Source organism: Squalius cephalus (genome assembly GCF_949319135.1).
Source record: "Squalius cephalus genome assembly, chromosome: 4".
NCBI lineage: Eukaryota > Metazoa > Chordata > Actinopteri > Cypriniformes > Leuciscidae > Squalius > Squalius cephalus.
In genome coordinates this window covers 28,131,274-28,419,631 of record NC_137125.1, presented here as the reverse complement: position 1 = coordinate 28,419,631, position 288,358 = coordinate 28,131,274, and the positions used below count along the sequence as shown (strand labels likewise).

At 40.4% G+C, this 288,358-nt stretch overlaps 5 protein-coding genes, 2 long non-coding RNA genes and 1 pseudogene across 14 annotated transcripts; 3 read left to right on the top strand and 5 right to left on the bottom strand.

The window, feature by feature from the left end:
* Positions 1-67,688: 67,688 nt before the first annotated feature.
* On the top strand, positions 67,689-71,013 carry LOC307157754 (uncharacterized protein). The gene is made up of 5 exons (XM_079869678.1): positions 67,689-67,956; positions 68,427-68,528; positions 68,688-68,863; positions 69,372-69,473; positions 69,947-71,013. Exons 2-5 carry the CDS (start codon positions 68,502-68,504, stop codon positions 70,107-70,109), a joined length of 468 nt encoding a protein of 155 aa, XP_079725804.1. The 5' UTR covers positions 67,689-67,956; positions 68,427-68,501; the 3' UTR covers positions 70,110-71,013.
* LOC307157670 (uncharacterized protein) lies at positions 71,013-79,870 on the bottom strand. The gene is made up of 17 exons (XM_079869597.1): positions 79,860-79,870; positions 78,579-78,650; positions 78,286-78,374; positions 78,096-78,198; positions 77,697-77,796; positions 77,294-77,319; positions 77,191-77,218; positions 76,702-76,749; positions 76,472-76,501; positions 75,124-75,171; positions 74,894-74,923; positions 74,701-74,748; positions 73,920-73,967; positions 73,775-73,829; positions 72,781-72,971; positions 71,709-71,838; positions 71,013-71,575 (listed from the first exon to the last, which is right to left on the bottom strand). Exons 3-17 carry the CDS (start codon positions 78,297-78,299, stop codon positions 71,419-71,421), a joined length of 1,056 nt encoding a protein of 351 aa, XP_079725723.1. The 5' UTR covers positions 78,300-78,374; positions 78,579-78,650; positions 79,860-79,870; the 3' UTR covers positions 71,013-71,418.
* A 27,307-nt stretch (positions 79,871-107,177) lies between these two features.
* Positions 107,178-109,351, bottom strand: LOC307157480. The gene is made up of 4 exons (XR_013821003.1): positions 109,142-109,351; positions 108,289-108,913; positions 108,089-108,210; positions 107,178-107,617 (listed from the first exon to the last, which is right to left on the bottom strand). It is a non-coding gene; the product is annotated as an uncharacterized lncRNA (long non-coding RNA).
* Positions 109,352-109,366: 15 nt separating this feature from the next.
* LOC307157669 (uncharacterized protein) lies at positions 109,367-115,943 on the top strand (the record flags this gene model as incomplete). Its single annotated transcript, XM_079869596.1, has 11 exons — positions 109,367-109,698; positions 109,814-109,904; positions 110,112-110,233; positions 110,313-110,369; positions 110,455-110,523; positions 110,613-110,681; positions 110,890-110,958; positions 114,826-114,870; positions 114,981-115,049; positions 115,351-115,391; positions 115,929-115,943. The coding sequence occupies exons 1-11, from the start codon at positions 109,506-109,508 to the stop codon at positions 115,941-115,943; spliced, it is 840 nt and encodes a 279-aa protein (XP_079725722.1). The 5' UTR covers positions 109,367-109,505.
* A 181-nt stretch (positions 115,944-116,124) lies between these two features.
* LOC307157481 lies at positions 116,125-117,845 on the bottom strand. Its single transcript, XR_013821004.1, has 3 exons — positions 117,618-117,845; positions 116,368-116,477; positions 116,125-116,245 (listed from the first exon to the last, which is right to left on the bottom strand). It is a non-coding gene; the product is annotated as an uncharacterized lncRNA (long non-coding RNA).
* A 6,753-nt stretch (positions 117,846-124,598) lies between these two features.
* On the top strand, positions 124,599-126,520 carry LOC307157668 (annotated as a pseudogene). The gene is made up of 4 exons: positions 124,599-124,712; positions 124,999-125,227; positions 125,492-125,674; positions 126,130-126,520. The product of its transcript is annotated as an uncharacterized misc_RNA (transcript).
* A 7,610-nt stretch (positions 126,521-134,130) lies between these two features.
* Positions 134,131-278,003, bottom strand: LOC307157479 (uncharacterized protein). 7 transcript variants are annotated; one of them, XM_079869393.1, is made up of 4 exons: positions 277,931-277,981; positions 277,109-277,157; positions 276,755-276,889; positions 134,638-135,857 (listed from the first exon to the last, which is right to left on the bottom strand). In XM_079869393.1, exons 3-4 carry the CDS (start codon positions 276,837-276,839, stop codon positions 134,863-134,865), a joined length of 1,080 nt encoding a protein of 359 aa, XP_079725519.1. In that variant the 5' UTR covers positions 276,840-276,889; positions 277,109-277,157; positions 277,931-277,981; the 3' UTR covers positions 134,638-134,862. The 7 variants fall into 7 exon arrangements, with proteins under 7 accessions (XP_079725516.1, XP_079725519.1, XP_079725515.1 ...); XM_079869395.1 differs by lacking the exon at positions 134,638-135,857 and adding an exon at positions 267,863-270,050 and having other exon boundaries at positions 277,931-277,986; XM_079869390.1 differs by lacking the exons at positions 276,755-276,889; positions 277,109-277,157; positions 277,931-277,981 and adding exons at positions 150,793-150,930; positions 151,419-151,464 and having other exon boundaries at positions 134,131-135,857.
* On the bottom strand, positions 158,847-160,435 carry LOC307157006 (putative nuclease HARBI1; the record flags this gene model as incomplete). The annotated part of the gene is made up of 2 exons (XM_079868734.1): positions 158,847-159,307; positions 159,568-160,435. The coding sequence occupies 2 exons, from the start codon at positions 160,433-160,435 to the stop codon at positions 158,847-158,849; spliced, it is 1,329 nt and encodes a 442-aa protein (XP_079724860.1).
* Positions 278,004-288,358: the final 10,355 nt, after the last annotated feature.

The window sequence follows — 288,358 nt, the reverse complement described above, 5'->3', positions numbered from 1 at the left end:
GTTATTGTTCCCAAACTTTTGATCGGTAGTGTATATTGTTACAAAAGATTTCTATTCTAAATAAATACAGTTCTTTTTAACTTTTTATTCATCAAATAATCCTGAAAAAAGTATCTCAGGTTATAAAAAAAAATATTAAGCAGCACAACTGTTTCCAACATTGATCATAAATCAGCATATTAGAATGATTTCTGAAGGATCATAAGACACCAAAGACTGGAGTACTTGCTGATGAAAATTCAGCTTTGCATCACAAAAATAAATTACGTTTTAAAGTATATTAAAAAAGAGAACCATTATTTTAAATTGTAATAATATTTCATAATATTACTGTTTTTTGTTTTTGTTTTTTTAACTGCAGGCTTGATGAGCATAAGAGACTTCTTTCAAAAACATTAAAAATAGTAATGTTTCCAAACTTTTGACTGGTACTGTATGTCAGCAGGGAACAGGCATGCAAGTGGATTTTACCCCTCTGCCTGGATAGGGCCAATATAGCCTGCTGACAAGATTCTCTGGCCTGTCCCAGACCAAAGTCGGGATGCTGGGGCAGAACATTTTTGTTTGTTTGTTTGGTGTATTGTACGGTACAGTACATTAAGGTATAAAAAAAAAAAAGAATGTATAAAAAAAAAAAAGAATGTGCCACAAGCTACATAACTTACCAGTTTTGGAAATGTTGTTTTGAATTTATTGCACCAGTGTATAAGACTATGTTGTAGCGTGTGTGTTTGTGAGGGCTTGTGTGTGATGTCTGAGGGCAAAGTTTGTTTGTTTTCAGCAAGAGTGAATGGTTTTGAGTGTAGAGCTTCATTTTGACCTGAAAATAGAAGGTTTGGGAAATTTGTGTTTACTGTTTTGAGAATACGAGGCATAGTTTCAAGAAATGTGTTTAAGCAATCGAGAAAAAATTGAAAGGAACACGCCGACTTTTTGGGACTTTAGCTTATTCACCGTATCCCCCAGAGTTAGATAAGTCCATACATACCCTTTTCATCTCCGTGCGTGCTGTAACTCTGTCTGACGCACACACTGCTAACCTAGCTTAGCACAAAGACTGGAGGTAAACGGCTCCAGCTAGCATACTGCCTAGAGCCCTGCACGGGGCATAACATCCAGCCCTAACCGAGACCTGGCCCATGGTGTTCAAGCCCTAATCCGGCCCCAGCCCAAAAATGTCTGCAATTTTTCAGCCCGAACCCGACCCAAGACCATCATCAATATCACTTAAAGCTCTCTCTAACGCGCGCTCTCTGATCCGCGCTGTCTCTGCTAGACACACACACATACACACACGCTACTAGGTACAATTTTATTATAGGCCTCAAACATAACTACCACCACCGACAATTATGCCCACAAATATTAATACAGACTGTCCATTACAGGGAAGCATAAGCATGCAGTAGAGAATATTATATAGCCAAATGTGATCTAGCAGTAAATAAAGATTTGCGGCCTACCTTTTTTTGATGTCAAGTAACTTTACTGAAGAACAACATTTCAGAGAACTCTTCGCCAACTGGCTAACGTTAAATAATAATAAAAATATAATAAAGAAAAAAAAAATCTGTTGAACTGAGTAGGTTCATTCACTGTTTATTCGCGAGTGTTGTGAAGAAAAAGAATAGCATCCACTGTTGAAGGCTTCAGGCTCATTGTTTGTTGTGGTAATCAAATCAAAACTCTTTCAAAATGCAGCTTTTCCTGAAGTATTGGGAACTTTTAGAAACTCCCCACGCTCCAACTTCTCCCTGATGCTCTGCATGGTCAACTGTCACCTAATGCATTACACGCGCGTCGCGTTACTCACGTAATCACATATTGGGTTGCATATTTATAATATTATCAATATAACAATATTTCATACAGTAGCCTGAGCTCTGCACGTATATTATGGGCATGATGAAAGGAGAAAAGCTAAATGAGCCTGAGTCTGACCAAAGCCCGATCTGTTAAAGGGACACTGTGGAGAAATTGTGTTTTTGTCAAACAGCGACCCCTAGAGTCGCTGTGGAATACTTGCACTGTCGTAAATACCCCGAAGACATGATTATTGCAATTTATCATAATAGTTTGCAAATTGTGCTCGTTTATTTACAACCTCTACGTTAGGCTTATTTATGTCCTGATATTTATGTGAGATATTGAAAACTGTTCTCATGATAATCGCAAGAATCAACGTCAACAGCATCGTCTGATATCCCTCAGAACTACGTGATAAATACACCTCACAACACCTGAGTTCAGCTGGCAAACTAGTTCGTGAGGCAAGCTAGGCAATAAAACATAACGCAAAAAACACGCAAGAGAACGAGTGTTTGTAAGTCTGTTAACAGCTCTGATAATCAAAAGCTAGCTAGACCTATGTGGAAATTATTGGACTGGTCTAATTATCAGCAATGGATGAATGAGCAGCATGTAAAAAAATTACACACTACAAGCAAGCGCAACAACATACAATGTGTTTTTGCGAAACGGATTTAAATCCGATCTTCAATTCTCTGAGCTGCATTTTATTGATCATCAGCTAAAATTTCAAAATCAAAGACCGCAATAAGAGAGAGCAGCAACAGCCCTGGTAAGATCATTTTGTTTCTTTACTTTTAATGATGATGATGATTGTGTGTTAAGCGTCTGCGGCTTACTTTCACTTTGATTTGCGATAGTTTGCACGTTGGCTTGATGAATTGATGCTCATCTGCGGTGATGCGTGTTCCAGCGCGTCGTCATATCTGGAAATAACATATAGCCTATAACACGCTCTCACACGTTTTTTTAATTATTTATTTTTTAGCATTTTTGGGAGGAGTACAATTTACATATGTGGTTTCAACAACCAGATGCATTTACACTTGTTCAGTTTCCTCTGGAATGCTTCTCAGACCTCCTCCTGAAGTGGTTTGGGCAATCGGATTCAAATCCGTCTCGAATGCGTTTTGGAGGACATTTACACCTGGTTTTTTCACGATGGGATAGCTATCCGATCCGAGAAAACGCATGAAGTGGGCAGGTGTAAACACAACAGCCCCCATGACAAAAACATACGCACAAAAGCCGAAAACAAATGCTGGTTGGCCTCTCACGTCCATAGACAGTATACGCTCACGTCCGAATTTGAGGAAGTGGTGGGGGAAGTGACGTATGCCGTAAAGCAGTCGAATTTTGTAGTTCTTTTTGTGCTGGGGTTACTACCCGAACCCCGAAGTTACATAGTGCCAGTAAAAGCGATACAGACCCCTTCAGGCTATGGCAGACGTGTCATTCAACCTATTGTAAGTCGATGTACCATCACAAGGGTCTTGGAAATATATTATGAAGGTTGAAAAGTTACACGTTGTGGCTTTAAAAAAAAAATTAAAAGAAAAAAAAAGACCCGACTGCTCCCAATAAGTGACAAAATAACGCCAACATTTTCCTATTTACATGTTGTGATTTGTATAGTCACAGCGTGTACAAATAACATGGTCACATGAGACACAGACATCTTCTAACCATATACATACTGGGAACTATATTCTCAGAAGGTGAAGCACTGCTACTTGGGCGGAGTGATTTGCTCGCAGCAATTGAGAAGCCCCGTGGTGAGGAGCAGAGTTCGCTCAGAGTTGGAGTAAATCACTCTGCAGAAGTAGCAGTGCTTCGCCTTCTGAGAATATAGTTCCTAGTATGTATACGGTTAGAAGATGTTTGTGTCACATGTGACCTTGTTATTCGTACACGATGTGACTATACAAATCAAAACATGTAAATAGGAAAATGTTGGCGTTATTTTGTCACTTATTGGGAGCAGTATGCCAGCTGGAGCCGTTTACCTCCAGTCTTTGTGCTAAGCTAGGCTAGCGGTGGGTGTGTCAGACAGAGTTACAGCACGCATGGAGATGAAAAAGGTATGTATGGACTTATCTAACTCTGGGGGATACGGTGAATAAGCTAAAGTCCCAAAACACATAGTCAATCATAGCGTAATGACTGTCAAAATACTAACAGTTGGTGGCATTACAAAAACTGCATTACTTGTCATGTTTTAGTTCTATCTGTATAGAACATTCAGTATGAAATCCATTTTTTTAATTCATTCTGTGTGTGTGTGTGTGTGTGTGTGTGTGTGTGTGTGTGAATTCATGGTGCATTAGATAGTATGTGTACAACATAATATCTAAATGTGGAGTGTAATGGAAATTTTTATTCTAGCCAGCTTATACCATACATGGTGTTAAAGAAACTGCAAGTTGCATATCATCTTCTTCCTTACTGCTGAAGAACGAGGTCAAAATGATATTTGCAGAAAGGACAGTTTGTTCTTTCTAAATACAGATAAGCTTGCTTGCACTAAGAGCAAAGGTGTTGCATTGGAAAATATATATTCAACTGTTTTAATGACATATGTGTGTAAGTGTGTGTGTATAACCATGGGTTGTTAGAATAAGTGTGATGACTTTTGTGTACATAAGCTGGGCAAAAAGGAGAAGTCAGCGCGCTTCTCATATCAGACTCTGACTGATGTGTGAACAGCCTTTCTTGCAAGAAATAAAGATCTTTATAACTTTTGAAATTTCCAGCTGTCTTCCAATTATTATTTAAAGTTGAGAAAGAATTTCCACGACAAATGCCGACGAGGGCGATGGGATGCAGTAAACCGACGATCGGCGTGACTGAGGGGAACAATTGACTGATCATCCCGAGAGACCATACTCTGCGGCTCAATATCCTCAATCTTAAGGAGAGAGAATTTTTCTACTCATCACGACGACCGAGGTGAACGCACTCCTAGAATTGAACTCACATGGTCATCAAAAGACGGTGAGAGAAAATTATTTACGTAGTAAATAAGAAAATTATTTGCGTATTGAATATTTTTCCTAAAAGGGTCAGGGTTTTGGAATAAGCCTGAAAGTAATTACCAAACAGGGTTTGAGAATAAGCCTGAAAGTAATTTCTCGAATGCCATGTGTTAATTGTTTTCCTAAAAGGGCCAGAGTTTGAGAATAAGCCTGATAGTAATTTCTCAAACACCAGACGGGTGCGTGTTTAAAATAAGCCTGATAGTAATTTTCAAACATTACAGAGGCACTTGTTTGGGAAAGACCTACATCGGCGGATGCAGGCATTTTGAAAGTCCTATGCGTGGTGGCCACGTTGGGGGAAGAATTAACACAGTGAATATAGTGCGTGGTAACCACGCGGGGGAAAAAATTTAAATACGCAAATATAAATACTGTTGAGTAAAATTAGTGCAAAAATGGGTAATGTTAATGATAAAGAGTTGGAGACAGTGGATTTCTCAAAAGGGAATTATTGTTCCATGACCAAGAAAAATGGAACGTGGTGGCATCATAGGATACCACAGTTAATTAAATTGTACGGATTTAATGTGTGTTTAATGTCTGAGTGTAAGCCATCTGCAAAAGACAAAGGAAAATTGGACAGAAACAAGTCCAAAAAGAAAGGAAATAGATAATTATGACTTTGATGGTCGAATTATAGATGTATGGTTAAATGAGGCAATTACCAGACAAAGAAGACAGATAAACGCAGCATTAGCACCATTAGAGAGTGCAAATAGTAGAGAGACAAAGGCAGAGGAAGCCAGAAAAACTTTACTAAACTCTGTTTCTAATTCTTCCGAGGAAATGAGATGCATGAAAACCCGCCTGGCTTAGGACGACCGCTGTCCGGCTCCCTACTCCCCCTACCAACCACCACCAGCAGTGGCCCTCCACGAACCACAAAGACAACCAGGAGCAATGGGAGGTCAAGATCCCAAGGAAGACAAAGAAGAAGAGGGAACGAGTCTGCAAGCAAGACCACCAAAACACCCATATCGAAGCCTGCTAGGTTCGATCACCCTGCCCTCTGCTCCTCCAGACTACACTCCTCCATCTCCAAAATTCGTAAATGTTCACCAACCCAAAGAGAAGCACAGGCCAGACAATCAAAGATAAGTACGTATGAAGAATATCTGAAAACTGTTTTTCTGGACGGTCTGGACCCTGAAATAGGGAAAAAGGTCAAAACGTCTTGTGTGGGGTACCACCAAGCGCGGCTGGAAGAAATCCGACGACACGCAACGCATCAATAAAAGCTGCTGAGAGACTAAGCCAAGAACAAACAGAAAAAGACTGACAAAGACACTCAACTGGCTCTGCTGAAGATGGGAGGGTTGATGATGGAAAATTACTCAAGAGGAGGAGGAAGAGGTGGCAGAAGAGGACGAGGCAGAGGAGGAAGAGGATGTGGAATGGGTGACCAACCTGCAATGGACCCTGAAGCTTGTTATAACTGTGGGCGAAAAGGACACTGGAGAAATGACTGTCCGGATCCTCCAAAGAAGAGAGGATTCCAACAGCCACCAGAGCCACAAGGAGATTGAAAGAAGGAGGGGGAGGGGAGCGACGGTGAAGGGTCTGACTCCCAGGTGGTAAATATGTCTAATCTTATCTCTTTTTCTGCTCCTTGCAATGAAGAAAATGTGCTTGCTGTTTCTTGCAATAAAGAAAATTTGCTTGCTGACACTGAACGAATGTATAAAGCATTTGCAAAATTACCAATGATTGACATTAGTGTCGAGGGAAAGAAAATTAAGTTCTAAATTGACAGTGGAGTGACGAACTCAGTAAAAATGAACAATTGCCTGATTTAACTGTATTATCTGGAAAATGGGCAACCTCCAGAAGTGCCACAGTGCATCAGGTAAAGGAACCATATACAGCAGATTTGTCTTGTCAGATTGGTGATCGCTCATTTTCTCATGCTTTTCTTGTAACTACTACCTGTCCTTGTAATCTTCTGGGAAGAGATTTGATGTGTAAACTGAAGCTGAACTTGTATTGTGATGACAGTGGCCTCACTGCTGATATGAGTATGGTGCGAATGCCAACTGAAACATTACATGTTTTTGAATGGAGCACTCCTCAGTGTGGTCTGCAAAACAAAGCCACAAATAGGATGCCTCCTGACCATGATTTCATGGAAGAAAGTGATTTGCATTGCACATGTCATGTTAGCAGTGAGCCAGATGAAATTTTTGCTGAAAAATGGTCTGAACTAGAGAGTGAGGAACTGAAAACCTCAGAGTTAGTTTGGTCAGATAAATGGTGTGCTGTGAAGGTTGAATTGACTGATAGCCAAGCATCACTGTATGATGTGGAGGGGGCCGTCCCTCACATCTCTTTAGCTAAACCACAGATTGCAGAGTGGAGAGAATTGGGGCTTTTTGTGAAACAATGCGACTCACTAAAAGATTGGTGGCCAACCACTGACAAAAATGTGTGGCAATCTGAGAGCACAGGGTTTTACAAACAGTCACTAAGAAAAAAATATTAAGGGAATCAGAACTGTTGAAGTGATGTGTGATAGTACAATGGCAAAAAATGAAGAAATTGATAAAATTATAAATCATAATAATAGGAATATGCATTCTGTGATAATTAGGAAATTTTGAGTCATAAATAAACTTTTATGAGTTAGACTTTAATTATGTATTTATGTAGATGAGATATATAAAACCGAGCAACAGGTGCTCTTAAAGTGATGAATAAATAGTACTATATGAATTGCACGTGTTTAAATATTATACTTTCTATATGAAGGCGTCTAGAATTTGTATCCCGTTATCCCTGGGAGACAGTGTGGAAAAATGGTTTTGATCTATGAGATTCTAAGAGTCAATGGTTTACTGTATGTTTAACTAAGATAATTTTTTGTGCATTGTGCATATGAGAATGAGATTGGGTGACCAACTTTAAATATAAATTGTGATTTGAACAAGCACATAACAGACATCTTAGAGTCATTTTATTTTGGTTTCTTGTAAAAGAGAAAAGACATTATACACTGTATTAATTAGAGTTTTCCTGCTTTTTCCTGTGTCTTTGCAAAGAAGAAGTGCTTGCTTTTTCCGCAGTGAAGGACTAAGCTTTTTAATAAATTGAGGAATTGCTGTGTTATAAACCAGAAGAGACTATTGGAAATTAAGCTGTTTAATTAGATTTTTTGCGGTTCTCTGAGTGTTCAAGATTTCAGACAGCTGCCTTGAAAAGTGGGATGACTGCATCGGACAATTGAAAATGTATATCCTAACATTCAGACACTGTCGCAAGGGGAATGCCACAGTGTGTCTACGTTCAGTAGTTTCTGTCGTCGTCGAACTTTGTTACCATTCATATTTGGTGGTATTCCACTCCTAATAAATATATATGTTCCCCATTCAGTTCATAAACTGCTATGGCAGACAAGAATGTATGAATCTCTGGCCAGAGAGGGGTGTGTGGAGTGTGTGAAAGTGAGTGTGTGAATTATGGTGTTCAGAGACATAAATGATGTCAATCAAAACAGCTGTATCTAAACAGGTAAAATATGACCCAACAGGGAAGAAAATATACCCAATAAAATAACGGCCATGGATGATTTTGGCTAACTATCCTGAGCTGGGTTATTGTTGTGTCAGAAATAAACAATGCCACACCTGCACAGCGTATAACTTTGGGAAGGTTATAAAACCCCACACACCAACCCCAACACCAACGGCAACGCACAGTGGGGATCAAGTGGGGGATCAAGGACGTGCTAGTAACGTTCCTCCCTTGCCAGCGAGGGAAAGCCCATTGCAACGGTTCGCAAAGAGTCACCCTGGTGAAGATGGACCGTCCATGGGGCAACGAGATGATCAACACATCTGGAGGAAGATGTGGACCAACTGATGGTTTAAGCTTAGCAGAATAATTAATTTTGTGTGATTTTTATTGATGTTTTATTTGGTTCAATCAAACTATACTGTAGGACTGAGTATTTAGATCTCATGATTTGAACAATTACTGATGAATTTGAAAATATTTCAGGTATATGTAAATTGGAAAGAGGAAAATTTCTTAATTTTGTAGAGTATAAGGACTCTAAATAGGTACATTACTCTAAAGATAATAAATAATCTAGGGACTATTTTTGAAGAAACTTGAGGGTTTTAGAACCCTAATTCAGATATCATAGATGCTAAAAAAAAATGTATAGCTCTAATAGTTGTACCCTAATAATAGAGGATAAGTTACTTTGCCGGACTAGGTCCGAACAGTTAATTGGGTAGGTTTCTATAGCGATTAATTAATGACTACATTAAATATTTTTTAGGTGTTTCCATTTGTTAAAATAGCAAGGCAAGGCAAGTTTATTTATATAGCACATTTCATACACAATGGCAATTCAAAGTGCTTTACATAGAAGAAATTAAAATAATAAAAGAAATAAGAATAATTAAAACAGTTTAGAAAAATAAAATAAAATACAGTACAAACAGTCGGACGAACAGTGGCACAGTGCTCATTCAGTAAATGCATAGCTAAACAGAAGTGTTTTGAGTCTGGATTTGAATGTGACTACTGTAGGAGCACATCTGATCTCCTCTGGAAGCTGGTTCCAGCTGCGGCTGGCATAATAGCTAAAAGCAGACTCGCCATGCTTAGAGTGAACCCTTGGTATTTCTAGCTGATATGATCCTAGTGATCTGAGTGATCTGTTGGGTTTATATTCAGTGAGCATATCTGCAATGTATTGAGGTCCTAGGCCATTGAATGATTTATATACCAGTAATAATACTTTAAAATCAATCCTAAATTTAGACCAGACCTGAGGACTGGTGTGATGTGTTCATATTTTCTGGTTCTGCTCAGAATCCTGGCGGCAGCGTTCTGTATGAGCTGCAACTGTCTTATGGTCTTTTTGGGAAGGCCAGTGAGGAGTCCATTACAGTAATCCACCCTGCTGGTGATGAAAGCATGCACAAGTTTCTCTAAGTCTTGTCTGGAAACAAAGCATCTAATTCTTGCAATATTTTTCAGATGATAGTATGCTGATTTAGTTATTGCTTTGACATGACTACTGAAACTAAGGTCTGACTCTAGGGACACACCGAGATTCCTGACTTGATTTTTAGTTGTTTGACCCCTAGAGTGAAGGTATGCGTTCACCTTGAGAACTTCATCTTTGTTTCCGAACGCAATGACTTCAGTTTTGTCTTTGTTTAACTGAAGAAAGTTTTGACACATCCAACTGTTGATTTCGTCAATGCATTGGCACAGGGATTCAATTGGGCTGTAGTCGTTAGGCGATAGGGCTAAGTAGAGCTGTGTGTCGTCTGCATAGCAGTGGTAAGCAATTTGGTTCTTTCTCATTATTTGGCTCATTGGGAGCATATACAGGTTGAACAGGAGTGGTGCAAGAATTGAGCCTTGAGGGACTCCGCATGTCATGGATGTCCACTCAGACTTATGGTCACCTATACTCACATAATAACCTCTCCCATCTAAGTATGACCTGAACCATTTTAGGACTATCCCAGTAAGCCCCACCCAGTTTTCCAGCCTGTCAAGAAGTATGTTATGATCGACAGTGTCAAATGCAGCACTGAGGTCAAGTAGTACCAGCGCTGATAATTTGCCTGAATCAGTATTTAAGCGAATATCGTTTATTATCTTTATGAGCGCTGTCTCTGTGCTGTGGTGCGGTCGGAAACCAGACTGAAAATTGTCAAAGGATCCATTCAAGCTCAAGAATTTGTTCAGCTGATTGAAGACAACTTTTTCAATGATCTTGCCTATGAAAGGAAGATTTGAGATCGGTCTATAGTTGCTTAATATGGTCTTATCCAGATTGCTCTTTTTCAGGAGGGGCTTGACAACTGCAGTTTTCAGGGAGTATGGAAAACTCCCAGAGCAAAGTGAGACATTTACCACTTCTAGGAGATCTGCTTCTAAACTGTTTAACACACTTTTGAAAAATGATGTGGGGAGTGTGTCAAGAGCGCATGTTGATGTTTTAAGGTGCTGTACAGTTTCTTCCAAAATTTTGCCATCAATTTCTTTGAAATCAGACATAGTAACTACTTTCTCGGGTGGTTTGATCTGTCTGACCCCAGGACAACTCAAGGATGTGCTGATCACCTTTCTGATATTATTGATTTTCTCAGAGAAGAAAGAAGCAAACTCACTGCACTTGTTCTCTGAGAGCATTTCACTGGGAATCTGGCTTGGAGGGTTTGTCAGTCTCTCTACAGTAGAAAAAAGAGTGCGTGTGTTGTTTAAATTGCTGTTTATAATATTTGAGAAGAAAGTCTGTCTAGCTTTGCCTAGTTCCATATTGAAAGCATGAAGGCTGTCTTTGTAGATGTTATAATGGACTACAAGTTTTGTCTTCCGCCACATGCGCTCTGCTTTTCTGCATTGTCTTTTCATATTTTGCACTGTTGTTGAGTTTCTCCAAGGTGCTTTTTGTCTGCCACTCTTCTTCCTGACTTTCACAGGAGCAATATCATCAATTATACCTTTAACTTTTGAGTTAAAAGAATCAAGGAGAAAATCAACAGAGTCTGCAGATATGCTTGGTGTTAAGGATATAGCCTTCATAAATAGTACACTAGTGTTCTCATTTAAGCATCTCTTCTTGACAGACACAGATCTAGCTTCAGTGGCAGGAGAGATCAATATATCAAAGAAAATACAGAAATGATCAGACAGTGCTACATCCTTAATAACAATTAATGAAATGTTTAGACCCTTACTGATAAGTAAATCTAGAGTGTGTCCACGATTGTGTGTGGGTCCATGTACATGCTGAGTCAGATCAAAAGTTTTTAAAACAGTTTTGATTTCTTTTGCCATATTGTTTTCTGCATTATCTATGTGAATGTTAAAATCTCCTGCAATGGCAAAACAGTCAAACTCTGAGGTAATTGTTGATAACAGTTCTGTAAAGTCCTCAGCGAAGGCTGGAGAGTATTTTGGAGGCCTGTAAATAATGATAAGTAAAATGCGTGGAGCACCTTTAAACACAATACCCAGATATTCGAAAGAAGGGTAATTCCCAAATGATATTTGCTTACATTGATAGATATCTTTAAAAAGAGCAGCTAGACCCCCACCTCTCTTAACAGCTCTGCAGACAGTCATAAAAGTAAAGTTAGGAGGGGCTGCTTCATTGAGGATTGTTGCACTGTAGCTGTCTTCTAGCCAGGTTTCATTTAGAAGCATAAAATCCAGGTTGTTTGTGGTTATTAAATCGTTGACTAGAAGTGATTTATTTTTAAGTGAACGAATGTTTAAAAGTGCTAACTTAACAGTCTTACTTTTTGTCCCCACATCAATCTTACTTTGACGTGTAATAGGCACCAGATTAGTTAGGTTTGCTGCACGGCTATTGAAGGCCATAGATTTTCTATCTTGTAATAGAACAGCAATAGAGAAAGATACAGGCACACTGGGTTCCCGCTTGTTCTGTAAACATTTGAGAAAGTTACTGTTATCAGAGCGGGGACCCAAAACACATCACTGAGAGCTGGTATCAGTTGTTTTTGGTTCACCTCGAGCAGATGGAGGAGGGTGTGGGCCCTGGCGTTGTGGTAGAGGCCGAAGAGCTCTCACAGGAGGGGGAGGGCGAGCTGGGCCCGCAGGCTTTGGTGCGGGTGGTAATGGTGCCTGTCGTTTTTTGGTTGGTATCTGGGGGCTTGCAAAAGAGTGGCATAGTCTGGTTCCAGCATACACCAGTTCTTCCATTTTCTGAGAGAAACACAGTAGTGGCGATGCTGGAGAGAGGGATAGCGTGTCTGGTGAAAGGGGCTGTTGCTCTGGTGTTATAGGAGGTTGTGATATGCTGTCCTGGCTTCCCTGGCTGTTTTCCAGGAAGTCGTCCTTGGGTGTTGAATCTTCAAGCAGTTCTGATATGTTTCTCTGTGGGCAGGGCTCAGCTGAGATTGTGTCCGTGAGCAGAGGTTGTTGTGGCGGAGTGGTGCTATCATTGTCCTTGTGTGATATGTCAACCGCATGTCCATTTTGCTGCTGAAGTGAAGTCCCGTGGTCATTCATACTGTGTCCATGTGTGTGTGTGCCGTTCAGATTGAGTGGATTGGCACAAACTGCAGAAGGATGATTGAGGGAGAAGTAGAAGTTGTCCTTTAACACTCTTGAACCAAGTTTGTTTGGGTGATGGCCATCCCGATGAAAAAGTTGTCTCTGACTCCAGAAAAGATTGAAATTGTCAATGAAGTTTACTCCTTTTATATTGCAGTTTTTTTGCAGCCATGTATTTAGCCCAAGCAACCGTGAAAACCTGTTTGTTCCTCTTGCTGGGAGAGGTCCACTGATGAATGTTTGAACTTTCAGTCTTTTAAGTGTTTCAAAAAGTTCATTGAAATCCTTCTTAAGGAGTTCTGACTGCTCTTTATGAATATCATTCTTCCCCACATGTATGATGAGTCGATTTGCAGTCTTATGTTTCATCAGAATGTTCTGAAGTTCCCTGTTTATATCAGAAGTTGTTGCTTGTGGAAGGCAGCATGTAGTTGTATCCCTGCCGCTAATGTTTCTAATTATGGAGTCCCCCACTATCAGAGTCCTGGGCTCGGCTGCGCTCTGAGCTGAGTGCCGCTGTCTGCTCGACCTTGAGCGCCGGTTAGCATCAGTGTTAGCTACTGGCCCATTCAGTCTGTGTTCGATCACATTCATCACATTTGGGGATTCCTCATTTACATTCATTAGTACTTCAAATCTGTTCTCAAGATGTATAGGCGGTGGTAGAAGACCAATGTTTGCAATCCTTGTCAGAGCTGTATCTGGGGTAGAGGATGCTACTGCGGCAATATGTGATGCTCGTGACAATCTGGTGTCTCGAGTGCCTTTGGGTCTAGCTCCCTGTTTGTGCCATCGATTAGTAAGTCGATCGGCTTGTTTCTCTATCTGTCGAGGAGCACTAGTTTCATGGGACTCACCGGTATGCTGAGGGTGTCCATGACGAAGCTCTGTTGTGTGCTCCGTCTGGTTTGGTGGTCCCGTAAGTAACTTTGCTTCGAGAACTGCAATCCTTTGTAAAAGTCTGTGGCAGTTAGTGCAGCAAGTAGATTCTTGAACCTGAAGAGGCATTTTCTCTTATCCATATGAATGTAGGCAGTTGTGTTTTCCTTTCCCGGAATGTAAGCTGGTCGGGTAAAAGAATTCTGCGTTTTTGTAGTAATCCAAACTTTGTTGTCTGAGCACTGTGCTGTTTGCTGAAGTTAAAATTAGGTTATAAAAGGAAATAAAATATAAAATATAGGAGATAAAATGTAAAAGCGATAGAGCAAAGCGCGGAGCAGTAAGCAAGAGCGTCCGAACAGTAGCTGTATGCAGGAAGTAAAACAGTAGCTGTATGCAGGAAGTAGCAAAAGAAAAACTTTCAAAAGGAGATTGATTTTGGGAAACATTTAATTTCTGGATTATTATTAGTTAAAGAAGTTACCAGTGTGATTACTGAAATGTTCCTTTCATGTATTGTCTAATGTCTGTATTTGATATCTGAGAGGTGACTGCGGGTCTAGTCTATCTAGGAATACAGTAACAGTGCTTGCTTATTTAGCCCGGCTTCCAGAAATGAAATATGGACTTGCTTTGTTGAAAAAGGTCTTCAACGTGTTAAAAAAAAATAAAAAATAAAAAATATTATGTAGGGGGCACAAAGTTAAAACCAAGACCAAGAACAATGTAACCCAAACATTTCAAATTTAAACTAAAATGAATCTAATCAGTTAAGACATTTCAGTGAAATAGAATATTTGCTCATAAAGCAAAATTCTAAAAAAGCTCTCTTAATTCAGAATGAAGTTACGGATTTAATGATCTGGATCAATGGATCCATTATGAACTATTCCGCATTGCCAACAAATAGAGGCAGGACATGTTATGTCCATCAGTTAATTCTGGAAAAATAGGATTTTAGGATAGGTAATTAATGATTAAATGGCACATCAGCAGCTAAAGCTATTCTCATGGCAACAGCTGGGTGAGAGATAATTTTAAAAATAATGACATTGTTTGAAACAAAATAATACAATTATTGATATTTGTGTTAAAGATAAAAATGAAAAGATTATATTATTTTTTTGGTTAGATTTTATTACACAGATCCTTAAATAGATCTGACTAAGTAAAACAATCGCCTACTTGAATTAAAAGCTAGCAAAATAAGGTTAAGAAAAATGGTTAATCAGCAGTATCAGCCTGTTAAAGGCCTAATAGATCAATGTGATTCGAAATTTAGCAAAGGATAATGAAACTTGATTCAAAGTTAAAAGGCAATGTACTATGGTATGTTTAGTTTTTTACTGAAAATAGAATTAGATTGCTTGAAGATAGAATGTTGGAAAGAAGATGAAGAAGATGGAGAAGATGGTATGTGTATGTGGTAACATTGGAAACAGGTGGTATTTTAATTACAACTTAGGATGCTAATTAAAGGAATACTTGACAGGTATTATAAAGTAAAAGATGGAACATGGTATGATTAGAGATATTAGGTGGTATTAAAGTCACTGACTTATAATTGTTATAGGAAAGGCCAAACCAGGCAACTATGATGATGGATGATTTTCAAATGAAAGAGTGTTTCATTTATTTCTGTTTAATTTCTTAAAAATGTATTTCTGTTTATTTTGTTTTCAAGATATGAAAAAGGGGTGGAATGTAATGGAAATTTTTATTCTAGCCAGCTTATACCATACATGGTGTTAAAGAAACTGCAAGTTGCATATCATCTTCTTCCTTACTGCTGAAGAACGAGGTCAAAATGACATTTGCAGAAAGGACAGTTTGTTCTTTCTAAATACAGATAAGCTCGCTTGCACTAAGAGCAAAGGTGTTGCATTGGAAAATATATATTCAATTGTTTTAATGACATATGTGTGTAAGTGTGTGTGTATAACCATGGGGTGTTAGAATAAGTGTGATGAGTTTTGTGTATATAAGCTGGGCAAAAAGGAGAAGTCAGCGCGCTTCTCATATCAGACTCTGACTGATGTGTGAACAGCCTTTCTTGCAAGAAATAAAGATCTTTATAACTTTTGAAATTTCCAGCTGTCTTCCAATTATTATTTAAAGTTGAGAAAGAATTTCCACGACAGGAGTCATCAATACTTTATAGAATGTACAACTGAAAAAAAAAAAACAGTAAGTGACAGAATTGCTGCAGTAAAGGTTTTATTAGCAGTATGAAATTGCTGTCAGTGATCAGTAAATCGAAACAAAGACAAACATACATTGCCTTTGGTTTAAAGTGTGCAAAAATAAAACAAAATGACAGGAAAAAAAGGCCCAGAAAAAAAAGTCCTGTTCAAATCTATACGATCTTCAGCATTTGGCCACATGTTCTCATCTACATCACATCGTCAAGTCAAGTCATCTTCATTTATATAGCGCTTTTAACAATGGAGATTGTTTCAAAGCAGCTTTACAGAGATAAACGTATAATTTAAGGTAAGATTGTTTTGGCTTTACAGCGGTTCTTTAATAAAGCCATTTTCCAGCTAAAGTTAGTGTGGAATAACAAATTTATTAAATGTTTAAATGAGGTTACTGATTTTAGCATGTGAGGCATAGATGATGATATTTCAAAGAAGATTAAGCCAAGCAGCCCAGGTGGCGGACATTAACCTTTGTATCCGGAACAGTGTCATGGTCCCAAGTTAAGCTATGATCATGTGAAGGTATGGGTGATACTGTCAGGCTGATTGTATCATTTGAATGATAGTGTTATGCTGATTCTTGATTGAATCAAGAATCATCCCTCTGCTTTGTTTGACTTGTCTCCACCTCCAAAAGTCCCACCTCCTTGTAAATGTATAAAAACTATACTGTAAAGTTAAGTTAGTCAGACTTGGTGACTGCAGCTACCGACAGCTCGTGTTTTCAATAAACAATCCTGCTGAAGAAACAACCAAGTCTCCTGGTCTTCGATTCTGAGTTTACAACAATTTGCTGCCGTGACCCGGATGGAGAAGAAGGAAACTCAAAGAATTTTAAGCTCAAAGAACTGAATCTTGAAACTTCAAGCTCAACAAAAGATCTGACAAAGATTGCCAGACTGAATCTTTCCAGCTTCCTCCAGATTGAAAACTTCAAGCTCCAAAAAGATCTCAATGCCTGACTGAGTCCTGCTGAAGAAACAACCAAGTCTCCTGGTCTTCGATTCTGAGTTTACAACATTAGTTTTGATTGATTCGCTTCCGTCGCAACAATCATTTGTTATTAAATTAGGGGCCGCTAAGACGACACCATTCTCTCTACACAAACTTTAAACGCGAACCTGTGAGAAACGCTGATGGCGTTCACATGCGCATTAAGAATTGGTTCTATAGTTAAGTGCGTTTGAATATATGTGTGCAGGTTTGTAATTCCCTACAAACCAAGCCTAAGCAAAGTACTGGTGTTTCCTTAAAATAAAATAAAATTCTGTATCAAAATGATATCAATTCGGGTAGATACGCGAATTGAGTTTTCGTATGTTGTCTCTCGCTATACACCTTGGAAAGAAACGCTTGGCATGCCTTATCCACCCCTGACAGTCTTCAACTGAGATGTCTCTGCATCCATGGCATCCAGGAGGGACATTTGGTCATGTGGCCGATCATATACTTTCCAACTCCAAGCAGAAAAAAATTCCTTAATGGGGTTGAGGAAAGGAGAGTGTGGAGGAAGAAAAAGGGAAATCACTCTTGGATGTGCTGCAAACCAGCACTTGAGATTGCAGCACACATTGTGATATTTGCTCCTCTCTGACTCGGCACATCAACGGTGGCCCTTTTCCCAATTACATTTCTTCCTCGTCTACGTGTTTTTGCCAGGTTAAACCCTGCCTCGTCTACATAAATGAATTTGTGCAGTGTCTGATTAGCCTCCAACTCCATAATTCTCTGAAAGAAAAATCAACCACAATTATTACATAAATGCTTTAGAGTAGCTATAGAGATTAGTGAAAAAAGAGGTGTGGAATAGTCACTGTAGAATCAGACATGGGGCCCTATTTTAACGATCTGAAATGCAAGTATCAAGCGCGAAACGCAAGTAACTTTGTGGGCGGGTCTTGGGCACTGTTGCTATTATACCGGCGGGATAAATGACTCTTGAAAGTTCTCTTAAAAATGAGAACTGCTGCGTCTGTGTGTAGATGAGATAAACAAAGTGCATGCGCGTTGTGCACACGCTACATTGATTATGGCCAAGCATGCGCCCTTAAAATAGCATATGAATAACATGCGCAACTCTTTAGACTAGGTTTTTCCTGGTCAGTGGCGGAATTGTTTTCTAAACCTGCAAAATAGCACCAGGGAACATTTGCCCCGGAACACACCTCCTCTTTGCGCTGAACCACCCCCGGGAGCGCAAGTTAATTTACTAATTTACCGACGTGCGTCTGTGGAGGGAAAAGTGCAAAATAGGAATGATACATGCGTCTGTGTACAAAGTTAATTGCGCTGGGTGCAATTGAGGGCCCATGGTGTATAGACACCATACCTTGACGTATTGGTGCCGGAGTTCCTTGACCCAATCACTGTTTCTCTCAAAGGGAACCATGTACAACAGTTTCATTCGAATTCTGTGTTTGGTCAGAGTCCGAGCAATGGTAGCCAGGCTGATGCTTTCCACATTTTGGAATACCAGGTTGTCCTCTATAATTCTGGTCTGAATCTCTCTCGGTTTTATTGCATTGTCAGCAATGACCCATCCTACAATGGCATGTTCTTGGTCTTCACTGAGAAGCTTTCTTCTTCCCCCAGAGCGAGGAAGTCGTTGGTGCCTTTAGAGGAACAAAAATACAACATATTTGTATTTGTAACTGCTGGTGGCCAGCAGTTACTGTAATACAGTAAATAGCAACTGCGCTGATAGCCCTCATGAAATGCATGACTTACCTGTTGGTTTGTTGAAAAATCCGGATTATGGAAGCAACGGTTTACCGTCTGAGATTAGGCTGGACTCTTTCACCAGCCTCTCTCAATGATAGACCATGGTTTATCACATGGTCTTTGATTGTGGCTCTTATTTCATCCGTGACAACGGCTCTTACTCTCCTTTGAACAGCACCACGCATTCTTACTTTTACTCTTCAACTAGTCCTCTCCCTGGTCCATCTTGTCCTCTCCCCGGTCCATCTAGTCCTCTCCCTGGTCCATCTAATCCTCTCCCTCGACCATCTAGTCCTCTCCCTCGTCTAACTAGTCCTCTCCTTCGTGCAGACATTTTCTTTCTTTTTTTGCTCCACTGAGTTGTTGTGTTGCTTTGAACAAAACCAATCCAAAGACTGCCTTTTTATTGTGTATGTCCATGTAATGGAAAGTCTTCAACACCTGGATATGTCTCTGATTGAGATTGGAATCAGCTATTTCTTACTCTAATTATCAGTAATTTAAAAATACTTATTAGCTGTTTGAATATATTTTTTAAATATTTGTTTCAATACTTTTGAGCTGATATTGTTGCAGAAGTAGAGGCTTTATACTGTATCTATGGTTTGGAAGAATAGGTCTTCATTTCTGGTATGCTGCGTTTAAGCATTTGTAAAAAAAGACTATAAAGATCCATGATTTTGGTATTGGGTATGCTTATATGTAAAGAAAATGTAGGCATTCTAGAAACGTGTTAATTGACTGTTTTTTGTGTGAAAACAACATGAATTGTGTTAATGGTATGGTCACAACAGACAGATGTTGTGCTAATTCGCCTTTGGCTAAGCCACACCCTAGAATGTAGATTGACCAATCACAGCGCAGCCAAGAACAAGCTCCCACAGAGGTCCGACACTTTTTCACTGCGCTCCATTGACTTTAACACAGGCGTCTCATATTTTTTGTCTCGGCAAGCTATTACCGTCGTAGTTTTATCAAAAATATGGTTAAACGTTGTGCCTGGGGCATTTGTAACACAGATACGCGTTTCCCAGAGAGGTTGGAGGGGGGTGTCCGTTTTTTTCCCTTCCCAAAACCGAAGTCAAATCCTGACAAGTGTCATCTTTGGATTAAACTGTGTGGACGTCCTCACAGTCAGCTAAACCCCTCAAGGATCAACAAGCACACTTTTGTGTGCTCTAAGGTAAATTTTGCTTTTAACCTTACTGTGAAGTTATACTAGTTAGACAGTTTTATGCTGTTTTAGGTTATGATTTCGGTTCTCTACCCTAATTAATGAAGAATCAAGGTGCTAGCAAGCAAGCTATCAATCACGTAAGTCAGGATTGTATGTTTTGACTAGCGGCTGGATGTTAGCTAACTTTGTTATTCAAGATACAAACACCTAACGTTAATGTTACAGACACGCTGTTGTGGTAGTTTTGAAGGTGACTAACGTTACCGCCACCGTGTTGCCACAGTTCAACAATATTTTACATTACTATTTCAGCATTTTGTCAATGGGGAACCAAGTCCCGAATTCCCAAATCCAGTCCCTGCTATTCATGGTGAAGGAAGTGCAGTCAAAGGTCGAAGACTGCCGACTAAAAGGTAAGAGTTATAATAAAATAATTAAATTGCAGAAAGAATATTACAGCCACAACACAGTATCATAATAATATCAAACACTTTAATCGATTTCACATATGTATTTACAGAGGCATTTCCACAGTATCAGGCTCATCAGTGCAGGATACCACATCAGAGGAGTTGTCCATGGTCATTGAAACAGGTAGGCTACAGTTCATGTGACTGTTGTGGACTCTCACTGCACATTGTAGGGAGAAAGTACTCAAAAAAGTACCAGTCAAGTTTATCTTTTATTTTCCTCCACATCTCAGGATCAAACCAAATTCGCTCCAGGTGATAGTCACTTTCACATAACACAAAAAGGTCACACCATGGCATCCCAGTTATCCCCAATTGTCCCATGATTTGGAAGTAATATTCGTGTGTACGATTGAGCCTGTAGGTGTCATCACTAACCTGTTTAAGGTACTGGCAATCGGTGTAACTGATTTTCATTGGACATTTAATTTCTAGAAGTCCATAGGTCTCATTCTCACCACTCTTAACCCTTCTGTAAGGGGATGTACCCAAATAGGGGGCGTTAGGGTTGATGACAAACCCACACACTTGAACTTCATTACCAGTGATGACAGCATACTGGGCTGCAGCGGCTGGCTCAAGCTCCAGGCCTCTCTTCGTGGCTTTTGTCATAATGTTCTTCTTCTTCCTCTGCATGATGGTGGCAAGTTGTTCAAAGTCAGCTCTTCTAGAGAATATTCTCTTGAAGGAGGATGAGGTTAGGCGAATAAAGCGGACATGATGCCAGATATTGTTGCTACTCTGCTGTCTGGTGTTTTTCTCAAGTGCCTTTGCCTCAGGTTTTGAGACTACCATGGTACTGAACCTTTCCATCTGCACTTCATTAAGGTCAGTACAGAAAGAGCCTGGCTGTGGTGGCAAAGGGAATGCTGGGAAGTCAGTGGAGTTTGATTGGGAGGATGCTTGTGAAGAGTTGTCCAATAGTGGGAGCTGTATGCAATGAAGGGGGGGGGGGGGGGGGGGGGATACATTTACATTATGTTTCCTGTTTTTTTTTTTTTTTAACTAGGCCTCATTTTAATAATTTCATTTTTATGTTTTTACACAGAAAACCAAATTCACACAGCAGACCAGATTCACACAGAGGATCCACACCAGGATCGCACAGAGGATCAAGAGGAAGTAAATCGATTAAAGAGGCAACTTGCCGATAAAGAAAAAGAAAATGCCTTGCTGAGGGAAGAGATTAAAACTTATCAAGCATCTCACCCACTCACCCACACCACACCCACTCAAGCTCATTACCAACTCACATCAGAGACTATATCTAATTGCAGTGTGCCTGAGTACTTTAAGTACTGCACAGGTTTTAGTTATGATGAGTTCAACAAGCTGTGTGCATTTTTCAGGATACCCAGCACTGCAACAGATACACAAACACTTAGCCCTGTGACATACCACAGAGTAGATCAGCAGATCAACCTCATGCCTTGTTTTATGGTGTATAATTTAAAACACCTTCTACCTTATTTTGTTTAGTCTCAGGTTAGGTAAAGTAAGTCGAATTCGTTCTAAGTAATAAGTATATACATTTCCATACTTACAACTCGATCGAAAGACTGCTCCGTGGTAGGCATGTGCCGGTATCAAATTTTCATGCTGCGATTAATTGATTGAGCTTTTATCACGGTATACGGTATTATCACGATATTGTAATTTTACAAGAGAAACAGGTTAACAAAATAAACAAACTTCAGTTTTGTCCACTTAGTAACTTTAATAACTTTTTAATTAACTAAAAGTACCTTAAACATTTAATGGGGTGGGGGGGAGTTGGGGGTTGTGCTGCTTTGGGGGTTGTGCTGCTTTGCTCTGTCTGGGCAGCTCCCTCACTCAGTGTTGTCATCTCTGCCAGTTTTGAGGCCTCCTCAATACGGCAGTTGACCATGGCATCAAGGTCATCAGAAAAGCTTCCCTTAAACCGGGGATCAACGAAGCTTGTCAAGTCCATCACCTTCTTTGCATCAACACTGTACCTGGATTCAAGATCTGACTTCATTACCCTCTTCAGGTCTATGGTGAGGGCACTGTCTTCATTTTTTACCTCAAGAATGTCTGAGATGATGTGACTTAGCACCGGCCTCAGGGCTGACAGACTTACTCTGCTCTCTGAAGCCAAAGCATCAGTAAAAGCACTGAGTGGTTGAAGGATTTGCAAGACTTGCTCAATGACTGCAATATCTGCATCCTTTGGCATCAAATGCCATGCGCCTCTCTCAGTTGCCAGTACAGCACAGACTGCCTGCTGTTGTTCAATAAACCTCTGCAGCATTTTCTGTGTCGATCCCCATCTAGTGACTACATCATGGATGAGTGACCTCTGAGGGACATTTAAAGCCTTTTGTTTATTTCTGAGCTCTCTTCTTCTCTTCCAGCTTCTTGAAAATCCCTGCACCAAATGTCGACAGCTTCGGACAGCTGTGTCCACCCTCTGGTTTTTCAGAGCTTTAGAAATGGCCAGATTCAAGTTGTGGCCAAAACAGCCAAACCACTGGCCGGAAAAGGTGGTGGTGTCACTCTCGAATGCCTTTTTCATGTTTGTAGCATTATCAGTTGTAATACTGACAAGAAACTCTTTGTTGATGCCCCACTCCTGCAACATGTTATCAAAAAATTCACTGATATTGTCAGCAGTGTGGTCTTCTGGAAAAAACTGTGTTTCCAGGCAGTTTGATTGAAGTTTCCAATCTGTGAGGTAGTGGATGGTGAAGCTGATGTATGGATGACCACTTCCTCCACTGCTGGTCCATAGGTCAGTAGTTGCTGCATACCATTTCCCCTGGGCTATACGCTTGCCAACATCCTCTTTTAAACTGTTATACATTTTGGGTAATTCTGTTTTAGAGAAAAACTTTTGTGAGGGAACTTTATAAAGTGGAACTGTTGTCTTCATCAGTTTCAGAAATCCTGGTTTTGCTACTGTGTAAATGGGGATCATGTCTTTAGCAATACAATATGCTATGGCATGATTGATTTCCTTGGCCCGATGAGATGAAGGTCCATATGAAGCCTGACGCTGGAATGCCTCTTGGACTGTTGGCTGAATGATGGCTTCAGCTGAAGATGAATCAGCACTGCTAGATGCATGGCCACTCTGTAAAATAGGAAAGAAAAATATTACTTTATACCTCTGATAATTTAAATAAAAGACGCTGTTCAGACAGAGAATACAAGCAAAGTAAACTTTCGTTTTTTTGTTTGTTAGATTAAAAATAACCCAAGTTCCAACTTTCAACTAAATGCATCTGTCATTCCATACTAGATCTTAGTAATGGAAAACACATGATGATGAGCTTAAGTTTTGCACTTTACTTGTACTCTCTTGTAAACATGTATAAACATCAAGTTTACTCGCACTGTGTGGAAATGTATGATTGTGCTGTGTTCCTTTTTTAACTTAAACTTATTCTGCCTAACTTCCATTATTAATTACAGAACTTTTAGCTGAGTATTGTATTTTTGTTGTTAAAATACGAGATGCAAACTTAAGTGTAGCAAGTGGAGTTCATGCTAACTCTTAAACTAACGTTACGTGGAAGCAAGCTACATGCAGCAAATGGAAATAAGTTAACGTAATTTTGCCATCCTGTCTTTCAAATAGTTGTTTTATGTGGTATTCAACATGAGAAATAAAGTATCTTACCTTTATCTCCCTGAATTGCAGTGGATGGTTGTCGCGAATATGAGCGAACATGTTAGACGTGTTCCCGTGTTTCGCAGCCACTTTCCGTCCACATGTCTTACACAAAGGGAAACCGTCCTCGATCAGCAATCCCTCTGCATTTTTTTGGAACCCAAAATATTTCCAAACCTCTGACTTTACCCTTTTTGAAGGGGGATAAATTGTTGGCCTCCTTCCACCATGCTTCTTTTTCGTGTGAGGATTAGAACGCGGCGGCGGCAGCAGCGCGCACTGCGTGCACACAGTGCTTATACATGTGGGGATTGTTTACATCAGAGTGCGCACGCGTGCTCTGCGCAGCATATACACAGTGTTTGTTTAAGCGATTGATGGAAAGTAAGCTAATGCGCGTTCTAAAAATATAAATTCGGATCTATTATTTTTCACGGTATTTTGAAGTGCCCGCGATAACAATATCGTGCATATCCATTACCGCGATTTATCGCATTACCGAATATCGGCACATGTCTACTCCGTGGTTTAGTTCAGCTCAATTCTTTATACAGTAGAGACTCACGACAGGCTGGTTCTTTTTGTATCGATTATAAGTAGTTTATCCAAAAATCCAGGTTGTTTGTGGTTATTAAATCGTTGACTAGAAGTGATTTATTTTTAAGTGAGCGGATGTTTAAAAGTGCTAACTTAACAGTCTTTCTTTTTGTCCCCACATCAATCTTAGTTTGACATGTAATAGGCACCAGATTAGTTGGGTTTGCTGTACGGCTATTGAAGGCCTTAGACTTTCTATCTTGTAATAGAACAGCAATAGAGAAAGATACAGGCACACTGGGTTCCCGCTTGTTCTGTAAACATTTGAGAAAGTTACTATTATCATAGTGGGGACCCCAACACATATCACTGAGAGCTGGTATCAGTTGTTTTTGGTTCACCTCGAGCAGATGGAGGAGGGTGTGGTCCCTGGCGTTGTGGCAGAGGGCGAAGAGCTCTGCCAGGTTTCATTTAGAAGCATAAAATCCAGGTTGTTTGTGGTTATTAAGTCGTTGACTAGAAGTGATTTATTTTTAAGTGAGCGGATGTTTAAAAGTGCTAACTGACATGTCAAACTAAGATTGATGTGGGGACAAAAAGAAAGACTGTTAAGTTAGCACTTTTAAACATCCGCTCACTTAAAAATAAATCACTTCTAGTCAACGACTTAACCACAAACAACCTGGATTTTATGCTTCTAAATGAAACCTGGCTAGAAGACAGCTGCAGTTCAACAGTCCTCAAAGAAACATCCCCTCCTAACTTTACTTTTATGAGTGTCTGCAGAGCTGTTAAGAGAGGTGGGGGTCTAGCTGCCCTTTTTAAAGATATCTATCAATGTAAGCAAATATCATTTGGGTCTTACCCGTCTTTCGAATATCTGGGTACTGTGTTAAAAGGTGCTCCACGCATTTAACCTGAGCACAGGAGGAGGGGGAGGGCGAGCTGGGCCCGCAGGCTTTGGTGCGGGTGGTTGAGGTGCCTGCCGTTTTTTGGTTGGTATCTAGGGGCTTCCAGCAAAAGAGTGGGATAGTTTGATTCCAGCATACACCAGTTCTTCCATTTTCTGTGAGAAGTACAGAAGTGGTGATGCTGGAGAGAGGGAAAAAGTGTCTGGTGAAAGGGGCTGTTCCTCTGGTGTTATCGGAGGCTGTGATATGCTGCCCTGGCTTCCCTGGCTGTTTTCCAGGAAGTCGTCCTTGGGTGCTGAATCTTGGAGCAGTTCTGATATGTCTGTCTGTGGTGAGCTCTGTGGGCAGGGCTCAGCTGAGATTGAGTCCGTGAGCAGAGGTTGTTGTGGCGGAGTGGTGTTAGCATTGTCCTTGTGTGATATGTCAACCGCATGTCCATTTTGCTGAAGTGAAGTCCCGTGGTCATTCATACTGTGTCCAGGTGTGTGTGTGCCGTTCAGATTGAGTGGATTGGCACACACTGCAGAAGGATGATTGAGGGAGAAGTAGATATTGTCCTTTAACACTCTTGAACCAAGTTTGTTTGGGTGATGGCCATCCCGATGAAACAGTTGTCTCTGACTCCAGAAAAGATTGAAATTGTCAATACATTTTGAAAACATGCCTGACAACTACAGAGCAGAGTTCCCAACAACCTTTGCAATTCTTGATGGTACAGAGATTAAGACAGAAAAACCAACATCACTGTTACTTCAAAGTCAGACTTACTCAAACTACAAATCTGCCAACACACTTAAATGCCTTATTGCCTGTGATCCTCGTGGCGCCATTATCTTTGTATCCACACTTTACACGGGATCAATCTCAGACCAAGAGATATTTAGACAATGTGGAATCAAAGATTTACTGAAAGGTCTGCTTCAGTGTGGCTACCTTAAGGCAGGTGATGGGCTCATGGTGGATAAGGGTTTTCTTATTGAGAAGGATGTAAAGGAGCTTGGGCTTAATTTGAACATTCCCCCCTTTGCCAAATCAAATAGTCAGATGCCAGCTACAGACGTTGAGATGACAAAGAAAATAGCCAAACACCGAGTACATGTAGAAAGAGCCATAGCCAAAGTGAAGAAATTTCAAATGGTTTCTGGAAGGATCCCTAATGTCAGGCTTGGAAACATAAATCAGGTATGGTTTGTGGTCTGTATGCTGCCCAATTTCCAGCCGAACATTATAAAAGCATTGGATCCAGCTCAATGATCTGTCTGTACACACAGCTAAGATAAGCTCCTGAATTTGAATGTTTTTATGTTTTAACTGACATGGTTGATAAATCAATTACTGTGTTGTTATTGTGAATGAAATCAAATGTATGTTGGCTATGTGACTGTAATAAAATGTCTCCCTGCAAATGATAAGAAATGAGTCATTATCTTTAACAGTTTTACATCTGCTTTACCTGGTAGCTCAAGCCACTTCCAAGAGGGTACTTCTCCTGACCTATTGCTACATCTATCGGGGGTTTGCTTGCTATGTAGCTCATAGATGTCCCTGTCAGCTCTCTCAATAACAACAAATCCTGATCTGTTACCTCGGAGGTGGCCCTGTGACATGGAAAAGTCATACAGATGGTGGACAACCAGAATGCCTATTACCACCGCGCCAGCTGCCGCGGCGAAATCACCGCGGCGAAAATAAACCAGCCGCATTTCAAAGACGTTCCCGAAATGACCACCAGGTGGCGCAAAGGGACATTGTGCAAAACAGCAGCAATTGCCGTATTTTAAAATGTAAGTGGGTTAAATATAAAACCCTAAGCCTAATAGGCATATTTTTCATATATATAAATAGGCCTATTAGGCTACAACAGAATAGAACCAAAGATAGAATCAATTTTAGAACTGAAAAAATAGAATCAAAAGTTAAAAATAGAGACTATATTAGGAGCAATGACGCTGAATATTTTTACTATTCTATTGAGGAATTAGATAAACGAAGAGCTCTCGTGAGCGATACAATTGCATAGTAATTTATAGTGATTTCAAAAGCAGTCCTTAAAAAAAAAAATACATGGAGTAGTGTGGCATCATTTTTGAGAGATTACGCGGAACGCGTTTTAGTTAAGATCCTGGTTTCAATGCCCTTAATGTATATAGGCTACTGCTTTAAAAAATGTCACAACGCGTTTTGAGATTGTTTTGAATTAAACATTGAAGTTTAAAATGTAGTGTTTTGGCACACCAGGCCGAGTGGCGTTACGCATTGTTCAAAAATCAGGTTTTATTCTGGCATGTTGAATTGGCGTTAGATTTTTTTTTTAGATTTATTAGATTTAGATTTTAGATTTCGTTAGATTTTTTTTTCTCATAACAGCTAAAATAACTTAATATATGCCTCAATATAGGCAATAGGCATATAATAGCCTATATAATAAATTAGCAAAACTTGGCCACTAAATATTTAATTTTCAATTATTTTAATTATCACAATTAAAGTTTTAATTTTATTAAATTGAACAAGCGCAACAATCAGCATTTAATCAAATATTCTAAAAGATGTATTATTAATAATAATGTTATTTCAACATAATATTTCGTTTTTTCAACATAATATGTGTGCGTGCAACAAGCAAGATGTGCATTTGTAAATCCGGTGATGCGTGCTTGATTTTTATCAATAAACTAGTGTTTTCTGACAGTGTCGACTGCAAAGATGAAGTTGACGATCGCCATATTTGTAGTGAACGCACCTAGAGAGAAATGCACATAAAGACATAATCAGAGAGTAGCCTTTTTCTTTTCGTTTTGAATTATTTCGTTTGAAGACATTTCAAGCTTTGTGTATTTGATATATTTATCATGTCTGTGTGAGGCATACGCTGAGTTTCGTTAAGTTAGGAGGATGAGATGCGCTCCAGCTGACGTGCAATGCAAGTGACCGCGCGGGCGCCTCCATGATTAGTGTCTGTTATATTTGCTTCTCTTACTTATTAAATCCAGGAAATTGGTTGATGAAAAATTGATTAAAATTAAGATACAATTTATAGAAAACGAAATTCACTTTAAAGAAAGGTTTTCTACTAAACAAAACTTAATGAAGTGGTCAAAATCATGTCTGACCCACTCCATATCATCTCTCGATATAATGCATCCTATCTTACTCCTGCTGTTCACTTTTCATATTCAACATAGATGGAAAAAAATAACATTATAATATTTTAACAAATATGATACTAAATGAGATTATTTAATGGCTACAACAGTATAGTAGGCCTATAGACTCTATTTGTACAAATTGCTGCACATTAATTTAATTTAATGAAACCTTGTAACGAATTCACACTGTAGGGTACACTGTGTACAGTTGAGACACCTTAAATAACTTGCGTTCCAGCAAGCACAAGTTGTGATTTTTGCTGTGCACTTGCATATTAGTGTCAGCTGGGAAGGAAATATAGAGACCAGACCTCTTGGAACTTTAATTGAATACATAGCGTTGGTAAAGCATACTGAAATTACATCCCTACAAATTTATTAGGCCCTACTGAAAATAAATGTATCGAATTTAAGCAAAGTAGCCTAAATGTTAAGACTGTAAGCCCTTTGCTTTTTTACGTAGCCTATAAAGGACTCTTATAGCCGACTTTGTGTTAATTTAATTTGTAGAGGATTTTTTTAACTCAAACATTAACACTGAAATAAATTAAACTAAATTATTGTAAATTTTTTGGCACACCACGACGAGTGGCGCTATGCATTGTTCTAAAGCCAGGTTTTATTCTGGCATGTTGAATTAGTGTTCGACAAACGCGGCGGCGCGTTCATTTGAATGAAGAGCGCTTCTCGCTCGTGTGAGCGAACACACACTGGAACGTTAGGCCATGTCGCAACGAGTGAATCGTGGCCGAGTGGTTGAACTTACGTTACGATCATTTAGATGACACGGGTTCGAATCCCGAACTAACTTGGACTATTGATATTTTTATATTAGCCTATTAATGCATTTTATAGTCTATTGTTGATGCAGAGAGATTTGTCTAGTTCTAAAACATAGTTTTTTGCTTATAGCCTATTTACAAAATAAAATCACCATGCATTTCCATTTTACACTAGGGAACAAATATTATACAATGACTTTACTTCTGTAGCCTATAATAATTCCAATCGTAATTTCAAAAGCAGTTCTTTAAAAAAAAAAAAAAAAAAAAAATATATATATATATATATATATATATATATATATATGTGTGTGTGTGTGTGTGTGTGTGTGTGACGTTTAAACGACAAACAATAAAATCAGAACCAGTATTCTGTTGCGTTCATGGTTCCAGTGGCAGTAATGCATCCACGGCTTTTCAAAATGTCACAAAGCGTTTTGAGATTGTTTTGAATGAAATATTGAAGTTTATAATTAAGTGTTTTGGCACACCACGACGAGTGGCAAACTCTTTGTTTTGTTTTGCAAACTCAGCTAGCCTGTGGGGGGTTTGGAGATGGCAATAGTTGCTTTATCGTGGGGGTGCAGGACAGAGGTGTTAATGTTCCGTCTTTCTTATGGAGAGTGTCGGAGCCAGCCTGATGAGCAGGCAAATGCAAAATTCTTTTAAGGATTAATCTCAAAATCTCCAAAAGTCCATAGCCTATGTACAGTAGGCCCTATATCTTATTAAATTATATATTGTAGTTTTATTGATTGTATTTAAAGGTTTTCCACACACAATTTCAATTTAGCAGATACAGAGCTCTTTAATTCGCGACCCACCTCGTTTTATTGTAAGGTGAATTCAGCAAGGCATGTTGTATCTTTGAAGGAACAAAAGCTATTTGTTACAGTTTTTTCTTTCGTGATTTGTGTGGATGACACACAGCGACATATACAGTATTATCAGCTGTATGGTGTTTTTTTACGCTGAAATGCTTAATTTCTAGAAAGACCCGCCGCGCGCAGTGAGGGAGACCAAACTTACTAAAAAAATATCCAGCGCGAGAGAGGCAAAGAAAAACGCCTGTTCTTAATTTATGTTGCTTTGAACTTTTTTCGTTTTGTACGTTTTAATTTTTTTATTTAGCTGCAATTTCTTTGACAATGTTGCAAGAATAAGATTCTGTGTTTCTTATTTTGCATCACAAAGGGAATAAACTCTATCGATGGAACCCTGTTTAAATAAACAAACTGTCCCGACACTTTATTCATACCTTGAAATGTGCGATGGGTTTTTAAACTTAATTAATTTTCTTTTTCTTTTACATTTTCATTGTTTATTTTTTAATTGAAAGCAATACTGTATTGAAAGTATTTTTCTGATTTGTTCGATCTGTTTTGAAAAATGTCTTCCGTTGCTATGGCCGGGTATCACAATCTCATGAATGATTCTCACACACACACAAAAAATAATTTAGCAGATTAAAGACGAGCTTCATCATCTTCATTTTCTGGTGCAATCGGCTGACAGTCTTCCTTCATCAGATGTGTCGTCTTTGCAGCGGCTCAACTGGAATGTAGCAAATTTATGTTGTAATGTACAATTGATAATTAAACAAGATTATTGACTTTAATAAACAGATGCATATAAGCATCAAGAACAGAAAAACATAAACACTATCGGCTACACTGAGATTCGATCTCAGATCGTTTGAAGCTCCGCGAGGCTATTGTTAATGCATTGACCACAGAGCTATAGTCTGTATAGCCTAGGTCTACTATTTTCTCTGCTTTGTTTGTTTATATTTTTACATATTCAATCAGTCTCATTTTTGTTCAAATAATGAAAAATAGTTTTTGTTTTTTTTAAATAAACAGATAGGAAACTTACCTTTTAAAATGCCGCAGTTGCTGCTGTTTTGCCCTGTCACTTGCGCCACCCGGTATAGCCTAGTCATTTCGCGAACGACTTTGAAATTCGACTGGTTTATTTTTGCTGTGGCAGTAATAGGCATTGTGGTTTATTATTTATTAAAGAATTCAATTGATAATCATAACAACATGTAAGCCTATTTAATTCTGGATATAACAAAGAATGCTTAAACCGACTAACATCGGTTAGTAGCCTAACTGCAAGTCCTGAAAATGTTTTAATTTTACGGTAAATTATTTTAATTTATTTCACTGTTATGTTTCAGTTAATAAATCTACAAACACATTAAAATAACACGAAGTAAATGACAAGTAACCTACTGACATAGCCTTTCTAAATTATAGAAAAACTGGGCACACAATGTTAAAGTGTGTCTACTTTGTTTAAATGTAATGAATTTGAATTCGTTTAACCACAATATTTATCTTGAATTTATTTGTGACCTCAGCTCAGATTACTGCCGCGGCAGATTACGTCATAAAGAGAATAAACTGACACTTTTAAAAGTCTGTGATTACAGCGACACTCAGCGGTAAAAGGCAGCAAATACACATCCCAATTTTGCCGCCGCGGGAACGGCGGCGGTAAAAGTCTCATTCTGGTTGTCCACCATCTGTACATTTCTACTTATGTCAAGTGATCTGAAATGCAAAATACATTTCTGCTTATGCCATGTGCTCTCAAACACATAGGCTACATCAAATTAAGTTGGTTATTATGGTGGAAGGACACAATGGGATAGCCAGCCTACATGGTGTTAAAAATCAACATCGTTGTGACTCACCTGTCATTGCTGTATTGACAGAAGATGGGTCTCCGTTTTCGTTCCGTCTTGGCCCTGGCCACAATGACTGATGTCACAGGCTGTGGTGCTACTTTGGCACCTCTTGGCTTATGCCATTGTTGGGGTAAGCTTGTGGAGGACTGGACATGCACCGTGTTTATATTTTGTGCCTTGCAGAGATCCAGGGTATGGATAAGATGTGCACGCAAAACCCTGTGGAGCTAACCAAAACATCACCTTGTCAGCTAACGTTAACGTTACCTAGCATACCGGATGTTGATACGCTAGCACACGCTGCTAATAAATACAATGTTATACTCGCGTAGTCCGTTTGCTTTGTAATAACGATTATAGGAGTGAATAGAGATCTACCCAGCTTTGCATGAACAGTGTTGCTCCTTGATATTGTTAGTCCTAGCCTCCGTCTCGTTTAGTAGGATATGCGGTGGTTCATTTTTTGACTATGCTTTTGCCTCTATTTGGATGCCTTGTTGTTCCTTGCGTTTCACCTGTATGTCTTGAATATAGCCTTCAAACGCATATTGCAGCCCCTTTTGCCTACTTCTATCGGACACTTTATTTGCTGCTTTATAAAAGTTTGATAAAATTTCAGCAGGAAGAGCTGTCACAGCATAAGCCATGTTGATACCAAACCAGAGCCCAGATGAAGTTGTCGGACGTAGCAATAGTAACTAATGGGGGCGGGGCTTAGCCAAAGGTGAATTGTGTTTAGAGTTTTGAAAATGTGACTACAGATGGGACAAAAGGATGTTAGCAATTGAAAAAAACTGTAATAAGCACACAATGCGCCAACTACACACTGATGGTATGAATAAAAAACACATTTGGCTTTTGCTTTCTCTGTGCACAAGGTAGGCTATGTCAGTTTGAGGTCATACTTTTGTCATAGTTCTGTAAACTTACAGGGATCCAAACTTCAAGTATTGGTGTTTATTTACACACATCAAAACAAACACAAGTGTTTTTTCCAAGTCAAAACACAAAATAGAAATTTCACTGAGAAAAAAAAAAATCAGTCTACATCGTGTCATCTCTCTGGGTCCGGCCACAAAATTTCGCCTACATCACATGTAATGTCCTCTAGTCCAAGGCACCAGGGAAAATATCTTCTGGAATGCCATATCCAGGCCTCACATGATGCCTGGTCAATATCCCCAAATGCCTCCTCCATTGCCTGTAAAAGGTCTATGTGTTGATGGGGATGACGGTCATAGACCTTCCAGCGCCAGGCAGAGAAGAACTCTTCTATTGGATTCAAGAATGGAGAGTATGGGGGAGGTTGAGTACAGTGAAGAGTGGGTGATCTGTAAACCAGTTGCGGACCAAAGCAGCCCTATGGAAACAAACATGGTCCCATATTATGACGTATCTGGTCTGCTCTGGTCTCTGAACATTAGTGAGCATGTCATGTAAGGTGTCCAGGAATGTAATAATGTGTGCAGTGTTATATGGGCCTAAGGTTGCATGATGGTGAACAACACCATTTTGACTCATAGCTGCACACATAGTTATGTTACCACCACGTTGTCCTGGGACATTGATTATGGCACAGTGTCCAATAATGTTCCTGCCACGTCTTCTCGTTTTAGTGAGGTTAAAACCTGCCTCATCCACAAAAAGCAGCTCATGACCCATGGCATCTGCCTCTAGCTCCATCACTCTCTGGACAAGACAAAACAAATGCAGCACAGCAGGCCCATGCACAGTACTACAGAATGCACTTCTAGATTCAGTACCAATGATACTATAGCTTACCTGCACATAGTCATATCGCAGTTGTTTTACACGTTCAAAAGGGATTCTTTCAAAAGGGACTTGTTTCATTCGGATTCTGTTGCGGGCAAGTACACGACATAATACAGAAATGCTCACATTGTGTATGTTTTGGAAGGTGGTGTCATCCTCAATTATGCGCTGCTGTATTTCTCGTAGCCTTATGGAATTATTTGCAATCACCATATTGACTATATGGGTCTCTTGTTCTGCAGTGAACATTCTTCCTCTGCCCCAGCATCTGGACATCTAGCAATTCTGTAAAGTAACAATTTCAGTATTTTTACATGTATGGTATTGTTGTGTTTCTCATTAGAGTATGGCAGTGCTACAAAACTTAGTGCAAAGTCACTGTACTAACCGATTCTCATTTCAAAATGTCCTTATGATGCTTGCTACAGTGTAGCGGCTCAAGTTAGGCTGAACCCGTTGGCGAGCTTCCCTCATAGGGTTGCCAACCGTTCCGTATAATACGGAATCGTCCCGTATTTGACACATAAAAGTATTGTTCTGTATTGAACTGATACGGAACGCACTTTGAGAATCAAAGTGTTTTTGAGAATCAATTCAGTGCAAATCCATGACAGACACATAGCTTCTAATATGTCAGACTATGAACGAAGACATTTGTAGGCTATGATAAGAAAAAAAAAACGGTGCGGTAGATACTAATTTCTCCCCGTTTGTCTATGATAAGCGTAGCGTTTTTAACATCTTGGAACATCATCAGAGAATGCCCTTTTAATTGGTCGTTTCAGTCATTGTGAGTCACGTATCATAGCAACGATGACGACAAGTGACAACAGCGGGAAATGTAAAAATGACTACCTCCGAGCAGCCGGCGAAAAAGAAAAGAGCACAAAAATACAGAATTAAATGGGAAAATGACTACCCGTGGCTGGAATGCGTGAGGGACAATGAATACAAGGCCAATTGTACCATATGCCATCGCGTTTTTTCTGTTTGTCACGGCAGAGTGTGTGATATTAAGCAGCACACATCAGGAGATAATCACAAGAGGAGCGAGAGGCTGCGGGCACAGGAGGGAGCGATGTCAAGGTTCCTTGTCCGTCAGACGTCTCCAGAGGCTGATATGGTAGGCTACGTAATCATGTGGATTTTTAAAACTCAAATATAGTTGATAAGAAAGTGATTATATTAAAAGAGATAGTACAGGTTTAGCCTGACATTCCATCCATATACATCTACCCAGTGTTCCCCCTTGTGTTCCTGTCTCCCACTCCCTCATAATGTGTCAATCATTTCTGATGGGTTTCTTAATAAGGTATCTGGAGGAGGGAAATAATTATGGATTTAGATAGCTCAAGGTTTAAAAAAGGGTGGGGTCTTTGAAGGGGGTTCAAAGATTAGCAAAGTTTATTCAAATGACACTTGAAATTTGTTTTTGACACTTTAAAATCTTTTTTTTTTTTTATTATCTATTTTTTTTCTGTATGGCTTAGGCTAATACTTAGGTAGGCCTAACCTAAAATATGCCTATGTATAAACCACACACACACACACACACACACAGAGAGAGAGAGATAGACTTTTACAGACATTCAGTCCAACCACCAAATAGTCACAAAGCATAGGCTTACAAATAGTGAAATTGTATATCTCTTTCTTTAGGTCACTGCTGCTGAGCTAGCACATGTATATCATACAGTGAACCACAATTTGAGTTACAACAGTTCTGACTGTGGGCTTAAGCTCTGTCACCGAACAGCTCTATTATTGTCAAGAAGATGTCCTGTGGGAGAACAAAAGCAGAGGCACTTGTCACAGAAGTCCTTGCCCCAAAGTCAGTACAGGAGGTGATCAACAAATTAAAAAGTGCTGAGAATCCACGTCCATTCTCTATTCAAACTGATGCATCGAACAAGGGCAATCGCAAGATGTTTCCCTTGGCTGTACAGTTTTTTACTGCAGAGAGCGGGGTCATGAACAAGTTGATAGATTTTGTTGAAAATCCAGATGAATCTGCTGAGGGAATAGTCACTACAATTCGGAGCTCTCTTGGAAACCTGGGCCTGAATTTGGATCATGTGTCTGCATTCAGTGCAGATAATACAAATGTCAATTATGGAATCCACAATTCAGTATTCTCAAAATTAAAAAGTTCCAACAGTGATCTCCTCAGAGGCAACTGCCATGCGCATATTGTCCATAACACCATAAAGTATGCCCTGGATCAGCTCTCAGTCGACATAGAAAATGTAGTTCTGAAGGTCTACAGTTTCTTTTCCATCTCTGCAAAAAGGAGAGAGTCCCTGAAGGAGTTTTGTGCCTTTTGTGATGTCGAGTTCCATGAAGTTATGCGCCATGTGGTGACCAGATGGCTGTCACTCAACCCTGCAATCAGTCGCCTGCTCCAGAACTGGACTGCTCTCAAGTCCTGTTTCATTAGCATGGGTGTTGACTGTCCAAGGCACCTGCAAACATTGCTGAAATTAACAAGTGATGCTGCGACGCCTGATCTTGTGGAGGTGTATCTCCTCTTTTGTAACAACATCCTGACCCTCTTTGAAGAAGTGGTCAAAAAGCTGGAGAGGAATGACACCACATCAAGGCAAGGCAAGGCAAGGCAAGTTTATTTATATAGCACATTTCATACACAATGGCAATTCAAAGTGCTTTACATAGAAGAAATTAAAATAATAAAAAGAAATAAGAATAATTAAAACAGTTTAGAAAAATAAAAAATAAAATACAGTACAGTACAAACAGTCGGACGAACATTGGCACAGTGCTCATTCATTAAATGAATAGCTAAACAGATGTGTTTTGAGTCTAGATTTGAAAGTGACTACTGTAGGAGCACATCTGATCTCCTCTGGAAGCTGGTTCCGGCTGCGGCTGGCATAATAGCTAAAAGCGGACTCGCCATGCTTAGAGTGAACCCTTGGTATTTCTAGCTGATATGATCCTAGTGATCTGAGTGATCTGTTGGGTTTATATTCAGTGAGCATATCTGCAATGTATTGAGGTCCTAGGCCATTTAACGATTTATATACCAGTAATAATACTTTAAAATCAATCCTAAATCTAACTGGCAGCCAGTGTAAAGACCTGAGGACTGGTGTGATATGTTCATATTTTCTGGTTCTGCTCAGAATCCGGGCGGCAGCGTTCTGTATGAGCTGCAACTGTCTTATGGTCTTTTTGGGAAGGCCAGTGAGGAGTCCATTACAATAATCCACCCTGCTAGTGATGAAAGCATGCACAAGTTTCTCTAAGTCTTGTCTGGAAACAAAGCATCTAATTCTTGCAATATTTTTCAGATGATAGTATGCTGATTTAGTTATTGCTTTGACATGACTACTGAAACTAAGGTCTGACTCTAGTGTCACACCAAGATTCCTGACTTGATTTTTAGTTGTTTGACCCCTAGAGTGAAGGTATGCGTTCTCCTAGAGAACTTCATCTTTGTTTCCAAACGCAATGACTTCAGTTTTGTCTTTGTTTAACCCTCTGGGGTCTAAGGTGTTTTTGGGGTCCTTGAGATGTTCTGACATGCCCTGACATTTTTGCTTTTTTCAGTTGCTTATAAACATATTAATGGCAAAGGTGTAAATTCACTCTATATAGCACAAACAGGGCTACCATCATATGTGAGCACCATGCATGTACATGTTTTCATTTTTGAGAGAATAATGTATGCATGGTTATTGAAAAAACTAAAAACGAAAGTTTCTGAAATAAGGCCATAAAACACATTCTAAATATATGTCAATAAGACTTGTGACTAATGGATGTCATCGCCTAGTGTTTTTTCTTCAAAATGATGTGAAAATTATCCTGCCTAATCATTCACATAACACAATGCATTGATTTAAATTTTGCAAAACACTTTCTGTCTGGAAAGGCAATAAGTGGAGTGGGCGTCAACGATCATGCATATTTAGTGGTTCGCACCTGGAGACAATGGGGCCCGCATACTTAATGAGCCATTCATTCAAGGTGTGTCACAAGAAAGAATGCAAGAGCAACAGTTGGAAGCATCTCAATTTTTTTTTATTTTTCCACAAATTGTGCTTGCAAATTGGCCTATAATATCAAAAGGAAAACATGTCTAGTAATTGTGCAGTTAATTCTCATACTGTATTTTCAGTTTTGGAATATTTATCCTCTCCCCAAATTTGTCACTAATAAAACACAATAAAAAAATATTTTAAAGAAAAGGCTTATATTTGCCTTTTATTAGTTTGTTTACATCTACCTTGTTTTTTTTTTTTTATATTAAAAAGGTTACAATTACAACAACAATTCAAGTGTAATCTTTCTTTGTAAAAACTAAAGTATACATTTTGTCATACATATTTCAAAGTTAAGGATTCATTACTTGAATATAGCCTAGGCTACATTGGAATAAACACTATAACTTATTATTTGATTATTTTTGACAAAACATACTATATTTAACATATGAGCAAAAACTGGCAAACAAAAGCTTATTTGAGGTGGCAGATATTTTACAGTAAAAATGTATAATCTATCCAAAACTAATCAATGAAATGTTGTCTTTCATATGTCTGTAACATAGTAACTTTCGTTTTTATTATAAGAAATATAAATGTTAATTTACATTTTATTTCAACATATTTCACTCGATTTTTACTCAGTAGCCTATAGCAATACAGTTTGCTAAAAGCGAAACATTCACAGACAGAAACGATTCAAATTTAAACCGTCTTTTGCCAGTTGTGGTAAACAGCGGCATCTCTGCCGTTCATTCATTCATTCATGCACAGAAACGCGCCGCACTTGAGAATGAAAAAAAAACTTACTACATTATTCCATAGCCTCGGATCTGTTGCTCCTCGTACTTCTGAGGTAAATTTTCCATTATAGTATTATTCCTCACAGCGCTGCGAGACTGTGTAAACAAGTACAATGATCTGATGTGTTTTCTCGAGCTGATATGGGGGCGTTCACAGTTTGCGTGGATTGCCTCAGACATTTGCGTTTGAATAGCGCGCGCTCTCCGTGGGCGGGGTCACATTACATCTGAATGAGCTCTAATTAGCTCGACTGGAATCGCTCTCTTTTAATACAGATTTCACAAGCTGAGAATATTTGTTTTTTATATAAATTACTTCATTTAAAAGAGGAGAATTCAAGCTTCATGCCTGTGTGTCTGTATGCCTGTTTGACTGAGTATTCGCTGAGTTATGGTTCATTTTCGGACGCGTTTCAGAATTGACTACACTGACAGAGAGAAAGCAGAACTCGCATCATGTTTATTTTTCTTTATTTGGCGAAAAGCACAACACTTTGTTTTTATTGTGAGTATACACAAAAATAATACACACTTAACAGGATCGATTGATGTACAACACAAGCATATAAGATAAAAAGTAATATTTTATTTCTTTTTTTTTTTTTTCACTGATAAGGAAAAAAAGGAGCCTATCGCACCGGCGCGATAGCCGACCTCAGGGGGTTAACTGAAGAAAGTTTTGACACATCCAACTGTTGACTTCATCGATGCATTGGCACAGGGAGTCAATGGGGCTGAAAAATCATTAATATCATCAATTACACTTTTAACTTTTGAGTTAAAAGAATCAAGGAGAAAATCAACAGAGTCTGCAGATATGCTTGGTGTTAAGGATATAGCATTAATAAATAGTACACTAGTGTTCTCATTTAGGCATCTCTTCTTGACAGACACAGATCTAGCTTCAGTGGCAGGAGAGATCAATATATCAAAGAAAATACAGAAATGATCAGACAGTGCTACATCCTTAATAACAATCGATGAAATGTTTAGACCCTTACTGATAAGTAAATCTAGAGTGTGTCCACGATTGTGTGTGGGTCCATGTATATGCTGAGTCAGATCAAAAGTTTTTAAAACACTTTTGATTTCTTTTGCCATATTGTTCTCTGCACTATCTATGTGGATGTTAAAATCTCCAGCAATGGCAAAACAGTCAAACTCTGAGGTAATTGTTGATAACAGTTCTGTAAAATCCTCAGCAAAGGCTGGAGAGTATTTTGGAGGCCTGTAAATAATGATAAGTAAAATGCGTGGAGTACCTTTTAACACAATACACAGATATTCGAAAGACAAGTAATTCCTAAATGATATTTGCTTACATTGATAGATATCTTTAAAAAGAGCAGCTAGACCCCCACCTCTCTTAGCAGCTCTGCAGACACTCATAAAAGTAAAGTTAGGGGGGGCTGCTTCATTGAGGACTGTTGCACTGCAGCTGTCTTCTAGCCAGGTTTCATTTAGAAGCATAAAATCCAGATTGTTTGTGGTTATTAAGTCGTTGACTAGAAGTGATTTATTTTTAAGTGAGCGGATGTTAAAGAGTGCTAACTTAACAGACTTACTTTTCCCCCACAGCAATATTAGTTTGACGTGTAATAGGCACCAGATTAGAAAGGTTTGCTGTACGGCTATTGAAGGCCTTAGACTTTCTATCTTGTAATAGAACAGCAATCAGTGGTGGAATGTAACAAAGTATTTGTACTTCGTTACTGTACTTAAGTAAATTTTTACGTATCTATACTTTACTTAAGTAAAAAAAAGAATGCATACTTATACTTTTACTCAAGTAGATTTTTCAGCAATTATCTGTACTTTGTACTCCACTACATTATTAAAATGCGTGTCGTTACATCCTTCCGAATCTTGCATAAAAAAATTTTGGTCGACTGACGTTTTGGCGTTGCTGGCCAATGCACGTTGAAACAGATCGGAGATCTGATTGGTCAAAGAACTCACGCGCTCAGCGCGCGTTTTGAAACAACACAAGCGGAACTGATGTAAATCGAAGAAAAGGACACGGTGGACACCAAATATCAAACATGGACGAAGAGCCAACAACGTCGACTGAGCTTGAGCCTGTGCCCTGCAGCTCTGATTCTGAGAGACATCCCTGGCCTTATTTAAGCAAGTTATTTGAATTTAAAGGTTCAAAGAATGACTCCTGGCGTTTTCAATGTGTCAAGTGCCTACCTCAACGCAAAGAACTGTTGGCGTTTAAAAACTCCCCTTCAAATTTGAAGAAACATATAGAGGTAAGACATGCAATGCTAGTTATTAATATTTAAGTTACAAACTTGTTATGACATGGTGCTATGACTGTTATAGAAAAACGGATGTCAACATAACAAAAATATCACACCAGTATAATATTTGTTTGACGTAAGTTAGTGGTACCCTAACAGGGCAACTTCATTAGCTGGTTATTAGCACAGCAGGGACGATAGCTTGCTAGTACTGTCACGGTTGTTGAATGCATTGTTTCCTTCTTGTCTCGTGTCTATGTTTGTTTATGTGTGAGTGGGCGTTGTCCCGCTCACGTGTCTGTTAGCGCTCCAGCTGATAATCATCATCATCACAATCACTGTTCACAGCTGCGATTCATTTCCGTTCCCTATATATACTCACACCATTCTCTGTTCCAGTGTCGGATTGTTTGTTGAGGTCCTGTGATTTGCCGTGTCTGTGTTCCCGTGGAGTTGCCGTGTCTGTGTTCGCCTTGCCTTGTCTTCCTGCCGTTCGTGTTCATCGTCATTGGGTTCACCGCACTCCAGCACCGGGATTGGGATTCTTCACCATCACTGCACCAGCGCACCACAGACCATCAAGTCCCTGCACGAGCCTGAGTCGCCGCCCTCCCTGAACAGAACTGTTTTGTGTGACCATTTGAGCCTAATAAACGCTTTGAGTACCTGCTATTGCTTCCTGTTTTGTTCGACCATGACAGAACAATCCGACCGTTCCATGGAAGCAGCAGGTGGCGCCGCAGCAACGATGGATGACTTTGTTCGTGCAAGTATTCAAAGGATGGACGCTCAGGACCGCGCGATTCAGGCTCTCGTCACGCAGGTATCCGAGCTGACCCAGCGATTTCAACAGCTGCAACCTCCCGCTGTGCCAGCCGCACCGCCCGTCCCTCCCACACCACCGATACCCGCCTCCCAGTCGGAACCTCGCCTTCCGACTCCTGAGCCATACTCTGGTGAGCCTAACTTTTGCCGGCCGTTTTTGACTCGATGCGGCATGCATTTTGCACTCCAGCCCCGGACCTTCGAGAGAGAGGAGACTAAAGTGGCGTTTGTACTCACTTTACTGACTGGGAGAGCGGCACTATGGGGGACGGCGGTGTGGGAGAACCAAGAACCATGCTGTTCCTCGTTCCAGGACGTTTTGGCGTTGCTGGCCAATGCACGTTGAAACAGATCGGAGATCTGATTGGTCAAAGAACTCACGCGCTCAGCGCGCGTTTTGAAACAACACAAGCGGAACTGATGTAAATCGAAGAAAAGGACACGGTGGACACCAAATATCAAACATGGACGAAGAGCCAACAACGTCGACTGAGCTTGAGCCTGTGCCCTGCAGCTCTGATTCTGAGAGACATCCCTGGCCTTATTTAAGCAAGTTATTTGAATTTAAAGGTTCAAAGAATGACTCCTGGCGTTTTCAATGTGTCAAGTGCCTACCTCAACGCAAAGAACTGTTGGCGTTTAAAAACTCCCCTTCAAATTTGAAGAAACATATAGAGGTAAGACATGCAATGCTAGTTATTAATATTTAAGTTACAAACTTGTTATGACATGGTGCTATGACTGTTATAGAAAAACGGATGTCAACATAACAAAAATATCACACCAGTATAATATTTGTTTGACGTAAGTTAGTGGACTGGGAGAGCGGCACTATGGGGGACGGCGGTGTGGGAGAACCAAGAACCATGCTGTTCCTCGTTCCAGGAGCTCTCCTCGGAAATGAGACGAGTTTTCGACCGCGCGGTCGCGGGGAGAGAGGCTGCCAGGGTCTTGTCTGAACTACGCCAGCGGGAACGATCTGTTTCGGATTATGCCATCGAGTTCAAGACCCTGGCGGCCGAGTGTCGCTGGAACGAGGAAGCGCAGTGGGATAGGTTCCTGCATGGGCTGGCCGACCGCGTCCAGAGGGAGATCTACGCCCTGGACCTACCCCCCTCACTGAACGGACTGATCGACCTGGCTCTGAGGGTGGACGCCCGAGTAGCCCGGGTCGGACCACGCGCTCCACCCAGCCTGCCTCGTGGGGGGGTGGAACATCAGTGGTCCAGCGGCATGGACGCGGCCGGTCCCTCCGATCCCGAGCCCATGCAGGTGGGTCGAGCTCGGCTTTCCCGGGAGGAGAGGGAGAGGCGGAGATCCCTTGGCCTTTGCCTGTACTGCGGGGGAGCGGGACATTTTGCTAACAACTGCCCGGTAAAAGGCCAAGCCCGATAGTAAGCATGAGGCTACTATCGGGTGGGATCTCCGCCGAAAAGTCCTCATCTACATCCACCATCCTCCCGGTAAGACTTAGATGGTCTGTCCACGATCACCACTGCACCGCACTGGTGGACTCCGGGGCTGAAGGTAATTTCATGGATCGCACCTTTGCACTACAGTTTCAAGTCCCACTCAGAACACTTCCCCAGAGAATCACCGTACATGCACTCAATGGACAGTCACTACCAACCATCTCCCAGACCACCGAGAACATCACGCTCATCACCTCAGGGAATCACGCAGAGACAATATCATTTTTCATCATGGACTCACATCACACACCCATTGTCTTGGGTCACCCCTGGCTTAATCAACACAACCCCCGCATTGACTGGAAACAAAGAACCATATCAGCCTGGAGCACTGAATGTCATAGTTCTTGTCTTGTGTCTGCCTGTTCTGTTGTCTCTGTTCCTGTGTTGCAGGAGGAAGCAGTGGATTTATCAAACGTGCCCGCGGAGTACCGTGACCTGAGGGAAGTGTTCAGTAAGTCAAGGGCTGCTTCTCTCCCTCCGCACTGTCCCTACGACTGTGCTATAGATTTACTGTCAGGTAAGTCTCCGCCTAAGGTCAAGATTTATTCACTCTCGGTTCCGGAGAGGGAGGCTATGGAGAAATATATTTCTGATTCTCTAGCATCCGGGTTCATCCAACCTTCCTCATCTCCAGCGGGGGCGGGGTTCTTTTTTGTGGGGAAGAAGGATGGATCGCTGCGACCTTGTATTGATTACCGGGGGCTGAACAACATCACGGTAAAGAATACTTATCCTTTGCCGCTGATGTCTTCAGCCTTCGAGAGGTTGCAGGGAGCATCCATCTTCACAAAACTGGACTTACGTAATGCTTATCATTTGGTCCGTATCAGGAAGGGGGAAGAATGGAAGACTGCCTTCAACACCCCTAGGGGGCACTTTGAATACTTGGTCATGCCTTTCGGTTTGTCCAACAGTCCCGCAGTCTTCCAAGCGCTCGTCAATGACGTGCTGCGAGACATGATCGATCAGTTTATTTATGTTTACCTGGATGACATTCTGATTTTTTCCTCGTCTCTCCAGGAACACGTGCAGCACGTCCGACGGGTACTCCAAAGGTTGCTAGAGAATGGGCTTTTTGTCAAGGCGGAGAAATGCGCTTTTCATGCACAGTCGGTCCCTTTCTTAGGACACATCGTGTCGGCTGAGGGTATGCGTATGGATCCTGACAAAGTTAAGGCTGTGGTAGAGTGGCCAAACCCAGATTCCCGTAAGGCCCTACAGAGGTTTCTGGGGTTCGCCAATTTCTACCGGCGTTTTATTCGCAACTTTAGCCAACTAGCCGCACCTCTGACTGCCTTGACCTCTCCCAGAACTGCGTTCAGGTGGTCGGAAGCAGCCGAAACTGCTTTTTCCAACCTCAAGAGCCGCTTTGTTTCGGCTCCCATCTTAATCGCCCCTGATTCCTCACGTCAGTTTGTGGTGGAGGTCGACGCGTCAGAGGTGGGGGTAGGCGCAGTTCTTTCACAACGCTCACCTTCAGACAACAAGATGCATCCATGCGCGTTTTTATCTCATCGCTTATCACCAGCTGAACGAAATTACGACATTGGCAATAGGGAGTTGTTGGCGGTCAAGTTAGCCTTGGAAGAATGGCGTCATTGGTTAGAGGGGTCCGGGGTACCCTTTATCGTCTGGACGGATCATAATAATAATAATAATAATAAATTTATTTTATAATGTGCCTTTCTCAAACTCAAAGCGCTACAGGATACAAAGCAAAATAATCAAACAATCAACATTGCATCAGAATAAGTGTATAAAAAATAAAAAATAAAAAAAATAATAATAATAATAATAATAATAATTTATAAATTAAAAGCAGTAGTAAAAAGATGAGTCTTAAGAAATTTCTTAAAACAATCCACAGAAGGAGCATTTCTGATGGGTGCAGGTAAAGTATTCCATAACTTTGGCGCAATACAGGAATGGATGGTGTAACCAAATCACAGATGTAATCCGGAGCCAACCCATGTACAGCTTTATAAGTTAAAATCAGAATTTTAAAATCAATACGTGACTGAACTGGAAGCCAATGTAATTGCTGGAGCACTGGTGTAATGTGATGGCGTGAGGATGTGTGAGTCAAGACGCGTGCGGCCGAGTTTTGGATATATTGCAACCTCTTAATAGAGTTTGCTGGTAGACCCACAAAAAGAGAATTACAATAATCAAGTCTCGATGTGATAAAGGCATGGATAAGCCTCTCTGCATCAGGCCTAGAGAGAAACGGTCTGATACGTGCTATGTTCCTCAGGTGAAAAAAAGCCACCTTCGTTATATTTTTAAAATGTGAATTAAAAGTAAGCTGGGCATCAAAGATCACACCCAGATTACGAACCTGGTCAGAAGGGGACAGCTGGATATTGTCAACTGAGATTCTAAAATCCTTACATTTACCAACATTCACTGAAGTTCCAATTAATAAGACTTCCGTTTTGGAGCAGTTTAGTTTTAAAAAATTGAGTTTCATCCACCCTTTGATTTCCAGCAAACAATCAGACAGTTTCGAAGAGGAAGAATTAAAATCAGGTTGAGAGCTGATATAAATCTGGGTGTCGTCTGCGTAACAATGATAGCTTAGGCCATACTTCTGAATGATCTGCCCGAGAGGCAGCATATAGATACTGAATAAAACAGGACCCAAAACTGACCCCTGAGGGACACCCTGACACAAAGCAATAGTTTGAGACCTGTTAGAACCCAGGTAGACAAATTGGGAGCGATCTGAGTGGTAAGATCTGAACCAGTTAAAAACAGTTCCAGACAGACCAGTCCACTTTTGCAGTCTGTCCAATAACATACCGTGACATATGGTATCGAATGCAGCAGTAAGGTCTAGCATGACCAAAATGCCACAAGCCCCAGAGTCAGCTATAACGAGGAGATCATTCAGAACCCTGACAAGAGCAGTCTCTGTACTGTGTCCCAATCTAAACCCGGATTGAAATCTTTCTAAAAGACTATTTGTACGGAGATGAATATGGAGTTGGCCAGCAACCACACGCTCGAGCACTTTTGCCAGAAAAGGTAAATTAGAGATCGGTCGATAATTTGACATATCGGTGATGTCACTCCCAGCTTTTTTAAGAACTGGTGTAATCGCAGCCATTTTTAAAGCAGAAGAGACAATCCCTGTATTGAGTGAAGCATTAACAATAGCAATGATGTGTGGTAAAATGACAGGAAGACAATGTTTTAAAACAGTTGTAGGTAGTGGAGTATGCAAGTAGTAGAGTTCATTGACAAGACAAGTTTAGAGATTGAATCAAAGTCAACAGCATTAAAACTTGAAAAAGATGGACTAGAGAGATTAGGAGGATGCACCTCAGCAAGCTCAGGAGCATCCTCACAGGAAATAACATTATGAATATTCTCAATTTTAGTTGAAAAAAAATTGAGAAATTCATTACACTGCTCAATGGTGGAACAGTTAAAGTCACTGGGTGGTTTAGTTAGATTATTGACTGTTCTAAACAGAACACGGGGATTTGAAATGTTGCTACTAATAATAGCAGAATAATATGCCCCTTTTGCAGCTTTGAGAGCATTGTGATACTCAATCTGATGTTGATCAAACATCAATCTATGAACTGTCAGACCAGATTTTTTATATTTCCGCTCCAGTTGCCTGCCTAACGCCTTCAATTTGCGCAACTCAGATGTGTACCAAGGAGATGATCTTTTAAAAGACACAGCACGTTTTTTTAAAGGAGCAAACTCATCCAGAATAGATGTAAAAGCAGCATTATACTGGTCGGTAGAGGCCGCAACTGGTAAGTCAGCCACAGTATGACTAAGAAGATCAAGATCAATATCACGGATTTTCCTGAAGCAGATAACACGATCTTTCACAGTCTGCAAAGAAGGAGGAGTCAAATTGAACGTGAGGAGCTTGTGATCACTTATACATACATCAGTACACTCAAGTTGATCAATGGATACTCCTGAAGTGCAGACCAAATCTAATATATGACCGTGTTTATGTGTCGGGAAGTTAACATGCTGAGTGAAGTTAAAGCATTCTAGTGCATCCATGAGGCACACAGCATTATTGCAACCCAAATTGTCAACATGAACATTTAGATCACCAGTTAAAAGAATTGCCGGACAGAGTGCACTGGCAAGTGTCAAACACTCAGTGAATTCAGAGAAAAATTCAGAGTTAAGTTTGGGAGGACGATAGATAATCAACACAAGAACTGATGAAAGACCAGTCAGCTTGAAAGCCAAGCATTCAAATGATGAAAAGCAAGGCAGTGAAATCTCAGTTACTGTGACATCAGACCTATAAATGACCGCAAGACCGCCACCGCGGCCAGTGAAGCGCGGCCGGTCAAGAAAAGTGTAGCCAGGCAGAGCACACATATTTAGATTGAGATAGTCATTAGGCTGATGCCAAGTTTCACAAAGGCAGAAAAAGTCAAGTTTTTTGTCCAACACAATGTCACAAAGTGAAGCCGCTTTGTTGTTTATGGAGCGAGTGTTCAGATGAGCAAACCTGATTGTCTCAAGGCGGACATCACAGCTGGGTGAAGTCGTCTTCTGAAGGTAGGAGAAGTTAGCAGAGCAGGCATGACGCGCAGATAAATGGCGACGATCCAAACGCCTCTGAGACCAAACTGTGTTTATATCTGCTCCGCTTGAATTCAGATTTCGGCGGGAGCCACGATGAATGTACTTAGGTCGCCGGAGAAGTTGTAGCGATCGCAAATGTACTTGCGAAACACCAGTGACCGGGGTCACAGAGTGACGGAGTTGTAAAAGTTCAGTGGCAGAGTATTTGAGCATGCTGCTCTCCGGAAGGTTGAAGTGAATAGTGCTGTAGACTCCAAGTAATGCCAATAAAAAATAAATAAAATACTGCAAGGCATAATAGCAGATATCAGCCGATTTAACATCAGCCAACAACAAACACTTTCACGCGCTGAAGGAGAAGCGGCAGCCACAGTGCGCCAGCGTCCTCTCCCGAATGCAAAGAGGAAGAATCTGGAGTACATTAGATCCGCCAAAAGGTTGAACTCCAGGCAGGCTCGGTGGGCACTTTTTTTCGGCCGTTTTGATTTTACCCTCTCGTATCGTCCGGGTTCCAAAAACATCAAACCCGATTCTTTGTCGCGTATTTTTGATCGATCCGAACACGAACCTACTCCCGAGCGTATTTTTCCTGAGACCCTAATTATCTCTACGCTCACATGAGAGGTCCAATCGAGAGTCAAGAAGGCTCTAGAAGGGGTAACACCTCCGATCCGGTGCCCACCGAACCGCTTATTTGTGCCGGAGGAACTACGTCCAGACGTTATTCGGTGGGGCCATTGTTCTAGTCTAGCCTGTCATCCAGGAGTTAGTCGCACCCTCTATTTGGGCAAACAACGATTCTGGTGGCCGCTTATGGCTCGCGATGTTCACGATTTTGTTTTGGCTTGCTCAGTTTGTGCTATTGGTAAGTCGTCCAATCGACCCCCAGATGGGTTACTCCAACCGCTGTCGGTGCCTTCGAGACCCTGGTCCCATATCGCACTAGATTTTGTTACCGCCCTCCCACCCTCCCAGGGTAACACGGTAGTTTTAACCGTGGTGGACCGATTCTCGAAGGCAGCCCACTTTGTTCCCTTGCCCAAATTACCCTCAGCCAAGGAGACAGCGGTTGCAGTCGTTAATCACGTCTTTCGGTTACATGGCCTCCTGACAGACGTGGTTTCCGACAGGGGTCCCCAATTTGTGTCCAAATTTTGGCGAGAGTTTTGTAGGTTGCTGGGGGCGACGGTCAGTCTGTCTTCCGGGTTTCACCCCCAGAGCAATGGTCAAACTGAGAGAGCCAACCAAGACCTGGAGAGAACCTTGCGATGTACGGCTGCCAGGAATCCTTCCTCCTGGAGTCAACAACTGCCTATGGTGGAGTACGCCCACAATTCGTTGCCAGTGTCAGCTACGGGCCTATCTCCTTTTGAGTGTAGTATAGGATACCAGCCACCGGTTTTTCCCAGTCTGGAATCCGAAGTCGCGGTCCCCTCCGCTCACGCCTTCGTCCAGAGGTGTCACCACACATGGACAAGAGCCCGTGAGACTCTCCTCCGTGTGCGGGCGCGCACCAAGGCCAAGGCCGATCGCCACCGGTCTAGGCCTCCCGTATACGTCGTCGGTTCCAAAGTGTGGCTTTCTACTAAGAACATTCCGCTCCGCTCCGTATCCAATAAATTGGCTCCTAAATTCATTGGCCTGTTTTCTGTCACCAAAATTGTTAGTCCGGTGGCAGTCCGCCTCAACCTTCCTCCAGTGTACAGGAGAATTCATCCGGTATTCCACGTGTCCAAAATTAAACCCGTTTTTTTTTTCCCGCATTAATCCACCTGCCCCGGTTCCCCCACCGCCGCGTCTCGTAGATGGGGAACCATCCTATTCGGTCCGTCGCATTCTGGACTCTAGGCGGAGGGGACGCGGATTCCAGTACCTGGTGGACTGGGAAGGTTACGGTCCGGAGGAGAGAAGTTGGGTTCCGGCTCGTGACATCCTGGATCACTCTCTTATCGATGATTACAATCGACAGGTAAGGGAGTCTGGGAACGCCGTGAGGCGTTCCTAGAGGAGGGGGTACTGTCACGGTTGTTGAATGCATTGTTTCCTTCTTGTCTCGTGTCTATGTTTGTTTATGTGTGAGTGGGCGTTGTCCCGCTCACGTGTCTGTCAGCACTCCAGCTGATAATCATCATCATCACAATCACTGTTCACAGCTGCGATTCATTTCCGTTCCCTATATATACTCACACCATTCTCTGTTCCAGTGTCGGATTGTTTGTTGAGGTCCTGTGATTTGCCGTGTCTGTGTTCCCGTGGAGTTGCCGTGTCTGTGTTCGCCTTGCCTTGTCTTCCTGCCGTTCGTGTTCATCGTCATTGGGTTCACCGCACTCCAGCACCGGGATTGGGATTCTTCACCATCACTGCACCAGCGCACCACAGACCATCAAGTCCCTGCACGAGCCTGAGTCGCCGCCCTCCCTGAACAGAACTGTTTTGTGTGACCATTTGAGCCTAATAAACGCTTTGAGTACCTGCTATTGCTTCCTGTTTTGTTCGACCATGACAAGTACGTTACATTTTTGGAGATGAGCAAACTACTGCTATATCTGTACATTCGTAGTTGGCTAAAATAGCTGTTTGTTTTGACTCGATGAAAAAATGTTCAAACTTTTTATACGGCCCCTAGCTTCTTTACCATTCAACATTGGGTATTTAGTTGACATTCACAAGTAAGCATGCAGGCAAAACTATATCTTGGTTTGATTCGATTGTGAACAATTTTGCACTATGACAGTTGTTTTTCGTCAATATCATGACATTTTTTAGAATTTGCAAACATATATATATATATATATATATATATATATATATATATATATATATATATATTTAGCAATTTAGCGCGAAAGTATATGCGAATATCAAACCAATTTTACCCGTGTGATATGCTTGGTTGTAAGTGTCAGTAGCTTGTCTTTTTAGTCTAAAGATGTAATCATGTTGGTTTCGCGTTTCAGTGCCCCATACACTGTGGTTTTGTATTAACGTAAATGTAAAATCCTGTAACTTTAGGGTCCAAACTCTTAGTTTAACATGGCAAATACAGTAGCTTTTTGCTTGTGTGGTACTTACATGTTGCCAGTCATAACAAAGTAATATGCTCGTAAGATGTAAGGTTAGTGTTTGCACTTGCACTTAACTAGTAGTGGTTTAGATTAATTCTTGAACCCTTAAAAAATATTTTACATTATGTTGTGAGATTTATTTTGGTTGTAGATTGACTATATTACTAAATACTAATACTACTAATGCTAAACGTGTATTAATTCTGTTGTCACTATCTTTTATAGAGAAAGCACAGACCACTTCTGAAGGAGTACTTGGCAGCAACTTCTTCTAAAAAGAAGGGGACATTGTTTGCTGATGGAGGTTCTTCAATAAAGCAGCGAAAACTTGAGGACATCAAAGCATCTCAGAAGACCATAGACCTTGCAGTGGTTAACTTTATTGTCCAGGGTTTGCACCCTTTTGGAGTAGTAGAACAGACTGGGTTTGTTGATTTAATACATTGTACTCAACCTGATTACACAGTCATGTCACGTACAACATTGAGAGAGAGAATTGATAAGTGCACAAAGCAAATGAAAGAAAAATTGAAGAATGCAATGCAGACTGTTAAGTATATCGCCACGACTACAGACTGTTGGATAGCTCATAGGCAAAGTTTCATTGGGGTTACTGCCCACTGGATAGAGCCAGATACCCTAGAAAGAAAGTCTGTGGCTCTGGCTTGTAAAAGGCTGAAAGGGACACATTCTTATGATGTGTTAGCCAGTGCACTTAATGATATTCACAGTGAGGATAACATCCGTGAAAAAATTGTTAGGACCACAACAGATAATGCCTCAAACTTTATTAAGGCCTTCCGAGTTTATGCATGTGAAGATGAAGGAAGTTCAACTGAAGATGAGAGTAAAGGTGTGAATGTTTCCCTGCTGTGGATTTCGTCGTGTGGATTCGTTGTGTTCGTCACCTCGTCTGGATGTTCCACTGGTTCCTGGTTTCCTGAGCACGCTTCACTTCACCACCACCGGAGGCCATCGAAGTCCCTGTGCCACAATCGTCATCTGAGTGTGTTTCCCCGACCTGTGTTTGTGCGTTTCTGACTCTCAATAAACGCCTTTTACTTGCAACTGTATCCGTTCTGATTTCCTCACAGAACGATCTGACCAAATATGGATGCAGCAAGCGAGGCTCGTCTGAGTGAATTCATCTCCCATAGCATCACGCGTATGGATCAACAAGAGGAGAGCATATCTAACACAGGTCGTGCGGTCCAAGCACTCGTGGCACAGGTGTCCGAGCTCACCCAACAGTTACAACATCTACGAGCTCCCACTGCGCCGCCCACACCGCCCGTTCTCCCACCACCAGCACCAGCGGCAGAGGATCTACCTGAGCCCCGTCTACCCACACCGGAAGGGTATTCTGGTGAGCCTGAATTCTGCAGAGCTTTTCTTACGAGATGTTCCATGCACTTTGCCTTACAGCCGCGCACCTTTCAGAGTGAATCATCCAAGGTGGCATTTGTGCTGACACTGCTGTCAGGAAAGGCATCTCTCTGGGGAACGGCGGTGTGGGAGAATAAGGACGACTGCTGCACCTCGTTCCAGGCACTCTCCGAGGAGATGAGGAGGGTTTTCGATCGCGCAGTGGCGGGTAAGGAAGCGGCCAGATTACTCGCCGATCTGCGTCAAGGTGAAGGCTCGGTGTCGGATTACTCCATCCGTTTCCGCACCCTGGCCGCAGAGTGCCGTTGGAACGAGGAGGCGCAGTGGGACAGATTCCTGCATGGGCTGGCTGACCGCGTTCTTAGAGAAATCTACGTTTTGGACCTCCCTGAGACACTTAATGGACTGGTGGAGCTGGCGTTAAGAGTGGACGCTCGCCTGAATCGTGTGACCGGACTGACACGTCCAAATCGTCCCCAGCACAGCGTGGAGGACCACCAGCCCAGTGGAGCGAGCGCGGTCAGCCCTGTTTCCGACCACGAGCCCATGCAGGTAGGGAGAGCTCGGCTTTCCCGGGAGGAGAGGGAAAGGCGGAGATCCCAAGGACTCTGTCTGTACTGCGGGCGGGCTGGTCACTTTATCCATTCGTGTCCGGTAAAAGAGCAAGCCCGATAGTAAGTATGAGGCTACAATCGGGTGGGATCTCCGCCGAGAAGACCTCATCACCATCATCGACCCTCCTCCCGGTAAGACTGAGATGGTCCACACACAGCACTCAAGCACTACTGGATTCGGGAGCGGAAGGTAATTTCATGGACTTCAAGCTTGCACTCAAACTTCAGATTCCCATCACTCCCCTTCCGCACAAGATAACCGTCAACGCACTCAATGGACAGGAACTTCCCCGGATTACTCATGCTACCGAAATCATCACTCTCATCACTTCTGGCAATCACACCGAACGCATATCATTTCTCCTCATGGACTCACCACTTGCACCAGTGGTTCTGGGACACCCGTGGCTCACTCGGCACAATCCTCGGGTCGACTGGCGCACTAACACTATTTCCACATGGAGTAACCACTGTCATGAGTCCTGTTTGGTGTCGGCTTGTTCTTCTGTGTCTGGTTCTGTGTTTCAGAGTGAGGCAGCGGATTTATCTAACGTGCCCGCAGAGTACCTCGACCTGAAGGAGGTGTTCAGTAAGTCTCGTGCTGCTTCTCTTCCTCCGCATCGTTCCTATGACTGTGCGATAGATCTACTGCCAGGTAAATCTCCGCCTAAAGGCAAACTTTACTCTCTTTCTGTTCCCGAGAGGGAGGCCATGGAGAAATATATTTCTGATTCTCTGGCCTCTGGGTTCATCCAGCCTTCCTCTTCTCCTGCGGGGGCGGGGTTCTTTTTCGTTGGGAAGAAGGATGGTTCTCTGCGACCTTGTATTGATTACCGAGAGCTGAACAACATCACGGTAAAGAATTCTTATCCTTTGCCGTTGATGTCTTCAGCTTTCGAGAGGTTGCAGGGAGCATCCATTTTCACGAAACTGGACTTACGCAATGCATATCATTTGGTTCGCATCAGGAAGGGGGATGAATGGAAAACCGCTTTTAATACCCCTAGGGGGCACTTTGAATATTTGGTTATGCCTTTCGGGCTTTCCAACAGCCCAGCGGTTTTCCAGGCACTCGTGAATGACATGTTGAGAGACATGGTAGATCAATTCATATACGTTTACCTGGATGACATATTGATTTTTTCCTCGTCTCTCCAGGAACACGTTCAACACGTCAGGCGAGTGCTCCAGAGACTATTAGAGAATGGGCTTTTTGTCAAGGCGGAGAAGTGCGTGTTTCATGCACAGTCTGTTCCCTTCCTAGGGTACATCATCTCGTCTGAGGGAGTGCGCATGGATCCTGACAAGGTTAAGGCTGTGGTAGATTGGCCAAGTCCAGATTCCCGTAAGGCCCTACAGCGGTTTCTGGGGTTCGCCAATTTTTACCGGCGTTTCATTCGTAATTTCAGCCAACTAGTCGCACCTCTGACTGCCTTGACCTCCCCCCGAACGACGTTCAGGTGGTCGAACACTGCCGAGGCAGTGTTCAACAACCTCAAAGGTCGCTTCGTTTCGGCTCCCATTCTGGTCACCCCTGATCCCACACGTCAGTTCGTGGTGGAGGTCGACGCGTCAGAGGTGGGAGTAGGAGCAGTGCTTTCACAACGCGCTTCCTCAGATGACAAGATGCATCCCTGCACGTTTTTTTCTCATCGACTATCGCCTGCCGAACGTAATTATGACATTGGTAACAGAGAGATGTTGGCAGTCAAGTTAGCGTTGGAGGAGTGGCATCATTGGTTAGAGGGTTCGGGGGTACCCTTTATCGTTTGGACCGATCATAAGAATCTTGAATACATCAGATCTGCTAAAAGACTCAACTCCAGGCAGGCTCGGTGGGCTCTTTTTTTCGGACGTTTTGATTTTGTTCTCTCGTACCGCCCGGGTTCCAAGAACATCAAACCCGACTCTTTATCTCGTATTTTTGATCCATCCGAACGCCCGGTTACTCCCGAGTGTATTTTACTTGAGAAAGTTGTCATCTCCACTCTGGTATGGGAGGTCGAATCGAGGGTCAAGACAGCCCTAGAAGGGGTAACGCCTCCGCCTGGTTGCCCACCGGGTCGTTTGTTTGTTTCGGAGGGGTTACGGCCCGACGTTATTCGATGGGGTCATTGCTCCAACGTGGCTTGTCATCCAGGAGTGACTCGAACCAGTTTTTTAGTTAAGCAACGATTCTGGTGGCCATTAATGGCTCGCGACATTCACGATTTTGTGTTGGCTTGTTCAGTCTGTGCCACTGGTAAGACATCTAATCAACCCCCAGATGGGTTACTTCGACCGCTGTCTGTCCCTTCGAGACCCTGGTCCCATATCGCTCTAGATTTTGTCACCGCCCTCCCGCCTTCCAATGGCATGACGGTTATTTTAACCGTAGTGGACCGGTTCTCGAAGGCAGCACATTTCATCCCCTTGCCCAAATTACCTTCAGCCAAGGAGACAGCGGTCGCAGTCATAGATCACGTCTTTCGGTTACATGGCCTCCCGATGGACGTGGTCTCTGACAGGGGTTCCCAATTCGTATCCAAATTTTGGCGAGAATTTTGTAAATTACTGGGGGCCACGGTCAGTCTGTCCTCGGGCTATCATCCCCAGACCAATGGCCAATCTGAACGAGCCAATCAGGACCTCGAGAGAATGTTGCAATGTTTGGTCGCCAAGAATCCGTCGTCCTGGAGCCAACAGCTTTCTATGGTGGAGTACGCCCACAATTCGTTACCAGTGTCATCCACGGGCCTCTCGCCATTTAAGTGTAGTATAGGTTACCAGCCACCAATTTTTCCGAGTCTGGAATCCGAAGTCGCGGTCCCCTCCGCTCACGCATTCGTCCAGAGGTGCCGCCGTACTTGGACTAGAGCCCATGAGACTCTACTCCAAGCAGGAGGGCGCATGAAGGCCAAGGCCGATCGCCACCGGTCAAAGCCTCCCGTGTACGTCGTGGGTCAAAAAGTGTGGCTTTCTACCAAGAATATTCTGCGCCGCTCCGTGTCTAACAAGTTAGCTCCCAAATTCATTGGCCCGTTTCCTGTCACCAAAATTATTAGTCCGGTGACAGTCCGACTCAAACTTCCTCCTGCGTACCGGGAGAATTCACCCCGCCTTCCATGTGTCCAAAGTCAAGCCCGTGTTTTATTCTCACATTAATCCGCCTGCCCCGGTTCCCCCCCCGCCGCGACTCGTAGATGGGGAACTTACTTATTCGGTTCGTCGTATTCTGGATTCGAGACGGAGGGGACGCGAATTTCAGTACTTGGTGGACTGGGAGGGTTACGGTCCAGAGGAGAGAAGTTGGGTACCTGCTAGAGACATTCTGGATCACTCCCTTATCGATGATTACAATCGACAGGTAAGGTTATCTGGGAACGCCAGGAGGCGTTCCTAGGGGAGGGGGTACTGTCACGGTTCATGAATCGGCTGTCTCATTTCTGATGTGTGTGTGTGTGTGTCTGTATGTGGGCGTGGTTACTCATTGTAGTGATTAGTGTTTCCAGCTGTGATCAATCCCCCGTTCCCTTTATATGTGCAGTAATTCCCATCTCATGTTGTCAGATCGTTGTGGTTTCCCCGGTGTCGTGTCCTGTTCCCGTGTGGCTCTCAGTTTCCCTGCTGTGGATTTTGTCGTGTGGTTTCGTTGTGTTCGTCACCTCGTCTGGACGTTCCACTGGTTCCTGGTTTCCTGAGCACGCTTCACTTCACCACCACCGGAGGCCATCGAAGTCCCTGTGCCACAATCGTCATCTGAGTGTGTTTCCCCGACCTGTGTTTGTGCGTTTCTGACTCTCAATAAACGCCTTTTACTTGCAACTGTATCCGTTCTGATTTCCTCACACAGAGGGTGTTGAAGTGGAAGCTTTGATGGAGGAAGAAGATGAGTGTTCTGAATATCAGCTTCCAAAGCATCACCGTTGTGCCTGTCATGTTCTGAATTTGATCTCAACCGTAGATGCTAGAAAAGCTGAATCAAATGTTATGTACAAGAAGATATCTCGTGCAGCATTTGCCAAGTGCTCAGCTCTTTGGAATAAGAGTGCCCGGTCATCTACAGCTGCAGAGGTTATTGAGAGGGAGTGCAAGCTGCAATTGATCCGTCCAGTTCAGACCAGGTGGAACTCTCTCTTCCTTGCAGTTGAGCGAATACTGAGGATAATTAGGGAAAGTGGAGAAGGAGCAGTCAGAGCAGTGACCATTGCACTTAAAGTCCCAATGTAAGTTTGTCATGGAGCAGATACGTAGTTGTGATGTGGTAGGCTATTGATTGTGTGAAATAATGTTGTTTACTAATGATTTACTCCATTTAATTGAACTGCAATAGTGTAGCCTATGCTTATCATGCTGACATTATGCATGTTCTCACATGGTGTTTTACAGGTTCAGCCCTGCAGAACTTGCTTTCTTGTCTGACTATGCATCAACCATGAACCCAGTCTCTAAGGCACTCAACATATTGCAGGGAGAGGTGGATGTCCACATGGGATGGCTGGTACCCACTATAACGCTCCTAACTGTGAAGCTGGACCGCCTCCAAACTTCATCCAAGTTCTGCCAGCCACTGATCTCTGCTCTTCAGGAAGGAATACAGCAGCGGTTTGGAAAAATGATGAATGACCCAGAACTCATATCTGCTGCAATTTTACTTCCTAAGTTTCGCACATCATGGACAAGCAATGAAAACTTGCTAAAGTTGGGTAAGTCATTTAAATAATTTCTTTGTCAAGCATTCATTTGTTAATAGAATAATGGGTAGTGGTTCATTTTAACCAATATATGTTATTTTCAAAGCTAACTGGTATTTTAAAAGGCTAGACAGAAATACTCTTCATTCATGTTTGGATTTTTTTTTTTGTGCAGGCATGGACTACATCAAGACACACATGGAGGAAGAGCCAGCCTTATCATCACCTGGTAGCCATTCTGGATCTGAGGAGGAAGACTTTTTTGGCCTTATGAAGGGAAATGTCCACGAAACCACAAAACAGTTGGATGCCTATCTGGCCAACACTTCTACCTCAATGGACATACTCAAGTCAGTGCCCACAGTTTTTAATTTGTCCCTGAAGCTCAACACACCATTGCCCGCATCAGCAGCATGCGAACGAATGTTTAGCACAGCAGGGCACATTTTTTCTGCAAAAAGAGGCAGGCTAGGATCAAAAAGCTTTGAGAACCAAATTTTGTTGAAATTAAACAAAAACTATTGGTAATGCTATGCGGAACCAAATACAGTATTAGGGCTCTAATACTCTCATGTTCTATAGGGGCATTTTGCCCTTTTGACCTTTGATTGCCTGGCCAAAATTTTTATTTGAAGGTCCTTTGTTTTTAAGTTTCTTATCGTAACATCTGCCTTTATATTGACTTCATTGTTTTTCACATAGATTCTGGTTTTTTTTGTCCTGTTAATGTTAGGTTGATCAGAGTTCTAAATAGCAATATTGCTTGCATGTTTTAAGAGAAGCACTCACCCTTGTCAAATTTTGTTTGGTGCTTATTTTTTTCTCATTCTAATGTGTTATACATTATTAGCCTAATGCTTTTGGATTTTCTGTAATCAATGGAGTATAAGCCTCAAATGCAGTTTTAGTCATGCAGGCCAAGGTAAAGGACTAAAGCAACTGTTGTTGAGCAGAATAAACTGGTCATACAAATTTGATTAAAGTGTTCAGAATAACACTCACCTGTGTACTTTTGAGTTTTTTTTACTGCTCTTAATAGTATAGTAAAAATAAAATAAATTGTATGTCATAATTGGCTTAGCTTAATTATTATTTAATGAGTAATAAGTAAATAACCAGATTTTTACAGTGTGTCAGTATTGCAGAGAGCTTGCACAACAACCCTTTCCAGTACACAATAGAAATTGTTTGTGATTATTACAATTGAACAGCCCAGACATTGAGACAACTGATTGTGTACTTTTACTTAAAAAAATATTTTAAAGTAAATTTAAAAGTATGTACTTAGGACTTTTACTTAAGGAAGATGTTGATGTAGCAATTATACTTTTACTTAAGTATATATTTTGCAGGGTAGTTGTACTTTTACTTAAGTACTAAACTTAAGTACTTCCTCCACCACTGACAGCAATAGAGGGGGTTTCCGGTTATGGCGCACGAGGAGTAGACGTGTACGCGGCTCGCTCCCTAAACTTTTAAGTTTATCTCTAAAACCTCAGCATTTTCGTTGACATCTGACAGCATTTGTTTTATAACCGCTTCGGGATTTTATTCGATCTTGAAATGTCCAAAGGAAGGGGAAAACAAGTCGATAAAGACAGAGAAGGCGCCTCTTCGACGGGTGTTAGCGTTACGCTAGCCGAGATCAGTGCTTTACATGATGACCTCAGAGCATCTATCGCCACGGACTTCAAAGCACCTTTCGAAAGTTTGGCAACGAAGTTGGACAACATTCAGTCCACAGTGGCAGATCATGATCTTCGCATCGTAAGTCTTGAGGCCGGCACTACGGAGATCAGTCAACAGCTTGAACGACTCGAAGCTACGTGTTCGGGCCTCCAGAAGGATAACGAGTGGCTTAAGGCTAAAGTCTCAGATCTCGAGAGCCGTAGTCTGCGCCAAAACATTCGAATCCTGGGCTTACCTGAGTCAATCGAGGGGCCGCGTCCAAGTACATTTTTTTCCCAGCTTCTGGTCGATGTCCTTGGATCTCAGGTGTTAACCTCGCCGCCCGAGCTAGATAGAGCTCATCGCAGCCTCGCACCTAAACCAGCGCCTGGGCAGAGACCGAGACCCGTCATCTTGCGATTTCATCGCTTTCAAGTGAAGGACTTGGTCATCCGTGAATCTCGCAAAAAGGGTGAGTTGATGTATGAAGGACACAAAATCTGTATCTTTGAGGATTACTGCCCTGAGGTTTTGAAACTTCGCTCCGAGTATAAGGATGTGATGTCGTCATTGTACAAACGCGGACTCAAGCCTGCGCTTCTGTTCCCTGCTAGACTGCGAATTACTCTTCCAAACAGTGAGAAGAAATGGCTGGCTTCGGTTGCGGAAGCCAACAACTTCATCCAGAGCTTGGACTCATAGTAAATTGGACGGACTGTATTCTACTATGAGCAGTCTTGATTTTTTGGCGTTTTTTTCCCCCATTATTTTAAGTAATGGATTGGCTGTCGGCCCCGCGGATTTGAGTCTAGACACTTGGCTAAACTGGACAAAGTTGTTTCTTTTTCTTTCTTCAAACTTGCTAACTACAAGGTCCCTTCAAATCTCATTTTATTTACAGTTTGGTATATATATATATATATATATATATATATATATATATATTAAAAAAACAATAATAGTGTTTTGCAATTAGATTTTAATTTTGGCATACAGACAAAACTTTTAATTTTCAAATAAGACTCCATCATACTGCGAGCAGGCTGCTTAATTATTACTTGTTAAGGATAATGTGGGCTGTTTAGTTATTTTAACAGTAGATTGTTTGTTAAGCTTGACAAAGTTGAGTTGTTTTATATTGAACTTGTTCACCACAAAGTTCCTGCTATTTGATTAAGCTTAATTTATACAGGGTGTGCTAATTTTGGACAGCTAGTTTTACTGTCCTTTTGCCCAATATGTGTATATATATATGTATATATATATATGTATATATGTATGTATGTGTGTATATATATATATATATATATATATATATATATATATATATGTATGAATATGTGTGTGTATGTATATATGTGTGTATGTGTGTGTATATATATGTATATATTTATATATATTATTATTTTTATTTTTATTATTATTATTTTATTATTATTATTTTCTTTAAAAGTTTGCACTTATATTTTACATTAGATTTGTTTCTGAAGAATGTCTGTCAGTAATTTCTGATAATCACTATTGAGGTTGTGCACCTTTTATGGGAGGACAAGGAGTTAGGAAACTTGTTATGGTAAAGTGGCTCCAGCTGCTGTTCTTGTCAGCTGATGGGAGGGGTGGGGGTAGGGGTTGTTGTTGTTTGTTTTTTGTTTTGTTTTTTTTGTCTCTTGGTCGTTCTCTTCTACCTTTGTCAATCTGTGTGCAGTCACTATGGCACTTTATATCCTTATATGCTACAAGCAAGGTATACTATTGGCTGGGTCTGTGTGGGGGTGTGGGGGTCTCAGAAATCTTGTCATGTTCAGGGAATTAATTATCCACGCCCGTGATGAATAACAAGATGGCAACTCATGGTGCACTGAAATTCACCAGCTGGAACGTCAAAGGACTGAATTCTCCGGTGAAACGAAATAAAGTTCTTAATTATTTGAAACAATTGAATACTAGCATAGCCTTTATTCAGGAAACACACCTCAGGCCTGCAGACCATCTAAGTATTAGAAAGGGCTGGGTAGGCCAGCTCTACCACTCCAGCTTCCAGGATAGGTCCCGCGGGGTAGCTATTCTCATACATAAATCGGTTCCTTTCTCCGTTTCTGAAGTCATCTCGGACCCCAATGGGCGTTTCATTATTCTTAGAGGACAGATCAATGGTGTTTGTTTGATTTTGGCCAATGTATATGGCCCTAACTGGGATGATGAGGCTTTTTTCAAAAAAGTATTGTTTTCCCTCCCTGATTTGAACTCCAACCAACTAATTCTGGGTGGGGATTTTAACTGCTGCTTAGACCCTCTTTTAGACCGTTCCTCATCTAGGCCATGTGCACAGTCTAAGTCCAGCAGGATGATTCAGTTATTCATGGAGCAGTATGCTATTTCTGATGTTTGGCGTTCTTTTTTAATTCTAGCACAAAACAGTTTTCTTTCTTTTCCCTTGTACATCATACTTTCTCCCGCATTGATTACTTTCTTGTTGATAACAAATCGCTTCCATTGATTAGCTCATGTATCTATAATACTATTGTTATTTCAGACCATGCTGCTGTTACATTTGACCTCGCTTTACCAAGCCTTTCAATGTCCCGGTCTCCTTGGCGTTTTAACTCTCTGCTTCTCAATGATTCTAATTTTATTTCTGTCATTAATGATCGTATTGACCTTTTTATCTCCACAAATATTTCCCCTGGTGTTTCAGCTAAGACAATTTGGGAGGCATGTAAGGCTTATTTAAGGGGAGAAATAATTTCATACTCAGCCTATAAGAGAAAAATAAACAATGAAAGGAGAGCTAACCTTTTGAATAATTTGGCAGACCTTCAGTCTAATTGTGTTAATTCTACAAACTCAGATGACTTTGTTAAATTCCTGACAACAAAGACAGAGTTTGACTTACTTACTACATGTAGGGACCCTTATATATGCCTTAATATGCCTTGCAAAATGCAGGTGGGAATTTTCTTGACTCAAAGTTGTCCTGAGGGCAGAAACGTTTGTGATTGGTTCAATCTGACAACCAATCGCAAGAGGGGAGAGAATTGCAGAGGCGGGGCCACCATTTTTAAAATTCCCGCAAATATTCCCACCGGTGCGCAGGCAGGCAATTAGGAACTGATTATCATTTTGCGGTGGGCAGGCAAGAGGAACTGCAAGAGGAACTGCAACTGGAACGGCAACTGGAACTGGTTATCATTTCAAAGTAAGTTTGTAAAAACAAAAACGTAATTTCCTTGAAAATAGAGCATTGTATGTAACAGTTTAGCACTATGTGTGATTTTCTTTCTGCCCTCGAAATCATAGTATAATGGTGCAGCTTGTAGCTTAAGGGTAGGCTAGCCTACTGTTTCAGAAGCAAGCTAGTGTTGTAGCTTGCATTAAAATGTTGCAGTAACTGTTGCCAGCGGTTCTTATCACAAAAATGTAGAAGAACAAGATCATTCAGAAAAACGTCAACTTTTTAGTGTGTGCACATAACTTACATGTAAACCATAAGCGCTAGCTAAGCTAGCTAGTCAAGCTAATCAGGTGAGCTAGAAAGTACATTGCAATAAGCTTTACTGTACTCATATTCAAAAAATCAATGACTATTTAGGGCGTTGTAGTCTAATTTATAAATTTGGCTTTTCTTCATGACTGTTTAGTCTCATCTGGTCCCAGGGCAGAGACTATTGTTTCCCACAATTTTGTCTCAGGGCAGGTGAATCCCTCCTGGTCTCAGGGCAGAAGTCAGTCTAATTTATAAATTTGGCTTTTCTTCATGACTGTTAGTATCATCTGGTCCCAAGGCAGAGACTGTTTCCTATGGAATGCCAAAGCTGACTTTATTTTAAATAAATAAATAAACGCATAAATATACGAAGAAATGTAAAAGAGCAAAAATACATAAATATACAAAGAAATGTAAAAAAGTACAAATAAATTAGTATTTATACTTTTATTTCCTTAAAATATAATATTCCTATATAAAATTGTATTTTTTCACACATTTATTTAAACTTATTTATTTCCACAAGATTTATTTATACAAGGTGTCACTGTGGCCTCAAAGCTTCAGCACTGCCACTCTGAGCTCGATTGCTGATGTGATGTCTGAGGTAAAACACGCCCCCCTCATTAGCATACGGACAGAGAAATGTGGAAATAAATAAATGTGAAAATAAATAAATGTAGACATAAAAACATACATAAATGTATGTGGAAATGAATAAAAGTGGAAATAAATAAATGTAGAAATAAATAAATGTAGAAATAAATAAAAGTGTGAAAAATACAATTATACATAAATAAGGTAATAAAAGTATAAATACTCATTTATTTGTACTTTTTTACATTTCTTTGTATATTTATTTATGTATGTATTTTTGCTCTTTTACATTTCTTCGTATATTTATTTATGTATTTATTTATAATAAAGTCAGCTTTGGCATTCCAGGTTTCCCACAATTTTGTCCCAGGGCAGGTGAATCCATCCTGGTCTCAGGGCAGAAGTTGTTTTGTAGGATTTTCCTCATGACTGTTTAGTCTCATCTGGGGCCCGTTCTTCGTACGTTGCTTATTACATCCGAGATCAAATGACACATCCAAGATGATATCATCGTGCGAATCATGATCTGGCTAACTCGGTTCTTCGAACACACTTGCCGGATATGATTAGTATCGCTGGATTGAGTTATCTGAGATAATTGCGCGTTCATGCTAAGTTTAAAAGGGGATATGTATCGATAGTAGAAACATTGATCAGCAACGCTGCTATTGGCTGCTCAGCGTGGCCAAAGAGCGCGCTCAGTTTTTCTCCTCAGCAGAGCAAGAACTAATAGTCGAAGTTTATTCGGAATTTTAATGTTTAATCAAAACGCCAGGGAACACCTCAAAGTCTGCAAAAGCCAGGAGAGAGGGCTGGCAAAAAGTAGCAGACAATTTAAATCCGTTAGAAGTGGCCATGTTAGATGTTTTTATCACTTATTAGCCTATATTTTTGTATTTTAATAATTGCATAATTACTTTGTTCATTGTAATGTCAGTCACTACACTAGAACATGGGAACAAATAAAAGTGAAGTACAAAAATATTCTACATAATGGTAATTTTTAGTTATATTATAGTCTCTTTTATAAAAGGCACTGTTAAATAAATGGTTGTCTGATTATAAAAGCAACCAAGAAAAAGGCTGAGAAAAAAAGAAGAGAAAATATCTTAGTAGCCTACACTGTAAAATCATTTTTGCTGCATTAAATTAAGGCCGTATAGTCATTTCAACTGTTAAATCTTGAGTAATGATGAATTGCTTTGACTTGTGAAAGTGAAAACTGATAAACTTATGTTAATGTAAAAATATTTTGCCATGAGTTATTGATCACATTTTTCCCCAGTATAGTTCATTGTAATGACATTGTGTTTTCCTCTTTTGTGCACTTTTACATAATACACCAACACTTGTGTCTGTTCCCAAGAAAGTGGTGGCTGAAATATGTGCAGTAAGTGGACATTTTCTAACTTTCCAAAGGAAAGAAAGTATAAGACTTTGTAATGTCCATTTGTTTCCATTGCACTGGACAGTGAATAAACCCTCTCAGATAACTGTCATATGGAGGAACTAGCCTACCTGCAAGTGCATAAATAACTTTACTTCATTTATACTTGCATGCTTTATGGCTGCAATATAAGTTGCAGGATTCCACATCTACAGAAAGGCCTACAGAAGAGTCTGCACAGACAGAGGAGACATAGGCCTACAGGTGGGCAGTGTATAGCCAACTTTTCCTTTTTATTTGTTGCATGAGGCATGTGTCTAATATCTCTTGTTGCAGGCACTTGACCACTGGCTTTTCTTTACAAAGAACAATTGAAATAAAACTCAAGGAACTAAGCATATTTGTCTTTTATTAAACATTTAATGAAAAGTGTTTTTTTTTGGCAATGTTGTGTAATATGGCACATGCAACAATGTCACAGGCCCTGTCAGGTGTGCAACCCTCAGACTTTTCAGACACTGACATCTTCCCTTTAGTTATCCAAAGTTCATTTAATTGTGTGCCTTTGTCCTGGTGCTGCATTGTAACTGGTTTGGGTCAGGGAATGGGGCCATAAAACACCTGTCTGCAGGCAGGAACATGTCATAATCACCTATGAAAAAATGCAGTTCTGTTAGGATCAGCATAAGTGTATGTAATACTTTTTTTTATTTGATATAATATTACTAATCTGGAATATTAAGAATCACAATAGTAACTGGGCTGCACATTTACATTGTGAATCCCCTTTCTGTTCACATAATCCCCTTCATTGAGGCCTTGATGGCAGTCTATGGAGCCTATAGTCTATGGTACCAATCACGTTAGTGAAGCCTGAGTGACATATCTGTAATCGGCATGGTCATGATTGTATGATCTTCATAAATTATGATAGCCTAAAAAAATAATAAAAAAAAAATACTGCTTTACAACATTGGGTCTTAAGTGGCTTGGAAATGCCACAAAAACAAAAAAACAAAAACAAAACTAAAACTGTCTTTTAAACATAAAAGCGACAAAAAACGACAATCTCACGAATCACGAGAAAAAATATATATCTCAGAAAGTGCACTATCGCGCTGGGCTGGACTTCCCGTATCAGCTCCGCTTATGAAGCCGGGATCTAATCCTGTTAACATGAAATAAGCCTGCTCCCGAGCAGGTTTAAGTTTGCGCACATGTTGCTATGACAGCAAGTCCAGGATGAGCGTCGAAGAACCAAACAATCCAAGATCATGCCAAATCGCCAACAATCAAATCCAGCTAAGTGAGTTAGCGACGTACGAAGAACGGACCCCTGGTCCCAGGGCAAAAACCATTATTTTCCACAATTTTGTCCCAGGGCAGGTGAATCCCTCCTGGTCTCAGGGCAGAAGTCATATTTTTCTCTTCTCAGGGCAATATAGTTGGACAAAAGGGAGTCAACTGTCTTTTCTGGTCTCAGGGCAGAAGTGGTCTGAGGGCAGGTGAATCTCTCCTGGTCTCAGGGCAGAAGTCATATTTTTCTCTTCTCAGGGCAATATAGTTGGACAAAAGGGAGTCAACTGTCTTCTCTGGTCTCAGGGCAGAAGTGGTCTGAGGGCAAGTGAATCCCTCCTGGTCTCAGGGCAGAAGTCATATTTTTCTGTTCTCAGGGCAACATAGTTGGACAAAAGGGAGTCAGCTGTCTTCTCTGGTCTCAGGGCAGAAGTCATATTTTTTATGTATTATTTAGTATATTAGTAGTTTGTATAATATGCAGCGCTGCCTGGAAGACTTTATTGAGGGCTCAAATTTCCATAAAGCGAAAAAGTCAGGGGAGAGATAAATGCAGCCAAGACTTGTAAAATAGAAAAGCGAAGATGAAAAGACATGTTCATTTTTTTCTTCTTCTTCTTCTTCTTTATATTATTATTAGACTATGTTAGATAAATATTCAAAATATTTAACAGGACCGATCAGTTTGATGCTTAGCCTGTGTTTCTCCAAAAATCTATATGTTCAAGTATAGTGTCTTTTATAATTTCAGAATATGGCGACACATTGGGTGAATGGTGTTAAAAAACGGTTGAAGAAGCCACATGACTCCAGGGTCCACCAAGATGTTGTTATTATTAGGGGGGATGCCAAGGAGTTCATGGAGGGTTACATCAAAGAAGTACAGGAGAAGGAGCATTGCTACTTCAGACCCCCAGTCTGCCGCCGGCAGGACTATTATTACTATGGCTGTGACCGTGGGAATCACGCTGCAGGCAAAAGTAATGGAGAAGCCACACAAACTCGGGCCAATTCTTGCAAGGCATACATCTCTTTCAAAGTCATCACGGATGCCGGAATATCAGGTGCCATAATCCAAAAGATGCTACAGCACACTGGCCATGACGAGGCTAATTCTAAAGAGAAAAACCGCATCCACCCAGACCTGCATTCCCTCATTGAAATATGGCTTCAACAGGGTTGTTCTACTTCTGAGATCTTAATAAAAAGCTATGATTGGGCTCAACAAAATGGGCATGTGGACAAAAAAGACAGCTGGTTTTACTTGACCCCTAATGACATTCGGCTTTTAAAGAAAAACCTCAGAGGTGTGGGTGACAGTGATTCTGTCAGTGTGGACCATTTGGTTTCCATGGAACTCAGAGACAACATCTGTTTTTATCAGCCACTTCACAATGAACAACCATTCATTTTAGTTGTACAAACACCATTTCAAAAACAACTTTTGGAAGAGAACCCCCCATCCAATGGTTTTCATGGATGCTTCATACAAAGGCATAACAGCCTACGGGTATGCATTTTATGCACTGTTATTGATAAACAAAACTGGAAGAGGCGTGCCATTTGCCTATTTTATCCTGAGCAAGGAAACTACTGCAACAGTAAGCCTCTGCCTACAGAAGCTTCAATTGAGTAACCCAAGCTTCTATCCAAGGTCAGTCAAATGTTAGCATAATTTATGTTATACTGTATTTATTGTTTTCTTTGTAATTGGAACAACAGGAAATATGCATGTTTGACTTTGAATCTGGAAATACTACTGCACTGAGCTACAGCTTTTGAATTTTGGATCTCACTAGGTTCTTAACTCTCTATTCTAAATTTTCTTGATACAATGTTTACACTGTATACAATACACTCTGTCTAATGTATGCTTTTGGGTGTGGTGCAACTTTTTCCTCTCTTCTCTTTTCTTTCTTTTTCAATGTTACAGGTCAGTGATGATGGACCGTGACTTGAGAGTGCTTAATGCTATTAAAAGCGTTTTCCCAAATGCAAAGCTTCTCCTTTGTTGGTTCCATGTGCTTCAGGTAAGTCGATGAATATACAATATCACTATTTGTGACATTTAAATCTACAATGTTGTGCAGTTGACATTGACAAACTAACAGGAAAGGTCAACTGAGCAGGTACAAAGTACTATTCTAGAGATCTTTGGCAAAGTGTGCTGTTTTCAACAGTGTTCTTTAAAAATGTGGTGGGTGTGTAAACAAGTGTAATCTTTAACTGTACTGTACTGTATATTTAAGGGCAATCAACTAGTGGTCTGCAACGTAATTGCAGGTGGTTGTGACATAAATACTTACAGTTTGCAGTATATGCTTATTTCAAATCCTGAATTCTACTTACATGAAACATGAAAATTTGGGATATATACAGAGTTACATTGCAGTACAATAACATAAACTCCCTTTTGGCCAAGCAATGGAAACTAACTGCCACGTGACAGGGTGAAATAACATACCCTAATGTGCATCTGAAGCAATTTATGCTGTTATAGGCTGTTAACCGGTGGCTTGTGAAGACAGATGGAGGTCACCTGACACCTGAATAAAGAAATGTGGTCATTCATGCCATGGCATCAATGAAAGCATGTCTGACGGTACTATATTTTCTTACATTCATAACCCCAGTGCAACTAAGTGGTCCTGAACAAATTATGCATTCTGTAGTGTACATAATAGTGAGTTTACAATTATTTATGCTTTTTCTTTTTAATGTTTGTATATAAGCATCTCAGATAAAATGTTTTTCCCCTAAGGAGGAAGAGTTTCTCAATGTATCTGCCAAGAAATGCAGTGAGATCGACACCTTTTTGGATAGTCCCCATGTAACAACTTATCTGAAGACAAATTGGTTCACTTATGCGGAGCTGTGGGTAAACTTTGGCAGAACGTTCTATCACTGTAGCAGTGAGACAAACAACAAGGCTGAAAGGTATTTTACTTGCGTTTGCCAATAATATTTCAAATAATTTATTTTCATATTGGGATCAGAGTATTTGCTTAAAACATCAAGGTGTTGCTAACATCATGTTCCTAAAATTATGCATGCAAATATAGTGCCAGTCTCTACTAGCTTTTCTCAAAATGGCATGGGCCTATCTAATACCACATATTGAACACTGACTTACTATGCGCTGAACGTTACGTCTTACCACAAGGCTGGCTCACCTCGTGGTCTGACTATTGGGAGGCAAAGTTTACCATGAGCTGAAAAACCCATATTCCCCAAATCAGCAGTTAATGCAGCTCTTTAGGTTGAATGAGCGAGGTTTCACTGAAGTCAGAAAAAATATGTAGGAATCAGTGTTTTACACTGATAGTTTATTTTGTATTGCTATTCAATTATTTTCTCCCAATTTGATAGGAAGCCAATGGTATGGTGGGTGTCAGATTTGTAATTGTCAAGCTTTTCACGTTTTTCATGCCTTTCTGTCTTAAAGATTCTTCCTTACGTTGAAATACCAGTTTCTGCGAGGCCAGGCAAACCGAAGAGTCGACCAACTTCTGCTTTTGCTATGTGGAGATGTAGAAAAGTATTACAGGTTAGTAATCTCTCTAACAGGGAATGTGGATTTTGCCAAATGGCTATTTCAGCCTGTTATAGAATAAAATAAAATGAGACGCAGCTACTTTCATGAAGCTTGCCACCCTCTCACAGTCTTAACAGTGAATTATTTTTTTATGGAGCTGTTGCACTAAAAAACAATCACCATGGCTACATGACTACACAATGACTACACAATGAAACTTGCATTTAGCTAAAATCTATCCAACAATAAGGGCCAATATACAGTATGGTTATGAGTTTATGGTATTGCATAAGTTATTGGCCATCCAATCAGAATATGCAAAATGTGTGCCATTAAAAAGTTTGTGATGGTGCCCTTACCTGTGTTGAAGCTAGCTAGGGCACACTCTCACACACTGGTCCCGTCGCTCCCCACTGTCCTATCTGAGGCAAAGGCTACTATTTTACTGTAATTCCAAATTTGTGTCTTGTTTTTCATTACTGCAGCTACATGGATGGCCTCAGCGAAGCAGGACGACTGACATTATCCAGCTCTGCTGCTCACCAGGCTGCTGCGCTGCTATTTAAAAATGGTGTGGTCAAAGATTTGGACAGAAGCGGAGCAGTGCTTTGTGCCGTCACAGTCAACCAACACAGCCTACAAAGTTAACTTGTTACACTTCACGTGTGAATGCACCAATTTCCGGATGGGAAACACATGCAAACATATTCTCTTGGTGAAGATGGAGGTAGGCAGGAGAGGTATTGACATTGAAAAAATGCGGAATAATAAAACGCTAGAAATCATCAGCCTCCGTCTCTATCAGCAGACTGAAGATGAAATAACCATCTTCAATAGTGATGGGACTATGAGTATTGTGAATAGGAAAACTCCGACTTTGTGCACATGCATTGCTAATAGTTTTGGAGAAAGATGTGTTTGCATACATGTCACACATGTCCTCAAGCCTCAAGACATTCTCACAGACCCCAAAGAAAATGCACAAGTGTCTGAAGCCTCCCATGGGAATCCTCCCATACAGTCCATGTTATCAGACCTACTAGAGTGGAGCAAGTCCAAAGCATTTGAACATACCCCTGAACTGTACAATACCATCCAAAGAGCACACAAGCTGGCTTTTGGAAAATTCACTGCTGTGTCCAGAAAAAGGAAAATGACCCCTTTACATGGTTACCGTAAAAATTAAAAAAAGCTAGACTGCAGAGAGCAGTAGTTGAGAACTTTATAAGCAAAAGAAGAGCAAGAAGAACTTAATTCTGTTATTCTGGAGGTGCCATTGTTTGCATGTGAAAGCGCCCGTCTTGATTGGTTGATGAATTTTCTTGGTAGTTGATAAGGTAAATAAAATACTGATAATTAAATCAAAGTTTTATGAAGTTTTGGGAAATATATAGACTTCTTACATTAATGGCAGAAGCAATAGTAGTGTTTTACCAATATGAAATGTAAATTATACCAGCAGTGGTGAAGTACACAGGTCCCGTAATTCAGTAAAAGTATTGATCCCCAAGAAAAATGTACTCACAATTACAAATAAAGAAAATTGCTTTATAACTTTGATGCTTTGATACATTCTCAGTCCAAAACCAAGACTTTCCATACATTCTTATGGTTTAACTTAACATGTATTTGGCAAATTATGTTTTCACCCTTGTGTTGTCACAAAAAAAAAAAACACTTTCTTTAACGTTTGAAGCCATTTTTTTTCACAGTTTGTTTTTGCTTTTTCCAACGTTTTAAATGATTTCTTTTACACATTTTAAGTGCTTATTTCTACGTCCCATATTTTCTGATATAAAACAAAAATTGAAAACGGGTCAATTTCACCCGAAGTCAACACAAGGGTTAAATCACATCTATATTGTGCAAAGTGGTTTACTCAGTAAACCATAAAGACTATTCCTTTGTCAAGGCTACCCATAAATGCAGATACCATTTTAAAATTGACATGCTTTATTTACTTCTGGAGGCAGTGGAGGTTCTCTGCCTCGACCAGGCACGCATCAATTAAAGAAAACGCACCCTTCAACATTTCTGGCCCAAGGCCATGCGTAGCGAGGTTGTAATAGGACCAGTTGGCCTCCATCGCGGTCTTTATCCTTGTTAATGTCTGCCTGCAAAAGTGTTAAAAACAGATGTTATTGACATAAAGAACAGTGGTAGAGGTGATGCAATACAATAATGCATATGTAGATCTAAGCCTTTTTAATCTTGCATACTGGCATTGGTAACAACAGATCAATGAACCTGCAGTGTTGGGCCTTGACGATGGCCTCAAGATGTTGGTCCTCCTCCAGGCAAGCCTGGCCAATTTTTTGAATTGGTAGGTATTTAAAACCCATGTAATTTACATCCTCTGCAAGGGCCAGACATTCTTCTACAAATACACAGTGCAAGAGAGTACAAAAAAATTATATTTTTGTCAAACTAAGAATGGAGTATAGACTGTTAAGGACAGAAACGAGATTCAGTCATTCCAAAAAAAAGTTCTGATCAACATGTGAAAGTCCCTTGATGATGCCATTTGATGAGTCCGCCTAGTTGATAAGATCTATGAAAATTTCATAATTACAGCCTAATGTTACTTGGGGAAGAGGTAAGTCCTGTTAATTCAAGACCTCTCACTAATACAAAGGTAGATTCTTTCTGAGCCTACTTATCCCAGAATCTTCATTTAAGTGGGCTAACATCTTACAGAGACATAAGACACGATAACGAGATAGCTTCTATAAACAAAAGATGTTTACCCAACCTCCTATCTCACTGTTTTCTGCAACCAAAAACATATAGATCAGAGTTAATAATCTATGTGCATCCGTGTTGGTGGCAACTTCTAAGTGAATAGGTCAATGATGCAATAATCACAATAAATAATAAAACTTGTAAAACAAGATTTGAAAATTAAAAAATATTTTTGCTATTTGTCTTATTCATTCTTATGATTTGACATCACAGTGAGGTTGCAATTTCACCCCGATTGCATGCCATACTGCTGTAAAGTGTAAGATGGTGGTATTGGAAAAGCCTAATATTTTCTGAGGTGGTACTCAAGGTAAAAAAAAATTAAAATCACTGCCCAATGTCATGCAGAATAGTTATTTCTGGCAATCTGTTTGTATTGTGCGTAACGAGAACCAATTTCAATGCCTTCACATCCTGCCAAAATAGTGCAAAATTACCAAAATCTTAATGGTAACAAAGATTTCCGCCTAGCCAGACTATTAGGAAAAGATTCTTATACCAGCTGTGTGAAGTGATGGGTGGTTCACTGCCCTTCAACTCTCGCACATCATGTTCTTAACCTCTAGACCTCAGTTACCTTCACACAACTTGCTGACACTTGTTGACAGCCTGATTCGTGGTCCTGGCTCCACCTGTGAGTCGTGCAACTTGGCCATGAGCGCCTCTTTTTGGCTCTTGCCTTTCCTTAAGTAGGCCACCAGAGCATTGGGCGAATAGCCCTCTGGTGGCCCACACCTTCTAACCAGTTCCTCCCTAGTCACTTTATATCTGCAATATCAGTGGAGATTTTAAGCAGGCATATAGTTAAAACAATCTTCTACCTTGTAGAAATGTTGGTAGGTAACACTTTAGGTACAGGAGAACACATACATGACACCTTAAAAAGGGTTTTAAATAACTTATTCCTAACAGCTTCTTAAGACATGACTCAGTATTACTGACTTTGGCCCAGTATATCTAGGTGGAAGCTGGGGGACTTTTAAAGATTTATTCCACAGCAAAGGTGCTGCAAGTAGGAATTTTGTGCCATGTTAGCATGATGAGCCATGTAAGAGGCTGTTATGAGCTTTTGTAAAGGCTTAGGAATATGATATGCACCTGTCCTTACAGCAAGAGTTTACCTAAATTTGGGAAATTAGTAAATGTCTGTAGAGAAACAGATTTCTGCTTAAAAATTCCTTCTGTGTACTTCTGATAGCCTAGTTACCAGCCCCACCTACTTCATTTCATACAGTTAGTGTGACCCCGCGCAATCACAGTTCCGGACTTTGAAAACAAACGCGTTCCTCCCTTGTACACAGAAACATTTTTCGATTGTCTACGTTCGTTGGTACCTCCCAAGAAGGTAATTTCTCAGGGCCAGACATAACTGCAGAGCAAATTTAAATTTAAATATAATAGTGTGCAACACCGAGGGTTATACCCAGTCTAATATACCGTATTTTCCGCACTATAAGGCGGTAATCGTGCAATGTGTAGACCTGTGCACAGTTATTGTTTGGAACTATTAATTGCTTAGGAAGAATTATGTAAATGTATGAAATATTGATGGTAATGACATACAAAGTTACCTTTTGGCCTTGGTCCCGTCAGGTAACCGGAGAACACTCTCCACTTCAAATAATACTGTAGAAGTGAAAAAATATTGTTTTTATTTTATTGTCAACTCATTTCATGGCCAAAACTATGCTGACCATAAATACAGTATCTTCCTACCTTGTTCACCCTCTGTGGACTCAGATTCCTGTGCAAGGCCACCATCTACTATATTTAAAGGAGAAATCCAGTGAATTTTAACATTGAGCTAATTTTTTTGTAATAAAAATATTTTTGGATAAAAATTATGTTATTTAAGCCAGCGCAAATACTTATATTTACATCCTGTTTTCGGTCGAAGGCCATAGTAATCGATTGTTGAGTTCACGCGTGTGATCATAGGTAACTAAACCTATGCTCGTGAACTCGACAATCGACTAGTATGGCCTTTGACCGAAAACGGGATGTAAATACAGGTATGAGCGCTGGCTGAATTAACTTCACTTTTATTCATATCTTTCACATCTACTGCAGTCAGATTCAACCCGTGTTCACTCTGAAGGAATCACTCACATTGGCTGTGCACTTGTAATGACACATCAAGGATGTTAAGAGGCTAAAAGCAGGTTTAAAACTTGCCCCATTGAAGTCAACAGGGTGCAAATTTTAAAAAGAGGATAACACGGTGTAGGCAACACCGGTTTTTGTTGTTGTTCTCTGTACTGACAGCACTCCAAATTTACAAAAAAATGAGCTCAATGTTAAAATTGACCGGAGTTCTCCTTTAAGACCAATCAGAGAACAGCATTCAGGGAACAAACTGTTTCAAAAGAAAGATCTCTGTACTTTCCTAACAGCAAAATTAATACATCAAAGACACAATTGCTTACTGAAAAGATCCCTACATGTATGTTGTGAGTGAGTGACTTGAATGCTGACCATAAATACAGTATCTTCCTACCTTGTTCACCCTCTGTGGACTCAGATTCCTGTGCAAGGCCACCATCTACTATATAAAAGACCAATCAGAGAACAGCATTCAGGGAACAAACTGTTTCAAAAGAAAGATTTCTGTACTTTCCTAACAGCAATGTGCTGTTGGTGGCAGAGGAAAGGTGCGTATGTGTGTGTGTGTTCTCTATATATTTTTTTACCTGCACATGGGTGCTCTCCAACAGGTTGATCTGTCCAAACATAAAAGAAAACAAATGCCTACATGAAAGATCTTCAGGTGGGCTGTGTGTTTGTATATTTCTTACCTAAAAAGCAGTGCTATGTGGATCAGTTAATACATCAAAGACACAATTGCTTACTGAAAAGATCCCTACATGTATGTTGTGAGTGAGTGACTTGAATGCTGACCATAAATACAGTATCTTCCTACCTTGTTCACCCTCCGTGGACTCAGATTCCTGTGCAAGGCCACCATCTACTATATTTAAGACCAATCAGAGAACAGTATTCAGGGAACAAACTGTTTCAAAAGAAAGATCTCTGTACTTTCCTAACAGCAAAGTTAATACATCAAAGACACAATTGCTTACTGAAAAGATCCCTACATGTACAGTACCAGTCAAAAGTTTGGAAACATTACTATTTGTAATGTTTTTGAAAGAAGTCTCGTATGCTCATCAAGCCTGCAGTTAAAAAAACAAACAAACAAAAAAAACAGTACTATTATGAAATATTATTACAATTTAAAATAATGGTTCTCTTTTTAAATATACTTTAAAATGTAATTTATTTTTGTGATGCAAAGCTGAATTTTCATCAGCAAGTACTCCAGTCTTTGGTGTCTTATGATCCTTCAGAAATCATTCTAATATGCTGATTTATGATCAATGTTGGAAACAGTTGTGCTGCTTAATATTTTTTTTTATAACCTGAGATACTTTTTTCAGGATTATTTGATGAATAAAAAGTTAAAAAAGAACTGTATTTATTTAGAATAGAAATCTTTTGTAACAATATACACTACCGTTCAAAAGTTTGGGAACAATAACTATTTATTTTTAAAGAAATTAGTACTTTAATTCAGCAAGGATGCGTCAAATTGATAAAAGGTGATGGTAATGATTTATATTGTTAGAAATGTTTTTATTTTGAATAAATGCTGTTTTTATGAATAAATGCTGTTAACGTTTTACTTTAAAAAAGTATTCCAAAAAAATATATTAAACAGCACAACTGTTTCCATCATTGATAATAACTGAGTATCAAATCATCATATTAGAATGATTTCTGAAGGATCATAAGACACCAAAGACTGGAGTACTTGCTGATAAAAATTCCGCTTTGCATCACAAAAATAAATTACATTTTAAAATATATGAAAAAAGAGAACCATTATTTTAAATTGTAATAATATTTCATAATATTACTGTTTTTTTTTTTTTTTTTTTTTTTTTTTTTAATGCAGGCTTGATGAGCATAAGAGACTTTTTTCAAAAACATTAAAAATAGTAATGTTTCCAAACTTTTGACTGGTACTGTATGTTGTGAGTGAGTGACTCGAATGCTGACCATAAATACAGTATCTTCCTACCTTGTTCACCCTCCGTGGACTCCTGTGCAAGGCCACCATCTACTATATTTAAGACCAATCAGAGAACAGCATTCAGGGAACAAACTGTTTCAAAAGAAAGATCTCTGTACTTTCCTAACAGCAATGTGCTGTTGGTGGCAGAGGAAAGGTGCGTATGTGTGTGTGTGTTCTCTATATTTTTTTTTACCTGCACATGGGTGCTCTCCAACAGGTTGATCTGTCCAAACATAAAAGAAAACAAATGCCTACATGAAAGATCTTCAGGTGGGCTGTGTGTTTGTATATTTCTTACCTAAAAAGCAGTGCTATGTGGATCAGTTAATACATCAAAGACACAATTGCTTACTGAAAAGATCCCTACATGTATGTTGTGAGTGAGTGACTTGAATGCTGACCATAAATACAGTATCTTCCTACCTTGTTCACCCTCCGTGGACTCAGATTCCTGTGCAAGGCCACCATCTACTATATTTAAGACCAATCAGAGAACAGCATTCAGGGAACAAACTGTTTCAAAAGAAAGATCTCTGTACTTTCCTAACAGCAAAGTTAATACATCAAAGACACAATTGCTTACTGAAAAGATCCCTACATGTATGTTGTTAGTGAGTGACTCGAATGCTGATCACCATCTACTGTATTTAAGACTGTGTCTGTGTGTGTGTGTGTGTGTGTGTGTGTGTATGTGTGTGTGTGTGTGTGTGTGTGTGTGTGTGTGTGTGTGTGTGTGTGTGTGTGTGTGTACCTAAGCTAATCAAGAACAACATTGGTACAAATTTACTTAACATTAACAATTATACTAGGTTTGGTTGTAGCTTGTCTACATACATCAGCCCTACTTACCAAACAGACTTGCCTAGAATCTCAATACACCTAAAATTAATCCCAGTCTGTGGCTGTTCTTACCTGTATTTTTAGACTTGGCGATTTTTCCCTAGAAAAGAGAAAAAAACATTAAGTATACAATGTGTTGAGAAACAGTATGTATATTTTGATCATTAACCCTTGCCTTTTTTCTTCTTAGAGTCTTCGTATCTAAAACAAATGAACATGTTTCTTAATGTCATTTTAATGTTATTATAATGTTTCAAAAACCAAATAATAATCATGAAAATAATGATTCATTCTGCATGCTTATTTCAATGTGCATAGAACCAAGACAGTGTATTCACCTCATCCTTCTAAGAAAGATCGTAAATAAATAGCATCTGATTTTGAACATAAACTTAATGTCGTATTTTATGCTTGAAATGATGTAGTAACAATGTACTCCGAAGTATGACATCCTCCGAATTTACAAGTTAAAGCTACCACTCCAAATCATCAGTAAGTTAAACTTAATGCAGGCAGCTACAGGTAGCCAGCAGAGCTCAATAAGGAGCACCCATACCGTACATATGTCTACTACTTACCAAGGGAGTTGAACAACAAAGTCCCAAGTCTCTCCCGCTCTTGAGCGATAGGGAGGCATTGGAGGTGCCCTTGTTGTCCCTGGAGGATCATTTCTGCAAACTAAAAGAGCAACAGAAAGTCTATTTTAATGAAATAATGTAACTTATAATAAATGTGAACAACAAATTGTGGTAAAAAAAAATTGGACTATATTACAAGAGAAGATTATGGTGCTCATTTAATAATTATATGATCATGATTCCTGTATCGTGTGCTGAAGGTAGTACTGTGTCCATGTCAAAAATCCATTAATATTTGATCTGAAACTTTCATTCAAAATTGCTCTAAAGTGAAAACTAAAAATATTTATATTTTCAAAAGAAAACAGAAACATTATGCAGAAAACGACCAAACTGTACCATTAGTGAGAACACCCCACATGACAAAGAGTCGTTTTGTAAGTCATGGTCCCTCTTCATCATCTTCCAGGGCCCTTGGCAGCCTCTGTTAGCAGCAAATAAGCTGAAAGATTAGAGAAAATAATTGTGAAGGAGATCTCTGCTGAATTTTCATTATCTCATTTTATAGAGCAATACAAAAACCTTGTACCTCCAATTTTCCATTATTTGGAAGCAATGCTGTGGTTGCTCCCCCAAGGAGTCGATGTAGGTAATAGTTCCCTCTTTCAAGTTGCAATGCTATACAAAAGATGGGAAAACATATGAGAAAGGTTTGAAGGAGAATTTCAACCAATCTGTGTTGAAAATGATTGAAATTATTTTAAAATGTGAAGCACTAACAGCTCATACAACACAAATGAGAATGACACAACAGCAACAATAATGACTAGTGTGATGCTATTTAGCGAATAATAGTCTCTGCATAACCTAACAGCAACCTACAAAGAGGGTCCAGTGGCACTCTCCCAGCAAGTAGGGCCCGAAGATGGCACTGGCTCCTTTAAGAATGTTTTTCTGACAGGAAAAGAAGAAAACATTCATGAACAAACATAAATAAACTTGACACCTAATGTGTTCAGCAGTAGAGGTCTTCACAGTGAACCCGAGACCCGTCGACCCGGGACCCGACCCGGGACCCGTACGGGTTCGGGTCTATATTTTAAATGATCAGCCGGGTCCGGGTCGGGTCCGAATTTATTACTTCGGGTCCCGGGTCTGTTTAACATTGTGTGTAATACCCGTGCGATCGGAGTCATTAGATCAGACTCGGAGAAAACCCGGCCGTGATTAGACACTGCTTGGGTTTTTTTTGTAACTTGCAACTTGTAAAATTAGGACACTCAAAATAAATTGCTTTAAAAAGCATATTTTAGGTTGATCCAGCTAGCGTGCATGTGCAGTCTCAAGCGCGTGTCATGTTTCTATGGCAACCAGTTACCAGAGCTTCAGTGAGGGACCGCCAAACCGCGCTTTAGATTTTACAATATAAATTAACCGTCTTGTTTAATCTTAAAGTTTTAGTGGTCAGATTCAGACTCGATGCAGAGCAGAGAGCACGGACATGATAGCAATGGCCATGGCACTGAACGAGCAATCGTTATTATAGTTCAAAAGAGCAAACAGTCAAAGTTATTATGCAAGTAAACTCGAGTCAGAATGTAAGTTACATGTGCAAAGTTGCATTGGTCATCCGTCACCGTGACATCAAGTGGACTTTTGAAGCTGAAATAATGAGTGGATTAAGCTTGGACTTGGAATAACGAGAGGAATAACATGAATAACTTTCTTGTCGGAGGATTGTAATGCATGATCACAGCCAGTCAGGTAACGTTAACGTTACAAGGAAGGGAGAGGAGACTACTACGCTACCACGGCTCCTTAAATTAGGTAAGACAAAAAGTTGTATTTTTCGCAACAGGTTTATTTACTTGTAATAGCAGTTTAAAGTGGAATATGTGACAATCGGGTCCAGTCGGGTCTGTGTCTTCCCGGCGGTTTCGGGTCCAGCTTTCAAATAATAGACGGGTCCAGGTCGGGTCCGGTTTGGCATTTCTCGGATCTGCACGGGTCCGGGTCCAGCTTTTGAAATAATAGACGGGGCCGGGTCGGTTCGGTTTAGCACATTACGGGTCTCTTTCGGGTTCGGGCACGAATTTTTGGACCCGTGAAGACCTCTATTCAGCAGCACTGAACAATAACTTTAAACATTTACATAACTCTTACTTTTAAGAAATAAGTACTCCTAGCCCTAGAGCTGCCCTCCAAAATCAGGTGCATAGCCTGACTATTAATTGCCTCTGTCCCAGGCTGGCTCTAAGCGAGGGAGAGAAATGGTTTAAGTCATTAAATCATGTTAAATCTATATTTGAATTGTATGTATGTATGTGAGTGAGTGAGTGAGTGAGTGAGTGAGTGAGTGAGTGAGTGAGTGAGTGAGTTTTGTAAAAAGGTATGAGTTACCCTGCTCATGATGCAAAATAAGGCATCCATTACCTGGGGAAGTAATACATAAAAAAATATTATATATATATATATATATATATATATATATATATATATATATATATATATATATATATATAAACTGCAATAAATCACAATAGAGTCAAGGTGAAGGGGAAGAGGATAATTTTTTTAAAGAAATAGAAAATTACCTCATCTGGAAGTTCAAATGGGCCTAAAAGGGCCTCCAAACTACCCAGAAAGATTTGGAAAGGCCCAATTGTCCCAAGGACATCTTCACTATGAAGTCCTTGGGACTTCAGTGTTTCTAAGGGTGTATTCACACCAGGAAAGTCCGATAGTTCACTTGCTTTGGTCCGGACCAAATAGGATGTTGATTTTTTTTGTTTGGTACGGTTCGCTTTCACACTGCTCTTTTTGCAAGTGAACCAAAATGTGTAAACAAAACCACACGTGTGCTAAGGTCGTCCATTCATTGGACAGGAATTCTCAAGCAGGGAAAAGCAGGAAGTGCACAAACAGGCTCAGCATGGAGATATTTCGTAATGTAATATTTGTTATTTTACTGATTTGGTGTTATTCTCTACAAACGCAATATGAAGAAACTATATGGTATAGATAAAAGCCCCCCCGCACCGACAACTGATTGCTTGGGTCCTTACATGCGCTTCGTGAGGCACACTAGCTGGCACACACACGCAAGGTCTCTCGCTCCCTCTCTCTCTGCCGTGCGCGCACTCTGGCTCGCTCGCTCGCTCGCTTTAGACACCATTATGCCAAAATGTCCGTTTTGTTAAGTATCCTCATAAGAGCAGTCAAATAAAAAGACGCAGTTTTCTGCAGTTGGGTCGGTTCATGTTCACACCGTAAACGAACCGTACCAGAGTTCGTTTGGAACCGTACCGAGACCACCTCTTCAGCTGGGTCTCGGTTCGATTGTTTGATCCGCACCCGAGTTCGATTGCTGTATTCACACCTGCCCAAAAGGTCCGCACCAAGGGGGGAAACGAACTAGAGTTCGATTCAATCGAACCAAACGAGGCAGGTGTGAATACACCCTAAGTCTGCATGGGTGAAGAAAATAAAAGTCCCAAAATAAGTCACCTCACTTAGGCTAACAGGCACAAATGTAATCCAATCAACTAGTACATGTAGCATACAAAACTACTTTAAAGTAGTGTTGGCAATTTGGCAAATTAGTTTTTTCCCCCCGATTTTTATAATCTTTGGCGACTAAAATTCACATTTATCGACTAGCGACTTTTTTGCCGACTTCTGAATGTGTTGGTTTCACACGTTGTTTTGGTGATAACCATCAAAATACACAGTCTAACAGCGCTCTGTTTCAAGTGCTTATCTGTGAGTTAGTGATGTCACACTAGGCTGAAACGGGCAACTAGAGCATATGGGCAAAAGTTTTAGACACATGTACTATGTTGAGGCAAGTCGGGGCCACATATTATACAATTTATAAATAGCCTAGTTGTGTTGAATGCCATGCCAATGATGTTTTATGTTACAGCAGCGCCAGCACTTCTCATTATTTCACAAATTTTTGGTAGGCTACAGCCTCATCATGGGCCTATTACATAAAAACAATCTTGCAAGTGCTTGTGTTGCCCATGTGTCTAATCGTTCTAAAAACACCAGCTAAAAAAAGTACCGGAATGTGCTCTACCTGGTCAGATGTATGCAAATTATATCATTATGTATGCAGATGATGCCAATGAGTAACATAGATTAGGAAAAAAAATAGTTTTGAATAACTTACTGTTCATTTGACTTGGTTAAGTTTCCCTTTACAGGCAAAGACAAAAGACAAAAGACAAAAATTAAAAACATGTATTTCTGCTGAAGCATTAAATTGGATACTTATGACAACCTATAACTATGATACTTACATCCCTGAGGCAAAATTTAAATGGAGGAAAAGACACTGGCCTCAAACTAATTCTAAGCCAGGGCAGGGTAGCCTGGGATCAGTGCAGACCTGAGACCAGGAGAGATTCACTGTCCTGCCCTCAGACCACTTCTGCCCTGAGACCAGGAGGGATTCACTGTCCTGCCCTCAGACCACTTCTGCCCTGAGACCAGGAGAGATTCACCGTCCTGCCCTCAGACCACTTCTGCCCTGAGACCAGGAGGGATTCACTGTCCTGCCCTCAGACCACTTCTGCCCTGAGACCAGGAGAGATTCACCGTCCTGCCCTCAGACCACTTCTGCCCTGAGACCAGGAGGGATTCACTGTCCTGCCCTCAGACCACTTCTGCCCTGAGACCAGAGAAGACAGCTGACTCCCTGTCTAACTATGACTTTTGTCTAACTATGTTGCCCTGAGAACAGAAAAATATGACTTCTGCCCTGAGACCAGGAGAGATTCACCTGCCCTCAGACCACTTCTGCCCTGAGACCAGAAAAGACAGTTGACTCCCTTTTGTCCAACTATATTGCCCTGAGAAGAGAAAAATATGACTTCTGCCCTGAGACCAGGAGGGATTCACCGTCCTGCCCTCAGACCACTTCTGCCCTGAGACCAGAGAAGACAGCTGACTCCCTTTTGTCCAACTATGTTGCCCTGAGAACAGAAAAATATGACTTCTGCCCTGAGACCAGGAGGGATTCACCTGCCCTCAGACCACTTCTGCCCTGAGACCAGGAGATATTCACCGTCCTGCCCTCAGACCACTTCTGCCCTGAGACCAGAGAAGACAGCTGACTCCCTTTTGTCCAACTATGTTGCCCTGAGAACAGAAAAATATGACTTCTGCCCTGAGACCAGGAGAGATTCACCGTCCTGCCCTCAGACCACTTCTGCCCTGAGACCAGAGAAGACAGCTGACTCCCTTTTGTCCAACTATGTTGCCCTGAGAACAGAAAAATATGACTTCTGCCCTGAGACCAGGAGAGATTCACCGTCCTGCCCTCAGACCACTTCTGCCCTGAGACCAGAGAAGACAGCTGACTCCCTTTTGTCCAACTATGTTGCCCTGAGAAGAGGAAAATATGACTTCTGCCCTGAGACCAGGAGGGATTCCCCTGCTCTGGGACAAAATTGTGGGAAACAATAGTCTCTGCCCTGGGACCAGATGAGACTAAACAGTCATGAAGAAAAGCCAAATTTATAAATTAGACTGACTTCTGCCCTGAGACCAGGAGGAGGGATTCACCTGCCCTGAGACAAAATTGTGGAAAATAATGGTCTCTGCCCTGGGACCAGATGAGATTAAACATGAAGTGTAAGTCATGAAGAAAAGCCAAATTTATAAATGTAACTAAATTTATAAATTTAACATTGAGCATATAAAACAAAAAAAGCTCATTGGAAAAAATGAAATGTAATATTGTAGTAGTTAAAGGTTTATTTTTAGTTCAGATTAACATTTGAGGGCAGCAATTGACCTTTCGCCGAGCCCCGCCCCCCTTAGTTACTGTTGCTACGTCCGACAAACAAATGGTCAAACACGACCAGCGCGACAGATTGCTATGACGGAAAGAGGTATATCCGTGCGTGTCAGTGACCATTTTTGGAGCAATACCTCCGCGATATCCTCCAGATCGAGGCAAAAGGGGTTACAGAGTGCAGTGGAGGGATATATTCAAAATATAAAAATACGCAATGAAGGAGACACGACTACTATCTACGTCTCTATCGAGGCTAATGCTTACCGGTGTTCACACATCATTTGTGATATGACAAAGAACGAGGAATCAAGTGTTTAAAAGCATTGAAAGACACTTACTGTTGTGTTTTTGTGTGAAAGAAAAAACTCTCTGAAAATAAAAGTGCTGTCAGCAATAATTTCTTATGTGTGTTTTTTCGCATAACACAATGACTAAAATTTTAAATGCTGCAAAACACATGGGAGTTATATTCCCGATGCTGTAGTTTATTTGATCAGTCACTATATCATTAATCAAGCTTAATTTGACTTTTCAACTACAATTAGGCAGGGTGAACTGAAAGCTTTTACAATCTTTTAGCTATAACTTATATCATTGACAAAAGTATGTGGTGCATTTTCTTCCAAAAATGATTTTCTTTCTTAAATTCATGCTTCAAGTTGACAAAGCACAATAAACGAAATCACACAATAACTGTTTAACCAGACATAGCCTTAATTTGCATCTAAATAACTTTCCTTGATTGTCTTTCATAATGCACTTACCATAATATTTATTAGGGGGGCAACGGATCACAAAAATCGCGGTTGAGACCATAATATTTATTAGTGGGGCAACGGATCATAAAAATCGCGGTTCAGACAATATTATGTTTTTTGAGTTACAGATAGGATAGTTTTTCAGATCACAAAAACAAAACAAAAAAAACTTTAAGTAGCCATCGATACCACAGCCAGCAGACGTATTTATGCTTTGTAATGTTCGACACATTTAACTGGGAGTGGGGCCGTCCACACTGTTTGTGTTTTCGGCTTTGGGAATGGAAAGAACACAACTCCTCCAGACAATCTCTCGGGGTATCTAGTGTCCGATTTACAAATGCCGTGGGCGCACGCTTCACCATCTTGCTAATGTTTGTCGGACCTGCTCACATAGTAACGGTTGCTATGATGTGTGATTGGACAATGGCAAAAGGTCAATTGTATTCACAATGTCAAAATAAAACCGGCGTAATGTTACTTGAAAGCATTATTGATCCGTTAATAACGGAGAAATGAGAATGTTTCTCACTAGATCTTGCAGCGATGTTATTACTTCTGTGGCGAATTCAAATGCTTTCTTTACTGGATCTCTTAGCGCTGTGTAGTGACAGTGTCGCATGATCACGATCGGCTCGCGCTGCACTGGTCCAAACTGATAAACGGTCCTTCAACCACACAATAACGAGCAGTTTCGTTCCACTTGCATTACATTTGCCATTTGATGTTGGGCAATGTTGTGGTCGCGCCGGCATCTCTTACATTATGAGCGTGCTCATCTGAAAATAACGAAATTTTGGTCGGCAGGAAAAATGGTCCAATGAACCGTTCGGTTTGAAAACCGAACCGAAAGCCTCGTACCGAACGGTTCAATACGCGTATCGTTACACCCGTTATTCTGAATTATCTTGTTTTTCTACATTTTTGTGATAAGAACCGCTGGCAACAGCCACCATATCTATGACAGCCACTGCAACATTTTAATGCAAGCTACAACACTAGCTTGCTTCTGAAACAGTAGGCTAGCCTATCCTTAAGCTACAAGCTGCACAGTTATACTATGATATACTATGATGGGGGGGGGGTCACACATAGGTGCACATACAATGCTCCATTTTCGAGAATATTACGTTTTTGTTTTTAAAAAACTTACTTTGAAATGATAACCACCAGTTCCTCTTGCCTGCGCACCACGGAGGGATTTTTTGACGGTTGAGATTGGAAATGGTGGCCCCGCCTCTGCAATTCTCTCCCCTCTTGCGATTGGTTGTCAGATTGAACCAATCACAAACGTTTCTGCCCTCAGGACAACTTTGAGTCAAGAAAATTCCCACCTGCTTATAAAATACGCCTTATTTTGAAAATTGTAGAGTATTAAAATATATACTTTTGATATTTTGTTTTTTTGTTTATTTGATAATGTGATGTAACAAAATGTACCAACTTTGTTTCTTTATCATTTGTACTGTTTTCCTTTACTCAAATGAGGTGTTCTGTTGAACTGAAGTGTATTAATGTTGACCAATCAGCATTGAGATTGTTTAAAGTTTACGGACGCACGTTGCGTAAAGTTACGTTATAGAGACAACATGGCGAAGAGACTGCAGCACATGTCCTCGTGTTACTGAAAGTGAGCGTCATTCTTGGAGACTTCATTACTTATAGTACAGGCCCAAAGTGACAGATAGGACTTTCATCTACTCGTTTTTGTTTGTTTCAAGTGTTATTTTTATTTTACTGTAGTATAATTTCAACCCATTCTGCCGTTGGGTTGCGTCATTCTGCCGTTGGGTTGGCATTATCCATTAGCATCCCTACCTTTTAGATCTTCCTTAAGTTTTAGATATTTGGGCATAAATGTGACAAGAAACTTTTCAGACTTATTTGACCACAATTTTGTCCCACTGCTTAATCATCTATCTCAGGATTTTAATCGTTGGTCTCTCCTTCCTATATCCCTGATCGGTAGGGTTAATTGTATTAAGATGAGCGTGCTCCCTAAATTTTTATATTTTATTCAGTGTATTCCTATCTTTATTCCAAAGTCTTTTTTTGTTACACTCGACAGCTCTATTTCTAGTTTTCTTTGGAATAAAAAGACCCCAAAGATTCGAAAAGGCATTCTGCCGAAGACAAAACAATTAGGTGGTCTAGCTCTTCCTAATTTTCTAATATATTACTGGGCAGCAAATATACGCACCACTCTTTACTGGTTCCAGCCAAGCATCTCCATCAACTCCCCATCCTGGCTGCATATCGAGAATGCCTCATGTAAATCATCTTCCCTGGTGGCTCTTTTATGCCTCCCATACACATTGTCCCCAATTAAATATTCAAATAATATAATTGTTAAAAACAGTCTTAAAATCTGGACCCAATTTTTGTGACATTTCGGTCTTCATAATACCCCCCTGTTATCCCCAATACATTCTAACCCGTTGTTTTACCCCTCCATTTTAGACCGTGCTTACACCTCTTGGAGAGATCTTGGGTTGGTTTCTGTTGCTGACCTTTACATCGATGGTGTTTTTGCCTCTTTTGAACAGGTGACTTCTCAGTTTAATATTCCCAAAAAACATTTTTTCAGATATTTACAAATTCGAGACTTTGTTCGAAAAAAAATGGTCAACTTTCCAAATGCACCTCTCCCTTCAGATTTAGACACCATTCTGGGTGTGGATCCTTGTACTAAAGGGTCAATTTGTAAACTAGTGAATATAATTGTTCATTTGCAATTTTCCTCTGATGATTTACGCCTTGTCTGATCCCAAGACATCGGTACTGAGATTACGAGGAGACATGGAGGGCAGTCCTGAACAGGGTTTACTCCTCTTCCCTCTGTGCACGTCACAGGCTCATACAGTGCAAGGTGGTTCATAGAGCCCACTGGTCGAAGACCAGGTTAGCACGCATTAACCCGTCTATTGACTCGGAGTGTGACAGGTGTCATTCTGGTTCAGGCACTTTAATTCACATGTTCTGGTCCTGCCCTGCCCTGTCTTTCTTTTAGAGACAAGTTTTTGTCTCATTGTCAGCCATTACCTCGGCGGATATCCCACTCTGCCCAGTTACAGCTTTATTTGGGGTTCTCCCGCCTGGCCATTCTTTGCCTTCTCACTTTTCAGATTTTGTAGCCTTTCTGACTCTTTTAGCTAGGCGTTTAATTCTATTGAATTGGAAAAGCCCTCACCCTCCATCTTACACTCGTTGGATAAGAGATCTTCTTTATTTTATGAAACTGGAGAAAATTAGGTACTCTCTTCACCGACCTAGCACCATTTTCATCAAGCTTTGGCAACCCCTGTGTGAACATATCAAAACTCTCCAGCTTGACCCTGCTCTTTGTGTGTGATCCCCTTATCTCCCCCCACATCTATCACCAATCTAGATGTTGATACTAATTTTGTATTGCCTGGCCAATACACTGCTTTGTTTACTGTTACTGTATGTGATTGTACTGTACTCTTTGTTTATTTATTTTTTGAGGGGAAAATAATCCTCAGTGCGTCTTCTCTCTGTAATGGTTTGTGTATTTTCATCTTCCCCTGTTTCTGTAAATTGTTTTTTTTTGTTTGTTTTGTTTTGTTTTCGTTTGTATTTTTGTGTAATGGTTTAAAGTGTATAAATAAATCACAAAAAAAAAAGAAAAAAAAAAAAGAACAGCAATAGAGAAAGATACAGGCACACTGGGTTCCCGCTTGTTCTGTAAACATTTGAGAAAGTTACTGTTATCAAAACGGGGACCCGACACATATCACTGAGAGCTGGTATCAGTTGTTTTTGGTTCACCTCGAGCAGATGGAGGAGGGTGTGGGCCCTGGCGTTGTGGCAGAGGCCGAAGAGCTCTCACAGGAGGGGGAGGGCGAGCTGAGCCCGCAGGCTTTGGGGCGGGTGGTAGCGGTGCCTGTCTTTTTTTGGTTGGTATCTGGGGGCTTGCAGCAAAAGAGTGGGATAGTCTGGTTCCAGCATACACCAGTTCTTCCATTTTCTGTGAGAAGCACAGAAGTGGCGATGCTGGAGAGAGGGAAAAAGTGTCTGGTGAAAGGGGCTGTTGCTCTGGTGTTATCGGAGGCTGTAATATGCTGTCCTGGCTTCCCTGGCTGTTTTCCAGGAAGTCGTCCTTGGGTGCTGAATCTTCAAGCAGTTCTGATATGTCTGTCTGTGGTGAGCTCTGTGGGCAGGGTTTAGCTGAGATTGTGTCCATGAGCAGAGGTTGTTGTGGCAGAGTGGTGTTATCATGTCCATTTTGCTGCTGAAGTGAAGTCCTGTGGTCATTCATACTGAGTCCAGGTGTGTGTGTGCCGGTCAGATTGAGTGGATTGGCACAAACTGCAGAAGGATGATTGAGGGAGAAGTAGATATTGTCCTTTAACACTCTTGAACCAAGTTTGTTTGGGTGATGGCCATCCCGATGAAACAGTTGTCTCTGACTCCAGAAAAGATTGAAATTGTCAATGAAGTTCACTCCTTTTATACTGCAGTTTTTTTTGCAGCCACGTATTAAGCCCAAGTAACCGTGAAAACCTGTTTGTTCCTCTTGCTGGGAGTGGTCCACTGATGAATGTTTGAACTTTCAGTCTTTTAAGGTTTTCAAAAAGTTCATTGAAATCCTTCTTAAGGAGTTCTGACTGCTCTTTATGAATATCATTCTTCCCCACATGAATGATGAGTCGATTTGCAGTCTTATGTTTCATCAGAATGTTCTGAAGTTCCCTGTTTATATCAGAAGTTGTTGCTTGTGGAAGGCAGCACGTAGTTGTATCCCTGCTGCTAATGTTTCTGATTATGGAGTCCCCCACTATCAGAGCCCTGGGCTCTAAAATATAAAAATAGGAGATAAAATGTAAAAGCGATAGAGCAAAGCGCGGAGCAGTAAGCAAGAGCGTCCGAACAGTAGCTGAGCAGGAAGTGACCAAACCAGCTGACCTCTATGCCATCATGCACTCTTTTCTGACAAAACTATCTCAGAGAAGAGATGATGGGTTCTATGGCTACCTAACTAAACAAAAGCTTCAGCGCCTTTCTCCACCTGATGCTGATGTTGCCAGACAGGAGTTTACAGCCTTCTTAAACACTGCCATTATGTACATACAAAAATGGTTCAATTTTTCAGAAGACAACTGTCTTTTCCATCTACAGCCCCTCTCTCTGACATCTGGGAGTATCTCTTATGATGGCATGGAGAAGATCATTGAGCAGCTTCACCTGGTTAGCAGGCAAAACATCTCCATGGATATGCTTTATGATGAATGTGTTACTGCCAACAACATTCTAAAGCATCTCACAGAGCATGATGACTGGGTGTCCAAGGGAACAGCAGAGAAGTGGATGGCAGTTCTACAGGCAGCTGATCTCCCAAACATCCTTGCTGTGGTGTCCTTTGTCCTCAGCATCCCATCTTCCACTGGGTATGTGGAGAGGGTGTTCTCGGCAATGAAAAATAAATGGTCAGATGTACGAAACAAATGTTCAGTTGGACTAATAAAAAGTGAGCTGATCATCACTCTGAATTATGAGATGTCTTGTACAGAGTTCTACAGTGCAGCTCTACAGGACAAACAACTACTCGCTGCTGCAAGAAATCAAAAAAAGTACACATGGAAAAAATAGCTGCACAATGTGCTTAGTCTGGAGGTTTATTTGTTTCTGTGATATTTTCCATGTGCATACATACGGGTGTTGTATTGCTTGAATGCAGTATTTGAGTGCAATATTGTTTATTTTCTTTATTAGCTGTTTTTTTTATGTATTATTGTTTTGCACTGGAAAAAAAGTTCTGGAAGTATAATTATATAAAGATATTTGCACTACACTTCCTAAAAATGTTTAAAAATGCTTAACCCCCTGAGGTCGGCTATCGCGCCGGCGCGATAGGCTCGTTTTTTTTTCGTATGAGTAAAAAAAAAAAAAAAAAAAAAAAAATTAATTTTTATCTTATATGCTTGTGTTATACATCAATGGATCCTGTTTAGTGTGTATTTTTTTTGTGTATGCTCATAATAAAAACAAAGTGTTGTGCTTTTCGCCAAATAAAGAAAAATAAACATGATGCGAGTTCTGCCTACTCTCCGTCAGTGAAGTCAATTCTGAAACGCGTCCGAAAATGAACTGTAACTCAGCGAATACTCAGTCAAACAGGCATACAGTCACACAGGCATGAAGCTTGAATTATCTTCTTTCAAATGAAGTAATTTTTATAAAAAACAAATATTCACAGTTTATATAATATGTATGTAAAGAGAGAGATGTCAGTCGTTCTCGTCTCAGCTAATTAAGTTTTAATGTGACTCCGCCTACGGAGACCGCGCTATTCAAACGCAAATGTGAGGCGATCCATACAAACCTGTGAAACGCCCACATCCGCTGGATAAGGCCGGTGAAACACTGGATGCGTGGCGTAAGCGTCTCAGCTGCGTGGCGTGTCCGTTTTTATTTCGGCTCCCATCCATGTTAACAGTTTAGAGTTTGCATACTGCCTGTGTGAGACGCGCGTCTCAGGCGCGGCACGAGCCGCGTGGAAAACGCGTGCATTCTAGAAATAGAACCGACGCCTATTTTTCACGCGACACGCAAGCGTCTTGGAAGCGTTTCCATGCAAAATTGAATAGGAAAATCTGTTTATTTGTCATTTTGACACGAATACATATTAATAAATGTCCTTTTGATGTTTAAAAGTGTCTAGGTTTTGACATAAATGCAAATATAAATGTAATTTTACAAAATATGATCGATTTTCAAATACTGCTGTATTGAATGAACAGCTTTTAGCAAACTCTATTGCTATACTGAGATGAGGAATATATACTGTATGTGTTTTGTCAAAAATAAAGTCATCAACTAACTAATGAATCCTTTACTTTGAAATACGTATGATAAAATGTATACTTTAGTTTTGAAAGACGTTGACTAGTTTTGAAAAGATTATAAAGTATGTATGTGCATGCATATATATATGTGTGTGTGCATATATGAAGAGTTCAGATGCAAAAGCCTCTAAATGCCATCTGAAATTTTCTCCTAGAATGATCATTTTTATGAAGCTTGTATATTTAAGTTAGCTATAGGTGACACGTCACCTGAATGAATGGCTCATTAAGTATGCAGGGACGTAGTCTCACCAGGTGTGAACTACTACATATGCATGATGCTGTTGGAGCGTTTACGCCCCATCCGCATATTGGCTTTCCAAACTAAAAGTGTTTCACAAAACTAAAATCAATGTATCGTTTTTTTGTGGATGATTAGGCAGGATGATTTTCATATCATTTTGAAGAAAAAACACTAGGCGATGAAATCCATTAGTCAAAAGTCTTATTGCCACATATTTAGTATGTGTTTTGTGGCCTTATTTCAGAAACTTTAGTTTTTAGTTTTTTCAATAACCACGCATAAACATTATTCTCTCAAAAATGCAGACATGTACATTCTTGTTGCTCACATATTATGGTAGCCCTGTTTGTGCTAAATAGTGTGTAATTTTTTTTTGCCATTAATATGTTTATAAGCAACTGAAAAAAGCACAAATGTCAGGGCATGTCAGAACATCTCAAGGACCCCAAAAACACCCCAGACCCCAGAGGGTTAAAATTATTTTTTGCACTGGAAAGAACATTCTAGAAGTCTAATTCTATTGAAAAAGTTCACAAAAGGTTCACAACAACCCCAATACACCATACACCAAAATAGTGTAAATAATAGCCATACATGTGTATAGTTTTGCTAAGAGTGTGTTGATCATTTGGAAATTGAGTGTAAAGCAATGAGTTGTGTTTACAGTTCCGCAAAAAGAGTGCTGTGCAGTGGATTGTACCTACAGTTTTGCAAAGTGTGTGTCACAAAATTGCAAACTGAGTGCAAAGCAGTGTTTGTGCTTTTAGTTTTGCAACCTCAGTGAGTGGTTTTGCTATAAGTATTATAAATTGTGCTATAAGAAACACGGTTAGGGTTTAAGCATTTAGAAAAAAACTGTAATATTAGGCTTACTGTTTCAAATTACATCATTGCTGTTTGAGCTGCGCGCGCTGAAGCTGAAATGAACGAACATTAAACTGAATCGCTTTGCTAGAAGGTTAATCAACTCAACGGTTGCTGAAGAATGCAACTAAACCCTAAGAATTTACAACTTTTTATTACAATAGTGTATACAATTATAATGATATGACAGTCCCAATCATAGCTTTTAATGTTTTGCGTTGCTGTTTGATCGTGCACAGTGAAGCTGAAGAGAACGAGCACCAGGAAACTGAAGAACTTTTCTAGCAGGTTGTTTAAATCAACGAAAACGCATCCCATGTGTGTATGTGAGATTAATCAGATATTTATATTACATAAAACTTAATATTACGACTTATATCTGCACAAAATGACGTGAATGCACAAGCGAACTTGACTGTGCTGGTCAGAACGTGTAATCCCTGTTCTGGACGTGCTATTCCCACAACAACACGCTAAAACAGCAACTAAACCCAGAGAATTCACAACGTTTTATTACAATAGTGTTTTCATTATAATGGCATGTATATGACAGTCCCAATTATAGTTATAAATATGCTGTTTGAGCTGTGCACGGTAAAGATAAAGATGATCACTGGTACAATGAAGCACTTTACTGCATCATTCATTAACTAAACCAAACACATCCTATATTAAATTAATCAGATTTTTCACATAAGGGTTTTTTTAATATATATATATATATATATATATATATATATATATACACATATACATATTCAAAAACCCCTTATGAGAAAAATTAAACCGAGGACCGTGACGTCGCCCGGTATGGCGCAGCCGGGGCCCCACCCTGGAGCCAGGCTCGGGGTTGGGGCTCGTATGCGAGTGCCTGGTGGCCGGGCCTCCCCCCACGGGGTCTGGCCGGGCTCAGCCCGAAGGAGCGACGTGGGGCCACCTTCCCGTGGGCTCACCACCTGCAGGAGGGACCGTAAGGGGCTGGTGCTGAGAGGATCGGGCGGCAGTCGAAGGCGGGGGCCTCGACAACCCGATCCCTGGACACGGAAGCTAGCTCTAGGGACGTGGAACGTCACCTCGCTGGCGGGGAAGGAGCCTGAGATTGTGCGTGAGGTTGAGAGGTTCCGACTAGAGATAGTCGGGATCACCTCTATGCACGGCTTGGGCTCTGGAACCACACTCCTCGAGAGAGGATGGACTCTTCACCACTCTGGAGTTGCCCATGGTGAGAGGCGGCGGGCTGGTGTGGGTTTGCTTATAGCCCCCCAGCTCAGCCGCCATGTGTTAGAATTCACCCCGGTGAACGAGAGGGTCGTTTCCCTGTGCCTACGGGTCGGGGATAAGTCTCTCACTGTCGTGTGTGCCTACGGGCCAAACGGCAGTGCAGAGTACCCGGCCTTCTTGGGGTCTCTGGGAGGGGTGCTGGAAAGTGCTCCAACTGGGGACTCCGTCGTTCTACTGGGGGACTTCAATGCCCACGTGGGCAGCGACAGTGACACCTGGAGGGGCGTGATTGGGAGGAACGGCCCCCCTGATGTGAACCTGAGTAGTGTTCAGTTATTGGACTTCTGTGCTAGTTACAGTTTGTCCATAACGAACACCATGTTCAAGCATAAGGGTGTCCATCAGTGCACGTGGCACCAGGACACCCTAGGCCGTAGGTCGATGATCGACTTTGTGGTCGTTTCATCTGACCTGCGGCCGTATGTCTTGGACACTCGGGTAAAGAGAGGGGCGGAGCTGTCAACTGATCACCACCTGGTGGTGAGTTGGATTAGATGGCGGGGGATGAAGCTGGACAGACTCTGCAGACCCAAGCGTACTCCTGTCAGAGAGATCTTCAACTCCCACCTCCGGCAGAGCTTCGACCGGATCCCGAGGGAGGCTGGAGATATTGAGTCCGAGTGGACCATGTTCTCCACCTCCATTGTCGAAGCGGCCGCTCGGAGCTGTGGCCGTAAGGTCTCCGGTGCCTGTCGAGGCGGCAATCCCCGAACCCGGTGGTGGACACCAGAAGTAAGGGATGCCGTCAAGCTAAAGAAGGAGTCCTATCGGGCCTGGTTGGCTTGCGGGATTCCTTTGGCAGCTGATGGGTACCGGCAGGCCAAGCAAACTGCAGCCCGGGTGGTTGTGGAGGCAAAAACTCGGGCCTGGGAGGAGTTCGTTGAGGCCATGGAGAAGGACTATCGGCTGGCCTCGAAGAGATTCTGGCAAACCGTCCGGCGCCTCAGGAGAGGGAAGCAGTGCCCTACCAACGCTGTCTCCAGTAGAGGTGGGGAGCTGTTGACCTCAACTGGGGATGTTGTTGGACGGTGGAAGGAATACTTCGAGGATCTCCTCAATCCCGCCGTCACGTCTTCCATTAAGGAAGCAGAGGCTAAGGGCTCAGAGGTGGACTCGTCCATCACCCAAGCTGAAGTCACCGAGGTAGTCAAGAAACTCCTCGGTGGCAAGGCACCGGGGGTGGATGAGATCCGCCCTGAGTACCTCAAGTCTCTGGATGTTGTGGGGCTGTCTTGGCTGACACACCTCTGCAGCATCGCGTGGCGGTCAGAGACAGTGCCTCTGGGATAGCAGACCGGGGTGGTGGTCCCTCTTTTTAAGAAGGGGGACCGGAGGGTGTGTTCCAACTACAGGGGGATCACACTTCTCAGCCTCCCTGGGAAAGTCTATGCCAGGGTACTGGAGAGGAGAATACGGCCGATAGTAGAACCTAGGATTCAGGAGGAACAGTGTGGTTTTCGTCCAGGCCATGGAACACTGGACCAGCTCTATACCCTCTACAGGGTGCTGGAGGGTTCATGGGAGTTTGCCCAACCAGTCCACATGTGCTTTGTCGATTTGGAGAAGGCATTCATCTGTGTCCCTTGCGGCGGCCTGTGGAGGGTGCTCCGGGAGTATGGGGTCCGGGGTCCTTTACTAAGGGCTGTCCGGTCCCTGTACGACCGAAGCAGGAGCTTGGTTCGCATTGCCGGCAGTAAGTCAGGATTGTTCCCGGTGCATGTTGGACTCCGGCAGGGCTGCCCTTTGTCGCCGGTTCTGTTCATAATTTTTATGGACGTCACGAAACTTAAATCTCGGCGAATGGTCAAACAGGCATAAGCAATATAAACATTTTAGCATCTGTTATTAAAATATCTAATTCAAAACGAAAACAAATAGCCTATTCTCTGTTTGTCATCTGAAAAGATGGAGATGTCAGTTGTTCTCATGGCAACCTGTCAGCGAATGTAAACAAGTGGGTCTCAAGTAGGCTTGCCACGATAGACGGTGTTGACGGTGTTACCGGTTTTAAGACGCAATACCGGTGACATCGCTTTTCCACCGTGACACCGTCCCCACATTTTTTTTTTTAAGTATTTGTTTTTTTTATTAAATATTTATTTGAATTAAATGGAAAATATAATTCTAAATAATTTACTTAAGACGAGAGCATGCACTATAATTAAAAACTGAACATAGCTACAATGCGTCATCTTTCATTTATCACGTGAGGAGAACGAGAGGACTGGAGTCGAATTTACAGAAAAAGAATGGCGGACGATTTAGTGTCGAAACTCAACGCAAAAGCGCCTGTTTGGCAATATTTTGGGTTCAAACCAAATGCAAAAAGGGAACCTGAAAATGTTAATGAGGCTATCTGCAAACTTTGCCTGACAAAGGTCTGAGGAAACAACTAATTTATACACGCACCTTCAAGCGCACCACAAGAATGAGGCTGCCAAAATGGGCAATGCAGTAAAAAATCGACCGCAGAAGCCAGACGAACAGGTGCAGCCATCAATTAGTGATGCATTTAAGCGATGCACAAAATATAAGAGGGACAGTGTGAGGTGGAACAAATGCACTGATGCAGTGACCAAGTATCTCTGCAAAGAAATGGTGTCTTTCAACACAGTTGAAAAACAGTCTTTCAAAGACCTCGTAACCACACTCGACAGCCAGTATGAATTGCCTGGACGTACATATTTCTCAAAAACAGCTGTTCCACGTGCCTACAACCGTATCCGTGGTGAGCTGCAACAGGCCATTTCCACCACAGTCGAGTATTTTTCACTTACAACAGATATGTGGTCGAGTACAAAAATGACACCTTACATGTCACTAACTTTCCATTTCATTGACACAAAATGGACACTGGTGTCAAAATGCCTCCAAACAAGTTTTTTGCCACAGGACCACACTGCTGCTAACTTGGCCGATGCTTTGGATGAGGCTCTGCATGACTGGGGATTAAAAGAGGAAAATGTGTCTTGTGTCACGACTGACAGTGGAAGCAACATTAAAGCGGCTGTTCGTAATTTAGGCTGGCCCTGGTTAAGCTGCTTTGGGCACAACCTGAACCTAGCTGTGTCCAACACTATTGAGAAGACGGAGAAAGCCCGCACGGACCGTGCCCTTTCTGTTTGTCGCACAATAAACGCCATGTTCTCTCACAGCTGGAAAAGGAGAAGGGAGCTGCAGAAAGACCAAGTCCACCTTGGCCTCCCAGAGCACTCGCTCGTCACGGTAAGTTTACTCTTAGTTCTTATAAAAAGTCTTTAGTATAGTAAATAAAATATTATAAAACATATTGTAAATAAAATAAAATAAAGATTATAATTAAACTGCTTTAAAGTAGTTTACTTTAAAGGATATTCGGCAGAAAACCGTTATCCTTTGCAGAACAGCTTAAGAGAAAGTTTGAGATTTTTTCGTGCACTTTTTCGGAAATTCCGGGTTTCATACCACATCTTATGTTTTTTTTTTTTTTATTATCATTGGTGGTAATAATAATAACAATAATAATAATGGATTTATTTTCTCCTTGAGGACTGTGCAACTCGCTGGGGCTCTAAGCAAAAAATGATTGATAGGATGCTAGAGCAGAGGACGGCCATCAATCGAGTTCTTGCTGAAGATCGTAAAGTCAATGTGAGCATCACATGGCAAGATGAGGATGTGTTGCAATCGCTGAACAAAGCGTTAAAGCCAGTAAGTGAGTTTACCGACATTCTGTCTGGAGAGAATTACGTAACCGCGTCATCTCTTCTCCCTGTGCTGCGTCTCATTAAAGAGGACACGTTGGCCCCATCGGATGATGACAGCCAACTGACAGCCAACCTTAAAGCCGGCATCATGTCTATTTTAGACAAGAAATATAAAGCTCTGCCAGAAGCAAGCCAGCAGCTTATGCGCAAGACAACATTCCTGGACCCGCGCTACAAAGGTGACTATGACTCGAATGTCGAAGAGATCAATAAGATGATAGAGGAAGAAGCGGTCATCCTCGGTAGGAAAGCGCAGTCAGTGCACTCCATGAGAGAAGACGGAGAACAAAATGAGGAAGCCGACATCGTGGTCGACCCACAGCCCAAAAGAAAAAAAACGTTGGCCAGTTTATTAAAAAGAAAAGCAGACACTGTGACAGTAAATTTGACTATTCCAGAAATGGTGGTGTCGGAAATCTCCACCTATGCTCAGGAATCCCCCATTCACGCAGAGCAGGATCCTCTGGCCTGGTGGAAAGAGAACCAAAGCAAAGGTAGCCAAAAAGTATCTTTGCGTGTGCGCAACAAGCTGCGCATCCGAGAGAGTGTTCAGCACGATGGGGAACATAGTGAGCCCCACAAGATCCCATCTTAAGCCAGAGATGGTCAACATGTTGGGTTTCCTGGCAAAGAACATGTAGACTGCACTGTTAATAAATAACAATTTATAGTGTTTTTGTTTATTTATTTTTAATTTTTTAAGACTGCTGACTTGTCATTTTTGTAGCCTAATGTCATTTTGGAAGTTTTTCTTTTATATTCGTTTCTTGTTCATTCGTTTAATCTTATTTAAATGTTTTGCAATTTATTTATTTATCTTTCTATTTTATTTTCTTATTCATTTTAAAAACATTCTAACATAGGCTACGAAATAAACGTTCTATGGTGTTATTTGTTTGGTTCCAACTTCCACAGTTTTTTCAGCCTGTAGCATTGTTTTTTTTTTTTTTAGTTATGTTAATAAAAGTTATGTTTAATATCAGTGTTGTTGTTTTTTTGTTTTTTTTGTAGTTTCGTCCATTCAAACAATTGACGCCGAATTGCCAATTCCCGCAAAACTGAAAGTGAAAGTATAATACGCACGCATTTATAAGCTATTTAAAAGCAGAAAAAAAGAGGAAAAGAGGAAACCCCCACCCCCACGGTGATACCGGTATTACCGGTGTTGTCACATTTCGATTAACCGGTGGAGAAATTTCCTCATCGTCACAACTCTAGTCTCAAGTGCACGATAGGAGATAGGGCCCCAATTGCAATGAACCGGGGGGGCCAGCTTGCCGAAGGTTGAGAACCCCTGTGCTAAATGATTAAATGATAAATATAATGTGTATGTACGTTTGGAAACAGTATGATTCTTATAGGGCCAGATTTAATTAACAAAGGCAAATTAGGATGGGAGTAGCCTACTATAATCCCATAAAAGGGCCGATGGGAGTGTAAAGTTCTGTGGGTGATTTACTGACAATGCCCACATTAAAGAACACAGACAGATCATTTCCATAATGACCAACACAATCTACTAAGAGCAGCACAAATTAGCATCTGGTTTAAAGGAGACTGTCTTTTATTTTATTTTTTTCCCTCCTTCTAGAGATATTTAGAAGAACACAGCATTGACTGGGAGGGACCAACACCAGTGGATTGTGATGACATAATTGAAGTTCCCCCACCACCTGAGAATCTACACAATGCTGTTTTCCAGTTTCTTCAGGGAAGAGTGGATCCACTTGGCACTACCACTTGCTTTGGAGTTGACATTTTCCTGGAGGCATTAAGAGTTTCAAGGGAGCAATTTGATTAAAATTTCTAATATGCATAACTTTAAATGAGGGTTACCATCTAAACTAAATCATTGTTCTGTAGCAATTTCGCTGTTTATTCTAATAATCTGCAAATTAGTTTACTATTAGATTACTAGTTAGTACTTTATGGTCAAATTCATCTAGCCAAAAAGATAAAAAATGTACCACTTTTAATTTCCGTAATAATTTGCTCTGGTATTTTTTTTGGGCATATAAAACCCATATGACACAAAGTCTTTATTAACAGATTTAAACTCGACTTTTTTTTATATATATAAAAAAATGATGTATTGCTCTCATTGACTATTATTTAAAAAAAAATAAGTTGCAAAAAAATATTATAGATGTAAACTTTGATTTGACTATAGTAAAGATATTAAATAATTTAGCACCCAATACATATTAACACTTGAAGATAGTACTACATAGTTTACAGTTGTAACTGAAGAGATTCTATATAGTAATGTTCTATTTATTGAGCTAGAAGATTGTTGTGATAAGGAGCTTGTTTTGCCTTTGAAAACATCCTCCTCCAGCTTATGGCTACAGCTTGCTAGTCTACTGTATGACCACAACAGTGAAAGACCCAATGTTTTCAGGAGTGTATTTAGGAAATGGCTCATGGTTGTTGTTGTTGTTGTTCTTTACCTCTGTATAATAGACTACCTAATAAAGTGGTTTATAGCATAACCTGGAAATTTACATTTCTGCTGTTTTGTAAGCACAACCTGCTAGCGGATATTGAGGACAATCCGTTAGATCCATTACTGCTGCAGCTGATGGCTTTGCTGCTTTCTCTATTCTTTGAAGTTTGTTCTTCTGTTGACTACATCTAACCTCATTATTCTTTTTCTCTTCTCCGGGGATGGAACATGATTGAAGATTGAAGGAACGTAGTCAGGTGACAGGGTTGTCACTCTTTTTCCTTAAAACATAAGTACATAGAAACAACATCAGAATCAGCTTTATTGGCCAGGTTTGAGTAAACAAACAAGGAATTTGACTCTGATTAATCTTTGCTATAAAGTAGGCTAGGCACTCACTTAACAGTATTTTTTTTTAATATTTCTTACTGTCCTCTGTTTTTATTCTTTGTTAAGTGTACATTATAAAAATAAAATAGAACTTACCATTTTACAAAAAATATACAAAAGAGAGGGAAAGAATAGTGCAATATCAGTCAGTATAGTCTGAGATTTTAGGATTTAAATATGAAAACAGTGCTTCTTTTAGGTTAGCCAACGTTAGCCTTTGTAATCCATGCCATACTGCATAGGTAGAACTTGCCTTTTCGTAATAACTAATGGTTGTGGCTAGAAAGGAAAGGAACGTAGCTAGATAGCTGTATCCCTACTAGCCTCAACCGTTAGAAACCGTTTTAGCCTGTTTGCTAGCTAACGTAAATTAAGATATTTCTGTTACGTTACCTGATATGAAGTGGTCACAGCATAACCGAAATCCATTGTTTGTGGGCTCCCATCGCTCGGTTTGGTTCCATCTGCTTCTAGCACGTTTTATGGAAGCAATCCATTTACTTCTCTCGGGATCTTTAGCTAGCTAGGAATCCAATAAGATGCTATCCATTATCTTTTTTCCGATGGTTCTGGCATCCCGGCGCACAGCAGCTATCCACCATGCTGAATCAAGGCGTTTATTGAAATAGGCAGCAAATTATTTCCCCTTGGGATCAATAAATTATCTATTTAATTCTGGCTCAGCTCCGATGGCAGTGTTTTGATATTGACTGGTGCATGCTGGGATTGCGTGACATCAACTGCCGGAACTCTTGCTAGCTAATGTTAGCTCTTGCTAACGACAGAATGAAACAACACAGTGACACGGCACATAGCAACAACACAAAGCAACAATATGAAGCAAGAGAGAGAAGACGACACATAGTAACAACAGAGGGTAACGACGCATAGTAACGACGTATAGCAACGACAGAGTGAAACAACACAGTCATGACACATGCAGCATTGACACAGCAAGACGACAGTCAAACGACAAGGACAGATGACAGGAGTAAGTTGAGTTGACAAAGACAAAAGTTGAGTCATGGGCAATCACATAGACAGACAGTTAATAGACACATAGACATGGAAGACGACAGAGGGAAACGACGCATAGTAACAACGCATAGTAAGGACGCATAGCATAGACATGGAAGACGACACATAGTAACGACAGAGGGAAACGACGCATAGCAACGACACATAGCAACGACAGAACGAAAAAACACATAGTCATAATAACCTACTGAATGTACACTGCCGTTCAAAAATGTGTTGGTTAGTCAGATTTTTTTTTTTTTCAGTAGGGATGCATTAAAGTTATCAAAGGTGACATTAAAACATGTGTAATGTTACAAAATATTTCGTTTTTAAATTAGTTAATGTATTAACCAACATGAACTAACAATAAACAATACATTTTTAACTGTATTTATTAATCTTTGTTACTGTTAGTTTCATTGTTCATGTTAGTTCACAGTAATGTTAACAAATATAACATTTGATTTTAATAATGTATTAGTAAATGTTGAAATTAATATTAACTAAGATGCTGTAGAAGTATTGTTCATTATGTTAACTAAGGTAGTTAACTAGGGCTGTGTATTACCAACAATGTCACGATACGATACGCATCACGATACTAAAGCCACGATACGATACGCATCACGATATGGATCAATTAGGAATTTCAGAGTTTAGTAACAGTAATATATGTTTATTGTATAACCAGTGTTATAACAGTTGTGGTCACTGAAAAACTATTTAGTTTTTGTCAAATGTTAAGATTTAAATAAAATAAAAAAATTGTCACAAAAAAACTTAAAATGGCTCTTCCTTCTACTTTTAAAGTCTCTGCTTCTTATAATTTAAGCACAGCCCTATAGTTAACTAATGTTAGCTAATGAACCATATTGTAAAGTGTTACCTATTTGTATTTTAAGTAATTAATAAGGCTGTTGTTCACTTTTTATAAAAAATTTTATTTATCCGATTACTCGATGGAATAATCAGTAGAATACTGGATTACTAAAATAATCGATAGCTACCGCCCTATACTGTTGCGCGTCTTGTGTGCATCAGGACATTCACAGACAGAGCGTTCTCTTTTGTCTTATCGCACTTAAATGGTTTAAAAGCATTTGCATGAGTAGGAGCGTGATCATATAATGTAACGACATTGTATCATATGATGTATAGACGACATTGTATCATATGATGCTCAGTTTCTTCATATTGCGTTTGTAGAGAACACCACCAAATCAGTAAAAGAAAAATATTGCATTACGATATCTCCATGCTGAGCCTGTTTTTGCACTTCCTGGTTTTCCCTGCTTGAGAATTCCTGTCCAATGAATAGCAGGGCTCGAAATTAACTTTTTTACTTGGTAGCACTGGTGCTCCCAACTTAAAGTTAGGAGCACCAGCAACAATTTAGGAGCACCCACCAAAAATTAAGGAGCACCACAACTATAAATGATATATTAACAGATTTCATTTCACTGGGGCTTTACACATCCTGTGGCCAAGATTTGAAATTTGGTCTTCTAGCTCTATATCATCTAACCCCGATGATATTGACACATGATTTGTCATTTTCATGCGTCATGTTAATCGCAACTCTGTTCTTTTTCCATGAGCTGCAACATAGCTTTAAATTTAGTGAAGGCAAGCTCTTCTTTGGCGATGGTGTATGCGGTGTTATTTTTGACATATAATTAGCTCTGCCAATAGAGCGGAACGACCAGGAGCATCCTGCCGATTAAAAGCCTTAATAATCGAACCTGATGAACCTGATTAGTTTGCCACACACCTGTCCCTGCATTTTTTGCTTGGCACATGGCACTCTATTGCTATTAATATGCTGTATTAATCTTTGTTAATCTTAGTTAATAAAAATACAGCTGTTCATGTTACTTCATAGTGCATTAACTATGTTAACAAAAAAAAAAACCCAAACAAAAATTTCAATAATGTAGGCTATTAGTAGCCTAAATGTTGAAATTAACATTACCAATGGTTAATAAATTAACAAAGTGCAGTTTATTAACAGTACATGTTAACTAATGTAGTAAACTAGAATTTAATAAATGAACATTATTGTAAAGTGTTACCGATTTGTTATACACCGATTCAGACGTATTGTGAGTTCAGTGTTGGACAGATCAGTTGTTTTAACCATTCAATAAAGTGAATCGGTTCAAATGAGTCATTAGTTCGCGAATCGGACGTGTCATTAGTGGACGTGTAGTCTACGGCACGTTGTGTGATTATCCCGGCAGTTTATTTTTTAGCACAATTCACACTCCGCGGTAATTCAGGAGAAAAAAAATCTCCGAATGCTCCATGTGAAACTTCGGTCTTCCGCCCTTTTTCTATCGTGTCAAATGATTTTTATTAATATGCGCGAGGGAGAGAGAGCAAGACAGCGCTCGTGTTGTTTGAAGACGTGAGAGTGCGCGCGCGCGGCCGGGGCTCTCTATTCTATTCTGCATCACTCACCGATCAAATAAGGCCCTGGATTGGTTATATAACGTTGGATAGAATGATGGTCCGGCCATCGCGTATCAGCGCACATAAGGTAGGCTACACACTATGAAGTAATTTGCAAACGTTTTTTAGAGAAATGAAAACAGGTCGCACCACAACCATTATTTGCACTCGCACAAATGCTCCCAAATATATTTTTAGGTCGCACAGATTAAATTTCAGGAGCATATGCGACCAAAATGGTCGCAATTTCGAGCCTTGAAAAGGGGTGTCGAAATGAATCGTTTCTACGATGCATCGTGATGCAGACGAGGACGATTCGGTATCGGTTCAGTAATAGACCATAACCGATTATAATGTACTGACACTTTTCTGATGTCATTTGTCGCGTACGTGTTTTGTCGCGGTAGCATTCAATGGCAGAGGGAGGCGAGACGCGAGTGCGAGTAATTAAAAATGCTCCAACTTAACTTAATGCTCCGACATCTGGGCACATTTCGGCTTTTATGAACAACCTGGTAAGCACGACCTGCAGAAGACGCGCTGTGTGCGCTCATGTCACACACAAATAGAATATGCAGGAGGTAATACCACTAACTTGATAAACCACGTTAGCCATTTTCACCCCGAGCTGTTAGCGCCTGGCAGAGTCTGACTGCTTTAGAGTAAGCGGATGAGCTCCAACGTCACCCGAATCCACAGCCAAAAACAAATCATCCACCCGCTCCAATAACTTTCTCTGATTTAAGTATCCGCACCCGATGGTCAAATTACAATTATTCTGTGTTGTTACGCGTGATTATAAATGGATGTCACCTTCAACAGCGGACTCGGCGACGGTTGATGCGCACATCTTTAAATATCCATTTTTAATTCTTTATAAAGTAAAACTATCTTCGGACAGACTGCCTTACGTATTAAATTTGAAAGCGTAACTGGCGAAGTGTATGACGTAGCAGAAGCATTTTGAACTGCAAGAGGCATTGTTAATTGTGAAAATCTGTAGATTAAATACATCAATGTTACTGCAGCAAAAAAATTAAATTAAAATAAAGTACCTGATAGTACCAGATAGTGGAGTTTGTGGGAGAAGAGACAAGATCTATAGCAAAATGATGGCCTCTCACAGTGGCTCCATACAAAGACCAGTTGCCAATGGAGGTGCCACAGCCAATCAGGACAGAGTTACCACAGCCAATCAGGACAGGAGTTCTGCAGTTCTGAGTCAGGTAAGCAGAATAAAATACACTGTAAATAAACAGTATTAAAACAAAAGGTAAAGTCACTAGTACATGACCTTCCATGGCTTAATTCTTCCATAAATTAAATTAAATTATCATATTATATATCATTAAATTATGTTTTTCAGGATTGGTTGTTGAATAAAATGTTATGCTAGTAACAATTAATAACTACTAGATATAATATAATAACTACATATCCCGATTCGATACGATCACAATACTTGGGTGCAGATACGATATGCGTTGTGATTTGACACATTTCATCCTCTGTTGGAACAAAAGTGGCTAACTTCTATCAACCTCATCTATAAGCAAGGACAAAAATAAAACAATTTAATTCTCTACTAAGCAATACATTAAAATGTAGCAAAATTAATAAACACTCTAATCATGAGCACATTGGATTTTTTGTGTGTAGCTCAGAATAAATAAATAAATAAAAATAAAATGAATGAATTTGTCACGTGACCTTAGGCTATACGATGACCATTGTAATTTGCATCAGATGACCGTTATTATTTACTCAGCCTACTGTACCCTCAACATTTTTATCAATTTTCCCACATTAATAATCTGTTATTAGCAATTAACTGTATATATTTTGTATCTGTTCATTTGTTATACGTGTTTTTACTTCTGTTGTTTTATTCATTCATTCATATTAGCCGGCTTCAAGTTTGTTTGTAGTTTGTCATCAGTTCGTCGTCAGTTCGTCAAATTGTTGGTAAGTATGAATTAAGCAGCCTTTTGATATATTGAAGTTTATTATAAAGAATTATTATACATTAATATAACACACACACAGACACAATAAATCAAAAATACAAACACTAAAAACAAATACCGGAAAAGATTAGGGTGCGTTTTTTTCCTTTCCTCACAAAACAGCTGTGAGTGACGACAACACGGAGCGGGAAAAAAAGCTGTTCTGATTGGTTTAGACCGGGGCGTCCAAACTCGGTCCTAGAAGGCCGCTGTCCCGTAGAGTTTAGCTCCAACTTGCCTCAACACACTTAATAAAAGCTTGATTAGGTGGTGCAGGTGTTTAATTGTGGTCGGAGCTGAATTCTTCAGGACAATGGCTCAACAGGAGCAAAATTGAACGCCCCTGGTTAACGTTAGACGATGAGAACGTACAAATGTGAAGCGCTGTTCTACTTAACACTGGTTTCCGAAACCTTAGTGGACGTTATCGAGTGTAACGTTACAATCACTCCCATTTTGCACACTCAACGGCTGTCCAAAATCGCTTACTCGTTTTCCTTCACTCCTCCGAATTAACTGTGTTAAGTGAGCCATAACGTACCATTTAGTGGAAAAGCGCCATTAGCGGCCCAATGTAGGGATGTGTGCACGAGGGAGAGAGAGGCCCGATAACACAAGCGTGCACGAATTAAGTTACACAAGCACTAAACATATATGATGGTCATTATGCAAGACACAATATTTTTTAACATGCATGTTAATATGTCGTGTTAAACACGATTACCTTCATGACGATGACACTCGATCATCAACGCTCTCCGTCGACTCGTCTCGAACTCCTCTCCTGATCCGGAGGCGCGCACGCGCACACACACACACACACACACACACACACACACACACACACACACACACACACACACACATGAAAGAGTGACATCAGCAGCGAACAGCCAATCGCATGCCCTGAAACAGAAAATCGTAATTCACTTCTCGCGAGAGACTAAGGCAGCGCTATTCAAAATTCTGAAGATTCGATTAAAGAATATTAAATACATGTATTTAGACAGCAAGAAGAAAATATCTTGCTATAACAAAACAAATATGTTTGTCTTATAAAGACTCAATTTATTTAATAAAAAATGCAGTAAAATGGCAAAATTGTATAACAAATTAAAATAAATACTTTAAAATGCTATTTATTCCTGGGACGCAAAGCTGAATGTTCAGCATCATTACTCCAGTCTTCAGTGTCACATGATTCTTTGGAAATCATTCTAATATGATTTGATGCCCAAGTAACATTTCTTATTATCAAATGATTATCACCATCATCCCTGGAATAAAAACATTTTTAGATATTTGCATACAATTATTTTAAATAAAAAAAATACAATTTTGTTTTTACTGTATTTTGATCAAATAAATGTATATATTGACATTTGACATTTTGGCTGAACATTGTTCAGAGTTCAGTTTTCTTAAACCTCAACCAACATTCATCAACTGTTCTTTGAGGGCTCGATTCCTGTAGACTAGAGTTTATCTCTACTTCTAAAGAGAGATGTTGACACTTAAATTTTAGTCACAAAGTAACTAATTAAACAGATTAATAAACAAAAAAGTGACCACAGACGTTTAATAAGCTTTTGTATATTATTTCTAGGCACACGTTTAGGTTCAATACTTAATACATACAATTTTATTCTTACTAAAAAAGGGTATTTTAGGACTGGAGTTGAGAACCACTGCATTTGGCTTAGACAGGTTATTACAATGCACTTTTTTGTGTTAATGTCTCAGCACCATGGCTTGCAAAAAACAATCGTACTGGACATTGCGAAGAAAAGCCAAAGCTAAAGTTGACAAACAACTGCAGTCAATGCAAGCAGTATCATCACCATCATGGAGGGAGGAGTATGGTAGCATGCACAGTGACAAAAGCAGCACCGTGGATGATGGCGATGATGAATTTATGGATTGTCTTTCCCATATTGATGAGCCTGAATACGTCACCATGGCAAGTGCTCTATATAGCAGTGAATCTGACACAGACACAGAGTCTGAACTGCCTCCAAGTTCCCTGAATGATGACTTGGCCACCTGGGCAACAGAACATAAAATAACACATGTGGCACTAAATTCATTACTCAATATCCTCCGCGAGCATGATTTGAATCTGCCAAAAGATGCCAGGACACTGTTAGGAACAGTGCGTTCCAACAGAACTGAAATACAGAGCAAAGCTGGTGGCCAGTACTATCATTTTGGCCTTCTTCAATCCATTTCAGGGGTACTCTATAAGAACATGGACATTTTGAGGAACATGAGCAATTTGGAGCTCCAGGTGAACATTGATGGTTTGCCTCTCTACAAGAGTTCAACAACTCAATTCTGGCCTATTCTTGGAACTGTGCAAAACCTGGTGCAGGAGGAACCTGTGACAATAGGTTTATTTTGTGGTGCTAGTAAACCTAGATCACTGGAGGAGTATCTCAAAGACTTCATCTGTGAAATAAAAGAATTAGGCGATGGTTTTGAATTTGAGGGAGTCAGTTTAACACTACAGCTTACCTCAATGGTTTGTGACGCACCTGCACGGGCTTTTCTGAAAAAGGTGAAAGGACACACAGGCTACCATGGGTGCGAAAAGTGCATTCAAGATGGCGTGTACATGGAGAACAGGATGACCTTCCCTAGAAATGACATGCCTCTTAGAGATAATGAGAGTTTCCGAAATAGATCTGATTCAGATCACCATCATGGAACCTCACCTCTGGAAGAAACCTCCCTGGACATGGTCTCTGGATTCCCCCTAGATTATATGCACCTTGTGTGCCTTGGAGTTATGAGACGGCTTCTCCTCTTGTGGCTTCGACTGGGTCCTCTCACTTGCAGGCTGTCAGGATTCCAAGTCACTGTGCTGACAGAAAGGTTGGTTGGTGCCCAGAAAAATGTTCCCATGGAATTTGCACGCAAACCAAGGGCACTGAGGGAAATAGATCGATGGAAGGCGACCGAGTTCAGACAGTTTTTATTGTACACAGACCCTGTTATGCTAAAAGATCTCCTTGGCACAGAGGTGTACAAAAACTTCCTGTTGTTTTTTGTGGGAATTTTCATCCTGAGCAATAACAGCCTAATTGGAGATCACATTGAATATGCCAATGATATCCTGCGACTTTTTGTCACACACTTTGGACAGTTATATGGCCCCAAATTCCTCTCCTACAACGTCCACTCTCTGATACATCTTGCAGAAGATGCAAAACACCATGGCGTACTCGACAACTTCAGCGCTTTCAAGTTCGAGGATTACCTGCACAAGCTGAAGAGACTCCTGCGAAAACCTACATGTCCGTTAAGCCAAATTGTAAGAAGGTTCTCCGAGATGCAAAGCTGCAGCAAAGAAAAAAAGAAAAACAACCCAAAGATGCTCAGAAAACTGCATACAGCTGGCCCTCTACCCGAATCTTTTCAGGGAGCTTCACAGTACAGAGAATTAAAAACATGCTCTTACACTCTAAAACTGGACCAGGCAAACAGTTTTGTTTACATTGGGGGTAAAGTTGCAAAGCTGCAAAATATAATTTCAGTGAGGGATGAAATTTATGTAGCCTACAGTACCTTCAACAATCATGAACTTTTTTTTGACTATCCCCTTCCATCTTCGGCACTTGGTATTCATCTAGTTGATGACCTCTCAAGAACAACCAATTTCTGCAAGTTTGAGAACATTGAGGGGAAAGCTTTCTTAGTTCCTTATGACCATTGTTTTGTTTCAGTGCCTCTTTTACACACACAATAATTATTTTTTTTATTTTATTTTTACACATATGTGCTTTTGTTTTGTCACAGATATCTTGTACATTTGAATCATGAAAAATTTTGAATTGAAAATGTTCATGCATATGAACAACTGAAATTTAAGTGTCTTTCAACATCATGGGGCTCTAGGTTGTTGCAGTACAAAAAACAAAAACAAAAAAACATGTACCTGATAGTGGAGTTTGTGGGAGAAGGGACAACTGGAACTATAGCAAAGTCCTGGTACTCAGATGGCCACTCCTGGTGGCCTCCATTCAGAGACTTGGACCGGTTGCTGAAGAGTGTCAGGATGATGGAGGCACCACAGCCAGACAAAGGGTGGACCAAACATCAGGTCAGAATTCTGCACGAATCAGGTAAGCAGGTTAAACTACACTGTAAATGAACATTATCAAAAAAGATAGTAAAATACATGACATCCCATGGCTTAATGCTTGCATGAATTAAATTCACGTACTTCATTTCTTTCAGCATCTTTTGACAACATTGCAAAAAAATGGAAAAAGGCATGCTACACTTCTGACATCTCAGAAACGGAGATGCCTGGAAAAAGAATTCACAAGTAAGTTGTCAAAGCATATTTTACTTTAAGAATAGATACACTTAAATGTAATAATGTAATGGCTTGGAGCAACGTTTGGGGAAGGACATTACATTGTAATTATTTTTGGGGGGGTCAATTTTTTCTTTTAGTTGACAAACAGGGCAGTGTTATTACTTATCTAATCCTGCTTTGTAAAATAATCTAATACCATGATTTTGCTCTTAGAAAGAAAATATACACATCAGATGATGAGCCTCATGATACCCCCCACAAAAAAAAGAAAATTATTAATAGAGAAAAAGTTCTGCCTGCACCAAAAGCCCCTCTTGCAAACATCAAGACAAAAGGTAAGAATACAATGAAACCAGTTAAATGGTTGCTAGACGTAGGTGTATGTAACTGCTGAGTGCTATTTTTCCCCCCCAGGTCCTGTTGTAAGACCCCTGCTCACACAAAGTAGAACAGGAAAATCCTTCAGCAATTGTGAGTTTACATTTTTAAAACTGTTTTTTTTGTCATGTAATATTTTAATAACATACAAAATTTACCAACCTTTCACCTTTCTCAGCTCGAGATGTACCAGTGAGCTTCTCCCAGGCAGACGAGCCTTGGCATGAACACCCAACTGCCATTCAAGGTAAAAGAGCATTAATTGGTATATGGAGGAAATCAAAAACACATTCATTGCAAAGTAATACGACATTTTTTTTCTGTATAATTAATTAGAGAACACATTCTCTGTCCTGAGACCCAATCAACACCCAAGACCATCTACACATCAGGGAAGAATGCAGAGTAAATATATATATATATATATATATATATATATATATATATATATATATATATATATATATATATATATATATATATATATATATATTTTTTTTTTTTTTTTTAAGTCAATTTCAGTCATTATTGAGGTATTACTTAAGAGCCTTGTGTACCAGTTTCATGCACTGTCATGTTAGCAAATGCAACTTACCAACTTCACCTTTCTTAGCTCCAGTGAGCTTGTCCCAGGCAGACGAGCCCCAAGATGCTTGGAGTGATCACACACCTAACATTCAAGGTAAAAAAAGCATTAATAAAACAAAGAATATTATTTACAATTGACTCTTCGCAGGGAGTTTGATTGACAGGCGATCTGACCAACCATAATCCGCCATTTTTGTCCGACCAAGCAGTCAGAAGAGTTAGTAGATTAACGTTGGCGGATTTGAACTTGAAAAACGAACTTGAAGTGTACTGACGTCTTTCTGGGGTTAAAACAACACTCCATGATCATTCATGTTTTTTTTAATGCTATAAATAAACTAGACTGAAGAGATGATCGGTTGTTTTCACGCTGAACATGAGCTGTGAATGGGTCTCAAACAGAAATACATCAAAGGCTTTATCGTGATTATCGCGGGAAGACTAATTCCTATCTTGAGGAGAATTTTTACCGGTATATCATAAAACGAAATCATAAGTCAGTCAGTCAGTCATATTTATTTATAGAGCACATTTAAAAACAACAGCTGTTGGCCAAAGTGCTGTACAAAGTGTACACAAATATCCTAATAAGTAAACATAAAACCACAAATAAACAATGCACAAGACAATACAAAACCACTACGCCCACTTATGACCATAAGCAGCAGTAAATAAGTGGGTTTTAAGCAAAGATTTAAAATCAATATATGTTGAGGCATTCTTTATGTAAAATGGCAGATTGTTCCAAAGCTGTGGAGCGGCCACTGAGAAGGCACGATCTCCTTTTAATTTTAAACGTGTCCTTGGAACAGTCAGCTGTAGACTACTGGTTGACCTAAGATTTCTAAAAACATTATGGTGGGATGAAAGAAGATCAGAGATGTATGGAGGAGCCAGTCCATGCAATCCCTTATAAACAAACAACAGTGTTTTGAACTCAATACGATGTTTAACTGGGAGCCAATGAAGAGAGAACAATACTGGCGAAATATGCTCTCTTTTCTTTGTTCCTGTTAACAATCTAGCAGCAGCGTTTTGGACTAGTTGAAGACGTGACAATAGGGACTGTGAGACACCCAAGTATAGTACATTACAGTAATCTAATCTTGATGAAATAAAAGCATGTATCACAGACTCCATATCTCTGGGTGATAAAAATGCCTTAATTTTTGCAATATTCTTTAACTGATAAAAGCAACTTCTGACCACACCATTGATCTGTTTGTCAAAAGTCAGAGCAGAGTCAAAAGTAACACCCAGATTTCGAACATGTGTATGGCAATTGCCAGATAAAGGTCCCAATTTACTGGCAACAACCTCTGTGAATGTAGATGAGCCAAAGATTAAGACTTCCGTCTTGGAATCATTTAACTGAAGGAAGTTGGCAGACATCCACTGTTTAACGTCTCTCAAACAATCAAATAAACACTGCAAACTAGAGTCATCCTTTGGATGTAAAGGAACATAACACTGAGTATCATCTGCATAGCAGTGGTATGATACATTATACTTGCTAAAAAGATTATACAGCGGAAGCATGTATAAGGAAAATAAAACAGGACCCAAGATCGAGCCCTGCGGAACCCCATATAAAACTGGTGCACGAGGTGACATGTAATTACCCGTCTCTACTGAGAAGGTTCTATCCTTTAGATATGAAGCAAACCAATCCAAAGCACAACCTTGGATACCAATTTGCTGTAAACGATTTAAAAGAATGCTATGATCGAGAGTGTCGAATGCCGCGCTAAGATCCAGCAGAATTAAAACAGCACATTTACCAGAGTCGACAATCAGAAATAAATCATTTAGTACTTTAAGCAGTGCAGACTCTGTACTGTGCTGTGATCTGAAACCAGACTGATATTTATCCAAAATACCATTTTCCTGTAAGAAGGAAGAAAGCTGATTAAACACAACCTTCTCCAAAACTTTTGATAAAAATGGCAATTTAGAGATGGGGCGATAGTTGTTCAAAACTGTTGGATCAAAGTTTGTTTTTTTGAGCTGCGGCTGCACAATGGCATGTTTAAAATAAGATGGAACTATCCCACTAACTAAGCTACTATTGATTATTGACAATAAGCTAGGAGTAATAGAATCAAGTATTTCTGTTAAAAGGCGAGGATAAACAACATCCAGTGAGCAAAAGGTGGACTTCATTTGTCGCAAAATTTGTTGCAGATGACTATGAGACACTAGAAAAAACTCAGATAAATGTGTTAAATTCTGTGATGATGATGCCTGAAGTAGGTCCAAAGAAGAGTCCAAAAAACATGATCTTATAACATCAATTTTGTCGCAAAAAAACTTTACGAAGTTTTCACAGGCCATAGGAGAGGGATCAGGATATAAATTAGAAATCGGATTCAGCACATTATTTATAGTATTAAATAGTATTTTTGGGCTGTGTGCATTTTTAGCGATGAGCTCTGAAAAATATTTTGCTTTTGCGAACTTAACAACTTTTTGATATTGGATCATACAATCCCTAACACATTCATAAGATATTTGTAATTTGTCCCTCTTCCACTTCCTTTCTGCTTTTCTCCATTTTTGTCTAATAGCCCTAGTATCATCATTAAACCAAGGGTGTACACAGCTTCTAGTTCTCTTCAATTTAAACGGGGCAACGACATCCAGTATGTTTGAACATAACGTATTGAACGTATTCACTAGCTCATCTGGGTTTGCTCCAAGACTGTTCGACTCAATTTCGTGAGTTTTTGGGGAACTAATATAAGCATCCAGGAATTTTTCGGATGTAGATGAGTTAAAAGAACGAGCATACCGGGCTACCGGCACATAGAGTGGTTCAGGGCTAGGAACATCTATATTAAAAGAAATAATCTTATGATCAGACAGAAAAAATTCTTTGATAACTACGTTGCTGACTGAAAAGCCATATGATAAGATCAAATCAAGTGTGTGCCCTTGTTTATGAGTAGGACCAAAAACAGACTGTGTAAGATTATAAGTATCAATAGTTTGTAGAAATTCTTTAACCATAGGTTTAGAAGGGCAACAAACATGTATATTAAAATCGCCCAATAGCAAAATCCTATCTGCATTTGGCACAACAGAGGATAAAAAATCAGAAAATTCACTAATAAAATCCTTATTATACTTTGGGGGTCTATAAACTAATATACATAAAATTGAATTACAGCCATCCTTCTTAAATAGCTGTGCTTCAAAGCTAGAAAACAATTCTGTGGCAGATAGACGGCATTTGAATTTCTCTCTATAAATAGTAGCTAAGCCCCCACCACGACCAACTGACCGTGTCGTGTTAAAAAATGTATAGCCTTTAGGACAAACTTCAGTGAGTGGACCAAGTTCACTGGCATTTAGCCACGTCTCAGTCATAAACAAAAAGTCAAGCCCAAGAGATAGAATAGGTTCATTAATTGTGAATGTCTTGTTTGAGATCGATCTTACATTTAGTAACGCCATCTTCACTTCAGTGCAGTCTGTTTCCAGATATGTGGGCTGATGCTGCAACGGCAAGGAATAATCCAATGAACGAAGGTTGCGGAGATTTACTCCTCTTCTGCAAATGCGTAGTCTAGACAGCCTCCTTGACGATGGCACTGATCGTGGTTGTTCCGGGTAAACGAAGTCGGGACAGTGTTTAAAAGAGTGTAATAAGAATGCAGAGTACATTTTTTTAAAGTCAATTTCAGTCATTATTGAGGTATTACTTAAGAGCCTTGTGTACCAGTTTCATGCACTGTCATCCCTACAATCACTGCACACAAAAGACAACCTCTCACATGCTAATTCAATATTTTCTGTACAATCCATTAGAGAATGCATTTTCTGTCCTGAGACCTTCAGATTCCACACAAGGAAGAACACCACGTAAGTTATGAGTCTTGTCTCACACATATTAGCAGTAGAACGAGTACCTTTTGTAATGTCAAGTGAGTTAATCTAAGAAAGAGCTTCTCTCACGCAGACCACCAACGGGATGCTTGGCATGAACACCCACCTGCCATTCAAGGTAAAAGAGCATTAATTGGTATATGGAGGAAATCAAAAACACATTCATTGCAAACGAGTCGCAGCCTAACACAAAGTAATACGACATTTATTTTCTGTATAATTAATTAGAGAACACATTCTCTGTCCTGAGACCCAATCAACACCCAAGACCATCTACACATCAGAGAAGAATGCAGAGTAAATTTTTTTTTTTTTTTTAGTCAATTTCAGTCATTATTGAGGTATTACTTAAGAGCCTTGTGTACCAGTTTCATGCACTGTCATGTTAGCAAATGCAACTTACCATCTTCACCTTTCTTAGCTCCAGTAGCCCCAGTGAGCTTGTCCCAGGCAGACGAGCCCCAAGATGCTTGGAGTGATCACTCACCTAACATTCAAGGTAACAGAACATTCGCTAGCACATGCAGGAAACACATACACGGTCAATGAATAACAGCCTAACACTAGGAAATGTAAAATTTTCTGTATAATCCATTAGAGGACACAATCTCTGAACCAAGACCCTCAAGTACCTACCAGGCAAGAACACAGAGTAAGTTATTTGTTTTTATAGAAAAAAAGACTGATCTCAATTATGGCCAGAAGTGTAACTTTTTGAGATTACATTTTAGTTCATATCTCTGTGGCTGGCTACATTAACTGCTTAGATTAGGCTTAAAAGTTTGTCATCTAGTTATTTTCTTCAAGACAGGTCCTAATTTATTAAAGTCAGTTACATAAAGAGGTAGATTGGAATTGGAAAAGTAAGACTAATTACCCCTTGTACGTTTTGTAAACCTCATTTTACATCAACCCTCAGAAGCATTTTAGACTTGTTTAGGCTGTTCAGAGTCGATTATTTCTTTTGAGAAACAATAACTTTATTTATTGCATGCTCTTTCATCTTCATTACTTTGCAGAAAGCTGCATTACACATTGCATCAAAGGGAATATTCGAAAAAGCATAATAGGGGCACTTTAAATATGATCTGAAAATCTACAGAGGTTTGAAAATTTGAGTCTGGAAAAGTATGGAAAATGTGTAGGAACCCTGTTAAGAGATTTTTGTGCTTGCAGGTGCTTCTGGTGTGAGGCGATGGAGTTGCATCTCTGATCAATGTACACGTACGTTAAATTGAAGTTCTAAATTTGTAAAATTATACATTTTTAAGTTTAATAAAGATACTCTCCCAGATAAACCTACTATATTGCAGCTGTTGAGAGGGTGATTCTGGAGACATTACAAGAACTAGACATGAAGATCAATCACCTGACTTCAGTGGTCCAGTCCCTTGCAGGCCGTTCCAATGTTCCAGTGCTAGTGGTGGACAGTGAGGATGATGTCTTTCCTCTCACATCCATGGAAGATCTAGACAATCTGGAAAGACAACTATCTGAAAGAGGGATGATGCAAAAGATGGTAAGAATCATTGACATTTTTAGGTTTAACAATTGTAATGAAGAAAATTGTGTCCAGTATATTATTTGTGTTTTGTTTGTAATGTTTTGATATTACCTTTTATTTTTTAAGGTGAACAGATTATCCATCAGTGGAGGACACACAATGAAAAAATCAGTATGGAGAATCTGTTCCAAGGTCTTTGGTCCTGTAGCCAAACAACTTAACTGGTGCGGAAGGGGACAAAAGCGAGGGATAATGAAAACCAATATAGGATCACTCTTAATAGGTACGTCTAAAATGTCTTACAAATACAAATATATGTATATATATATATATATATATATATATATATATATATATATATATATATATATATATATATATATATATACATACTGTATATATATATACATAAAACGCTCATCAGTCTGTAAAACAACATTTTACACAGTTTAAACAGCATATGGCTGCTATATATATGTGACCCTGGATCACAAAACCAGTCTTAAGTCGCACGGGTATATTTGTGGCAATAGCCAACAAAACATTGTATGGGTCAAAATTATAGATTTTTCTTTTATGCCAAAAATCATTAGGATATTAAGTAAAGATCATGTTCCATGAAGATATTTTGTAAATTTCCCACCTTAAATATATAAAACATTTATTTTTGTGATGCAGCACTATCACCAATAGAAATGGACAACTTTAAAGGCAATTTTCTCAATATTTCGATTTTTCTGTACCCTCAGATTCCAGATTTTCAATAGTTGTATCTCGGCCAAATATTGTCCTATCCTAACAAACCACACATCAATGGAAAGATTATGTATTCAGCTTTCAGATGATGTATAAATCTCAATTTAAAAAAAATATATATATACACACACACACACACACACACACACATATATATATATATATATATATATATATATATGTAGCAGCCATATGCTGTTTAAACGGTGTAAAATGTTGTTTTACAGACTGATGAGCGTTTTAGATATGGAAACATTTGTTTCGACATTCGAGCATTCATGAGGTAAAACAACAACTGGTGATAAGTGACAAAGAATAGTACCGTAATTTATTAGTAATATTTTACAGCAAGTCTGTCGTCAGTTATTACTCTTTTAAATTTAAAGAACAGTTTGTTAGAACTTAAAAGAGTAACGTTAGACCAATCCACTACAACAAACGCAACCGTTACCGCAAACGCTACGTTATGATTAAACCACAGAAACACATATTCGTCGCAACCTTAATTAAGTTAGAACTTTATCTATTAAATTTATTTGATATAAAATCAAATATATATTTGACTGACCATATATTAATGACGATTAATCAGATTAGCTACGTACCTAGTTTTCCCGCTGGGACAGGCGTCTTCCACTTGTGATGTGCTGAGGATCTTTGGGAGCACATGCGCAGTAGTCCAAAAGAGTCGATTTCCTGAATCTGACTATCCCCATATTTTGGAGTAGACGCAAGTACGATATTTATGTTCTTCACAAAACAATTGGTATATTTTTCTAATGTATTATTATTACAGGAGATTGAACGTCTCAACCCAATTGATGGTTATGATCTTTCGCACCTCTCTCTCATTTATATTTGACAATAAAATAATATTCGACCCTCCTCCTGACTAATTTGGGCAGTCACACTAAAAGAGTCTGAAACTTATTATGTGAAAGACAATAGCATAGAGAAGTTTAAAGTTAAAAATTTCTACTTAATTAAATAATGCAGAATTTCAGAACCACTGGAAATGAACAGCGACCAATCAATAGAAAGCATTATATGAAGTCGGCGACATTAAATCCCGACTGACATAAGAAGAAAAAGCGTCATTTTTGAAAGCTCACATTATCCTTCAGAAATTATTCTAATATGCTCATTTGCTGATTATTGTCAGTTGAAAACAGTTATGTAAAAATGTTCAGGATTGTTTGATGAATAGAAAGTTTGAAAGAACAGCATTTGCCTGAAATAGAAAGCTTTTGTATTATTAAGAATGTCTTTACTGTCACTTTTGATCAATGTAATGCATACTTGCTGAATACATTTTTTTTTGTTTTTTTTAGTTTCTTTTCACACACACACACACACACACACACACACACACACAAACCTACTGTCGCCAAACGTTTGAACGGTGGTGTATGTTACAAAAGCTTTCCTTTTCAGATAATTGCTGTTCTTTTGAACTTTATATTCATCAAAAAATCCTGAAAATTTTTTTACACAACTGCTTTCAATAATAATAATAATAATAATAATAATAATAATAATTCTTGAGCATAGAGGGATTTCTGAAGGATTATGTGGCACTGAAGACTAGAGTAAATTATGCTGAAAATTCTACTTTGTCATCACAGGAATAAATTACATTTTAAATATAGCCTATTCAAACAGAAAACAGTTATTTTATATTGTCATAATATTGCACAATATTACCTTTTTTTTTTTTTACCAAATAAATGCAGCCTTGAGCAGAAGAGACTTATTTTAAAAACATAAAAAATATTTTCTTTTGAACGGCAGTGTGTTGCAAACATATTTTATGCATTGCTTTTTATATAGCCCAAACTCATAAGAATCCAGTGAAATAAAATCTATTTTGCGGATTAAATGAACTGTAAGTTTAAAAAAATAAGTTTTATTTGTTAAATTAATTTTGTTTCCCCTTTTTTAACACACAGGAGCAGCGATGAAGAATCCTGTTATTCCGTCGCCGACAGAAGCAGAGGCTGAAAAGCACGTTAAAGATTATCTCCGCTTGGCTCCAGAGAGAATGCCCTCTTAAAGCCATTGTTCTTCTGTTGCAACCCGTGTTTGTTCGAGAATTTTAAATTATAATATATAAGAAATTAAAGGTTGTTTTCATACACTAATAAATCTTTTTTTTTTATCCATGATTGTTTGTTTGAGAATTTTAAATTATAATATATAAGAAATTAAAGGTTGTTTTCATACACTAATAAATCTTTTTTTTTTTATCCATGATTGTTTGTTTGAGAATTTTAAATTATAATATATAAGAAATTAAAGGTTGTTTTCATACACTAATAAATCTTTTTTTTTTTTTATCCATGATTGTTTGTTCGAGAATTTTAAATTATAATATATAAGAAATTAAAGGTTGTTTTCATACACTAATAAATCTTTTTTTTTATCCATGATTGTTTGTTTGAGAATTTTAAATTATAATATATAATAAATTAAAGGTTGTTTTCATACACTAATAAAAACATTCAAATCATAACTGTTGTGTGCTTTCGTTCTGAGTGTAAAATACTTGGATTTAGTTATATCATGTGTAGACACAATTCATGTAGCTGTAGTTTTATCAATAAATGTGAGGGAACGTCGAAAATGTCTAATTAAAAACGACATCTATGCTACATAAATCAGATGTCTAACAGACATAAGATTCTAATCATAAATGTCTCTGATATGTCCAATGGATGTCATTTGAACATCTGACAAGGACGTCTATGCGACGTATTCCAGATGAGCAAACGCCCTTAGAATTACGTCTTCCAGATGATAATGATGACGTCACACAGATGTCTGCGCGACGTGCGTGTGTGCTATCTGGGCTACTACTGTACACCACACCAACCTCTCTGCTTTTGCAGATGGCTTATTACTATCATGTTAAGGTATTATAATAGCAAAACTGAGCACCTGTGACAGTTTTTTTTTTTTTTGGAATTGCAAACTTTTTTCTCTTTTTGTCTCCAACAACACAAGTTACACCTTTTTGGACAAATTTTGCATATATAGATTGCTTTGAATACAAACAATATTGCATGTCCGATTGAAATGCGAAAAGATTTAGCAAGTGTGAACTGCAAAAAACAAAAACAAAATCACATTAAATACGATTTTTACAAATCCGTTTGCTGTTTAATCCTACTCGAATCGCATTTCTCAAAATCTTCTGAGTCTGACTGCTCTGGCCTTAGCTCTCTACGTGCAAGATTACGGAAATCCCAAAAATGCACTAAACATTAACGCGCAAGAACGCGTTCTACGTGCTACTTAAAGGGACATATCATGCTAAATGCACTTTTTTAACCCTTAAATGCATTTTGTTGTATATATGGAGTGTTTAGAAGTACAGAAAAGATGAAATTATTCTCTTCAGGTGCTTCGTTGATATCTTTATATTCTGTTTTGGTCATATTTTTCTACCTGTTCCGATTTTTCTGTTATCTATGACGTTTTTGAACTATCACGTCACAGTATTTGCAGCGGAACTGCCAAATAAGGACATTGACTTCCGGCCCAACACTTCGAGCGATCCGCCATTATTATTTCTCGCTGCAATTTTGTAGTCCAAGCTAAAGGATGCAGAAGTTACGAGAGGGTAAGTTAAAATGATCGGTTGTTGGATGTAGTAACTCACACGCTTCATTACACCGTCTAATGTAGATGAACTGCCGCGCTTGTGGCGCATGTTTAACTAAAAGAACGAGCGGAGAGAGAGAGACCCGGTCTCGCGCGCGCTCGCACTCTCTCTCGGAGCCCGGCGAAAGTGTAAACAAGACATCACCGTCTCCAAACTAGACGCTGTCTTGCTCTCTCTCCCTCGCACATATTAATCAAAATAAATCGACACGGTGGTAAAAGGTCGGAAGACCAAAGTTTCATGTATAAATACAGTAACACACCATTGCGATACATCCATATGAAGACGTTGTTCTGCAGGTTCGTCGTCTTCATTTTCATTTCGCTCCGGCTCCAACTCTGGCTCGAACATCTAAGGCTGGCTGGACAAGTCTTCCGTTGTTGACAAAGTTTCTGTGCCGATAGATAATCCTATCTCTGCTATCAGACTACAAAAATGGCCGAACGGGGTGGAGTTGAACCTCTGCATCCTGGAGAGGGGGCGGGGTATAAAGTGTCTCAATTGTATTTAAAGAGACCGCACCAAAACGAGTTGCTCTCAGAAGCACCTCAGAAAAGGGGTAAAAAAGGGGCCCGTGGAGCTATAATAATGAGGAATTCAGACCCAAGCATTGCAGTTCCGCTTTATATAGACCACAAATGTATGATTTATATGTAAAAAGGGACAATTTAAAAGCATGATATGTCTCCTTTAAGAGTCGCTGTCCATTTGTGAAGTGCTGAAATATAATCGTATCCGTGAACGTTTAACCTAATAATCGTCATCAGATGTGGATTAGCAATCAAGACAAGTGTATATAAAGCACTACATGATCAGATTTACTATTACTCCAGAGCACTCGTAGATCTACGATGATTTACGATGATTTAGCGAAACAGACATATTAGTAATATTAATAAACATATTAAAGGATTAGTTCACTTTCAAATAAAAAAATCCTGACAATTTACTCACCCCCATGTCATCCAAGATGTCCATGTCTTTCTTTCAAGGTTTTTGAGGAAAACATTCCAGGATTTCTCACCATATAATGGAGCAAATGTTATACCACATACTGGACATTGAAGTACGCCACCCACGTACTAAGTATTTATTCACGTGAAATTTCTCGGCACTAACAACACATATGAGATCATTAAACGACTAATTAAACCCAATGTACTATTTAAATCGATTGCTGTACACAGTATTTAATTATTATTTGTTATTTAACACATATATCTACAAATTCCACTGTCAACGGTTTTGCTATAATAATACATCATAGGCTATAATACTGTAATTATAAATGTCAAGGACATTTTGTACATTGAATTGCATTGAGGCTTAGAAAGAATGCCTGTGTATTTTGAGTGTAAATGCTTTTTTCTATATTACTCTTACATAGGGTTTGTATACAGAAGGTTTAAAAATGTATTTGTAAATGTATTTTTGTATAAATAATAAAGCAATGTTAACTGAATGTGACGTGTGTTTAATAAATGATTACCTATACAGACTAATTTATCAAATAAGTGATAGATTTTTAAAACAAGTAGAAAATGTGTTTATAATAATGCAATTTACACAATTGAAATCAACATCCTTTTAACGTTAGGTAAGCAAACCAATTAGATAGATTTTATGTTGATTCTATAACGTCATTTCAACAACTTGAAATCAACATAGTTTCAACGTTAGGAAAGCAAACCAATTACGTTGATTTTCCGTTAGTTTTGAATGGTGTGTCTGACGTTGATTCAAGGTTAATTCGATGAGCAAAGTGATGCCGGATCAACGTCGGAGATCAACGTTGTTTCGATGTCACGAGAAACGTCGTTTCCACGTTGATTCAATGTCAGTTTGCTATCTGGGTTATATATAAGGTTATGAAAATCTTCAAGCTTTTAAAACTATTTCAAACTTTTAGGATAGGCTTTCTCAAGCCAAATTAAAGTTTGTGTTGACAACTTTTTAACTAGTTTGTTGTTCATAAACAAAGTAAGTCTCTTAGGTACTTTACAGACAAAGCCAATAACACTCAAGCATATCTTGTCTAACATTTTCCTATAATATGTTTAAAATATATAAAAAAGCAATTCCTTGTATGACTCTGTACTATGTTAATGCCTTTCTTCAAAATTATTCAATATTGTTTGTTCTGTATTTTATCTAAATTAGGTGTTGTGAACTGGAGTGCAGTTCCGGGTGCCCTACTCGCTGACTATGTGCTTGCACTGCACTGAAGTATACAAGGACTGCCCACTGAGTATGTGGGTGATGGCCGAAGGGGAGTCCTGCGGGGATTTTATTCTGAGAAGGAGGTTGAGGGCTATTGCTCGGTTGACTGTTTTTGTTTTTCAGGCTGAGTAGATTGTGTGTGAGTGTATGTACGTATGTGTGTGAGTGTACATACATGTGTGAGTGTACGTACGTATGTGTACGTACGTACGTGTGTGAGTGAGTGAGTGAGTGTACGTACGTGTGTGAGTGTACGTACGTATGTGTGTGAGTGTACGTACGTACGTACGTACGTGTGTGAGTGAGTAAGTGTACGTACGTGTGTGAGTGAGTGTACGTACGTGTGTGAGTGTATATATGTGTGTGAGTGTAAGTACGTGTGTGTGTATGAGTGTACGTACGTGTGTGAGTGTACGTACGTGTGTGAGTGTACGTACGTGTGTGTGTGTGTACGTACGTATGTGTGTGTACGTACGTATGTGTGTGTACGTACGTGTGTGTGTGTGTGTGTGTACGTACCTGTGTATGTGTGTGTGAGTGTACGTACGTGTGTGTGTGTGTGTGTGTGTGTGTGTGTGTGTGTGTACGTACGTGTGAGTGTACGTTCGTGTGTGTGTGAGTGAGTGTACGTACATGTGTGTGTGTGTGAGTGTACGTACGTATGTGAATATACGCGTGTGTGTGTCTGTGTACGTATGCGCGTGTGTATGGTTGATGTATGTGATTATCTGTATGTGTGCATACCTCTTTTACACAATTATTTTTGTTTTCAAATAAAAGTTACCACTGGTATGAGTTTGTTTTTTTTGAGTTGGCATGCATAATATGGGATACAGAGATTGAAAATGTACTGTATGTAGTTAGTTTAATTTTAAACTACTTTATTGGCATAAATGTTTTATAATAACCTAATGCACAAAAAGAAACAATAACTAATACAGAGGAATAATTAACATAAAAAATATATAAGGTGCCATTAATGTTTACAGTAATTTTGTAATTTACACAGTGAAGTGCAACAGCATGTGAAAAACTTTTAAAATACTACAGATATTACACAATATATAGCCTACTCTGTAACTCCTTATAAGTTTACCTTAGATCAGGCATAGTTTAAACTATGGATATGCGCTCTACTACTTTTTGCTGCTTTCATTATTACTTTAGAGCTGTTTTAATACTTTTAAAAAAAAAAATCTTTTTTTATTTATTTTTTTTATTCAACAATTGCACAGTTTACAGGAACGTTCATCTCCATTATAAAAATAACATATTGTGCAGTTTCCAACATTGCAGGTGTTTTAACATAAACAAAACATAAACAAAAGACTCACATCATCACATTTTGCCAGGGGAAGTACGGGTTTACAAAAAGATATCAAAGTGTTTACAAACATTCACAGTTTTTGTTGCCTTTTGATTAAGAGAATATTTAATCGTGTTGACATATTGCTTTACCTCATTGTTAAAAGCAATAAAAGATGTTTTGGAATGCGCAAACTTACATTTATGAATGTAAAATTTTGCCAAGAGAATTATTTCAAATTTGCGCATGCGTTTTTAAGACGCGTGACGTCACCACTTAACACAAATACGACGCATGCGCTGTCAGCGCGATATGGCGCATGCGTTTTAAAGATCGCATTTTCAACCGCATTTCCTGTTTACCGTGGCGCCGACGTCATTACTGTGCCACTAACCAATGAGAAGCCCCAGGTGCGGCCCCGCCTCGATCGACGTCATCACTTTGCCCCTAACCAATGAGAAGCGTTATGGGCCCCCGCCCCGATCTGCAGGCTGCAGCCAGGTGTACTTGGTAGGGTTGGGTGATATTCTAAAAACTCACCAAAACAAGAATTATGAAGCTGACCTGATTACTGACCTAATTAAAAAAAAAAGTCAGCATGTTAGGGAACATCATTCATTTTGTGCAAGCCCTTTTTCATGTGTGACCCTTTAACCAAAACTACAACAGGCAATCACACTCTTGTTCCAATGTGCATATATGGGGAAATAAATACATGATCTGGCACTGATGGCCACCCTAAGGCCATATTATACAAGGGAAACCCACTGTATTATGGTACTGTCACGGTCACCAGCTCCACTACACTACATCTCCCATCATCACTCATGCACTCAGTCAGCCATCACCACACCTGCACCAGATCATCACCACCAACCTTCATAAACCTGCACATCCCGCCACTCTGGGTCTGGTCTTGTCAGAGATGCACTCTTTCAGCCTGACTAATTACTTGCTACTTACCATCTATCAGATCTACCATCATCTGTCTGATCCTCCTCTGCCTTCTCCGTCCCATCTCACCAGCAAGTTTTAAAAGACGATTATCATCCAGCCATACATCTAGCTCTTACATTTCCACCTGCCATTCTCATTCACTGCTTCAGACTAGTGATATATAAACTAGTGATATATAAACATGCAGGTGGCATTGTAAATAAACCTGTTTATATATCACTCCGTTGTCTTCCTCTTCTGTTCCGTGACCGGTACATCAATCCTGAACTGCTGATTATTTCTCTAAGCATGTTTGACTTTTTATCTAACTAAATGTGTTATTGTGTTCTTAGACAGAGGGGTAAAAAAGAAAGACTCAAGCACTGAATGCAGCACCAGTGGCACTGATGAGGAGTCCCTGAGTTCTTGCTCCTCTTCAGAGTCATCTGAAAGCAACATTCCTCGGAAGAGGAAAAGAGGTCATAAAAAGAAGACCATGAGTGCTACCAGGTCGAATACCAAGCACAGCTCACGAGGTAAGCGCATGTTCTGGTTTTGGATTTCATCTTTCTGTTGATGTGTATTTACTCCATATAACACATGGCAAATATTGGTTATCAGTCTCCTTGACTACAATTGGTACTGATATCATCCCTGAAAAAATCAGTTGACCCCTAGTTTTGATATATTCAATGAGTTGAAGTGTAAATAGAAGGCAATTGGCTTTGAGAGCAAAACATCTTATTTTATATTCATTATCTTTTTTCCAATATTGTCAGAACATTAACATATTTAGAAAATGTTGAGAAATGCAAACATGATTTTTATGATAGGAAACTAATTGTAAAAAATGCTAGCAGTCAAACGAGCACCAAGATTTTTTTTTTTTATGTTTGTGTGGTGTGTGCCTTTAACTGGAAATTGATCAATTTGATGCAAGTCTTGTTTTTTGGTTTTGGTTTGTCTTAAGGAAGCTTTAATCTTTCTACAGCAACAACCCCAGACAATGTACTGAAGTGGTATAATAAAGTTTTTCCACGCCTTCAAGAAAGAAGGGAGTATCAATCAAGACCTGCACCAAAGTTGGGGTTGACCGAAATACACTGGCAATTAACAGCTGTTGTGGCTGAAATACAGCTTATTGATCCAGAGTTTTACCGAAGCATCCCGAAGTTCAGAGTCAAGGAGGAGAATCTCAGCGACTTTGCAAAGCGGTGTCTGCAGTCACTGACAGCAGACCCCAGGTCTGCCATAGAAAATGCCAAAAAAAAGAGCGTAAACTGCAGCCAATAACATATAGGTTGAGACAGAAAGACATAAAACCTCCAAGCTGCTTATTTACAGGGTTCCCACAGGTCACTGAAATCCTTGAAAGTTTGTGAATCTGAAAAAAAGATTTCAAGGCCCTGGAAAGTTTTTGAAAATAAACATGCATAGATACTGGTCCTTGAAAGTGCTTGAATTTGTTTTGTGCGAGAAATTTTCTTTAAATTACATATTATTCCCTCCGGTCAGCTAATGTTATTTCATCAACACTTCGCCTATGCACACTAGCTTGCTTGATTTACGTTAGTTACGCGCATTTATGCGTTACGTTGCCATGTGCACGAGCGCAAAACTGTAACGATGTATCTTACAAAGTAACATGATGTAACCTTGCTCTCACTTGAAATGTGTCCCCAAATTAAGTCCTTGAATTTGAGGGTATTGGACCTGGAAAGTCCTTGAAAGGTCCTTGAATTTGAAGTTAACCAAACTGTGGGAACCCTGTTATTTAATTATGTTTAGTTAGGGTTAAGGTAAATTTTGAAATTCATGCCAATTCTTGCTACACTGTGATGTTCCTTTAACTGTTCTGAAATGGTAACTGAGGTTGATTTGACAATTTTGGTCATGGTATACAGTGCTGTTCTAGTGTTAACCCAGCTGCAGGTACACTGAAGTTTTACTTCAGAATCTGTTAAACTGTTGAGTGTAATGTGTGTTAATAAACATTGTTAAGCTTTACTACATTTCCTACTACAACTACTGATTTTACATTTTTAGGCATTAACTAATTCCAATCCCTAATGCCAAAATGGGGCGGTCAGGGACCTGGATATTGGATAGGGGGCGCTGGCCCAAAAAAGGTTGAGAACCACTGATCTAGATGTTCATCATCTGGTATGTTCTCCAAAGGTTGCTGGCTCTCCATTATTCCTGTCCTCTCTCTCTTCAGGCTTCAGCAGCAGTTTTTGCTTCCACAACCCCTGTATTATTAAATAACTACTGCAATGACAGTGATTTAAAAACAACAACAACAACAACAACAGTAAGGTAATTAAGCTAATGATTCTTACCTGAAGTTGTTGTATTGTTCTTGTAGATGTGTGCTCATCTGCATTGAATTCATTACAAATAATTTTCCAGGCACTTTTTTTGGGGGATTCCACAGCTGATATGTGCAGTTTATCTTCAATAATGGGATGTCTTGAAACTATTTGCTTCAAAAGACTTCTCATGTTCTGTAAAGTTTTTTTTGATCGCACTCTCTTTTCTGCTGCCGTTGTTTTTTTTTTTTTGTATTTGCTTCTCAGTCCCATACAATTTTAAGCTTTTGATGATTCATTCCATGTTTTATAGGCAACCTCGATCTGGCTAATACAAATCTGCACAGGTGGTTTTAAATTAACCTTGTTTATTTTAGTTCAGGCCTCCATAGTACAGCTGTTAGTAATCTGTATTTAATCTGGGTTTCAGAAAGCCCTTTTTTAAGTCTTGATTAACTATTCTGAATTAAGGCCTACTCCTGGCTTAATTTAAACTCTGTCCAAGAAACCGCCCCATAGAGTTCAGCCTATATGCAGCCATTGAGTACTATAGCCATCTAGTGGCTATTGATATTATTGTGTTTTTTTATTTATTGTTTTTTTATAACAATATATGACACCAATGTCACCACATTTTTAGGTTTTGGCTGTCTGAACTTACTGGAATTTTATTTTTATTTTTTTACTGAAGATAAAGAAATATTAAGTATAACATAAAAATAAGCATAATTTACATAGAAAATATGGTACTTTTAGAGGTAAATAAATTCAAAAATACCCCAAAAATGCCATAAATGTATAGTTTTTATTTTATCAAAAAATAGTGATATAACATTTATTCAAAAAGATTTTTTGGATCACACCTGAGACCTTCGTGCCCAAATTAGTCCACAATGGCATAATTAATGCTATGTGAAAGAGGCTTGAGGGTTAAGGTGTGAACATGACCCAAAATCCAATTGCAGAAAACACTGCGCTTTTTTAAATTAACAGGCTCCCGTAGTCGGAGTTGCATTTGCATTATGGGAAAGTGTTGTGTTTGCAACATTTGCTAAATGAGTTGTGGTTTAACCTGGAGCTCCGAAGAGACTCGCTGCCTGATTGATATTTGGGCAGATGCCTATATATCACAGCTACTATAGAGGACGCATAAAAATGCTGATGTATTCAGCAAGTTCAGGGAACGGATGAAGGAGATGGGATTTGAGCGGTCTCCTGCACAGTGCCATGTTAAAGTAATAAAAACTTCGGCAACATTACATGAAGGTGCGCGATGCTCTAAGCAAGTGTAGCAATTCCAGAGAAGAAAAAGACAAATGTCCATGGTACGACGAACTGCACTTCATGCTTTTCCCTGCTTGAGAATTTCTGTCCAATGAATGGATGACCTTAGCACACGTGTGGTTTTGTTTGCCCTTTTTGCAAGTGAACCAAAATTTGTAGTGTGAAAGCAAACCACACCACACCAAACAAAAAGCAAGTCTGGACTAAAGCAAGTGAACTAGTGGACTTTCCTGGTGTAAATACACCCTCAGTTTGAGCGCGAAAATATGGATGGGCACAGAGAGAATCAGCTTTCCGCGTCTGAAAGGCGTCAAAACCAAAAATATAAGGCTTCTCTATCGAGCAACAACGATGACAGCATGAGAGATAGAAAACGACGGAGACGCGTCAATGAATGAACATCCAAGGTACTGCAAAAGTGCAGGAAGGCAGTGTCTATTACGTGCACACAACGTGGATAAACTACAACAGCCATCCATAATCACGGTAAGATTTGTACTTATGTCACTTTTAATGTTTGTTAATTTTTGTAAACAACTAACAAACTTTCAGCTTTCAAATTGTGTCAATTTTATCACGAAATACAAGCAATAAATGCCATTTTGTCTCTCTTTAATGTGGCCTGACAGGTCGCTCAATAAGCATTTTGACCTTGGAAAGAACAAAGCTTAAGAACAATTATGTCACGTAACGTCAAATTTACCTCAGAAAAGCCATTCAATGCTCAAACTCGTTAGTCAACAAGAAAAATAACTATAGAAGTAGTGTTGCTTTTGTCAACGAAAATTGACTAAATATCGTCGTTGACGAAAATGAGACTAGACGCAACGTAAATGCTGGTCATGTGACGATGACTACAATTAAATGTATAATGCTATATTGTTGACGAATAAAAATGAGATTAAATGTGGTTTACAAAATAAAAACTATGCTAAAATGTCTCTTCATTTTTCGTTGACCAAACCGAGACGAGATGAAATGTTATAACGTTATTTCGTCTCGTTTAGTCGCGTTATTATAATTATTTTGTAGTATTTCTGTTTCCTGTGTCTCACTTCAGGGGCTGCATCAGGTCGCACTGCACAGAAGCAGGCAACGTCACTTCCTCAAGCCCCACTCGCAGCATTATTTAGAAGATAAACGACAACAAACAAAGTTTGACAGAGAAAGGGACCGATGGTCGGCCAGCCGGGGTTTGTCTTTGGGAGAAAAAGAAGAAACGACATTTGGAAAAACTGTAAACTAAATATGTTGTAAATTCAAATAAGAGCATCTTCCGTGTCTGGAATGAATGTATTCTTGAGTCTATAAAGGTAAAAATAATATAATTAGGGCTGTGCCGTTAAACTTGACAACCGCACCACCACGGTGGCCAAGTAGCACCAGCGATGGTCCGGCAAAAAAAAATGTTGTATGTGAATGCTGTTTTACACTAATATTATGACACAAGTGAAGCACACAGCGTTGTTTACAAAAGAAATAATAAGTTAGCAATTAAATGTTACATTGCAGCCATGGAAACATTGGGATTCACAACAAATGAGAGAGTTGTGCGTGAGCCCATACATTTAAGCTTTGTCGGCTTTGAATTCAATTTGCGATCTGGTCACCCGATTATCAGCGAATTTAACAATATTCCATTACTTATTCCATATAGAAAGCTTGAATTGTCTCCTTTTAAACAAAACAATTCAAAGAAAAGAAATCGACTAGCCTACTCTCTGCTTATGTAGGCTAATCCGTATGAAATTGCATTTCTCTCTATAGGCGCATTCACTGCGAAGATGACGAGTCAGCATCGTCAACTTAATCTGTGCAGCCGACAGTGACACAGAAAACACTAGTTTATTAATAAACAATTAAAATGTCTCCTTGCTATATTTGACACATTCATAATCATTACTTTTGCCAGTTCTTTGTGACAGCTGTTATGTGCGTTATTGGCAGTGTCACCCTCTGGTTACATGAACGCGTCACCACCGCATCAGCACCGAATACATGGAGATTTTATTTTAGAGAATAATCGCAACCTATTTGATATTCTATTATTAAATAAACTAATCGAATATTCAAAAATCGTGACTCATCCCTGCATGGAATCCCTTTTCTTTTCCCAAATCTTCACTCACGTCTCACCCTTTTCTAAGGGGATTATAAACGTTTCTTCCTTGGTTCGCTTTTAATTAGGCCTATTATATTTGTATTCTTTACTGTAGTAAAGTAGAAAAACGCTGTAGGACATATAGCCTACATTTTTACTTGCATGTCAAATTCTTTTTAACAGTTTGTGCTTGTTATTAGACATGGTAAGGCATGTCAAGCTTATTTATAAAGCATGTTTCACACGCGCGGGTGATTTTAGTTCCGCTTTCTCTGGCAGCGCAAAATCAAACATAGCCCAAATTTCTTGCCCTTATGAAGGATAAAATTCTCTCTTCAGACCATTTACAAGTAGAAAACATGAAGATATCAGAAAAGAGATCCATTGTCACTTTCCTGCTTGTATCCCACATCCCTCTCAAAGCGCAGAGCGGTAGGCTATATGATGCGGTAGGTCTTTTTAATGCTTTAGTGTGTTGTTTCTTTGACGGAATTGCTCAAATAAACACTTCATTTTTATTATTTTTTTTTCAAAACAACCCCCCAACCACCGCCGGTAGATGGTCCATTATCACACGGTGGTAAAAAAAAAATCTGCCACCGTCACAGCCCTAAATATAATAAGATAACCTTGTTTGAAATGGGTCAGTTTTCGTCGAATAAAATTAGACGAAAATAGTCATGGATAATAAGACTAAAATGCTCAGACTTTTAGTCGACTGAAACTTGACTAAACTAAAAAGAGTATGAACGTGACTAAAACTAATAAAAATTAAAATGACAGCTTGACACAAAGTCTAGACTAAAACTAAAATTAAAACAGGCCGCCAAAAAGAACACTATATAGAAGGGGCATTTTGTAAAATATATGCAATATCACATAATCCTTACTAAATCTGTTGTCTACATGAGAAAGAATGAAATTCAGCACCACCCATTTAATTCCATGTGAAGCTGCCTTTCAACAAATTTATCTCTTAGATATTACTAATGAAGAAAAATTGGGTGTGAGCAAGACATACGACAATGGGCCTTATTTACCAATATCTTCCTAAGAATTTTCTTAACTTTGTACTTAATAAACTTCCTAAGAAAAGTCTTAAAAAGTCTCGGATTCATGACATGTTCTTAAACAACAGAACTGTTCGCACCTGTGTTCTTAGAATTGATGAATCCCACGTCTTCGTAATTGAAAGCGCGTGCCAGTTGTTCCTAATTAGCATAAGAAAACGCCCCACAAATTCACATAAGGACATCACACTGCAGGGCCGGGTGCAAGAAAAGTTGGAGAATGCCCAAAAGACGCACAGACAGTGGTGGTCCACTGATCACCATACGAAAAAAGAACTTCAGTAATTCTGAAATAGAAATTCTACTGCAATAGGTAAATGCCAAACGAGGCATAATATTTGATTTAATCAGCTTAATTGCTGATGTAAATTGCAGTGTTAGTGTTTCTGTGCATACTATGATTTTTTTTCCAAAACAAATGATCAGAAATACATTACAGTAAAATACTGTCATTGTAAACCACTGTTAGAATTAAATAAAATGCAGTAACCAATTATTTGGAGCAAACTGTCATCACTCAAATGTGCCTAAAACTTCTCTTGAGTGTGCATAGATTTTGTTCTTAGCTAAGAACAAATCCAAAATAAGAAAACATTAGTGAATGTCAGAATCTTCATAAAAAGTGCGCAAGTGGGGTTTAAGAACATATTTCTTCATAAGAACGGTTGGTGAATGAGGCCCAATGTTTATTAGATGCATTAGGAGGAGGCCAAACTATACTCATTGGCCAAGTGATGCTGACATTATTATGGTCTGTGACACTGGCTCAGATTCTGTGTAAAGAACAATTATTTGCGACTGTATGTAGTTCTCAAGTTGGAAAAGCAATTCAGTTCCTACTTTAAGTGAATCTTAGTTCCCAGGACATCCACAAGATGGATGAAAATGTTGATGCCTTAAAAGTAGGGCAGCCGTGACAACACATGATAATTAAAACACATTTATTCTTTTGTGGCATTATTTGGCACTTGTTTCCCCTTATAGGACCCAATGGCTCCTTGTCTGGAGCCCTGCAGTTATGTAAGACCAACCCACTTTGATGACCGACTTCTCATGCATTTCAGAATGTCCAAAACAGCATTTCAGATGCTGTGCAACGAGATCGGTCCGCTAGTAAAAAGGTCACGACTTTTATGATGCGCATCAATGAATTTATTCAGTAAATGTGTTCCCATCATAGTTTATGCATGTTTTCTTATCTGATAAGCAATTGCCTTATACTTGAGGCATTGAGGCAAAATTCATTTTTTGAATTTATGCACATCTTGGCGTTCCCATCCAGTGTTTTTTTTTAATGCAATATCAGCATTATGCACATAAAAATAGATGCTAAAGAACACTGCATATTTTTCCCAGAATGAGTCTTTCCTTAGTGATGGCACATGAAAGGCTTCTCTCCGGTGTTAAGTGATTCCTAAGGTGTCTGGAACCACACAGATGACAACAGTTCTCTCTTAAGTGAGTCCTCATGTGGTACTTAGGGTTATGTTATATCTGAAACTCAGGGACGTCACTAGGATTGGAAGACAGGGGGGGCTTAGCCCCCAGGGTATTTGTAACTTGCATTTATAGAAAATCTTAGTGAATTTGAGTAAAAACAACTATGTATATGTTTAGCTGTATTTGTCTCTTCAACCCCGTTATCATCTTCAACCCTGTTACCCTTGTCACACCTACATTTTTATTAATTATTTTTTTAAGTTTATGTTCATGTTTGTTGAACTTAGTCAGAAATGTTCAGAGCAATCATAAGAATACTGATTTTAGTTCAAATTCTGAAGTTAAGCCACATCTTTGATCAAAAATGATAGGGTTGCTGTCACAAGAAGTGCCCATTTCAGCCGCTTTAGTATAGCATAAGTGTAAAATTATATGTAAATTTTATGGTGCATGGTACAATTTCTGGTAAGCTACGTTTTTTTATTATTTCAATTCAATTCAATTATTGTGATTTGATTTAATATTGACTCATTTGGATAAATATTTGGTACTCAAGATAGGCGTAAATTTTTCTCAAGGAAAAAACAACTCACCTAATGCTGAAAACATACAGACAGCCCTATCAGCTGGTAGTATTATTTAAGGTTAAAAATAACTCAAATTAAATATAATGCGTTTTTTTTATTATAATAACAATAACTTTATTTAATGATATAAGTTAAAATATAATAAATATGTAATATAGAACACATATTTATCAAAATACTCTATATAGCTCTTTTTTTCTTGCCAACTACGTGCTATAGCCTATATTATGTTCATATGGCTTTCCTGAGGTCTATGTTATTGACCTCTTCACGCTGATAAAAAACACTGATTGATCGATATTATGTATGAGGAATATACATTTAGGTAAGTTGTAGCCTACTGTATCTTTCAACAGTGTTCGTGTTTTTTTACTATTAGCTAGTAGAGATGATCGGTTCACGTGCGCTAGGGATCTGTCACGTAACATTTACAAACGCCAAAACGGTATTTATTGTTTGAATTTCGTAATAAAATTGACAGAATCTGAGAGTTGAGATTCTTTGATATCATAAAGTAACCTCTGTCTAGTCTGTCGGCCTCCGTGTCCTCTTTGCTTCGCCATTTTTCTGTGCGTGAGAAAATGGATGTGTGGCGTGCCGCGTGAGAGCGTGTGAAAAGCATGGTGAAAAGTGTCAATTGCCTGTGTCTCACGGTGAATGCGTGAGAGTTGGCACTTCTGTCCAACTTCTGACTTTTCGGCTATTTTTTGTAGCTGGATATATATCATTTGTTGCGTCTAAATATGAATGAGGATACGGTTATTGATAAATCGAATTGTTATTGTTGTTCTTATTATCATTTAGGGGGGCTTAGGAACATTTTGGGGTAGCTTCAGCCCCCCTTAAATAGGCCTAACGACGTCCCTGCTGAAACTCTTTCCACAATGATCACATATAAAAGGCTTCTCTCCAGTATGAATTCCCATGTGGACATTAAGGTTTCCATGCTGATTGAAACTCATTTTCTCCAGTGTGAAGTCTCATGTGCCTGTTAAGGATTCCTTTTCGTTTGAAACTTTTTCCGCAGTGCTGGCAGGTAAAAGGCTTCTCTCCAGTGTGAATTCTCATGTGGACTTCAAGGTGTCCTTTTTGAGTGAATCTCTTTCCACACTGAGAGCATGTGTAAGGCTTCTCTCCAGTGTGAACTCTCATGTGGACTTTAAGGTTCCCATGTTGATCAAAACTCTTTCCACACTGAGGGCATGTGTAAGGCTTCTCGCCAGTGTGAACTCTCATATGGACTTTAAGGTTTCCATGTTGATCAAAGCTCTTTTCACACTGGGAGCACACGTAAGGCTTCTCTCCAGTGTGAATTCTCATATGGACTTTAAGGTTTCCATGTTGCTCAAAGCTCTCTTCACAATGAGAGCATGTGTAAGGCTTCTCTCTTGTGTGAATTCTCATGTGCCTAACAAGGCTTCCCTTTACAGTGAAACTTATTCCACATTGTTGGCAAGTGAAAGGGCTCTCTCCAGTGTGAACTCTCATGTGGTAATCAAGGTTTCCTTTTCGGTTGAAACTTTTTCCGCAATGTTGACAGGTGAATAGCCTCTCTCCAGTGTGAAGCTTCATGTGGACTTCAAGGTTTCCATGTTGATTAAAACTCTTTCCACACAGTGGGCACATGTAAGGCTTATCTCCATTGTGAATTCTCATGTGCCTGTTAAGGCTTCCTTTTTGAGTGAAACTTTTCCCACACTGATTGCAGATGAAAGGACCCTCTACAGTGTGAATTGTCATGTGGGCTTTAAAGTTTTCATCTTGATCAAAAGTCTTTCCACACTGAGGGTATGTGACAGGCTTCTCTTCATTGTCATTCTGTAAGCAACTAAAAGAATTTTCTTCAGTTATGAAATCATAATGAATCTCATATTGATTCTTCTCCATTTCATTCAGTACTTCACTCTCCTCTTTCAGCATCATCAGATCTAAGGTGAAAAAAGACAAATGAAAATTAACCCCAGTTTAATGGCACAAAGCAACAGATATCAAAACAATTATACATAAAAGCATCAAAACCAACAACATAAAACTGCCAATGCTTCTTAAGCCCCTTAAGTTGATCCCATAAAATTGTGCCTTATATGTGAACGCAAACACATTTTGATTCAGATTGTTGGATCAATTCCGGGATGAGTACCTAGTAACATTGCCGGGATCAGTCCCCGAACGCTCCCTGTGTGAACAAAAGGCAGGATCAATGCCTTAAGGAGTGTTTAGCTGAGATCGTTCGCCAGCTTAGTGGAACAGTACGTAAAGCTACATAGTTCATGATCGAATCAGGAAAAAAATGCCAGGGTGTGGTTTCCCGAGAGAGAAATCGCAGATCATAAGCTAACTTTGACACTGCGGAGACATTACATGGTCCCATCCTGATATCATGTGTCTTTACAGAATCTTTACGAGATGTGTGTGAACGCACGCACAGATTCCCAAAAAAATCACTGGCAGTGTGAATGAACCAAAAATAAAACTATCCCGGCACACGTTATCAGTGTATTTTCGGAATCTGTGTGAAAGGGTCTTTAAGCTAATGTAAGAGGTGTTATATGTAATTTGCGAACCTCTTCTCAATAGTCCTAACTCAACACTTCCTTTCGGACACGTCCCACAAAGGTTCAAATGGGCAGTTAAACTCTTTAAAGGAAAAAAGAAAATGGGACTCCCGTCAAACTAAAAACTCGTCACAGAAATTCAATGCAATGATTTATTAAAAAGAAAACAGACAATTTTTGGGGGGGAGAGAAAGCAGCAGATGTTTGTTAAAACTTTGGAATGACCCCCGTCACGATGGTCCAAATTTCACTGACAGGTGGAGTTACAATACAGGCAGCATTTATCCCAGCGAGCGGCAATAGTGGAGGAGGAAACTCACAATAATTTTGGAAAACTACTGTTGTGTCACAGAATGTAATTTTAAGAGTGGTGCCCAATCCTGCTCCTGGAGAGCCACAGTCATTGACTTCAAAACATAGGACTATTTGCTCAATCCATTTTTTAAAAAAAATCGTCTCTAGCCAAAAAAAAAAAGAGAGGGGAAGTGCTACCATTTAGGAACTGGTGTGTACTGGGAAAGATAAATATCAACAGAGGCGTGAGCATGATCCCAAATGGCAATGCTGTTTTTTTTTTTTTTTATCAAAGTCTTTTTATTGTATTTTAACATACAACAAACAACAGACACATAACAACCCAGAACCCACCCACATCGCACCACTAGTGTAAAGGCAAAAAAAAAAAAAAAAATAAATCACATCATACAATGTCATTAGAGTCCATTTGTTCAATTAATGTAAGAACAGGTTGCCAGATATCACTGAATTTAGTGTTATTACCCTGCAAATTATAACGAATTTGCTCAAGTGTTAAATAGCGCATAACATCGTTAATCCAGTGTTTAAATACAGGTGGAGACTTATCCTTCCATTTCAGTAAAATAATGCGTCTGGCCAAGAGAGTTACAAATGCTATCACTGTTTTATCCCGCTTGCCTATACCAAGTTCTTGTGGTACTACTCCAAAAATGGCAATGATCGGTGATGGGTCAATATGAGTATGCAATACTCTAGAAAGAAAAGCAAAAATCAACTCCCAAAACTCAGACAGTTTAGGACAGCTCCAGAACATATGTGACAAAGTGCCTGGCTCTATGTTACACCGATCACACTCTGGGTCAATATCTGGTGCAATTCTAGCCAACTTTGCCTTTGACCAATGTAAACGATGAGTAACTTTAAACTGGATAATGGTATGTCGTAGGCAGATAGAAGATGAGTGTATGTTATTGAGAATGGCCTGCCATAGCTCATCTGATATCTCTGTATCCAGTTCTTCCTCCCACTGATGTTTTAATGTTGTTAATGGTTTCAAATTGTCCATGCTGAGTATAGAGTATAACCTACCAACAACCTCCCCAGGCCAAAGGGGCATCTTAATTATTTTATCTAAAAGGGAATCTGGTGATATCAAAGGAAAAGATGGAACATTTGCAGAAACAAAACTGCGAAGTTGTAAATATCTAAAAAAATGTGAGTTAGGGATGTCAAAATGTGTTCTCAAATGTTCAAAACTTGCAAAGGTGCTACCTATATATACATCTTTGACTGTTTTCAGTCCCTTTTCAGTCCATGTTTTAAAAGCATCATCAGTCATGGAGGGAGCAAACATGTTATTTCCCACCAAAGGGGTATCTATGGACATTTCAGTTAAAGAAAAAGCCCGTCTGAACTGTATCCATATCTTGAGAGAGTGCCTCACCACTGGATTTATGCAGTATGTTGATATGGGTTCTGGAAAGGGTATTTTAGAGCAGGCTAGTGCATGTAACGATGTTTGTGTGCAGGATGCACGCTCAAGCTCTAGCCACTTGGGACCTGGGTCTTCAGCTCTAGAAAAATGAATCCAGTGCATTATGTTTTTAATGTTGGCAGACCAATAGTAGTATTGAAAATTGGGTAGGGAAAGCCCGCCATGTAATCGGTGACGTTGCAGAATTTCCCTACGTATACGCGGGTTTTTACCATTCCAAATAAAACCGGACAAAAGTTTATCTATATTTATGAAAAAAGATTTTGTTAAGAAGATGGGGATACACTGGAAAAGAAACAAAAATCGGGGCATAATATTCATTTTGATAACATTTATTCTCCCCCCTAGCGACAAGGGAAGGAGATTCCAGTGATCTAAATCTTTTTTTAAACCATTTAAAAGTGGAGGGAAATTGGCTTCATAAAGATCTTTAAACTTACGGGTTATCCAAATACCTAAATATTTAAATTTGTTAGTGCATAATTTAACTTGCAGGGACTGGATTGTAGTGGGCTGGTAATTAGGGTCAATACACATAAGCTCACTTTTCTGCACATTGATTTTATATCCTGATATCTTGCCAAAAGAATTTAACAAGTCAAACATCTTTGGCAAACAGGTCACGGGATCAGTCATATATACTAACATGTCATCAGCATATAGCGACACTTTATGCTCAGCCCCTCCTCTCATTATGCCCTTAATATCTGCGCTGTTACGCAGTGCTATAGCTAGTGGTTCTATTGTTAGGGCGAATAGAAGGGGTGACAAGGGACAGCCTTGTCTAGTGCCACGCTGTAGATCAAAAAAAAACAGACAAGTTGTTATTAGTCCGAACAGCTGCCATAGGTAGAGAATAAAGTGTCTCAATCCAAAATTTTTGTCCAAAACCAAAGCATTTCAATGTATAAAATAGGTAATCCCACTCCACCCTATCAAAGGCTTTTTCTGCATCTAGGGATATTAATACCTCTTTGCCTTTGGGTGGAGTGGGATCATAAAGAACATTAAGTAATCTACGTATATTAGAAGATATTTGTCTATGTTTAATAAATCCTGTCTGATCATCTGAGATCAATGAAGGAAGTACTTTTTCCAATCGAAGGGCTAGCATTTTAGCAAGTATTTTACTGTCAACATTTAGCAGAGAAATGGGACGATATGAGCCGCATTCTACTGGGTTTTTCTCTTTTTTAAGAATAAGGGATATAACAGCCTGACGCATAGTAGGAGGGAGTGAGCCAGATGTAGATGATTCTTTATATGTAGAGAGCAACAGAGGGGCTAATTCTCTAGCGAATTTTTGAAAGAATTCACTAGGAAATCCATCTGGTCCTGGACATTTACCATTTTGCATAGATTTAATAGCAGAATGAAATTCTTCCTCTGTGAATGATTTTTCCAGTTCAGAAGCCATTCGGTCACCCACTAAGGGGACTTCTAAATTATCAAAAAAAGACTTGAACAGGAATTCATCTTTATGTGACTCTGAAGTATATAGTTTTGAATAAAACTGATGAAATATCTGGTTAATTTTAGAGTGATTTATATGTTTGGTGCCAAACTCATCTGTTATTTCAGATATAGACTGAGCTGCGGCTTTTTGGCGCAGTTGGTGTGCAAGGATTCTGCCTATCTTCTCTCCATGTTCATAAGTTCTGTGTTGTGTCCTATTGAGGAGGTTCGAAATATGTTTGGTTGAAAGGAGATTAAATTCTGTCTGAAGTATCAATCTTTGCTTATATAAATCTGATGATGGGGCTTGTGCAAGTATTGTGTCTATATGTAATATATCATCAGTTAGTGTCTTGAGCCGTGCCATTTCACTCTTTTTCTTTTGGGCGCAATATGAGATAATTTGTCCCCTTAAATATGCTTTCATGGATTCCCATATTGTTGAGAACGACATGCCTGGTGTTTGATTGTATTCCAAAAATGTAGCTATTTCAGATGAGATAAATTGAACAAAACATTCATCAGCAAGCCATAAACTATTTAGGTGCCATGGGCGGTATGTGACTTGTGAGACGGGTATCTGTAGTGTCATCAACATTGGAGCGTGGTCAGAAATAACTATAGCATCATATTCACATTTACTGACAATAGGAAGGAAACGATTATCGATGAAAAAATAGTCTATTCGTGAATATGTCTTGTGAACGTGTGAAAAGAAAGAATAACACCTAGAGGTGGGATTGTTGAAACGCCAAACATCTGAAACTCTGTATGAGTGGAGAAATAGTTCAATAGTCTGGGCAGACTTGGTTGGAGATATGACTCTAAGAGAGCTGCGATCCAAGCTAGAAAGAGCACAATTCATATCTCCTGCTAAGATAAGGTAATGTGTGTCCATATCTGGTAGACAGGAAAAAAATGTTGAGAAAAAAGCATGGTCATCCCAAATGGGTGCATATACATTAGCTAGAATAACTGGAGTTTCATATAATCTACCTGTGACTATAACATATATCTGCCAGATCTATCCGCCTCTACTTTCGACATTGTGAATGGAATGTTCTTATGGATTAAGATGGCTGTACCCCTAGATTTACTATGAAAATCAGAGTGATATAGTTGGCCTATCCACCCTCCCTTTAGTCTTGAATGATCAGATGTTCGCAAATGCGTTTCTTGGAGAAATGCTATTCCCACATTAAATTGGCTGAGATGTGATAATACTTTTTTACGTTTCACAGGATGATTTAAAGATTTAACATTCCAGCTCACAAAATTTACAGGGCATCCTATATCTCCTGTCAACATCTGTGCATTAACCATTTTCTATTTTGTGCAAAATTATTAATGGACTCTAATTTTAATAAACATAGCAAGGATATATCCTCCAAAAAACAAAACAAAACCCTTAAAGAAGACCCTAGTGCGATTACCTCCCGCCCCAAGTCACCTATTAACAGAACAAGGTGAACCCTAAACCCCTTACAGTGGTATCCACACATTAGTGCTTGTATTGGGGAACTCCAGTTCCAACAGGTTGCTCTGCTAAGAGTTTAAACAAAATTAAGATAGCGCTTCTTTATAACATTATAGGTAACACAGTATTGTCCATTCAGAAGCTGATAGCCTGCATTCTTGAAAAGATAAAATAAAATAAAATAGAAAAGAGAGAAAAAAAAAAAAATGAAGCTGCTTATAATTGTTATTCAGTGGCTACTTTCACTCACCAGAACCTCAATATACCGGTATAAGTTACAATGAAGTGTGCCACGCTAGGCCTTTATTCTGCAAGTTCTCAGTCGTCATTAGAGGTGGGTCTCCCTCCATCGACGATGTTCGACTGGACGTATAACAGTGCTTGTTTCGGATCAAGAAAGTCCTTCCTAATCCCGTTGTAAGTTATACGAAACTTCGCCGGGTGAATGACACCATAGCGAACATCTGACCGGTCTTTCAGTAGTTGTTTGACTTCGTTGAATGCAGATCTTGCGCGTGCCACGGCGGGGGGATAATCTGGAAAAATTGAGATGGACAGTTCTCCGTATTTCAAAGCGCCACCCGCTTGCCTCGCACGGCGTAGTATCTCCACGCAGTCCTGGTGATAGTGTAGCTTCGCGATAATGGCTCGAGGCTTCCCCTTAGCTTTCTCCAGTTGAGGAGTTCGGTGCGATCTGTCTACCATCACATCTTTATCCATGGCAAACACCTCTTTAAGCAGCTGGGTGACAAAAGGTGGCGAACCTGACCCAGCATCCTCCGGCACATTCAATATTCGGATATTCGACCTCCTCATTCTCCCTTCCATGTCGATACACTTATTCTGTAGATCTGAGACTTCTGCTTGAAGTTTGTTAACTGTAGTCTGAAGACACGCTACATCATCCGAACATGTGGTCAGACTGTGTTCCATGTCAGCGACTGTAGTTTTCACCGAGTCCAGGTCGGAGCGAAGCAGTGAGATACTATTGACGACTTCAGTTTTGACAGACTGTATTTCGCTTTTAACGGCCTCAAATTCACTCGCAAGGACATCTTTCAGTTCTGACCTGAGTAGTGCAGATATGTCTTCCTTCATCGAGGTAAGAAGTTCAGTCTTAGCATCAGTCATGCTGGCTTGTTTGCTGTTAGCCGTGTTTCTTCCCGTATAGGTAAATTGTCGAAGATTTTTCGCCATTGACAGAGTTTGCTCAAAATAAAATAAAACAAAGTTGCAGACTATCTAATGTTTAACTTTGGATATCTATTTTAGACCTTTTTGGAGAGTGTAATGCGCTAGAAATAAAGTTTTTATATGAAATTCAGCAGAGCTTCCCAAAACGTGGCTTACTCCATGGCCTGCTCGCTAGCGCCCCCCCGGCAATGCTGTTTAACTCCCAGCTCGATAGATTTGAAAGTATCCTTGATCTGGAACTTGTGAAAGTGAACAACCACAGATCTCTAGGCCTCTCACCTGGCTTCGGTTTTGCTGTGAGAGCACAATGAGTATGACTCCAAACACACACAAAAAACTTCCACCAACAGCACCAAAAAGTATATAGATTGATGAGGACTCTCAATTGTCTCAGGTAAGCAGAAAATGTGTACCGGTATGCTATTTCTGTGGCTCCTTCCTTCTATATCCATAACCTCAGCTTTGAGTTTAGCAAGGTCATCAATAGGGGTGTCGAAATTAATCATTTCTGTGATGCATCGCGAGGCAGACGAGGACGATTTGGTATCGGTTCAGTAATAGACCATAACCGATTATAATGTACTGACGCTTTTCTGACGTCATTTGTTGCGTACATGCTTTGTCACGGTAGCATACAATGGCAGAGGGAGGTGAGATGCGAGTGCGAGAAAATTAAAAATGCTCCAACTACTTTAAAAGCCGACATCTGGGCACATTTCGGCTTTTATGAACAACCTGGTAAGCACGACCTGCAGAAGACACGCACTGTGTGCGCTCATGTCACACACAAATAGAATATGCCGGAGGTAACACCACAAAATTGATAAACCACGTTAGCCGTTTTCACCCCGAGCTGTTAACGCCTGGCAGAGTCTGACTGCTTTAGAGTAAGCGGATGAGCTCCAACGTCACCCGAATCCACAGCCAAAAACAAATCATCCACCCGCCCCAATAATTTTCTCTGATTTAAGTATCCGCACCCGATGGTCAAATTACAATTATTCTGTGTTGTTACGCGTGATTATAAATGGATGATCGTCACCTTCAACAGCAGATTCAGTGACGGTTGATGCGGGCATATTTAATAGTAACATACTACACTGATTAATGAGCGCTGCTTTTAAATGAACATTTACTTTAACTCTTCAGAGTCTTGGGCTATTTTGGCCGTTTTTGAGTACTTTTTATTTTTTTTATTTTGCGACATAAACAAATGTTTACCATACCAATGTTTGATATTGTTTTTTTCAGCACAACATCACCTATATGAACAGACAATTATTTTTTCACTTTTATGTACTGTATCAACATACTGGACCCAAAATCACACAAAAAACACAAAATCCGAATAGAAAAATGATAGTTTTTTTACTACAAAAAACACAAACATGCTCAATGAAGCATTTTAAAAGGTTTAAAATGTAAACACAAGTTGTAAATGTCAACAGGTAAAATTCAGATATAATCAAGCTATATACAAAAAAAATATATTTTTTTTCTCTTTTTAGCTTTGCCACTTTTTAAAAGTTTATGCACACAATTATACAGAGAGCTATATTTAAGGCCTTGCATTCCCAGAGTATGAGGGTTCCCAATTAGTGCAAATACAACATAAAAAAGGTAAAATTGAGATAAAATCTAACTATATACAGCAAAAAGCAGGTGTGGCAATAGGCGTTTTTTTCTTTTCTTTTTTGCTTAGAAACTCTACAAAACACTTCATGTACAATTACACAGACAGCTACATTACAGGGCTTTCCTTCCTTGAGTAAGAGGGGTTCCTAAAAAGTGCAAATATACTATACAAAAGGTAAAATTAACACAAAATCAAACTATATATACACAACTATTTACAACGAATATCAGGTGAGTTTTTTTTATTTTTTTATCTGTGCCACTCCTCAAAACAGTTTCTGTCAACAATGAGACCAAAGACATTCGCTTCATTTTCCTTCCACAAAAAACTACCTAAACTATCTACACTACTCCTAAACTACTCTCAAAATCTATTCAAACTTTTCCAAAAACTAGCAATAATATCTCTCTCTCTCTTTCTATATATATGTCTCTCTGTCTACTACGTCAATATCCCGACTCCCGCGGGCGCCTTTCAATTTCACTTCTTTGCTCAGTTGGCTCCTCCTCCACTCCCTAAAATGTGCAGCCTGAAGAGCAGAGTCAGCAGATTCACACATTTTTCTCCGTTTTGTTTTATGACAAAAACCGACGAAGTTATGAGAATAAATGCAACGCCTGTCGCATCCCATCTTGCGTTCCTTTACGAACGCGTCAATATTTTCAATATTTTTTTATATAAAGTTTAAATGATCATATTTCCGTTTTTACTTGGTCTATCAACACAAAACAAAAAGTAAAATAGAGTTTCAAGCCAGCACTTTCGACAAAAGTGGACAGCAGCGCTCAACGTGACTTTGTTTTTATGCTTCGACGTCTTAAACTGGTCATGTGATTTGATCACGCCGGCGTGATCGGCGACTCGGAAGAGTTAAAACAAAATTTATTTGACAGATTTTCCTTTTCTTAATGGCATAAACAAGCTTTACTCCCTTGAAACTTAAACTGGAATGTCACTGTTTCTGTCATTGCAACTTCCCGAACAGGCGAGCACACGCACAGACACGGGCGCACACATCACTTTAGAAAGAAAAATTTAAAATTGAGGATGCGGTGCATCGTGATATCGAATTGAACTGAATCGATGACATGATAATCGTAATCAAACCGAACCGCGAGACCAGTGTCGGTTCACACCCGTAGTCATCAGCTAAAAGTTGCGTACTTCGACTCTAGGGCTCCAAAACTCAGACCGCCCTCATCTGTGTTTGCTTCAAGTGAGAGAAATCGCTGTTTGTGGTTGTTCAACGTTTTATGTAATGTGCCCAGCCTCACCTAAAAGGCAGAAAATGGCGATTTAAATTCTGAAGACAAGGCCCCTATGTGTTCTTCCAGCAGCATAATTAGAGTGGCGATATCTGTTTCATGACCATCGGTCCTGGTCATGACCTTAAACTGACCCAGCAGGGGCTAACATGGGTTGCCTACCAGAAGATCATAGATCAATATGGTTATGGGGGACTATGTGAACGTAACTGCTGACCGATCCATGGCGGTATAATCATGGAAACAACTTCTGTGCAAGAGGACTTGTAACCCAGCACAGTCGTACCTACTTGCGCTTGCGGGAAAAACTACAACGTATGCAAAACATGACAGCAAAACCAAAAGATCCGGGAACCGACCCGACACGCACTGACAACCTGGAGTCTGGGATTGATCCCGTCATGAAGGAGTGTGGCCAAAGCGGACTTATCCGACGCCACACGCCCGATCCGACTTCAGGTAGACGAGCACCCTTCGTCCAGGCATTTACCATTGCCTCATTCAACGTGCAGACCCTGGCCGACTCAAAACCACTCCGTGGCCGTGCAAACATCAGCCACAAGCTGGAGCAGATCATCGCTGGCTGCAACTCTAACAAAATTGACATCATCACCATCCAAGAACATCGACTCAGCTCAACAGAGCCGATCACAACAAAATGCCGAACAGACGGCTGGACTCTGGCTCATACGAACTCAACACACGATTGCCATGGAGTAGCCGTCCTTTACAACAAACGAATAGCTCCACTGGTCCGATACATCGAGTACAAATCAGATCGCATAATCGCCACACATCTAGAAGGCAACCCACGAATGTGCATTATATCTGCCTACGCGCCAACAGACTGCGATGATAAACAGCCAAAAGATGCCTTTTACAATGATCTCAAAGATATCGCCCTCAAACAACCGCCACACACACTGACCATCATTGCAGGCGACTTAAACGCCCGCATCGGCAAGGACAGTCAAGACACCAACCCTAGGCAAGTTGGACCTCATTGCATGCACGACACAACAACTGACAATGGCGAACACATGCTCGAACTATGCGAACTAGCAGACCTTCGACCAGCGCATACACACTTTCCAAACAGGAAAAGTCGGCTACTCACCTACTGTTCACCAAAGGGCGAGTGGTCACAACTTGACCACATGTTGATCTCGACAAAGTGGTGGAAATCACTCAAAAACTACCGCGCTTACAATACAATCGACGTCGGCTCCGACCATAAAGTAATGAACGCAAACTTCAAACTGAGCCTAAGAGCACCAAAACAACCAACCAACAATCGATGCAAGTTCAACTGGGAAAGACTAGCAGAACCGGAAATCAAAGAGTCTTTCAATTGCGAGCTTAAAAATCGGTTCAGCTTGCTAATGGACGAAATGGAAGCCCTACCAAGTAAAACTGCCAAGATCCGGCAACACACTGACGCACTGGATGCTGCTCTACGCGATACAAGCGAAAAGTACAAGATACAAGTACTTGGAAAGAGGCGCAAAGCAAAGTTTGTGAGCTGGGTCACTGCTGAAACTCTCACACTACTCGACATCTGCAACAAGGTCAGGGCAAAGTACAAGCGAACACGACTGCCCTCACACAAAATGACGTGGCAAAGCCTGCAGAACCAAGTGTCTGACGCATTCACACATGACGAAGAAGCGCATCTCAGCCACCTGCTTGAAGCGCTTGAGAACGCAGACAAGAAAAGAGAACACGGCAAAACCTGGAAGATCGTCAATCAGATCTCAGGTGACGACAACAAGGCCGACCCAAGCAAAGTAAAGAAACTCGATGGATCAATGCCCAAAGATAAAAACGATCTACTCAAAGGTTGGCGCGAGTACTTCGATTCACTGCTAAACAACAAAAACAAAAACGCAGATCAAACAGTCCACCCAGTTCCATCACCCGACTGTACTGACATCAAAACTGCTCAATTCAATCGATCCGAGATAGAGCAAGCAATCGAAGACCTAAAGTGCAACAAAGCGCCTGGACCAGACTACGCAATGACAGCTGAAGTGCTCAAAGACGGCGGCGATTTCATAGTCGACGAGCTGCTCTATATCTGTCAAATGGTCTACGAAAACTGTCACGCACCCACTCAATGGACATCGAATCTCATCATACCTCTGCCGAAGAAAGGAAACCGGCAGCTAATGACAAACTGGCGCGGAATCACCCTGACATCAATTGCAGCAAAAGTGTACAATCGCATGATCTTAAATCGAATTCGTCTGCCCATCGACATTATGCTCAGAAAGAACCAAGCAGGCTTCAGAACAGGCCGCAGTTGCATCCAGCAAATTCATATTCTGCGACGAATAATGGATGGAGCATATGCACAAGATATCCCACTTTACATCACATTCATCGACTTCAAGAAGGCCTTCGATTCAATTGACAGAGAAATGATGTTCGCCATTCTCCGACACTATGGCATTCCAGCAAAGATCGTTGATGCAATTCGGGTGTTGTATGATGACTCGAAAAGCCAAGTATACCTGCAAGGCCAGTGCTCCGAGCCATTCAAAATCACAACAGGTGTACTTCAAGGTGATGTCTTAGCACCATTTCTATTCATCATAGTCATCGACTACGTCTCAAAACTATCAGCTAATGAATTTGGATATCTTACACACAAAGGCAAGGAAACAGACGGAAGTTACAGAACTTTACGCACAACTCGCGTGCTAAGTCACAAAGTGAATGACCTAGCTTTTGCCGACGACATCGCCCTACTTGAAGGAAACGCAGAGCAACAACAAAAACAAGTCACCGCACTTAAAATACAAGCATGCCAAGTAGGCCTAGAGATAAATATCAACAAAACCGAGCAAATGCGCCTGAACATACAGAAAGACGCAACTCCTGCTCCCGCACTCAAGATAGATGACCAAGAGGTAGCCATCGTAAATGACTTCAAATACCTAGGCGCCTACGTAGGATCAACAAAGAAAGACGTTAATGTTCGAATCGGTTTAGCTTGGGTAGCGTTTCACAAACTCAAATCCATTCTAAAAGCACCCAAGACCAAGATCAACTTCAAGATTCGACACTTTAAAGCCGCTTGCATCTCCATCTTGCTTTATGGCTGCGAAACATGGATCCTCACTAAACATCTAGCAAATCGACTCGACGCATATGGAACAAACTGTTACCGCATTATGCTTGGTATAGACCAGAAGAACGATCATATCACAAATGAACATTTATACGAGACGGTTCAACAGGTGCCAATAAGCACAACTATATGCGATCGCCAGCTTAAGTTCACAGGCCACTGCATTCGCATGGCAGAAGACGAACCGGTCAAACGTTTCATCTTATATGAGTCACAGATCAAACCAACAAATAGGCGCGGGGCACAACGAACATCGTACCGCGAACAAATATCACGCCAAAAGCATGATCACTCTCAGCGAAAAGGAAATCAGCGAGTTGGCAAAGAACCGGAAACAATGGAACTGTCTTTTTGCCGCGCCTAGGCAAAAGAAACCAAAAGGAGGGAAACCTCTCGTCGACCTCTAGCCCAGCTCGACTGATGATGATGATGATCTGTTAAAGCTAATTCTGAGGTCACACTGCACGATTTTAGCCCCAATTTTCACTTGAAGGTCTAAGAAAATTTCAAACGATATGGTTTGGCTAAGGTAATGGCTACAAAAAACCCTCTAAATTAGATATATCATTGAACACAGTGAAGACAATCATCAACAAGTGTTGAAAGTATGGCACAACAGTGACATTATCAAAAATATCTCTGGTTACGACGGTAAACATGGTTACGACCTACAGTGTAATTTTATTTAATATTTTAGTATGTTATGTGTGTCAGGCCACTAGGTGGCAGTAGTGGTCGTTTCTCTGCCTTCTGTGCAGGTAAAGCCAGGTGAGGGTGATCACCTCTTCTGATGACTGCTCGGTTGGGATTGGTCTTCAAGGAAAAGAAGAGTATAAAGCATCACTGATCTCCACTGAAGGAAGGCTTGTTTTTCTGCTGGTTGGACTTGTTTGTTGTTTCTGTACATTGCTGCTGCTGTTCAGTTGTGATTTATTTAAAAACTTGCCCATTTTACTGATAAACTGTTATCTGATGTTTCTCTTGAAAATATAGTATATATTTACATTTAAGATTACACTAAAAATGTTATTGTAATTTAATGCATATTTAATTCATTAAAATTATATGTATTTTTTTTAAAACCATCATTCATTAAAAAGTATTATATTACCATCATTGGGCACACAGCAGAAATAAATCATTATCAATACAAGACTAACCTTTCTAGTGATAGAAAGAACGCATAATTTTCTATCTTCATTAAACAACATACAGGATAGCACAATATTATAATTAAATTATTCATTTTCTCTTTATTCATTAAAATGCATAATATTGGCGTCATATTATATGCATACATACAGTTATAATTGTCATTACAATTCAAGTCTTATCATAATTGGTAAAACCTGAAAGCATAAGAAAGAAAACATATATTTTTTACTTTCTTTAGATAATATTCAATATTACTATTAAATACTATGGTAATGCTAGAAATGAGTCATAACTGTAGCGACATTCCCTTTTCTACCTCATAACATTTTTATCAAGGGAAAATCTACATGCAAACTTTGGAATATAATATTTAAGGCACTCAGGTATGTTCTATGAAAAATATGATACATTTCTAGTTTCAACATTATTTGTTCTTCAGATATTCCTCTTTAAAAGAAAAAAGTATCAGCTAGCCTATATGCGCAGTGGCCCACATATGTTTTTTGACCACTGAAACGATGTACAATTTACCAATTTACTCATGCAGCCGCATTAAGATCTCCATAGCTCTGGGATTGAACCATATATGGCCTTTAAAATGAAGATACCCAAATAATTGTTTGTTAAGAACCAGAATCTAAAAGGATATTATTAAGATATCTTTAATACTTCTTGAGTTACAGGCATGCAAACTCGAGGCAAAAAACACAAGTGCTTTTTCAACATTTTTTAACTGTCCCCGTTGCCATATAATGAGACAAAGATTGCTAAAGTAAACAGATTTTACTAATAGGCTACATTTACCAATCTCTGTGTAAAAAATAACATAATGATGCTGCCATCTTTCTACAGTAATTTTATACCCCTCTAATTTGGCTCCAAATCTCAGGTAAAAATTGTCATTTTGACCCCCCTCTACAAAATAGTGGGTTACTCAGTATACATCTGTGACATTAAATATTTTGGCTTTCTTCAAGTTTGTTTGTCTTTCTACAGAAAATCTATTAACAAAATAAAAAAATTGAGCCTGGGAAGTTTCTGAAATTTGGTTGATTTGACATGGAATGACCCAATAGTAGACTATTTGTCTGGTCATGTGATCGCAACATGTCTCTCCTCATCCATGTCAAATAAAACCACTTTAGTTTGACACTCATGAGTCATGACATTCTTCAAAAATATAATTAATTTCTTTAGAGATTTTAAACAGTATCAGTTCAGCTTTGAGAATGAAACCAACCTGTTTGTTCCTCTGTATCTTCTTGTTTCACTCTGAATGTTTCTTCAATCTTCATGTCTTCACTCTCCTCTTTAATAAATGCCATATTTATAATAGTGTCACGTGGATCTCAGGTAAGCAGCTTCACCAGGAGTTTGTCTGTGTGTTTGGACAAGATGAGAATAAATAACAGAAAGGAAAAAAAAAAATCAAAACTAAATCTCTGAACTCATTCAGCTCCCTAGTTCAGTAGTCAGCTGTTCAGTAGTCTGTTGTTCTCGTAACATTTACACTGTTTTGACCAGCAGGTCTCGTGAGCGTGCGGTGAATCGAATAATTTGAATCAGTGATTCATTTTACGAATCAATTACCTCGGGAGTGTCGAAAAACTCCGTTTCTCCCATTACTGCTTGCCAGTCACCGAATTCGTGTGTACAACTAACTAATTTACGATGTTGGGAGCAAAATGAGACGCACCTTTTCTGTTACTGGATGCGCTTTACTCACAAAAATAACGTTCATTAATGTTAAATAAAGCATTACAATGTAACAAATAATTAATTCATCTTACAGAGCTTGTAAATATTATGAAATTGATTGAACAGCATGATTTCATATAAACACCTTAAATGCATTTAAACACCAACCTTTCTTCAGCCGAATTACAACAGTGCGGTGCACATTTATGACGTCATATCGCCAGACCAAAATAAAAGTCCCAATTACACGCTGTCTAAAATCACAAAAGTGCATAGAATATTACATAGAACATATATTTGATACTGTGAAAATATATACAATTTTAATAATTACTAATGAAACAGTGTGAGATTCTGTCTAAAAGGCAAAACTTCAATGTTTGGGTGCAGAAAACATTTACAAGATATCACAGTATTAAAAAGTGACAAGTCTGGTTTACCGGTTAAAATAACATGTATTATAAGTTAATAAAGCTGAGATCATATATATGTTCAGTTGTGCTAAAAAAAAGTTTACATACCCTTTGAAGAATCTGCAAAAATGTTAACAATTTTAACAAAATAAGGGATGATACAAAATATTATATTTTACAAATATTAATATAATATTATACATTATTTTTTATTTAGTGCTCTCCTGAATAAGCTATTTTACATCAAAGATGTTTACATATAGTCCACAAGACAAAACAAATAGCTGAATTTATAAAAAATGACACCGTTCAGAAGTTTACATACCCTTGATTCTTAATACTGTGCCGTTACCTGGATGATCCATGACTTTTTTTTTTGTTTGTCCTTTGTTTGTCCTGAGCAGTTTACTGCCCAGTGTTCTACAGAAAAGTCATTCAGGTCCTGCAAATTCTTCAGTTTTACAGCAAATGTAACCTTTTTTTAAATGTTTATTTATATTTTAACCCTTTCCAGCAGTGACTGTATGATTTTGAGATCCATCTTTTCACAACTAATGAAGAAAAGCACAACTAATGAAAAAGGTTCAAACATTCACTGATGCTCCAGAAGGAAACAAGATGCATTAAGAGGATGAAGATGGCCAAATGTTTCTTATTTTGTTTAAATATATATATTTTTTTTCATTTAGTACTGCCCTTTCGGAAGCACCCGAAGATACTACATGTTTCCCGGAAGACAAATAAAGTAAGGTATTTGCCAAGAACAAGCAACAGTCTCGGTTGTAAATAAGTCTTTAACTGAGCCACCCTTACGAAAAAGAAGTATACTTCAAGTTAATTTTATGAAGTATACTTAAGTAATGTTCAAGTATATTTTTAAGTATACATTATGCAGTAAGTATACTAATGTCAATATGTACTTGTAGTAAACTTGTAAGTGTACTATTTTAATACCGCTTGGGACTAAATTGGCCCACTTTCAGTATATAAAAGTATGTTTAAGTGTACTATAAGTGTAACAATAGTAAACTTTAAGTGCACAACTAGTTCATAATTACGTTTCTCATTTGTACTGCAAGTGAACTTATGGGTAATACTAGTAGTTTACTATTTTTATACTTGTAGCAAATTTTTAGTTTATGTAAGTACACTTTGAAGTATACTTTCAGTAAACTACTAGTTTAGTAGTTTTATACTACAAGTTTTCTTTAAGTGAACTTAACATTATACTTGTAGTTTACTAATTATATATTATTTTTGCTCTTTTAGTGTACTCTCAGTAAACTACTAGTTTAGTAGTTTTATACTGCAAGTATACTTGCAAGTTTTCTTTTAGTGTACTCTCAGGAAACTACTAGTTTAGTAGTTTTATACTACAAGTTTTCTTTAAGTGAACTTAACATTATACTTATAGTTTACTATTTATATGTTATTTTTGCACTTGCAGTTAGCCTGGCTAACATCAGACCTCGTCTCATTGAGTCGTGGTCTGGGAACCACATGTTCATTTTCTCGTATTTGAGGCGTGGTTTACGAATGCCCAGAGCCGTTTATTGGGCGCTACGAATGTCTATCAAATGCGCCTGCACGTAGCTCATAGCCAATCGTTTCAATTATACCAGATGACGTATGTAGAGCGACAGAAATTCGACGAGGAAGAAGACAAAAGGCTGCATCGAAAGGTAACTTCGCGTCTGATGCCATGTTGGATCCATATATATAAACAAACTGCTTCGGTGTGTCGCATAGACGTCGTCATCGTCTTGCTGCTCCCTCCCCGTTCTGTGATTGGTTCCCTTTTTGAGGGGAAAATCTGGTCCATGGAATCCAGGCTGCCTAGCAGCGTGAATAAAATCGCGCTGCGCTCAAGGCAGCATGGGGAAACCCAGGCTAACTTGCAGTAGGCCTAGTCTATACCACTATGTTCAAATTGTATTTTTTATACTTGAAAAATACCTTTAACTGTACTTTAATTTTAAAAACATTTTATTAGGTTCATGCATACTTTTTTATCAACACTTGAATGTTGGTAAGTTTCATAAAGAAAGGCAACATTTTAAACAAAAAAGTTGAGAAAATAAAATTTTTGTCAAAGACAAATTCATCCTTGATCAGATTGAGAACGATGATCAAAACACATATGGAGTAGATCGAGTCCAACACCCCCAAAGCTTCACAGTCGTTTTCTCTTCATGGGTTACGCTTCATTTCATTTGGTAATATTAAGCAGTTTTGATTTACACGCTGTTTAATGTTTGAAGATCACGTTATTTTACATTTGAGTGAGCAATCTTCTATCACTTGTTTCAGCTTCTTCTTCTCCTGTGTTTTGATCCGGAGATTCTGTACTAGAAGATGTCATATAGCGTCCCCTACCGTATAACAGTGAAAACGGATAGCTGGAAAATTCAGTCAATGGTGGGGAAAGAGTAAAGTAGAATTAAAGTAAATTCCTAAGTACACTACCAGTGGACTAGCCTAAACAAAAATTCAAATACACAGAATTAGAAACATATCTGTTTTATATCAATATTTTAATCAATATTTTCAAACAATGTAAGTTTCATAAGACTATATATGAAAAACTATGTAAAAAAAGTATATTTATTAGGCTACTCAAAAGAGTTAACACAACTACAAACCAAGTATACTTTGAATACTTAATTATACTTTCAAGTATATCTCGATCAAAAGATTGAGTACAAGTACAGGCCAAATATACTTGGACTTTTCTCTCAGTAGAAGTCAAGTACACTTAAGTGTAATATAAGTATATTTCTGAGAAGTACATAAAGTATATTTTTGAGAAGTATATAAAATGTAGACTGAAAGTATGCTTTCTTATTTTTAGTTGAAAAGAAGTATATTAATAGAACACTTGAATAAACTTTAAAAATTATTATTATATCTGTGTACAAGATCAGGTTCAGTTCCATGCTTATTTTATTTACTCTATAAGCTATTCCACCCGAAAGCTTGTTACTATATAAACATGAACATGTTAGTTTATAAGACAGTGTGTAATATTATGTTTTAAAAAAAGTATTTAATAAGCTACTCAATCAAAGTAGTAAACACAAGTACAAGCCAAGAATACTTAGAATACTTAATTATACTTTTAAGTATATCTCGATCAATATACTTATACAGTATAGGCCAAATATACTTAGACTTTTCTGTCAGTATAAGTCAAGTATACTTAAGTGCAATTTGAAATATATTTCTGAGAAGTACATAAAAAGTAGACTGAAAGTATACTTTCTTATTTTTTCTGTTGTATTCTTCCACTGCAGCAGCTACAGATGGTACCCAACCAGAATGCCTATTACCAAAATCACCGCGGCGAAAATAAACCAGCCGCATTTTAAAGTCGTTCCCGAAATGACCGCCAGGTGGCGCAAAGGGACATTGTGCAAAACAGCAGCAATAGCCGTATTTTAAAATGTAAGTGGGTTAAATATAAAACCCTAAGCCTGATAGGCATATTTTTCATATATATAAATAGGCCTATTATGCTACAACAGAATAGAACCAAAGATAGAATCAATTTTAGAACTGAAAAAAATAGAATCAAAAGTTAAAAATAGAGACGATATTAGGAGCAATGACGCTGAATATTTTTACTATTCTATTGAGGAATTAGATAAATGAAGAGCTCTCGTGAGCGATACAATTGCATAGTAATTTATAGTGATTTCAAAAGCAGTCCTTAAAAAAAAATACATGGAGTAGTGTGGTATAATTTTTCAGAGATTACGCGGAACGGGTTTTAGTTAAGATCCTGGTTCCAATGCCCTTAATGTATAGGCTAGGCTACTGCTTTAAAAAAATGTCACAACGCGTTTTGAGATTGTTTTGAATTAAACATTGAAGTTTAAAATGTAGAGTTTTGGCACACCAGGCCGAGTGGCGTTACGCATCGTTCAAAAATCACGTTTTATTCTGACATGTTGAATTGGCGTTAGAATTATTTTTTTAGATTTATTAGATTTAGATTTTAGATTTCGTTAGATTTATTTTTCTCATAACAGCTAAAATAACTTAATATATGCCTTGTCTTAATATGACCTACTTAATATAGGCAATAGGCATATACTAGCCTATATAATAGCCTAAATTAGCAAAACTTGGCCACTAAATATTTAATTTTCAATTATTTTAATTATCACAATTAAAGTTTTAATTTTATTAAATTGAACAAGCGCAACAATCAGCATTTAATCAAATATTCTAAAAGATGTATTATTAATAATAATGTTATTTCAACATAATATTTCGTTTTTTTGACATAATATGTGTGCGTGCAACAAGCAGGATGTGTATTTGTAAAACAAATATGATACTAAATGAGATTATTTAATGGCTACAACAGTATAGTAGGCCTATAGACTCTATTTGTACAAATTGCTGCACATTAATTTAATTAAATAAAACCTTGTAACGAATTCACACTGTATGGTAGACTGTGTACAGTTGAGACACCTTAAATAACTTGCGTTCGCAGCAAGCACAAGTTGTGATTTTTTGTGTCAGCTGGGAAGGAAATATATACCAGACCTCTTGGAACTTTAATTGAATACATAGCGTTGGTGAAGCATACTGAAATTACATCTCTACAAATTTATTAGGCCCTACTGAAAATAAATGTATCGAATTTAAGCAAAGTAGCCTAAATATTAAGACTGTAAAGGCCAATTTATACTTCTGCGTCGGGTGCGCGTAGAAGGTACGGCGTAGCATATGCATTGACGTGTACCATACGTCGTACCCTTCGCCGTACCCTGACGCGCACCTCCTCAAAAATGTAACTACGCGTCGCGGCGACGCGGACCGCAAGATCTGTGATTGGTCGGCTTGGTAGCATCGCATTTCCGGCTACGCATTTCCGGCGTGTTCTTCTGCACCGCCCGCCATTTTTAAATTCAGAAGTTCAGGTGAAAGTTCAGTGAAGAAAATGGAAATGGACCAAGTGACCGAGCGATTAGTTGAAGAAGTGCGGAAATACAGCCATCTGTATGACTCGTCTTCTGCAGAATACAAAGACTGCCAGATGGCAGCGAATTCGTGGAGAGAGATTTCCTCCAACGTCGGTTTGGATGTAGCGGATTGTATGAAGAGATGGAAGAACTGTCGAGACAAGTACGTTCGCCTCCGTAAAAAGCTCGCCACAAGGAGCGGGGATCCAGGAGGGAAAAAAGTCCCAGCGTTTTATTTATTCCTGTCTTGGCTGGCACCTCATGTGAAACACCGGCTTACGGAGTCAAACTTTGACGATAAGGTAAATAATGCACGTCCTTTATGAACCTCTGTTGTTTTTAGGTTAGCTAACTTAACTAGCAATGCTACCACGCCGTAACGTTATTGATTAGTGCAAAAATAATATACCTGGGAAACAAAAAGCATGTGTAATGGGTTTTAATTATATTGTATTTATATTATATGTAATAGATTGTAATTATATTGGGCTTGCAGATAATACAAACGCAACAACGTAGCATTTGCAATGTAGGAATATGCAGTATTCATAGCTCTGTTTATCTGTGAATTAACACTGGATGCATCAGCTTTTATATATAAAAGACTAACTTACACTATTTGCTATTTCTTTCATAATCGCAGGATGGGAGCGATTCAAGCTCAAACTCCAATGGTTCGGCTGTTGTGAGACCTTCAGCCAATAACGACCAACTAGCATGTCCACCGTCCCACCCGCCATCTCTTCAGTCCCCCCAGACATCTCTTCAGCCCCCCCAGACATCGCTTCAGTCCCCCCAGACATCGCTTCAGTCCCCCCAGACATCGCTTCAGCCCCCCCAGACATCGCTTCAGTCCCCCCAGACATCGCTTCAGTCCCCCCAGACATCGCTTCAGCCCCCCCAGACATCGCTTCAGTCCCCCCAGACATCGCTTCAGTCCCCCCAGACATCGCTTCAGCCCCCCCAGACATCGCTTCAGTCCCCCCAGACATCGCTTCAGTCCCCCCAGACATCGCTTCAGTCCCCCCAGACATCGCTTCAGTCCCCCCAGACATCTCAGTCCCCCCAGACATCTCTTCAGTCCCCCAGTCCAAGGATGGCACAGAAAAGGAAGAGGAAGGAACAAGAGGACTGGGTCCAAATGCAAGTTGCTTGGTTGGAGGCTCAGTTGGAGGAACGGCGGGTCGAGCTGCAACAGAGACTGAGTCATGGAAATGACGAGAGCGACCGGTTTGGGCACACTGTTGCCGACATGCTGCGAAGGGTGCCGGAGGAGCACAGGGCGCAGGCAATGTTTGATGTGTCCAAGGTCCTGTTTGAGTGGCAGCAGAAAAAATAAACAATTGTGCCTACTTCTACAACATTGCACCTTTTAATTCTGTGCACTATCTTTATATAGTTTGCACTTTTGCATCTTTTAGTAAGTTGTCTGTTAGCACATTTGTGTATATAGTTTGCACTTTTGCATTTATTCATATTTTGCTTGTTTGCACTTATTTGTGCAGGTTTTATTGTTTGCACATTTTTGTAAATAGTATGCACTTTAGCATTTTGTTTTTTAATAATTTTGTCTGTTTGCACCTATTTGTGCAGGTTATACTATATAGTTTGTAGCTTTTGTGTACAGTTTTCTCGTGCATTTTTATTGTTAATAGTGTATCATTGCACCTTAATACTTTGTACTAACTTGTACATAGTATGGCCGTTTGTGTATATAGTTTGCATACAAAAAATTGCCTGTTCCTGCTGTTTGCACATTGTTTTGTGCAGGTTACTGCAAATAAAGATTAATGTATAGTTTACCCATTTGTGTGTGTTTGCTCTTTAGCATCTATTTTTAATCTACAATTCTAGACCATTGCACCTTTATACATTGCACTTTTACATATTTTAACCTATTTGTATATATAGTTTGAAACCAATTATGTCATTTCCTGCTGTATGCATATTGTATGGTTCAGGTTACAGCAAATTAAGATCAATAACAGTATTTATTTGTGTATAGTTTGCTCTTTTGCATCTATATTTAATATAAACAATTCTAGACCATTGCACCTTTACATGTTACATTATTTTATACATAGTTTGCACATTGTATGGTGCAGGTTACTGTAATTAAAGAAGAAACAACGTGAACAGTTAAAACTGGTCTTTATTTACATGGTTGCATGTCATTTATTGGTGTATATATTTTACACCAGTACAATTTACTGACCAAGTTGACCACGACACACTATGTTGTTCTGCCATGGCACAATTCCGTGGGGTGACTGAAAGAAGGCCGTCAGGTCATTCCGTACACCAACTGCAGCTCTGGTGGAGCGGGCCCTTGAAAGGTGACGTGGATCTAGTGGTTCCAAAAGATTTGTGTCCCCTGACACCACTCTGCGCCACTCCCCGAGCTGAGGTGACCCTGTAGTGTCAGTGTCTGTGAAATTAGCAGGGATGTATCTGCTAACAGGTGTGCTGACCTCATCTGTGTAGGCCAGGAAGTTGTGTAAAACAGAACAAGCTTTCACAATATCAACTGCTTTGTCTGGCAGACATTCTAGAGGTCGTCCAAGGATTCGCCACCTTGCAACCAAAATGCCAAATGCATTCTCAATCACGCGTCTGGCTCTGGAGTGACGGTAATTGTAGGTCTGCTTATCCATTGGTAGGTTCATCCCTATGTAGAAAAATAAAACAGTATTAATTGATAGGCAATCATTGAGTGTCAATGTAGCTGTGATCAGGAATGAATATATATATATATATATATATATATATATATATATATATATATATATATATAAAATTCAGGTTGATTGGGACACTTTTTCCAAGTTATCTCAATGGCAAAAAGTGTCCCACTCAACCTGAATTCACCACCATATATACACATACATGAAGTACTATTACATTAAATAAATCTCGTCTGTGACATACCTGGAAAGGGACGCATGAGGTTGTTGTGTAGGGGAAATGCAGCATCACCAATGATCACATGTGGGATTTTGACTCCTGTTCCAGGCAGATTGGCTGGTGGGGGCAGGTTCAGTTTGTGTTCAAGAAGCCTAGAACCAAATCGGCTCTCCTTGAAGACACCACCGTCACTTTCCCGTCCGTATCCCCCCACATCCACCATGGTGAAGCGATATCTGGCGTCACAGGTAGCCATCAGAACAATGGAGTGTGCACCCTTGTAGTTGTAGTAGTCGCTACCTGCGTGCGGTGGTGCTTTTATGTTGACATGCTTTCCGTCTACGCTGCCAACACAGTTCGGAAAGTTCCACAGTCGCCAAAAATCGGCAGCAATAGTTTCCCATTGGGCGACTGAAGGGCAGGGAAGAAACTCTGGCTGCAGTGCTTTCCACAAAGCTTTACATACCTCGGCGACTATGGAAGACACTGTGCTGGACGACAGTTTGTAGCTAGCTGCTACAGCCTGTTGGCTTCCACCTGAAGCTAAAACTCGAAGGGTGATTGCCAGTCTCTGCGTAATGTCTACAGGCATACTGTGCGTACACTGATGTACGATAAATGGCTGCACTCGACGAACTAAATCGTCGAATCTACCTGCAGACATTCGGAAATATCTGAAGTGCATTTCCTCGTCCATGTCTCTCAGTGGCCGGACAAGCACAGAAAATTCACCCTCCTTCTGCCTCATCAGGTTCACGGGTCGCACGTACCATCTCCTCCGACGCCTTCTCTCGTTTCTGCCTTTTAATTTGAGTAATTTCACTAAAATTAACTGTTTTTCAACCTCAATAAGCTCCAACTCCAACATGATCCGCTCTCTTTCAGTCGCCATTGCTTGTTGTAGTAGCCTAAACTCAAAACACCCGCGAGGAATCTAAACACAGTGGAACATTGAAACCCGCCCCCGCCAACTAGCGTTTCGGCGGTGCAACTGCAGAGCAACGCAGACATAACGCAGAAGTATAAATGCTCACGACGGCGTCACCTACGTGCGTAGCCTACGACGTACACTACGGCGTACCCTCGACGCAGAAGTATAAATTGGCCTTAAGCCCTTTGCTTTTTACTTAGCCTATAAAGGACTCTTGTAGCCGACTTTGTGTTAATTTAATTTGTAGAGGATTTTTTTAACTGAAACATTAACACTGAAATAAATTAAACTAAATTATTGTAAATTTTTTGGCACACGACGACGAGTGGCGCTATGCATTGTTCCAAAGCCAGGTTTTTTTCTGGCATGTTGAATTAGTGTTCGACAAACGCGGCGGCGCGTTCATTTGAATGAAGACACACTGGAACGTTAGGCCATGTCGCAACGAGTGAATCGTGGCCGAGTGGGTGAACTTACGTTACGATCATTTAGATGACACGGGTTCGAATCCCGAACTAACTTGGATTACTGATATTTTTATATTAGCCTATTAATGCATTTTATAGTCTATTGTTGATGCAGAGAGATTTGTCTAGTTCTAAAACATAGTTTTTTGCTTATAGCCTATTTACAAAATAAAATCACCATGCATTTCCATTTTACACTAAGGAACAAATAGCCTATTATACAATGACTTTACTTCTGTAACCTATAATGATTCCAATCGTAATTTCAAAAGCAGTTCTGTAAAAAAAAAAAAATAATAATAATAAATAAATAAATATATATATGACGTTTAAACGACAAACAATAAAATCAGAACCAGTATTTGCGTTCATGGTTCCAGTGGCAGTAATGCATCCACGGCTTTTCAAAATGTCACAAAGCGTTTTGAGATTGTTTTGAATGAAATATTGAAGTTTATAATGAAGTGTTTTGGCAAACCACGACGAGTGGCAAACTCTTTGTTTTGTTTTGCAAACTCAGCTAGCCTGTGGGGGGTTTGGAGAAGGCAATAGTTGCTTTATCGTGGGGGTGCAGGACAGAGGTGTTAATGTTCCGTCTTTCATATGGAGAGTGTCGGAGCCAGCCTGATGAGCAGGCAAAGGCAAAATTCTTTTAAGGATTAATCTCAAAATCTCCAAAAGTCCATAGCCTATGTACAGTAGGCCTTATATCTTATTAAATTATATATTGTAGTTTTATTGATTGTATTTAAAGGTTTTCCACACACAATTTCAATTTAGCAGATACAGAGCTCTTTAATTCGCGACCCACCTGGTTTTATTGTGAGGTGAATTCAGCAAGGCATGTTGTATCTTTGAAGGAACAAAAGCTATTTGTTACAGTTTTTTCTTTCGTGATTTGTGTGGATGACACACAGCGACATATACAGTATTATCAGCTGTATGGTGTTTTTTTACGCTGAAATGCTTAATTTCGAGAGAGACCCGCCGCGCGCAGTGAGAGAGACCAAACTTACAAAAAAAATATCCAGCGCGAGAGAGACAAAGAAAAACGCCTGTTCTTAATTTATGTTGCTTTGAACTTTTTTCGTTTTGTACCGTTTTAATTTTTTAATTTAGCTGCAATTTCTTTGACAATAGAAATTTAAAATGTTGCAAGAATAAGATTGTGTTTCTTATTTTGCATCACAAAGGGAATAAACTCTATCGATGCAACCCTGTTTAAATAAATAAACTGTTCCGACACTTTATTCATATCTTGAAATGTGCGATGGGTTTTCAAACTTAATTAATTTTCTTTTTCTTTTACATTTTCATTGTTTATTTTTTAATTGAAAGCAATACTGTATTGAAAGTATTTTTCTGATTTGTTCGATCTGTTTTGAAAAATGTCTTCCGTTGCTATGGCCGGGTATCACTGTCAGTCATCTCAATCTCGTGAATGATTCACACACAAATTTCTTTTTAGCAGATTAAAGACGAGCTTCATCATCTTAATTTTCTGGTGCAATCGGCTGACAGTCTTCCTCATCAGATGTGTCGTCTTTGCAGCGGCTCAACTGGAATGTAGCAAATTTATGTTGTAAATTGATAATTAAACAAGATGATTGACTTTAATAAACAGATGCATATTTAAGCATCAAGAATGGAAAAACACAAACACTGTCGGCTACACTGAGATTCGATCTCAGATCGTTTGAAGCTCCGAGAGGCTATTGTTAATGCATTGACCACAGAGCTATCGTCTGAATAGCCTAGGTCTACTATTTTCTCCGTTTTAAAAGTTTGTTATATTCTTTTTTTATTTGCTTATGTTTTTTAACATTGGCAATTTACTGTCTCGAAAAAAATTATAAAAAAAGTGTTTTTACAAGACCTTGTGCTGTTTATTTATTATTATTATTATTATTATTATTATTATTATTATTATTATGCAGATGTTAATTCAGCCATTCTGTTGGATAAAAATTGTCCCTAATGTAAAATGGAAATTAATGGTAATTTTATTTTATAAATATAAAATATTTAATATAGGCTATAGGAGAAAAAAACAATATGGTGTAGCAATATTTTAGAACTATCAAATCTCTCTGCATTAATAATAAAAAAGTAGCCCATGTTTGTTCGGGATTAGAACCCGTGTCATCTGAATTATTGAAACGTAAGTTACAGCCTACCACTCGGCCACGAAATTGTTTTGTTTTAGTTTGTTTGAAATGTATTTTTACATATTTTGCTTTCGTTAATGTTAACCAATTCTGCTGTAGCATAATAGGCCTATATTTTTTCCCTAAAAGTTTGTTTTATTCTCTGCTTTGTTTGTTTATATTTTTACATATTCAATCAGTCTCATTTTTGTTCAAATAATGAAAAACGTTTTTTTTTTTTACAAGATCTTGCGCCATGTTTTTTTTTTTTTTTTTTTTTTTTTTTTTTTTAAATAAACAGAGAGGAAACTTACCTTTTAAAATGCCGCAGTTGCTGCTGTTTTGCCCTGTCACTTGCGGCACCCGGTATAGCCTAGTCATTTCGCGAACGACTTTGAAATTCGACTGGTTTATTTTTGCTGCGGCAGTAATAGGCATTGTGGTTGATTATTTTTTTAAAGAATTCAATTGATAATCATAACAACATGTAAGCCTATTTAATTCTGAATATAACAAAGAATGCTTAAACCGACTAACATCGGTTAGTAACTGCAAGTCCTGAAAATGTTTTAATTTTACGGTAAATTATTTTAATTTATTTCACTGTTATGTTTCAGTTAATAAATCTACAAACACATTAAAATAACACAAAGTAAATGACAAGTAACCTATTGACATAGCCTTTCTAAATTATAGAAAAACTGGGCACACAATGTTAACGTGTGTCTACTTTGTTTAAATTTAATGAATTTGAATTCGTTTAACCACAATATTTATCTTGAATTTATCTGTGACCTCAGCTCAGATTACTGCCGCGGCAGATTACGTCATAAAGAGAATAAACTGACACTTTTCAAAGTCTGTGATTACAGCGCCACTCAGCGGTAAAAGGCAGCAAATACACATCCCAATTTTGCCGCCGCGGGAACGGCGGCGGTAAAAGTCTCATTCTGGTTGGGCACCATCTGTAGCTTCTTCTCACTCCTTCTGAGACGCAAAATATGGCAGCGCATGTTGCTATCTGAATAGAATTAATGTTTTTTCTGCAAAATTGCGGCTGGAAAAACAAACACAAGGTGTGGCAATGATAATCTCAGGTACTGTTTATGTGCTTTATTAAATGTTAAAAGCATGCAATGTGACTTTGAATATCATTTAGTGTTCCCAGCTTTGTTAGCCTGGCTCCGCCCTCCTATGTACTTCCGCTCAATTTTCATTTTCCTTCAGTACTCTATCTGGGTTTGTGGTATATTCTTGGGTTTTCTTCGGTCAATTTTTTACCGGTCCAATCAGCGAACAGAGGGAGTGACTGAGAACGATGATGTGATGTTTTGCGCTATTTTGAGTTGTAGTTCAGTAATGGCATTGGAGAAAGATGCGAGCGAAGCCATTCGGTCCATTGTGGCAACGCTGAAGAATATCCATAATTAAAGCCGGAGCAAGAACAGTCTTTGTTGAGTTTTGTTGGTGGCCATGATGTTGTGGCCCTCCTCCCCACGGGGTTCGGGAAAAGCTTGATTTACCAGCTCGCTCCATTAGTGGTGAAAGAGCTGGCTAAAGGGCCGTACACACCGGGACGAATATCGGCGCGCGTTATTCGCCAGCGTTTTTCAACGCGTTTTTTGTGTTCACACCCAAGCGATTTTCGTTGACGATGAGCCGAGTGAACATGCAATGCAAATTCATTCCCTGACATTAGATGGCGCTTAATACCACTCCATAACAGTTCTCTTTTATCAAGATTTTTGTAGTCGCTGTCGCATTTGTCATATAGTTCTTTATGTTCAGACACCAACGAGACCAGCACCATTCATCTTGCCTTGCATCTTCCTCGTCTTATTTCTTCCCGGTAGTGTAGACGCTACTTGGCGTATATCTTCTTCGCCGTTACGTATGTGTGCTCGGCAAGACCGTTTTGTGTTTGAGCGCCCCCAAGTTGTGTTTTACTGTAACTTCAGAAGCTCCAGACACGTGAGCAAAAGCGCCAATCTCATTGGTCGGATAGTTTTTGACGCGGCGCGTCAAACCAAAAAAACGAACCCAAGGCGTTTTTTAAAAAATGACGCTTTTACGCGTGGCGTTTTTCGTGTCGGTGTGCACACTTACATTGGCGCCCTTTGTTTAGTCACAAAGCGTTAAACGTCGGCGAATATCGCACGTGAAATTCGTCCCGGTGTGAACAGGCCTTCAGGCGAACGCTATATCGATGCTAAGCCGATAGTTGTTGTCGTCTCCCCTCTTGTTGCACTAATGGAGGACCAAGTGAAGGAGGCAGAAAAGTTAAGAGTTCGTGCTGGGCAGCCCGGCGTGCACGATGACCGTGACATTTTGGATGGAGCCTGGTGTTCAGGAGCCCCGAGTCCTGGCTGCTAAACAACAAATGGCGACGAATGCTAGCCTCGACCATATACCAAGGTCCACGTTACATACAAATGGTAAGTTAGCACTAAATACCAGTTAAACAACATAAGTAGGGGTGTTTTTGCATACTCGATAGCTTAGGCTAATGTTGTCATTTCTCATTTAAACTTATGATATAAGATTCATGAGGAATCTTGTGAATCTGTGTTGCTTCTACCTAACGTGTTGTGGAATATCTCATTTGTATGCTATTATAACATCAATATTCTGTCTATGGATAATCTCTGCTGCAAGGATTAGTTACTGACCCTGTAATGAAACAGAATTGCGTGATTACCTGGATTTAGTGCATTCATGCTCATAGTGCTGTTCATTAAGTCCTCCCTGCCATAGCCTATAACACAAACACTTTGACAACTTGTTTGGTACATTATAAAATGGAGCAAGTGTTTATCTTGTAATTTTTTCATACTCCCAGGTACAGCTGTTTTGGCGCTGACTGCCTCAGCTGACATCAAGTCCACGACAATGCCGTTCAAATCATCGCTAGTCCCATCATCGCTAGTCCACAAAATTCGTGTGTGGTATGTATTTAGTGTATGTTTTGTATTGTTTGATTGGAGTAAATTATTGTCTGACTATGTTTTGTTTTGCAGTTTCGCGTACCACGTGATGGTTAATTCAGGTCGTGCTGCTGTTTTTCGTGATTAAGTTATTTTCTTTGTCTTTTGTGAACGGATACTTTTCTTAAAGGGGCATTTCACCCATTTGAACATTGTTTTTTATTTAAAGTGGGTCATATATGTAGTCGAAATGTAAAAGAAATTTTGAATTTGGTGCCTTTGTGACCGAGAAAAGACAAAAAATAACTTCAGGACGCATTTGTATGAAAGACAACAACTCCCACAATGCACCACATTGCACAGCTCCGCAAGCCACTCCCACTAATCCAGAAAGCGCATATCTGCCTATAAGATAAATCACTCTTCCGTCTACAAGGCTAGCTACCACCTGTAATGTTGCGGAGGAAGACAGACGAAGACGAGGATCTAAACGCAGGGTGATTTAATAAAGTAACACAAAACAGAGAACACAGAACTCAAAAGAAACAAAACCACGAGCATGACAAGACTAGAAGCAACCCTTACATGTACAACAACTGACCAAGTAACAAGTGAAACACAAGGGCTATAAATACACTGGGACCAACAAGCTAAACAAGATAACAAGGGGGTGTGGCTAATTAGAAACACCTGGGAAGACTAATAAACTAGAAAACTACAGAGGACTACAAAACATGGCACAGAACAGGAAATAAGTCCACACAAGACAAGGGGAACACAAGACAAGAATCATGACAGAGCCCCCCCTTTAAGGAGCGGATTCCAGACGCTCCACACACAACAATAAATAAAGGTCAAGGAGGGTGATGGAGCAGAGGTGGAACGAGGGAGGGATGGAGGGCCAGGTCCGTGGAATGGAACAAGACCTGGAGCCTGCGGCAAGACGGGAGGCCAGGGCGAAGCAGGCGAAGCAGGCAGTGCAGGCGGCCAGGGCGAAGCAGGCAGTGCAGGCGGCCAGGGCGGAGCAGGCTGTGCAGGCGGCCAGGGCGGAGCAGGCTGTGCAGGCGGCCAGGGCGGAGCAGGCTGTGCAGGCGGCCAGGGCGGAGCAGGCTGTGCAGGCGGCCAGGGCGGATCAGGCAGTGCAGGCGGCCAGGGAGGAGACGACCCTTCAGGCGCCCAGGGAGGAGACGACCCTTCAGGCGGCCAGGGCGGATCAGGCAGTGCAGGCGGCCAGGGAGGAGACGACCCTTCAGGCGCCCAGGGAGGAGACGACCCTTCAGGCGGCCAGGGCGGATCAGGCAGTGCAGGCGCCCAGGGAGGAGACGACCCTTCAGGCGCCCAGGGAAGAGACAACCCTTCAGGCGCCCAGGGAGGAGACAACCCTTCAGGCGGCCAGGGCGGAGACAACCCTTCAGACAGCCAGGGCGGAGACAACCCTTCAGGCGTGGAGTCGGCCATCTCGTCCGAAGACACAGGCGTGGAGTCGGCCATCTTGTCCGAAGACACAGGCGTGTAGTCGCCCATCTTGTCCGAAGACACAACCGTGGGGTCGGCCATTTTGTCCGAAGACACAACCGTGGAGTCGGCCATCTTGTCCGAAGACACAGGCGTGGAGTCGGCCATCTTGTCCGAAGACACAGGCGTGGAGTCGGCCATCTTGTCCGAAGACACAGGCGTGGACGGCGTGGTGTACACAGTCTCTGGCTCTGGCTGGGCAGGACTGACATGAAGCTCTGGCTCTGGCTCGGCAGGACTGACGTGAAGCTCTGGCTCGGCAGGACTGACGTGAAGCTCTGGCTCAGGATCAGCACGCTCTGAGCTTGACGGGACCAGCGGCGGCGAGGGCTTTGAGCTGGGTAGGACCAGCGGCGAAGAGGACTCTGAGCTGGTTAGGACCAGCGATGAAGAGGGCTCTGAACTGGACGGAACCAGCGGCGAAGAGGGCTCTGAGCAGGGCAGGACCAGCGGCGAAGAGGGCTCTGAGCTGGGCAGGACCAGCGGCGAAGAGGGCTCTGAGCTGGACGGAACCAGCGATGAAGAGGGCTCTGAGCTGGGCAGGACCAGCGGCGAAGAGGGCTCTGAGCTGGACGGAACCAGCGATGAAGAGGGCTCTGAACTGGACCGGACCAGCGGTGAAGAGGACTCTGAACTGGACGGAACCAGCGATGAAGAGGGCTCTGAACTGGACGGGACCAGCGGTGAAGAGGACTCTGAACTGGACGGAACCAGCGATGAAGAGGGCTCTGAACTGGACGGGACCAGCGGTGAAGAGGGCTCTGTGCTGCCGTGAAGTGCAAGCTCGGCTGGACTGGTGTGAAGCTCTGGATCGGCAGAAGTGACGTGAACAGTCTCTGGATCAGCAGACGCGACGTGAACAGTCTCTGGATCAGCAGTCTCGGCGGAACGAGATTCTGGCATGGGGGCCTGGGGAATTGAGAGCGCTGAGACCAGTGAAAATCTCGGGATATCGGCTGCTCGGGCAGATGTCAGTGGCAGATCAGCCAGCTTGGACACCAGTCCTCTCCACCCTCGGACGGGTCCAGTGGACGCAATTGTGCTGGCTGATGGTGCGATCTGCGGTTGACCACGCTCCATGGCCGACGGAGCTTCTGCTGTATAGCCCCCCCCCAAAAAAAAGTCTTAAGGGTGAATCCTCCTCCACTTCGTCCACGGTGAAGGGAGATCCACACAACCGCAGAGCCAGATTTATATATTGGGCCAGGGTCCAGCCAGGATATTCTTCCATCATCATTTGGGCAATGTTCTCGTCCAGCCCGCTCCAAAAAAGGTCCATAAGCTGGGATTCATCTAATGGTGCTAGATGACAGCAAGTCAAAAACTTCTCCACATACCCTTCAATAGGCTGACCGTCCTGAAAAACGGAGCATAGCACCTTTAAAGGATCCTCTTTACCTCCTGCTAGATCCATATTTAGGTCAGTTGTTCTGTAATGTTGCGGAGGAAGACAGACGAAGACGAGGATCTAAACGCAGGGTGATTTAATAAAGTAACACAAAACAGAGAACACAGAACTCAAAAGAAACAAAACCACGAGCATGACAAGACTAGAAGCAACCCTTACATGTACAACAACTGACCAAGTAACAAGTGAAACACAAGGGCTATAAATACACTGGGACCAACAAGCTAAACAAGATAACAAGGGGGTGTGGCTAATTAGAAACACCTGGGAAGACTAATAAACTAGAAAACTACAGAGGACTACAAAACATGGCACAGAACAGGAAATAAGTCCACACAAGACAAGGGGAACACAAGACAAGAATCATGACACCACCAGAGCTTGAAATTAATTTCACATTCACACAAAATGTCTAGTTAGTTGGCGAACTCATTAGTGCATTACTCCTCGTTTGTATTTCTTTCGAAAAGGTGAATTATTGCATGGTACCTGGATGTTCAGTCAGAACATATGCGGTGCGAAACTAGGAAACTAGTTCACAACACAAACGTCCGTGTCCTCGTCTGATTCAGAGATTTCGTCCAGGAGAAATTGTCATCGTTGAAATTCTTTGCCACAGACGGACTCTATCTCTGTGTTCGTGGCGGTTCGTAGTTGCATAGTGAGATCACCGGCGCCACCAGTCCGCCCTAACTCGAGCCAGTCCGGGCTCCTCGTCCGCGGTAGGCAGGTCTTCTGCCTCGGCTGCTCTTCGCTATAATGCGGCTTGTAAAGGTAGCCACAAACACCTGATTCAAGCATCAGACTTCCGAAATCCTCTTCCTCTAGTCTATATCATATTGAGCACTCTCCTCCGCTATTGTCATAACTGTACATCTGTCTCCACAGCGTCTGTTAGCTTAGCTTCAAACAAGATGGAGGATATTGCGTTCAGTTTCAGAGAGTAAAGTCCCACCCACTGATCTGTAATAGGTCTGTAGCTTGAGCGGGTCCCGCCCCCTGGGAAAGATGAGGAACGAGTGTCTGTAGTCTCAACAGAAATCCCCCCCTCTTACACTTCCTCCTACAATGATGCAAAATGACGATTTTTGCGTCATTGTAGGAGGAAGTGTAAGAGGTAAATAACGGATTTCTCCCGTCTCAGGGGAAAATGAGAGAGTGTTGCACGACCATTCAATAGTATGACTGGGTTTCTAACAATGCAAAGCTTAATGCAAATGGGTGAAGTGTCCCTTTAAGTTTTCATAATTTCACTAGTTTCTGTGTTTGTTTCTTTTATTTTTGTGGTTGGGGTTATTTTGTTAATTCTGTATGTAAGTTGGTTTGACCAGTGTGATTTGGGCCGTAGTGGCCGTGTGGTGTAATTACCTTGCAATGTGTAGTGTGTCCATCTAATCGTCATCCATTGAGGTATTTTGGGGTTCTCTGTTGTCGTGGATTTTTCCCTAAACCTAACTATCTGGGGCGTCTGCACTCGACACCTGCCTTAATATCCGGGGCGTCTACACTCGACACCTGCCTTAATATCCCTGGCGTCTACACTCGACACCAATACCTTAAACTCTCTGGCTCTTGCGTCTTCAGTCGACAACTGGCCGAGTTTCTAACTAACTTGCTTCCCTAAACTAGCTTCCTGCGCAGGAATAAATTGACAAACAGACCTGCAAATGTCCTTTAAATGCTTTAATCACGGCCGGGAGATCTTCCCGAGCAGTTCTCAGGGAATCTCTCCCAAGAAGCAAGGCCGGAGGATCTCAGACAAATTCCATTGAGAATCCCACCGAAAAATACATATACAACAGTTTTTATAGAATCAGGGTATGGCATAAATTTCATGCTGCATTACATAATTTCCCCACTATTTGATTGGTTCTTCATATGCAAACCCCTCTGTTACTAGGTAAAGCAAACTTTGATCTTGTGATTACTTATCACAAGGTTTTAAAGATGACTTAATTTGTTCTAACAGACTGTCTAGTTTTACTTCCCATAACTATGTTATTTTTACCCATAGACACATACTCAAAATCACAAGTTTTTCCCCAAAGAGTTTTGACACATTAAAAGTATATGAATGTTATTCCTGCAAGAAAAACAAATGTTAGTTGATTAATTAAAGTTGATTAATTAAAATTCATTCACACTGTGCAGACGAGGTAGGACGGGTTATCCGTTTACCAACTGATTTGGTCAACCATCACATTTGTGTCTAATGTAAGAGTGTTTTGTATTTGTACCGCACCCACTAATTTATCTTTTTGCCTTTTTTGGTTCGAGCCAAGGCTGAGTGGGCCGAGGGGGGATGCTAGTCACCTGGGTGAAACACATTTGTTGTGAGGTTGGAGCACCAGGGTTTGCGCACCTCTTCCTATTTTGTTTGCTGTGCACACATAAGTGGTTGAGAGCACACTTTATTACAGCTAGGTTGCCACCCGTAAGGTAATCTTTAGTCTTGCAGTTTATTCTCTTTGTTACTAATTATTTTTTTATTTTTTTTATTTGGTGGGAACGGTACAGTATTTTGCTTTTATGTTTGGTTTGAGGTAATTCAGTGATTGAATTGAGAGGTCGTGAAGAATGTTCTTTTAACATTGTGATACTCCTAATATTGTTATAATAAACTTACCAGTATTTATATCATGATTAAATGATGCCAGTGAATGATTCTTCCTCTTAAATAAAATGTATTTGTTTATTGGATGACACGACTCTGTCTTTTCCCTGCACCACCGAACCTGTGTTCCTTTCATATTTCCTTGGGTGCAATTCCCAAGGTGGCGTAGTCAGTATAATCTGGGTTTAATCATATCGAAAATACCGCTCTGGTTACACATGCAACCTGTATTAATTATGACCGCCGCTAGCGTAGCTAGCGAAAGCGGTCATATAGGGATTGTCAAAGTTTTTTTTTTTTTTTTTTTTCGTCATCTACTGAATTTTTCGTCAACGATACCAGGGACACCGAAACACCGGGGAACATGAAATTTGGTGGGCATGTAGCCCCACTAGACTTTTACGGAAAAATTTCGTTTGGTCCCCGGGGGCCACTCCCCCCCCGCGCTGGGCCCCCCCAAACCCCAAAAATGCAGTTTTTCCTAAATAACTACCTGAACCGTGGCACCGAGGATGAAGAAATTTTTATGGTATGTTGGTCTTAAGGGCCCACATCAACCTAGCCCATAATCGATTGTCAAAGTTTTTTTTTTTTTTTTCCCGTCATCTACTGAATTTTTTCGTCAACGATACCAGGGACACCGAAACACCGGGGAACATGAAATTTGGTGGGCATGTAGCCCCACTAGACTTTTCCGGAAAAATTTCGTTTGGTCCCCGGGGGCCACTCCCCCCCCCCCCCCCCCCCCCGCCTGCACTAGGCCCCCCCAAACCCAAAAAAATGCATGGTATGTTGCTCTTAAGGGCCCACATCAACCTAGCCCATAATCACTCATTTGTGATTTGCGCCCCTCCCATAAAAAATGAAAATGCAATATTATTCTGCTTTAATCGCCCCTATCTTCAGTTGAGATGTTCAGAACTGCACCATATTTCATGTGTATGATTAACTTGACATCCTCTGGGGGTATGCTAAGTTTCGTAGAATTTCATCCATGGGGGGGTATAAAATAAATTCATTTATGTGCACATTTAGTGACTGTACACTCATCGGCCTGTAGATGGTGGTGTTGAGCGAAGGGTTGCTGGTTTAGGATGATACTGTCACACACACACATGCAGGAATACAAACAAACGCAAGCATGCACACACACTGACATCCACACGCACAGACACACACACACAAACACACACGCGCACACACATGTACGCACGCATACATACACGCACAGACACACACACACACACAGACACACACATACACAAACACACACACATACACACACACACACACACACACACACAGACAGACATGCACATACCAGGGGCGATTCCAGGATTTTATAAATGGGGGGGCACAGGGGGGACCAAGAACCAGTAAGGGGGGGCCCATGGGAAATCAGAAAATTCAACTGGATAAACTTCTAAAGTAGAACAGTCTTTTTATTTTTCAATAAATTATTATGCAGTCTTTACTTGCATACATCATTGTTTATTCTTTCAAGCAGATATATTTATTTGTATGAATTAAATTTTATTAAAGCTATTATTAAAGAGCAGTGAATGCTTTTCTCTTTTTATTTTGTTGTTTGAACAATATTAAGTGTACAGAAGGCATTAGGTTTATTACGCACTGTCACTTTAAGACCGAGTGTGCAGATCCAATTGCACTGCTAATGCACATCCGATATTCTCACAACTGTACGTTCTGTAAAGACATAACCGACTGTGTTTTACGTGAATACTCTCAAAAACGGACATTTAGACAACATGTTGTGTGTATTTGTCCATTCAGACGCGAAAGAGAGTTCAATTCAGTCCATTGCGCGCAGCGCGCAGGGCTGCACTCTTCGGGTCGCGCGCGTGTGTGTGTGTGTGTGTGTGTGTTCGCACAGAAAAACATACCGAAGCTCTCTTTCGCGTCGTCACTCTTATTCAGATCTGTCCATATGTCTGCCCTTCTCTTTCTCCCAGACGTTTACATTTTTGAACGATTTGTGAGACATGCAGCAAGCGCATTCCAACTCGTGTGCCGCTGGGTAGATCAGCACGTTACAATTCAAATGTTCGCATCTACCACAAACGCAAATCAGTTCTGACTGGATCTCTCGTCCCCTCCCTAACATTTTCGTCTATTTTTTATTCGTTGTTCATAATTCATAGTTGTCGTCATTTAAAACTGTTTTTTATATAGTTATCGAACGTGTTAGTCTGTGAAAAAATGTCGTTGACGAAAATAATGACGAACATTTTTCGTCAACGAAATTTACAATATATATACTGTAATTGAGTGTGTATACCATAAACAGTGACGTATCGAGGTGTCTCTCTCCTGACTCCTGTTTAAAAAAACGCAGACCAGAGATTCTGCTTTGCGAATCGCAAATCAAGCAGTGATTGACAGCGCTCTGATCCAATGGCGTTGGACATTGTCATGTTGACAGTAAATCTAGCCCAATGATGTTAGGGGGGCACCAGGGGGGGCCAATCATATTCCAGGGGGGGCCGGTGCCACCCCGTGCCCCCCTTCTAGACACGCCCCTGGCACATACTACTACTTTTTTTAGGTATCAGCCATATACCCGATTTACCAATACCCAATGTGTTATGCTTGGGCAGTACACTAATGAGGTGGGTGGGACATGTTTCATGCCATGTTAGATCACATCCTGAGAGTCTACGCTTTCAGAAAATATATAGTTTATATAGTTGAATCAGTTTTCTCTTCATGGTACAGACCAAAATGTATTATGTGTACACTTTCTTCACCTAAATCCATAAAATCCCATTAATTTCAATGGGACATTTACTTAAGTGTTCTACTAGGTACAGTGGGAATGAGTTTAATTTTGTTAACATTGTTTTTTTACAACTCTGGGACCAGGGCTACAAGATAAAACCACTTTTTTGGGGAAAAAATGTTTTTTATTTCAGTAAAACACAACAAACCCATGCCAAAGTCAGATAACTGACTTTTACCATCAACAGGTACCTCAACCGTTTGGTAGAGGTTTGTAGAAATTGAATGGGAGGGTCCTTTGAAAAAAAAATCACAGATTTTTCATACTTAGTATGTATAAGTATATTTTTTGTGGAAAGCCAGTGCAGGCCTGAGCGGCGGTCATATTTTGTACCGCCATGCGGTACATCTAGTTTACTGCCAAACGCTGAAATCAGTGGGGAGAGTTTTCTCATACTTAAAGGCGGAAATGCAAGGACATGCCTGGGCAGGCTGTGATCTGGACTGTGAAAGGCATGGTCAGCCATCACATGCCATCCTCTACAACACCGGGCAGTTTTCAAGGTGGATGAAGAGGTAAAACAACTGCTTGCTGTTGGAAAAAACGCATGTTTTAGGAAATCTCTCTGCACATTTTGAGCCTCGCCATTTCTGTTGTACATACTGTCAGACTGTTTGCTCTTGTTCATCTGGCACATGTACAGAACCCACGCCAAATTATGAACTTATTGGAGATGAACCAATTAATCAGAGATCTAGGCATGTGGACGCAAATGACAAATCTTTGATTGCAGATTTGCTGAATGACTACAGGGGTAGTTTAATCAATTCCTCTAATCGACTGTACACCTCACATGCAGCTTGCACTGGATTCAGTCAGCAACTGGTGGATGCAGTGTTGAACCATTGTCAATACATATTTGACCTGTCTTTGGGAGATTTTGATGTGGATTTGTAATATGATTCAGGGAGGTATTTAACTGACCCAGATCTCTATTACAGTAACTACTTTGACAATGATGATGATGATGCTGTAGTTGAAGATTCACTAAGGGGGCATGTCAGTAGCAGCTGTACATATTGTTGTAAATGTGTGTTTGGTTGAAATGTGTGCTTTTCTAAAAAACTGTACATGTGTGCAAATAAAAGTGTGCAAACACATACTTGTAAGTGTTACGATGCAGAGCAGGAAGCAAGAAGCAGGATCCAAGTGCAACGGTGTTTTTATTAAATAAACTAGAACTTAGACATAAACTCAGACTTCAGAACAGAACAAAGAACATGCAACCTCACAACATCAATAACTCACAATGACTGAACTAACACACAGGGCTTAAATACACAGACAACCAAGCTAAACAAGATAACAAGGGGGTGTGGTAAATAAGAAACACCTGGGAAGACTAATCAACATAACAGGAGACAGCTAAACATGCAAAGACAGGGGAACACAGGGGAACACATGACAGACAAGAACAAGACACAAAACCCACACCGTGACATAGCCCCCCCCCCCCCTATGGGCGGCTCCCGACGCCCATAAAAAACAAAAAGTTCAGGAGGGCGGTGAAGCGGAGGCGGTCTTGGGGGAGGGCCGGAGGGCCAGGCCCGCACTGGGAACCGGGAACAGGGCCGTGGAGCGTGGGCAACAAGGGTGGAGCAGGACATGCAGACGGCCAGGGCGGAGCAGACTGTGCAGACGGCCATGGAGGTACAGGCTGTGCAGGCAACCAGGGCAGAGACGACCCTTCAGGCGGCCAGGGCGGAGACGAACCTTCAGGCGGCCAGGGAGGAGACGAACCTTCAGGCGGCCAGGGCGGAGACGAACCTTCAGGCGGCCAGGGAGGAGACGAACCTTCAGGCGGCCAGGGAGGAGACGAACCTTCAGGCGGCCAGGGCGGAGACGAACCTTCAGGCGGCCAGGGCGGAGACGAACCTTCAGGCGGCCAGGGCGGAGACGAACCTTCAGGCGGCCAGGGCGGAGACGAACCTTCAGGCGGCCAGGGCGGAGACGAACCTTCGGACGGCCACGGCGGAGAAGAACCTTCGGGCGGCCAGGGCGGAGACGACCCCTCAGGTGGCCAGGGCGGAGACGACCCTTCAGGCGGCCAGGGTGGAGACGACCCTTCGGGTGGCCATTGCGGTGAGGACCCTTCGGGTGGCCACGGCGGAGAGGACCCTTCGGGAGGCGACGACCACTTGGGAGGCGACCATGGCACAGGAACAGACACTGGCTCAGGAACAGGAACAGACACAGAGACAGGAACAGACACCGGCTCAGGGACAGGAACAGACACCGGCTCAGGGACAGACACCGGCTCAGGGACAGACACCTTGTCCGAAGACACTGGCTCGCCGGAGACCATCTTGTCCTGAGACACTGGTTCGGCGGTGGCCATCTTGTCCAAAGACACAGGCGTGGTTTCGGCCATCTTGTCCGAAGACACAGGCGCAGAAAGAGGAAGAGGAACAGATTCAGGCTCAGGATCAGATTCAGTCTCGGCGGGACGAGACTCTGGACGGGCGGACGTGACGTGAAGCTCTGGCTCGGCAGGACTGACGTGAAGCTCTGGCTCTGGCTCTGCAGGACTAACGTGAAGCTCTGGCTCTGGCTCGGCAGGACTGACGTGAAGCTCTGGCTCTGGCTCGGTAGGACTGACGTGAAGCTCTGGCTCTGGCTCGGCAGGACTGACGTGAAGCTCTGGCTCGGCAGGACTGACGTGAAGCTCTGGCTCTGGCTCGGCAGGACTGACGTGAAGCTCTGGCTCGGCAGGACTGACGTGAAGCTCTGGCTCGGCAGGACTGACGTGAAGCTCTGGCTCGGCAGGACTGACGTGAAGCTCTGGCTCGGCAGGACTGACGTGAAGCTCTGGCTCGGCGGCAGGACCAGCGGTGAAGGCTTTGTGCTGGGCAGGACCAGCGGTGAACACAGCTCTGGACTGGCGTGAAGTGCAGGCTCGACTGGACTGGCGTGAAGTGCAGGCTCGGCTGGACTGGCGTGAAGTGCAGGCCGAAGAGATACTGCGGGTTCACGAAGCTTCTCCTCCATGCCCACAGCAAATGACGAATTACTCAGGAAAAGGGCCAGGTCAATATACCTTTCTAGCGTCCAGCCGGTATAGTCCTCTGGCATCATTTGAGCAATATCCTCATCCAGACCGCTCCAGAACAGATCCATGAGCTGGACGTCATCTAGTGACGCTAAATGGCAGCAAGCCCAGAAGTCCTTCACATACCTTTCCATCATACCTAAGGAATCTCCTTAGGGCCTGGTTACTCACAGTTGCTGGATCCATTTTTGGTGAGTTATTCTGTTACGATGCAGAGCAGGAAGCAAGAAGCAGGATCCAAGTGCAACGGTGTTTTTATTAAATAAACTAGAACTTAGACATAAACTCAGACTTCAGAACAGAACAAAGAACATGCAACCTCACAACATCAATAACTCACAATGACTGAACTAACACACAGGGCTTAAATACACAGACAACCAAGCTAAACAAGATAACAAGGGGGTGTGGTAAATAAGAAACACCTGGGAAGACTAATCAACATAACAGGAGACAGCTAAACATGCAAAGACAGGGGAACACAGGGGAACACATGACAGACAAGAACAAGACACAAAACCCACACCGTGACAGTAAGACCATAATTAAAGTATAAAAGAAGCGATACGACATACTATGAAAAGGTGTTGTATACTATACCTCTGCAAATGGAGTAAGAATATTCATTACAAATTCTTTAACCAAAAAGTACTAACATCATTATATACAAGGACAATTGGTGTATAGACATTATTTAAATATTTACTCCTTGTCTGTACATAACAGTGAACTATTTAAACAACATTTAAACCAACATTCCAAGTAAGCATTCTATGACAGAGCTTCAAAGCTGGACCATTACGAACCAGGCAAGTCACTGATTAAAGTGCTTTCAGCCTGAAACGCATCCATTGCCATAAGTCCTTATAATTTAGCTTGGACAGAATGTTTCTGTCAAAGTTAGGGAATGCAGAGAAATGTCTTCCTGGTTGGTGGTTGAAAACTTCTGTCTTCCTAAATACCTCAAGTACAGTTAAAATGTTGTTTTTGAGATCAGCTGCATGGTGGATGCCACTAGGCTGGGATAGCTGCAGCTCTCTGTCTGCTGTGTCCATCAGGGTTTTTAATACACCTAAGGTTATGGTAAGGTTAGTGCCTTTGCTCCTCAAAAACGATTTAAGAAAGTTGTTGAGGTGCTTGAGGTGCAGATCAAGAGGTATATTTTTCCCTTTCCCACCCCTGCTATTCCAGAATCGGTTCCAGATGAACATGTACAGAACCCACTGCCTGCATTGGTGGTATAGTGGTGAGCATAGCTTTGTTCATTAAATGTTCTGATCTTTGCTTTTTATGTTTTATTTATTACACTTAAAAGAAATATGTATATTCATTTATTTAGTTTTTATTTTCTTTTTTTCACAAATGTATGACTTTTGGAAGTACAATTTGACTACCATATATGCAGTTTTAATAAAGTTGAATTAACGTAACCTTCTGTCATTTTTAGTCTTCAAAGTGTACACTTGCAGGTGTTGATTATAATTAGGCTAATTTACTGATAGCCCCATTAATAATAATAATAATAAGGATGTAGCGACTGACCGAATCCTGATTGTTTTTCTCATGCTGAACAAATATAAACACATACATGTTCAAATTCATAAAGCCTTAAATGATGTGGCTTGGTGCCGCGATGTCTACAAGTGTCTGCAAGCAGGCCGCTTGTTAACATTTTTTTACGACGCATCGATTAATCAACAAACAGGCCCCTGTTGTTATCGAACTATCACCAACTCCCTACTGTGTCTAACGTTTGTTCTTTGTGAACTGAAGGCAAATTACAAAGACTGGCTCCATTCAGTGTCTAGGACTAACTGCTTGCCTCATCAATTTTACGTCTCCTCAGGCTGATAAGTGACGGTGCATACAAAACTACCTTTGTCTCTGAGATTGCCATTTTCAAATTAAACCCCCAACCCCCCTCACGTGGTACGCGTACCACGAGATGCAACAGATACCTCACACACATACACACACACACACAAACATCATCCATGGACCTTTTCAGAGAAAAGTACCTAAATGTATTCCTTGTTGTGCTTAGATGTCTTCACATGTCATATTGGAGTATTCTACAATTTTATCGTGTGTGAATCAAACTTTAAATGCCTATAATCGTGCATTTGATTGTAACTTTGTATCTTTAACTGTTTATATTTCATTCTTGGTATCTGTTTAACCGTCTCGCGTTGACGGAACCACTCATACATAGGAAATTACAGTAAAATGTATTATTCTGTAATTACCAACTTGCTGGAATATAATTGCTGAATTTTGACAACACCATAACTCACTCCAGTGGGTGTCTCCCCAGAGACAAAGGAACTTTTTCCCGCTTCAGATCTTTGGACGTTCATTGGTTGTTCGCGCGAACAGAGGCATGAACCAAGTCACTCCATAAGAAGACTGACACAGAAAGTTCTCCGAGCACTTCGTCTGAGAGAATTTCTGGTTTCATGGCTCCTTAGGGAGCTCTCATATCCGTTTTCTTTTCTTTACTAAGTTTTATTTTCATATTCGCTTCTCCCTCCACGAGGGAGATGAACTCTGAATCATTTCTTTAGTAACTTCACGTTCGGTGAACCTTTAAAACTTCGCGCGAGTCTGCTCGCCCCGGAAGACATGAGAGAACATGCACGCCTCCACTCAGAACGACACACGCGCCTTCTTGCCTCAACACAACAGACCACATGCACAGGCCCGTCGCGACAAGGCAAGCAAACCAAGCAATTGCTTGGGGCCCCGAGCTTCATCATGAAGCGGAATTATGCTTCAGGAAGCCAGAAAAGAAAGGAAGAGTAGGATAAGAAAAAACAAGATAATAGTAAGTGATAAATTACACTGGAAAAGAGATGGTATTCATCCCTCCTGGGATGGTGCTGCTCTTCTCTCTAGTAATATGGCTCATAGTCTTAGAGCTCAAACATGACAAATTGGACACCAGGTCAGGAAGCAGACAGACTGGTTAAACCGACCATCTGCTAGTGGCCTCGCATCACCCAGGTCAGATAAATCCCATCACATAGAGCCTCTTTAACCTAGCTATCATCATATAGAGACTGTGTCTGTTCCCCGAATTTGGAAATCCAAAAAACGTTTAAACTAGTGGTGGGCCGTTATCGGCGTTAACGTGCTGCGTTAACGCGAGACTCTTATCGGGCGATAAAAAAAATATCGCCGTTAATCTATTCTCAAGTTGGGTTGGGAGCTGGCTAATACTACACAAGCTATGATGACGCAATCTACCCGCGGCCGCGAGGAACACCCGGCTGCAACGCATCATATTCGTCGTCATCTTAAGTAAACACGGCTGAAAGTGAAAGCTGGTGAAAAAGATCGGTGCAACAAGCAGCAGCAAACTATATAGACAGAGTGTGTGGGGTAACAGTTCGGTAAGTTAACACGCGACTAATCCGTTCTACCACCTCAAATTCAAAACGAAGCATATCACTAAATACCAGCGCACAGGCACGTGCACAGGTAGGGCTCAACCTGTGCAGAGCACATGCCCTTTTTGCCCTTACACTCCGAAGTGCCCTTTTTTTGGTGGTGTTCTTTTAAATTTTTGTATCAATACTATTGGTCACCCTTTACGTCTGTCTGTCTGTTTTACAAATATTTAGCCAATGAAAGTTCTTAAAACGAGCTTGTGTAAATCTTATTCGATCCTCAAGCTGTCAGTAAGCTGATAACTCCACCCCCTCTATGTTCGCTGGATCAACTGAAGTTCCACAGCAGCTGCACAGTAGACAGCAGCTGAGCTGAACGAAGTTTTGCGAAGGGTAAATAAATATCTTGTTGTTTGAATAAGTACTACTAAACAACATGTCTATAAAGGCTCATATTTTATTTATTTGATGACTCACTGACTGAGACATGTGGGATGTCGCCTGAGAGAGAGGTCTAGGCTAGCATTTGCCATCTAGTCATAACCAACACATAGCCTAACGTTGCACTTAAATAGCCTGTGCATACAGTAGCATTTCATCCTTTATAAAATGCGATTTTGGCCAAATGTATTTTACAACAGGAAAAACTGAGCGCCCCGCCTATATAGCTACAACAAACTAGTTTGTAACCTGTTGATGAAAATGTGAAAATGTGATGCCGGCAGGCGCCGGTGCCGTTTTAATGACGGACAGAAAAATGCACATTTGCACACATTCGCTGGTCAAAAACAATACATTGATAAGTAATACAACAACATATAATTTGTTTTTACCATCGGAAAATCATAACAGGTGCGCCCCCACCCTGTTTCGTACTGGAACTTACACAAATCGATGAGTGATCCTCGTCACTTAGGTAACATATATTTCTAAGAAATTTCTTCTTTGATTTATGATTGCTGATACACTTAATTTATTAACATTTAGGCTAATCATGTTATGGTAATAATATTAAATTATGGTTAATTCAAGGCTGTTAATATGCACGTATTCGCTATCTAGCTCATTTTTTTATCTATAGTATTCTATACTCTCCGCTCGTCCCCACGTTTAGTTAAAACATGGTTTTACTACAGTAATGTTGTAGTAGTAGCTAAAAAAAAAAAAAACATTACAGAAGATCACTGTGAAATTTTTATATTTTATCATGCAGAATGTAATTCATGATTTAATTCATTCCAAGGCTTCATTTATTTGATCCAAAATACAGCAAAAACAGTAATGTTGTGAAATATTTTTAGTGAATAAGAGACCTTCAAGAGACCAACATCCCTGGTCCTCCACAGCATCAAATTTTTGCCAGGTAGGTTGATACATGTTGGATATGCTATAGTAACGGTATGGCTATAGTTTCTTATAATCTAGAATTGAGTTGGACATAATTAAATTATATTTCAAAATAGTTTGTCAAAAATACTTGACTTATTGCTCTACCTTCCCCTCTTCTCAATGTCATACATAATCATGTTAATTAGCTTATAAAACCAAACAGAATAGCTAAAAAAGAGAATATATATATATATATATATATATATATATATATATATATATAATTTTTTTCTCTGCAAAGTTCATAAAAAAAAGTGCATAAAGTTCAATAATAAAAGATTTTTTTAGCTATTCTGTTTGGTTTTATAAGCTAATTTGTATTATTTGGTTAACATATTTATGTATGAGTATGAGTAAGTATTTTTGACATATATTTCTATAAACACAATTTAAAAAAGAGGGAGTACACAAGAGCAATTCACAAACACAGCACCCTACATATAATACTGACAAAAAAAAAATTTGTATTACTTGGTGGTTGCAGTGCAATGCCCCGGTAAAGGAGAGGTCCTTTTCAAAAATGAGGTTAATTAGGAAACCAACTCCGAAGCCTCTGCTCAGAGGAGAGACTCTCAGATCTTCTCCTCATAGCCATAGAGAGGGACATCCCAGTGGATCACAGTGAAGTCATAAACATCTTCAAGCACATGGCTCACAGAAGGTTGCTGTTGTAATTAGGTTTAAAGAAGCCCTTAAAAGGATCTCCGCCTAGTTTGCTAAATTGGTCTAGATATGATGTCAATACCCCTCCTAAGTAAGGCGCTTGGTTAAAAATACCTGAAACGCTTTCATAATTAAGAAAAATAAAAAAGCGCGATCACTACTTTTTTTCAGCTTTTCTGTACTATGGGCCGTCGATTGTTGATGACGCACGACGGTCCTGAGCGCCAAACTAAAAAGACACTTCAGAGGCGAGCGTTCGCGGGCAGTTCGAATCGACACACTCTTCTACAGTTCATCGTCGGACCCACCTAGAGAGATAAAATGCCACATTGTGTGGCTGTTGGTTGTGATGCCCATTCGAAGACAAACGAGAGCGGTGATTTAACCTTCCACTGTTTTCCTAGTTCTGACGCAAAGAGAAGAAAACAATGGGAAGATGCTTGTGGGCGAGTGAAACTCCCCAATTACCCGCGGCTCTGTTCTCGACACTTCAGCCCTGATTCATTTGAGGATTTTGATCGCCGACAGCTGATGAACAAGCTCATGGGGGTTCGTGGTTACAGGCGAGTACTTAAACCGAATGCAATACCCACGATTTTTCCTCACAAGAATGCTAAACGTCCACGTATTTCAAGTGTAAATCGTGAACAGAAACGGCTAAGGTAAGAGACGCTGGATAGCATGCTAAGTAGCACTAGCGCTTGTGTTTCCACTTGTGAAGAGGAAATCATGGACTGTGTCGAACCAGACAACCATGCACTTGTCGAGGCTGTAATGGATGATAAAAGCGTCCAGTGTTCTCCAATTAAAGTTGATGCAGAGACTCAGACGGATTTCGGGCTATACCAATTGGATGCAGCTGTACAGTGGCCAGCTGACGCACACTACCAGGTGGCGACCGACCATAGTAGTTACGCACGTAAACATGAGTTGGTAGTGGAGGATGACAACTCTCAAGATCTGTTCTTATCAGATAATGAACCTAGCGATCTGTCTCAGTCACAGCGTAGTCTATTTGATCCGGATTACACTGTAAGTGCATCAGAGTCCTCTCAAAGTACACAGGGCTCACGACCTTCAATTAATTCACATGTTGAAGGAATTAGCACTAGAGTTTTTCTAGTTTTTGAGGAACAGTTACAGCAATTGCTTCGACATTGTTCAAAGTGTGGCTCCCTTATTGTTCAGGAAGATATGAGAGAGCTACACAATGATGGATCACAATTGACATTAGAACTCACATGCATTAATGGCTGCAGTTACAGATGGCAAAGTCAGCCTCCTGGAAAACACTGCAAAGGGATAGGAAACCTGCTCTTATCAGCGTCAGTCTTCTTCAGTGGGATCCATTTTGCGAAATTTGAGTGCTTCTGTCACAATATGAACCTAAAGACAATAAGTGCTGATACATATGCAACACTGAGGAAGAGGTACGTGTTTCCTGTGATTGAAAAAACATGGAATAAAGAGCAGAGTACTGTGTTAACCACAATGACGAACCAGCAAGAAGTTGTGCTCTGTGGAGATGGCCGGTGTGACTCTCCTGGTCACTCAGCTAAATACTGCACATACACCTTTATGGATGCACTGACTGAAAAGGTGGTGGACTTTAAAGTTGTAAGTTGCACCCAAGTGTCAAGCTCCAACACAATGGAGATCAAGGGTTTCAAAGATGCTCTACAAACAATTGAAGAGAATGGAGTTAAGGTGAGCACCATCTCCACTGACCGGCACCCTCAAATTGTGAAAGAAATGAGGGTAAACAATCCTGAAAAACATCATCAATTTGACCCATGGCATGTGGCCAAAGGCCTATCAAAAAAATTAGCGAAGGCAGCAAAGACAAAGGAATGTGAAGGCCTGGCAGAGTGGATAACATCCATCATAAATCATTTGTGGTGGTGTGCACAAACATGTGAGGGTAATGCTGAACTGTTGAGAGAGAAGTGGGTCTCCATAGTACACCATGTTACCAACCGTCATGAGTGGCCTGGGAACAGGTACTACCACAAATGTCCACACGAGCTCCTTGACGAGGCAGTCCAAAGAGGAAAGCTGTGGCTGAAGCCGGGATCTGTTGCACACAACAGTCTTGTGAAGACTGTGACAGACAAGCGGCTTTTAAAAGACTTGGATCACTTAACGGAGTGCGTCCACACAACAACACTAGAGGTATGATCAAGTATAGACATTAAATATTATAAGTAGGCATGATTTCCATTGCCAAGTGTAATTCAATTGTAATTGTTCTCATTTCAAATGATATTTTGTTTAAGGTGTATCACTCCATGTATCTGAAATACCTCCCAAAGAGAACGCATTTTGGATATGATGTGATGGTTCATGCCTCTATGCTTGCTGCCCTGGATCATAACAACAATGTGAACAAGGAACAGGTGAGTGTATTATATAATGGCGGTTATGTGTTGTCGTGTCAACTAGGAGAAATGGGGTTTTAGGTTCTCAAACGTCACATTACGCGCCAGAAAATGCTTAAAGGGTTAGTTCACCAAAAAATGAAAATGATGTCATTACTCACCCTCATGTCGTTCCAAGCCCGTAAGACCTCTGTTCATCTTCGGAACACAGTTTAAAGGGATAGTTCACCCAAAAATGAAAATTCTGTCATCAATTGACATGAGGGTGAGTAAATGATGACAGAATTTTCATTTTTGGGTGAACTATCCCTTTAAGATATTTTAGATTTAGTCCGAGAGCTTTCTTTCCCTCCATTGAAAATGTATGAACGGCATAATGTCCATGTCCAGAAAGGCAATAAAGACATCATCAAAGTAGTCCATGTGACATCAGTGGGTAAGTTAGAAGTTTTTGAAGCATCGAAAATACATTTTGGTCCAAAAATAACAAAAACTACGACTTTATTCAGCATTGTATTTTCTCCCGGGTCTGTTGTTGTCAATCCACCTTCACGACACTGCTGACGTGTTATCTGGTGCGCCCGAGCTTCGTTTACAGTCTGACGGAGACGCATGCTGTATTCAAGCTATTCTACATTGTTTGTATTTTGGTACATTTGTTATATATTTTTTAATGGTGCGTAAGTGTGCATGTCGCGGATGTCCTAATCGCCACCAGATAACACGTCATCAGCATCTTACGTCAGCAGCGTCGTGAACGTGGATTGACAACAGACCCGGGAGAGAATACAATGCTGAATAAAGTTGTAGTTTTTGTTATTTTTGGACCAAAATGTATGGTAACATGTCACATGGACTACTTTGATGATGTCTTTATTGCCTTTCTGGACATGGACATTATACCGTTCATACATTTTCAATGGAGGGACAGAAAGCTCTCGGACTAAATCTAAAATATCTTAAACTGTGTTCCGAAGATGAACGGAGGTCTTACGGGCTTGGAACGACATGAGGGTGAGTCATTAATGACATAATTTTTACACCTTTAACGTCATGTGAGCGCCCTATGTTTGGGTAGTTGACTTGACGTGGCTTTTTCACCGTCTCAGAAGATAAAAAATAATTTATTTCACATTTTCATCATTTAGAATACTGTAAATGGTTACACATTTTCTTGTTTTACATGAATTTGTTGGTTTAATACCCAAGTTATTTTTTGTTTTTTACAACTTTGAGCCAAATCTCAAAATCGTCCTATGGTGTGACGGTAGACAAAATTATTTCATAAATATTTACTTTTATAAATAAAGAAAATAATGTTTAAAAATCTTAATGAACACTCCTGGCATAATTGTGCAAGTGTCCATTTCACTAAGTGGCCATCACTTTTCCTATACATACATTTCTAAAAGTAGGAATTTCATAAAGTTTGTCACAGAAAAAAATGTCCTTTGGTGTTATGCGATAACCTGATATTATGTTATTTTCCCTTTTTGTTTTTGAATAGGCCGTTTATCAAGATGGGGAGAGCGTGGGTGAACCCAAATTCAAAATCGCTTGGAGCAAAGTCCACAAGACCTTCAGAGCAAAACCTGTGATGACAGAAAAGGACTACAGCTACATGACTGCCATGATGGAAGATGTTCTCTCCTCTGATTACGATCCAAACCAGGCAGTGGACATGAGTTTCCACCAAAGACACATCATGGCTCCACAGTGTCACGGTTCATAAATCCTATGCCTCTTTCTTGTCTCGTGTTTCTGTTGTTGTATGTTACGTGCTGATTGTGTGGGTGTGCCGGCTGATCAGCACTCATCAACAATCAAGTTCATCACTCCGTCACCAGCTGCAGCTCATCTCAGCACCTATATATACTCACTCAATTCTCATCTCCTTTGTCAGATCGTTTTATGTGGTTCCCGGTGTGTGATCTCGTCTTGTTCCAGTCTCGGTGTCTCCTCGTTCCTGTTCGTGTCCCCGTGGATGTTCACCCTGGTATTCTCACGTCACGTCATCACCTTTCATCACGGCACATCTGACCATCGAAGTCCCTGCGCCACTATCCTGTTTCTCGCTCTGGACTTATCTATCATCAACTTGTGTACAATAAAGAAAAGAGTTAACTTGCATTTGCTTCCGTGTTTCTATCATGACAGAACGATCTGACCAATCGATGGAAGCAGCGAGTAGCTCTGCCAGATCGCTGGAGGAGTTCGTGAACAGCAGCATACTTCGAATGGACTCCCAGGAGAAGAACCTCAGCGATACAGCGCGTGCTGTTCAGGCTCTAGTGGCGCAGGTGTCCGGGCTCACCCAACAGCTTCAACATCTGCGAGTTCCCGCTGCGCCCCCCACACCGCCGGTTCCCCCACCACCACCAGAGAATCCCTCCCAGTCGGAGCCCCGCCTACCAGTTCCTGAGTCCTATGCAGGTGAACCCAACTTCTGTCGAGCTTTCTTAACACGATGCTCCATGCACTTCTCTCTTCAGCCCAGAACATTCAACAACGAGCAAACCAAGGTTGCCTTTGTGCTGACGCTGCTGACTGGGAAGGCGGCACTCTGGGGAACAGCGGTGTGGGAGAATCAAGACCCATGCTGTGCCTCGTTCCAGGAGCTCTCCGCCGAGATGAAACGAGTTTTCGACCGGGCCGTCGCTGGACGTGAGGCAGCTAGGATGCTGGCCGATCTGCGGCAGGGAGAGAGATCCGTTTCAGACTTCTCCATCGAGTTTCGGACTCTAGCGGCGGAGAGCCAATGGAACGAGGAGGCGCAGTGGGATATGTTCCTGCATGGGCTGGCTGACCGCGTCCAGAAGGAGATTTACGCCATGGACCTACCAACTTCTCTCAACGACCTGATCGCATTGGCATTAAGAGTGGACGCACGGTTATCACGAATGAACCGTCGCACGTTGCCCAGTCGCCCCACAGGAGGATTCGAGGGCCAACGATCCGGAGGCGGGGACGCGGTCAGCCCTGTCTACGATCACGAGCCCATGCAGGTGGGTCGAGCCCGGCTTTCCCGGGAGGAGAAGGAGAGGCGGAGATCCCAGGGCCTCTGCATGTACTGTGGAGGAGCGGGTCACTTCGCCTATAACTGCCCGTTAAAAGGCCCAGCCCGATAGTAAGTATGAGGCTACTATCGGGTGGGATCTCCGCCGAGAAGTCCTCATCCACATCTACTCTCCTTCCGGTAAGACTGAGATGGTCAACTCACCTTCACGACTGTCGAGCACTGCTGGATTCTGGGGCAGAAGGTAATTTCATGGACTATTCATTTGCACGCAAACTCCAAGTTCCCCTCAGACCCCTCACACACAAGATCTCAGTACACGCTCTCAACGGCCAAGAACTTCCCACCATCTCACTCATCACCGAAGACATCACTCTCATCACATCAGGAAATCACACTGAAATCATCTCTTTTTACATTCTGGACACTCCCCTCGCACCCATCGTCCTTGGTCACCCCTGGCTCACCCGTCACAATCCTAGAGTGGACTGGTCTACCAATTCTGTGTCTGCGTGGAGCAGTTTTTGCCATAAGTCTTGTCTCGTGTCTGCTTGTCCGTCTGTTTCTGTCCCTGTGTTTCAGGAGGAGGCAGTGGATTTATCTAACGTGCCCGCGGAGTACCTGGACCTGAAGGAGGTGTTCAGTAAGTCTCGGGCTGCTTCTCTTCCCCCGCATCGTCCCTATGACTGTGCCATAGATTTACTGCCAGGTACGTCTCCGCCCAAAGGCAAGTTATATTCACTCTCTGTTCCAGAGAGGGAGGCCATGGAGAAATATATTTCTGATTCTCTAGCAACTGGGTTCATTCGTCCTTCCTCTTCTCCAGCGGGGGCGGGGTTCTTTTTTGTGGGGAAGAAGGACGGGTCTCTGCGACCTTGTATTGACTACCGGGGGCTGAACAGCATCACGGTAAAGAATACTTATCCTTTGCCGTTGATGTCTTCAGCCTTCGAGAGGTTGCAGGGAGCGTCCATCTTCACGAAATTGGATTTACGTAATGCTTATCATTTGGTCCGCATCAGGGAGGGGGATGAATGGAAGACCGCTTTTAACACCCCCAGGGGGCACTTTGAATACTTGGTCATGCCCTTCGGGCTGTCCAACTCCCCAGCGGTCTTCCAAGCACTTGTCAACGACGTGTTGCGAGACATGGTCGATCAGTTCATATATGTCTACCTGGATGACATATTGATTTTTTCTTCGTCTCTCCAGGAACATGTGCAACACGTTCGACAAGTACTCCAGAGATTGCTAGAGAATGGGCTTTTTGTCAAGGCGGAGAAATGCGATTTTCATGCACAGTCTGTTCCTTTCTTAGGTTACATCGTGTCGGTTGAGGGAATGCGCATGGATCCTGAGAAGATTAAGGCTGTGGTAGAATGGCCAAGTCCAGATTCCCATAAGGCCCTACAGAGGTTTCTGGGGTTCGCCAATTTCTACCGGCGTTTTATTCGCAATTTCAGCCAACTAGCCGCACCTCTGACCGCCTTGACCTCCCCCAGGACGACGTTCAGGTGGTCAGACGCAGCCGAGGCTGCGTTTGCCAAACTGAAGGGTTGCTTCGTTTCAGCCCCCATTCTGATAACCCCTGATCCATCACGTCAGTTCGTGGTGGAGGTCGATGCGTCAGAGGTGGGGGTAGGTGCAGTGTTATCCCAGCGTTCTTCCTCAGACGATAAGATGCATCCTTGCGCGTTTTTGTCTCATCGTTTATCCCCTGCGGAGCGCAATTATGACATTGGCAACAGAGAGTTATTGGCAGTCAAGTTAGCATTGGAAGAATGGTGCCACTGGTTAGAAGGGTCGGGGGTACCTTTTATCGTCTGGACCGATCACAAGAACTTGGAATATATTCGGACAGCTAAAAGACTAAACTCCAGGCAGGCTCGGTGGGCTCTTTTTTTCGGTCGTTTTGATTTTACTCTCTCGTACCGCCCGGGTTCCAAAAACATCAAACCCGATTCTTTATCGCGTATTTTTGACCGTTCCGAACGCCCGTCTACTCCCGAGTGCATTTTACCAGAGTCTCTATTCGTCTCTACACTCACATGGGAGGTCGAATCGAAGGTCAAGAAGGCCTTAGAAGGGGTAACGCCTCCGACTCGTTGTCCACCGAATCGTTTATTTGTGCCGGAGGGTTTACGGTCCAGCGTGATCCAGTGGGGACATTGTTCCAATGTGGCTTGCCATCCAGGAGTTAATCGCACTAAATTTTTGGTCAAGCAACGATTCTGGTGGCCTCTCATGGCTCGTGACATTCACAATTTTGTCTTGGCTTGCTCAGTTTGTGCCATAGGTAAGACTTCCAATCGCTCTCCAGATGGGTTACTTCAACCGCTGCCGGTGCCTTCGAGACCCTGGTCCCATATCGCTCTAGATTTTGTCACCGCCCTCCCACCCTCCCAGGGTCACACGGTAGTTTTGACCGTGGTGGACCGGTTCTCGAAGGCGGCCCATTTCATTCCCTTGCCCAAATTACCCTCAGCCAAGGAGACAGCGTTGATTGTCGTTAATCACGTCTTTCGGCTACATGGCCTCCCGATAGACGTGGTTTCTGACAGAGGACCCCAATTTGTGTCCAAATTTTGGCGAGAGTTTTGTAAATGCCTGGGTGCGACTGTCAGTCTGTCCTCTGGGTTTCATCCCCAGAGCAATGGTCAAACTGAGCGAGCCAACCAGGATTTGGAGAGAACGTTGCGATGTTTAGTGTCCAAGAATCCTTCCTCTTGGAGTCAGCAACTGTCTATGGTGGAGTACGCCCACAACACGTTGCCAGTGTCATCCACGGGCCTATCACCGTTTGAATGTAGTTTAGGGTACCAGCCACCTATTTTTCCCAGTCTGGAATCCGAAGTCGCGGTCCCCTCCGCCCACGCCTTCGTCCAGAGGTGTCGCCGCACTTGGACTAGAGCCCGTGAGACTCTACTCCAAGTGGGGGCGCGCACTAAGGCCCAAGCCGATCGCCACCGGCGTAAGCCTCCCGTGTATGTCGTCGGTTCTAAAGTGTGGCTTTCTACCAAGGACATTCCTCTCCGCTCCGTTTCTAATAAACTTGCTCCTAAATTTATTGGTCCATTCTCTGTCACTAAAATCATTAGTCCGGTGACAGTCCGCCTCAATCTTCCTCCAGTGTACAGGAGGATTCATCCCGTCTTTCATGTGTCCAAAATTAAGCCCGTGTTTTTTGCTCGTATTAATCCGCCAGTCCCGGTTCCCCCCCCGCCGCGACTCGTAGATGGGGAACCTTCTTATTCGGTCAGTCGTATTCTGGACTCAAGGCGGAGGGGACGCGGATTTCAGTACTTGGTGGACTGGGAAGGTTACGGTCCGGAGGAGAGGAGTTGGGTACCGGCTAGAGACATCCTGGATCACTCCCTTATCGATGATTACAATCGGCAGGTAAGGGAGCCTGGGAACGCCAGGAGGCGTTCCTAGGGGAGAGGGTACTGTCACGGTTCATAAATCCTATGCCTCTTTCTTGTCTCGTGTTTCTGTTGTTGTATGTTACGTGCTGATTGTGTGGGCGTGCCGGCTGATCAGCACTCATCAACAATCAAGTTCATCACTCCGTCACCAGCTGCAGCTCATCTCAGCACCTATATATACTCACTCAATTCTCATCTCCTTTGTCAGATCGTTTTATGTGGTTCCCGGTGTGTGATCTCGTCTTGTTCCAGTCTCGGTGTCTCCTCGTTCCTGTTCGTGTCCCCGTGGATGTTCACCCTGGTATTCTCACGTCACGTCATCACCTTTCATCACGGCACATCTGACCATCGAAGTCCCTGCGCCACTATCCTGTTTCTCGCTCTGGACTTATCTATCATCAACTTGTGTACAATAAAGAAAAGAGTTAACTTGCATTTGCTTCCGTGTTTCTATCATGACACACAGGTGACACTGTCAAGATCACAGATCATTTTGCAATCATTTCAGTATTCACGCTTCAAATAGCTGCGAATTTATTCAGTTATCAGTGATGTAGGAAAGCAAACCTGTATTTATAAATATCTAAACCTGTAAATATGTACATAACAACTGTGTTCAACAGTTTAATTTGGTTTGTCTTGGTATATCAATATGTTGGTGTATAAACATCTAAATCTGTAAATATGTACATAACTGTGGTTTATTGTTGTAATACTGGGAGGCATGTTTGCCTGTCATTCCCCACGTATGCTAGTGGAGGCAGGGTTGTGTGGACCTTGGAGGGGAGGGGGAGCTGCTGATTGATACACACACACACACACACACACACACCTTAAATGTGAGCTCACCTGCTTTTGTATAGGGAATAAATGGTCCCAAAGAAATTCTGGTCTTGAAAATTATTTCTCTTCATTTCACAGGAAACTTCTACTTTGAGTATGGGAAGTGTGCACTTTTGACACCTCTGATAATACACAATGAACACACCATTGTACAGGGTGGGCCATTTATATGGATACACCGTAATAACATGGGAATGGTTGGTGATATGTCCTAGATGAACAGTTTCCTGGAAAGTGGATTGGTCGTCGTGGGCCAGTTGAATGGCCCCCAAGGTCTGCCGATCTGACCCCCTTAGACTTTTATCTTTGGGGTCATCTGAAGGCAATTGTCTATGGTGTGAAGATACGAGATGTGCAGCACCTGAAACTACGGATACTGGATGCCTGTGCTGGCATTTCTCCTGCGGTGTTGCTATCAGTGTGTGAAGAGTGGGAGAACAGGGTTGCATTGACAATCCAACACAATGGGCAGCCCATTGAACACATTTTATAAGTGGTCAGAAACTTGTAAATAACTCATGAACGAATAAAGTTACGTTGAAACCAAGCACACCATTGTTTTTCTTGTGACATTACCAATAAGTTTGATGTGTCACATGGCCCTCTTCCTATTGAAAAAACAAAAGTTGTATCCAAGATGGCCGACTTCTAAATGGCCACCATGGTCACCACCCATCTTGAGGAGTTTGCCCCCTCACATATACTAATGTGCCACAAACAGGACTTTAATATCACCAACCATTCCCATGTTATTACGGTGTATCCATATAAATGGCCCACCCTGTAGTTTAATGCTCAGTTGCTTTAATTTTGATTGTTTTGATAATTATTTTTAGCAGTTTGTTTTTTGCAAGTTCAGTCTATGCATGGTTCGGGGTAGACATTTCTTATTTTGTTCACTGCACATGAGGGAATGATTCTGCGGACTCTTCTCCCCAGCCAGCCATGCATCCACCATGTAAACTGGCGATAGGAAGAATATCTGTAAGACCTAAAGCCAAAAGTTTTACACTAAATGTTATGAAAAGATGAATCAAGGTTTGACTCAAGCCAGTACATGCCAGCCAATAATGTTTGCGCTGTATTATTGTCTAGATTCTTTATCGGTTACTGGAAAAACAACTGCCTCGCTATACATTATCTCGCTTATTACATGGCTACCTACCAAATAAATCAATAATTTGACACAAAATATTGATTTAAAAAGGAATTTATTGATTTAAAAAAGATTGTATTGCTTCCGCTAAAGAAAATAGTCCGTTCCGTCTCTGGTTAGAATCCTGCTGTGTCCATAGCAACGCTCTGTTAAACTTCGCAGCGGTCTGTTATCAAGAAATAACACACCGCATTCTACACTGGATTTCAGCCAAGCCATGTAATATGTTATAATGTTATATAATTCTAAACAAATATGTTCATGTTAGACCTGCCTGTTAGTAACTGCATCGCGGCTGGGTAAACCAGCGCTCCATCTGTCATGGAGGCTGACGAGGGCAGCCCACAGTACATCTGGATTGAGACAAACTGCCTCAAAATTAGGATGGGCAATGATGCATGGTAAATCTGTAAACAAGTATCCTGTTCTTAGACTATAATATGCATTTACTGTGGTAGATTATTTAAAAATTCTTCAGGCCAATATAGTTATGCTTAATCAATATAGCTACCCTAGCTACCTTACCCTGGACTGCTGCTGATATGAAGTGGAGTTCCTTACAGCAAACACTCTCCCTTTCAGTTTCACCAATGCGTGTGCCCTACTCTCTTCTCCTGCTCCTCCTCACCTACGGCTACGAGATGATTAGCATCCTGTGAACCTTCCTCCACATTTACGACACGTTCAGGCTCGAACTGAAAAGGGTTAACGGCAGACATTTCGCTCGCTAATTGAGGTACAGATGGTGGTCAACCAGAATGCCTATTACCGCCGCGCCAGCCGCCGCGGCGAAATTACCGCGGCGAAAATAAACCAGCCGCATTTCAAAGTCGTTCCCGAAATGACCGCCAGGTGGCGCAAAGGGACATTGTGCAAAACAGCAGCAATTGCCGTATTTTAAAATGTAAGTGGGTTAAATAATAGGCATATTTTTCATATATATAAATAGGCCTATTAGGCTACAACAGAATAGAACCAAAGATAGAATCAATTTTACAGCTGAAAAAATAGAATCAAAAGTTAAAAATAGAGACGATGTTAGGAGCAATGACGCTGAATATTTTTACTATTCTATTGAGGAATTAGATAAACGAAGAGCTCTCGTGAGCGATACAATTTATAGTGATTTCAAAAGCAGTCCTTAAAAAAAAAAAAAATTACATGGAGTAGTGTGGCATAATTTTTGAGAGATTACGCGGAACACGTTTTAGTTAAGATCCTGGTTTCAATGCCCTTAATGTATATAGGCTAGGCTTTAAAAAAAATTCACAACGCGTTTTGAGATTGTTTTGAATTAAACATTGAAGTTTAAAATGTAGTGTTTTGGCACACCAGGCCGAGTGGCGTTACGCATTGTTCAAAAATCAGGTTTTATTCTGGCATGTTGAATTGGCGTTAATATTTTTTATTTTTATTTATTAGATTTAGATTTTAGGTTTTGTTAGATTTATTTTTCTCATAACAGCTAAAATAACTTAATATATGCCTTGTCTTCATATGATTTTTTATCAATGAACTAGTGTTTTCTGACAGTGTCGACTGCAAAGATGAAGTTGACGATAGCCATATTTGTAGTGAACGCACCTAGAGAGAAATGCACAAAGACATAATCAGAGAGTAGCCTTTTTCTTTTTCGTTTTGAATTATTTCGTTTGAAGACATTTCAAGCTTTGTGTATTTGATGTATTTATCATGTCTGTGTGAGGCATACGCTGAGTTTCGTTAAGTTAGGAGGATGAGATGCGCTCCAGCTGACGTGCAATGCAAGTGACCTCACGGGCGCCTCTATGATTAGTGTCTGTTTGCTTCTCTTACTTATTGAATCCAGACAATTGGGTGATGAAAAAATGATTAAAATTAAGATACAATTTATAGAAAACGAAATTCACTTTAAAAAAAGGTTTCTACTAAACAAAACTTAATGAAGTGGTCAAAATCATGTCTGACCCACTCCATATCCATCTCTCGATATAATGCATCCTATCTTACTCGTGCTGTTCACTTTTCATATTCAACATAGATTGAAAAAACAACATTATAATATTTTAACAAATATGATACTAAATGAGATTATTTAATGGCTACAACAGTATAGTAGGCCTATAGACTCTATTTGTACAAATTGCTGCACGTTAATGTAATTAAATGAAACCTTGTAACGAATTCACACTGTAGGGTAGACTGTGTACAGTTGAGACACCTTAAATAACTTGCGTTCCAGCAAGCACAAGTTGTGATTTTTGCTGTGCACTTGCATATAAGTGTCAGCAGGGAAGGAAATATAGAGACCAGACCTCTTGGAACTTTAATTGAATACATAGCGTTGGTAAAGCATACTGAAATTACATCCCTACAAATGTATTAGGCCCTACTGAAAATAAATGTATCGAATTTAAGCAAAGTAGCCTAAATGTTAAGACTGTAAGCCCTTTGCTTTTTTATAGCCTAAAGGACTCTTATAGCCGACTTTGGGTTAATTTAATTTGTAGAGGATTTTTTAACTCAAACATTAACACTGAAATAAATTAAACTAAATTATTGTAATTTTTTGGCACACCACGACGAGTGGCGCTATGCATTGTTCTAAAGCCAGGTTTTATTCTGGCATGTTGAATTAGTGTTCAACAAATGCGGCGGCGCGTTCATTTGAATGAAGAGCGTTTCTCGCTCGTGCGAGCGAACACACACTGGAACGTTAGGCCGTATCGCAACGAGTGAATAGTGGCCGAGTGGTTGAACGTACGTTACGATCATTTAGATGACACGGGTTCGAATCCCGAACTAACTTGGACTACTGGTGTTTTTATATTAGCCTATTAATGCATTTTATAGTCTATTGTTGATGCAGAGAGATTTGTCTTCTAAAACATTTTTTTTTTGCCTATTTACAAAATAAAATCGCCATGCATTTCCATTTTACACTAAGGAACAAATATTATACAATGACTTTACTTCTGTAGCCTATAATAATTCATATATATGACGTTTAAACGACAAACAATAAAATCAGAACCAGTATTCTGTTGCGTTCATGGTTCCAGTGGCAGTAATGCATCCACGGCTTTTCAAAATGTCACAAAGCGTTTTGAGATTGTTTTGAATTAAATATTGAAGTTTATAATTTGTTTGGCACGACGAGTGGCAAACTCTTTGTTTTGTTTTGCAAACTCAGCTAGCCTGTGGGGGGTTTGGAGAAGGCAATACTTTGCTTTATCGTGGGGGTGGAGGACAGAGGTGTTAATGTTCCGTCTTTCATATGGAGAGTGTCGGAGCCAGCCTGATGAGGCAAAGGCAAAATTCTTTTAAGGATTAATCTCAAAATCTCCAAAAGTCCATAGCCTATGTACAGTAGGCCCTATATCTTATTAAATTATATATTGTAGTTTTATTGATTGTATAGGTTTTCCACAAACAATTTAAATTTAGCAGATACGAGCTCTTTTATTGGCGACCCACCTCGTTTTATTGTAAGGTGAATTCAGCAAGGCATGTTGTATCTTTGAAGGAACAAAAGCTATTTGTTGTTTTTTCTTGCGTGATTTGTGTGGATGACACACAGCGACATATACAGTATTATCAGCTGTATGGTGTTTTTTTACGCTGAAATGCTTAATTTCGAGAAAGACCCGCCGCGCGCAGTGAGGGAGACCAAACTTACTAAAAAAATATCCAGCGCGAGAGAGGCAAAGAAAAACGCCTGTTCTTAATTTATGTTGCTTTGAACTTTTTCCGTTTTGTACCGTTTTAATTTTTTAATTTAGCTGCAATTTCTTTGACAATAGAAATTTAAAATGTTGCAAGAATAGGCCTAAGATTCTGTGTTTCTTATTTTGCATCACAAAGGGAATAAACTCTCGATGCAACCCTGTTTAAATAAATAAACTGTCCCGACACTTTATTCATATCTTAAAATGTGCAAGAACGGAAAAACATAAACACTGTCGGCTACACTGAGATTCGATCTCAGATCGTTTGAAGCTCCGAGAGGCTATTGATAATGCTTTGACCACAGAGCTACCGTCTGAATCGCCAACGTCTACTATTTTCTCTGTTTTAAAAGTTTGTAACATGTAAGGCTATTTAGTTCTGAATATAACAAAGAATGCTTAAACCGACTACATCGGTTAGGAGCTGCAAGTCCTGAAAATGTTTTAATTTCACGGTAAATTATTTTAAGTTATTTCACTGTTATGTTTCAGTTAATAAATCTACAAACACATTAAAATAACACGAAGAAAATGACAAGTAACCTATTGACATAGCCTTTCTAAATTATAGAAAAACTGGGCACACAATGTTAACGTGTGTCTACTTTGTTTAAATTTAATGAATTTGAATTCGTTTAACCACAATATTTATCTTGAATTTATCTGTGACCTCAGCTCAAATTACTGCCGCGGCAGATTACGTCATAAAGAGAATAAACTGACACTTTTCAAAGTCTGTGATTACAGCGCCACTCAGCGGTAAAAGGCAGCAAATACACATCCCAATTTTGCCGCCGCGGGAACGGCGGCGGTAAAAGTCTCATTCTGGTTGACCACCATCTGTAATAGTTTAACTTGATAGCGTTAGTGTTTACGCGCCTTGTGTTTGTAGCAGCGCTGGGACCAGTCTACGTCACGGCCCAGAATGCAACGGGTAAAAACAACAATGGCGACTTACAGGTAAAAACTTTATTTTAAAATATCTCGCTACAACGAAAACGGGTGTGTTATTATATCACGTTTGTGTCGCAAATGGTATCGCTAACCCAATAAGGCTAAGTTGTCAAACTAGGCGGAGATCCTTTTAAAACCCTGTTTATCTATATTATTATTATTATGGTTGTTATTAATCGTGAATAAATCTAAAGCTTTTGAGACTATTATTTTGTGTTATTGAATTTGTCATGAAGATGTAACCATTTCTTCCTTTAATGTAGGCTTACTAAATAATCTTGATATAGAAAAAAAGGAGGGGGGTGCCCTTTTTCAGTTTCAGCACATGCCCCTCAAAAGGTCTGTGCACGGCCCTGAGCGCGCGCGTATTATTCCCAATATATCTTAGTGGTGTAGCACATAATCTCTGTCTGCGCCCGATTTTAAGAATCGTTGTTGTGTTTCTTTTTAACTGAAAAGACATCAGTTAGACAATATTCTCATTTTAAATTTGGGGTTTCATAAGCTCCAAGCCATAAACATTAGACCTACTAAGTCTCTGCAGCTAGTGTACTTACATTTTATTTATCTGCAAAATTATGTTGTATACTTACAGTTTTGCACAATATATGTTCTCAAAACTACATACACCCTTTAAAAAATAAATAAATACATTTAGCAGTTGTTTAGCAGGGTCTGTGTAACCTGTTCTGAAATGGTTTTATTATAATCGTTATCGCAAGAGGCTGCAATGTATCTCAATATGGATTTTAGGCCATATCGCCCATCCCTAATTGATAGCCTATAGTAGTTGATAATAACATAGGCCTACCTAATGTTGCCTACGGACGGTAACAGTACAGTAGTAACCTTTTACAGTCTATGAGTAGAACAGCTTTCTCAAGCAGTTTGTGATGCATTTTGGAAACAGGAGATGAGCCCCTGGTCTAATGCGCCACCTGGCTTGAGAAACCCGTTCTTTTAATCTAGATTAATCTAGATTAAAAAAATTAATCTATGCCCACCTCTAGTTTAAACCCATCTAAGGTTAAAAATTTAATTGATGTTCAACAAATAAAAAACAGCTATAATACAGATGAGCAAATGCTAAAGCTTGGGTTGCTGAATATTCGATCGCTTACTTCAAAAGCACTCATTGTTAATGATATGATTTCAGATAATAACCTAGATGTGCTGTGTTTGACAGAAACCTGGCTAAAACCAAACGATTACATTACTTTAAATGAGTCCACCCCGCAAGATTACTGTTATAAACATGAGCCTCGTCTGAAACGCAAAGGGGGAGGAGTTGCTGTAATTTATAGTAATATTTTCAAAACCACTAAGAAATCAAGTTTTAAATATAATTCTTTTGAAGTGTTAGTACTTAATGTAAAAATATATAGTATAAATGATAAATCACGTTTGAGATTTGTGCTGGCTACTGTATACAGGCCACCAGGGCACCATACAGACTTTATCAAAGAATTTGCGGACTTTCTATCAGAATTAATATTGACTGCAGATAAAGTACTAATTGTTGGTGATTTTAATATACACATCGATAATGAAAAAGATGCATTGGGTTTGGCATTTAAAGACATTGTAAACTCAATTGGAGTTAGACAACACGTGTCAGGACCTACTCATCGTCGTAATCATACTCTAGATCTAATATTATCACATGGAATAGATGTTGATGCCGTTGAAATTCTGCAGCAGAGCGATGACATCTCAGATCATTATCTAGTCTCGTGTGAATTACATTTGGCCAAGGCTGCAAAGCCGACTCCGTGTTTCAAATATGTTAGACCTATCACTTCTGCCACTAAAGATTGCTTTATTAATAATCTTCCTGATCAGTTTCATCATCTCAGCATCCCAGATAGCTTAGAAGAACTTGATATTGCAACAGAAACTTTTAACTCTCTCTTTTCCAGCACTTTAGACACAGTTGCTACATTGCGCTTAAAGAAGATTAAAGAAAATAATCCAACGCCGTGGTACAACGAGCACACTCGGGCCCTTAAGAGAGCAGCCAGAAAAATGGAACGCAACTGGAAGAAAACAAAACTAGAGGTATTTCGCATTTCATGGAAAGAGAGCTCGATTGCTTACAGAGAGGCCTTAAAAGCTGCTAGATCTGCTTATTTTTCAACCCTATTAGAAGAAAATAAACATAATCCTAGGTTTTTATTTGAAACAGTGGCTAAACTAACGAAAAAGAAAGCTTCAAACACAGATGTTTCCAAGCAGCACAGCAGTAATGATTTTATGAACTTCTTCACTTATAAGATTGATAATATCAGGGACAAAATTATAATTAAAGCTGCAAGCAGCGATGAAAGGGCCCTCGCACCCGTGCCATCAACACTCGGTGGCTTTAGGAAGGCAGAGCATGGTTGGGAAATGTACATTTAAGGAGGTATATATAGTAAGAGTATGTCAAAGTCAGTTACAAAATGTTTTGTATAATGGTGATAATAGCATGCTTCATGACTCAGCTAAGTGTTGCTAGCATGTTCAGTCTGTTTCTAGCATGCTTAGTACACAATAATTATGTGGTTAGTACTGCATTACTGTGTTAACCATGTCAGTTTCTGTTGCCAGTAGGTGGCGTTATGACTATAACTGAATATGAGCATGGATGTGTGTTCAGGACAGAACTCTTATCAAACATGTGAAGTTTGGTGCAAATTGGACATTGCCTTCTTGAGTAACAACAAAGTCATGTTTCATTGAATTAGCATTCTTTAGAACTTAGCTAAGCATTGTTAGCATGTTTTAACATGTTGCTAGAACGGCATCAACGTGTTAAACATGTCACTTCCTGTTGCCAGTTGGTGGCGCTATTACTATAACTGAACATTCTCATGTAGATGTGTTCAGGCCATGACTCTTATCAAAAGTGTGAAGTTTGGGGCAGATTGGACATTCCATGCCTGAGTTACAGCAAATTCCTATTTAATTGCAATAATAGCATGCTTTAGCACTTGGCTAAGAGTTTGCTAGCATGTTTTAGCATGTTTCTAGTATGTTGTTAGCATGTTTAACACTTGCTGGCACTTTTTTATATGTTATTAGGAGTCCACAACAGTGTTAAACATGTCACTTCCTGTTGCCAGCAGGTGGCGCTATGACTGTAACTGAATATAAGCATGGTCATGTGTTCAGGACAGAACGCTTATCAAAAGTGTGAAGTTTGGGGCAGATTGGACATTCCATGCCTGAGTTACAGCAAATTCATATTTAATTGCAGTAATATCATTCTTTAGCACTTAGCTAAGTGTTTGCTATTATGTTTTAGCATGTCTCTAGTATGTTGGTAGGATGTTTAGCACCTACTGGCATTTTTTTATATGTTATTAGGAGTCAAGAACAGTGTTAAACGTCACTTCCTGTTGCCAGCAGGTGGCGCTATGACTATAACTAAATATGAGCATGGACATGTGTTCAAGAGATAACTCTTATCAAACGTGTGACGTTTGGGGTAGATTGTACATTGCCTTCTTGAGTAACAACAAAGTCCTGTTTCATTGAATTAGCATGCTTTAGCACTTAGCTAAGTATTGCTAGCATGTTTTAATATGTTTCTAGCATGTTTAGAACTCAATGGCATTTTTAACATGTTGCTAGAACGGCATCAACGTGTTAAACATGTCACTTCCTGTTGCCAGTAGGTGGCGCTATTACTATAACTGAATTTGAGCATAGGCATGCGTTCAGGCCATGATTCTTATCAAACATGTGAAGTTTGGGGCAGATTGGACGTTCCATGCCTGAGTTACAGCAAATTCCTATTTAATTGCAGTAATAGCATGCTTTATCACTTAGCTAAGTGTTTGCTAGCATGTTTCTAGTATGTTGCTAACCTGTTTAGCACTTGCTGGCTCTTTTATATATGTTATTAGGAGACCACAACAGTGTTAAACATGTCACTTCCTGTTGACAGCAGGTGGCGCTATTACTATAACTGAATATTCTCATGTAGATGTGTTCAGGCCATGACTCTTATCAAACGTGTGAAGTTTGGGGCAGATTGGACATTCCATGCCTGTGTTACAGCAAATTCCTATTTAATTGCAGCAATAGCATGCTTTAGCACTTAGCTAAGTGTTTGCTAGCATGTTTTAGCATGTTTCTAGTATGTTGTTAGCATGTTTAGCACTTGCTGGCACTTTTTTTATATGTTTTTATATGTCCACAACAGTGTTTAACATGTCACTTCCTGTTGCCAGCAGGTGGCACTATGACTGTAACTGAATATGAGCATGGTCATGTGTTCAGGACAGAACGTTTATTAAAAGTGTGAAGTTTGGCGCATATTGGACATTGCCTTCTTGAGTAACAACAACATCCTGTTTCATTGAATTAGCATGCTTTAGCACTTAGCTAAGTATTGCTAGCATGTTTTAACATGTTTCTAGCATGTTTAGACCTCAATGGCATTTTTAACATGTTGCTAGAATGGCATCAACGTGTTAAACATGACACTTCCTGTTGCCAGTAGGTGGCGCTATTACTATAACTGAATATTATCATGTAGATGTGTTCAGGACAGAACGCTTATCAAAAGTGTGAAGTTTGGGGCAGATTGGACATTCCATGCCTGAGTTACAGCAAATTCCTATTTAATTGCAATAATAGCATGCTTTAGCACTTAGCTAAGAGTTTGCTAGCATGTTTTAGCATGCTTCTAGTATGTTGTTAGCATGTTTCGCACTTGCTGGCACTTTTTTATATGTTATTAGGAGTCCATAACAGTGTTAAACATGTCACTTCCTGTTGCCAGCAGGTGGCGCTATGACTATAACTGAATATGAGCATGGCCATGTGTTCAGGACAGAACTCTTATCAAACGTGTGAAGTTTGGGGGAGATTGGACATTCCATGCCTGAGTTACAGCAACTTCCTGTTTCATGGCGAAACATCGAAATTTGTAAGGCCGCCGAGGACCCGCCCTTCGACGAAAACTCAAGATCTTCGCAATTTAACGTCGCAAAGGCCTTAAGATTACACTCACCAAATTTGAAGATGATCAGATTAAAACTGTAGGAGGAGTTCGTTAAAGTACGAGGCCTGAAAATGGCAAAAACTGCACAAAAATCTGAGAGGAAGTTCAAAATGGCTGACTTCCTGTTGTGTTTAGGGCTATGCTCCAAGAGACTTTTTTGTAGGTATTAGGTCATTACACGTATGTACCGAATTTCGTGCACGTACGTGGAACGTTGCAGGAGGCGCACTCCGTTGAACTTTTATAGGTGGCGCTATCGAGCCATTTTGCCCCGTCCAATTCTGAAACCTATATCAGATGTAAATTTTCGCCAGTTCTGACGCGTGTGCAAAGTTTCGTGAGTTTTCGCGCATGTTTAGGCCCTCAAAAATGCAATTCAATGCGGAGAATAATAATAATAATAATAATAAACAGAGCAATTCCAAGAGGGTCCTCACACCATCGGTGCTCGGGCCCTAACTATGCAACCGTCTACTACAGTATCGCATCAGGCAGTGCATTGTAGTCTCCCTGAGGAAAAATTTGATTCATTCGTTGCTATAGGACAGGAAGAATTTACTAAACTCGTTAAATCATCTAAATCTACAACATGTATGTTAGACCCTATACCGACTAAGCTACTGAAAGAGATGCTTCCAGAGGTCATAGATCCTCTTCCTAACATCATAAATTCGTCTTTGTCTCTAGGATACGTACCAAAAAACTTTAAGCTGGCTATGATTAAACCGCTTGTTAAAAAAAATGCAACTTGATCCTACAGAATTAGTAAATTACAGGCCGATCTCGAATCTACCTTTTCTGTCAAAGATACTAGAAAAGGCAGTATCTTCACAACTGTGTTCCTTTTTAGAAAGAAATGATATCTGCGAGGATTTTCAGTCAGGATTTAGACCGTACCATAGTACTGAGACTGCTCTCGTTAGAGTCACAAATGATTTGCTCTTATCATCCGATCGTGGTTGTATCTCTCTATTAGTGTTACTCGATCTTAGTGCTGCGTTTGACACCATTGACCACAACATTCTTTTAAATAGACTAGAAAACTATGTTGGCATTAGTGGAATTGCACTAGCATGGTTTAAATCATACTTATCTGACCGTTATCAGTTTGTAGCAGTAAATGAAGAGATGTCTCATCGATCACAAGTTCAGTATGGCGTACCACAAGGCTCAGTACTAGGACCGCTGCTGTTCACTCTGTACATGCTACCATTAGGAGATATCATTAGGAAACATGGCATTAGTTTTCACTGTTATGCCGATGATACTCAGCTGTATATTTCTTTAAAACCAAACGAAACCTACCAATTCACAAAATTAACGGAATGCATAGCTGATATAAAAAATTGGATGACTCGTAATTTCCTACTTCTAAATTCTGAAAAAACAGAGATTCTAATTATTGGACAAAAAACTTCCTCACGTAATAACCTAGAATACCGTCTAACACTTGATGGCTGCTCTGTTAAGTCTTCGTCGTCGGTTAGGAACCTGGGTGTGCTCTTTGATACCAATCTTTCATTTGAAAGTCATGTGTCTAGTATCTGTAAAACCGCATTTTTCCATCTTAAAAATATATCTAAATTACGCCATATGCTCTCATTGACAAATGCGGAACAGTTAGTTCATGCGTTCATGACCTCAAGGCTAGATTATTGTAATGCTCTACTGGGTGGTTGTCCTGCACGATTTTAAAATATTGCTGATCACTTACAAAGCACTAAATGGTTTAGCTCCGCAGTACTTGAGCAAGCTCTTAACGCATTATAGTCCTTCATGTCTATTGCGATCTCAAAATTCCGGCAAGTTGATAATACCTAGAATATCAAAATCGACTGCTGGCGGTACTCCTATTTAGCACCAAAACTTTGGAACAGTCTTCCTAACATTGTCCGGGAAGCAGACACACTCTGTCAGTTCAAAGCTAGACTAAAGACACATCTCTTTGACCTAGCATTCACATAATACATTATAGACTTCTATAATTCAGTGTTAGGCTGCATAGATTAGGTCAGCTGGAACCGGGAACACTTCCCATAAATCCTGATGTACTCGTTACATAGTAAGAAGAACTGCATCTACGCTAATTTTAGTGTCTTTTGTTTATCCCGAGGTTTTCCCGCAGCCTGCCGGATCCAGGCCGTATCCAGATCTGATGAAGGACCTGCGCCTGGACCCGATGACAACACAGTGCTGAAGTGCCAACTAGTCTCTCCCTATGGAGGATCCCTTTACCACTCTACAGATAAAGCGTCGTCGGGAAACTTAATTCGCGTATCTACCCCGAATTGATCAAATAAAATAAAATTCTGTATCAAAAATTAGAAGGAAACACCAGTACTTTGTTTAGGCTTGGTTTGTAGGGAATTCCAAACCTGCGCACATATATTCAAACGCACATATCTATAGAACCAATTCTTAATGCGCATGTGAACGCCATCAGCGTAACTTTAGCTGGAAAATAACTTTATTAAAGAACCGCTATAAAGCCAAAACAATCTGTTACCTTAAATTATACGTTTATCTCTGTAAAGCTGCTTTGAAACAATCTACATTGTTAAAAGCGCTATATAAATGAAGATGACTTGACTTGACTTGACGCAGCGAGCAATGTTATTTTTTTTATTCAAGAAGGAATTGCGGAAGGCAGTGACCGTGCTCGGGAGATTTTTCAGCCTTTTAAAAGAACCAATTCTGAGGTTTGGTCATATTTTGGCTTTAACAAAAGTCCTGAGGGAAACTTAATCGAGGATGGTCACCCTGTCAGCGGAACATGCACAAGAAAAAGTCGCTGCAATAGGGGGAAACTTCAGATCTGCCGAGTCAAGTCAAGTCAAGTCAAGTCAATTTATTTATAGAGCACAACATTAACACAACGTTTGTTGATCCAAAGTGCTTTACAGACGGTCAAAAGGTTAATAGAGAGAAAATAATAATAATAATAATAATAAAAGAATATATAAAATATTATATAAAAAAAAAAAATACACAGCATCACTCAAATGCAAGAGTATAAAAATGAGTCTTTAAGCTAGATTTAAAAACGTTAAGCGATGGAGAGGCCCTGATATTAAAGGGTTAGCTGTTCCAAAGCTTAGCAGCAACCGCGAAAGCTCTGTCACCTTTGGATTTACAACGTGAGCGAGGGACAGATAAAAGAAGCTGGTTACAAGATCTTAATAACCTAGATATTTTATATGGCTGGATAAGGTCACAGATATAATCCGGGGCTGATTTTTGCAGTGCCTTATATACAAAAAGAAGGACCTTAAAATCAACTCTGAATTTGATAGGGAGCCAGTGCAATGAAGCAAGAACAGGAGTAATATGCTCCCGCTTTTTTTTCCTGTCAGCAATCTGGATGCCGCATTTTGAACCATCTGAAGCCGAGATAGAGTGCTTTGAGGAAGACCGACATACAGAGAGTTACAATAGTCCAGTCTTGAAGAGATTAGTGCATGGATGACAATTTCAAGATCTTTTTGAGAAAGAAAATGTTTTACCTTCGCAACAGATCTGAGGTGGAAGAAGCTACTCTTTACAACCGTGTTTACCTGCATGTCAAATTGTAGTAAAGGATCAAAGTGGACCCCTAGATTTTTTACATAGGGTTGTACGCTATCACTAAGGGAGCCTAACCTACTTGTCAGAGTAGTATTGAGTGCAGCGGGGCCTAGCAAAAGCACCTCAGTTTTGTCAGTGTTTAGCTGCAGGAAATTGTTAGCCATCCAAATTTTCACTTCGTCAAAACATGAGAAAAGACGTTGTATAGAGAAGTCATTTTCAAGTTTGATTGGAAGGTAAAGTTGTAGGTCATCGGCGTAGCAGTGATAGTTTATACTATATTTCTGGAGAATGAAGCCCAGGGGAAGCATGTAGAGTGAGAACAATAAAGGGCCAAGAATAGAGCCCTGAGGAACACCATAAGGGACGGGTGCAGTAGGTGAGGTAAACGACCCAATATTTACTGAAAACGTCCTACCCTTTAAATAAGAGGTGAACCATTGTAATGCCGTGCCTTGAACCCCTACTGCATATTGAAGTCGTTTCAAGAGGATGTCATGGTCAATAGTGTCGAAGGCTGCACTCAAATCTAGCAGTAACAGAATGACAGATGACCCTGAATCAGTAGACAACAAAAGATCATTCGTAACTTTAAGCAAGGCTGACTCTGTACTGTGAAGTGCTCTAAAACCAGATTGGAAATTATCCAAAATGTTAAAGGCATCCAGGTAAGAAGTAAACTGTGAAAGCACTGCTTTCTCTAAAACCTTGGAAATAAATGGGAGTTTAGAAATTGGCCGGTAGTTACTAAGAACAGATGGATCAAGGTGAGATCTGTTTAGCAGGGGCTGTACAGAAGCATGTTTAAAAGACTCAGGGAAAACCCCACTAGACAAAGAACTGTTTATAATAGTTAAAAGCGCAGGGTTGTAGCGTTTACGACTCTGGGTAAATATGAATTAGCTCAAGAATATGGGGAATCTTGGGAATATTAATATTTATGACTCATGGTCATAATTCATAAGTCGCATGTACATTTATTTTATCAATTATCGAGATTATCTTGTTCTGTGACTGGTCTGACCAACATTTAATTCGTCCAGCGAAATAAATGTAAAATCATTACAGTCAAGAAGGGGTATTCACAAACTTCAAGAGAGTTTTATGTCCTGGCCACGGACACCAAACTCTCTGAGTTTATTAATTAAAACTACTCAAGTAGTCTACATATCGAGCTTTGTAGCTTATAGTTGGATCTTTTAAAGTTTCATTGACTTATAAGGTGGATTTCCAAACACGGAGACAGTGAAAAGTATTCCATGGATTTTAATAAATGTAAAACTAGAGATTATATGAGCTACAAATATAAACGTACGTAAAATTGCAAACAATAAACAAACAACATATAACCAAACAATAACATAAGTGATCAGAATGAAATGAAAGAAAGAAAGAAAGAGAAGAGAAGAGAAGAGGAAGAAGGGTAACTTAATTCACAGACCTAAGAGATAGACACCCGGAAAACAGCTTTTATCAACTCAATATACTTGCAGAATTCTGTGCTCTTTCTGGTGAGGCTGTAAAAGAGGCGCGCGTGTCCGGCTGGTTTGCGTCTGGCTTCGTCTCCTGGGTCGTTTCGCAAGACGATGTAAAGGCTTACTTGAATTTAAGTTACCGCGAAAGTTAGGTTCGTCTCCCAGGACGGGAGAGGTTGCAAAATCTTGGTTGCAAAGATGGCAGGCTTTTACATGGCGCGGGCCATGTGTCCCAGAGGCCAAGTCCAGGCCCGTTCAGCTGGAGCAGCGCTGCACGTGGAGAAGGAGGAGGAGGTCAGGGACCGGAGAGAGAAGAGGAGAGATCAGCGGGATCGATGAGAGAAGAGAGAGAGAAGTGGGGGTCTCGTCCTTTTAACAGACATCTGTTTTACGCCTTCTCTTTGGAACGACAGCGAATCAGATTGTCTTTTCTGAAGCGGGAAAAATTCTCTTTGTGTGAAGAAAACCCGCCTACCTTGACCATATGTCTTCCTGAGCGAAATAATTCATATTTCCTCTTAAGATTATACACACTGAACTAAAGATGTTACTTATATACCCTCTGTGGGACTGGTTGAATTAAAACAGGACGGTCAGACAGATACCAAGAATTACAGGTAGATTTTGGACACACATAACGTTACGTTCATATGCATCATTACACACAAATAAAGCTTGATTAAACACACAATAAAATTGTCAGTGTTTCCGTTATGGCAAACGACGACACTTTGAGAAACATAGGAATATGTATCAAACATTTGAAGAGTTTTCTCTGAAATGTTCCATGTGTGTTAAGGTGTTGGAATGTTGGCTTGCAGAGGAACTGGATGAGATGCAGCTTTGGGTCATAAAGTTTATGACCAAATTACCAGACCGAACCAGGTCGAGTTACAAGACACTATGGAGTGATTTTCTTTCAATGAACCTTCAGAATTAAAGATTTTACTCTAGCACGCCACACCTCTATTATGAAGCAAAGCTAATCACACACATACCTATCGGAAGGTATACATTCAAGAGACATATTTCTACATGAAATTGTACTCAAAGGAGGTTTTGTGTGTGTGTGTGTGTGTGTGTGTGTGTGTGTGTGTGTGTGTGTGTGTGTGTGTGTGTGTGGGTCATGAGGTTGTAAAGTCACAGGGAGTCCATGCTGAAATGGGGGTTTTAGAGGGGATTGTCCAGAACAGGGTTCCTTTGTGACTAAAATGTCCCTCTGGGGAACAACAGATTGCAATTTTGACTGTTCATGGCAGACTTAGCGACGCCGTGGACAGACCCGTTGTCTAAAAAGACAACGAAGGATGTGTTTGGAGACAAGGAATTACTAATTGGAACAGCATGTGACCGCATGTCAGGCATTGTCGCTACAGGGTTAATAGTGTCTAATACCTCTCTAAGCAAACGGCCAGGCAGTACATCAGATTGACAGTATATAAATTTCATTTTAGAAATTAATGCACTTAATTGAGATTGAGTCACTGGTTTAAAACTAGTGAAATTGCTAGAAAGAGAGATCAGGGGAGAAACAGCCATGTCAGGAGGAGAAAGGTGAGATCTGATATCTAATATCTTCTGTACAAAGAAACCTAAAAATTCTATGCAGGTCTCGAGATTGCCAACAGGAGCTGAGCAAGTGACTGGATTAAGTACTGAGTTTATAGTTTTAAAAAGAACTTTTGGCCTGTTTGCATTCATGGCAATCAAATTTGAGAAGTATTGAGATTTTGCATCACTGAACTACTTTTGATAGGTGGCAAGACAATCTTTTAAAATTTGATAAGAGACCTGAAGCCCATCCTTTTTCCACCTGCGTTCAGCCCTTCTGCACTCCCGTCTGAGCACACGGGTAGAGGCATTTAACCAAGGTTGAGAATTAGATTTAGGTTGTTGCCTTCTAGGCTTCAGGGGAGCAACAGTATCCAGTGCAGTAGAACAGGCAGAGTTGAAGACGAGAACCATCTGGTCAGTGTTCATATCAGGTGACAAAGAGACCTCACAATTAGAAAAGATTGTAGAGAATTGTAGTGCAGTAGTGGCATGAAAAACACGGGAGCTGCACACAGGCTGAGGGAGGATGCGCTGTATATAAGGTTCAAATAATACAGAATAGTGATCAGAAATACCAGCATCAAATACTTCACATGAATGTATAGAGAGACCGCGAGTCAAAATAAGATCTAGTGTATGGCCCAGGTTATGAGTGGGAGAAGAGATACACTGTGTGAAACTGAGCGAGTCAGTGAGATTCATACAATTTTTAACCATAGGTTTAGAGGGGCAGCAAACATGGATATTAAAATCCCCCAGAACCAACAGTCTATCACAGCGTGACACTTGATTTGACAGTAAGTCTGAGAGTTCATGGATAAACGTTGTGGTAACTTTGGGTGGTCTGTAAATCAAGATGCAAATTAGAGGACCATTGAGGTCGATGTGCAGGAGTTGTGCCTCAAAACTAGAAAATACATCTACAGGCAATAGTTGATATTTAAATGACTTCTTGAAAATTGTAGCTAGACCGCCACCAGATCCATTTGGCCTGGGAGAGCTGTAAAAGGAACAGTCAGGAGGAGATAGTTCACCCAGAGACGAAAGATCATCAGGTTTCAGTCACAAACAGAAAATCCAAGGCATAAGATGAGAAGAAGTTGTTCATAATGAATGTTTTATTTGACAGTGACCTAGCGTTTACTAGGGCCATTTTGACTGAAGGCTGAACTGTTGCAGAGGAAGTTGTAACTAGCGGTAGAGCCCCAAGTGGGGCATATTCCAGAGAACGGTGATTTGCAAAGTTAATATTTCCACCCTCTCTGCGAGATTTTGCATACAGCCGACGAGAAGAAGACCAGACAGCGGGGATAATACATCCGCCCAGTGCAATGTTTGTGGGAGCCCCGATGTATGTAACGAGGCCGGCGAGCGATACCAAGAGCAGCGCAATGATTATAAAGGTTAGTGGGCAGCAATGGCCGAACTTTAGGGTTCAGGTGATGCAGATCCAACGACGAATAAAAAGTCATGTCATAAAAACCCCACCAGCAAAAAGGCAGCAAAGTTTCTTGAGACAGCGCGCAAAAATAAAAATAAAAAGAAGCAGATAAAAAAGTTACGGGCAATAAAAAGAGGAAGATCATCCTAGAGTCGCGCGTACCCAGCCAGGTTTAAAACCACGTTAGCCAGCACACCGAGCAGCTAAACTACAACACAGTGCAAATATGTGGAAGATACAGCCCTTTCTAAGACCATATCAACCAGACCAGCATCTGGCAACCAATAATCCGAGAGAAAGTGGATACTTACTCACGGAAGACGGATGAAGTAGCCTGTTGCTTCGGTGGCGAAAGCTCGCGTTTGGCAGGTAACAACTTGACTGAAGGGATACAGAGACAGTTCATAAACAACGCCGTATTTAGTAAAATCAGCGTTAAAAAATCTGCAGGATGGACTCAAGGGAGTTAGGATCCAAAAATTAAAACTGCACGCTTGAGTAGTCCATAATTAGTCCACAATTTGTCACGAAAAAGGAAGGATAGCGGGAGAGCAGCGGCTGTCAGAACACGCCAGCGTTCGCTCAATCAAAGTTCCCGCACCTGCTTCCTGTTCAGGTCCTCCTGAACAGAAGTGAACAGTCGTCTTGTGTGACCATCACCGACTGTTGTATAGCGAACGCAAGGCAAGTTAACTTTGACCTCAATACCAAAACTACGTCTGGGAAATAATTGGGCATAAAATGTTGTTTTAAGTTGAACTAATTTATATCAATCACTTGAAATAAATGTGAAGCTTCCACAAAGAAAAGTTTGCAGCAAGTGGCTTAGCCAAAGACGAGCGAACAAGTTCAAACAAGACTATTAAGAGTGACATTTAAGGGATAATAATTAATATTCTACATATATTACATTTATTACACCGTTTTTTTTTTACCACATAATTACGGGGACATTGAATTGAGATTAATGTTTTAAATCTTACCTGTTTATAAATCCATTATGTACAGCGTACAAAACAATCGTTCAGACAAGATGATCACAACAATATTATCAAACTCTGTAAACAATAAATCAACTCTGATTTAATTTTCAATACAATTAAAAACGGAGACGCAAGACGGCAAGTTGTATTTGAATGAAACGAGAGAGCGCATCCATAGACCTTTCTCACAATAACCGGAAATATGTAATCGTTGTGGAAGTTCCTGTCAACTGGCTAACTGTTACTGAACTGTTAACTAAAATGACACATCATTAGCGTGTCCACTTAGACATAATGTATGTATAGTATAGATGATATAGACTACCTTACTAAAACATTATAGTCTGCTTTTAATGAAACATTATGGTACCAATTACCTTCAATTACTGCCTATGGTTGTCCAAGTGAACGTCTTGTGTGTAGCAACAATAATGTTAGCCAAATGCTATCATCAACAGTTAACATTTTTGTCTGGTAATGTCTGTGTTTATGTGCGTATTTTTGCATGTCACTATCAAATGTAGCATACGGGCAGGTTTTTGTGAGGGCTAGATGCTACCCATCTCAGAGGAAAAACGAGGAACCTCACAAACTAGAGGTTTGACTAATGAGTGCAAAAGTTCCCAGTTCATATGGTGGCAAGTTCGGCAACGGATTAATGTGAGAATAAAACACGGGCTTGACTTTAGACACATGGAAGGCGGGGTGAATTCTCCTGTACGCAGGAGGGAGTTTGAGTCGGACTGTCACCGGACTAATAATTTTGGTGACAGGAAACGGGCCAATGTATTTGGGAGCTAACTTGTTAGACACGGAGCGGAGCGGAATATTCTTGGTAGAAAGCCAAACTTTTTGACCCACGACGTAAACGGGAGGCTTTGACCGGTGGCGATCGGCCTTGGCCTTCTTTCCCCCCCCCCCCGCTTGGAGTAGAGTCTCACAGGCTAGGCTCGGTACGGCGGCACCTCTGGACGAATGCGTGAGCGGAGGGGACCGCGACCTCGGATTCCAGACTCGGAAAAATTGGTGACTGGTAACCTAAACTACACTTAAATGGCGAGAGGCCCGTGGATGACACTGGTAACGAATTGAGGGCGTACTCCACCATAGAAAGCTGTTGGCTCCAGGACGACGGATTCTTGGCAACCAAACATCGCAACATTCTCTCGAGGTCCTGATTGGCTCGTTTAGACTGGCCATTGCTCTGGGGATGATAGCCCGAGGACAGATTGACCATGGCCCCCAGTAACTTACAAAATTCGCACCAAAATTTGGATACGAATTGGGAACCCCTGTCAGAGACCACGTCCATCGGGAGGCCATGTAACCGAAAGACGTGATCTATGACTGTGACCGCTGTCTCCTTGGCTGAAGGTAATTTGGGCAAGGGGATGAAATGTGCCGCCTTCGAGAACCGGTCCACTACGGTTAAAACAACCGTCATGCCATTGGAGGGCGGGAGGGCGGTGACAAAATCTAGAGCGATATGGGACCAGGGTCTCGAAGGGACAGACAGCGGTCAAAGTAACCCGTCTGGGGGTTGATTAGATGTCTTACCAGTGGCACAGATTGAGCAACCCAAAACAAAATCGTGAATGTCACGAGCCATTAATGGCCACCAGAATCGTTGCTTAACTAGAAAACTGGTGCGAGTCACTCCTGGATGACAAGCCACGTTGGAGCAATGACCCCATCGAATAACGTCGGACCGTAACCCCTCCGGAACAAACAAACGACTTGGTGGGCAACCGGGCGGAGGCGTTACCCCTTCTAGGGCTGTCTTGACCCTCGATTCGACCTCCCATACCAGAGTGGAGATGACAACTTTCTCAGGTAAAATACACTCGGGAGTCACCGGGCGTTCGGATGGATCAAAAATACGAGACAAAGAGTCGGGTTTGATGTTTTTGGAACCCGGGCGGTACGAGAGAACAAAATCAAAACGTCTGAAAAAAAGAGCCCACCGAGCCTGCCTGGAGTTGAGTCTTTTAGCAGATCTGATGTATTCAAGATTCTTATGATCGGTCCAAACGATAAAGGGTACCCCCGAACCCTCTAAACAATGACGCCACTCCTCCAACGCTAACTTGACTGCCAACAACTCTCTGTTACCAATGTCATAATTACGTTCGGCAGGCGATAGTCGATGAGAAAAAAACGCGCAGGGATGCATCCTGTCGTCTGAGGAAGCGCGTTGTGAAAGCACTGCTCCTACTCCCACCTCTGACGCGTCGACCTCCACCACGAACTGACGTGTGGGATCAGGGATGACAAGAATGGGAGCCGAAACGAAGCGACTCTTGAGGTTGGTGAACACTGCCTCGGTAGTGTTCGACCACCTGAACATCGTTCGGGGGGAGGTCAAGGCAGTCAGAGGTGCGACTAGTTGGCTGAAATTGCGAATGAAACGCCGGTAAAATTGGCGAACCCCAGAAACCGCTGTAGGGCCTTACGGGAATCTGGACTTGGCCAATCTACCACAGCCTTAACCTTGTCAGGATCCATGCGCACTCCCTCAGAGGAGATGATGTACCCTAGGAAGGGAACAGACTGTGCATGAAACGCGCATTTCTCAGCCTTGACAAAAAGCCCATTCTCTAACAGTCTCTGGAGCACTCGTCTGACGTGTTGAACGTGTTCCTGGAGAGACGAAGAAAAAATCAATATGTCATCCAGGTAAACATATATGAACTGATCTACCATGTCTCTCAACACGTCATTCACGAGTGCCTGGAAAACCGCTGGGCTGTTGGAAAGCCCGAAAGGCATAACCAAATATTCAAAGTGCCCCCTAAGGGTATTAAAAGCGGTTTTCCATTCATCCCCCTTCCTGATGCGAACCAAATGATATGCATTACGTAAGTCCAGTTTCGTGAAAATGGATGCTCCCTGCAACCTCTCGAAAGCTGAAGACATCAACGGCAAAGGATAAGAATTCTTTACCGTGATGTTGTTCAGCTCTCGGTAATCAATGCAAGGTCGCAGAGAACCATCCTTCTTCCCAACGAAAAAGAACCCCGCCCCCGCAGGAGAAGAGGAAGGCTGGATGAATCCAGAGGCTAGAGAATCAGAAATATATTTCTCCATGGCCTCCCTCTCGGGAACAGAAAGAGAGTAAAGTTTGCCCTTAGGCGGAGATTTACCTGGCAGTAGATCTATCGCACAGTCATAGGAACGATGCGGAAGGAGAGAAGCAGCACGAGACTTACTGAACACCTCCTTCAGGTCGAGGTACTCCGCGGGCACGTTAGACAAATCCGCTGCCTCACTCTGAAACACAGAACCAGACACAGAGGGACAGGCAGACAGTAAACAGGACTCATGACAGTGGTTACTCCATGTGGAAACAGTGTTAGTGCACCAGTCGACACGGGGGTTGTGTCTAGAAAGCCACGGGTGTCCCAAAACCACTGGTGCAAGTGGTGAGTCCATGAGTAGGAATGAGATAAGTTCTGTGTGATTGCCAGAAGTGATGAGGGTGATGTTTTCAGTAGAATGTGTAATCCGTGGAAGTTCTTGTCCATTGAGTGCGTTGACGGTAATCTGGTGCGAGAGGGGAGTGACGGGGATCTGAAGCTTAAGTGCAAGTTTGAAGTCCATGAAATTTCCTTCCGCTCCCGAATCCAGTAGTGCATTGGTGCAGTGCGTCGACGTTCGCCATCTCAGTCTTACCAGGAGGAGGGTCGATGATGGTGATGAGGTCTTCTCGGCGGAGATCCCACCCGATAGTAGCCTCATACTTACTACCGGGCTCTGCTCCTTTACCGGGCAGGAGTGGATGAAGTGGCCCGCCCGGCCACAGTATAGGCAGAGTCCTTGGGATCTCCGCCTTTCCCTCTCCTCCCGGGAAAGCCGAGCTCTCCCCACCTGCATGGGCTCGTGGTCGAATGCGGGGCTGACCGCGCTCGCACCACCGGGCTGGTGGTCCTCCATGCTGGGCTGTGGACGGCTCAATCTGGTCACACGATTCAGTCGAGCGTCCACTCTCAGAGCTAGTTCCACCAGTCCGTTCAGCGTCTCCGGTAAGTCCATCGCGTAAATTTCTCTCTGAACGCGGTCAGCCAGCCCATGCAGGAACATATCCCACTGCGCCTCCTCGTTCCAACGGCACTCTGCGGCCAGGGTGCGGAACCGAATGGAAAAGTCCGCCACCGAGCCTTCTCCCTGTCGCAGTTCGGTGAGTAATCTGGCCGCCTCCTTACCCGCCACTGCACGATCGAAAACTCTCTTCATTTCCTCGGAGAGTGCCTGGAACGAGGTGCAGCAGTTGTTAGGGCTGTGCCGGTAAACTTGACAACCGCATCACCGCGGTTGTAAAGCGCCACCGCGGTGGCTGAGTAGTACCGGCGGTGGTTCGTCTAAAAAAAAAAATTGTATGAATGCATGTTTTACATTAATATTATGACACACAAAGCTTTGTTTACAAAATAAATAATAGGTTAGCAATTAAATGTTATATCGCAGCCATGGAAAAGTTTGAATTCATGACGAATGAGAGAGTTGTACGTGAGCCCATAAACTTAAGCTTTGTCGGCTTTGAATTCTGGTTTGCGATCTGGTCACCCGATTATTAGCGAATTAAAAAGTATTCCATTAGTTATTCCTTATAGAAAGCTTGAATTATCTACTTTTAAACAAAACAATTCAAAACGAAAATAAACCGACTAGCATATGCTTATGTATTCCGTATGAAGTGTGCATTTCTCTCTAGGCGCGTTCACTGCGAAGAGTGAGCATCGTCAACTTCATCTTTGCAGCCCGACACTGACACACACACACACGCACACACAAAAAAAACACTTTATTAATAAACAATTCAAATGTCTCCTTGCTATATTTGACACGTTCATAATCATTACTTTTGCCGGTTCTTTGTGACAGCTGTTATGTGCGTTATTGGCAGCGTCACCCTCTGGTTACATGAACGCGTCACCACCGCATCAGCACCAGAACATGGAGATTTTATTTTAGAGAATGATCGCACAACAGACATTAGAACATTAGATATTCTATAATTAAATCAACTAATCGAATATTCAAAAATCGTGACTCAACCCTGCATGGAATGTCTTTTTTCTTTTCCCATATCGCGTCTCACCCAAAGACGCGTTATAAACGTTTCTTCCTTTGTTCGATTTTAGGTCGATTATTTTCGTATTCTTTACTGTGGTAAAGTAGAAAAAACACTGTAGGACAGATAGCCTACATTTTTACTTGTACGTCAAATTCTTTTTAACACAGTTTGTGCTTGTTAGACATATGATAATTGGTAAGGCGCGTCAAGTTCATTTTGTAAAGCGCGTTTCACACGCGCGGGTGATTTTAGTTTGGCTTTCTCTGGCAGCGCGCAAACAGCCTAAATGCCTTGCCCTTGTGGAAGATAGAATTCGCTCTTCATACCTTTTACAAGTAGAAAACATGAAGATATCAGAAAAGAGATCGATGGTCTCTTTCCTGCTCGTGTCCCACATCCCTCTCAAAGCGCAGAGCGGTAGGCTATCACGCGCCTTTGTGTGGAAATATTAAACGAAAGTTTTTTTTTTTTTTTTTTTAAATAGATTAAACTTTATTATATTATGTAAGTTACCAGTATTTACTGATATTTATTTCAATGCTTTACAGGCATTTTAGTGTGTTGTTTCTTTTATTTCAAAACACCCCCCCCCCCCCAACCACCGCAACACCGCCGGTATTTGGGTCCATTACTACCGCGGTGGTAAAAAACTGCCACCGTCACAGCCCTAGCAGTTGTTTCCGTTCTCCCACACCGCCGTTCCCCAAAGCGCTGCTTTCCCTGACTGCAGGGTTAATACAAATGCCACCTTAGCCTGTTCGCTCTGGAAAGTGCGTGGCTGTAAGGCAAAATGCATGGAACATCTCGTGAGGAACGCTCTGCAATATTCAGGCTCACCGGAATATCCCCCTGGTGTGGGTAGGCGTGGCTCCGATCCCTCCGCTGCTGCGGGCGCTGATGGTGGGGGAACGGTCGGCGTGGGGGGCGCAGTGGGAGTCCGTAGAAGTTGTACTTGTTGGGTGAGCTCGGACACCTGCTTCACGAGTGCTTGCACCGCACAACCTGTGCCCGAGATGCTCTCCTCTTGTTGGTCCATACGTGTGATGGTGTGAGCGATGAAGTCGTTGACTTGGGTCACGCTTGCTGCATCCATGGTTGGTCAGATCGTTCTGTGAGGAAATAACAGGAGGATGCAAGATACAAGTAAAACTCAGTTTATTAGTTGTGGTCAGATGAAAAGACACAGGTCGGGGACAAACACTCAGGTGGCAAATGAAGCAGGGACGAGATGGCGATTCGGTGGTGGTGCGGTGATCAGCGTGCTCGAGTGAAAACCAGGAACCGTGGAACATCCAGATGACACGAAGAAACTGACGAAATCCAGACGAAGAACTTTGCAGACGAGGCACGGGAACAGGACACACACCGAGGAACAACCACAACGATCTGACAACATGAGAGGGAAATTACTGGGCATATAAAGGGAACTGGGATTGATGACAGCTGGAGACACTAATCAACACAACGAGTAACCACACCCACACAATTACACTCACGCAGACATATCAGCATGAGACAGCCGATTCATGAACCATGACAGTTTCTGCACAATTACAAGTATAGAAACGTTCTCACACACACTCTCGTTTGTTATTGTAGCCTTGCTGGCCACAGGAGTGCTGTTTTTTATATTGTTTTGATTAGTGACAGAAGGTGATTTCCAGCATAAGTCTGGAGATCTACCTTAATTATGTGCAGGAGCTTTGACTCAACTCTTTTTCTTCCATCTCATTCCATAAGTTATAAATCTCTACTGCTATTTCAACTCTTTCCATAAACTGTTACTTCCGTTTACTGCTGACAGTGATGTACTGTTATGAACAGTGATGCCATGTATGCCATTCTTATTAGTATTTCCCTATGTTTTTTTTTCTTTGTGTGTGTGTGTGTGTGTATAGATATTACTTGCCGCTGACAATGGACGTCTGATGGCCTATTCCTGCAGCTGCGTAGCCGGAAAAGGTTTCTGCAACCACATTGTGGCCCTCCTATATCAGACAGCACATTATTTGCAGCTTGGTGAGAAGACTGTTCCTCCACCTCTGGCCTGCACAAGTGATTTACAGCGATGGCATAGACCGAGAACACAGGTGGGTGTAAGATGTAAGATATGGTTGTTTATTTAGCCTACTCTTTGGATGATTCAAATACTGCTCCACACACACACACACACACCTGCCTGGTCCTAATTAGACCCCTTCACCTAATAAGACCCCTTCACTTCATTTGAATTTTGTGCAAGTACTGAAGGAAAATTAAAATTAAGTGGAAGTACGTAGGCAGGTGGAGCCAGGCTACACACACACACACACACACACACACACACACACAGCAATCATATTTTTATTCTGAATTTTAGGGAATCCATTCAGAACCTGTGAGTGATGTGGTGGTGCGAAAGCCAACAGCAGTAGGCAAGAGTGGTATTAGGTCCACATTGTACCAGGCATACTCAGGTTATGTGACAAACTTATGTCCATTTTACTTTTACTATGAAATCAAAATGTTGATTTAAATGGTTGACTTACTGTATCTTTTCTTTCTTTAGGACCATTTCCTGACCCTGATTTGATGGCTTCTGGAGCCAAGATGTGCGAGGTGCAACCCCAGCCTCTCATTGCCCTTGTCTGATGGCTTGTCTGAGATAGAACTGACTCCATCCAAATTTGGCCCTGTTCCACGTGGATCCCCCCTATCATACCATTGTCAACCTCCACTGGAAACATCCAGTGACCTTATCCTGCACCACTTGGCTCCTGAATTCCCAGCTCTTCCTCTGGATCAGCATACTTTCTATAACCTGGACTTTGTTCCAACATTGCACCAGCAACTGCACCTACAGTCATTACAAGTGTCACCACAAATGGCCAGTGAAATTGAGAAGGGAACCAGGCAGCAGTCCAAATGTCCTGCGCGGGCGCAGTTACATCAACCACGGTTAACTGCCTGTCGCTTTCGAGAGGCCTGCTCTTCCTGGGAGGGAAATGCAGATCCAGAGGCTGCAGCAAAGGCCCTTGCTGGCCAAATGATAAGAGGCTCCAGAAAGCAAACTGCTGCAATGGTACGAGGTCTGCAAATGGAGTCAGAAGTCCTGACCAATTATGCTAAATTAATGGTAGTTAACCCTCTGAAGTCGGCAATCACGCCGGCATGATCTGCTCGCTTTTTTCCTTATCAGTTGAATTGAGACCCGAAATACTCTTTTGACTTTACAAACAAGTTTCATACATCAATCGATTCTGTTAAATGTGTATTATTTTTGTGTATACTCACAATAAAAACAAAGTGTTGTGCTTTTTGCCAAATAAAGAAAAATAAACACGAAACGAGTTCTGCCTTCTCTCTGTCAGTGTAGTCCATTCTGAAACGCGTCCGAAAATGAACTGTAACTCAGCGAATACTTTTCACACAGACACGTGAGATATGTCTTTATGAAGCTTGAAATCTCTTCTTTTAAATTAATTTCTTTAAAAAACAAATGTTTTCAACTCATGTAATCCGTTTGAAAGCAAGGAGAGGTACCGTTTTTCCTTCTGCCTCATTATCTTTATAATAAGCAGCGGCCGCCCCGCCCCCGGCTCTATTCACATGGTAAATAGTTTAGGAGATCTAGTATGCATCACATACGCCCCCCGATCAATGCCATAAAAACACAGTTTCTTCATCAGACTTACTGATAGTTCATCGCGTTTTGAGTATGGCACGCTTCTCCGGTAAAGACGCCCTTCAGATGATTCTGGACTGTGAGGAAGAATGCACCTTTTCCCCAGAGGAAGATTGTAACTCAGACGACAAACGGCAGCATTTTGAAGAGCGAATTCCGCCGAGGACACAATTTCGGAGTAAGTTTTACTTAAAAGTCTTTTGTCTTTTATTTTTCGTGTTCGCATTTATGAGGAAAAAACAATATTACGTGACAGTTCTCCATTATGGACGCGAGCGCTCTGAAAGCAGCACTAAAAGACTTTCAAACTTTCACAGAGACCTCAAAACAGAAAGTACAAATCCTTTCTTTAAAACGAATTTCGTTTTGTATTAATTGTATCTTAATTTTAATAATTTTTTTCTTAATAATAATAATTTCCTGGATTTAATACATAAAAAGTCAAACAAAACCATCCAAAACAAAAAACTATGTAGCCTAATAAATGTGCATTTCTCCGGTGCGTTCACTAGCCTACTGCGAATATCGCGAGTCAATAGCCTATCGTCAACTTCATCTTTGCCAGAAGTTAATAAACAATTAAAATGTCTTATTGCAATATTTTACATATTCATAATCATTACTTTTGGTGGATCTTTGAGGCAGCTTTTTAGGTTTATGGCATTTTGGAAAAGAGCTCTTCACGTACAAACACCGTTTCACCAAGGCACAGCGGCCCTTCAGCACATCAGGTGTGAACTACTAAATATGCATGATCGTTTACGCCCCATCCGCATATTGGCTTTCCAAACTAGAAGTGTTTCACAAAACTTAAATCAATGTATCGTTTTATGCAGGATGATTTTCACATCATTTTGAAGAAAAAACCCTAGGTGACGACATCCATTAGTCAAAAGTCTTATTGACACATATTTACTATGTGTTTTGTGGCCTTATTTCAGAAACTTTAGTTTTTAGTTTTTTCAATAACCATGCATAAACATTATTCTCTCAAAAATGAAAACATGTACATACACGTGGCTCACATATTATGGTAGCCCTGTTTGTGCTATATAGAGTGAATTTACACCTTTGCCATTAATATGTTTATAAGCAACTGAAAAAAGCACAAATGTCAGGGCATGTCAGAACATCTCAAGGGCCCCAAAAACAGCCCAGACCCCAGAGGGTTAATGTGCTGTCGGTTGGATTTGTCATTCCCCCAGAAGCACCACATCTTGGGGCTAGTCCAGACGGTAGGGTCTATGACCCTTCAGAGTCACTGCCGTTTGGACTTGTTGAAGTGAAGAGCACCACAAAACATGATGCTTCGCAGGTTGCGCACCTTAAGAGGGAAAATGGCTGTCAGGCTGAGGCAGTCACACCGATACTACTGGCAGGTTCAGGAACAATTAGCAGTAACCGGCCTTGAGTGGTGTGACTTTGTCACGGACACTCAGGCAAATTTATATGTTGAAAGAATTTGGCGAGATGTTTCATACTCAAAATGAAGGAGCACCTTTTCTACTACAACACATACATGGATGTGTACTTGGAATCACACTGAACTGTCCTGGACTCTCAGTAAATGTCTAGAGGTTTCATGTTAATGAACTAATCAATCAATCAATCAGTTAGACCTTTTGTACAACTACACTTACACTATATGTCTTTTAAAATATTTGCTGTAATGGGAATGTTTTTTATTAAACAGTTGCATTTACTCATTCATTATTTTACATGTTCATGAATTAACCTGTATAGTAAATTTATTAATCAGTTAATTAATAATTATCACATTGCCCTGCTAATGCTCATGCTTGCCTTACTTACTGGTACTGTAAAATGAATTGCAATAAATCAGTTGTTTATTCATTTAATGGCTTTTAATGTCAAATTAATCAATTGCTCCTGGCACACAAGGCCCAAAATGATACTGTTCCACTTACAGAAGAGAAAATTGGCAAAGAGGCAGTTATTTACATACAGTATATATACACAACAATGACAAAAAGAGAGCAAACCCAAAACGAGTATAAGTATGCAACAGCACATGCAATATACTCTCCAGATCTCAGTCTTTTTTGAAAGACAAAGGTCCTTGCACAACAGTTAACCCTCTGGGGTCTAAGGTGTTTTTGGGGTCCTTGAGATGTTCTGACATGCCCTGACATTTTTGCTTTTTTCAGTTGCTTATAAACATATTAATGGCAAAGGTGTAAATTCACTCTATATAGCACAAACAGGGCTACCATCATATGTGAGCACCATGCATGTACATGTTTGTATTTTTGAGAGAATAATGTTTATGCATGGTTATTGAAAAAACTAAAAACTAAAGTTTCTGAAATAAGGCCATAAAACACATTCTAAATATGTGTCAATAAGACTTTTGTCATCGCCTAGAGTTTTTTCTTCAAAATGATGTGAAAATTATCCTGCCTAATCATTCACATAACACAATGCATTGATTTAAATTTTGCAAAACACTTTCTGTCTGGAAAGGCAATATGCGGAGTGGGCGTCAACGATCATGCATATTTAGTGGTTCGCACCTGGAGACAATGGGGCCCACATACTTAATGAGCCATTCATTCAGGTGTGTCACAAGAAAGAATGCAAGAGCAACAGTTGGAAGCATCTCGTGTTTTTTTTATTTTTCCACAAATTGTGCTTGCAAATTGGCCTATAATATCAAAAGGAAAACATGTCTAGTAATTGTGCAGTTAATTCTCATACTGTATTTTCAGTTTTGGAATATTTATCCTCTCCCCAAATTTGTCACTAATAAAACACAATAAAAAATTATTTAAAAAAAAAGGCTTATATTTACCTTTTATTAGTTCTCTTACGAGAGGTCTCTCGTATTGCGTAAGGTTAGCTTACGCATCGGGAAAGTCTTCTTTCTTCGAGATCTGAAGCCAAAAATGAAGCTTCGCGCCCTCCACACCCTTCTAAGCGTCAGAATGGGTGTGGCCAGCGTGTATATATTCAGCGCTCATAGGCTAAAATTCTGATTTTCTTGTCTTCAGCGACGCTCTTCGCATCGCTGGATCTTGAGAGCCGCCGCCGTTGAAACCAGCGACCAGCAAGCTTAGGACAGCGCCTGAGGAAGCCGGCCGTCTTCGCCGCCTTCAGCCATCCGTGCCTGCTACGCTATCCGGCGACATATCCTTTACATTATTACTGTTTCTGTCTGTATTCTAAAGAGCACGAGGCGTTTTTGTAAAAACGCCTCGTTTTTGCAGCTCGTGCCGCGCCCCGCTCAGCAACGGAGACCGCCACCTCTCTGCGCTCTCCGCCTGGGCCGCGGGCACGCCGCCACCGCACTCTCCGAGTGCGAAGAGCTTTCAATGTCGACCCTGCGGGCTCGACTTGAAGCTTTCGACCAAGCTGTCGCTCCGCCTGTCCCTGCCGGGCCGCGCAATAAGAAGCGCCGCTCGCAGCCACCACCGGAGACTGTTGTGACTGAGGAGCTCGCCGGAACCTCTCCCTCGAGCTCTCTCTCGCCCTCTCCCTCCCGGCCGCTCAACCGCCGGCTCTCGCCCGCGCTGCCGCCGCGTCAGGAGATGAGGCGAATGTGATAGATAACCGTACTCTCCCTCTGTTCGAGCCGTGCAACTACGCCGCTCACAAGGGATGGCAGAAGCGGACGGTCTCGGAGCGAGTTTCCTCTCCCTCTGTTCGAGCCGCGCAAACTGAGCCGCTCACGAGGGATGGCAGGAGCGGACGGTCTCGGAGCGAGTTTCCTCTCCCTCTGTTCGAGCCGCGCAAACTGCGCCGCTCACAAGGGATGGCAGGAGCGGACGGTCTTGGAGCTCTCTTTACGTTACAAGAAAGCTACTCCGTCCTCGCGCGTCACTCACCGGTGAAAGGGGAACAGAGTGTTTTCGTCCCGCCGTGGCCTGGACTATAACCTCCATTTCTCACACATTTCTCAGTCCCCTCTTAAGTTCAGGCGACTGGAATTGTTACTATTGCAGTATACGAGCCTGTTATAAATACACGCTCGCCTGCAAGCAAACGCCGTCACAAGACATGATGACGCTAACCGAGTAGTAATGTATTCTCCCCTGTGGCTCAGTGGCGGAATCCTAGACTGTCAAGCTAGAGACCGGGGTTCGGTCCCCGCTCTCGCGGCAGTTAAAGTTTATGCTGTTCGCTTCTCCGAGCTCGCGGCCAGTTTTTCTTACATACAGAAAACAAGCCCGCTCTCTCCCTCGTTGGGCCGCGCAGATTGCGCCGTTCAAGGGATGACAAAGCGGACGGTCACGAGCAGCGTTCAGCGTGCGCGCCTCACTCACCGGCGAAAAGAGAAGAGAGTGTGTTAGTCTCGCTACGGCTGGACAACCGCCAATCCTCACACATTTCTCAGTCCCCTCTTAAGTTCAGGCGACTGGAAATATTACTATTGCAGTAAACGAGCCTGTTTTAAACACACGCACGCCTGCAAACAAACGCCGACGCGACACATGAGGTCGCTTTTTATATGCTCGCGCTATCTGAAAGCTTATGTGTTTTCCCCTGTGGCTCAGTGGCAGAATCATACGCTTTCATGCGAGAGATCCGCGTTCGATCCCAGCTCTCGGGGAAGATAAAAATTTATGCTGCTTGCTTCTCCGAGCTCGCGGCCAGTCTTTCTTACTTACAGAAAGCGAACCCGCCTCTCGCACCACACCTTCTCAGGGTGCTCGAGTATTTTTGAGCGTCTAAACACGAGAGAAGAAAAGACGGTTAAATCCCGCAGCCCTGCGGCTGGACCACCGTCGAAGCTTAACGCTCTGTCAGTCCCCGTTGCCACGGCTACTGCAGCTGTTTACCCCGCAGTCAACGAGCCGGTATCTACCCGCTCGCCTGCGCGCATCCGCCGTTCTCACGGCAACCCAGAAAAATTTCAAAAGAGCATAATGTCTGGTTGCACGGCTGACGCCGTATGTGTTTCTAGTACAGTGAATGTGCCCACGTTCTGTGCTCACCCCTGTACACAAGCACTATACATCCCGTGTCTCTCACAGAGCCCACTCTCATGAAGCAGGCAAAAGCCGCTTTAGTGTTAAAAGTAGGTCACGTGTCCACTTCTCCGTGCCCACACCTACTCACTGCCCGCTCTGTCACACGGCCTCGCACGACCGGTCATGTTTTAAATGTAAGTCCTGTGCCCGCCCTCGAGCGCTCACACATACTAACTAACATTTTCGCCCCGACGCCGACATCGCGCGTCGCGCCTCACACTATATGTTCCCCGTCCAAAGCCACCGGGACACTGTGTGTAAAACGGCCAGCTATCGCTACGTGCGATCCGCCGTATCTAACCACCAAGAGCGCGCGCGCCGCGCCCGCCCCTGAATGTAAGTCCTGTGCCCGCCCTCGAGCGCTCACACATACTAACGAACATTTTCGCCCCCGACGCCGCCATCGCGCGTCGCGCCTCACACTTTATGTTCCCCGTCTAAAGCCACCGGGACACTGTGTGTAAAACGGCCAGCTATCGCTGCGTGCGATCCGCCGTATCTAAGCACCAAGAGCGCGCGCGCCGCGCCCGCCCCTCCGTTTCGAGCTCTCGAGCCCGCGATGCGCGGCGATCGGAGCCCGGAGGCCATTCTGCCCCTGGCTGCACACGCAAAAGCGTGGGAAGCTATTCCAGGCGCATCAGAACGGGTGCTAAGCACAGTAAAACAGGGCTATACTCTGCAGTTCGCTCGCCGCCCTCCGCGCTTTCAAGCGCGTATCGAGACCAGAGTGAATGGGGAAGTAGCACATCTACTTCGAGCAGAAATAGCTACACTTCTGTGCAAAAGGGCTATAGAACCGGTTTCCCCGTCCATGAGCGAGTCGGGCTTTTACAGCCGTTATTTCCTCGTTCCCAAGAAGGACGGAGCTCTCAGACCAATTTTGGATCTGAGACGTTTGAACAAGGCTCTTATGAGAAGACCGTTCAAAATGCTCACAACCAGACAAATTCTCGCGCAAATTCGCCCGAGGGACTGGTTTATATCTCTCGATCTAAAAGACGCGTGCTTTTCAGATCCTGATAATACCCCGTCACAGGCCATTCTTGAGATTCGCCTTCGACGGTCAGGTATATCAGTACACGGCCCGCCTGTCGACACAGCGCGCGCGCTGCATTCGACGCCTGGCCGCGTCCCTCCGGCCGGGCAGCACCGTACCTCTCAAACATTTCAGAGGTTACTGGGTTGTATGGCCTCAGCCGCAGCAGTGCTTCGGCTGGGTCTTTTACGAATGCGCCCGCTACAACGCTGGCTGAATGCCCGAGTGCCTCACAGAGCATGGGCTTCCGGCGGTATCCGCATCAGAGTGACTCAGAGCTGCGTTTCAGCTCTGAAGCCCTGGTTAGCGGCCGACTGGTACCAGCGGGGAGTGACAATGGGAGCTATCTCACACCGCAAAGTTATCTCGACGGACGCTTCCACCTCAGGCTGGGGCGCTCTGTTCGAGGGCAAACCGGCATTTGGCCTGTGGTCAGACCGGGAAAAATGCCTCCACATAAACTGTTTGGAGATGATAGCGGTCGAGAACGCGCTCAGGCGCTTCCTCCCATTCATACGGGATCACCATGTGCTAGTCCGCTCGGACAACACGTCCGTGGTATCCTATGTGAACCGACAGGGCGGTGTCAGATCCAGGAATCTGTGCAGGCTGACAGAACGCCTTCTCGTGTGGGCTTACCGCTCGCTGCGCTCGCTGAGAGCCGCGCACGTGCCGGGCCACCTGAATGTCGGTCCAGACAGACTGTCCAGGGACAACATTCCCCCGGGAGAATGGTCTCTGCACCCCCAGACAGTCCAGTTTCTCTGGCGCCTATTCGGTAGAGCGGAAATCGACCTCTTTGCGTCGAAAGACAATGCTCAATGCCCGAAGTTTTATTCGAAGAGCGAGGACGCGCTGTCCCAGACATGGCCCAGCCTCCCGCTGTATGCTTTTCCTCCGATCTCCCTGTTGCCACAGGTCATTTCGAGGATCAGAGAAACGCACCACTCAGTGCTGCTTATAGCCCCGCGATGGGAAAACCAAACTTGGTACCCAGAGCTAGTGAGGCTGTCGCACTCACCCCCATGGCCGATCCCGGTGAGAAAGGATCTCCTCTCCCAAGCCGGTGGATCGATCTGGCATCCCCATCCAGAGCGCTGGTCGCTGCATGCATGGGTGATCAACGGATACCCGTTGACCTGTCAGAAGGGGTCGTGAACACGATCACACAGTCGAGAGCCCCCTCCACGAGACGGCTCTACGCGTCTAAATGGTCGGTGTTTTCTAAATGGTGCGCTACTAAAAACTTGGATCCGCGTGCATGCGGGGTCCCGCGGGTGCTCTCCTTCTTACAAGAGCTGTTGGAAAAGGGCAGATCCCCTTCCACGCTCAAAGTATATGTGGCCGCTATTGCAGCGTTCGCTGAGACGACGCGCGGCCGGGCAATGGGAAGGAATGAGCTCATTATCCGCTTCCTCAGAGGAGCTAGACGGATGAATCCCCCGCGGCCCCCCTCGGTTCCCTCGAGGGATCTGTCCTTGGTCCTAGCGGCCCTAGAGGCTTTTCCCTTTGAACCGCTTGAATCCGCGGATCTAAAGTATCTGTCGCTTAAAACCGTTTTTCTGATAGCTCTGTCTTCAGTCAAACGAGTGGGTGATTTGCACGCGCTATCTGTTAGCCCTGCATGTCTTGAGTTCGGCCCGAATGACTCGAAAGTCATTCTCAGACCGAGACACGGTTACATCCCCAAAGCGATTGGAACCCCGTTTAGGGCACAAGTTATGTCCCTCTCGGCTCTGCCAGCATCCGACAGTGGGGACAGTGATAACCTCCTATGCCCTGTCCGGGCGCTGAGAGTTTACATCACGCGCTCCGCCGCTTTCAGGCGTTCAGAGCAGCTCTTTGTTTCCTTCGGCGGACGCACCAAGGGTCTTGCCGCCTCGAAACAGAGCTTGTCCAGGTGGATAGTGGACGCGATAGCAGCAGCTTATGCCTCCAGACACCTGCAGTGCCCTCTGGGCATCAGAGCCCACTCCACTAGAGGCATGGCCTCGTCGTGGGCCTGGTCCAGCGGAATTTCTAATCACGGTATTTGTATGGCGGCGGGCTGGGCCTCCCCGTCAACATTCGTGAGGTTTTATAACCTGGAAGTTCCTGCCCTACAGGCAAAAATACTGTCAGCATAAGTGACATGTATGCTCTGCCCATTTCTCGTGTGCAGACTACGTTCATATGCTGGCGCTATTCTGGTACTATACTCAGGGTGAAGTGTTTGACTCAGACCGGCTGATCCGCTCTGTTTCCTATTTCCCGTTACGCGCTGTTGTCGGTGCTGGCCCGCGCTGCTGGCCGCCCGTATTATTCTCTGTCGCGCGGGAATTTTTCCCTTCATGTGAGACCGACTATGTCGTTTTTCTCCAACCCTTATGAGTGCTTATGTACTGTATGGGCTCGCTCTGCCGGCCCTACTGTTTGTACTGTTATATGTTTATAGACCGGCCGCGCCACTCTATTTCATATGCTGCATGAAGTGCCTGTACTGCGCTGGCCCGTCTCTCCGACCGGCCACATTTCCCAGCAGAGTGTTTTCCCCGGTTTCCCTGGGATTCATGGGCTGGATGCTCGGCGCACACGGCGTTGACAAAGGGTTCCCGATGCGTAAGCTAACCTTACGCAATACGAGAGACCTCTCGTAAGAGAACGTACTCGGTTACTAATGTAACCTCGGTTCTCTCTAGAAGAGGGAACGAGTATTGCGTAACCTGCCGTGTCGCGCCACGAGCTTTTGCGCTTCAGACTGCGAAAACCAGAATTTTAGCCTATGAGCGCTGAATATATACACGCTGGCCACACCCATTCTGACGGTTAGAAGGGTGTGGAGGGCGCGAAGCGCCCTCATTGGTTGCCGCATTCAGAGCGCTCACCGATAGGCTTAAGCAGTTGCCGCCGAGCAGCCAATGAGCACGCTTATACAGCCTGCCTAGGTCTGTCGGCTGCTGCACTGCGTTGACAATGTATACAAAATTAAGGATAATTTTTGGCTTCAGATCTCGAAGAAAGAAGACTTTCCCGATGCGTAAGCTAACCTTACGCAATACTCGTTCCCTCTTCTAGAGAGAACCGAGGTTACATTAGTAACCGAGTACGTTTGTTTACATCTACCTTGTATTTTTTTTTTATTAAAAAGGTTACAATTACAACAACAATTCAAGTGTAATCTTTCTTTGTAAAAACTAAAGTATACATTTTATCATACATATTTCAAAGTTAAGGATTCATTACTTGAATATAGCCTAGGCTACATTGGAATAAACACTATAACATATTATTTGATTATTTTTGACAAAACATACTATATTTAACATATGAGCAAAAATTGGCAAACAAAAGCTTATTTGAGGTGGCAGATATTTTACAGTAAAAATGTATAATCTATCCAAAACTAATCAATGAAATGTTGTCTTTCATATGTCTGTAACATAGTAACTTTCATTTTTATGATAAGAAATATAAATGTTAATTTGCAGTTTAATACGTTGCTTATACAAATACATTTTACTTCAACATATTTCACTCGATTTTTACTCAGTAGCCTATAGCAATACAGTTTGCTAAAAGCGAAACATTCACAGACAGAAACGATTCAAATTTAATCCGTCTTTTGCCAGTTGTGGTAAACAGCGGCATCTCTGCCGTTCATTCATTCATTCATGCACAGAAACGCGCCGCACTTGAGAATGAAAAAAAACTTATTACATTATTCCATAGCCTCGGATCTGTTGCTCCTCGTACTTCTGAGGTAAATTTTCCATTATAGTATTATTCCTCACAGCGCTGCGAGACTGTGTAAACAAGTACAATGATCTGATGTGTTTTCTCGAGCTGATGTGGGCGTTCACAGTTTGCGTGGATTGCCTCAGACATTTGCGTTTGAATAGCGCGCGCTCTCTGTGGGCGGGGTCACATTACATCTGAATGAGCTCTAATTAGCTCGACTGGAATCGCTCTCTTTTAATGCAGATTTCACAAGATGAGAATATTGTTTTTTATATAAATTACTTCATTTAAAAGAAGAGAATTCAAGCTTCATGCCTGTGTGTCTGTATGTCTGTTTGACTAAGTATTCGCTGAGTTATGGTTCATTTTCGGACGCGTTTCAGAATGGACTACACTGACAGAGAGAAGGCAGAACTCGCATCATGTTTATTTTTCTTTATTTGGCGAAAAGCACAACACTTTGTTTTTATTGTGAGTATACACAAAAATAATACACACTTAACAGGATCGATTGATGTATAACACAAGCATATAAGATAAAAAGTAATATTTTATTTAATTTATTTGTTTTCACTGATAAGGAAAAAAACGAGCCTATCGCGCCGGCGCGATAGCCGACCTCAGGGGGTTAAGGCACATCCACATTCATGTCATGAACACTACTTAACACTAGGTGGCCGTAACAATGGATGTGCGCGGTGTTATAATGCGTTGCTATTGACGACCGTCATTATAAGGAAGGAAATGCTTTAAAAAGGGCATAGAGCTGCTTGTTTTATTTGTTGTTTGTTGATTTTCAAATATAAAACTTGTTGAAATGTCTTCAGTGTGAGCTTCAACTCTTTTTGAACACTTTCATCTCGTTTTAAGAAAACCGTGATAATATTGATAATCGCAATAATTTTGGTCACTATAATCGTGATATTAAATTTTCATACCGTCCCATCCCTATGTTTAACCATATTAAAGGAGCATTGTGTAGGTTCTTAAATTTCTAACAGTTACTGACACCAGTGGCCGTTAGAGGAACTGCAGCCAGTGTTTGAGGTAAGAAAAGTTACAGTACTGTAAGGTTATTGTTTGACAGACCACATTTTAGTAAAATGTTGCAGTGCTACTTTATATTATCAACTAAAGTCTACTTCTAAAAGTATTGTAACACAACACTGTAACACACACTCCCAACACTCACAGACCTCTTATTTTGACTATTGTAGAGTAACGCTAAATTATATAACTGAGTTGAAGACGTTATGCTTATTTTTAGATACAGAACAATTACTATTGTAGTTGTACTACTATACTATTTGTAGAATAGCAATAACATTATGGTAAGGTAAAGGAACTCTAACCTTGATGTATGAACTTGTCATACTTTATTTTCATTCAGAATACCACATGAAATTTTGCACTAAAAACACTTGTCATTGTAAAGAATTCGTTTTTTTTTTTCCATTAGGACAGCTCGGAAGACTTTCAAGTTCCCGTGGAGGTGGAGGAGAGTACTGAAGAGAGTACTGAGGAGAGCAGTGACCCTGGAAGGGGGAGGGGGGGAGCCAGAGGTAGAGCAAGAGGGAGAGGAAGGGGGCGAGGCAGAGGTGCAAGTAGAGTAGAAAGAGGCAGGGGAAGAGGACGGGGGAGGGGCAGAAGAAGGGCTGCAACGATTCCTCGAGTAACTCGAGTAACTCGATTACAAAAAATTATCGAGCCAAATTCCTCTGCCTCGAAGCCTCTTTTAAATCATTTTAAAGCTCACATCACGTTCTTTCGCAATTATTATTTTTTGTATGACACAACGCGCTTACGTCACCCAAAAAGCGGAAGGAGACGCAAGTCGTTAGCTGTGTTTTGATCTGAGAGCGCGGGCAGCAAAATGGAAGATGGGAGCGGTAACAATAAGCAAAGTGAAGACTCAAACAAGAGAAAACGACAGAAAATGTCCATGGTTTGGGATCATTTCAAATTGAAAAGTAAAGAGAACGCCGTGGTGTGTGTATATTGCAAGATCGAGCTAGCATACCACAACAGCACGTCGTCCATGCTACAGCATCTAAACAGAAAGCATCCACTCTACTCAAAGACCGGAGGACCGTCACCCAAGACAAGGTAATAAATTCAATGTAGCGTTAAATCAATGTGATTTGCTAGTTGAGAGGAAGGCTGTTAAATAATGTACGTTAATTATGTAAGGGATAAACCACGACGGCCAGTGCAATTTAATGAAAATATACCGCACGACGTTGTGATGTGTGATGCGGTCACGACGTGCCGTGGAGGTGTGGTATATTTTCATAGAATTGCACTGGCCGTCATGGTTTATCCCTTACATAATAAACGTACATTATTTAACAGCTGTGGTATAAGGCAACTAACCAATGGAAATAATTTACTGTCAAAAAAGTTGTGAATGGCTTTTACGATGAAACATACTATATACTTTCAGGGCTAGATTACAGCATGACCCATACACAAAATAAATATATTTGAAATATGTTTTCACAATATATCTGAAATATATTTTTGGAATATATGCAAATATTCGAAATTGGCCCAATAAATATATTTTAGTTATATTTCAGAATATATTTCAAAATGATAAATATAAGTGAACAACAATGCAAATATATTCAGATATATTGTGAAAACATATTTCAAACATATTTATTTTGTGTATGGGGAAACCTGTTGTGCATTTTAATAAGCTAAATTGCTTTTCCTCTTTTTCTCCCTCTCAGCACTTCACAACGGAGCACTTCACAACGGAGTATGGACAGCTTTGTTCGCCCAGCTCAGTCATGCACTGTTCAAGAGGCTGCAATTTTTACAGAGAGCATTTTGAACATGCTCGTGACCGATATGAGGCCACTGTCCATGGTGGAGGACAAGGGATTTAGAGACATGATTTCAACTTTCAATCCTAAATACAACCTGCCATCAATAACATATTTCACACAACTGATGGAGAAGAAACACAGAGACATCACAGAGAAATTGAAAGCTGTCCTAAAGCAAACAGAGTGTGTTGCCCTGACAACAGACATTTGGACCAGTGTGGCAAAAGAGGCCTACCTAGGTGTGACATGCCACTTCTTGGGGGAAGATTGGGAGATGAAGTCCTTCACCCTAACCACAATGCCCCTAGAAGAGAGACACACTGCAGCCAACATTGCAGACTGGCCAGAGGAGACAACTGCCAAATTTGAGATTCCACTTGAAAAGGTAAAGGCAGTTGTCCATGACAATGGGGCCAATGTGGTGGCAGCAGCAAGAATTCTTAGAGAGAGCCATGGATGGGCTTCTGTGAGATGTGCAGGGCATACTTCAAATTTAGTTGTGCAGAGCACACTCAAAAACAATAAAACAATTGCTAGTTGTGTGGGTTCTGCTAGGTGCCTAGTGGAACACTTCAAAAAGAGTGAACTGGCCTGCACTAAGCTCAAAGAAAAACAACAGCAGATGGGAAAGCCACCACTCATGTTGATACAGGATGTCAGTACCCGGTGGAACAGTACATATCACATGTTATCAAGACTCCTGGAACAGCGATGGCCTGTGACTGCAGCTCTCTCTGATCCAGCAGTCAATCCGAGAGATAAACACCACTACCTGGATCTAAAGCCAGAGCAGTGGCACATCAGTGAGGAGTTGACACAGGTCCTTGGGCCATTTGAAGGAGCTACAGAGTTTCTTAGTGGAGAACAGTATGTCACCCTCTCTGCCCTTCCACAGCTGGTCCAAAACCTTAAAAAGTCCACACTGACTGCAGAACCTGAAACTGCACCAGTGAAGGCATTTCAGGCTTCTGCTGCAGAGCAGATCACAGAGAGGTGGCAAGGGCTGTATGAATTTCTACCTGATGCTCCCAACCCTGTCCTTCTGGCTGCTGCTTTGGACCCTAGGTTTAGAAAATTGAAGTTCTTGCCTGCTGAAGAGGTGTTGAAAGTCCAAACTAGTATTCAATCAATGGCACTAGCTGCCAGAAAGGACTCAAAACAGACACATGTAAGGGTAGAGGAAGCCACTGCCACCACATCAGCTACACACACTACCGGGAGATCACATCACAAAAGTATTCTGGGATCATCATCAGAGGATGAGGATGAAGGAGAGGATGAGGTGGATGAGCAGACAGGGCTCCAAACTGCGACTAAAATGGTCGCATTTGAGACCAAAAATATTTATTTGCGAGTGAAATTTCTGCCAAGGTCGCCATTGGCGACAATACAAATGTACTCCCTTTGATTGTAAAATTTGCATCCTACGTGCATGTTTTATAACCAGTAGCCTATCGTAGAGGTGTGCGATATGACGATTTTGGATCATGGACGATTAAAATGTCTCCACGATCTGCTTTTGAAGAAATATCGTAGAATCGTGCATTCTAGTTGCTGTTCTGGCGCCTCTGTCCCAACATACTGAACAACGCGACGTATATTCACATAAAATGTTAACGCAGCGGAACGGGACACTGTAGTTCACAAAAGTTAATAATTTGCATGTGCTTTAATGCCTTGTCGGTTAAACATTTAATTTGCGTGCAGCTGATGCGCTGTTCTAACGTGTGCGTTTCTCAGCGCGTATACATGTGAAGCTCACATGCACTAAAAGCCTGTCTACCAGCGCCTGGATACTGGACTAAGTTATCTTTCGAGTCTTATTGTGCTAATACTGTTAAATACACACAAGGTTTACATAAACAAAGTCGGTTATGTCTAAAGTGAAAGCAAACTTGAGAAAATTGAGAGAAAATCTGCTTGTCAAATGCGTGTACATTAGACGTGTCGCGCTCAGCTCTTAAAGAGACAGTAGCAATTGTAAACACGCTGCCGCTTGTCCTTAAAGGGATAGTTCACCCAAAAATAAAAATTATCTCATTATTTACGCACTCTAATGTTGTTCCAAAACTGTATTAATTTCCTTCTAATATTTTCTAATATTAATAATTTGAAGAATGTGGGTAACCAAACAGTAGCTGGTCCCCATTGACTTCCAAAGGAGAAAAATCTACAATGGAAGTCACTGGGGTACATCAAGTTTAACTGTTTGGTTACCCACATTCGTCCAAATAACTTTTATTTTCAACAGAAGAAAAAAAAAATTATTCAAGTTTAAAACAACTTGAGAGAGTAAATTATGACAATTTGAATTTTTAGAACTATCCCTTTAATGTTAATGAAACAACAAAATGCAAAGAGAAAATTACTCACTGCTCTTGACTGATAACTTTAATAGTAACTTTAATAAGTATCAATTTATAATTTATACAGTGAAGTCTAAGTCTATGTTTTGTTTTATTTTCATATTTGTTAATTTAATTACTTTCTTCAATGCTACTGTTAAATACACCTACTGTAGCTGAAAACAAAACACTCTTTATTTCATTTGTATATTAAGTTGTATATGTGTAATGTTTATCTTTGATCTGAATATTTAATAACAAAGAAAATAATGACTACATTTTTTATCTTCGCCCCTTTCTGCCATTCTTTTTTATTTTATATTTTGTTACCTAAGGCTTTGTTTTTAAAATATGGACATTAGTTTGGCTGTAATGCTCAGTCACAAAATAGTAAAACCAACATAAAAAAGAATCGTGAATTGTGATTTTCCTGAAAAAAATCGTGATATGATATTTTTGCCATATCGCCCACCCCTAGCCTATCGCTTCATTTGTTTTGTTAACGCCATGAAATGAGATGCTTTGCGTGAACGTTTCACTGAGAGAAAGCGCCAAAATATGAACTTATGAAATAGTTCATAAGTCGGAAGTGACATTCAGTTACCAAATAAGCTCCAGTTCCCAGAACATTCACAAGATGAAAATGCTGAAACTGTAAGAAGAGGAGAGACATGCACACAACAGTGACTAAAAGTAAGTGCATTGTTATGTGGCTCTTAAAAAATATATTTGGCGCCTGTTTTTTTCCCCTATAGGAGCCATTGGCTCCTTAATTGATTTTTTTGTTTGGAGCCCTGGCAGATGAGCAGAGCGGTGCAGAGGGAGGTCTTGGAGTATTTCCAAGCCTATTTCCAAGAAGGAGAATCCACTGCCATGGTGGAGAATAAATCAAGCAAGATATCCAACCTTGGCACAGCTGTCAAAGTCTTTCTTGGGGATCCCAGCAACATCAACACCCTCAAAACGCGCTTGTTCTCTGCTGCTGGGAACATTGCCTCAAAACGTAGGGCAAGCCTAAGTGCTGAGCATGTGGATATGTTGTCGTTTCTCCATTGCAACTATAAGCTGTTGTAGAATCTGAAATCTCTCTCTCTCACACATACACTCACACAATCACTCACTCACTCACTCACTCTCTACCTCATCTAGGTACATTTTGATGTTTGTTTTGAGATTACAGCTGAAAAACTCTGATTCTTATTTATAATTGTTTTATTTACTTTTTTTTATTTTTTTATTGTATACATTGTGTACCTGTTTGGCTTGATATTTTATATTCATTTATTTTTGTTCTCAGGTGATTTGCAGAAGGTGCAATCCTTATTTTTTAATGTTGTATTAAGAAGACAAAACTAAGGCCAAATGGCCATTACTATTTAAGTTTGTATTCATAGTTTTTGTTATACATGTTTTACAGTAAGTTAACTGTATTGTTATATAATTGTTGGCACTGGCACTTAATGGGTAAAAACTGCAATAAATAGGCTTAGTTTTGGAGCCAAATGTTGAAGTTTGAATAAATACATTTTTTTGTTTTTTTTTTAGAAATAAAAGCCAAATGCTTGATCATTTTACAACCACATCATTTTCATTATGCATTATTTGTTTTGGTTGTTTAAAAACACAAAAAAAGTTTTTATCCAATTACTCGATTAATCGATCGATTAAGTGCTAGATTAATCGATTACAAAAAGAATCGATAGCTGCAGCCCTACAGTGAGGAGGACAGACTGAAAGTGGAGGAGCTGACTGCTGCCAGGACAGCAGAGATACAGGTTTGTCATAATGGTCACACTATCTAGAAAACAGCACACACCCAAATAGACATATGTAAAATAAACAATGACTGCTGTTCCATTTTCAGGCACAGTTACAGCCGCTATACCTGGAGGAGAAGGATGAGGTACTTCAGAGGATGGTCAGTCGTCTACCAGGTGTTTTTCTAGATGTAATGGAATACAGACAGGCCACACCAGGACCAGCCACACCAAACAGGGGTCAGCCAGCGTGGTGCACCTGCCTAAACTGCAGAATAATGCCTACTGATCTGGAGAACAAATGCTGCAGACAGAATCCAGCAGATTGTCTCAGATGAAGGCATCCTCTGCTTAGCTCGGCAGACATGGAACGACATCCTTGCACTCCATGACAGCCAAGACCCTGGGGCAGATAACCGAGAATATCGGTATTCTGCTTATCGTCAAACTACGATTTGGCAGCATGGACGTCTGGGCCCAGGGAATCGTATAGTAATACCAAGCTGCTGCGTGTGGCGAATAAGAGACACATTCCCTGACCCATTTGGGAACTATGTTGGCTTCAAAGAAGCACCGTTTAGAGTAAATTAAAAATGTACAGTTTACCATATCTGAAAAAAAATGTTCCTAAGCCATTTTGCAAATAAATTTATTGTAAAGTAACATGTATGTACATATTTACACTTTTTTTTTTTTGGTTGAAAGTTTATAATAAACAAATTTTAACTGTAGCCACTGTTGCCTTTCTGCTACTCTTTGCTCATGTTGTTGATGTCATGTCCTGGAGAGACAATGAGAGAGAGAGAGACCAAGAATAACCATTTGTGTTACTATTAATAATAGTTTCTACGTGGAAAACTGTGGGAATGTGGCTGACCTACCTGTCCTCTGCAGACTTGTATCTGGGCCAACTCAGATGTAGGTGGGGGCACATTTTCAGAGAGAAGACCGAGGGCCCGAGGGTCATCTGGCCTAAGACTCCTTCTTCTTGGGAGTCCCCCTGCTGAATTAAGTCGACTCTGTAACTGTAACTGTAGTCTTTTTGCTCCTTCACTGTGTAGACACGGTAGCGCTGTGACTTCTTGCTATAGACTCGTTTTTGTCTGCAAAACAACATATGACATTATTTGACACAATAAGAAATATTGTAAAACAATATTAAAAACAAACAAGAAATAAACAAATAAACAAGAAGAAAACATAAGCACATTTTTCAGGACATACAAATATCAATAATTTACAATAGTGGCTTATGAAACATTGCCTTTCCGGTTTACATGCACTGGTCGGTGGTTATGATGATTGTAGTCTAAGGCTGCTAGAAAAGTCCTAGCCTCATAAACAGGAGGTGAAAAGGAAATCTGTTTGCCTGCATACATAAGGATATGATTCTGGAAGGATTCCAACTCAGAAGTTGACCTACAGGACAAAGAGAAAGCATTATCATATTCTCCAAAGATCATCTTTCTTCAGAAAATATCAAGTGCAAGAGCTATGGCTGTATGTACAAATAATAAAACATTGAAGATGTAAAAAATGTTATTCACAGAATCAGCCTTGTATGTATTTGTATCTGTCATATTAACCATGAACTCCTCCCGGTCGCCTGCTTTCTGACAAGAAAACCAAAAGTGGTTGACAACATCCTTCAGCCAAACAAGTATTTGTGACTGACCAGATATCATCCCAGCCTGTGGAGAAAAGTCAAAAAGTGTTTTTAGGAAAAACTGTTAAACAGTAAAGTAGTACTCAATGAAATAAACCAAATAATACCAACTGTGTTTTTGTCTTACCGCATGTAGTCTCTTGGTCAGATTCTTAGCTGCATGCCAGATGTCCAGGGAATGGACTATCAATCAATCAATCAATCATTTATTTATATATAGCACATTTAAAACACAACCAAGGTTGACCAAAGTGCTTCACAAGCAATCAAAGAAACACAGTAGAACAAATAAAACAAATACAGCATGCATATATAATACAAAAAATAAGAACAAGCGAGCAGTAATAATATAGCTAAAATAGCTATATAGTGTTAAAAGCCATGGAGAATAAATGAGTCTTTAGCTGAGTTTTAAAAATGTAGATAGACGGGGCATGCCTAATAAACATCGGAAGGCTATTCCATAGCTTCGGGCCTGCGGCAGCAAAGGATCGATCGCCTCGTTTTTTTAGTTTTACTTTAGGGACTGTTAGGAGGCCATGGTCACTGGATCTCAGGTTTCTAGATGGTGTATATGGAACCAAAAGTTCAGTTAAATATTGCGGTGCCAGATTATTCAAAACTTTGTAAACAAATAATAAAATTTTAAACTCAATCCTGTACTTGACAGGTAGCCAGTGAAGGGACATTAAAACAGGTGTTATATGGTCAAACTTACGCTTCCCTGCAAGCAATCTAGCGGCTGCGTTCTGAACTAGCTGTAGGCGGGAGATAGATGCCTGAGTACTGCCATAGTACAATGAGTTGCAGTAATCAAGCCTACAGGTAATGAAAGCATGAATGGCTATTTCTAAGTTATTTCTTGAAAGAATGGATTTTACTTTACTGAGAAGGCGGAGTTGGTAAAAACATGACTTGACTACAGCAGAGATCTGTTTATCAAATTTTAAATTTGAATCAAGTAAGAAGCCCAAATTCCTAACACACTTTGAGTTATAAGGGGTGAGAGGGCCGAGGTCAAGGTCAAAATCGCAGTTTTCCTTGGGGCCGAACAGAATAAACTCAGTTTTGTTTTCATTTAAATGAAGAAAATTGAGGGAAAGCCATGCCTTAAGATCATTCAGGCAGTCTAACAGTGGCTGAAGAGAGGAATCATTATTGCATTGTAGGGGAAGGTAAAGTTGGGTGTCGTCAGCATATAAATGAAAGGAGACACCATATTTTTTAAAGATAGTGGCCAGAGGAAGTAAATATAGAGAGAATAACACCGGCCCAAGGATTGATCCCTGGGGGACACCACAATTAAGCGGTTTATTAGAGGATAAATATTGACCTAACTGAACAGTAAAACATCTATCTGACAGATAAGAGCGAAACCACTGTAAGACAGAACCCCGAAGTCCTACACAAGACTCCAAGCGTGACAGAAGAATGTTGTGGTCTACTAAGTCAAAAGCGGCACTTAGATCCAAGAGGATCAGAGCCAATGGTTTGCCAGAATCTGTGATAAAATATATGTCATTAAGAACTCTTAAAAGAGCAGACTCAGTGCTATGTAAGGCTTTAAAACCAGATTGAAAAACTTCATTGATTGAATTATTTAACAGGAAAGTTTGTAATTGTACCAAAACTGCTTTCTCCATAATCTTTGAGATAAAAGGGAGATTTGAAATGGGTCGGAAACTGGAGAGAGATGATTGATCTAGATTAGGTTTTTTAATATAAGGAGTTATCACAGCCTGTTTGAGGCAGGCAGGAACAGTGCCCGTATGTAAGCACTTGTTAATGACTGACAGCAGGCTTGAACCCATAGCACCCACATTTTGTTTTAGGAAATGTGATGGAACAATATCATGTAGGCATGATGTAGGCTTAAGACGATCCACAATTTCCTTACAGGCCTGAAAGCTGAGTGGCTCAAACACAGACCATGTGACGGAATATAGTGGAATCTCTGGCAAAACATGTCCTGTCTGAGACATCTTAGATCTAATAGCCAATACCTTATTAGTGAAAAAGTTTGCAAAACTTTCACAGAGCGAGACAGAAGGCTCAGGAAAAAGATTAACAGGTGGGTTTAACACAGAGTCAATAGTGGAAAAAAGCACACGCGGGTTATTTCTATTAAGCATAATTAAATCAGAGAAATATTTACTCTTAGCAGCTTTAGCTGCCCTCTGAAATGAGGAAAGAGAGTTTCTCATAATTTCGTATGAAACATGCAATTTGTCTTTTTTCCATCTGCGCTCGGCTTGCCGGCAAGCCTGTCTAAGAGAGCGCACTGAGACATTAAACCATGGAATTGGCACTGATTTACGAAATTTAAGCTTTAAAGGTGCAATACTGTTCAGAATAGAAGCACAGGTGGAATTAAAATAACTGAGATGTTCATCCGCATCCAGGTTATGTAGAGTAGATTCAGTTTTAAAAGAAGTCCACACCTCATGAAATGCAGCCATGAACTCCTCACTGGAATGTGCACTGAGGGTACGAGACATACGCCCCATAGACTGAGTTTTTAGTGAATGACCAAAATATGGAACATTAAAAATTACAGGCATATGATCAGAAAAGGTTGCATTGCTAATTGTGATATCGGAGACAGATAGACCATGAGTCAAAATCAAGTCCAAAGTATGACCCTGTTGATGCGTAGGGCCAGAAACCCACTGAACAAAGTCAAGTGATTCAATAAGATTTAAAAACTCCATGGACAAGGTTATAGATGCACAGCAAACATGAATATTAAAATCACCAAGCAGCAGTATTTTATCATAAGCAGTGACAAGGTCTCCGACAAATGCAGCAAATTCATTAATAAATTCTGAGTTATATTTGGGAGGACGATATAACAATGCAATAGTGACAGGATTTGCTAGTAGTATTTGGAATAATTGCACCTCAAAACTGCCGTATGAAGATGCAGATAACATTTGACAAGAAAATGTGTTTTTAAAAACAGTCACTAACCCCCCACCACGGCCAGAGCAGCGCGGGGTATTTAGAAAGTCACAACCCTGCGGTAGTAATTCAACCAGCGAGCTGGATTCGCCAGGTTTAACCCATGTCTCTGTGATACAGAGGAAGTCCAGCGCTTGTGCAGTAAAAAGATCGTTTATGATGAAAGATTTATTTATCAAGGATCGTGCATTGATGAGGGCCATCTTTAGTACATATGAGTCACTATCCGACTGTGTTGTTGCACGACACAGAGGCCGGAGGTTACCTGAATTAACTCCGCCACGGTGAGGATGAAGAGACATCGCATGACGATGCGTGGAAATAATAACTGGGATACTCGCACATGGCCGCTGGAACTGAGCCTCAGGGAAACACCTTCCTGTGCCACGTCCACAAGCCCGGGCTCCCAACTCGCAGGACGGGTGCCGCGCGGCGATCTCTCGAGCCAACGCAGTTTTCCGGCGAACAGCGACACCACCCCGTTTGCCGCGCCTCCACCGGCGCCTTCTTCTAGGTAAATCCATAGGACACCTGCACAGGTGCATAGGGAGATGGATCGCAAAAGACGATTGGAATGCTCTATGTCCATTAACATCACCATAGGCAGAGTCCATGACCACATTTCGAATGTTAAGCAATGTTAAGCGGTCATACACGAGGGTGGAATTACAATTTGCGATCATAATGGAGATAAGAAAGAGAAAAACGCATGCCAACGGCAGCGACGAAGCGGACAGCAGACGGCCAGCCAACACAGGCGCCATCATCACTCTGATCTACACCCTGGTCCTTGTATCTCCCTTTTTCTGGATCTGATGAGCAACAACCAAACACACATGAAAAAAAAGACAAATTCTCCCTCAAATATCAAAACAAAATCATGATTTCATTCTTACGCATCAGGGAAGCAATCTGCACGTGGGCATCGGTTACTATTTCTTTGATGTTTAGCTCCCCATGAGTCTATCAAAGGTCTTTATGAATGCATACTTCTCCATGGCCACACTCTTATGGTCAGTCTGCCTCTTGTCCACAGTGACAATACTGATGATGTCCATTGTGTCCTGCTCCATAGTAGTATATGTGCAGTACTGGGCAGAGTGACCTTTGATAAAAATTTTTAAAAAAGTCAGTAAATCAAATAAATTCAACAGTACTGACAACAGTACTAAATTGTAGTAAATTACTTGACACTGTCGTTTCAAACATCTGAGGCCTTGTTAATCAACAGAGTTTAGTACTTAGCAAGGGCAACAACACTGTCTTTTGAGCCTATTTTTTCGATAATGGCCTTCCTCTTCTCCTCCCAAAACTCCTTTATTGGATCTACACAGTAGGCATATTGTATAGCGTAGAAAGTGGTGGATGCCACCATTTTCATGTTCATAAACTGGAAGAGGAGGGCGATCTTGGAATAATTGTTGCCAGACAGAATCAATCAATCAATCAATCAATTTTATTTATATATAGCACACTTAAAACAACCAAGGTTGACCAAGGTGCTTCACAGGTTAAATACAACAACAAGTCACTACTCACACAATAAAAGTACAACAATAAAACAACAGACTTAACTCGAAGGAAATGCCAAAGAAAAAAGATGAGTTTTTAACAATGATTTAAAACATTAAAGAGTTGGGCAGGTTCTGATATGGACTGGTAGGTTGTTCCACAGGTTAGGGGCAGCTACACTAAAGGCTCGATCACCTCTGGTTTTTAGTCTGCTTCTAGGTACTTCCAGGAGGAGGAGATTGGCGGATCTCAGCGCTCTAGCTGGAATATGAACATGGAGAAGCTCCGTTAAGTATAATGGAGCCAATCCATTTAAGCATTTAAAAGTTAAAAGTAAAATTTTAAAATCAATCCTGTAATGAACAGGAAGCCGCAACACAGGTGTACGCAACACAGGTGTAATGTGGTCCCTCTTCCTCTTTCCTGTCAGGAGGCGGGTAGCAGCATTCTGGACTAACTGCAGACGCTGAATCAATGACTTGTCTAAGCCCACATATAAGGAGTTGAATGTTCTTCAGACAGAAGAATGTTTGTGGATAACATGAAGTCTCCCCCATGCATGTTATGCTTTAGTAATGGCTGGCTGTTCCACATCCACAGTTTATGTCCATGTGGGTGTAGCAGTAGGCATTAGCTCCGCCTATTAACGCTCGGCTGGATGGTGATTTAACTCTAGTTATGAGGACTATAAATGCGGTTGGTGTATGTTACCTGTGAGGGCATTACACGTGACGTCATGTCGTTGTTGTTCCGGCGCGGTGTGCAAGAGCTGGAGAGTGGACAGGGGAACTAATCGGCATACATTCGGCGGCGCTCGTTGTTGTGCGAACTTCTAGAGAAGCGGATGAGTTTCGTGGTTCTTTATTGACGTGCTGTTCAGGTGTGTTTCATATGCCTGTTTAAGGTTATGGTGGGTTGTTTCGTCATCATTGTCATTCACTGGACGCTTTAATCAGAAGTCCGGTTCAACATAAACTGCTGAGCGACCACAAATTTACTGCGTGCTGCTGTTTGGCTTGATTTCACGGATATACGACTGCTGAGCGACCACAAATTTACTGCGTGCTGCTGTTTGGCTTGATTTCACGGATATACGACTGCTGAGCGACCACAAACTTATTACGTGCTGCTCTGCTGTGTAGCCTTATTGACTAGCGTCACTGCGACATCTCCGATCTCAACGGCACTAACAACGTTAACTTTTCTCTTTCATTCCATGAGAACTGGTGTGGATGTTTTTATTGCCCGGGATTTGATATTGGGTACTCAGAATGTAAAGTGTATATAAAGTGGCTTTTTGATGCTCGTTCTTAGTCATCACTGTTCATTGTTTTGATTTAAGTTTTCCTTTTTTGGGGTTTATTTATTATTATGTGAATGTGTGTTTTGTTTAATTCTTTCTTTTTGGCTCAAGTGCGGTCTTTGTGGCCCGGTACGAGTTAAACAAACACCTGGTCTGTATTTTCCGGATGCTGTCTAGGATATCCGGTTATCCAATTGTTCTCATGAGAGTACCCTGATTTAAGTGGTGAACGTGTAAAATTCAACAATGTTGTGAGGTGACGATCATCTGGAATGTATCTGTCTATGATGAGAATGCTTGTTATCATACTGGTTTGAGACGAACATTGTGCATTTGGGTCAAATAATTGTTTTTGTGTATTTCTTGTTTTTTTCCTTTTTGTTTTCTTTATTTTGTGGTGTATGAGTCTGATGTGTGTTCTTTATTGTAGGCCTGGGCGGCAAGGAAACTAAGGGCGGCAGCCCTCCTCATCTTGGTGGTGGTATTTTGGAGTGATTGCTGTGCCACCTGGTGGTGTTTGACTGAGTGCAGTGTGAGTGCACGTGTGTTTGTGGTTTTCTTTGTTTCTTTTCTTTTAGGAGAATAGGGAGGCCCCTTGGGTGGAGTAATTTGGCTGCCGTTCCCAATTTCTGTCGCCAGGAGTGTCCCATTTTGAATATCCTTTTTCTGATTACTGTCTTTTTTTTATCTTTTTTTTATTGTTTGTATCATTTTAATCAATAAAGTGATTTTATTGTTTGTATCCTTCACCCATGTCTCATGCCTGACTCCAACCAATACGAGCCTGTGAGCCTTGTGTGCTCCTAATTTGTTTAGGGCGATTCCCTGGTAATAAGCCCCCAGGGTGGCGTAGTTGGTTTATTCATTTGGTGTCCCTGTTTCTGAACCCGAACGCCACATGGGCAATACTGTATAGAGAAGAGAACAGAAATATTTTATAAAAATGCTCCAGTTTTTTTTCTTAGGTTCTATTGACAGCTGTTCTCTATTACAAATAATTTGATACTATGCTAGTTACAACTGATAATGTAAATTCACCCATTCCAGAACAGGTGCAGTGCCTCGTGGTTGCAAATTGACCTGAAAAGGTGGGAGCCCATCACATTCCACTCCTGTGCTCTGGTCAATGTAAAAACATTTGTTGATTGGCAGTTTCAGAAAAGAGACCAGTTGGATAAGGTTTTTGTGGAAAGCTATGCTTGCAGGCTGGTTAATGAGGTCAGTTTCTGCATCGACTCGAGCAAAGGTAGGGAAGGTGGGAATGTCTGTTGTTGGATGATGAAAATCTTCCGAAAGGTCTGGCTCTTGAACCGTCTCCTCACGGTCATAAATGTCCAGGACAGCCTCTTCAACCCAATGACGGTGAGGCTGTCAATGTTTTTCTGTAATGTCCCACTAGCACTGTGTAAAAAAAATATCATAAAAACACCCAAGTGAAAAATATGAATATAGACTATTTTCCAGATAACAAAAAAAAAACTCTATTAACATTGATTGATAGCTCACTAGCTTGTGACATTGCCACAATACATACCGCACATAGATAGGTGGGACATAGTCTGCATCAGATGGGTCTGAGGCCAGTTCATCCAGCAATTCTATCCTGTAATAGCAAAAACAGGGAGAAATAATTCATTACTACACACAAACTGTAATATTGACATGCTAGAAGCCAAAGTATGGTGTTGATCATTTGTAACTTACACACTGTTCTCAAGGCTGTTGGCTTGCTTTTCATCTATGAGAACTGAGTGATCCCGCAACTCCAGTGATTTGATGCTACAGAAACACACAGCATGAATACGTGGAGCACAAAATTTACAATGTCACAATATAGAAAAATGAAAAGATATGCATTTTATTCATAATGACACGTTTACCTTTCCTCCAATAGCCCCAATGCTTGATCTTCTGCCAGCGTTTGTACTCCTGCTATTTGGAAGTCATCCCTGTTTAAATAGTATTTTGCTATTACAAACTAACACATTGTGCCATAGCCAAACCACACATATAACAGAGTTGAACAGAATGCCATCAACAGTCAAATTACATTGTGACACTGCCATAATGCATAGTAGTAATTCTGATTTCTAAAGTGCATTCTCAATAGAGTAAGGATAAAATAAAACATTCCTGTCTGATTCCCCTGTAGTTACTGAACTAGGAAAGTCTGGCAATTCTAACACCTTCATAGGTGTCGACGTAGATGGACCCTTTCCTCCTGACAGTGTTGTTTTCTCATAGCTGTAAACAAATAGCCATTGTTAGAAAGCTGGGAGTACAGAGTTTACAAGTGTTACTTTTGTTAGTGTTTCTGTGTATCTAGTTTCTTTTATGTGTTACCACCATGCCATTAACCAGCTTACCATTTTCCATCGGTCAATTACCTTACAGGTTGGCAGTAGGGTGTTGTGAGGTTTTGTGCACGTGCACGGCTGCACGCGAAGTCGGAGCTGAAGAAGAAGCTGGCTCAAAACCTCACAACACCCTCCCCCTGTCGGTGATTGGTTGGAACACTATTTGTTTTGGTTTTGAGTGGTTGGTGAAACCAATTGTTTTTGTGTGCAGATCTCAGAGGCTGCCTACAGAGACGTGTTTTTTTGATGGCATGCTTATGGGGCGGGCAGCTAGCGGATTGTTAGGAAAGATTAGAGGAATGTGATAAAAAAAATTGGGGCCTGAAATCACTGATACAACCTTTAATACAAAATGAAAGTCTCATATATTGAAATCAAGTTTTTATGTGATAAAAGATTTGCTTTGTTGTGCCACACCAGGCATTAGTCATATTACAAAAATAATGTATTGAGGCCAAACATATAAAATAAGTTATTGAGGCCAAAAATATAAAATAACATTATAAACTGAAAAGTGGGACTGCCCCCGTTTATCACATCACTTCACCATGTGACAGCAGCAAGCAGGCCAAAGTTCAGATTTTTCAACTCGGGCGTCAGACTAAATGCCTCATTAGCGCCGCAGGACCTCCAGACGCGCGTAAACGCGTCTTTACATTGACTTAACATGGAAATCACTTGTGCCAGACGCTTTATTCACATTTGGTGTGAACGCAGCATTACTGTGCGTTCACACCAAACGCGAATAGCACGTCAAATTCGCGTCATTTTGAATCCATTCGCGTGTCCAGAGCGAAATTGATGGGGGTACAAAGCAAAAGTTTGAAGCGAAATTGACGCGCGTCTGAGGTGAAATCCGCTTCTTGTGGGAGGGGCAAGTGCTAGGCGTTTGTCTGTTTGCAAGATGGCTGATGTTGATCGATCATTCATCGAGAGAGTTACCGCATCGGAGCGAGGATCACCCTTCAGGACACCAACTACAGGCGCTCTATCCCAGCTGCAGAGCGCCTGTCCATCTGTCTTCGGTTAGAAAATGTATATGAAATTTTAAATACAGTATATTAAATATTGGAAAACTATCAGATTAGCAAGTATTCCATTGACTCCCATTTATTTTGGCGTCACTTTGACAGCGAATAACTTTACATCTGAGGCGTTTAAAGACTCCATTTGTCCATTATTTATTTCTAAAGAAACACGAAAATGTATAAAAGGCTCCATTACCTTGTATCTTACGTTATGGCCCCGTAGATGCAGTTTTTGTAAAAATAGGCTTACGATTGCATCATAACCACGCAACTCTCTGTCGCACAGTAGAGAGATTACCATATAGACAGGAGGAGAAGCTCGCAGGCAATCTTTTACTGTCTATGAGGCAATCGGGGGGACGTGGAAGCATAAAGTCAAGGGAGAAGCCCTTATTATTTTTAAATTATCATGAAATTATACATCTAAATGTCAATCGTGGTTAACGTTATTCCTTTATTTATTTACAGATATAGGCCTACGCTTGAAGATGAATGTGATCCCTTTCATCCTAGTCGGAAGCCATCTACAACATGTCCTATCCTACATAACCTAATGTGAAATAAAGAAAAACATTTCTGTTTAAGTGTTTTTGACCATGATTTATTAGCCAAAACTACATGATTTAACACCTAGCTCACAATTCTTTATATATTGGAATATTATATGGTCAAATGTTTTACGTGAAGAGATGAAATCATGTAGAACAATGAGCAATTTTAAGAGACTATTTAAAATGAATATATTGAATGGATACGAAAATAACTCGAGGGGATATTATATTGTATACTGACAGTATGGTTCCTTGGCTTATATACTAAGTCTGTTTTGAATGGGTTATTATTCGGTTTGATGTAGATAGAAGGAAACGAAGAAGATAGATAGAAAATAAAAAAAATGTAAATGTGCCTATTTGAATCACTTTTAATAATTTTGGAAGATTGTGCTGAGATGTACATGTACTTATTTATCTGTTATTTTTTATTTTATTATATATGTGTGTGTGTATATCTATATATATATATATTAAACATGTTCAAAATAAGCTAAACTAACTAACTAAAATTACTAAGAACAGGCTACTCAAACGATTACAATCCAAAAGTAGGCTATATTTTAAAGTCGATTTTAGCCACTTCTTTTGTCAGGCCTATAATGTTTTAATGTAAGATGTCATATTGTAATTATATAGCGTAAGATGTTTTATTGTAATATTAATATACATTATATTATGTTATTACTATACTATACGATTTGATTTCCAAAACACACACACACACACACACACACACACACACACACACACATTAATGTTCAATGTGAGTTTACTCTGATGCGTCATTGACCATTCGAGGTCAGCTTGCTTGCGCTTTATGATAACACCAGGCAATAGTCAAAGCCCCTATTTCTGGAGAGCCGTGATACTTCGACCTGGGAAACTTCTGATCGACATTCAAGACAAGTATTGTGTTATAGGTGGTATTTTGTTAATTCAGTGTGTTAACTGTTTGTTGCCTTTTTTTCGTGATTTCATCTTCCTCTATTTACTTCAATTGACTTGTTGCTAGCATATTGTCCCTCGTGCGAACATGTCTTGCTGTGTAGCGTACATGTGTTCTAAGAGACAAGTCTCTTCTTCCGAGTTAAGCTTTCATCAGGTAAATCCACTGTCTCCATCAGTATAATGAAATATTATGATTATTTGAATCATCATTATATAGGCCTAAGCAGAGGTGTAAAGAGTAACATTACCTGAAAACAATAATTGAGTAAAAGTACAGATACCTTACATTAAAAAAGAATCCATTAAAAATTACAAGTCACCAATTCCAATACAACTTGAGTAAAAGTCTTAGAGTATTTGATTTCAACAGTATTTAAGTATTTTACTTGTACTGAATGTGGCGAAAAAAGATGCACGTTGTCCTCGACAGCTGAGAGACATGCGGGTGATTTAAAACATGCAGATGAAAGAAACAATTGATTTGTAAGATGAGAAATCATGTTTATTTTCTAAAATCAAAATAAAGCTGAACACCTCAATATTGCAATAAATCAAGGTTGACACAACAGCCTTAAACGTCTACAAACTCCCAGTTAAGCTCAAGTGCACAAAAAGGCTATAAGTAAACCAACATCCCTCAAAAAGGCCTTGTCAATATAGAGGATATATAAAATAATGTTAATTAAAATTAACTAGTCAAAGTCTGCTTGCACTGAATGTGCTGGTTTCGGCCTCATCAGCAGCTGCAGTCATGACCTCATCTCCAGTGCTTGAAGTGGGAAAAAAAAGGTGCCGGTACTCACTTGGATTGGCAAATCAAAAACAAAACTTGGAGATATTGCTGGTACAACAGTCAAAGTCTGCTTGCACTGAATGTGCTGGTTTCGGCCTCATCAGCAGCTGCAGTCATGACCTCATCTCCAGTGCTTGAAGTGGGAAAAAAAAGGTGCCGGTACTCACTTGGATTGGCAAATCAAAAACAAAACTTGGAGATATTGCTGGTACAACAACAATTTATTGTAAATTATTAACAACATAAATGTATTTAAACAAGTCGTGTGTGTGTGTGTGTGTGTGTGTGTGTGTGTGTGTGTGTGTGTGAAAACGGAACTCCTTCAAGTCAGCAACGGTGCTGAGATTGGAACTGTACAATCCCTAGGGACACACACACACACAACAGAGACGGGGAACAGGGTTAATGCCAGACATAAAATTAGAGAGTAGCTACACAGATGGCAGTGAATTCAGTCTAGGTTATAAAGAAACAGTAGACAAGTAAGTTATATTATTTGATTGAATATTAGAAAGTAGCATACATGTCTGACATGAAAAAAAAACCATGAATAAAAAAAAAGATTTATTAAATATATATAAGAGGTGTTCATACAGAATGTCAAAAGGATGTTATGGGGTTGTTCATCAGCTCATCAGGATCCCAGGAACATTGGGTTCATCAGATTTGTTGGTGCCTTTGTGAGGCACAGGCTTTCAGAGATAGAACCAGAAGTAAAGGATTAGTTGGCAGTGTGGGGTTGCATTTAGTGAAGAAGTTACGTTAAATAAATTGTAATCCATTGTGCTGACACATATTCATTGCCAAAGACAGAAAGAAACCAAAAGTATCCTAAACAGAAGTATTTGGAATCTAAATTCTGTTCTACATTTTATAAGACAAAAAGATGGTTTACCTACTTAAAAAAGGCTCCAGAAGGTCTTGGGGTCAGCTGCTGCTGAATGGTGAGGGGCTTCACATGCAAGTTCATCTGCAGATCTTCGTCCCTTTGCCAACCATGATATCACATATTTGTGTGGACTAAACTGCTGTAATGGTGGTCCATTGCATTTCAGGAACACCAGGTTGGACAGTCTGTTTACAGCAAGGGAGTTCCTTTTGACTGTAAGAATGTCATTCATGCAACTGAAGGCTCTTTCGCATTCACTGGTAGACACTGCAATTGTATGGACAGCTTTAAGAAGAGGCTTGAGGGCTGCTGGGGTCCGGGATGCCCTCAGTTCCTTGTACTCCCGAAATCCCTGGATGCTCTCCCTTCTCTCTATTTTAAATGTGTCACATAAGCGAAGGACCTCTGCTTCACCATGTTGTATGTCCAGATTTCCCTCTGGCCAAGTATCTGGTTGAAGAACCTTGAAGTCGGACATCAGAGAGGTGAGAACGTCAAGGAGTCCCTTATATTTTGCTCTCTCTGTTGAATCCCTGGTGACATCATGAGCAGCACTAGAAAAGTGTGTCTGAAGCGCTCTGTAATTCTCCCAAACAGCCTTTACAGTCCTCTCACTTGAAGCTACCCAGCGGATTGACAAAACACGGCCAATGACAAGGAGACGCTGCCCAACACATTGTGCATGTTGATGCAATTCTCTTTGGTTTTTGGGTGAGGCATGATATAAAGTGTATAGCTTATCAAAAAAAATCTTGAAGTGATTAAGACCACTGACCTCCTTGAGAACATCCCCAACTGCCAATTCTAGGCGATGATTTAAACAGTGCCACACAAACAAGTCTGGGAATCTGGTACGAAGTTGTGTAGCCACCCCTGCTTTTCTGCCAAGCATCACTGATGCTCCATCACATACAAAGGCCACAAAACACTGAAAGTGGTTGACCAAAAAAGTGGTCATCGAATCCATATTTATGGAGGCATAACAACAATGTCTCTGTGATAGCATTTGCTGTGGTCCCTTCCAACTCCAGCAGGTCAAAAAAAACCGTGTCAGGTTCTGCATCAGCAATAGCTGTCCGCAAACAGACAACCAACACAGTTTTCCCACTGATCGTCGTAGACTCGTCTATCAACAAGCACACTTTTCTTCTGTTCACAATGATGTCATCGACCATCTTTTTCCTCATCTCTGTTGCAATATGGTCAATAATGTCGGCACGTCTTGTCGGAGTGCAGAACTCGGCCCATGTTCACTCCATTCAACTCTTGCAACATTACATCTATTCGCATGTCTTTGAATGGACGCCCGTGCTTGCCAATTTTGTATGCAGTTCGGAACACTCGAGATGTAGTTTCGTGTTCAGCCCTGTGCATAGATTGAACTTGCCTGCACAGCTCATTGCGGGATGCCATCTCCACTATTTCGGCTGCCTTAATGTGTGCTTTCGAATCTCTGTGGTCTTTCAATTTTTTGCGCAGTGACTGCTGTTGCTTTGCCTTGTCTGTACCAAAGGCTTGAATTAAACATTCCCTCCATTCTCTTGACAGCTTCAGTCCCCTCTCTGTCTGGGCAGCAAGTGACGGGATGCTGCTATATGTTTTGCAGCCCAGTTTATCTTCTTTAAAAATGAGCCAGCTATTCCTGGAGCAAAAATACATCATTTGGTCCCTTGACCAACAGTCAGGCCATCCATGTGTTTCATCATTCACATTATTGTTGACGTCGGTGTCATTGACTAAGGTATCAACATTAAGGTTGGTAGCTGCAGACTCCTCATTAACGCTAGCTGTTCCGCTCACATCAACGTTAATATTAGTTTGAAGCTCATGAATCGTATTCGTACCCGATGTTTCTGGTTGGACTTGGACCTCTGTTGACGTGTCTGGCTCTGGCACACGCGTTCTTATAGTACCTTTCTGAAGCCAGGCTAACATAATGACTTACAAAGTTGACACACTTCTTTTTAGTTTCTAGCTTCGCTCGACAGTGCGCGAGAGAGACCGAGTCATGCACACAAAAGACAAGTCTCATGCAGTCGGATATTAGGTAATAATAATATGATATTATAACAGAAGATAATATCTCAGTGCAGTGGCTCTTAAAAGAGCCTTTGAGGTGTATTTTAGCGGCTGTTGAGACAAGCAGAGGAGAGAAAAAGAAGAAACATGACAGAATGTAGGTATTGCAAATGTCTGTACAAGTTAAAAATGCATTCAGTTTTCAGTGATCATTATTGACTGATCAGTATGGCAAATCAGAAATGCAGGATGACTGCTAGATTGATCATTTACAAAAATCAGATGGGAATAGACACAGAAAAAAAAGAGAAGAGAAATATTTTCATGGTATAAATTCCCAAAGTAAAAAAAAGCTCTAATTAATGAATGTGCAAAAATAGCCTATACTTAAGAATAGAAGAACAATGCTTTTGATGAGACCTACAACCCTTCTAACAACCAAGAAGCCTTTAAATCACAGTAAGATGCATTTTTAATATTGAAATTTATTATTGGTGTTATCTTATTATAATTTATAACATGACGGGCGAGTGTTTTCTGTCTCTCTGTCTTAAGTGCACGCGCCATTGTGTGAGAGATGGGCAGCTCGCGCGCTCACAGCTGTCAGGCTTGCAGAGGGGGCTTACTTCACTTTGTTAATTTCCAAACAAAGACGTGAAGATATTATTGATAATTGTATGAATAATTCATAAATTTATCTTTGAGCATTGTTAACATGACAGATATAACCCTAAAAAACTAAGGAGATTCTCTGAATAGGATTGATACTCCTTTCGCGCAAATGACGTCACGCAGACATAACGGTATTTAACGGCAACCACATAATGTTGTTAACAGTGCAGACGAGTGGTTAGTTAGCACAAAAAAGGACGGAAAACCAGTTTGTGTGGTAAAAGTAAATGTGGTATATTAACTGGGAAAGGCAGTATGTCAATTTTATGACCATTCATTGAGTTTTTACCCTGAGAAAAACGAACTGATCCGCTCAGACTGTCCTTGTGATTCAATTTTATTATTATCCTGTCTACATATTTTGTGTTATTTTGTTTCGTTGTGTGGGCTTATGTTTTGAATAATTGAATTGAAATAAAACGGCTAAGTAAAAAGACCTTTAACCTTACCTAAAAAAACTGGCGGTAGGGGATGTCCTCTGCAGAAGCGAGTCAGGTGCACACGCGATTGTCACAGACCCCAGCATATGCTACTGCCAAGGTTTCGCGGGCTTGGCACGCGAGTAAGGATTTATAACAAATAATAAAGTGTATATATTTTATTTTTGAAAAAATTAATTTACAATTATATAATGATATACCTTGTGTTATATTACTAATAATTACGTTATATTACTAAATTACAAATAAACAAATATATTTTTCCCTCTGGTGCTCCACATTTGGGAGTCTTCGCGACCGGACACCTGAAAATGAAACTTAAGCAAAATCAATGTATTCTACTTTAGTTCAATAATATTTTACTTTTGTATTTTGAGAGCATTTTATGGTAGCCTACTAATTAATATTTATGAAATAATTATGGTCCATTTTTTTCCATTGAAAATTCTAATAATAATTACAATTTTAAAAATAATAATCTTTCAATTAATGCAGTGTTTCAGATTATTTCAGATTACCATTCTTTTAAGGCAGTATAGCGTCATCTGTTGAGAGAAAATAAAATAAAACCGGTAATTTGATGGTGTAACCACTAGATCCCTGTGTAGCCTATAGGCTACCATTCCGATGAAGCTAAGTTTTTTTTAAAATTAAAAATATAAAACTTTTAGGTCAAAAGTGTTCCGAGGGAGCAGTGAACACTGCGTAGGGACCCTGTCGAATGGAACGCACCTCGGTCTCTCGCGCACTGTCGAGCGCGCTCTCGGACACACACACGGTCACTCTCGCGCTGTCGAGCGCGCTCTCGGACACACACACGGTCTCTCGCACTGTCGAGCGCACGCTCGCGCCTCATAGAGTACCGGCTACATGCGAGAAGTAGCGGTACGCAAGAAAAAGTGCAGGTACGCTTAAGAGTAAAATGTAGAAGTGCCGGTACTGCGTACCGGTGAGTACCGCCCCACTTCGAGCACTGCTCATCTCCAAAATCAAACACCTGAGATTCAGAAACAAAGCACAAAAACTAAGGGACTCCAAGTTATATGCCACAACAACAGGTTTATTTGAAATGAATAGCTGCAACAATAAAATATGTGTGAATATGGGGAGTGTATGTGCATATTGTGTGTGTTTGTGCATGCACACGTGTGCGTTTGTGTGTACATGTCTGTACGTGCACATTCATATGGGTTGGTGTGTCATACAATAGCCTATAGTGCCCAGTTGAATGCTTCCTACCAATTTTAATATACCACCACAGCCACATTTTATTGTTTTGGTTGGATGTGAGTGACAGATCAGCTTATGCATTGTCACTGCAACTGATTCTCAACTGGGGTGGGGGGTAATGAGATCATTTTAGGGTAGCATGGCATGCAGATTCTTTGAGAAAAAAAATCCATCACTTTTGGTTTAATTTCCATTAAATTCATTTGATGAAATTAATGACATGACATTCATTAAATGGAAATGACATTAATTCATTGCTTTTTTTCTTGTCAGGTTTCCCTTCAATGATAAAGACAGGTTGCAGCAGTGGATACACAATGTCAAGAGAAAGAGCTGGACACCAAACAAGCATTCTCGCCTCTGCTCCCTTCACTTCACACAGGACTGTTTCATCTCTGTCCAGGGACGAAACACCCTTAAACCAGACGCGGTGCCAACCATCTTCTACCCCCATTGCTAGGTGAAGGTCAAGGTGAGGCACACCAGAGTCAGTAAGAACACAGTGGTTAGTAAGACTGACTCTGACATGCTGGTAAACACAGTAACTTCAGTCATGACCATGATTACATCAGTTGCACTCACAGTGAACCACAGACAGTCGAGATGAGTGTAGCCAGCTGCAGTCATAGCCATTCTGCAGATCATGGTGCATACACACTGAAAAACTCCCCCAGTCCTCTAAAGAGGAAGATGGCATTTGTTCAAAGTAGTTCTTGGAAGAAATAAATTAAGCTTCAAGAGCAGAGAGTCAGAAGACTGAAACAGAAAGTGAAGTCTCTGTCTTCAGTTGTCACTGATCTGAAAGAGAAGCTGCTTGTTTCCACCAGCTGTGCTGATATGCTGGAGGCTTCCTTTAGCGTTGTTGCTAAAGAAATTCTTACAAGGGCCAAATGCAAGACTAAGGCTGCGTCTCATTTCTCTGTCTTACCCCTTACTCTTACCCCTTCCCCTCAATTTTGCGCGTTCATGTGAGGGGAAATGGTGTCTCAATTCTCATTTTGATTAAGGGCTAGGGCCAAGGCGTAGGGCTACATAGCCCTTGAAACGAAGTTTGTGGAGGACCACACTTGAAAGAGAGGGGTAGGAATTTCCCAGAAGTGAGTCGCACAAATGTAAGTATTTTGAGCAGTTTAATGACACTTATGTTTTATGATACTTTTAATAAAATGTTCAAGCGGTTTTAATTGTAATGTTTTTGTTTTGAATCGCTAGTTTACCACTAGCTAGCAGCTATGCGCTATTTGCCGTTTGCTAATGTTTTGCTTAGCTATGGTGTCGCCGGCGCCGCCGTTAAATACAATGAAACAATGTCTTTGACTGATGGCACACAAGCGTGCAAAGATAAAGAGAGACCAGGCAATCGATATCACAACCCGAGACGACGGCATCTTCGTTTGTTTATGTCAACGCGTATCGCCTCTGTTGACGTAGCAGCCAGCTAGCGGAAAGGGAAGATGATGCAAACGGTAATCGAGTGGTGTCTCATTTCTTAGAGAAACGTTCTTCCCCCTACCCCCCTTCACTCGGTATCGAGGGGCAAGGGGAAGACACAGACAAAGGGGTAGGGGAAGGGGAAGGGGTAAGACAGAGAAATGAGATTGGCCCTAAATCTTCTAGAATCTCTGATAATTTGAGATCTTTTGCCATGACTCTCAATTTCTATTCTGCAAAAGCTTATCAGTTTGTTCGTGATAGCTTTGATTGTGCTCTGCCTCATCCTCAAACAATCAGGTCTTGGTACAGCAGCATTCCTGCAGACCCAGGCTTTACAGAGGCATCATTCGCTGCCCTCCAATCCCATGTGGATGAAGGAAGGAAAGATGGTAAGGAGATTGTTTGTGCTCTTGTGATGGATGAGATGGCCATCAGAAAGCATGTTGAATATGCTGAAGGGAAATTCCATGGGTATGTTGATGTAGGAAGTTGATGACTCTTTGCCAGTAGCCAAGGATGCATTGGTCCTTATGGTTGTAGCTGTTAATGGATCTTGGAAAATCCCTGTGGCTTACTTTCTCCTTGAAGGGTTAAGCGGACAAGAGAGAACAAATATTGTCACACATGACTTTACAAGCTGCATGACATTGGAGTGCGCGTTGTTTCCCTGACATGTGATGGACCGTCTTGTCACTTCACCATGATGCAGGCTCTTGGAGCCAATATCACAGTTGGAAACATGAGGCCATTTTTTCCTCACCCTGCAAATCCAATGCAGGCTGTACATGTGGTTTTTGACATGTCACATGATGAAACTCTTGAGGAACGCTTTTGCTGATGGACGTGTTTTCCAGACAGGCAGTAGCAAAAATATTAGGTGGAAATACCTGGAAGACCTCAACAAACTTCAGGAGACTGAGGACTTGAGGCTGGGTAATAGGCTGAAGATGGCACATATTCTGTGGAGAAATCAGAAGATGAAGGTAAATTTTGTTGCTCAAGTTTTCAGCAGCAGCGTTGCAGATGCCCTTGAATTCTGCTAAAGGGTTCCCTCTGGCAAAGGGTTCCAAAGCTCCTTTGAGAATTTGTAATAAACTTCACATGCTGAGTCTGTTGGAGAGAGCTGAAAATTTCCTTCTGCAGCTCAGAGATAGCTCTGGGAGACATCTTTATACAGGTCCTAGGAAAACGGGTCCCATTGGATTTATTGCCAGCTCCAGAAACATTTCCAACATTTTTAAAGAGCTGGTTGAAGCACAGGATGCACCTTGTAAGTATCTCCTCACTTACAAACTCAGTCAGGATCATCTTGAGCTGTTCTTTTCTGCAGTTAGGGCACGCGGAGGCTACAACAAACAACCCAACTACCCGACAGTTCAAAGCTGCGTACAAACGCCTCCTAGTGAGACATCAAGTGAAAAATGGAACAGGGAACTGTCTCATTAGAGATGGAACCAACATTTTGGCAGTGACAGTTGGTCCAGCTTCTCATCAATTTGATGTCACACCAGCACTCCCTCTGGATTCTGACCATGACTACAGCATCATACCTTATGTCGAGTCAATACCCGAGATCAAGGACACCGCTATCCATTACATTGCTGGATTTGTGTTGAAAAACATGAAGGAGAAAATCTTGTGCATGCCCTGTTCTCTTGCACTGAGTTCTGATTCCAGCATGCATGCTTTCATTGCCCTGAAGAACAGGGGTGGCTTACAGAATCCATCAACAAGCATTGTGGAGGTGTGTAAAGCCTCTGAAATGTGCTTTCAAATACTTCTGAACACCACTGGAGGAAAGCTTCCTCAAGGAAAAGGAGTGACAGCTGCCATTATAATTCAGGTTTAACAAAGCTTTCGATTATACCAAAGACATTATGAGAATCTATTATGTGTGTGACCAGTGCAATAAAATAATGGCAGCTGAACTGGACCATGTTCATTGTGTTCAATGCAACATTACTTATGACAAAGCCAGCAGGTTCACCAATATTTTTTTCATATACCTCTCCTTGGAAGTTAAAAAACAGAAACATCAACATCTGTCAGTGATATTTGTGATGTTTTTTTGTATCAGAAATCTTTAAGAATGTTCTCATATTAGGCTTCTCATCCCCAAACCACAGTCCACAAAGGAGTACATTATCCTGTCTAATTTTCAACGGCAACTCATTAATGGTGCAAAAAATCGACCAAATACTACAAGGGGACTTTTTAAAAACTGCCACACCATCACAGCTAAATATCAAGGTAAGGGTTCCTTTTGTAGAGGAATGTGTAAAACTAGAGGATACTGGTTTCACATGGGGAAAAGGATAAAGGTGTTTCTATCAATACAAAAGTAATCCCTCTAGTTCCGATGAGTGACTCAGTTGCCAGACCTTTAATACAGAATGTCAAACAGTTTAATGGTGAATATGGCTGCTCCTATTGCCCTGACAAAGGAAAATGGGTTGAAAAGTGCAGAGGATCTACTCGTTCATATCCTTTTCAGAAAGACCTCCAGCTTCGCAATCAGGAACAGACTAATGAATTTGTAGAAGCTGCATTAGAGTCAGGACAGCCTGTTATGGGTGTCAAAGGACCAAGTGCATTGTGTCGGCTTCCCAGTTTTGATGTCATTGAAGGGTCTGTGCCAGACTACATGCATTCAGTACTTCTGGGTGTAGCAAGAACTATAACAGGGCTGTGGTCAAACAGTGAAAACCATGAAAAGCACTGGTATATAGGTAGGTCTACAAAATTGATAGACGAGTTGCTTTTAAAGATTAAACCACCATGTAATGTACCTCGTGTGCCAAGGTCAGTCATATTGAGGAAATTCTGGAAAGCCCAAAATTTTGTGGGCTATATACAGTATATACATATATATCTATATCTATCTATCTATATATATATATATATATATATATATATATATATATATATATATATATATATATATATATGTATATATATATATATATGTGTGCGTGTGTGTGCAATCAATATAACTTACCTGAGGGCAAAAGCCTCATCACCCACAAAGACATGAGGCATGGGTCCCAGGTGATCAGCGCCTGGGAGAGGAGCATCTTCCGGGAGATCCACCACCCTAAAAAGATACCTTGCATCCACAACCGCCAGAAGTACAACAGAGTATGTTCCCTTGTAATTAAAATAATGGGAGCCTGAATTATGTGGTGCCTGGATTACCACATGCTTCCCATCCATTACACCCACACAGTTGGGGAAGTTCCACCTCTCCTTGAAACCAAAGGCGATCTCCTGCCAATCAGCAGTCTTTGGTACAGGCAGAAAGTCATCCACCAGGCTGTCCCAGATGGCCTTGGACACATCTTGTACAATGCCTGTCACGGAGATGCCCACTCTGTAACTAGAAGCAATGGTGGTGTAGGAATCACCAGTTGCCAGGTATCTGAAATTAATGACATTATAATGTTCAGTAAAATATAACTATCAGTACAATTAAAACAGCAGAACTTTTAACCACCTCCAATTAAGAAACTGATGAGCAGGATAAAGACATGACCACAGGACTCCCGCAAAATATAGCCTATTGTGTATGTAGCCTATGAAATAAAAGGAGTAGATTTTTTTTATCACATTTCACCTCAGACAAATTGTCAGACGCTCCGTTGAAGAAATTGGCTCTCGGTATGGATCCTTGAGATTTTAGGTCTGACCCTGCCCAGCAAACTGTCAAACTGCTCCCTACTGAGCCCGAAAGTACATCTGGAACCGGTCGCTGTGGAAACGGAGCTCCTTCGCAAGCCTGAATTCCCCAAACTGTTCTTTGGAACTGAGGGTTTCATGCACTCACAACCTCTTCTTCCTTGCTGCTCTCTTTCTTTTTCTCATTAGCAGGACTAATGCTATCGCTCGCTTCTTAGCAGGGAACAGATACATTGTTGTTCCTCCTTTCGGTCAGCAGCAAACTATCAAAATAACTAGACGTATAGAAGAATGGATAGCTAAAAGTTGTGAAAACTCCGTCTACTTTGCTCTGGCCAGCGTAGCGCAAATCGCTTTGTATCTGAAGGGCTACGCTGAACCCAGCAGCCAGCGCAGTGCATTCCACGTCCTGTCTGAAAGGCGCTTAAGACGGTTAGATAAAATACTGCATCTGACCCTCAGAACTCCACTGTGTAGCAACGGATGAAACATACATCAACGCAAGGCAACAATGTTAAATAAGTCAATAAAAGTGTCCAGTAACACTAACAGTAACTTTACAAGGTGGCAGTGCCAGAAACACATTTGGAATCCAAAATGTGGTAACTAAAAATATTTTAAAACCATTCAAATTTATTTTACCATTAATCTCATTGGATAACCAGTCAATCATCAACAAGATAATGTCCCTATTTGAATTCCCCCAAAACATTTGAGTATATTTTTTTATTTTCTGCAGTTTACACCTAAATACAAACTGCAACTGCCAGACGTTACCCCATGCCAGGGTCAGAAATAAACTTTTCTATTTAGGGGAAAGATTTATCTTCATTATCTTCAAAAAATCTACATTTTCTCTTTTCCCCTTCATTGGTGCAATTTTTATGATTACCTGTGTTGTCTTTTATGTCAAATACTTACATTTAACCAATTACTTAAATCAATCAGAATACTAGACTGTTACCAATAAAAGTTTAGCATTAACAAAAGCCATCTTTACACAACAAAGGTGGAACAAAAGTTGCATCTGAAATAGCATAAATGTTTATTAAGGTGGCCCTTATTTTTCAAGTTTTGATTCATAATTGTCTGACCCCCTCAAGTTGTTCCAATACATGAAAAAATATTTCAGGCAAAATATGAGCTCATTTGAACAATATTTAGAGGTGGCTCGATGACGTTGAAGTTTTGTATAATCAGTTATTATGCTCAATTTGTGATAATTACCACTTGCCTAATTTTATCTCTAAAAACTATTTTAAAAACTATTTATCTTTAAACTATTTAAATTATATACTTGCTTATTTAATGGCAATTCTGAATTTGGGTGGGTGACGTGACATGGCAGTTTTGCTGTCTTCAGTGTCAAACATGTATGAATACAAAATATATTTGCCAAAAACCTTCTCAATATTGTGCAGAACATTATGCTTTATGTGAACATATTCAACATTAAAACAGTTCATCACTCATTTTTTCAGAATTTTCAACCAAACATAACAAAACTCATATGGTGTGACTGTCCGGCACTTGTTTCTCAAAGTGAGAACTTGAATAAAACAAAAAAAACAAAAATGCAAAAATTCTCAAAAAAATACAGAAAAATAATACAGATGTCTATTTGTGAGCCTACTCTTTTCAAAGTCCAAGCATAATGTTTTGAGTCAGTTCTAATCAAAGAGATTTTGTCACACAAATCAAAATCATATGGTGTGACACTATTTTGGGATATTTGAACGGGCAACTGTTTTGACACCCTTGGGAAGGAGAGGACCTTCTTCAGCAATGTTGTACAGAACTAGCAGTGTATTGCTACTGTTCACCCTGAGGTGAGTCATCATTTTTATTTTTACAATAAATCAGATCCTGTTGGCACTCTGACAAAAGTCCCACTTCCAGATGTCTTTTGGTGTGACACATTTTTTTTTATAAAAATGCAAAAGAAATGTTATTATTTTGTCATAATTATATGTAAATCTATGCTGCTTTGTTATAGCTAGCATGTTGTTAGTATGCTAATGTGTAGCTACAAGACTCAAGGTTGTGCTAAGTGCAGAAAACATCATATGGTGTGACACTTCATCATATGGTGTGACATTCCAAATTGTGAAAATAACATACCTTTATTAATGATAAAACCTGAAAATGTTCATGGAATACATAGAAAATAGTATCAGCAAGAGTCACAAATATTTTTATAATTTTCTATCAAGGTTTGTCACAATAAATAGAAAATATGTTGAAAGACCGACGGCATAGGTCTCACATTGAGCAATGTTTTAGAAAATAATACACAAATTTAATTAATTTTCACAAAACTATAATGGATCACAGTTTAGTTATGATAAATGACTTTGATAAAGTCATTTTGTTTGTGGCTTATCACAACCTCAGCAAGGCAGTCGGTTTGCTACTCTCTCCAAATTTGACTGGCTTATGTACAATGGAGTCTAGATAAACTGATTTATTTGTGGATCCACTCAGCTACGCTGTATGTTCACGGTTCATATGATATAAAAAAAATTGGTTGTTTTACTTATATTAATACATATTGCAGACCAGTTTTGAATTGAAATGAAACTTGATACACAAACATACACTCACCTAAAGGATTATTAGGAACACCTGATCAATTTCTCATTAATGCAATTATCTAATCAACCAATCACAATTCAATGCATTTAGGGGTGTGGTCCTGGTCAAGACAATCTCCTGAACTCCAAACCGAATGTCAGAATGGGAAAGAAAGGTGATTTAAGCACTTTTGAACGTGGCATGGTTGTTGGTGCCAGACGGGCCGGTCTGAGTATTTCACAATCTGCTCAGTTACTGGGATTTTCACGCACAACCATTTCTAGGGTTTACAAAGAATGGTGTGAAAAGGGAAAAACATCCAGTATGCGGCAGTCCTGTGGGCGAAAATGCCTTGTTGATGCTAGAGGTCAGAGGAGAATGGGCCGACTGATTCAAGCTGATAGAAGAGCAACTTTGACTGAAATAACCACTCGTTACAACCGAGGTATGCAGCAAAGCATTTGTGAAGCCACAACACGCACAACCTTGAGGCGGATGGGCTATAACAGCAGAAGACCCCACCGGGTACCACTCATCTCCACTACAAATAGGAAAAAGAGGCTACAATTTGCACAAGCTCACCAAAATTGGACAGTTGAAGACTGGAAAAATGTTGCCTGGTCTGATGAGTCTCGATTTCTGTTGAGACATTCAGATGGTAGAGTCAGAATTTGGCGTAAACAGAATGAGAACATGGATCCATCATGCCTTGTTACCACTGTGCAGGCTGGTGGTGGTGGTGTAATGGTGTGGGGGATGTTTTCTTGGCACACTTTAGGCCCCTTAGTGCCAATTGGGCATCGTTTAAATGCCACGGCCTACCTGAGCATTGTTTCTGACCATGTCCATCCCTTTATGACCACCATGTACCCATCCTCTGATGGCTACTTCCATCAGGATAATGCCCCATGTCACAAAGCTCGAATCATTTCAATTGGTTTCTTGAACATGACAATGAGTTCACTGTACTAAAATGGCCCCCACAGTCACCAGATCTCAACCCAATAGAGCATCTTTGGGATGTGGTGGAACGGGAGCTTCGTGCCCTGGATGTGCATCCCACAAATCTCCATCAACTGCAAGATGCTATCCTATGGGCTAATCCTATCCTATGCTAATATGGGCCAACATTTCTAAAGAATGCTTTCAGCACATTGTTGAATCAATGCCACGTAGAATTAAGGCAGTTCTGAATGCGAAAGGGGGTCAAACACAGTAATAATCCTTTAGGTGAGTGTATGTTCATATGGTTCATACAATATTAAAAAAATGTTTGTTTTATTGTTAAATATCAAATAAATCAATAAAATTTGAATATTGCCTTCCAGCATTTAAGAGTGGTTAAATATTTCCTGCCATATGAGTGATCAGTACTCACCAATAAGTAGGATAATACATGGTTTGCATTGACACATGGCGACATTATCATATGGTGTGACACTATATCATTTGGTGTGACATTCCAAATTGTGAAAATAACATACCTTTATTGATAAAACCTGAAAATGTTCATGGAATACATAGAAAATAGTATCAGCAAGGGTCACAAATATTTTTATAATTTTCTAGCAAGGTTTGTCACAATAAATAGAAAATATGTTGAAAGACCGACGGCATCGGTCTCACATTGAGCAATGTTTTAGAAAATAATACACAAATTTAATTAATTTTCACAAAACTATAATGGATCACAGTTTAGTTATGATAAATGACTTTGATAAAGTGAGTAACTTAAGAAAGGTATAATCCATTTTCAGTTTATATACAATTATTTTCATGTCACACCATATGACGATTGTACGCACTAATACAACAAATTGTCACATAAATTCTGATTCCAATTGAAAATTTTGAAACAACATATGTTTCTATAAAGATGAGAGTTAGTAGAACAAAAGTCAACCATTTTTATGCCTGTTATTTGAAATTTTTGAAAAAACACTTTTTTATGGTACATATGTCACTGACCCATTTACACTTATTTTGCACAAAATATATTCTATGCATTTCTTGCAGAAGCATAAATTCTGTTATTTTGCCACTTTTGTGACTTATTTCAAGTATTTGTCATTACTGGCTGTGATTTGCGGTCGTCGGCACTTAAGCACTTCGCAAGCAGCAGAGGAGCCCAATGGCGACGGGAGGGACAACTTTGTCTCGAAGTCCAGCAGAAACCTGTTTTCAATGCTGGGTATACCTGATGCATTCCTGTCTGAAGATCCCGAATCATGGAACAGTAGAGATGATTTCAAAGCTGCTGAGGCAATAATCAATAGTCTGGCGGTAACAAACGACCACGCAGAACGTGGTGTTGCGCTCATCCAAGATGCGTCACATTCCGGGTGCTTTAGGTGTGAAGAACAGCTGCAGTATGCTCTGCAAGTCATTGAGCAAAACCGAATACAATTTCCAGATGCCAAGAAATCAACACTGTTAAGAAACTCTGAACTATTGACTTTGAACTGTGCAAACTGTGAAAAGATGCGTATCATCAGTTATCTTACAATAGTCAAATGTATGTTGTATAAGATATATTTGGTTAATTAATTCATTGTAAACTATGGTAAATCGTGGTAAATCATGGTAAACTATGGTAAATCGTGGTAAATAATGGTAAACCATGCTAGCAACATGGTAAAAACTTGCTAGCATCATGTTAGTAACATGATAATCATGCTAGCATGATGCTACCAAAATGCTAATCATGTTAACATGATGCTAGCTACATGCTAATCATGCTAACATGATGATAGCATGACCCTAATAATGCTAGCATGATGCTAGCAAACATGCTATTCATGTTAGCCTCTTGTTAAAAAAGATGCTAGCATTATGCTAACATGCTAGTCATGCTAGCTACACAGAAATCATGCTAGCTACATGTTAATAATGCTAGCATGATGCTAACAACATGCTAATCATATTAGCATCATGTTAGCTACATGCTAGCAACATGCTAGCATTATGTTAGTCACATGCTTATCATGCTAGCATGATGCTAATTTTGTTATCATCTTGATAAAAATTAGCTAACCGCACCCTAGCAACCGAGTGGCGACTTTTTCCACTGTAAGCACCACTTCACATTTTCTTCAGGAAATGTACATTCTAGTTAATATTGTACTCACATTGAACTGTGATCAAGTGATAGGCTACGTGATTTGATGCATTCTGCAAGCTGCGTATAGTATTGAATACAATTCTCAATGCTAAACGTTTTAGAATGAAGAATTTTGCTGACTTGTAGAATTGCCAACAAAAAAAGCAAAGTTTGATGTGCTTGAGCTACCTCTAAATATTAATATTTTTGCCCCATTTTTTTCTGGGGTGTTTTTAGCATAAATGGAACAACTCTGGGGGGACAGGCTGCAGAAAAACGGAATTTTTTTTTTTTTTCGCACACTTAAGGGCCACCCTAATGTTTATTTACACAGACTGTTCAATGTTACTCAGAAAAAAAATATATATATTGTAATTTAATGCTCTTGAAATTGTAATAATGATAAATAATATTGATTAATAGAATACATAAAATGTTTTTGTGTTTGGGGAAACTGCATGCCATATTCTGGCTACACAGATAAAACCATCTAGAATTATTTTAATGTTTTTCATTATTAGAAAATGAAGACTTCACATGATCTTATCAGCATGATGAATAAATTATATGAAGTGGAATAAACTGTATACAGGAAGGGAGCAGAGAATGTGACCGATTGTGAAGCTGTCCATAACTTTGGTCTAGCGCGAGTTTAGCACACTCACAAACACTCCTGGTAAAATCACGAAAACTGACTAGACTGCGACATGAATCTCTTGCATCGAATCTGCACTTTGATGTTTATGATGGGAGAATTCACGAGTTTCAATCAGAATTCAGACAGAGCGAGTGCATTGGAACAAAACTCTTTGTTGCTAATATGCTCAACGCTGCAAAACGAAATATGACGGAATTGTGGCAGTCAGATGGATCGAATGATCAAGTATTCAAGTTTGTTTAACCAATATTATCACTTAAACATATACCCCCAGTTTCACAGACAATTAAGCTTAAACAAATTGCACAGGCATATTTTGCACAGGTTTATTTATTTTTCCATGACTTTTCCAGGTTTTTCATGACTGTACAAACCCTGAAACTTACATTTGAACAAAACAATTAAAAGAATAATTATTATCCCTACCTTATACGCTGAACATATTTGATTTAGGCATTTATTCACATACAACCATTGATCAGCGAGCAAACAAAGCACAACTGAACCTGTGGAAGCTCAAATGTGCTGCATAGAGAATGAACATCATTGGTTTTCGCACATCAAGCAAACATAATTTATTTTCCGTTTACAACAACCCTGATGTGAGTTGATGAATATTTATATGTGAATAAAAGACAATTCAATCTGTTCATCATATAAAGCGATCGAGTCTCTTAAGAACATTTTGGACAAAACCGCTAAATTCATATGGATTAGTTTTAAGATTTCTTTATGAACGTTTTGAAGCGTCAAAGTGGTATTTTCGTAGCTGTCAATGAAGAAACAGAAAGCACTGACCAGCATCTCTTTTTAACAGCAAAAACGTGCTCTGTGTGAACCAGCCCCAAGACATATGTCAGCATTGCTCTTAAAGTTGTATGTTCTAAAACTGAACAGGCTTTGTTATTGGGAGTGTTTGTTTGTATTTAAACAGGATTTAAACTGCATATGGCAGTGTTGTCTTCATCATTGATGTTAAGATGCTGTTCATTTTCTGGAAGTGCTTTGTTTTTTGTTGAAAGATTTCAGGAAATTTTTGTGTTGGTTTAAAGAATGCCTTTTTCACCTTCATGCAAAAAGTGCCTAAATGTCTTCTCTGGATTCATTTTTGTGTCATTAGCTGTAAAGGGACAGAAATTGTTGTTAAAAAAGTGATAGATGTAACTGAACTGTAAATTATTGAAACTATTCAAAACTAAGCTTAAGCATGGTGAAAAACTGACATTTCGAGGACCTCATATTTAATGTACATCAGTTTTGTAGTTTACCTCAACCTCACACGAGGAACCGGTTGTGTAGGTGTTCTCACATGTGTGACCAAAATACAGCTCTGGAAAAAATTAAGAGCACTGCAAAACTGGCTATACTATTTATATGTATGCGTTTGAGTAAAATGTACATTTTTGTTTTCTTCTAAAATCTACAGATAGAATTTCTGCCAAATTTAAAGTAAATACATTGTCATTTACAGCATTCATTTGCAGAAAATAACTGGTCAAAAAAGAAAAGAAAATACATACATATTTTCAGGTGCATCTGTAAGTGTGATGGGAAAATAAATTTGTACACAGAGCAATTAAAAAATAAAAAATAAATCACTTGCACATTGACTCAGGAGGAAGAATTTAATGTTGTAAACCTCTAGCCAAACTGAGGAACATTGCAAATTCTTTCTCAGAATGAGTTTGTAAATGCCGTTTCAGGTCTCTTTGATAGGTGAAACTCTTTTCACACTGAAGACACATGTAAGGCTTCTCTCCAGTGTGAAGTCTCATATGAATGTTAAGGTTTCCTTTTTGAGTGAAACTTATTCCACACTGAGGGCAGGTGAAAGGGCTCTCTCTAGTGTGAACTCTCATGTGGACTTGAAGGTTTCCTTTCCGACTGAAACTTTTTCCACACTGTTGGCAGGAGAAAGGGTTCTCTCCAGTGTGAATTCTAATGTGAGCATTAAGGTTCCCATGTTGATCGAAACTCTTTCCACATTGAGGGCAGGTGAAAGGCTTCTCTCCAGTGTGAATTCTCACATGGGCATTAAGAGTTGGTCTATGTGTAAAACTCCTTCCACATTGAGGGCACGTGTAAGGTTTCACTCCCGTATGAATTCTCATGTGGCTTTCAAGGCTTCCTTTTCTGTTGAAACTTCTTCCACACTGATTGCAGGTAAAAGGCTGTTCTCCCGTGTGAACTCGCATGTGGTAATTAAGGTTTTCTTTTCTGTTGAAACATTTTCCACACTGTTGGCAGGTAAAAGCACTCTCTTCATTGTGAATTCTCATGTGAACTTTAAGCTTCGCATGTTGTCTGAAACTTTTTCCACACTGAAAGCAGGTGAAATGACTTGCCTTTTGAGTTTTTTGTGAGGAAGTAATTTCAGTCTGTGAGCAACAATAAGTTTTTGTTACAGTTATTAAGTCATGGTGTTTTTCGTACTGATCTTTCTCTTCCTTTTCATTCAGTTCTTGACTCTCCTCTTTCAGTGCAATCAGGTCTAAAGTGAAGAGAGACAAATACAAGTTAACCCCAGTTTAATGCCACAAATCAACAGACATTAAACCATAGACATGTAAAGCATCAAAACAAACAGTAGATCCTATACCCACACTTTGCTGTAAACTCAGAACTCGATTTGTTGTAGCACACATACCAAAACCATCTTGGTTATGTATGTAACCTTGGTTCCCTGAAAAGGAGACATGATGCTGTATCAGTAGCTGACACTATGGGAACTTCCCCAGAGTGACGAATGTCTGAAGCCTGAATAGAATCATGTGAATTCATCACTCCATTCAATCATTCCACTTTCTGAGGCATTGAGTCACTGATGCAATAAAATAATGTGGTTCCGTCATCACTTTGTTTCTGCTATGACTTTCTTTGTTGAAATCTATGGAATTTGGCAAGGTATTCAGCATCCAGGGAATCCATCCATGTTGATCCATATTCAGGAAATCAAGTTAACCCTGTCATAGGTTAACTTGATGCTGCGTCAGTAGCTGGCGCTATGGGAACACCTTAGCGTAGCCTCATACTACGTTAAAGTGCAGTTGCACAGCTTGAAAAAAAAGAACTGACTCCTATTCAAAAACAAACCTGGAAACCAGTAGTCAGATAAACATCTAGATTGTAAAATCTGTTAAGTGCTGGAAAAGTCCAGCAACACAAATATCTTCCACAGATAATGGCTGATTTATGCCACTGACTAGCAGTCAATGTTAAATCCTGCAGTCAATGTTAAAGTCCCACTGAAGTGCCGTGAAACTCACAGCTTTGTATGATGTGTTGACGTAATTTCCACTGAAACACAAAGCTAAGGCGGGACATATTGAATGGCTCCTCCCCCTTTTCAAATAGCCAGCAAGCGCTGATGATACGTTGGATTCAATAGTAGATGTGTGAATAAATTCTAGCCATTTCATTCTTTACCAACGTACATTTGGAAAACGGACTTGAGCGTTTGAGCAACCGAACACAATTATTGCTTTGTGACGGTTCAACGGTAGTGATGTCCGAATTGTGACCTAATCGTTCTTTTGAACCGGTTCTTTTGTGAACCTGTCGAACCGGTTCACCAAATCGAAGTGAATAGTTCAAAACAGTTTGTGTCGAGTCAGCACTGATCAACAGTTTTCTAAAGTTACTCGCTTTCGGACGTGCCTGACAGTCCCTCCGACTCAAAAAAAATAAAAAAATAAAAAATCCCGGAGTATATGTTACTCCAGTAACTCCAACAGTTCACTGAGAAGTGATGAGCACGAGCAGCTGATACTGAGCATGCGTGTACTACCGAACGTACAGGTACATCCACGGTCGCTTTGGCCAGGTGGTGTTTACAGCATAGGGGGCGGGAGACGCAGGACACATTAGATTCTAGAGAGCATTTGATTGGACAGAAGATGTGATGAGAAGTCCGTGGTGATGTCAAAAAAATCTGTGATCCATTTTAGTGGAAGAGACTGTACATTTTGAATGCTTATAACTCCTAAATGCAAATTGTCATTGTTTTGGGTCACACCAGCTTATTCATAACCTTGAGGCTAACCTATTCATGAGTCAATGACGTGACGGGACATTTTTTTGTCCCAAGGCCTTAATAATAATAAAACAAAGATATGACATCCAAAGTATGTAAGGTAGTACAACTTGATCTATTTTATTGAATCCAAAAGGTTTTATAAAAGGTATTTTAAAGATTTAAAGGTGTCAAAAGGTCATTAGGTTTAACTGTCCAAAGGCCAATACAGCATAGATAGAATACAATTTCATTTGTGATTTAAATGTAGTAAATTTATATTTATAATATTTATAATATTTTTTCCTCTGCCATGATTTTATAGACCTGCAAAGAACCACACAGTTGTGAAGCAAAGTTAGTAACTCTCTCTTAACTATTTGAAAAATTCATGTTTTCACTTGCTTTCATGCGTGTTCCGAAATATCAGGTCTGGAATAAATAAATAACATTTTATTAATAGGAAATGTGCAAAGTATATTATTACATCATTTTGACAAATTTTTACTTTTGCAGGTGACTTTATCAAATAAGGAACAAGCAGTTTGCAGTTTCTGGGAAAGGATTAAATCTGATCCGGTTAAAAAAAGAAGATATACTTGCCTAAAGTAGAGAAAAGTATAATTTGTTTGTATTACTTATATTATTTTATTATTACTATTGTTATAATACCATCTATAGTAGTAACTGTCTCATAACACAGTCACAGAGCATAAAATCGGCTCCATTTTGCATTTAGTAACTGAAGAAAACTGAGTGATTAACAGCAACACCTGCCAATATTATATTAGTAGTAGTAGTAGTAGTAGTAGTAGTAGTGGTGGTGGTGGTATAGTTTTCTTTTTGTTTTTAGTTACCAAAGAAAAAAACTCAATGGCAAAAAAGAACACCTGTCAATAGTTGAACTTGGCCAAAAGGATCAAGAAAAAAGGAGGCGTATATGGATGAGGGCAAAACAGAAGCAGAGAGAGAAGTTGAGGACCATAAACAATATAGTCTTTAAATGTGACACCTATGACATCCAAATGGATAAGGTACATCAGGAACCACTTTTGGCATCAGAACCAGACAAAATCTTCTACTTTAAAGACGATGTGCATACAACAACCATCAGTGAGCCAGAACCTCTAAATTCACAGTCTTCAAGATTAAGCTCTAAAGACTGTATGACTTTCAAGAATATATATCATCTCATTGTTTAACAATTTAAACATTTGTTCCAAGAACAATTGAATGCTTCAATGTTTTAATTACTTTAATATCATTAACAATATGAATTGTATGTAAATATGTGCGTTCCAATTACAATTAAATTTTTTTATGTTTGACATACATTTTTACATTAATATATTAACAATAAAATGTGCTTTTGTAGCTATTTGTGTCTGTGTATTGTCTTAAATATTCATAATGTCAAGGGCAGCAGATATAGTCATTCGGTAGAACCAGCCTTGGTCATTCGGTAAAACCGATATATGGGCCATTCTACAGAATTAGTGCTGCTGTCTGACAACCAAAAAACACATTTAAAAAGCATTTAAGTATTCAAATTTTAGATGCTTACTAAGATCCTTCTATCTATTGAATCCCACAATAATATTTAAAATATCAGTAAGTTTAATATATATAAAATCATAATTTATTGTGTAGTTTCAATTGGGAGGTGGCTGTCCTGTACCCTAACACCTAAATTTCAACTTGTGAATGTGATTGAAATATTTATTTATTTATTTATTTATTCATTGTTGTTTTTAAAAATATCTTTTTGATTTCTTTTAAAAAGTAAAGTTAAAAAAACAAAACATTTATTTTTTATTTTATTTTTAAATCATGAAACTTAGTCCATTGGCTGATACTGATTTTGACCACACTCCTACATTTTTGATCAGGAAATATTCCTGTGTGCCTCTCTCTCATAGCTTCTCTTTCATTATAGATAGGTACCATTATTTTGAGGGAAATGTGTTCAAAAGTCTGAAAATCTGTGTGTAACTTTAAGGAACGTCACTACCAAACACCTTTTTTTCTGCAATTAAGCAAACCTTTTTGGGTGTAATCCCATAAAAAAATTTTTTTGTGTGTGTTCAACTGTTCAGAACTGTGCTAGTAACCATGTGCTGGCTATCATCTTTGAACTAGGCTCAAAAGTATCTTAAATTGTCACTACCGAAACAGTCATGACCGAAACATGCCATCATTGTTTTGGTAGTGACAAAAGGGAATACATGATATTTTTTTGGGGGAAATAAACATAATTTTAGTACAGTTATGCAAATCATTAGTATCTTAGTATGCAAGTTAAAATTCTGTAATGTGATGTGGTCTCTACCAAAGCATTACCGTCACTACCGAAAATGTGCTATCACGACCGAAACATGCATGTTTTGTATAAAATAAAGTATATTGAATTATCAACTATGATGTTATTATAATGTTTGATTCAATATATATTCAAACTAATGAATACTTAACTTTGAAATCAGTATGATTAACTTAATGTCTTTTACAAAGAAAGATTGGATTAAAAATACAACAAATCTTATAAATTACACTTGAAATATTGTTAAAATTGTAATTGTTACTGATTTACCTGTGAAAACTTTTTTTAAATAGCAAAACATATATTTACGAGGTAGATGTAAACAAATATTAATAGCTCAATACAAGCCTTCTTATTGAATTATTTATTATTGTGTTTCAGTAGTGACAAATTTGGGGAGAGGAAAAATATTACAAAACATTCTGAAAATACAATATAATTAACTGCACAATTACTAGAAATGTGTACCTTGGATATTATACAATTTGCATACATGCAAATTTTTTTCAAGACGTTTCCAACTCTGACTTTGAACCAATTCTGTAGAATGGCCCATATAGTAAATATTTAAATTGAATAATATAGTTTTAAATAACTACAGGTGCTGGTCATATAATTAGAATATCATCAAAAAGTTGATTTATTTCAGTAATTCCATTCAAAAAGTGAAACTTGTATATTATATAGACTCATTACATGCAAAGTGAGATATTTCAAGCCTTTATTTGTTATAATTTTGATGATTATGGCTTACAGCTTATGAAAACCACAAAATCAAAATCTCAGAAAATTAGAATATTACATGAAATCACACAGTGATACTATGGTCATTGAACCAGGTTTTGGTTCTTTTGGCAGTGTGGGCAGGTGCAAATCCTGCTGGAAAATAAAGGAAGCATCTCCATAAAGCTTGTCTGCTGAAGGAAGCATGAAGTGCTCTGCAAATGTCCTGGTCGACGGCTGCAGTGGACCAACACCAGCCGATGACATGGCTCCCCAAACCAACACAGACTGTGGAAACTTCACACTGGACTTCAAGCATCTTGGATTGTGTGTCTCTCCATTCTTCCTCCAGACTCTGGGACCTTGGTTTCCAAATGAGATGCAAAATTTGCTCTCATCAGAAAAGAGGACTTTGGTCCACTGTGCTTTATTAAATCCAGAGTCAACGCAGCTGTCTACCAGGACATTTTCAGAGCACTTCATGCTTCCTTCATTTTCAAGCAGGATTTGTACTGGCCCACACTGCCAAAAGAACCAAAACCTGCTTCAATGACCATGGTATCACTGTGTAATTACTGTGTGATTTCATGTAATATTCTAATTTTCTGAGATTTTGATTTTGTGGTTTTCATAAGCTGTAAGCCATAATCATCAAAATTATAACAAATAAAGGCTTGAAATATCTCACTTTGCATGTAATGAGTATATTATATAGACAAGTTTCACTTTTTTAACGGAATTACTGAAATAAATCAACTTTTTGATGATATTCTAATTATATGACCAGCACCTGTAAAGTAACTACAATAATACAAATATAAAGCAGATAAGGCTTTTTTTTTTTTTTTTACTCTCGATATTTCCCCTCTTCTCATTTCCTGCATACTATCTCAACATCAATGTCAAATCAGATTTTTTCATGAATTATTATCTGCAAATTAATTATTTTAAATATATTCATGGTTAAACCGTTAAACCTTTTTGGTGACAAATTTTGTCCATCTTGTAAAAAAAACAAAAAAACATAAGCAGTGTTAATTGATTGTAAAAACCACATAATCTCATTGTTAACACTTATATCTCCATATATTTTTTTTCCACACTTTTAAAAACCTTATTTGTCAATGTACTAAATACATACTAAAATCTGAAAAACTTACATTTTGATTTCAGGGGGCCTTTAAATCCTCCTTTAGAAATGCAATTTCTAACTCCCCTGTGACTATGACCTGTTCTCCTGACAGCGGAGGGGAAAATGCTGCAACAAAACAACTTTGAACTTGGGAGTGAAAAGAAGTGGAAGCAACTTCATTTGAAGTACTTGTGCTTAAAAAAATCTGGCTACCGTGTATAGATCTCTAAAGTCCTATGTTGATTTTCTGTCAGACTTAAAGTGCTGATTGTCTGAGATCTTAACATTCACGTGGATAAATCAAATGATGTGTTAGGAGTTGGTTACAGACTTACTACACTCCTTTGTGGTCAAGCAAAATGTCATTAGACCCGCTCATTGTTTTAATCATACACTAGTTTAATATCACATGTATTTAAAATCATCTCATGTGTTACAAAAACAGCCTTCTTCCACCTCAGAAACATCACTAAACTACAGAATACTTTATTGGTTTCTGATGCAGAAAAGTTAGTTCATGCTTTCATGACCTCTAGACTAGATTTCTGTAATGCATTATTGGCTGGTTGTCCCGCATCCTCAATAAACAAGCTACAATTAGTACAAAATGCAGCTGCTAGAGTTCTTACTAGGTCAAGAAAATATAATCATATAACACCAATTTTATTATCTCTACACTGGTTACCGATTAAGTTCTGTATCAATTACGAAGTATTGCTACTGACCTATAAGGCCCTAAATGGTTTAGCTCCTGTGTATTTAACTAATCTTATTTCACCTTAAAATCCATCACGCTCTTTAAGGTCACCAAAACTCTGGGCTTCTGGTAGTACCTAGAATATCCAAGTCCACTAAAGGAGGGAGAGCGTTTTCCTCCTAAACTCTGGAATAGCCTTCCTGATAGTGTCCGGGGCTCAGACTCCAATTTTTTAAAAATATCATTCATTTCTGTAGAGATGGACATTTAAGAATCAAATGACTGAGTTAAGCTTTGAGATTGAAACCAACCTGTTTGTTCCTCAGTATCTTCTTGTTTCACTCTGAATGTTTCTTCAATCGTCACGTCTTCACTCTCCTCTTTAATAAACGCCATCTTTATAATAATATGTTATGTGGATCTCAGTTGCTTCACCAGGAGATTTTCTGTGTGTTTGAGGAGAGATGAGGAGAATTAAGGAAAAACAAGACACTACAGTGAACACACACACACACACACACACACACACACACACCGGAGCTGTCTGTATATCTACTTAAGTATACTTAACTTATACACGTACACTAGGCTATTTACTCACTACTCCTAATGTGCACTAACTTGGGTGGGTTAAATGCAAAGGACAAATTCCAAGTATGGGTTACCATATTGAGCCATCACATGTCACTTTCTTCTTTCTTTTCTTTTTCACACCTGTTAATAGCAGAAACTCAAATATCATTTGCAAAAATTTGATCCAGACTTAGTGTTTAGCTAACATTAGAATTGAAATGCCAAATTATCAATGATAGGTTATTTGTTGTTCTTAAACTTGCACCAAAACTGTGATTTAAGTAGCCCTAATAAATCAGTCTGTTGAAAGTGTTTAATACAATGTCTTGATTTGATGCTTGGTGGCTATTTACATTTGATTTTTTTTTTTTTACATATTTTTAAACAGTAACTTAGATGATTACTTGAATTTGTAATGGCCACGAATGTGCATATCAGGTCATTAATCCACGATAACTATTATTGCTTGTTTTGGAGTCCTCATGTCACCCTATAAACAAATAAAAAATATTCTGTCACTGCTTTCATGAAAACATTTGGAGTTGGTCTGTTAAAAACGGTCATTACAGGGTTTTTTTTTTCTCACTGTTTTGAATCAGTGAATCATTAAGGGAATCAATCGACTCAAAAGCGCAGTTTCTTCCATCAAATTGTCAGTGACCGAACTAGTGTTTAAGATAAACTGATTCACCATACAGAGAGCGAAACGAGACTTTACTCGTTATTCTGTTACTGGTGTGTGGATGCGTTTTACCCATAGAATCACGTTCCTTAATGTTAAATAAAGGGGCAATAAAGCCTTACAAAGTTACATTAATTAACAATTCATTAATTTTAAATCGCCTGCAAAAACGATGAAATATACTAAACTGTTTCAAACGATTTAAACGCATTGAATTGTTAAAAACACAAACCTTCTTCAGCCGAATCACGGGCGCCGCCTTATGACGTCACATCACCACACCAAAATAAAAGCCCTGTTCACACGCTAAAATCTCAAGTGCATAGATATTTATGTACAAAAAACACAGAAAATAAATATTATATATATAAAAATGATATATATCATTTATGTCATATTTGGGCAGTGCACAATTTTTGTTCAATGCAATTTCTAGTGCCAGAGAGGGAAAGAAACATTATTAGGCTATACAATGTTTATGTTTTTACAATATATAATGTTTAAGGTTTGTCAATAAAATTAAACCAAACAGATTACTCCAAAAAAAGAAAAAGAAAAATGCAAATATGCAACAATCAATGGGGAATATTTTTGGTTATTATTCTTGTAATAACACAAATAAATTAATATGTCAACATTATATCCAAACTATCTTTTTTATGTGAAATACATTACACAGCATGTAATGTGACAGGAGCCTGTCACATTACATGCTGGTGTCACAGGCTGGTGGTCGGAGAACTAAATTCGGAACAAGACGGCTACACAACGGATGATCATTGAAGTGGAAAAACAGGTGTTGTATGGGAATTTTCATATAAATATTTAAACATGAAGTTTTAAACATCATTTTTAGTGAGTGTCTCCCAGCCTGGCTTTGCTGGTTTTAGCTGGTCTCCCAGCCTGGGTTAGCTGGTCAAGCTGGTCTCCCAGCCTGGCTTAGCTGGTTTTAGCTGGTCTCCCAGCCTGGCTTAGCTGGTGTTCAGCTGGTCTCCCAGCCTGGACAATTTGGTCGTCAGCTGGTTTTAGCTGATCTCTCAGCCTGGCCAAGCTGATGAACATCTTACCTAATTACGAATTAATCAGATTCCATGTTCCATATACAGATAAGGTTAAATAGCAGGGTAGTTTAGCATCATAGTTAGGCTGGCTAGATAGTACAGCCTAAATTATTATAGTTGTTAATAAAATATCTGAACAATATTAAACACTACACTAATAAATTACAACATAAATCTGTAGCATGCCCAGACTCGATTCTGATTCAAATTTCGTTTGAACAAACACATTCACCATAGTTGTCTGACCAAATATAGTCAGCTTTTTTATTTTTAATAAGTGTTTCAGTTGTGAATAGACTTGTTCACAAATTACAAGTGAAACAATGTCTCTATACAATGACCAATTTAATGTCATATGTAATCGCAAAACTAGATAAACTGTACAATATCTTAAGACACAAAACACCATACACATAATCTGATACAGGTTTATTTTACTTTGAGTCCCATTCAGAAATTACACAAACATACATTTTTGTATTCAATTTTTGCATTTTGTATTAAAAAATACCATTTTGTTTGTCTTCTCTGTTAGAACACTTTGTTGTATTAGGTTACATATACTTTAGTTATATCCAAGGACACATTCCCTCAAAACTATAAACACAAGCGAAAGCTTCAAAATCAATTGTGTGCTGCTGAAGTTTGTATATCAATTAAACACTTGTTATAAAGTGAAAATCACATTTATTTTTCATCAACATCTGTTCTCTGCTCTGACAATTTTACAGTTAAGATAATACTGAATGCGTTGTTGAATCCTGGCAAGTTTCCGATCAAAAATATTCACAAGTCATCTACCTCCATTGTTTAAAGTTATAGAGGGCATAGAGATTGCTCTATATTTAATACATTTCACCCTCAACAGTAAAGGACATGTTTAACGATAGTAGTACATTTACATTGGGTGGGTGTATGGTTGTGGAAGGTTTGGGTGAGGGGCTGTCGATGAGGAAGAGGGGGAATGTAAATGTAGGTGTGCCACAGTGCAGATGTTTTGGTGTAGTGCTGCTGTGTTTCTGTCTAACTGTCAGTTGTTCTCCCCTCACTGCCCCACACACACACAACCCACACTTTCTACACAGTTTTAATCTCGCTCAATTGAGTTTGGAAAGGTACAAATAAAGATCTCGTCTGAGGATTCTATATTGAAACATTTATGTTTGATGCTGCCAGCTGAAACCAAATGGAGAGGGGACTGGCTGTCTGTAATGAGATTAATATGTGGCACAAAACCAGAGGTTTGAGTAAGTGAAAAGTGGGGCTGTGAATCAAATCTCTTGAAAAAAGGACAATCTCTGAGATGATGCTCTTTATTTTGCCCTGACATCCATTTGTCAATCTAATGTAACACTCTCTTCTTCTCTTAGTATGGCTATAGTCCCTGCTGGTGTAAATCAGACCTTTGTGTACCATTCTATTGTGCATGAGTACAGTTTACGGCACTTGTCTCTCTGCTGAGATGAAGGCATTTATCTCCTCGCCTATGAGTTGTTTAGTTGTGCCACTATCTAAGACTGTGGTTTCCTGCCACCTCAGACATTTCTGCACTCTTGGATACTTGCTACATTCTCGGCAGAAGTTTAAAACACGATCACTGATTGAATGTTTTGTTGTGAAACATGCCATGGCTTTATGCAACAGAAACTTGTTAACGATCTGAATCGCAACACTTTTGGTTCCATGGACCAACTTCAACAGGCTGCCGTTTGAGCTTTCAAACACAAAAGCAGAGTGTGCCCACAGTGGACCCCACAGTTTCACTGACTTTGCAAGGTGCGTGAGGAGATGCACATTGAAAGTCATAGCTGTCTCTCCATAAAGTAACTGAAATTTAACAACAAATTCAAGCAGCAGGATGTCTGCTTTGTTGACTTCTTCATAGGAGATGGACTCCTGTGGAAAAAGACAGCTGTGTAAGGCCCGATATATATTGGTCCAACGCCGGTTTGCCAGTACACGTGGAAGGTTATCACGTGTTCTTTCCTCACTCATGCAAAGGATTGGTTGGTTAAATGCAATACATTTGAATATGTATTCTCTCGTTAATTCATCTGACTGACTCCATAAATGAAAGGTTTTAATAATATCTGTGCCTCACTAATAGTGAGCGAATGTTTGACTATTCCTTTTAACCATTAAATGAACAATGTCAAAATCAGTTAGAATAACCACATGTAACATTTTAACCCTCTGGGGTCTGAGGTGTTTTTGGGGTCCTTGAGATGTTCTGACATGCCCTGACATTGGTGCTTTTTTCAGTTGCTTATAAACATATCAATGGCAAAAAAAATTACACTCTATTTAGCACAAACAGGGCTACCATAATATTTGAGCCACATGTATGTACATGTTTTCATTTTTGAGAGAATAATGTTAATGCATGGTTATTGAAAAAACTAAAAATGAAAGTTTCTGAAATAAGGCCACAAAACACATACTAAATATGTGTCAATAAGACTTTTGACTAATGGATGTCATCGCCTAGAGTTTTTTCTTCAAAATGATGTGAAAATCATCCTGCCTATTCATTCACATAAAATGATACATTGATTTAAGTTTTGTGAAACACTTTTAGTTTGGAAAGCCAATATGCGGATGGGGCGTAAACGATCATGCATATTTAGTAGTTCACACCTGATGAGACAATGCCCCTGCATACTTAATGAGCCATTCATTCAGGTGTGTCACCTATAGCTAACTTAAATATACAAGCTTCATAAAAATGATCATTCTAGAAGAAAATTTCAGATGGCATTTAGAGGCTTTTGCATCTGAACTCTTCATATATACACACACACACACATTTATATATATATATATATATATATATATATATATATATATATATATATATATATATATATATATATATATATATTCACTACCAAATTGGTTCACAGTTGGAAGCATCGCAATTTTTTTTGTTTTTTTTCACAAATTGTGCTTGCAAATTGTATAATATCCAAGGTAAACATCTAGTAATTGTGCAGTTAATTCTCATACTGTATTTTCAGTTTTGGAATATGTATCCTCTCCCCAAATGTGTCACTAATAAAACACAATACTAATTATTTAAAGAAAAAAAATTCTATTTACCTTTTAATAGTTTGTTTACATCTACCTTGTAAATATATATTTTTTATTAAAAAGGTTACAATTACAACAACAATTCAAGTGTAATCTTTCTTTTTAAAAACTAAAGTATACAAAACGTATTATTTGATAACTTTATTTTTGACAAAACATATTATATTTAACATATGAGCAAAATTGGCAATCAAAAGCTTATTTGATGTGGCAGTCTATTGTACAGTAAAAACTTTATAATCTATTCCAACCTAGTCAACGTCTTTCAAAACTAAAGTATACATTTTATCATACGTATTTCAAAGTAAAGGATTCATTAGTTAGTTGATGACTTTATTTTTGACAAAACACATACAGTATATATTCCTCATCTCAGTATAGCAATAGAGTTTGCTAAAAGCTGTTCATTCAATACAGCAGTATTTGAAAATCGATAATATTTTGTAAAATTACATTTATATTTGAATTTATGTCAAAACCTAGACACTTTTAAACATCAAAATGACATTTATTAATATGTATTCGTGTCAAAATGACATAAACAGATTTTCCTATTCAATTTTGCATGGAAATGCTTCCAAGACGCTTGCGTGTCGCGTGAAAAATAGGCGTCGGTTCTATTTTGAGCATGCACGCGTTTTCCGCGGCCACGCAGCTGAGACTTACGCCACGCATCCAGTGTTTCACCGGCTTTATCCAGCTGAAGTGGGCGTTTCACAGGTTTGTATGGATCGCCTCACATTTGCGTTTGTATAGCGTGGTCTCCGTAGGCGGAGTCACATTAAAACTTAATTAGCTGAGATGAGAACGACTGACATCTCTCTCTTTACATACATATTACATAAACTGTGAATATTTGTTTTTTATAAAACTTACTTCATTTAAAAGAAGAGAATTCAAGCTTCATGCCTGTGTGTCTGTATGCCTGTTTGACTGAGCATTCGCTGAGTTATGGTTCATTTTCGGACGCGTTTCAGAATTGACTTCACTGACGGAGAGTAGGCAGAACTCGCATCATGTTTATTTTTCTTTATTTGGCGAAAAGCACAACACTTTGTTTTTATTATGAGTATACACAAAAAAAAATCACACTAAACAGGATCGATTGATGTATAGCACAAGCTTATAAGATAAAAATTAATATTAGTATTTCGATTTTGTTTTGGACTGATAAGGAAAAAAACGGGCCTATCGCGCCGGCGCGATAGCCGACCTCAGGGGGTTAATATTTCAGATATCAGAGATCAATTCCACAATCAATTCAAATATCTAGAACATGGTTATACATTGGTTACACCAAATAATCTTACCCAGCTTGTACCTGAGACCTGTTTTATCCTCCTTGACCAGGTGACATGGGGGATGGGGGAGACCACCCTCAAATGGCTTCTATCGAACAAAAGGGGGGTGTCCTTATCTGGCCTTATCTCTGAACCAGTTTTCTCTAAACTTCTATAAACCTTATTTTATCTATATGGATATGAGATATCTGTACCACTCACTTTGAGACATTTCAAATGACACCAAAAACATAACAGTCAATGATAAACATTCACATTAAACCATGTCCTTGTGTGAGTTCTTAGTTGTTTCTGAGAGGAAGTGAGGTTGTATGGGGGAGGTCAAATGTTAATTAGCCAGCAGGGCCCTTTTGTCTCATTAGACCAGGCCTCAACCAGTATTTTCAGTCTTACAGCTGCGACCAGCAGACTGAGATGCTTCATGTACCGAGAATCAAGCATGCCCTCAAGACACGGTTAACAATAAAAAAGCAACCAAGATCTCCATTCTGATGCCTTCCAGTATCTGAACTCCTCAATTGGTCTAGGCAAGAGGGTAATGACATGTGGAGGCCGGATGTTTTTGATGCGATTTTCTATTACCCTTAAAGTGTCTCGTTTACCAATGTAATAAGGCTGGTCACTACTCTGAAGCAAAATCATCTCTGATCTGTCTGGTTACGCCAAGAAGGACAGCATGCATATAATCAGGTACGAAGACCCATACAATGTCAAAGTATTGCATGTTCATAAGTTGTGAAGGACCTTTAACACCTCTGACAGGCCTACCTTCAACTAAAGCTACTTCCATATCTTTTAGCATAGACTTTGAATCTCTGTCATGTCCTGCGGCTATCACCGTGTACTTAACCTGTCTCTCAATTAAAACACCGGGATGAAGACAGAAGCCACACCCATAATAACCATTAAACTGCAAGAAGTTGTGAACTCTGTGCGGCTGTTTCGCACCTGGTTGGATTACTCCATTTTTTCACTGTTTGATCTCTGAACTGAACTGTTGATAAGTTTGCCATCGTGCTGCTGCGAGCTCTCTTCCCTGTTACATCTCTACCACACTCGGCTCCTCGGATGGGTGAGTTACCGCTCTCTCTGTCGGTTGCGCTGTTCGTTTACTGCTTACTATCTGGGTGCGTTGCCTCCTATTTAGTCAGCTGTTTTGGTGAAGTGATGTTCAGGTTTGGCTAACGTGGTTTTGCTTGTGATTGGGCTCTCACTTTCTCAGTATCAACATGCCTTGTGCGAAAACATTTTTTTCTTTTTTCCTCTGCCTCATTTTTTGTCTTACATCTGTGATGGATATTGAATATTCTCCATCTCAACTGAGGGCCTTTAACTACCGCCCGCGTCTTGATCCGGTGATGTATGAATACTGTCAGAGACTAGGGATTCTCCGTCGCCCAAGATACATACACCGTTCGCGCCGCACACTCTTGAGTTCCTTTTGTTCAAAGCCTGATGCTCCTCCATGCATCTGGACCAACAATAGACTATCGTCCATGCCTCGACAACTGCCTACCGGTTCCACCATTCAGCGTTCTCTGATCTATCTCACTGATAGCGATCAGCAACATACATCTAATTTGAATCTCTTGCATCATCACTTTGCACTTCTGAACTGTCGATCAATTTCGGACAAAGCCCCTTATCTCAATGAAATGATCACTGACAATAAACTTGACATTTTTCTTCTCACTGAAACTTGGCAAGTTCCTGAAGATTTTCTACAGTTAAATCTACTTACGCCTGATGGATATAAGTATCTGTCTAGACCGCGACTCCATGGTAAAGGGGGTGGTCTCGCTATCATCCATCGTGATAACCTCCGAATCAAGCAACTTGACTTTCATGACACCAATACATTTGAGTACATGTTTTTGAAGGTTGACTCTCTCATAATTATTTTGCTCTATCGACCTCCTAAGGTCCTGTCCAACTTCTTTTCTGAACTCAGTGAACTGTTGACCCTTGCCTGCTCGTTGTCATTTCCCATTCTACTGCTTGGCGATTTTGATATTCATGTTGATGCTGTTTGCTCTAACACCAACCAGTTACTTTCTATCTTTGAATGTTTTAATCTGACTCAGCATGTTAATTTTCCTACTCATTCCCGTGGTCATACCCTTGATTTGATCTGTACATCAAGGGCCAATATCTCTTCCATCACTTCTAATGACACTGGTATTTCTGATCATAAATTTCTTGATTTTAGCTTCAGCCTGCCTATGTGTAAGAAATGTTCAACAACTGTTATATCTTACCGCAATCTCAAAGCTGTTGATACTGCATTATTTTGTACCTCCATTACCTCTTCTAATCTCTCTGATGTCTTTGATACCTCTTCTCCCTCCCTGATATTATCTAACTATCACTCCATAATCTCAGATATCATAGATAAGCATGCTCCTGTTAAGACTAGAATTGTCCCTTCCACACATTCGTCTCCTTGGTACACTCCTGAGCTCCGTATCTTAAAGGCCACTGGTAGACGGCTTGAGCGTTACTATAGGAAAACTGGCCTGACTGTTCACCATTTGGCTTTTACTGAACACGTCAAAAAGTACAAATCGGCCCTGAACCTGGCTCGTTCCAGTTTTGTATCTGCTACAATTAATAAATCAAGTAACAGGCCAAAAGCATTATTTAACACAATAAATAAACTTACCAAACCTCCATCTCATGTCGCTCTAGCTTCTGATGAACTTTGCACTTCATTCTTGACTTACTTGCTAGAAAAGACAGATGCCGTAAACCAGTGCCTCTTTAATGATGATACTAATATTAGTTATCTGCCGAATCAACCTAGTCAATCCCTACCTCTCTTTTCTCTGACTACTCCTTCTTCTGTCTCTGAGTTGATCTTGAAATCCAACTCTTCATCTTGTCATCTTGACCCTGCTTCTACTACTCTTCTGAAACTTTGCCATTCAGTTATTTCTGCACCTATCTCTCACTTCATCAATGCATCTCTTACCTCTGCTTCATTCCCTCTGTCACTCAAAACTGCTGCTGTTACCCTTGTTCTCAAGAAACCAAACCTTGATCCCTCAGTTTTATCTAATTATCGTCCTATTTCAAATCTACCCTTCATAGCTAAATTACTAGAAAGTACTGTTGCCTCCCAGCTTCAGTCTTTTCTAGTCGAAAATAATATTTTTGATCCTTTTAAATCTGGTTTTCGCCCTCTACATAGTACTGAAACTGCACTAGTTAAGGTACTGAATGATCTGCTTCTCTCTGGTGACTCTGGTTCTCTGTCTATGCTCCTGCTGCTTGACCTCAGCTCTGCCTTCGATACGGTCTCCCATCAACTACTCATTTCTCGCCTTTCGGATGTGGGTATTTCTGGTGCTGCTCTTTCCTGGTTTTCTTCCTATCTCTCCGACAGACTGTTCTACATTTCACTTCAGGATTTTCGCTCACCTACTGTCCCCCTGAAGCAAGGTGTCCCTCAGGGATCCGTTCTTGGGTCATTATTATTCATAATCTATATAATACCTCTTGGTCAGATCCTCCGCCGTCATGGTTTTAATTATCATTTCTACGCTGACGACATTCAATTATATACTACCTGTACATCGATTTTATCTATCACAACTGACAAAATCTCCCCTTGTGTACATGAAATAAAAGATTGGCTTCATTCAAATTTTCTAAAACTTAACATGGACAAAACTGAGATTATTTTCACTGGACCTCCGTCACTCACTAATAAAATTCCTACCAACTTCACCTGTGAGATCGCTGGCTCTCATATCAAACCATCTAGTACTGTTAAAAATCTTGGTGTAATTTTTGACTCCTCTCTATCTTTCCACTCTTACATTAATTCTATCACTAAATCAGCATTCTTTCATCTACGTCGTATCGCTCAGCTCCGTCCCTTTATCAGTATCTCAGACGCTGAAACTGTCATCCATGCATTTGTCACCTCATGTCTTGATTACTGCAATGCACTTTTCATTGGCCTATCTGCTAGCTCCATTTCCAAATTACAATACATTCAAAACTGCCGCCAGAATACTCACCCACACCAAGCGCTCTGCACATATTACCCCAATTCTGCATGATCTTCACTGGCTTCCTGTGGCTTACCATATCAAATTCAAAATTCTCCTTCTCACTTTTAAGTCTCTGCACGGCTTGGCTCCCCCTATCTCTGTAACCTGCTCCTCCCCTAAACCCCGACTCGCACTTTACGATCATCTGATTCCAGCCTTCTCGTCGTCCCTCGGCATCGCCTTGCTTCAATGGGGGGCAGATCATTCAGTGTTGTTGCACCCAAAATGTGGAACTCTCTCCCCCGATCACTCTGTTCTGTTAACACTATTTCTGAATTCAAATCCATGCTCAAAACTCACCTATTTTCTGAATGTCATAATTCGTAAGTTTTTTTTTTTTTTTTTTTTTCAAAGTTATATCTGTTTGTATTCTGCTGGTTGCCGCCCCATCTACCCATTTTTCATTTACTGTACTTACATTCTCACCTACCTACTGTTGTTTTGTGTGCTGTCTTTGTCAATTACCTTTATTGTTGTTTGTTTATTGTAAAGCGTCCTTGAGCCCTGGAAAGGCGCTATATAAATAAAACTTATTATTATTATTATTATTAACTGAGTAGTGTTCTGCATTGTAGGTCTTGCTTTGGAGTCTACACAGCAGCAGATGCTAACAACTTTGCTTTTCACTTGAACATCGTTTTTTCTCCACAACATACCTTTAGAACTGAGCGACTTTGCTTGTTCTGTAAATGGTTTAAGGTAGACTTGCATAGATGGCTCATGGGTTCCAAACCACAGACCAGCAAGGATTACATGCCTAAATCTCATTTTGGGGGGTAGTTCATTCAAGTGTAGCTGTATAGGCCATATAGAGAATTTTGAAGATTTGTATACAGGTGACCCATCAGAATTAAAATTGTATGAACAATTGTTAGGATCTGAAATAATTCCACCAGGTTGTGACAATTTTTCATACATGACTCCATCAAAGATATCTGAGATAACATTCTCAATCCTGTTTGGCCTGTCAAATCGATAGCTGAGGTGCTCCTGAATTTCTGTATTTTCCAGAAGGTTCTGAATCTGTGGTGCAACTGGCACATTGATAAAGAAGCTACCATTATTTAAAGAAGTGATCTCAACTGCTTCATTACAGGATGGACACTGTGTAATGTTCTGGCCAGTAAGTAGTTTTTGTGTTCCAATGTGA

Excerpts from the sequence above, each read along its gene's own strand:
- LOC307157754 (XM_079869678.1), top strand. The coding sequence starts at position 68,502 with ATGGCATCAATGAAAGCATGTCTGACG. Across the intron at positions 68,529-68,687 it reads CAATGAAAGCATGTCTGACG|GAGGAAGAGTTTCTCAATGT; the intron begins GTACTATATTTT and ends TTTTCCCCTAAG. Across the intron at positions 68,864-69,371 it reads ACAAACAACAAGGCTGAAAG|ATTCTTCCTTACGTTGAAAT; the intron begins GTATTTTACTTG and ends TCTGTCTTAAAG.
- LOC307157670 (XM_079869597.1), bottom strand. Across the intron at positions 76,502-76,701 it reads GTCCACGGAGGGTGAACAAG|ATCAACCTGTTGGAGAGCAC; the intron begins GTAGGAAGATAC and ends ATGTTTGGACAG. Across the intron at positions 73,968-74,700 it reads GTCCACAGAGGGTGAACAAG|TAGATGGTGGCCTTGCACAG; the intron begins GTAGGAAGATAC and ends CTTTAAATATAG.
- LOC307157479 (XM_079869389.1), bottom strand. The coding sequence starts at position 276,839 with ATGGCGTTTATTAAAGAGGAGAGTGAAGACGTGACGATTGAAGAAACA. Across the intron at positions 135,858-276,754 it reads AGATACTGAGGAACAAACAG|ATCTGATGATGCTGAAAGAG; the intron begins GTTGGTTTCAAT and ends TTTTCACCTTAG.